This window comes from Haliotis rubra, unplaced genomic scaffold (assembly GCF_003918875.1).
Source record: "Haliotis rubra isolate DU_JTF1 unplaced genomic scaffold, ASM391887v1 Scf20, whole genome shotgun sequence".
Classification (NCBI taxonomy): Eukaryota; Metazoa; Mollusca; class Gastropoda; order Lepetellida; family Haliotidae; genus Haliotis; species Haliotis rubra.
This window is the reverse complement of record NW_025766003.1, coordinates 1,812,085-2,065,812: the sequence shown is the minus strand read 5'-3', so window position 1 is coordinate 2,065,812 and position 253,728 is coordinate 1,812,085. Positions and strand designations below refer to the sequence as shown.

General features: G+C 40.6%; 7 protein-coding genes across 9 annotated transcripts; 3 read left to right on the top strand and 4 right to left on the bottom strand.

Moving 5' to 3' along the window:
• Positions 1–30,538: 30,538 nt before the first annotated feature.
• On the bottom strand, positions 30,539–41,022 carry LOC124275578. Of its 2 annotated transcripts, none has more exons than XM_046711170.1 (2): positions 40,818–41,022; positions 30,539–34,000 (listed from the first exon to the last, which is right to left on the bottom strand). In XM_046711170.1, exon 2 carries the CDS (start codon positions 33,966–33,968, stop codon positions 32,847–32,849), a length of 1,122 nt encoding a protein of 373 aa, XP_046567126.1. In that variant the 5' UTR covers positions 33,969–34,000; positions 40,818–41,022; the 3' UTR covers positions 30,539–32,846. The 2 variants fall into 2 exon arrangements, with proteins under 2 accessions (XP_046567126.1, XP_046567125.1); XM_046711169.1 differs by lacking the exon at positions 40,818–41,022 and adding an exon at positions 39,947–40,380.
• Positions 41,023–44,653: 3,631 nt separating this feature from the next.
• LOC124275576 (general transcription and DNA repair factor IIH helicase subunit XPD-like) lies at positions 44,654–82,717 on the bottom strand. Its single transcript, XM_046711166.1, is given in 26 exon segments — positions 44,654–46,653; positions 47,885–48,028; positions 49,424–49,567; positions 51,948–52,018; positions 53,051–53,123; positions 53,859–53,951; positions 63,858–63,887; positions 64,352–64,443; positions 64,910–64,973; positions 67,989–68,090; positions 69,052–69,191; positions 70,030–70,148; positions 70,662–70,830; positions 72,316–72,339; positions 72,485–72,594; positions 73,217–73,313; positions 73,848–73,971; positions 76,731–76,793; positions 77,016–77,069; positions 77,915–78,031; positions 78,957–78,983; positions 78,985–79,071; positions 81,152–81,214; positions 81,492–81,569; positions 82,296–82,395; positions 82,626–82,717. Coding segments are annotated over 26 exon segments (2,283 nt in total). The 5' UTR covers positions 82,631–82,717; the 3' UTR covers positions 44,654–46,560.
• A 267-nt stretch (positions 82,718–82,984) lies between these two features.
• LOC124275577 lies at positions 82,985–84,888 on the top strand. The gene is made up of 2 exons (XM_046711167.1): positions 82,985–84,367; positions 84,753–84,888. The coding sequence occupies exon 1, from the start codon at positions 82,990–82,992 to the stop codon at positions 84,343–84,345; it is 1,356 nt and encodes a 451-aa protein (XP_046567123.1). The 5' UTR covers positions 82,985–82,989; the 3' UTR covers positions 84,346–84,367; positions 84,753–84,888.
• On the top strand, positions 84,720–113,002 carry LOC124275519 (peroxisome assembly factor 2-like). The gene is made up of 19 exons (XM_046711098.1): positions 84,720–84,931; positions 86,477–86,517; positions 86,898–87,040; positions 88,232–88,380; positions 89,260–89,380; positions 98,774–98,846; positions 99,251–99,328; positions 100,726–100,877; positions 101,562–101,663; positions 104,225–104,301; positions 105,006–105,144; positions 105,827–105,947; positions 106,332–106,416; positions 107,087–107,148; positions 108,164–108,272; positions 108,815–108,931; positions 110,074–110,151; positions 111,982–112,121; positions 112,478–113,002. The coding sequence occupies exons 1-19, from the start codon at positions 84,720–84,722 to the stop codon at positions 112,612–112,614; spliced, it is 2,136 nt and encodes a 711-aa protein (XP_046567054.1). The 3' UTR covers positions 112,615–113,002.
• Positions 113,003–117,728: 4,726 nt separating this feature from the next.
• Positions 117,729–193,768, bottom strand: LOC124275518 (papilin-like). Its single transcript, XM_046711097.1, has 27 exons — positions 193,721–193,768; positions 188,217–188,306; positions 187,095–187,258; positions 186,413–186,574; positions 185,938–186,099; positions 185,256–185,417; positions 184,610–184,764; positions 177,121–177,142; positions 174,416–174,577; positions 174,069–174,123; positions 173,803–173,888; positions 173,300–173,461; positions 171,807–171,964; positions 163,527–163,617; positions 161,700–161,861; positions 161,366–161,428; positions 161,108–161,269; positions 160,607–160,768; positions 159,131–159,286; positions 149,796–149,879; positions 147,967–148,128; positions 140,634–140,834; positions 135,683–135,844; positions 133,868–134,038; positions 126,430–126,591; positions 124,630–124,786; positions 117,729–118,000 (listed from the first exon to the last, which is right to left on the bottom strand). The coding sequence occupies exons 2-27, from the start codon at positions 188,282–188,284 to the stop codon at positions 117,814–117,816; spliced, it is 3,600 nt and encodes a 1,199-aa protein (XP_046567053.1). The 5' UTR covers positions 188,285–188,306; positions 193,721–193,768; the 3' UTR covers positions 117,729–117,813.
• LOC124275575 (kappaPI-actitoxin-Ael3a-like) lies at positions 124,531–126,623 on the bottom strand. Its single transcript, XM_046711165.1, has 2 exons — positions 126,430–126,623; positions 124,531–124,786 (listed from the first exon to the last, which is right to left on the bottom strand). The coding sequence occupies exons 1-2, from the start codon at positions 126,581–126,583 to the stop codon at positions 124,614–124,616; spliced, it is 327 nt and encodes a 108-aa protein (XP_046567121.1). The 5' UTR covers positions 126,584–126,623; the 3' UTR covers positions 124,531–124,613.
• A 6,504-nt stretch (positions 193,769–200,272) lies between the features above and the next one.
• On the top strand, positions 200,273–221,574 carry LOC124275574 (acyl-coenzyme A amino acid N-acyltransferase 1-like). 2 transcript variants are annotated; one of them, XM_046711164.1, is made up of 9 exons: positions 200,273–200,417; positions 207,416–207,730; positions 209,002–209,265; positions 210,659–210,828; positions 212,930–213,043; positions 214,617–214,702; positions 214,962–215,025; positions 218,919–219,117; positions 221,234–221,574. In XM_046711164.1, exons 2-9 carry the CDS (start codon positions 207,436–207,438, stop codon positions 221,344–221,346), a joined length of 1,305 nt encoding a protein of 434 aa, XP_046567120.1. In that variant the 5' UTR covers positions 200,273–200,417; positions 207,416–207,435; the 3' UTR covers positions 221,347–221,574. The 2 variants fall into 2 exon arrangements, with proteins under 2 accessions (XP_046567120.1, XP_046567119.1); XM_046711163.1 differs by having other exon boundaries at positions 200,276–200,404.
• The last annotated feature ends 32,154 nt before the right edge of the window (positions 221,575–253,728 follow it).

Sequence of the window (253,728 nt, the reverse complement as noted above, 5' to 3'; positions counted from 1 at the left end):
TTGATGGGGAATGAACACCATGACATTGCAGTCTGTGATGTGCTGGGATGACTGAAACTGAGTTACCATGGTTATAAGGTAGCCCAGATGTTTCTTATAAATACAGAAGAAATGTACAGAATCTCAGGTTGTGTTTGAGGGATTGAGACATAATAGTACAGGGCTGTAGATAAGGACCGTATTGGCGTATGTACGGATATAAAATGTGCATGATACGGTAGGAAATAATTTGGAAAACGTAGCAGATACGCACTACAGCAGTGGTGTACGGTCTTAGAATCATTTACAGACGTATTTATCTGAAAAAGTATTGTTTTATTGTGTATTGACCTGTTTACACAAGAGTAGCAATGTTGTGGTGCATATATGAAACAAAACACAAGATTACTGATACTCCATTAAATACGGTACTCTAAATGTACTCTTACGGTTTTCCAGTACTCCTGCATTGAAAAAGTAAGGAGTACATACTCCTGATGTTGAAAATTTATCTGGAGCCCTGATAGTAAATCTTCTGATGCTACAGTAGTACTCAGCGTGGTGCCATGGTGGGTGTCGTAGGGGAAACTTGGATTAAAGAAGTACTGTAAATCAGTTTGATAATGTGCCATGACATAATGAAGATTGACCTCAAGTGTATGTTGGAGCGGTCAGGTAGCCTAGTGGTTAGCCCATTTCTGGTGTCCCCTGTTGTGATATTGCTGGAATATTGCTAAAAGCGGTGTAAAACCAAACTCACTTAAATGTGTGTAAAATACAAGCACTGATATTACAACAGGCTGATCCAAGGATTTCTGTGGTTCTGGAGGTGTAGGACATAGCATGAATTCTTAACATCACTGCCCATTTCTTGTGTCCGCCGCCATGATATTGCTGGAATGTTGCTAAAAGCGGCGTAAAACCAAACTCACTCACTCACTTAACATCACTGAGTGTGTCGATGTAGTCAGACTGTCACATAATGATTGACATCTTGCATTATGCAAGAGTTCTTTTAGCAAGTGGACAGATCTTTGGCCAAAATATGCATTTAGATATTTCAAAAAGAATCCATTTTCAAATATTTTTATAACATTTGTGTTTTGAAGTTTCAGGATATAAGTATGTTATTTTCAATCCGTAAAAAATGCATTTCAAATAATATTTAAAAATCTGTTTATATTGAAAGCAATAATAAGTGTAATTTTGTTGTGTAATTTTACTGGTATTGAATTGCCAGAATATGCCAACTGTTCCTTTTCATTTATTTATATATTCTCATTTCAAACTCTGTGGAAATGGAAGACATATGAAGGAAAACTGGCCATGCTCAAATAGTTGATATCAGCGAGATCTGTGAGTTATGTTTGAACACCCCAGCTCATCTCATCTCTGCTACTGCAACACATGATTACAGTTCGTCGGAAATAGGAAATAATCAGAGGAAAGTACAGAACATAATGTAATGTGTAGAGTTTTAGTCATTGGCCATTACCACTTTGATTTACAGTATTGCTGACAGGAATATACAGTATATCAAACTGTCACATATATATAGGGGAAATATATAAAATATACATGTATGTTATGTACATTCTCTATTTTCTTTGTTGATCAGTCTACTGAAAGTTTTAGATAATGAAAACAGATATCAAACACAAGCACCAACCAGCACCATCTTTTTCGTGAAGGAAATTTTGAAAACCAAACAAAATGAGAGTGACTTTGTAGGTGCCACATTTTGTTCAAAGGATACATATAAGGAACTGTGGGACATTTTCCTTTTAAATCATCAATCATACTCCTCACCCTTCTCAAACTTTCTTCCACTGAATTTGTTTCAAGGGAGCTGTTTCAGACTGTTTTTAAAAAATACTCTGTTTCTGTAATACATTTAACGTTTGCTTGACAGATACTTTACACACTAACTTGGTGTTATGACATTTCTTTTTGGGGGGCGGTGGAGTATCCTAGTGGTTAAAGTGTTCGCTCATCATGCCGAAGACCCGGTTTCAATTCCCCACATGGGCACAGTGTGTGAAGCCCATTTCTGGTGTCCACCACCGTGATATTGCTGGAATATTGCTAGAAGCGGTGTGAAACTAAACTCAATCACTCACTCATTCTTTCTTCAGTCATTGACCCTCTCCATGTGCTTGTACATTAGTTTCAGGCCATTCTTTGAAGAGGCAAAGTGACCTCCATCAAATGTCATGCTTTATGACCCTTCCCTATACTGATAGTAGCTGATGCTAGCTTCAGCAGTGACTGTGTTTGCTCCTGTTGGTCTGTTTACGAGTTTGGATCAAATACGAATACTGATAATTTGATTCTAAAGTACTATTTATGTTAATATAAGGAAAAGTGATGTTTGTACAATGTATACTGGGTTGAGATATCTTTTTTTCACATTCCTTAAGGTGTATCTGCCATGACATATTGCTATTATTTACTGATGCTAACTTTGCTATTGGCTATGACTGATGAAATTGAGGTTGTTTCTATCACTTGATATGTGAATGTCATGACTGGCATAACAGATTTACTGTGGCACATCCTTTCATGGGCAGCATAATACGTTATACATTGCTTGTATTCAGGCTGGACTTCTTTCCTTGTAGGTTTACGGGTCTTAAGCCCAAAAGTTAATGTTGGTAGGTAAACAGTATTAAAAAAAAACAAATTACAATAAGTCGCTTTGATTTCCTCAAACGGTTATTTAGGAGGGGAAATAAACATGGGGGACCGCCTTTTTAAGATAAATCTTTCAATTTTTCTATTTTGATATCAAGAGTAAATGATTGAGGGGTGGGTGGGGGGAGTTGGTGGTGTCAGGGTTTTTCACTCATTTTTGGTACTTTGAATTTAAGTAGTGCATTTTATCAATATTTTTCTTCATGTTTCAATATGTTTGAGTTGCAGAATTGTAAACCTAGTTTTGAAAAAAAACTGGCCTCTGTGAAATTCCCAATGTTGTCTGGAGGACCAGGCAACTCTGTTGGAGTTTATTGGATTCATTCAGTTTCTCAATGTTTCTTTACTTGAACCCTTTGAGAAAAGTCATAATTGTTTTGTGAAAACAGTCACGAGGGTTTATGTTGGAGGTGATCGCTGTGATATTGATGTTGTTATATAAGCTGGGAATCCTGCAGTTATGCTGTCAACAGGATGAAAATACATGGATTTGCTTGTTTGTTGAATAAACCATGATGTCTGCATGGCTTGTATGTGTTCTGGCAGAGATTGATCGTGCCTTCTTATAGGCAGAAATTGCCTAAGTGAAAGTTCCAAATTTAGATTTTACATACACTTCAAATTAAGAAAATATGAACGTAAAGTAATTACATTTTTAGGACAGTATAACAATATTTTCCCAGTTCCGCTGCCCAGAGCACTTATAATAAGGCATCTTCTATAGCGCACAGTCTCCAAACTCCAAGTGTTGGCTCGCGGCACTTAATCAGAATCTGGAGCTTTGGAAGATAAGATAAATCACAGTCCAGGTTGTGTTAAATGTCCTTGTTGGACTATGGTATGCTCAGCAAAGTCATTTCTTCATAGTGTGTGTTCCAATACATGTATATCACGATATGGCTGAAATATTGACTTTAAATCTTAACTCACTCACTCACTCACTCCAATACATGTAGCCTAGTTGTCCTGTTTGTTACTATTATTACATAACTAACCAGTGCCTGTGACTCTCTGCCCTATGTATGCAAGTGTGCCTTTTGTTGTGTTTGTTACGACTTTGATCATGAAAGGCATTTTGTTGGCAAAGAAATTTTGTTATTGTTTGAGCTTTGAACAATGGTTTTCACTCGTCATTCTGTCTGTTTATGAGTTAGAGTTCTGATCCAATCATAAATATATATTTCTGTTCTTGGTTCAGGATCTCAGAACAATATGTCTGCACCTGTCACGCAGCATTGTCACCATGGTCACAGTGCCTCCACTTTGACTGAAGTTACCAGTAACCGTTCTCTGTCTTTACCAGTCCTGCCAAGAGATGTACACCATAAACTAATCCTTCCCAAATTATTTTGCAGGCGGCGCCCCTCTTCCTGACTAGTTAAAAGTGATATGAAAATATCTAACCAAAGAGTCCATGTGTTTTTGTGGCTTTCAATGTAAATTTTTCTTTGGGAAGTGGGGACGGTGGCATAGTCTAGTGGTTAAAGCCTTCGCTCATCACACGAAGACCCAGGTTTGATTCCCCACATGGGTACAATGTCTAAGACCCATTTCTGGTGTCCCCCGCCATGATGTTGCAGAAATATTGCTAAAAGCAGCATAAAACCAAACTCACTAACTCTTTGGGAAGGGGGTGTACAAGTACATGTTCTCAGGCTTATTATTTGTTGCTGAATATTCTGTAATCATTTACTGTTATATACAGAAAACCGGTTTGGCGGACCAAAATGTTGACCAGTATACTGAACAACTGTGAACTTTACTGTGTGATTGTGTTTCTGTAAATATTCTTGTTACAAGTACAGGGTTTCTGTGATCATGTTCCTATGCAGATGTGAACTGTGGCCATTTGATTCATGTATTGCAGTCCAACATCATAATACAAAGGTTATAATCATGATCATAATCAACTTATTGCCCCAGTTTGAAGTCTGAGTTTCCACTGAAATTAGAGAATAGTCAACTAAATGCATTTCTCAAAATAAAATGAGTTCAAATTTTTCATTAGAAACAGTCAGCAGAAATTCAATCACAGACGAAAGATAAACTTGATCGTACTCAACACAGTTCAATTTACTTTGAGAAAAAGCTCAGCTGAGATAAATTTATTTGAGAAGTTCAGGACGGAACCTATTCAAACATCTTTCTGAACAACAATGTATATGTATAAATAAAACAAGAGCCTACTTTGAGATGTGAACACCATTACAGTCTGTTTGGCTCAAAAGCGGACCGATGAATTGCAGTCTAACTCGAAAACTAATAAACATAACATACTCAATGAAACGCTGATCATAATCAAAACATCATACCAACTCTGTGAGGCTTTTGCAGAATTTTTGTCCCAAAAATAATAAAGTTGTTTAACAATCTATCATTAAAATATTGACACAGGTGTTCGAGAAGCACGTTCACAGACAAAGTTATTTATTCATTAACCTGTGCTGTGCCGTCTCCATCCGTTCTCGAACACCTGGCTGTCCCTTTCTCTGCACTCCTCCCTCGTAACAAATAGTGAGCTGTGTCAATATTTTAATGATAGATTGTTAAACAACTTTTTTATGTTTAGGACAAAAATTCTGCAAAAACCTCAGAGTGGGTATGATGTTTTGATTATGATCATTGAGTATTTTATGTTTATTAGTTTTCGAGTTAGATTGCAATTCATCGGGTCCGCTTTTCAGCCAAACGGACTATAGTTTGAACCTGCTTGAGGCCAGACATATGTCTGCAATGAAACCTTGCTAACTCCTATTCTGTTATCTCAGTGCGACAGTTTAGTGTATTTTTCAGTCTAATCTCCATGTCTTTCTAGAGGTGGTTGGATAGCCTGTTAGTTGTAGCATTGGATAATCACCATGAAGACCAAGGGTTTATTGCCTACTTGGGTACAAACTCAGAAGACCATTTCTGCTTTTTCCACCTTCTGGTATTACAGTGGAATATTGCTAAAATTGATGTTAAACAATACTCAGGTATATTTTCAAAGATCCCAAGGACTTTTGGTTTACAAGGTTCAATTGTCTGATGGTGTCAGCAGTGGTCAAACTATCCAAAGGTTTGATGTCTTGAAGGTCATCAGAATCTGTGACTCAGCCACTGATGCACAATAGGGGTTGTGACATACAAGTAGGGCTAAACTTAATGGGTCATACAGGGGGTCAAGATCCAGTGGTTTTCATGGTCATTAATCGTATATGTTATATTGGAGATTTCTCTTTTTCAGTAAAGTAGAGTCTAGTATTTTGTTAGGCTGAGTCCCATCCAGGATTCAAACCTCCTCTCTGAGTCAGGCTCCTGATACCAGCACACAGTCATTCACAAAATGGAAGTCTGACAACTGGTAATCTAGATCACATTCTTTGTGTAACCCTCTGACAAGTGCACATTGGCACGGCTCCCACGACTGAAAGCTATAAATACACAAGGCCCTGTAGAAAGTGGTCAAATAATACATGTTATATAGTCGCAATACACCTGATGTTGGATGTACAATATGGCTAAGTACTTCAGTGTTTATAGATGTTGTGATGGAACAATATAAATGTCCCTCATGTGATTGTGCTAATGCACAATTTACTGTGAAAATATGATTTATGTTACACCATCTGTAAAATTGATGCTCTATGTTTTGTTGCGTTATGATGCTTTTATGATGTGAAATCTGAAAGTATATTTATTTTTAAATTACAGAAATTTGAAATAGGTTATTTTACCAACAATTCACACAATGCAACCTTGTATTTTAACTGAGGTGAAAAAATAAAAAATGGTGCTTATTCGATTTTGACTTATATATTATATATGCCATTTAGAAAGTGGTCATTATTAGTTTGGGGGGATACACTTTGTCAGTTATGTACAGTTTCCAGTACTTTTTTGGGTTGAGTACCATACCGGTTCGAATCCCAGGTAAGTACTTGGGGGTTTAGTACCATACCATGGATAGGCCAAAAAATGATCATGGGTTAAAATCCCAGTTCGCTCTAACAGTGTTTCTAGTTTTGTCCGCACCATTTGTTTCTTGAACCTGGTATTTATCTGAAGTCATACAATAAAGCACATTACATATTACATATTACCAATTTATGATCGTGCTCTTTCCATATGCATCCAGCATGATAGCCCGTTTACATTTCCATATTTGTCTGCAAGTGTATAATGAATCCATGTGCAAAATAGCGCACGTACACACCCTCGTGCATGTTCATCCGATACAAATTGGCACCAGATTTGACTGGGTGTACTTAAACCTTCTTAACGAAACCAGCAGTGCTACCAAGCTGTGGAATATGTAATGCTATAAATAGAAACAGCCTCACAAATTACAAAGATGCACAATCACTCACAAAATTAACAGCGTAATGATATAAAAAAAACGTGGCACATTTTCATTGGAACGGAATACAGTATCACGCACATACGGTAAGAGATTGTTACGTTAAATGCTTCACTGTTGAACCCATGGTTTGGAAGCTCACGGTATTTTGGTAGGCCTGTTTCTGTGCTCGCAATAATACCAGGTCCTAAGATTTTCCCGCTGGGCCAACAGTCGCTAGGCACTGGAAGCAAGTACGACACGTGAAGATCCGGGTTAGAACTGATCTTCAGGAACCCATGTTTGTCGTAAGAGGCGACCGGGTGGTCGGACGCGCTGACTGGGTTGACACATGTCATCGGTTCCCAATTGCGTACATCGATGCTCATGCTGTTGATCACTGGATTGTCTGGTCCAGACTCGATTATTTACAGACTGTCGCCTTATAAGTGGAATATTGCTGAGAATGGCGTAAAACTAATCTAACTCACTCACAAGAAGTCACTATATGGCTGAAATATTGCCGAGGTGACGTTAAATTCTAACTCACTCACTCACTCACAAGCAGGTACATGTCTGAATGCAACTTTACTGATTGTTCCGGTTCTCAGAATGTCTTATTAAATAGACATATTGGCTATATTTGCTTTGTACAATCGTTGATATTTATTCTTTTTTGTCTATTAGTATTGCAATGTATTATGGACCGCCTCTGTATTGGTTATAGCGTCCGCCCGGAGAGCGGAAGTTCGCGCGTCATACCAATAAGACGTTAAAATATGGTACTTGTTGGTCCCTGCCTGGCGCTCGGCATTAATGGGTACAACAAGGACTGGTGGACTCGGAGTCAGTATAATGTGTCTGGATGGGGTATTTATGCTTCACTGCGGCATGGTATCTCAGTGGGCTAACACTATAAAACCAGCTTAAGTCTGGGCTAGTACAAGCAGCCGCACATACAGACACACGCATGCACGTCGTCATATCAGCGAAATATTCTCAAGCACGACGTTAAACCCAATTCCACCACCACCACAATGTATTATGTCCACCTTCATGGTCGTGCTTTTTCTCATAAGAGGTGAGCTTATAGCCTTACTCGAACCTCATTGTCATTAATATCAGTTTGATAGCTTGCCATAATACATATAGTCTTAGTTTGCAGGGACATCGGTGTTACGGTTCATTGCGATCATCATGGAATTATTGACGTGGTAGTTCAATTGCCCTTGGATTCTGGTGTTGTGTAATTAATGTACATGTGTATAATTATCCCCCGCAACAACGAAGTCTGTCCGTGCGTAACCGCCTCCGTGGTGTAGTGGTTAGAGCGTCCGCCCGGAGAGCGGAAGGTCGCGGGTTCGATCCCCGACCGCGTCATACCAAAAGACGTTAAAATATGGTACTTGTTGGTCCCTGCCTGGCGCTCGGCATTAATGGGTACAACAAGGACTGGTCGACTCGGAGTCAGTATAATGTGTCTGGGTGGGGTATTCATGCTTCACTGGGGAATGGTATCTCAGTGGGCTAACACTATAAAACCAGCTTAAGTCTGGGCTAGTACAAGCAGCCACACATACACATACACACGCATGCACGTCGTCATATGAGCAAAATATTCTCAAGCACGACGTTAAACCCAATTTCACCTCACCTCACCTCCGTCCACGCGTCCATGCTTCCGTGTGTTCGTGCGTCCGTCACACTTTGTCCGAAGCACATCTCCTATACTATTCGTGATAGCGTAACCAAACTTGGTACACATGTCAACCATGATCCCTAGATGTGCCTTTTGGGGATTAGACCCAGATGCGAATTTGTTTTGTTTTGCTGTTTCCATGGAAACATGACTTAGGCTGTGACTATGAGGATGTCATCTTGTTGCATTTCCATGGCAACTAGTTAGGCTTCAACTGAATTTGGTGGAAATGCTCCTTTCTGGAGCAGATCTTAAAAACCTTTCAATACTCTCCTTCCGCTTTGCTGTATACACTCCAAAACATTTGACATAATCATATCTAGTAGACATATTCATAAAGAGTATTTTGCCATGGCGGGGGATATTGATTACTTTGTCTTCTTGTTTGCTTTTGAAGCTCGGCACAATACGTCATATTGGGCTGTAAGTATTCTTGATTAAACATTTATATGCCCTAATTGGTTACTGGTAATGGGTGCAAGCACACGTGGTCAATAGCTGCAGTACTCAACATGGGCGTTTGAACAAACAGAAAAGATTGCCAAAGCCAATCCAAGCAAATGGTGTTTACTGACATGTTTTCATATAGGTTGTAAACTTGTAGGTATCATATTACATTTGTATTAAACTCTGGTGGAAACCCAAGATTGTAAAGGCCTTCCTTCCCCTTGCACGTAATTGCTACTTTCTGCATACAGAACGAGTTTGCTACTGTACAAGGAGACCCGTGAAGGTCCGGGTTAGAATATTGATCTTCAGTAACCCGTGCTTGTCGTGAGAGGAGACTAACGGGATCGGGTGGTCAGGCTCGCTGACTTGGTTGACACATGTCATCGGTTCCCAGTTGTGTAGATCGATGCTCATGCTGTTGATCACTGGATTGTCTGGTCCAGTCTCGATTATATATTTACAGATCGCCGCCATATATAGGTGGAATATTGCTGAGTGCGGCGTAAAACTAAACTCACTCACTCACCGTACAAGGAACATTTTCGCCTTTGTACAAAGAACATTTTAGCTATATGTACACAAAACCATTTAGAAAGTGGTCAAATGTAACTTGTGTACCATCCGGATACCGGTAAATACTTTTGGGTTGAGTTACTGCCATGTTCCAACCCTACTATCATCTATTGTATGGGGCTAGTCACGACCGGCTACAGTAGTCTTGGTGCCGTTCTACAAAGTAACCTTTGCGTTACGACAGTCGTGGATCTATGTTTAGACTAACTCTTAGTCTTTGAGTATAAGTTGTAACATTTGTGCGGCGATCTACTTCTGGGAACTATTTCCCCTCCAACTTGTTGTTTTCGGGAGAAAACCATCATATCAAGAAATTCCATAATAAATTATCCAAAGATGGAGCCTAAGTTTATTCCATTAAGATAATTCTGGTAGTAAAATATATAATTCTGCCCGAAATGCATTTTCAGAGCCAATTTGTGAGCTTATGAACACGTGAACACACTGGCACATGAACTATTGGGGTTCATCTTCTCGAGATCTTTCCAATGAAATAAATATGTCTTTGTAGCTTGCTTCTTGGAAAGGCCATTCCATGATAAGGAATTTAGATTGTGGGCAAACGTCCTCCCCTGTAAAAATTGCGGTGGGCAGAGCTCCCAGTGGGCAGAGTTCCTTGTGGGTAAAGTTCCCGGATTCGAAGTGGTACGGAGCTTTGCCCATATAAACTTTGCCCACCGCATTTTTTACAGGGGAGTATTTTTTGCCCACCATAAGAATGCAACATTATATAGAATAAGTATATATTATTTTATTGAACTGCACAGAACAGCATGTAATATAGCACATTTATAGAGTAAAAAGTGAATAGCACTTTAAAAGTTTTAGTTCAGTCTAATATATGTAAACTGCACTCTAAATAGCATTTTATCTTATTTAGTTCAGTCTAACAGTACAGTTAATGTTTGATCTCTTTTAATACTATAATCCGGGGTAGAATAGGTCTTCAGCAACCCATGTGCTTGCCATAAAAAGGCGACTATCTTGTCGTAAGAGGCGACTAACGGGATCGGGTGGTCAGTTTCGCTGACTTGGTTGACACATGTCATCGGTTCCCAATTGCGCAGATCGATGCTCATGCTGTTGATCACTGGATTGTCTGGTCCAGACTCGATTATTTACAGACCGCCGCCATATAGCTGGAATATTGCTGAGTGCGGCGTAAAACTAAACTCACTCACTCACTCACTTTAATACTATATATCCTGAGCAGTGTGAGTATTAAGATGAGTATTAAATTATTAATTGTAATTAGAAAAAGAAATTTACTAATTGTAATTAGAAAGCAGCAGAGAAGCTTTGGTGGAGTGCAATTAATGTTTGATCTCTTTTAAAGCTATATATCCAATGGATTCCAAACCTGCTTAAAGTTACATTACTGATAGGTACTAATAGTAATTCAACTTCTTCATGAGTATCTCGCAAGTAGCTCAAAGTGAAACGAGCTATGGTTTCAAATTTAGTTCCCTATCTTAAGCTACACCGCTTATCTGGAGGTCTGCATTAACACCTTGTGCAGACACCTCCTCTCCTGTCCCTATTTCCACTACCCCGTGAATAATTGGGGAAAAGAATGCCAAATAAAACCTCACACAAACACATCGTACACTCAATGTACAGTGGAGACACACGTATGATCACACATGTGTTATAGTAACGCATTATTGTAGTCTTTCCACATTAAATATGATCCAACATTTATTAAATATCATAAATACCTGTTAATCAGCTTACATTGCAAACATTATACAAATTTAACGATGGTTAAGTGAAGTGAATAGGATTTAGATGGGGGACATTTCACCAATAACGAAAACGATTTGTTCGAGTGGCATTCTAGAAGTTGGTGGTATAGGGATGACAAGACTTCTTTATGTATGATCAACTTCGTTATTTTGACAATGGCGACGTTTCGGTATAGATTCTTGAAAACGGTATAAGAATCTATACCGAAACGTCGCCATTGTCAAAATATAGAAGTTGATCATCCATAAAGTCTTGTCATCCCAATAACGAGATCAATTCGTAAGAAAACGGGATACCTGTCTTCATTTTATTCATTAAAAATGGAAACCTTTCTGCGGAACAACAGCCTCTACTAGCTGCACGACTGCTGATGCGCCGTTAAATAAAAATGAACCTGCCACTCCTTAGAAATAGGTGTGTTGAATTTATACAGAACAAACATAAAATATGTTATAATTCCACGTAATCCATTTACAGAGTATCTGTGATACAACATATGATTTATGTTGCGTTAAGCTGTGCGATACAATGCCTTCAATGACTATACTAATCTCATTGGCAACTGCTAAAATTGACTTGCTGTGAATTGACTTGCTGTGAAACAGCCGTGATAACAGACTCTTGAAAACACGCGACCAAAATCTGCCTCACCACAGGTATCTGTGACAAACTAATCAAACGAATAGGAATGACAGGTGTTATAGATTATCAACTTCTTTATTGTACTATTGCGACGTTTCAAGGCTCGTGCTTGAAAACGGTATAAGCATCTATACCGAAACGTCGCAATTGTACACTGAAGAAGTTGATAATCCATAAACACTTGCCATTCCCATTGCTTACAACTTCAAGAATGCCTCTCAAACAGTTTAATCAAACGAATAAAATCGACAACAAATGTTCACACAAAAACAAAAAGGGAACCCATGGTGAAAATAGGCCACTTCACCCGCTACTTTTGTGATCGTCGCAAAATATATTTTATTTATACTACTGACGTGTTAGTATGATATTGATAGCAACAAATAAACCCATTTACATTGAAAGGAGCCCTGAATCTGAGTGAATGTAACTTGCTTTATTTAGGGCCTTAGCATGGCAGGGGAGGGCTAGGCAGTGGGGGCTATAATGTGGTTCAGGGACTGTGTGACAGACTATGGGAGTTACGATTAACTTAGCGCTAAGATCACTTTGTACAACTCCACCTTCATGACATAAAGTACTCTTAGCGTAAAGGTGATCGCAACTCCCATAGCTTCAGATGGACTTCCAACTGTTGCAGTATACTACGACCTGTTTGTGGGACGTGACGTGAACAATAAGTGCCTGTACAAATGAGAATACCCCCCTTGTAATACCCCCTCAAGCCTCTTCTCACGTAACTTAATTGTTATGTCCCTTTGATAAACAAATCCATTCACCAGGACAAAGAGAACACCCTGCATGCTTTGATTGGGAGAAGTGCCGAGTGGTGATAGGGCAGCATTACCGACAGCGATAAACTAATAACTTTCGTGGTATGTTTCTATAATGACTACCCCCAATATGACTACTCTCATTTTGTCTACTCATGAATATAAACATATAATGAAGCACACCTACACTTAATAATGTAATGGGGGCGGTGGGGTAGCCTAGTGGTTAAAGCGTTGGTTCGTCACGCCGAAGACCCGGGTTCGAATCCTCACATTGGTACAATGTGTGAAGCCCATTTCTGGTGTCCCCCGCCGTGATGTTGCTGGAATTTTGCTAAATGCGGCGTAAAACCAAACTCAGTCAGTCAGTAATAATGTAATGTACCTGTACAGCTGATCACTCCCAGTTTGAAATATACCTATTAGGGAGACACCAAGGGACTACACGTATTTGAATCATTAGAAGCTAAGTGAATCAGGGATCTTGTCATCATTCATTGTTTGTTTTGATATTTGGAGATAACCCCGATACTCGGATTAAAACTTTGTATACTTATAGTACAGGTTGTTTGTTTTGAACATTGGACATAATCCCCCCATCTTCGTTCCAGCCAGTTTTACCAGCACTTGGATTATATACCACATATTACCGCACGTCTTACATGTCCTCCCACACAACAGTGTCAGGGCTTTAAGCAAAAAGGGTATTCAAACTTTAAGCAAAACTAAATATAACTTCTTTGTTCGCACAAGTGTGTCCCTTTCTTTTATTTGGGCACAGAGATATGGGACCCCCGAGTAGACGCTTGTTCAGGTCACATTTATTTAACCGTTGCGTAAGGAGTAACTTAATGGCGAACACGGTGTATTCTTCACAATATAGAGTGGGGTTTTGTCAAAGTCACGCCCACTCACACACAACGGTCAGGTTACCCTGCTCCAAGGCTGTACCGAATGCTGAGCCTATGGATGGATAGTAATTCTATCCTTCGAAGAGGCAGGACCGCAGGCTGTTATTTATTTTATTTTTTAGAAATTATCACTTAAACTATTAACTTTTACCTTCGAGACTTGTGCATGTCTAGAGGTCAGGTTTAAGGCTATGACGGGATTAGATATATAGTGCTTGTTACAGGCAAGATACTTGATGGATGACACATTATCATCACTATTTACAGATAAAAATACACGAATCTGCAAAGATCCTGGCACAGTCAAGCTCAGGTCCTTGCCCCATCTACACGCACCTAAGTATAGGGTATTAAGGTGTACAGAGATAGGATATTCAGCAGGACAGGGTACAGAGTATTAAGGTAGACGGGGTATAGAGTAATACGATGACCAGGATATAGAGTATTAAGATGACCAGGGTATAGAGTATTAAAGTGACCAGGGTATAGATCATTAAGGAGCTCAGGGTACAGGGTATTAAGGAGGACAGGGTCTAGAGTATTAAGTTGGACAGGATATAGAGTAATAAGGAGGACAGGGTCTAGAGTATTAAGGTGGACAGGGTATAGAGTATTAAGGTGGACAGGGTATAGAGTAATAAGGTGGACAGGAGGACAGGGTCTAGAGTATTAAGTTGGACAGGATATAGAGTAATAAGGTGGACAGGGTATAGAGTAATAAGGTGGACAGTGTATAGAGTAATAAGGAGGACATGGTATAGAGTAATAAGGAGGACAGGGTATAGAGTAATAAGGTGGACAGTTATAGAGTAATAAGGTGGGGAGGGTATAATGTATTCAGGTAGACAGGTTATAGAGTAATAAGGCAGACAGGATATAGAATATTAAGGTGGAAAGGGTATAGAGTAATAAGGAGGACAGGGTATAGAGTAATAAGGTGGACAAGGTAAAGAGTAATAAGGTGGACAGGGTATAGAGTAATAAGGTGGACAGAGGTAGAGGTATTAAGGTGGACAGGGTATAGGGCATTAAGGTGGACAGGGTATAGAGTATTAAGGTGATAGGGTATAGAGCAATAAGGTGGACAGGGTATAGAGTAATAAGGTGGACAGTGTATGGAGTATTAAGGTGGAAAGGGTATAGAGTATTAAGGTACACAGGATATAGAGTAATAAGGTGGACAGGATGTAGAGTATTAAGATGTTCAGGGTATAGGGCATTAAGATCGACAGGGTATAGAGTATTAAGGTGGACAGGGTATAGAGTAATAAGGTGGACATGGTATAGAGTAATAAGGTTGACAGGGTATAGATTAATAAGGTGGACAGGGTATAGAGTAATAAGGTGGACAGAGTATAGAGTATTAAGGTGGACAGGGTATAGGGCATTAAGGTGGACAGGGTATAGAGTATTAAGGTGACAGGGTATAGAGCAATAAGGTGGACAGGGTATAGAGTAATAAGGTGGACAGGATGTAGAGTATTAAGATGATCAGGGTATTGGGCATTAAGGTGGACAGGGTATAGAGTAATAAGGTGGACAGGGTATAGAGTAATAAGGTGGAAAGGGTATAGGGTAATAAGGTGGACAGGGTATAATGTATTCAGGAGGACAGGATATAGAATAATAAGGTTGACAGGGTATAGGGTAATCAGGTTGACATGGTAGAGAGTAATAGCGTGGACAGGGTATGGAATAATAAGATGGACAGAGGACAAGATGATGACACAGAGACAGAGGACAGAGACAGACAGAGGACAGAGACAGGACAGACATGACAGAGGACAGGACACAGACAGACAGAGGACAGGACACAGACAGACAGGAATGGAGACAGAGGACAGACAGGAGTGACAGGACACAGACAAGGACAACAGACAGACAGACTGACAGGACACAGACACAGACAGACAGACACAGACAGGACACACACACAGAGGACAGAGACACTGGACAGACACAGACAGACACAGATGGACAGACATGGAGGACAGACACAGGGACACAGACAGACACAGGACAGACAGGACACATGGACACACACAGACAGACAGACACAGACACAGGACATGGACAGGACACACAGACAGACACAGAATGACAGACACACACAGACAGACAGGACACAGACAGAGACAGACAGGACACAGACATGGACAGACACACAGACACAGACATGACACAGACAGGACAGACACAGACAGAGACAGACAGATGGACACAGGACACACACATGGACACACAGGACACACAGACACAGACACAGACATGGACATGACACAGACACAGACAAGGACACAGACACAGACAGGAGTGGAGACACACACAGGACAGACAGACACAGACAGACAGACAGACACATGAGAGACACAGGACACAGAGGATGGGACATGGACACAGGACAGACAGGACAGGACACAGACACAGACACATGATGGACACACAGGACACAGACAGAGACACACAGACAGAGGACACACAGGACACAGACACAGACAGACAGGACACACACACAGACACACAGAGGACACAGACACAGACAGAGACATGGACAGACACACATGGACACAGACACAGACACATGGACAGACAGACACAGACACAGACAGGAGACAGATGGACACAGGACACACACAGAGGACACAGACAGACATGGACACACACAGACACAGACAGACAGGACACAGACGACAGACATGGACAGACACAGACGACAGACACAGACAGACAGACAGGACAGACAGAGACAGACACAGACAGACAGACAGAGGACACGAGAAAGACAGGACAGACGACAGACAGACAGATGGACAGAGGACAGACAGAGACACAGGAGACGACCAGACACAGGACAGACAGACATGAGACAGAGGAGGACAGACAGACAGACACAGACACAGACAGAGGAGGGACACATGGACACAGACAGAGGACACAGACAGAAGGACACAGACGACACATGGTATGCACAAGGTGGATGCACAGTGGAAAAATATGGACAGTGGAATAAGGAAAAGGAGTAACAAGACAGGGTATAATGGCCCCAGGTGGACAGGGTGGTAGAGCATATGGACAAGGTATTAAAGGACCAGGTATGAAAAGAAATATAGAGTATATGAAAAGGCATGGTATATATAAGAGGGTGGCATGACCATGGAATGGAGGAGACATTAAACACAGCCCATGGAACATCTTGGTGAGCTTGAGACAGCCTTGCCTGGAAATTTAGCCTGCTGACTGACCCATTTGGATCGGCATAGGCTTGTTCTACTTTGTAGATGCCTGAGACTATAGATATCAGGCATTGAAAGAAACGGAGGGAAAGGAAGATGAAATGGAATGAAAGAGACACAGGAAACACAGAAGAAAAAGTGGATAGAGCCCTGCCTGGAGAGTGGAAGGACGGTGGAAAGCCTGATCCTCTACTGTGGCCATAAAATTAAAGACAAAAGTATGGAGGGATGAAAGCCCCTGTTTAAATATTAATGGAAATATGGACTGAGCCGAAATGGAGTTGGCAATGTGGCCCAGTGGTATGAAGGAAGGAAGGAAGACAGAAGGGACACAAACAGTATGAAATACTGGCAATGACAGGAAGAAAGGTGGAGAGTGGATTTAATGGAAGCAATATTCCAAATTGTATGGCAGACCACCCCAAGCGGCGGTCACATCTTTACGTACACGCACGTAGTCGAGCGTAAGTATGGACTGAACGTGTAGACCTGCATTTGACCGTAGTTAAAAATAGTTAGACGTATTTAGCGTAGTTCAACCGTAGTTCGTTGTAGTTATGACCGTATACTTGAACTTCAGCGCAAACCCACAACTGGACCGTGGTTAGACCAAAACCAATTCAACATGTTCGCAATATTCCTACGGTTAGCTTGAATGCCAAGATCCCACTGTTACAGTAGTTTGAACGTGGTTGACACCAGTAGACCATAATTGATCTTTCTGCGCCAAGCCATTGTGTTGACTGTGGTACACCATGGTAGCATGGTGCTACAATCAAACTACGATCAAACTACATGGTTTACTACGTTGATCACTATGGTCCAGTGGAACAAACGTTCATGACGTAAGATGTGACCGCGCCTTAACCCGGCCATCTTGGCGGGCCCATTACTTTATATATATACTAAAGGACTATGTACACGAAGTTTTTTTTACGACCCGATTTAATAGAAAGGGGTTTCTGTGTACAAAAGTGCACTTTACTATGGAATCCTGTGAAGGGTCATTATTGTCGTATTGTTGCGTTGCTGCCCAACACAACAAAAAGAAGTTGCTTAACGAACCAATCGCATTGTCGCGCATTTTATCTCTTGTTTTTACACAATTCTAGAATTAGGACAATGCGACACTTTGCCCTTTGTCGCACATTATCTCATTGTTGCGCTTCATATAAAGGGCGACAACGCGACAGTTTTCAAAATATGTGTCGGTCGCAAACAAACCCAAACATTTTAAAATGCGCGTCAATGCGATATAGTGTAATGACATACCATTGTCGGAAGATTTAGGAAATGACCACAACTGTGGATATCCATGGATATGATGTATACCAAGTACAGGAACGCTGCAGGGGTAAAGTGGACTCTGGGGGTTGGTCGCTTAATTTTCATCTTCTATTTCTCATGGTGTTAAGCAACTACAATGTGATGTGAGGACATGTTATTATTTTGCCTAGATAAGGCAGTTTTCATTTTAACAAAAGGACCTGCATTTATTGTTTGTTTATGTTACACCTTGGAAATTCATCCAGAAATGAGCTAAACCAAGGATTTGATACTTTGACCTTATTATTGAATATATACATACAAAGCAGTATGGTGACATTCTTTGTTGTTGGCGACTTGAATTAAGGACTGGAGACAGACACGACCACATTGAATATGAAACCCTTCTGATGAGGAACATTTACCATTACCAGATGATTATATATTAATTTATCAATAATAAGCAGAAGAATCACTCATGAACCTCATAATTGTGTTTCTTGTGTGTATCTGAAGATGGTGTTGTGTAAATGAAAACGGACTTTAAATTACTTGAGTATTGCAAAATGCACCAATTGGCCATTATTGGCCGGATTGGTGATGACAAAAGCACTGGTAATTTCCTTAGGCGTCAGTAACTGCAACAGAGTTCTCAGACCGCACTATGTCAGTATAACATTCAAAACAAATGTTTGTAAGCATTGTGGATAACCAGTCTGGTACCAGCCGTAGATCATTTAGTGGAGATCGATAGGAAACAGGTTTTCATCGACACCTGAATTTCGCTAACCTTTTCACGTAAACTTCGATAGTATTTGTAGTATTCTTGATCGGGAGAATGTAGATGTTATTGACATTGACAGTTGTGTCAGTTCATTCAACAGTCTGTTGGAGGAGGTTAAAGTCTAATTCGATTGGTCCTCATGTTAGCGCACGCGAAGCGGGGAAAGTGTTGGTTTGACACGGATTGTGATGTACTTAGGTCAGAGTTCAAGGCAGCGGCTTCACACTATTGCGTCCGGGTTGGGATACTCGATAGGATTGATATGGTAACTTGTAGAAACATTTATAGAAAGACATGTAAATTTAAAAGTAGAAATTCTGCCAAAGAGTCTGCTAGGTTATTATCTATTGTGTAAGGAAAACCCTAAGCAATTTTGAAAAGTGTTAGGCTGAAGTCGATTGATAGTACACATGGTGTCTGTACTCTTGCTGAGTATTTTGAAAAGTTGTTGAATCCTGATATTGTTCCAAAGTTAACTGATGAGGTGGTCGAGGTGAGTGGTGACAATCTGACATGCCTCTCAATCGTACCTTTGTACAGCATGTGCTTGATGACGGCGGTCGAACCTTACACCAAAACGTCCCTTACCCCATAAAGAAGTTGTTCATCCATATATTATCTTTATCATACTTACGTTACATTGATCACTGACAGTGTACCGGCCGATAATGAAGGGGTATAGAGTAATAAGGTAGACAGGATATAGAGTAATAAGGTGGACAGGATGTAGAGTATTAAGATAGTCAGGGTATAGGGCATTAAGGTGGACAGGGTATAAAGTATTAAGGTGGACAGGGTATAGAGTAATAAGGTGGACAGGGTATAGAGTAATAAGGTGGACAGGTATAGAGTAATAAGGTGGACAGGGTATAGAATATTAAGGTGGACAGGGTATAGAGTAATAAGGTGAACAGGGTATAGAGTAATAAGGTGGACAGGGTATAGGGTATTAAGATGGGCAGAGTATAATGTATTAAGGTAGACAGGTTATAGAGTAATAAGGCAGACAGGATATAGAGTATTAAGTCGGAAAGGGTATAGAGTAGTAAGGAGGACAGGGTATAGAGTAATAAGGTGGACAAGGTAAAGAGTAATAAGGTGGACAGGATATAGAGTAATAAGGTGGACAGGGTATAGAGTATTAAGGTAATAGAGTATAGAGCAATAAGGTGGACAGGGTATAGAGTAATAAGATGGACAGGGTATAATGTATTCAGGAGGACAGGATATAGAATATTAAGTTGGACAGGGTATAGGGTAATCAGATGGCCATGGTAGACAGTAATAGCGTGGACAGGGTATGGAATAATAATATGGACTGGGTATAGAGTAATAATGTGGACAGGGTATAATGTATTAAGATGATCAGGGTATAGGGCATTAGGGTGGACAGGGTATAGAGTGATAAGGTGGACAGGGTATAGAGTATTAAGGTGGAAAGGGTATAGAGTAAAAAGGTAGACAGGGTATAGAGTAATAAGGCAGACAGGATATAGAGTAATAAGGTGGAAAGGATGTAGAGTAATAAGGTGGACAGGGTATAGAGTATTAAGGTAGACAGAGTATCTAGTAATAAGGACGACAGGATATAGAGTAATAAGGTGGGCAGGTTGTAGCGTAATAAGGTGGACAGGGTATAGAGTATGAAGGTAGACAGGGTATAGAGTAATAAGGTGGACAGGTATGGAGTAATAAGGTGGACAGGATGTAGAGTATTAAGGTAGACAGGGTATAGAGTATTAAGGTAGACAGGGTATAGAGTAATAAGGTAGACGGGGTATAAAGTATTAAGGTAGACGGGGTATAGAGTAATAAGGTGGGCAGAGTATATAATGTATTAAGGTGGACAGGGTATAGCAGGGTATAGAGTAATAAGGCAGACAGGATATAGAGTATTAAGTCGGAAAGGGTATAGAGTAATAAGGAGGACAGGGTATAGAGTAATAAGGTGGACAAGGTAAAGAGTAATAAGGTGGACAGGGTATAGAGTATTAAGGTGGACAGGGTATAGAGTATTAAGGTGGACAGGGTATAGGGCAATAAGGTGGACAGGGTATAGAGTATTAAGGTGTGACAGGGTATAGAGTAATAAGGTGGACAGGGTATAGAGTAATAAGGTGGACAGGATATAGAGTAATAAGTTGGACAGGATATAGAGTATTAAGATGATCAGGGTATAGGGCATTAAGGTGGACAGGGTATAGATTAATACGGTGAACATGGTATAGAGTAATAAGGTGGACAGGGTATTGAGTATTAAAGTGGAAAGGGTATAGAGTAATAAGGTGGACAGTGTATAGAGTAATAAGGTGAACAGGGTATAGAGTAATAAGGTAGACAGGGTATAATGTATTCAGGTGGACAGGGTATAGAGTATTAAGGTGGACAGGGTATAAGGTATTAAGTTGACCAGGGTATAGGGTTTTAAAGTATACAGAGTATAGAGTATTAAGGAGTACAGGCTACGGGTGTATTAAGAGGGTAAGTGGTGTACAAAGTATATTAATCATGCAGGAACATTGAGGAGTAGACATTAAAATATGCCCACATCAAGTCTGGAAACATCTTGCGAGTTTACATTGCCTCTTGCCTGAAATTGAGCTTCATGACTGGCTCCATTTGACCTGGTGTTTGTTCTACTTTGTAGATGCCTGAGACTATAGATATCAGCATTGTTGTCTTAGTATGGTGCTTAGTATTGGTTTAAACACCGCTTCGAACGATATTCTAGTTATATCACGGCGTCCTTTGCATTACTTTACAGTGAGCGGAAGGTCGCGAGTTCGATCCCCTACTGCGTCATACCAAAAGACGTTAAAATATGGTACTTGTTGGTCCCTGCCTGGCGCTCGGCATTAATGGGTACAACAAGGACTGGTCGGCTCGGAGTCAGTATAATGTGTCTGAGTGGGGTATTCATGCTTCACTGCGGCATGGTATCTCAGTGGGCTAGCACTATAAAACCAGCTTAAGTCTGGGCTAGTACAAGCAGCCGCACATACACACGCATGCACGTCGTCATATGAGCGAAATATTCTCGAGCACGACGTTAAACCCAGTTTCACCTCACCTCACCTTACAGTGAGTGAGCTTAAATTTACTCAGCAATATTCCAATTGTATGGCAGACCAATTCTAAGCGGCGGTCACATCTTACGTACACGCACGTAGTCGAGCGTAGTATGGGACTGAACGTAGTAGACCCGTATTTGACCGTAGTTAAAAATAGTTAGACGTATTTAGCGTAGTTCAACGTAGTTCGCTGTAGTTATGACCGTATACTTTGAACTTCAGCAAACCCATGAATTGACCGTGGTTAGACCAAAACCAATTCAACATGTTCAAAATATCTCTACGGTTAGCTTGAATGCCAAGACCCCACTGTTACAGTAGTTTGAACGTGGTTGACACTAGTAGACCATAATTGACCCTTCTGCGCCGTTGTGTTGACCGTAGTACACCATGGTAGCATGGCGCTACAATCAAACTACGATCAAACTACGGTTTACTACGTTGATCACTATGGTCCAGTGGAACAACGTTCATGACGTAAGATGTGACCGCGCCTTAACCCGGGTCTTGGCGGGCCCATTACTTATATATATACTAAAGGACTATGTACACGAAGTACGACCCGATTTAATAGAAAGGGGTTTCTGTGTAAGCTAAAGTGCACTTACTATGGAATCCTAGAAGGGTCATTGTCGTATTGTTGCGTTGCCCAACACAACAAAAAGAAGTTGCTTAACGAACCAAACGCATTGTCGCGCATTTTATCTCTTGTTTTTACACAATTTAGAATTAGGAGACAATGCGACACTTTGGCCTTTTGTCGCAATATCTCATTGTTGCGCTTCATATAAAAAGGGCGACAACGCGACAGTTTTCAAAATATGTCTCGTAGTCGCAAAACAAACCCAAACATTTTAAATGCGTGTCAATGAGATATAGTGTAATGACATTATACTATTGTCGGAGACGTAGGGAAATGACCACACAACTGTGGATATCCATGGATATGATGTGTATACCAAGTACAGGAAACGCCGCAGGGGGCAAAGCGGGACTCTGGGGGGTTGGTCGCTTAATTTTCATCTTCTATTTCTCATGGTGTTAAGCAACTACAATGTGATGTGAGGACATGTTATTATTTTGCCTAGATAAGGCAGTTTTTCATTTAACAAAGGACCTGCATTTATTGTTTGTTTATGTTACACCTGGAAATTCATCCAGAAATGAGCTAAACCAAGGATTGGATACTTTTGACCTTATTGCTGAATATACTGCTACATACAAGCAGTATGGTGACATTCTTGTTGTTGGCGACTTGAATTCAAGGACTGGAGACAGACACGACTACATTGAATATGAAACCCTTTCTGATGAGGAACATTTACCATTACCAGATGATTACATATTGGACGACACACAAGCAGAAGAATCACTCATGAACTCTCATAATTGTGCTTTTAAACGTGTATCTGAAGATGGTGTTGTAAATGAAAACGGACTTAAATTACTTGAGTATTGCAAAATGTACCAATTAAGAATTATTATTGGCCGGATTGGTGATGACAAAGGCACTGATAATTTTACATTTTGTAACAAAAGAGGAAACAGTGTAATTGATTATGCTTTGTCCAACATAGAATTGTTACCAAAAGTATGTAATGTTAGTGTCAGTAACTGTACAGAGTTCTCAGACCACAATTATGTCAGTATAACATTCAAAACAAATGTTTGTAAGCATTGTGATAACCAGTCTGGTACCAGCCGTAGATCATTTAAATGGAGATCGGATAGGAAACAGGTTTTCATCGACACTCTGAATTCTCAACCTTTTTCTGACAAACTAGATAGTATTTGTAGTATTCTGGATCGGGAGAATGTAGATGCTATTGACATTGACAGTTGTGTCAGTTCATTCAACAGTCTGTTGGAGGAGGTTGGGAAGTCTAATTTGATTGGTCCTCATGTTAGCGCACGTGCGAAGCGGGGAAAGTGTTGGTTTGACACGGATTGTGATGTACTTAGGTCAGAGTTCAAGGCAGCGGAGTCACGCTACAGGAAAACTGGGTTGGATACTGATAGGATTGATATGGTAACTTGTAGAAACATTTATAGAAAGACATGTAAATTTAAAAGTAGAAATTCTGCCAAAGAGTCTGCTAGGTTATTATCTACATTGTGTAAGGAAAACCCTAAGCAATTTTGGAAAAGTGTTAGGCCGAAGTCGATTGATAGTACACATGGTGTCTGTAATTTTGCTGAGTATTTTGAAAAGTTGTTGAATCCTGATATTGTTCCAAAGTTAACTGATGAGGTGGTCGAGGTGATTAGACAATCTGACATGCCTCTCAATCGTACTCTGTACAGCATGTGCTTGATGACGGCGGTCGAACCTACACCAAAACGTCCCTTAATTCTTATAAAGAAGTTGTTCATCCATATATCTTATCATACTTACGTTACATTGATCACTGACAGTGTGTCGGCCGATAATGAAGGGTGTTAGGAGAAAGAGTTTATTTTTTGTTTATTTTAACTTTTTTGTTTAACGTCGTAATCAGGAATGTTCCAGCTATATGGCGGCAGTCTGTAAATAATCGAGTCTGGACCAGGCAATTGAAGAATTACTTTGATAGAGCTTTTTAGATTAGCCGTGTAAGTGTTTAAACAGTGAAATGTCCACACATTCTTTACAAAACACGGTACTGAATCGCCTTGTTTCAAGAGAAGTTGGACCCTCTTCAGATGTATGCTTACAATGCATACAGTTTACAGTTCAAGCTCATGTCAACGCGTGGATAGTGTCGCCTGGGGAATTAGCTCATGTTTAAGATGAAGTGTACCTACAATACGTTGACAAGACGAAGGAATACGTTGAGTTCAAACTTTTTTAGTTACATGACAAACAAATATACAAGACATAAATGAGGTGAGCGGAGTACCTGCTGAACCCCAGGGCGTTTCCTACGAGCGGCATTATCCTGTTCGCGGACGCCGTACACAGGCAGTCGGAATACCGGACTCGTACTCTGTTTTTCAATATACATGTAGATGTGAGCATATATATATACAGTTTTTGACAACAATGGACAGGTGACGACTCAACAATGGGCAGATAGAGAAACAATAGCACTTCCTTGACCAGTTGAGGGCGGTGGGGCAGCCTAGTGGTTAAAGCGTTGGCTCGTCACGCCGAAGACCCGGGTTCGAATCCCCACATGGGTACAATGTGTGAAGACCATTTCTGGTGTCCCCGCCGTGATGTTGCTGGAATATTGCAAAAAGCGGCGTAAAACCAAACTCAGTCAGTCAGTCAGTTGACCAGTTGATGTGATGACCGATTAACGCTATCAATGTCATATACAGTGATTAATTGGCTGACAAGTCAATGTACAATGCAGTAGTGATAAGGATTTACAGTAGTGATTAAGAATACAGATTAGCGTGATATAAATTATTACAATAAAGTCTCACGAGTTTTGACTACATAGTTTTTGCTTTTTAAATATTTGGACGATGGCTGTCCTGAATTAGTCCCTATAACACTCATTTAGACAAACTGTATGAGCGGCAGGCACTACCGGTTGAGCAGGACAAACCCTTCCCGCACACACCAGTCTCATCGCCCATATTGCAGTCATCGAGTATATATGTTCACAGCTGGTTCAGCTTTTAATTGGATCTGTTACAATACTAATTTAATCCTTGCGATTGACGTTTTCTATTTCATACTTTTTAAAACATCGTATAAGAGTAGTTTCAAATTAATAAGCTAAGCTCTTTGCATTGCATTGTTTGGTCCTGACTATTGTCGTTAACTTTACTTCCAAGTATAGGTTAATTTGACATCGATGGGTAGCCTAGTGGTTAAAGCCCTAGCTTTTCACGACGGGTTCGATACCCCACATGGGTACAATGTGTGAAGCCCATTGCTGGAATATTGCTAAAAGCGGCGTAAAACCATACTCACTCACTCGATCCATTAATATCACTACATTACTGAATATTATAATTGCTTATTCAAGCTCATCTCAGAAACGTCATATAGAAATTGTAGAATTTGAATAACGTCCGTGGTTGCTGAAGTATTTGACTTAAAAAGTATGCGCACCCACCAACCTCCACCAAATCTGAATATCATTGCCAGGGCACGCAAGAGGTCTGTTGTTCGATCCCCGAACGACGTTCAATCATGCTACTTGTTGTTACGCTGCCTTGCACTCATCAAAAAAGGGGGGCGGTGGGGTATCCTAATGGTTAAAGCGTTGGCTCGTCACGCCGAAGACCCGGGTTCGAATCCCCACATGGGTACAATGTGTGAAGCCCATTTCTGGTGTCCCCCGCCGTGATGTAGCTGGAATATTGCTAAAAGCGGCGTAAAACCAAACTCAGTCAGTCAGTCATCAAAAAGGACTAAAACAAGGAATGGAACGTCGACTCGGCGTATTATGTGATGTCTCAATGGGGTATCCATGATACCGCGGCAATTCATGCGGTATTCAAGATAATACCGCGGAAAAGTGTCTCAGAAGGTGGACTATTGTGAGTCTAGAACAAGCTCACATACACCTAAATTTACATGCATGTCAGCACATAAATGCAATAATCTTGAACTGCAAGTCGGCATTCCTGAAATACATGTACTCGTCTGACATGCCTCTGGGGGAACAATGATTGCAACAACCAGTAATTCTGGCCTTACTCTTCTATATTTAACCAAATTACTATTTTCCTTATATTGCCGTGGGGCAGCAATTGTGAAGAAGGATGTATCAATCAACGCCAACACAGCAAAAATAACAAGGTTTCCAGATTTCCGGAAACCTACATGAAACTGGGTAATGTCAGAATCGTGTAGGTTTCCGCTCACGGAAACTATGATTGTTTGTTTCCAGCAGTTTCCTGTGGCTGAAACTAACACGGTTAGTTTCAGCGACTGAAAACTGTCGGAAACAAACAAGGTTAGTTTCCAGAAATGGAAACTGACAGTAAAAAATCATTGTTAGTTTCCATTGCATAAAGCAACTGGAAACCATCATCGATGGTTTCTATTAGTGAGAACTTGAATGAAACGATAGTAGAAAAATAAATTTGACTCCATATGCATATATCCAGAAACCTACATTAACCTACGTTAAACTGCCTATTATATGTATTATATAGGTTTTAGTTTCGTGATGTCAGTGTTTCTGTACATCAGAATTCAAATACAAGATATTGTCACATAAAATAAAATTAATTTCAGGAAAACGGAAACCTAATTCAGAGGTACAGATAAGCTGCGTATCTGCGTAAATTACGCAAATATTTATGTGAAAACTCAATTCCCATTAAGACTATTACGTACAAGTACGCTTGAATTTTGGTAAATACTCAATAAATGTGATCTTACATGCGTACACACAAAAATGTCAAATCTTAGCTTGCGTTAAGGTGGATAGATAAAATAAGTTAGGCATACTGAGAGGTTCTATTACAGCATATGAACTTGACAACTTGCAGTCTTCTTGTCGTTTCTCATATTACAGATAAAAAATAAATAACAAAAACTAGCATTTAAACTTTTTTGATTTTCAAAATTAATGGAAGACGGCAAAATTCCCAATTGAGTTTGAGTGAGGTGAGTACAATTTATGTGGTTACTCTAAGGAAAATTAGGATACCCAATTGAGATGAACACAAGCGAGTACGTAACTCAATGACCTAAAAAGTTATCTGTAGCTCTGACTAATTGAAAGAATATGGAACCTGAAGATTATTTACGTTTTGTTTGATAAACTTACGGAAAACTTAAATTTATAAGAGATTTGATGGTACATTTAAAAGCTATTAAAGCAGTGTAAATCAAATACAGCTTGCAACGACCACAAAAGTAGCGGATGATTTGATCTATTTTCAGTGTACCATGGTTTCCCTTTCGGTTTCTGTGTGAACCATATGTTATCGATTTTATTCGTCACAGATTGTCACAAATATCTGTGGTGAGACAGACTTTGATCACGCTTTTGCAAACATCCGTTACTATAGCTATTTCACAGCAAGTCATATGTCTGCAAATTTGGTTGTTGCGAATGAGATTACATACAGTCATTGAAGACAGCGGTGTTTATCCACAGTTATCTAGAATATCTATGATAAACATTAGCCAAGTATTTTGAGATAGGTTTCTGTCATAATCTAGTTTCACATAGTATTTATATTTTTACCTCATAATCCTAGCATAATTAATTATTATTATATTTATATGCGCTTTGAAACCTCATAAAGAATTGCACGATCTGTTTTAGTGAAGTTATAAAATGACTTTAATTTCTAGATATGTTATAGAGTACCTAAAATATAAGTGAATCATATTTCACACGCATTTGTCTGTCTCGCCTAGAAGAACTTCACAGCGAAACATTTGAAGGGGAATGATTTTGTTGAATGCTACAACAAACATAAGAAGAAAATACAGATTCTGTCAATTAGCAATATCTAGTAGAATTGACATAGCATACCAAAGCTTTGGGTAGTGCATCATTTCTACTTAATCATGTTGACCATTTTAATAAAAAAACCTCTGATACCCTCTTAGTAATGCAAATACCACAAGTACTTATTACTTGGTTTGATACATGGTGTATTGTGTTGTCCTCTATAGTTAAAATGTTTTAGATTTAATTGCTAGTTTTACATTTATATCTGTGATATTTTAGTTTTTTTTACTGTCCTTCGTTGATAGGATTTTATACTCTATCTTTAATTATTGTTAATATATATGTTGTTTTAGTCACGATATGGCTGAAATATTGCCAAAGTGACTTAAAATTTTAACTCACTCACTCACATGATACATGGTGAATATGATAATAATCAAAATAAGGGTTGTCGGATTGTAATACAGTAGAACACGGATATAACGAACTCCAAGGGACCAAGAAATTTAGTTCGCTATATCCGTTGTTCGTTATTCACATTTGACCGCCATCTTGGATTATAGAAATGTAGACATTCACAGACATTACCTATATCATGTTGATAAATATGAAGTTTACTTTTATAATGAAATTGAAATAATACAACTACAACTTGAATAAATTGATTTTTTAATGAAAATACACTCTTACATTTATAATGTCCAGATAAACGACGAAACAAGCAAAAACTGTAGCGATTTTTTTTTCCATTTATGACATGTCATAACATGCCCGTGCCTTTTTCTTTTATATTTTCATTTTTATGTAATCAGTCTTTCCGTTCGTTAACATGACACAACAACGGGAAATACCTCCGTTTTCGAAGCTTCGTATGAATAACATGCGAGGCGAGGTATCGTTAGACAGCTCTGGAACATCAACAATATCACTGTACCCTTGCCGAGAGTATTTTCACAGTTGTAAAGAGCGATTTTATTGGATAAAGATTGGTTTCCAATGACGTTTTTTCGCCACAGTCTGCTATAAGGATCGTGATTGGTCAAATTTAGACACGTGACCTAAGGCAGCCAATCATACTACGGCAATGGAAATAACGTTGTGGCCGATTATTCGGCCTGCAATGTTGAATGGGTTAAACACGATATGTTTGTTTTATTAATTAATTAATGACCATCAAACAATGTTGATTCACCGCCAACAAGATTGATGTATACCGCTAAGTGGCTGAGCTGACACTGAGTGAGTTCGCTAATCACGTCGTTAATTGGGTCTTGGGGTAGTAAATCAGTTCGCTATAGCCGTATAATTTTAATGAATTCGCTACTCACGCTATAGTTCGTTATTCTGTAATATATTATTGGAAAAATATAATTTTAATGATATTAGCAAAAGGACTGTTGATCAAAATCACACAGGGACTTTTAAATTTGTTCGGTTTATATATCCGACACCAGAGTTTGAAACACCTTAGTCATTTAACTACGCTACATATTATCACACCACAACATAACTTTAATAAAATGATATCCGTGTGTCAAGAATGCATGTTGGACATAACCGTGTATTTTTCCCCAGAAGCTCAACACGATGTAGTAGTATTAACTGGACTGAGAAAAGAAAACAGAAGGTGGCTGCAGTCCTAACCCCAGAATTGACATCGCCTGTGGTGTCCGACGAAGAGGACTGTAATCTTGTCCACTCTGTTGGATTTACATGGGAAAACGAGAAGCTGCTACACTATAAGACTTTACTGGACGATTGTAGGACAAAAGAACTTGTGGACAAAAGCCCCCTAGGACAAAAAACCCTTAGGACAAAAACCCATAAGGACAAAACCTCCAAATAAGGACCTCTGGACAAAACCCCCAAATATGTTTTAACTACTGAGTGATTGAAACGAAGTTATTTTTGCTGTGCAACTGCTGTCCATATGGCGCTTAAATAAAATGTGTGGCTTGCTTACATATACTAGCCACACAAACAGCAAACAGCTTCATTTTTAAACTTCCACTGCGAACGAAATACAATTACATGGAAAGATAAATGTTTTAAAATACTTTATCGAACAAAAATCCAGAAAACACCAGAGCACCTGACATATGCAAATGAGCAACAACACAAGAGGGGTTTCGCAAGCAAGTTCTCAGGGCAGTAGCGAGTGCGTCCACTTTGTGCACTGATGTAGGCCTACACCTTTGCCTCACTGTGGTCAACGTCGTTGAAAGTCCTGGGGAAGATCATTTCATACCCAGGGGCTACTTACACGAAGCAACCTTTACAAAGGTTAACCTGAACTCCCATTCTTTAACCTTGCACTAAGGTTACCATCACCTTTGTGAAAGGAGGCCCAGGGAAGGATTTGGCGCACTTCCTGCAGTGTTGATGGAGGATTCAGATCAGGCTGTAAGCGTCTCCCCATTCCTTCCCAGACAATCAGGGGATCTTGGAGGCAGGGAACGTGCTGGGTAGGAAACGTGACTCCACGGTGAACGGAACTCTTTGCTACTCACGTGCTTCCGATAGCAAGTGTATGCTGCACTGGACACATCGACGTCGGCCTTCTGCACTTATGGATTTGGCGTTGGGCTCGTTATATCGGACTGATGCCGTAGACGCTTTGACGTCATCGAATTGCACGTCTAGTGCCAGGTACGGGCTGTTAAGGCTTTGACTGGAACCTGTGTTGTAGGTGCGTGGTCTGGATCGATCTGTCCTGACGTGGAGTCTGATGGAACGTCACTATGGGCATGGTCTATAACGGGATAGTTTTGCTGAAAGCGTCTCCATTGGTGCCAAATGATGTTTCTATGGTCGTTGAATCGACGAGGCACCAGACTGAACCATACCTATAGCTCTCCATCTGTCACTTTTCACGAAGCGTGGCATGTCGAACCTCTTCCAGAACGATGAACTGAGACGTGCTTATCGAGCCTGTTAATATGAACACTGCTGGCCATTTTTCTCGAATATTTCATGCTTCTTACAAATATCTCGCAATTCGATTGGTTATATAAATCATAACTCAAAGAGAAGAGATCCCAGTGGAACAAATGAAATTCTACCAAAGACTTTATAAAGCACCAGACAATGAAGAAAGTGATGAATATCTAAGTTCTTACAAACACCAAAATAAAACAAGCAGCTCTTTGATGAACTAGAAGAAACAATAAAAGTTGACGAAAATGTTTAAAACAGTAAAAACTATAAAAAAAAATAGCACATGTCCAGGTATTGATTGCTTCCCTATTGATTTTAAAAAAAGAAAAGACCTAGGAATCTGGGTCGACGGATAAAAGGAGCATTTCATATCAATAGATTAACGCGAGCACTGAGCAGGGGTATGGTAGCATGTATTCCTATACACAACAAAGACGCACTCTGAATCGACTGACGGCCACTTCTCTACTTAACTCTATTATTAAAGATCACATGTACTCTAGGGAGGTACAAATACATAAATAATTTATTGGCATCGTCAAAAATGAAACCCGGTCATTAAAATTACTCATTTCGACCTTTAATTAACTTAAATCGGCCTTTTTAACAACAGTGCACAATTCTCTCCCGCGAACGAAATTTAAACCAATCAGAGGGGCGCGTCTCCGTGACATAATGTGAGGTAAACATATGAGGGGCGCTTTAGAATTCATGTACATTTCCGGGGGTCAATGATCTTGTTTACAGGCTTGTCTAAACCTGAAATCGTGACAATTATTTGTGAAAAAATGAAAGCTGTATGTTTTCACAATATACTGTTATTTAATCTTGTCCCCTGCTTAGCCCAGCATCCGAGTTACAACTTATTTTCATAGACGATTCTGTCAAATCGCTTGTTGTCACTAGGCCTTATTTGTGCGAGCCAGACGCTAGTGATAGTTAAAAGGATGATCAGCCTCGCTCATCACTGTTACAGGAAGAAGATCGACTAGTATCTACATACTGGTGAGTGGACGTTAACCACGTGAATGTAGCAAGACATTTATCGCCCAGTATTGTCATTTCGATCCCCAATTCCGTGGAAGAAATCTTATGTTACAAGTTGTGATTAAGTATGTATATAGCTAAAAGAATAAACTAACTCTTAATACAATTGTTCATGGAGACTAGACATGTTTCATTCATTCATTCATTCCTTTTACGAAGTTTTATGGGTCATTACAAAAGTTGGAAGAAGGGGATAACCGGAAACGGACACACTCCGTGTTCTTGACGTCATGAAGTTTGTCGTTACTGCCAGGTTGAAATTGGAATATTATCTTTCGCTTCATAAATGTAGTCCTTCAAAGAATGAACACAAAATACTCTATTTCGCGAGGATTATGTTAAATATATCACTTTTTACAGAATTGCCTCACCAGTGTGGAGGCATAAAGTTGGCATCATTAAATGACACCTTTCCGTCCGGAGAGTAAAGATTGTCGTCTGTTCCACGTAACATGGCTGCCACCCTCCCGAAGCCGCTGTCTGACATCAGGTAGATATCGCACGTGGAAAGAATCTGCTGGTCCAGAAGAGCTTTTCCAAATCCATCACAAGCTTTTCCACCAGTGTCCATGTCAACGTGAACTAGAGGACCATCAATATCCACAATGACCTTCGGAAACATACGCCGCGATTCTTCCCGTACCTGCTCTGAATTTGTGGCCACAAACATCCGATAGGTGGCGCTGTTGTTGTACTGTCTCAAAAAATCAAAAATCTTATCTATGTAGACCTTGTGTTCTGTTATTGATTGATGAAGACGAATATGAGCACACACAAGCTTCCTACCGTTAGCTCTGACAGAAGTTTGGAAATTATCGAATTGCTCTTGATATTTGGGTTTCAATTTAAACAACCGGCGAAGTACGATGTTATATATATCCACAGCTGTTTTATTTTGGGCCCATTTCAGATCACGAAACCGAGGAAGTTTCATCAGATATTTCACAAATTCTTGGTTGACAGTAAAAAGTATTACATCTTGGGTAAACCTTTGCTCTAGTTCTATGGTATGTATATTCTCCCGGAGATTCCAAGCTACCCTGTCCAGCACCTTGTACGGGAGGACGGTCAGATCAGTCAGCGACCCTGGTGGTATCATCCACTTATCGTCGTTCTCGTCCAGAATGTTTGTGACATCACATGGTATGGTCAAGATGACCCCAAACTGTCGCCCCATTAGTTGAGAGATGAGGTACGCTGCTAAGATTCCCTCCTGGCGGTCACCGAGACCTCCACAAAGTTGCTGACTGCAGTCATAAATGAAATACTTCTTATCGTATTTAGGTTTAAGGAAGTCCTTCTCGGATGTGAATGGTACTCGCGAGGGACCATAGAAATATTTGAACTTGGGCTCCGTCGTAATGCCATGTTTACGCACTGGATGAATGTTATGCCTCTTCAGAAATACATATTCACCTGTCATGAGAGTCACCGCAGCCAACACGAGCTTGATCAGGGTCTTCTTTCTGTATAAAATGGTTCGTAACATATTTTCATTTGGGAAGCTTCAGACTGTGCCACCTGTGAAAAGAACAAAACAATTGTTTGGCTGTTAACATTACGTTTAGACTAAAGGTTTGTTCGTAAGCTTGTAAATGGAAATAGTTTTGGGGATTTTCTCTTATCTCAAAGAAGGAATGCGTGATTCAAGTCACATCATGGAGTGTCAGCGTAATGTGGGATGAGTGAGTGAGTTTAGTTTTACGCCGCTTTTAGCAATATTCCAGCAATATCACGGCGGGGGGACACCAGAAATGGGCTTCACACATTGTATCCATGGGGGGAATCAAACCCGGATCTTCGGCGGGACGAGCGAAGGCTTTAACCACTAGGATACCCCACCGCCCCCTCATGTGGGAGGAGAGCCCATTTGATGCAGGTCTCAAACGCTTACCGCTCTGGCGAAACCTTCGAGCACGAGTGTGTTGCTGTCAAAAGTACACACATACCTGAGGGGAATCGAGATTCGAACCCACTATATATGGTTTCGGGTGGCCAAGGTGAGGTGAGGTGAAATTGGGTTTAACGTCGTGCTTGAGAATATTTCGCTCATATGACGACGTGCATGCGTGTGTATGTGTATGTGCGGCTGCTTGTACTAGCCCAGACTTAAGCTGGTTTTATAGTGCTAGCCCACTGAGATACCATGCCGCAGTGAAGCATGAATACCCCACTCAGACACATTATACTGACTCCGAGCCGACCAGTCCTTGTTGTACCCATTAATGCCGAGCGCCAGGCAGGGACCAACAAGTACCATATTTTAACGTCTTTTGGTATGACGCGGTCGGGGATCGAACCGGCGACCTTCCGCTCTCCGGGCTGACGCTCTAACCACTACACCACGGAGGCGGTCAGGTGGCCCAGGGAGGACGCAACACTGCAAAGCGAACTGCGTGGCCGTTTGAAGACTGGGACCCCTGCATCCACATTTCATTAGAGATAACAGTGAGTGAATGTCGTTTAATGTTGACACATAACCTGCTCACACAGGTAACCATGAATTCATTATGCTAATCAACTCACGCGGTGTGTGTTTTATGGAATTCTTGACGGGACATTGTCGCATTGTTGCGTTGTCTGTTCGCGAAAATGGCACTTCTAGGATTCCATAGTTTATGCTATCAAAGTCCTGTTCTAAACCGTATTGAAATGAGGGCATGCAGATAACACCCGATCAGTTTGATCGGTCCTAAAATTAGTTCTATTTTCTATGCCAACTGCTGGGGAGAACCTAGCCCGGTCTAACGTGGTGATAGGTATATATTGTCCCTTGATTTTTTTAACCTAGTAATAGATATATTATGGCATTGTATTTACCTAGTTATAGATATATTATGTCCCTTGTATTTACCCAGTAATAGATAAATTATGTCCTTGTATTTACCTAGTTATAGATATATTATGTCCCTTGTATTTACCTAGTAATAGATATATTATGTCCCTTGTATTTACCCAGTAATAGATATATTATGTCCCTTGTATTACCTAGTAATAGATATATTATGTCCTTGTATTTACCTAGTTATAGATATATTATGTCCTTGTATTTACCTAGTAAAAGATACATTATGTCCTTGTATTTACCCAGTAATAGATATATTATGTCCTTGTATTTACCTAGTAATATATATATCATGTCCTTGTATTTACCTAGTAATAGATATATTATGTCCCTTGTATTTATCCAGTAATAGATATATTATGTCCCTTGTATTTACCTAGTAATAGATATATTATGTCCTTGTATTTACCTAGTTATAGATATATTATGTCCTTGTATTTACCTAGTAATAGATACATTATGTCCTTGTATTTACCCAGTAATAGATATATTATGTCCGTGTATTTACCTAGTAATATATATATCATGTCCTTGTATTTACCTAGTAATAGATATATTATGTCCCTTGTATTTACCTAGTAATAGATATATTATGTCCCTTGTATTTACCTAGTAATAGATATACTATGTCCTTGTATTTACCTAGTTATAGATATATTATGTCCTTGTATTTACCCAATTATAGATATATTATGTCCTTGTATTTACCCAGTAATAGATATATTATGTCCTTGTATTTACCTAGTAATAGATATATTATGTCCTTGTATTTACCTAGTTATAGATATATTATGTCCTTGTATTTACCTAGTAATAGATACATTATGTCCTTGTATCTACCCAGTAATAGATATATTATGTCCTTGTATTTACCTAGTAATATATATATCATGTCCTTGTATTTACCTAGTAATAGATATATTATGTCCTTGTATTTACCTAGTTATAGAAACATTTTGTGCCTTGTTGTTACCTAGTAATAAATATATTATGTCCCTTATATTGACCAATAGAGATATTGGGTCCGTTGTATATTACCAAGTAATAAGTATATTATATTGCTTGTAAGTTACCAAGTAATAAGTATAATATATTTCTTGTATTTACCTAGTAATAGATATATTATGTCCTTGTATTTACCTAGTTATAGATATATTATGTCCTTGTATTTACCTAGTAATAGATACATTATGTCCTTGTATTTACCCAGTAATAGATATATTATGTCCTTGTATTTACCTAGTAATATATATATCATGTCCTTGTATTTACCTAGTAATAGATATATTATGTCCTTGTATTTACCTAGTAATAGATATATTATGTCCCTTGTATTTACCTAGTAATAGATATATTATGTCCTTATATTTACCTAGTAATAGATATATTATGTCCTTGTATTTACCTAGTTATAGTAACATTTTGTGCCTTGTTTTTACCTAGTAATAAATATATTATGTCCCTTATATTGACCAATAGAGCTATTGGGTCCGTTGTATATTACCAAGTAATAAGTATATTATATTTCTTGTATTTACCAAGTAATAGATATATTATGCCTTTGTATATTACCAAGTAATAAGTATATAATGTTCCTCGTATTTACCTAGTAATAGATATATTATGTCCTTGTATTTACCTAGAAATAGATATATTATGTCCCTTGTAATTACCTAGTTATAGATATATTATGTCCCTTGTATTTACCTAGTAATAGATATATTATGTCCCTTGTATTTACCTAGTAATAGATATATTATGTCCCTTGTATTTACCTAGTAATAGATATATTATGTCCCTTGTATTTACCTAGTAATATATATATCATGTCCTTGTATTTACCTAGTAATAGATATATTATGTCCTTGTATTTACCTAGTAATAGATATATTATGTCCCTTGTATTTACCTAGTAATAGATATATTATGTCCTTATATTTACCTAGTAATAGATATATTATGTCCTTGTATTTACCTAGTTATAGTAACATTTTGTGCCTTGTTTTTACCTAGTAATAAATATATTATGTCCCTTATATTGACCAATAGAGCTATTGGGTCCGTTGTATATTACCAAGTAATAAGTATATTATATTTCTTGTATTTACCAAGTAATAGATATATTATGCCTTTGTATATTACCAAGTAATAAGTATATAATGTTCCTCGTATTTACCTAGTAATAGATATATTATGTCCTTGTATTTACCTAGAAATAGATATATTATGTCCCTTGTAATTACCTAGTTATAGATATATTATGTCCCTTGTATTTACCTAGTAATAGATATATTATGTCCCTTGTATTTACCTAGTAATAGATATATTATGTCCCTTGTATTTACCTAGTAATAGATATATTATGTCCCTTGTATTTACCTAGTAATAGATATATTATGTCCCTTGTATTTACCTAGTAATAGATACTAGTATATTATGTCCCTTGTATTTACCTAGTAATAGATATATTATATCCTTGTATTTACCCAGTTATAGATATATTATGTCCCTTGTATTAACCTAGTAATAGATATATTATGTCCCTTGTATTTACCTAGTAACAGATATATTATGTCCTTGTATTTACCTATTAATAGATATATTATATCCTTGTATTTACCTAGTAATAGATATATTATGTCCTTGTATTTACCTAGTAGTATTTACCTAGCAATAGATATAGTATGTCCTTGTATATATAATAATAATAATAATAATAATAATAATAATAATAATAATAATAATAATAATAATAATAGCATGCTTGTAATGCGCTGTTTTCCATGTACAACATGCTCAAAGCGCAAAATATATACCTAGTAATAGATATATTATGTCCCTTGCACTCGTGTCCCAGTGTCTTTTGAACATGGTAACCGCTAAATATATTTTAAACCTTGTTGAACAGTTATCAGTTAGCGAGACGAAAGGAGAACGTAGTGGTAATATCCTATTGCATCCGTTAAAAGTAAAGCCACTGAAAATTTAAAACATAGTCTGACCCCTTTTCTCATCACCCTTTTCTCGAAAGTAGCCAAATCTCGAACCTATTCTCGAATCCAGAATAACCATGTGAATGCATACAGAATTGACAGCTTATCTCGAATTCAAGACTAAAACTACACATCGCTATCTCGAACCTTGGACTCGGTTTCAACTACTCAATTCTGTATCTTTTCCTCAAAGTTGGCATTCATTCGCCGCATTAACAGTTTTCAGAAGCGCAAATATGCATTTCATGTAAACTCATGTGAAATCAGGCATGAAGTCAAATAAAGTTGTAACATTGTCCAACCCAGTTTCATCCACAGAAGTTATAGACATTGAATGAAAACTAACATAACTTCCGAGGTTGTGTACAGCATTGTGACGCTAGTAGGCTCGCGAAAAACGTAAATCTACATCATTCCATGATATATGGCAACAGTAATATAAGATAATCAAGTGGCTATGAACGTTTAGCAGTATACCGTATTCCCGCTAATAAGGCCGGGTGTAAAGCAGCAGCTTAAGAAATATACGTTGGGACTCTAATAAGTACTGGGTCTGGAAGTCCGTTGAAGAAAATTTAGCGCCCGGGGCGCTTATTAGAGGAAATACGGTAGTTTTACACATAGTATGTTGTATGTGGTTTCAATCTGGATCACCAAAGCGGGAAAATAACACAAAAAGATATACAGAAGCCATACTAAAAGAAAAGTAAGCATAGTTGTGACCCGTCCGGTAATTAAGGAAAGGTATGAGCAAACAAAATGTATTCTATCGGAGGTCTCATTTGTCCCTAAGTCCAAGAATATATGTGGTTAAATGTTCATTCGACCCGTGAAGATCCGGGTTAGAATTGGACCTTGCAGGCTTGATTTACAGACAGCCATCATGCAGTGATATATGGGTGATCGTGGCCTTAACAAACAACCACACATACCCGTCCCTATAGCTCACCCTACACGCATGGTATTTGTGTAGTCAAAACTGAACACCCTGCCTATGTGTTTAATGTGTGTAAATAATGTAAATCTACTTCTTTTAATTCTATATTTACTTTGTTAAAATTTCTGGAAATAACAATTTTTACACTATTTGCTAACTTCCGTCTGGGTGTTCTGACAAATGACTGTATGCACTGCCTCAATTACCGACCCCCCACCCAGTGACCTTGAGCAACCTGTATAGCTGAACTATACCCGTATCTGTACCCCGAGCAAAGGGATGTAACTCCTCCTAACTTTGAAAGTATACCTATTATTAATACAATAAATAGTAAAAATATAAAAACTATGTTTATTCATACTCGCTCTAATTTACATACATTACAACAATCTAAGACCTCTCTTCATCGGATTTAACAAGCACTGCTGATTGTAAATATTAAACTTTCCTTTTACGACCCTATAAATCAATCGACATACAGTTATTTCTAGCGGTAAAAAGGCACACTCACGACAGAGTATCGAGTATGGGCTGCCCAGTACTCTGATAACGTCATATTACCTTCCCACAGATACTGACGGAGCTCACTGTTCTCATAAGGATAGTACTTTCTCGGATAACAGAAATCTTGAATGCTAAAGAAATACAATCATGACAACACCACTTGCAAATGCGGAAACTATTTGTGTTACCTTTTTCAGTGCTGCGGACAATTCACCACCTCTTCAATACTGAGCTGTTATCGATAAGAGACAGGACATCAGTCACTCTGAAACAATGTGTGCCACCACCACACTGCAACATCTGCATTTAAGCCACAGCGGAGAGGGAACATATGTCCTTTCCGGTTGACTGTCCATTTAACCCTATATACCTGATACATGTCATTGTGAAGCTATGGGAAACAGCGTTCGTAAACTATCATTCGTTATCTGTCCGTATCGCGCATTAAACACACTGAACAGTGAGTTGAAGGTTGTTGTGTAGGGTTTCCGTGTGAACACTTACATTAACCCTCACTGTTCTAAGTATCCGGTAAACCAAGGACCCAGCCCTTATCAAACAGGTAATTCATGCACCCAACAGGGTGAGGTCGGATGATGGTGAAAGTTTTTCGTCGGAGACAGGGGTATACTACGGAAGCGTCCTAGTGCCACAGTCTGAATTTTTTTATCACCTAATTAGGACTTATTATCTCCTAATTAGGTGATACTATCTCCTAATTAGGTGATACTATCTCCTAATTAGGAGTTACTATCTCCTAATTAGGACTTAGCTATCTCCTAATTAGGACTTAGCTATCTCCTAATTAGGAGATACTATCTCCTAATTAGGAGTTACTATCTCCTAATTAGGACTTAGCTATCTCCTAATTAGGAGATAGTATCACCTAATTAGGAGATAGTATCTCCTAATTAGGACATAGTAAGTCCTAATTAGGAGATAAAAAAATTCAGACTGTGGCACTAGGACGCTTCCGTAGTATACTGCTCAACGCAAATTGCATCTTGGGTGATATAGTTTGAATATAGCTGATAGCAAAGTAAAAACACTTATGCTCACTGCGCATGACATCTGAAATCGGCGGCGCGCAACGAGTATCACCGCTTTAATAATCCTCATCGACCCAGTCTCAAGACTCCTTGGGGAGTACCTAAAACTCGCCGCCTGTTCTTGGGAGGGACCAACGTATATAAATAGCACTGTCTATCAATATTTATAGAGTGTGTGGCGCGACCTGTACGTGAACTAAACGAAGCTGAAGCTTTCTATGAACTTGAAGATTTTAACATCAGAATGAACAGGAAAAGTTTATAGTTAGACAACAGACAGACTATCACGTCATAATATGTTGCCCAGCTGGGCCCCGTTCCTCAAAGCGATCGTAGCGCTACGACTGTCGTAAGTCTATGTTAGAGTATGGGAGTTACGATCATCGTAGCGCTACGATCGCTTTGAGGAACGGGGCCCTGAAGACAAACGCAGGTCTGTTGACATCAGGTGCAAGTGTTGATGTGAATGCACACCCGTCCCAGATATTAGATCTTTCCAAGGTAGATCTCACAACGAGGGAGCTTTAACCAAACACGAAGTTTTTACTCCAGCCTTCCCAATATGTTTTGTTACAACCCTTCGAACAATGGGAAGGTTCTGAGTGAATACCCACAAGCAATGCAAGCAGGAGCCTGGCCTCCTGTACTGGAACGTCTCAGCTGAGTTACCTGTCGATGTCGGCTTATTTACACTGTAATCAGTCACGTTTGAGTAAACGTCCGATATCCAAGGGACACACTCTATATGTTCTCTGTGTAACTCTATTTAACTCATATGAATAGATATATAGTATGACCAGAAATTATTGAGAATTTTAGGAATATGTTGTTTAATTGGATTTCTAGTATAAACAACCTTGACCAGCTATCAAGTGCTTGGTTTCATTCAAGAGATACAACTCCGTTGATCCTTTTTCATTAGTTTGTGAAGAGTTATCCCCCTTTGTTTACTTGCTAGCAGACGACATTTTCAGTGATCCCCAGTATGGATGATTTAGAGAAGAAGAAGTTGATTTTAGAGTATTATAACAAATACATCAGATCAGCTAAAGTGATTTCAAGTAGAACAGGCATCCCTTTGTCCACTGTTTATCGTGTTTTGAAAAATATTGCAAATGGATATGGCATTGAGCACCAGGGAGGCGCAGGTAGGCCCAGACAATTGAATGTCGGTGACAGGAGGCGGCTTGGTATTCTTGTTTCTAAAAACAAACGAAGGAGTTTAGAAAACTTAAGGCTGGATATGATTGATAGAGGAACTGTGGCTGTCTGTAAGGAGACAATTAGAACTGAGCTGCATGCAATGGGTGTGCAGAAAAGTCGAGGAATCCCATCACCGATCATGAAACCTGAACAAAAGGAGCTAAGGTTGAACTGGTGCTTACAGCATAGAAATTTTAACTGGGACAATATGATTTTCTCAGATGAAAGTTCTGTGTGGCTGTTTCCTAATACACTGAAATTCTGGACCAAACAAACTGAAAAACCTTTGTATCAGCGCCCAAAGTACAGTCCGAAATTTAAAGTGTAGGGTGGCATATCTGTGTTAGGGACAACACCTCTCAGTGTATATGAAGGGAATATGAACAGTGAGCGGTACACAGATATTCTCGAGGGACATTTACTTCCATCTGCTCACGTGTTCTATGGAAATATTTTATTTACCAGCAGGACGTTCGACCTAAAACATCGTTCAAAGCTTTCACAGGCCTGGTTTCGGACCCAAAATATGACATTATTAGAACGGCCAAGCTATAGCCCTGACCTAAATCCAATAGAAAATGTTTGGGGACTTTGAAGGAAAGTGTCAATAAGAAAAATCTAACAAATATTGCTGAAATGAAAGAAGAGGTGGTCCGATATTGGGACAGCATGGACCACGATTTTCTAACTTCTTTGATCAGTAGTATGCCCCGCCGCATTGAAGCCTGCATTGCTGACCATGGTACGTGACTTGACAAAATAGTAACTGTTCACCTGTCTTTGAATCTGGAGTTATGTTCTGCTAATATTCACATTTAATACGTGAGTAATGAGTGAAAAAACAACAACATACAATCTTTAAATTCTCAATAATTTATTACAATTTTATTCGTTCATGAACTGATAAATAGGATTCCCAGAAATTATTGAGAAAGTTGTTTCGGCAAATATCTAATACATGTATATAAGCTATTGAAGTTTTACTTAAATGAATAGGTTGAGATATGATTCTCTTGCAGTCTAAGTGTCTTTTCAGTACTTTGTGACATATCCTTGCCCTGCAATACACGACTGAATGCGCCCAGTCTAAGTAAACTTAGGCTCAATATTATTCGTTACACTAATAGCAGTGTAACGAATAATACTGAGCTTAAGTTTACTTAGACTGGAATGCGCCATGGTACACTATCGATCAAAGTTTGTAGGAAATCGTGTGACAGCGTATCCCAATATTCGACCACTTCCTGCTTCATATCCTTAATATCTCTAAGTCCTGTTTGGTCTGTTCTGTCCTTCATTAGTCCCCACACATTCTCAACAGGGTTAAGATCTGGGTTGTAGCTGGGCAAGTCTAAAACTTGAACATTTTCGTCCAACATCCATTGTGTAGGCCGCATGTGGAAAATCCAATTCATATAGTGCCCTTGAAGGAGGTGACCAACATATCGTTCCTTCGTCAGATTTGCAGTGAAATAAACAACGGCGTCACTCCACGTGATTATATCCCACCACCCAACATGTGAAATTTCGGGCTATGTTTTGGACGTTGGTAAGTAGGTTTCACGGTATCTTTTGTCCAATTTTTGTACAGTTTGGAAAAAGCCATACATAACTTTCATCAGAAAAGAAAATATTGTTCCAATCTTGATTTTCGTGAGCCCACACCAGTTTAAACGTCTTTCTATTTGTGCATCTTTCATCAATGGTGAGGGATTTCCGCGCTTTTTCACCCAGTTAAGTCTTTGTAATTCTTGTCTAAGGGTTTCATTACATACCTGATGACTTCCTTTATTAATCATCTCATTTCTGATATTCTCAACTCTTTTCAAGTTTCCCCTACTCACAATCTGACCAAGTCGCCGTCCATTGTACAGAACTTCCTTGGCCTCCCTGCCCCTGTCTTGTGCTCAATCCCAACTCCTGAATATTCTTCACAGTTCTGTATATTGTAGACAGAGGAATGTCATGTCTACCAGCTAACCTATTTACATTAGTCACACCCCTTTCAAAATCATCTGGAACTAGCTCTCTTTTCTCTTCTGCTGTCAAATCTGCCATGTCAACATTGGAAGCCGTCTGCTACACCAGGGGAGATAACTCCGTTTAAGGTTCATTCTTAAGCCTACAAGAGGTGCCTCCCATATTAAGTACTTTACCACATAATATAATAAATAGAATATTTTGTTAATGTTGTCAAATAACATGTATATTTCAATGAGTGGTCTGACAAAGTTGATATGTTCACGTGAACATATCAACTTTGTCAGACCACTTGATGAAATATACATGTTATTTGACAACATTAACAAAATATTCTATTTATTATATTTTGATCATTGTTTATAAATGATGAAGACATCGAGACATTCTCTTTAATCAGAAAGTAGTTTTCAGGCAAAAGTGATATTCTACTCAGTGAAAACACCAATTCTATTTTCACTATTATTTACAGTATTTCACCCTTAAGAATATAATAAAAAACCTATTCTAAAATTCTATTATCAGTAATAGGAAACAAAGAATTTCTCAAAAATTTCTGGGAAAACTGTATATTTGATAATTGGATAAGGGAAGCCACATTTTCCAAAAGTGCAATGGCATTTTGTAACTCTGTAATTGTGTACAATTGAAAAAAAAGCTGAAAAGTTTTGCACTTATCTTTATTTGTTATGATATATACACATGTGCATACAGACACCACCAAAGTTTGGTACATTCAAACATATGTACAGTACATGAATTCGAACATGCACGCATGAACACACATATAGAATTTGTGGTACTTTCACACATACATTTATACATTTACGACTTTGTGGTACATTTACACATAAATACATGTACATGCATTATCAAGGATGAATTTGTGGTACATTCACACATACACAGGTGCATTAATGAGGATGAATTTGTGTTACACACACACACAAACACACATTAAGTAGGATGAATTTGTGGTACATTTACACATAAATATACGCATTAACAGGAATGAATTTGTGGTACATTCACACACACATAAATGCATGCATGCATGCATGAACACACGCACGCACGCAGACATCTGAACAAGTGTGGACAAACCTGAAACCATTGATACACATACCACTTATGCCTTGAAATGATCATGACATCACAGGTTTTGATTTTATCATTTACTAAATGTTGTTGTCATGTATTATACAATTATACAATATATTATAAATTATTACCTGGTAATGGTCACCAAAATGTCATATTCTACACGATCCTTGGTTCCTTGTTTAAGACAGGGTATATATTTTGTCTGTAGTTTATGTCTCTGAAAAGAGCATCCAATAATATTTCTTATATCCACAAAACATTTTTTCAGAGTATTCAAGAAGTCCAGTATTTTTCAGCAATTTCAGGAACAGAATATTTTATTGAAAGATCACAATGGCCAGTCCCTTAGAAAGGAAAAACAAACTCTTCTTTGTATATAAATGATTTCACTTTTATTCATACAAAATATCAGATAACTTACAAAGTCTCAAGTATTATATAATTATGGAATAATTGAAGAAACCTTTCACAATCATTTTATATAAACAGCAGTGTTGTACTGTTCCAAAGAAATTGTCCCGTAGAACTTTTTCCGAACTTAATGATGACTGGCAAATATTCATGTCCCTTGTACCTTAAAGACATACACAACACTACCTGTCAGAAAGATGGTATAACGGATTAACAAGGTCCTGACTAACATGGTGTCACTGTATTTCCATGTCATATGAGAGCATCCTGAAAAGCAACTGACAAACCGCTCAATAACGCTGTGCTATATATAATATATATCCATGAAATAGAGCAACAGAATCAACAAGGCTCCTATTCATTTCAACAATGAGTATTTATGTATGAGGTATCATACATTTTGTCTACATACATGCAACATCATCATCATCATCTATAAAGAAGGTCACAGACCATTACGACAATGAAAATATACTGAGGGAAACAAATAAGGGAACACCACTTCATGGCAGTGTTCCTTTATTTATTTTCAGATTTCCCCCCACAGCAATATTCAAAGCTGGAGATAAAAACTAGAAAATATTAAAGAACACTTGAATTTTCCTGTGTTTCTTTATTTGTTTCTCTCAGTATATCTGATGTGCAGTATTGTAAGTGATGAACCTCTGCTTGGGAAACTGCATGGTGGTGTTGTTGGTTCCGATGGTACACCACCAGGGTAACAGTAAACTCCGTGTAAGGAGTGTTAATGCAAACACTGCCGAATTTGTTTGTCCTTTGGCAGTGAAATCATGTCACTTTCTGTTCCATGTTCTTTTCAAGTTTCACAGAGGCATCGCATGATGATTGTTTGATACAGTTAGAATGGCAACAGTTGCATTCATGTGTATCAAATGATGCTAAAATCAACAACAGGCACATGTATCAGGCATCAGGAACGTATCAAAAATATGCCAGAGAAACATCAGACATCATGCAACCATCACACACACAGACATCAAATTGGCATCAGACAGATATCTATCACACATTATCAAACAGACTTGAGACAGATATCAGACATATTGCATCTTGGACTCCAGCTTCTTCTGCATGTCTTCTGCCTGTAGTTGTTCGAGGGTGAGGAGGGACAGGCCCAGCTGGTCCTCCTGGAAGTCACAGAAAGTCAAGGTCAACCATTGCAGTTTGGATAAAACGGCAGTTACAAATCACACTTATTACAAAAGCAGAATGAATAGGAAATCTACAAAGCAAGTGACTTATAGATCCCATGAAATACTTCGTATATACCCTTCACGTTCTTGTCCTTACCCTGGAAGTTCTTGCAAACATGGTGAATGGTGGAGCCACCAACTGATGGTCTATGCCAATCCTGGTGAATGGTGGAGCCACCAACTGATGGTCTATACCAATCCTGGTGAATAGTGGAGCCACCAACTCATGGTCTATACCAATCCTGGCGAGTTGTGGAGCCACCAACTGATGGTCTATACCAATCCTGGTGAGTTGTGGAGCCACCAACTGATGGTCTATACCAATCCTGGTGGGTTGTGGAGCCACCAACTGATGGTCTATACCAATCCTGGTGAATGGTGGAGCCACCAGCTGATGGTCTATACCAATCCTGATGAATGTTTGAGGCACCAACTGATGGTCTATACCAAATCGGGTGCATGTTTGAGGCACCAACTGATGGTCTATACCAATCCTGATGAATGTTTGAGGCACCAACTGATGGTCTATACCAAACCTTATGTATGTTGGAGGCACCAACTGATGGTCTATACCAATCCTGGTGAGTGGTGGAGCCACCAACTCATGGTCTACACCAATCCTGGTGAGTTGTGGAGCCACCAACTGATGGTCTACACCAATCCTGGTGAGTTGTGGAGCCACCAACTGATGGTCTATACCAATCCTGGTGAATGTTTGAGGCACCAACTGATGGTCTATACCAAACCTGATGAGTTGTGGAGCCACCAACTGATGGTCTATACCAATCCTGATGAATGTTTGAGGCACCAATTGATGGTCTATACCAATCCTGGTGGGTTGTGGAGCCACCAACTGATGGTCTATACCAAACCTGATGGGTTGTGGAGCCACCAACTGATGGTCTATACCAATCCTGGGGAGTGGTGGAGCCACCAACTGATGGTCTATATTTAATCTTCTTAAAAGGTGGGGCGGTGGGGTAGCCTAGTGGTTAAAGCGTTGGCTCGTCACGCCGAAGACCCGGTTTCGAATCCCCACATGGGTACAATGTGTGAAGCCCATTTCTGGTGTCCCCCGCCGTGATGTTGCTGGAATATTGCTAAAAGCAGCGTAAAACCAAACTCAGTCAGTCAGTCAGTCTTAAAAGGTGATGCATGTGCGTACCCTGCTGAATGGCTGAGCCATCATCCGTAGAAACTTCTTGGACACCTGGACAGCCTCATCAATGGAGAGGTTACAGAAGTGGTCATTCAGGTGTTCCTGGATCCATCGAGGTAGCTTCCCACGCTTGTCTGCTCTTGCAAATCTCTGTCAAGGAGGAGCAATAGCAGTTTATACTCAGCAACCAAATGTTTACAGTGATGAATTGTGTATAATTGTGCAAAGGGCAAATGTAAGTTGAATACATTTCGAAACAAGTTTTACGATGAATTTTATTTGACCAGGTTGAGTGCAGGAATCTATTTCTCACACACCAACACCATGTCAACAAAGATGGCACATGGATCCATTTGCTCACAATATACGATTAGTAAAGGTTTACGACCTATTCAAATCTTGAATCCCCATAAGGATGAAGGGATTGATGCTCATGCTGTTGATCACTGGATTGTCTGGTCCAGACTCGATTATTTACAGACCGCAGCCATATAGCTGGAATATTGCTGAATGCGGCGTAAAACTAAACTCACTCATAAGGATGAAGGATTTGTATCAAAGAACAATTTTTTTTAGTCATTGTCTAAAGCAGTACTTAGCAATATTTCACTTCTGTAAATAATCAAATCTGGGCCACACAATCCAGTGACAATATGATGACATGTATCAAGCAAGTCAGTGACCACCTGATCCCGTCTCTCACAACAAGTATGAGTTATTGAAGGCAACATTTCTAACTCAGATGTTCATAGGTTCCTATGAACATAGTATCAGGGTACACATGGTACACATGGTACACAATAAACACAGGTAGTACTGTGAACCTGAAGCAGGACAAACTACTAGTATATACACTACACATTAGAATTGTACAAAATACACACTTTTTTAGAAAAGAGTGAAAATGTGAAAATGTTATTTTTGGTATAAAACCTTCTTAGTCAAGTAGAGATTCTTGTATTTTGGGGTTGAGTCCCGTCTGAGATTCGAACCCACAGTCTCAGAGTCAGGCACCTAATTGCCAACATACAAAGTCAGTGATCAATCCGCACAGCCATTGTGGGTCCCACAAATCTAGAGTTGCGGTTGGGTAGCCTAGTGGCTAAAGCGTCTGCTTGTCACGCTCAAGCCCCAGGTTCGATTCCCCACAAAGGTACAATGTCACTTATGTGTGAAGCCCATTTCTGGTGTACCCATCCATGATATTGCTGGAATATTGCTAAAAGCAATATAAAACCATACTCACTCACTCCACAAAACTAGAAGCCTAACAACAATCTATATCACATATTTTCTGATATGGCCTATTGACATGGCTACAGTGCCAAAACTATGAAAACACAATGCCATTTTAACAAGTGGTTAAGTGTAACATATTATATTTATGATTACACTTTCTCGACAAAGCACCAAAATCTGTATTATATTGTGAAAGTGTAATCCAAATATAACTGTTACATTTCACCACGATCAAGAATCATCCCAATGGAAACATCCCTAAAAGACACGGGGATGCAGAATAATGTAGGATGTTGTGTTGCATACCTTGTCTGCAAGAACCATGATGCCATAGTCAGTTTTCCCTCGCAGAGCTCTCCCCATGCACTGGGCTGCATGCCGCATAGCGTCAAATGTCAGGAAGTCGTTCTCACGTATCTGGTACTGGTCTCGCAGATACTCGAGACGGGCCTGTATCAGTATCATATGTATCATCTGTCAGCTTAAAACACTTTAAATAACATGAAACAAGCATTGAAATTCAAGGAGACATTTGTCAACATTTTTAAAATTGCGAAACACTTCCTGAAACATTTGATTGTGACAGTGTGAACCGTGGTGAACTAAAGACAGTATTATAACATTTTTTACAATGACCTTCACACATTTTCAACAGGAAATCAAAATATTAATGGCCGGTCACAGTCTCCATAAAACAATACACGTCAGCTAGCTGGTTGTACATGTGGTACGTAAACTATCACATCACAAACTTTGACCTTGTATACTCTTATCCTCACAACTAAATGGAATATCATTTTGATGAATTTATTGCACTTGTTATGAGTGGAATAGTCAGGACCAATATGAGATGAACATTTGCATTTTAGTTTGTGTGCAATCAGCCTATTTACAATGTAGAGACATCAAATTTGTTTTAGTTGATAAATTAAAGTGCACTGTTTTGAATAATATTCCAGTTTTATCCCGGTAGGTCAGCTTAATGTGGGATGAATTCCTGAAGTGATGGATGTGGATGGCAGTCTGTGTGTTTCCGTCATCTCCTTAACGACAAGCTAAGGAAACTATACTTTTTCATTGATTTGATAATATGTTTGATTTTAAACTGAAAATATCTTATGCTAGCATTATTAAATATATAATGCATTCTATATTGGCACTTAGTCATCAGTGAAAGAATACTACTACATTGTTATATTTTTTAAGATACAATTTGATTTAAAACTTAAAAAAATTAAACTTACATATTTGGCCAAAAACACAAATGCTGATGGTTTTCTAGAATGATATCTTTGAAAATCAATAAATGTGCATATTTCAGCAGAAATGTACAATTCACACACGGTGGGGGATCTGTGGTTTAACTTATTTCTTCACCAATCTTTCCTGAACCAGTGTATGTTTCACATGAAAATTATCCAGCCACAGATTACTTCTTACTCTTGCTGGAATGAGTGATTGTTAAATAGATGTATTTATATTTTACAAAAACATCTTTCCATTTTCAGTCATACACGATAACAAACTTGGTATACTTTCTTCTGCCCTTCAGTTTATTTAACACGATTTACATGAATAGAATATCATGAGTTGACTGAATCTGAAAATGCAACCATTCTAACTAAACTCTAAACATAATAACTAAAATATGTCTGAAAACATGAAACCCTGTAATCTCTGAAACCAATGGCTCAGATGGAACAACACCCCAGCCAGACTATAACCCTGTTTGCCCACATTGTCCCAGAACCAAACCTATCTCAGCTGTTGTACAGCTGGCACTAAGCCTGGGGTACAGGGTGCTGTTGTACAAACCTACCTCTGCGCTAAGTCTGTCATAAATCTGTGGGAGTTACAATCACCTCGTATCCATGAAGATCCGGGTTAGAATTTTGTCTTCAGCAACCCATGCTTGTCGTAAGAGGCGACTAACAGGATCGGTGACTTGGTTGACACATGTCATCATATCCCAACTGCATAGATCGTTGCTCATGCTGTTGATCACTGGATTGTTTAGTCCAGACTCGATTATTTAAAGATCAGCACCATATAGCTGGAATATTGCTGAGTGTGGTGTAAAATTAAACTCACTCACTCACTACAATCACCTCAGCGCGCTAGATAACTTTGTACAACGGCACCCAGGGCAATAACTCTGTATTTCAGTTGTTGGTAGGTTTAAAGACATATTTGATGATACAGATGAGGACATTTGTATACATCACACTCCGGCACAGAGATGACTAACATAACATCACTGCAACAGGCTAATTTGCATATCACGTGACCAGACTTTTCTCTTGTTTGTAAACAAACGCGCATATTCATAATAAGAAGAGACTGGACTCACAAAAGCTTTTCGGTGCTCTCTTCATATTGTTTTACATTGTTACATATATATTCTTCCACAACTGCGACAGTAAGGTCTATGACAGTACATATTTAGATATCAAACTGGCTGCATCGTTTGCTCTCCATCAGCTTCGATGATAGCACGTGGAGCCGTACAACCTATGTAAACAAAGAATTGCTACGCAAATAGAAATAGTGTTACATGTTTTTGGATATTTTCTCAGTGAAACTAAACCATTCTATTAAAGATGTTTAGTTAGATGTGTAGACTCGTCAAAAATAAAAGAGTAAAAGAAATCTGTACATGATATTGAATGGACATTGCAAGATGTGACGAATCTTCATATTTTTCTGGCCTGTGGCAGAGGTACTATGCTGGCTTGCCGCATGGAACTCTGGGTAAGAGAGTGTTGTATACATCTGTCAACTCATCCTTGTTGAACTGCACTAAATAACATCAGCATCTCTTTGCTCCTACCTTGAGGATTCTGCTCTGAGTGTAGACATAGGGAACGCCAAACATGATGACAGCTCGGCCAAAATGGTGGTCTGGAAAAAATACATAAAGATGAAAAGAGATTTGAGGGTGGTAGATCTGACTGGATAGGGATAGAAGGAGAGACAGCTATGAATTTTAGTTTTGAAAAAGATTTATTAAATTAAACAGAGATTTGAGAGTTCAATTTAAAGGGGGATGGAGGGAGATACAGCTTTGAATTTTAGGTATGAACATAATATGTTCCATACATATATTTATATATACTCTGAAAAAATAATAGGAGACACTTGGAAATATTTTACAAACTGTAAGAGATATTAGTTCCTAGTAAAAGATGTATGATAATGAATGAATAGGGAATTCATTACAGCCAGTTGTGAAGTATGACAGTAGATCTTATGATTGCCAATATTCTTGAAGGATGATAGGGGTAAGATTGAAATTTCAAAGATTTTGATCAGTAACATGTAATTCTACTTAAAAGTGTCAAATATTTATTCATATGAACTTATGACAATTTAAGGGAGTCTGTCCCAATCCTCCTGCAGTGTGTGTCCAACTTCGGACAACTGGTCCGTGGCCTACGATGCACACGGCTTCCAATTACCCAGTATATTCCAGACAGAAATATATGCAAACATCTCAGCCACTAGACAACCCCCACCACCTTGAAATATTTCTGGGAGCACCTTATAACAAATTAATAAATAATAATAATATAATGGCTATTCATAAAGCACCCGTTTCCACGCAACTGTGCATGCTGAAAGCGCTAACTCATTATTACCCCAGATTATCCAAGCTGCCTGTGAGGTGCTTGAAGGTTAACAGTCATATGACTTATTCCACCGGGTACCCATTCACTGCTGGTTGAACAGAGGCAATTCATGAACAAACTCACTTTCCTAAGGTGAAACCACATGTGTGCTAGGACTGAAGTCCCAGGAACTTTCAGGAGTCAAGCTGCCAGACACGGTCACCCATCCAAGGACTCTCCGTGACCAACGGCTCTATGCACAGGACCACACACCACCACATTGTATGGCATTTAGGCATCTATGAATCTTGAGAAACATACTCACCAAAGTCTATTCCCTCTGAAACCTTTCCTCTGGCTACTGACAACAGCACAGCTCCTCGACCATTCTCACAGGCCTGATACGTAAAAACACTCTGTCAAATCTTCACAGAAAATCTGTGTTTTATTTCCTACTGGAGAGCATAATAAACATAAAAAAGCGATCTTATAATCTGTGAGGTCAAGGTCACATCTATTTGCAATCATTTTTATTGTAATGGACATATCATAGACTTAACATGTAAATACAATTGAAATTAAAAACATCTTATCTTAAAAACATGTTATCTCTAATTCATTTATGAGTGAGTGAGTGAGTGAGTGGGTGGCTGGGTCTGGGTGAGTGAGTTGGGTTTTACGCCATTTTTAGCAATATTCCAGCAAATATCACGGTGGGAGACACAAGAAATGGGCTTCACACATTATATCCATGTGGGGAATCGAACCCAAGTCTTCAGCTTGACGAGCAAACGCCTAAAGCACTAGGCTATCCCACTGTCCAAATTCATTTATGAAATATTGCTATAAATTAATATTGGTGATGACAAGTGCTACAAAACAACATTTCAAACAAATATTTCTTTCAGGAATGAGACTGCTGAAATCAGCAGAAATCATATCATTATTGCTACTTTGGGATGGTTAACTTTCAGCACTACGACATTCATAAGCCTAAGGTAAACTATAGAATTATGACAGGTCGTAACATTATGAATGCTTCGTGGAGCTGGACCCTGATCTGTGAATGTAGTGAGTAAAACATGCTACAGAACAACTTCTTTGGATGGTTCTGTTAGAACAAATCCCCCCACCTTCTGATAGTTCAGCAGAGCTAGTGACGTCTCCGCAGCGTCCTGTGTCTCGATGAACAGCAGCTTGTGCTTCTGAACCTGGTCTATGATGCCCTGCAAGATGTAGATGATATATCCATGCAACTCATCTCAATAACAATGTCAAAAGTTTGATATCAGATAACCCTCTTGGGGAATAAAATGGCATCTCAATCACAGACACAAAACAAGTTAAACAAGATAGAAATAAACATATTACACTAGAAATGTCCATTGTTTAACCTATATTTAACACATTATGATGCCATGCTACTTTGGATGCAATTAAATTCACTGCCTATAATGAGTGTGGTTTGTTCAAGTAGAACTGACCTATCTGTAGATCATTACTTACAGTTGTAGAGAAGTTATATTTTGACCACAACATGGCAGAAGTCAATCAAAGAAAATTGATGATTCCTGAAGTAGAATCAACAATTTTCATGATTTCTCGACTCTGGGACTTTTGAGCTGCTCTGTTAATATACTGGTTTTCCAAAAACATCACCTGGCTTGTGTTATTCTGAGATGCAATATCCTGGGTTCTCTCCCTTGACTAGCAATGCACACCCAGCGAGCTGAGTGAGTGGATCTCATGATACTGTATAGACATGCTGTTACTGACACCTGACAATCTTGACAACCCATCAGCTATCACTAACAGTCAATCACTTACAACCAATCATTGGTAATCACTTGCAGGTAATCACTTGTCAACATCACTGGGGTTTTACCAATGGAAGCATAATCCTTGTCTGTTGACAAGTCTATTCTGCTATATAGAGATATCATGACACCTGTTAATGTCATCAGGGATTGTATGATGATGTATTATTCCATCACTGACAAAAATATACTACATACATGATAACAAAAGTCAGTAATTGACTACTGAATATACCAAAAGGTTGATTATTAATACACTACCATCATCAAAGGTCAGAAAGCCCAAACCATACCATTAAAATAATGAATGTTTCAGATGGACATAATACCACAGTTGCATTTACAACTATTCAATGTATATGTTTACTCAGGGCCCAGTTCCTGAAAGCGATCGTAGCGCTAAGGTGATCGTAACGCCCATACTTTAACATAGACTTACGACTGTCGTAGCGCTACGATCGCTTTGAGGAACGGGACCCTGATGTTTAACAAAGTTCAGATGTGGTACTGCTGGCCTCATGGCTAGAATTATAAAATATATCTGCCCATAATCTATAAGAAAAACTTTCCCCTTGCTTTCTGAACATAAAAAGTCAGAGTTCCAAAGCAACATTGTTTACCATTCATGATTCCAGCTGTGTTTTATCAAAGTCTTAAGCTTCCTGGATTCTTCAAGAATGTTCAGAGCTTGATTTTAATGTTTTCAGAAAATGAACATTGTATAAGCCATGACCAATCCTATCCCAGTGCTATAAGTTTCAGCTTCATTCCTCAGAAGGGAAGGAAGACAATTTGTTGCAGCATCTCAAAAACCTTCTGACTGAGCATAAAGTTAAAAAAGGATGATTATCCTGGCCTACTGTACTGTAGTGTTATCACCTATTCATGAAAGAAATAGGCATACAAGCTACAAGCATTTCATTGTCAATTTCAAATACCTGTTTCCATTTACAATTGCACATGCAACTCAACACACACCAAAGAGTTCTGTGCAAGACTTGAGAAGCATGCATGTGATGAAAGCAGGTTACATAACACATGAAAAGAGACAGGCCATTGTCTCACAGCAATCAAGGACACCTGGATATATCACATATAGAGTTTAGCAAAACAATCTTTGCTATCCACTTCTAGCAAAAAGACTGAGCAGGTATGTTTTATGCCCTCCATATTCCAGCATAATAAAGCTAAGGACTATTATAATGGCCTTCAGACATTGGGCAGGCTTTGGGGGATGACAAACCATAAACATAGGCTGTCCTTCATGCAAGAAGAGGCATGTTTACATATTTCTGTTTCTCAGTTTCATGTTACTGATTATTTTCTACTGTAATCTGAGCTGAAGTTTTCTTATAACTTGAGTGCACATATTACATAATTAATTGAAGACATAGCAAGCTCTTGGAAGGTGTAAATTGTGTTAAAATAATTATTTTGAGTATCATTGATATATCAGATAAATATTAAAGCTTAAGGCATGTTTAGTTTGTGAATTAGACATTACTTTAAAAGTGAATTAATAATAAAAACCAAAATAAGTGTGGCTATTATCTCCAAAAACAATTTACATGTCCTATAGAAATAAGATCACTCTTACTGTCAATGATCACAGGATTATCTTCCCATTCTTAATTAACTTCCCTGAAATAAAATGTGTTTAAAGAAGAGTGTCATCAATTTTATCCCTATTGAGGATGAATGTACACTTCATTGACCTTAACAATGACACCAATCACCAGGCACTCTTCACTCAAGTTAGTGAGCTTGGCTTCAGTCCACCTGAGAAGCCCAACCAATCACCTATCATCAGGCAAAGACAAAGACCCAATCAAAGCTGGCACCGAGATCACATGACCAGTAAGTGTCAATAGAGGCAAATATGTATAAGTACTGAACTGCATGCCCAAAAGGGTAAATACAAGCTGACTTACACATTACACATCAGGCCCAGGTCACCAAATTTTCATTATCTGTGTCATGGCTGATTCAAATAGAGGGAAAATGTACCACACCAGTGGTCAGTCTTCGAAAATCCCAGATTTCCTGACTGCCATGGTGGCAGGTACTTATGACATACATGAAGCCAGCCGAAACTTATCACAGCTTCAGGAACAAATGCCGAAAACCAAATGGGTTAGCCACATAGGTGCCTACCAGGACAGACTCCATCACAAGGTTGAAGTGACTTCAACGGATTTGTACGCCCGTCAACCGTACCACCATTCACCCCACGTGAAGCGAGAGGACTGGGGAATGTATCCGCCCTGGTCCGCCCTCTCTCAGTGTCTGCCCATAGACTCACCCCAGCGCCACCAGGAGTATGCTCCAGTCATTGCCTACTACCCCGTGACAGAAGCTCCTGACTGCATGTACGGACGCTGCTCAACTCCGGACATCATCCAGACAGTTCTACAGATGGACTCTCATGATGCGTCTCCGATTGGGAAACAGATGAGCCCTCAAAGCCTCCCACAATCCCCCCCCCATCCCTGGCATCACCTGTGATGAGCCCCTGTGCCTCCATCTGGCGCAGCCCAGGAGGACGAGAGTATATGGACAGTGGATATCTCTCAGAAGACTCTCTACATTCACTGTCATCTTGTGTCTACCAATCAAAGGTGAGTTTCTAGGAGTTCATATATACTAACGTACAGAAAATACGCACCTTCCAATCATGCTTGTCATATTTTTTATATAAATATTATATTTCATATCCTTCACATATCCATATCCATTATGTGCCATTAAAAGACCAAATGCAAAAGTACAATATATTTCAGTACTTTATAATTTGTCCATCGAATATGACCCACTCCTAAGGAGAGTCATATGTTTGGTGACCCTTCCCTTGATTCCCCCACAACAAAGTTCCGAAGCTGAGCACATGACATGTTGTTATGATTAACAACTTTCTTGTATTCTTTTTCATACGACATTCATGTTCGTCCAAAGTCTAAATGCTTTTCAGGAAATTTAGTTCAGAAATTGTTAATACCTCATATTGGCCTCTGAGCAATCTATTTAATTCGGGGCTGTGGGGTAGTCTAGAGGTTAAAGCGCTGGCTCGTCACGCTGAAGACCTGGGTTCGAATCCCCACATTGGTACAATGAGTGAAGCCCATTTCTGGTGTCCCCCGCCGTTATATTGCTGGAATATTGCTAAAAGCGGCGTGAAACCAAACTCAGTCAGTCAGTCTAGATAATTCATTGAATTGTCTTCTGGAAAAATGTTGAAACCCAATAATAGATTGAGCAAACCATTTGGACAACCACCTTTCAGCATTTACATAGTTTATAAACAGGTTTCCCAACCACTGACAATGTTTTCTTCAATCTAGACTATCTATATTTGAAAGCAAACAAATAGGTATTCTTTCCAGTATCTTTCTGTAAACCATTTCCTGATTTCAACGACAAGCAAGTGTTCTTTCAAGTGGGTTTACTGTACTTCCTAATGAAGACATGTAAATGAATTTTAAAAATTATCAACAGGGCAGTGTGTGTGGAATTTGTAAGAATTACAATATGACATGCATCCCAAAGAAATATATCAATGTAGAATACTAAAAGACAGTTAAGGACTCCCTAATTGTTTAATATTACTTTAGTTACAGCAGGTATGACAAATTAATTAGTTATAGGAAAGAATCAGCTGGTCCTTAACCTATTTTTAATAGGATATACCATAACATGTTATTTTCCACATGCCATTCAAAGTATGTATTTCCACAGACTACAGAGACATCGCCCCAGATCCCAAGTTTTGCGTCATCCTTCTTCACGGTGCCATCCAAACAGAAGTCAGAGTCACATGCCTCTAATGGCATCAAACTTGGCACATCCATTAACCAAGCTACACCTAGTTCTACCAGGCTATCACACCATGTTGTGGCAACACCCTCCCATCAACCCTATCCAGCAGTATCCTGTGAGTCAGGTACCCCCATCCAAGTCTCCCAAGTGACATCCAAGATCTCCACTGTGACATCCAAGATCCCCACTGTGACATCCAAGATCTCCACAGTGACATCCAAGATCTCCCCAGCTCATATCAAGCATCCGAAGCAGACGTCACCCTCAATCCCTCCTGTCAACATCCAGTCTACTGAGGTTTCTACATCCGTCGAGAAACTCCCCCTTGTGGCAGCAGACGTCAAACCTCACTGTAAGCCCAGCAAGAGGAAGCGGTCAGGTGCAGATCAAGCAGCAGATGATACAAGCTACAAACGTGGACGACACAATGAGCCCCTGAATCACCGAGCAATCATGATCATGGTGGAGTGGTACAATGCACATGGTGAAAACCCATACCCCAACAAACAGGAGAAACTCAAAATGGCCACCGAGGGAGGTATCACCATGTCGCAGGTGAAGTCCTGGTTTGCAAACAAGCGAAACCGCAGCAACAACACCCGTCCTAAAGTGGAGAAACAGCATTTACAAGAGCGTCTGCTCACCATATGTCATTCACTATCCAAGGAGGGTCTGAGTAAGTCAATGGATAATTCTTTTGTCATTCAACAACTCTCATCCCTCATCAACTCATCACAACAGTAGGGGCAGATAACTCTGATTTATTCATTCTAAATATTTAGATGGGAGATAAATCTAGATCTGTCTGCTTTTAATGAGTGTTGTGCCAATTGAAAATACTGTTTTATATAAGTTCAGGGTTATGTTTAATTTATGGTTATTGTGATATCATATTGCAAGTCTCTCTTGCTCAGTGCTATATATACATAAGTGCTATGTAAATATAATGATGTAAATACATTTGTATATATATGTGTGATATGGCTTCTTATGAAACAGGAACTGTGATTTGCAAACATTGTGATAGCTCTCAAGTTTTTATCTACTGTGATCCAGTCTTAAGTAATTCCTATCATTCTCCAGATCATCGTAAAGTTTTAGTCATGAAACAATGTTTTATAGACATTGTTTTCCGATATTGTGGTGTGTATCATTGCTGAAATGTGTTACACTGAGTTTGCAATAGGTTCTAAGATAACTTGTACTATCGTACATGTACATTTTACTAATACATCATTGTAAAAAGCTTCATACATATTCATTGTGTTGTACAAAATGATATACATAAAGGATTTAAGTTAATGGCATTTTTAACTTATTTCTTAATAAAATCTCATAAACCTCACACGATGGTGTTTGTTTTCCTTCATTGATTTGAATGGATATTTTCTAGACTAAACTTAATATATTTCTATGCTGCTTCTAGCAATATTCCAGCAATATCATGGTGTAGACACCAGAAATAGGCTTCACACATTGCACACGTAGGGAATCGAACCCGGGTCTTCAGCGTGAAGAGGAAGCACTTTTACCACTTGGCTACCCCACTGTCCCTCCAGACAACTCCAACATTAAATTGAATGGATATTTTCTAGACTAAAGGAACATATCGCCACCCAGCAAACAATCATGCAACATACAGGAAGTTTGTTTGCTGTTTAATGACGCACTGTACCACGTAGTGTACAATGTATGGGGAACTATACTTCATGTACTTATTGAGACATCACCGAACTGTTAGTTCATACAGATAACACGCTTGATGATGAATCTTGCTATTGTCATGCTGTTTTTTTAAGTTCTTACTCCTTGGTGACTGAACCATGAAATTGAGCAGAAGAACATAAGTGGTTGTTATACAAGCACTATTAGTTGATGAAATATCCGTGTGTTCCCAGGGGTGGAAATAACCCATTGCCCAAAGTCCGAGTCCAGTGTAGTTTTTCTGTCGGGCAAGTAAATTCATATATCACACTGTACCGGCGTCCAGTTGATTTTCCAATGTTAATTATGTTGTTTATTTAAAAAATTCAACAAGAAAACGGCCGGTATGGTTGAAAAAATTTCAGGGCAAGTGATATCACATGTGCCATTGTACCGGAGTACACAAGCAATTTTAAAGTTATTTCCACCCCTGGTTCCGCTCTGTTTCACATCCCTGGTTCCGCTCTGTTCCACATCCCAATATTCATGTAACTAAGGAAGGCAAATCTGTACTGCAAATAGCTTGCACAGAATGTTTGAATTACCACCATACTGTCGGTCATTTACTGTGCCATATCATTGTGTCAGCTAGTGAGGGGGATATGGGAGTTGATGCAGTTTACGAACAAACAGTGAAACCCACGTGAATGAGCCGACAGACCAGTGATTATAATGAAGGTCTTAATTTTGGTAACTGAAAGATAAAAAAGGTGCCTTAACCCACTCGTTCATTTTTACTATTAATAATTTATTTTTTTTACCATCTGTATTTCCACAGTTTAATACATGTAGAATACATTCACATCAATATACTAAATATATACTTTCACCAATCACCATCATACTGACTGACTGACTGAGTTTGGTTTTACGCCGCTTTCAGCAATATTCCAGCAACATCACGGCGGGGAACACCAGAAATGGGCTTCACACATTGTACCCAAATCACCATCATACAATGAATAGATATCTTTGTGTATGTTTTGCATACCCTGTGTATCCAATAGTGGTAATAATGATTGAATACACTTACAATATGTTTTCTGATGTAATATTTTCAGTAAATAGATTGTGGAAGGATGTCCAGAAGGTAAAGGTGGTGAGGTGAGGTGAAATTGGGTTTAACGTCATGCTTGAGAATATTTCGCTCATATGACGACATGCATGCGTGTGTATGTGTATGTGCTGCTGCTTGTACTAGCCCAGACTGAAGCTGGTTTTATAGTGCTAGCCCACTGAGATACTATGCTGCAGTGAAGCATGAATACCCACTCAGACACAGTATACTGACTTCGAGCCGACCAGTCCTTGTTGTACCGACCATTAATGCTGAGCGCCAGGCAGGGACTAACAAGTACCATATTTTAACGTCTTTTGGTATGACGCGGTCGGGGACAGAGCCCGCGGGCGGACGCTCTAACCAATAAACCACGGAGCCGGCCAGAAGGTAAAGGACTCATTGTTACTGCATGTAGAGTAAGTATAATATTTTGTACACAGTATTTTGATATCTCCCTTACTACATGTTTGAATTACCCCCATACTGTCAGTCATTTACTGTGTCAGCTATGAGAGGGATGCTGGAGTTGATGCAGTTTACAAACAAACAGTGAAACCCACGTGAATCTGCTGACAGACCAGTGATTATAATGAAGGTCTTAGTTTTGTGAGTGAAAGACAAAAACGGTGCCTTAACCCACTCGGTCATTCTTACTATTAATGATAGCCAACTTTGATATAAATATCATTATTAACTTGTGACACTACAGCTCAGTCTTATTCCCCAAATTACACAACATACAAATGTGGTTGTCAACTTTTGTTTGTGCTTGACTGTCGGAACAACACAAGCTGCTGAAAGGTAAATATTAGAGTGAGTGAGTGAGTGAGTTGGGTTTTACGCCGCTTTTAGCAATATTCCAGCAATATCACGGCGGGGGGACACCAGAAATGGGCTTCACACAATGTGCCCATGTGGGGAATCGAACCCGGGCCTTCGGCTTGACGAGCGAACGCTTGAACCACTGGGCTACCCCACAGCCCCTAAATATTAGAGGATTTGATTGCTATCTTGAAAACAATGTTAAAACTGATGTTGGGAATTGGTTTAAATCTCATAATTGATGATTGATTCATAACAACCGATCAATCATCGAAAATAATTGGTTAGCGTCATTTATCAAATATTCCTGACTGTGTGTGTTAATGCACCAAAAATCTAGAAAAAACATGTAGTTCTTTTTTTTTTTTAAATTGCACAAAATGCATGTGCAAATTTAACATCTTTAAAGAATGATTAGTATGGTAGGAACATAAATTTTCTGGAGTCTTTAAGATAAATTCCATCATGACTTGGAATGAGCTTGTCGTGCTTATGAAATGTAACAGACAAAACCAACAAGAAGACAAAGTGATCAATATCCCCCGCAATGGCAAAATACTCTTCATGAATATGTCTACGAGGTATGATTATGTCAAATATTTAGGTGTGTATATAGAAAAGTGGAAGGAGAGTATTGAAAGGTTTTTAAAGTTCTGCTCCAGAAAGGAGCACTACCACCAGTTTCAGTGGAAGTCAAACTTGTTGCCATGGAAACACCAAAAAATATTTTATTCAGAATTCCCAAACTACCAAAAGGCAGCAGTACACCACCAGATCTATCCATGTGCCAAGTTTGGTGAAGAAATATTGAACGGTTTTAAAGTTCTGCTCCGGAAAAGACAAATGTGCACGGTCTGAGTCCATTTTAATACCCCCCGCAAAACGCATTGCGGGGGATACCCATGGGAAAAATATTGTTAATGCAAACAAGTGTTCCAGAATTGTTCGTGTTCGATTATGCTTGGTCGTTTAGTCACTGCGACCAATCTTCGATTATTTCAATTAATCGGACCACCACTAGTTAAAACCAACACCAAAACATAGCTCCTCTTGCAATAAAGAAATTGTTGGGGTGTCCTGAGATCTTTGGTTGGTTGGGTGATTAACGCCGCATTCGGCAATATTCCACCTATCTGTCAGGTCAGTCTGATATCTTTAGAAAGATGCAGACAGGTATCATATCACAGAATAAGGTCTGATTTGAATGAGATCGCTGTGTCACTACAATTATGTGTCAGCTGACCTAGTCATGACCAATCTGTACATATACAGTGAAACCTGCCAACACCAGCACCTGTCTAATCCGTCACACTGTCAAAATCAGCATAACATTTTGGTCCCGCCATTTTACAACGATATTATGATCACTAAAACATTGTCTAATCTGGCACCTGTCTATTCCATATTACGGCATGACTTTCCGGTCCCAACAAGCAATTTTAACTGTAATTAACACTGTCTAAACTGGCATGGGTATGAGCAGTCCAATCAAGGCCCCATAATCCAATACACTAATTAATCCTCTTGGCACTCTAAATAATCAGGAAGTAGTGATTGCGCGTGAATCAAACGCTCTAAGCCGGCATGGGTATGAGCAGTCCAATCAAGGACCCATAATCCTTAATCGCTAGACCCAAATTGTTTTAAGTTGTTGCACAATTACAAAAGATCAAAGGCATTATAGAGATAAAGAGAATGACAAGTGTAAATGGCAGCCATTTTGGAAAATGATCGTCACTGTCTAATCTGGCACCCTGTCTAAACCGGCATTTTATTTCGGTCCCGTGGGGTGCCGGTTTAAACAGGTTTCACTGTACATTCCACCACATCACGTGTTACAGCTAATCCTGGGCTGCAACAAGCACACAGAGGAACAGACGACAAGCCATCTACACACTGCAAACATTGCTACTCACCTGTTCATACCATGCTGCCACAATCGTTTCCTACAAAACAAAAAATATGTATGATCATGATGATGTGCAAAATGGTTGTTGGTTTGTTGTTTAACGCTGCACTCAGCAATATTCCAGCTATATGGCGGCGGTCTGTAAATAATTGAGCCTGGAACAGACAATTAACAGCATGAGCATCGATCTACACAACTGGGATACGATGACATGTGTCACCCAAGTCAGCGAGTCTGACCACCTGATCCCGTTAGTCACCTCTTATGACAAGCATGGGTTGCGGAAGACCAATTGTAACCCGGGTCTTCCTGGGTCTGTGCAAAATGAGATAGCACATTCTGTGACACATAATGCTACATTCACAAATGAGGATAATTAATTCATTGCCAGTTCACATACCATATTATCAAACAAAAAGCAAATGTCTACAAACTTTAGAACCCCAATATCATCTATTGAGTTGTGTTTGAGTGAAAAGTCAATACATTCTTCATGCTTACCATGTAAATATAGCTGGTAAAGAAACATGCTATTCCATCAGGTACAATCACTGACAGCTCCACTAGAAGGTTGCCATAGTTTCTTATCACAGCTGAAACAAATATAATATTCACTAACATTACTTCCTGCAAACTAATCTTTCACACAGACCAGTTGTGAACTAAAGTTATTGTTAATACTTATCCTGAAGCCAGCAAGCCATAACCTGACACAATATACTAGTCATCTACAGTTACTCCTGCTGTAATGGTCAAGCCATAACCCGACACAATTTACTAGTCATCTACAGTTACTCCTGCTGTAATGGTCAAGCCATAACCCGACACAATATACTAGTCAACTACAGTTACTCCTGCTGTAATGGTCAAGCTATAACCCGACACAATATACTAGTCAACTACAGTTACTCCTCCTGTAATGGTCAAGCTATAACCCGACACAATTTACTAGTCATCTACAGTTACTCCTGCTGTAATGGTCAAGCCATAACCCGACACAATGTGCTAGTCAACTACAGTTACTCCTGCTGTAATGGTAAAGGATGCTGATGCACATACCTATGTCTTCCCTAGTCTCGAACTTGGAGCTCATGGCCACTTGATCATTTCCTTTACTGACAATCTTAAAGGAAAAAAGAATGTTTTCTATTAGAGTAATCACCTCAGCTAATAACTGTGGTGGTATTTATTACATTGATGGCAATTTTCTACTGATCCCCTGATTTTATTTCAAATAACAATTCTGTGAATCATCTGAAAACCCCAGTCGAAAAACCCACAATAATATTTCAGCAGAAATTTGATTTTCCTGAAGCCATTCCTGTTAACAACAGGGTAAGGTTCCCCATCCTTCACTGAGAGTTCAGCCATGTAAGTCACACAATCGAACAAGATGAGCTTCCTTTTTTCTACAAAAGTACGCTCTGGTCACTCTTGTCTTGTTATTACCATCCTTCTGTAATTGCTTGTATCATGAATTTGTCTGATCTTATTGTTATGTGTTTGTTCCAGTCAATATATACATCTATGTTGGTCATATATATATACTGAGTCAAAAAAGAAACCTCACAAAATGTAATTTGAAAAATAATGAATAATTTTTCTCTGATGATACATCTATGTATCCGAAATGGGATCCCTGTCTCTCGACTCTAGAAAAACGTCGATCACGTGATCTTCGCATCGTTTGCATTGGCCTCAAGAATTGAAAAAACACTTTTAAACCACAGTTCTAACGGTACTTGAAATGCCACGATTGTCAAATGTGCAACGTGAATGTGCCGTTGGCATGTTGCAAGCGGGAAGATCAGTTACTGACGTCGCAAGAGCAATGGGATGCAGCCGTCGTACTGTGTATGACTTGCGAGGTCGTCTACAACAAACTGGCACCACTTCTGATCGCCCAAGGTCGGGTCGTCCATATGTGACGTCACGAGCAGAAGACCGTCAAATCGTCCTACCTCACCTACATGACAGATTTCTGCTGGCTACACGAACCAGGGCTGAGATGTTTAGAGGTCGACTGTCCTCACAGACCATTTGAAATCGGTTGCGGGCAGCCAATCACCATTCTCGACGTCCATATCGTGGGCCAATATTGACGCCGTTTCATCAACGTCAACGTCTGTTGTGGGCCCAACGTCACCTCCGATGGACCAATAGACTGGAATCGAGTCGTCTTTAGCGATGAATCCAGGTTTACCCTCAGATTCGCGGATGGCAGGCATAGATTCTGGAGACGACATCGTGAACGGTATGCCCAATGTTGTGTACAGGAAGTCGACAGATTCGGGGGCGGAAGTTGCATGGTGTGGGGTGCTTTCTGTGGGAACAACCGTTCCCGACTTCTGGTCATCCGTGGAAACCTCACAGCTGCTGCTTACCGCGACCAGGTGCTCACCCCTGAACTCGTTCCTTTCATGGCGGCTCATGGCCCAGGTCTACAGTTCCAACATGATAATGCTCGGCCGCATACCGCGATATTGACACGAAATTTCCTTCAAAACGTTGGAATCAACGTCATGGACTGGCCATCGAGGTCCCCTGACCTTAATCCAATAGAGCATGTTTGGGATGCACTTGGGAGAAGGCTTCGTAGACTTAGGAACCAACCTCAGAATTTGCAGGGACTTGGCGCTGCCTTGCAAGAACAATGGCGCAGAATCCCCAACCACGTGTTCACAAGCATCAGGCAGTCGATGAGGAGACGGTGTTTGGCAGTGGTGAATGCGCGGGGCGGCCATACACGATATTGAACTGAGACATTTCGCATTTTTATTCTTGTGACTTGACATTCTATATACCCATGTTTTGGAACGGCGGTGTAGCCTAATGGAACTGATTATGGCACTGTCAGTGTATCGAGTACATCACACAGATCTCAGCAATGAAATAATAACAATTTAACCATCTTACCATCTCTTGTTCTTTTATAGTGCCCTGAAGAAAGAATGTGAAGTTTCTTTTTTGACTCAGACATCCCATCCTTGATAATGTTTGAATTAGTAAATATACAGCCTTTCAAATTTGTGTTTTCTTTAGTCTAGTCCAGAGAACTGGTAGAAACTTTTATTTTTAAACAGTTCTCATAATTTGTAACCAAGTATTGTGTGAACAAGACAACAATGTTTACTACGTTCACATTTTCTGTCTGTTCTATTGATTTTGAATTTGTACCAAAATCGATGTAATTCTGACTCAGAATTATAGTTCTCAAATGATACTACTTTATGAGGTCTATGTAAACAATCAAGTTTGGACCAGATAATTCAGTGATCAACAGCATCAACATCGGTCTACACAATTGGGATGAGATGACATGTGTCAACCAAGTCAGCGAGCCTGACCTCCCAATCCCGTTAGTCACCTATTATAATAAGCACGGGTTGCTGGAGAACAATTCTAGCACGGATCTTCACCGGTACCATTGGAATTACTTATCCTCAGCACAATAAAGTTGTCTCAGGATAGCAGACCAGGATGGGTTTCAAAGGCTAACATGTCTGTGTTCTTGCAAGGTGATTCAACACATTTTATAGCTAAAATACATGGAATTATCATGAAACGGCCCTCCCATTATCAGAAATTTGCGGTCCGCTGCAAATGATATTGGACCGCTCAACCTTAACGACGGGCCACAATCAGTTCTGTTGTCAAGTGACGTCATAGTTCGACATTAATTTGCTTTCGACTGGCAGATATTCTGGGTCAAACAAGTCAAAGCAACCCAAATTCCCGCTTCAAATAGCGATAATATTGGCTTTCTTGTTGGTGCTAACCTTAACAATTGCACTATTAAGCCTGTTGATGGACCAAAACCGAACACTGTCATAGTTTGACATGTTGCAGGCTATGGTCTTGTCAAAGGCCAAGGTCGAATATCGTCACTTTCTTTTGTGACGTCACTTGAATTGTTCGATGACGTAATTGCATTCGGGCAGTCAAGCCCGTCGGAAGTTGATTTTGGTAAACTTACAGTCAAATTCCTTCATTGTTTCCTTTTTCGTTTCAACACAAATTCCATGTTTTTAGCAATAATAACGGTAATGCTATTTTTGAGGGCATTATCATTTGCAGAAGCCCTCGGTCTTCTTCAACTGCCCTCCTGTGTCTCAGTAAGGTCAGCTACCAAACTTACCAGAGGGCATATACAGGTTCTGGCTAGGGTCATTGTGAATGTTGCCATGGTTACCGGACGGAAATCTAGAATCTTTGGATACATATCTAGAGGTGACAAGGTCTGCAAAAGAAACAGGTAGCTGGTTTGATTTCTCATCAAGTGTCATTGGCACTGCTTGATTACAGGGTTCAAATACAATTTCAGGGTCACACTTTCTTATCAAAGAATAAGGTTTAACACTGCGTCCATGATTATTCCACTTACATTTCGCCATGTGTGCATGACATATATATCATGCCACAGTCTAAAATGGATACACCACTCAAGGACACAGTATAATGACTTGGAGCTGATTACTTTTTGATTGTTTTGTTATTGTTGTTGTTGTTGTTGTTGTTGTTGAAGGGTAACAACCTTCCTATAATGTCTCTGGAATGATTGCAAAAAAGTATCTTTACAAACATGGCATTGATTTTGGACTCTTCATTTCCTCTTTTCAACAAAGTATTTTTAAAAACACAGCATTGATTTTCATGGCATGATTATGAAGCCTGTGAATAAAGTGGAATCACAGCTCACTTACAGTGATTGTGTCTCTCTGTACAGGCAAAGTATCACCTGGTTTGTACTTAGGAAAATAGAGATCTCGCACCTGAGGTGAGGTGAGGTGAAATTGGGTTTAACGTCGTGCTTGAGAATATTTCGCTCATATGACGACGTGCATGCGTGTGTATGTGTAGGTGCGGCTGCTTGTACTAGCCCAGACTGAAGCTGGTTTTATAGTGCTAGCCCACTGAGATACCATGCCGCAGTGAAGCATGAATACCCCACTCAGACACATTATACTGACTCTGAGCTGACCAGTCCTTGTTGTACCCATTAATGCTGAGCGCCAGGCAGGGACCAACAAGTACCATATTTTAACATGTTTTGGTATGACACGGTCGGGGATCGAACCCGCGACTTTCCGCTCCGGGCAGACGTCTCGCACCTGACACGATTTCTACGTATTCCTCATCTGTTATCTGAGTCTATGCAACAAGTCTATACAGCACAGGAGATGTATATTGGGACTATTTACCCCTGATGTGATGACCACTGTCTGGAATCGGTCAAACACTGGCTTGATGGCTATAGAAGCGTCCATGCAGCTAAAGTACAGGATCGGGTTGTTGATAGTCGGCGTGCGGTCGTCAAAGGGCTCAATGATCAAAACAAATCCTGAATATCATCAATGAAAATCAGTACTGCATTCCTTCATATCAACAGACTAATGATGAGAATGACCTCTATCTAAACACAGATCTTCAAACATGTGTATAAGAACACAATCCACACTGATGTAACAAAATCATAAAAGTCTCTAAATATCCTACCCCACTTTAGTTGCCGATTATGATGAGAATGGAATAAGGGTAATAAGAAATCAGCCATGTTACTCAGCATCAGCCCCCTGACCCACACCAGTCGGCCATTACACCCAGCAATAAACACTGGCACCTACTCATCCCTTGAACTCCAAAATTAATTTGTAAACATGTTGTCAACACTATCTAGTAGTGTTGGGAATTGGTTAAAATCTCACAATTCATGATTGGTTCATTACAACCGATAAAAATTGGTTAGCGTGATTTATCAAATTCTCCTGGTTATGTTTGTTAATGCACAAAAAAATAGAGAAAAACATGTACTTCTTTTCGTGTTTTTTGCAAATTGCACAAAATGCATTTACAAATTTCACATTTTTAAAAGAGGACTAGTATGTTAGGAACATAAATTTCCTGGAATCTCTAAGATAATTTCAATCATGACAAGGAATGAGCTTATAGTACTTGTAGCTTGTAGAAATGTAACAGACAAAACCAACCTTGTGAAAAATGTTGTTAATGCAAACAAGTGTGCCAAAATTGTTTGTGTTCGATTATGAGAAAACATGATCGATTGCTTGGTTGTTTAGTCATTGCGACCAATCTTCGATTATTTCAATTAATCGAACCACCACTACTATCTACACAAATATTATATAAGAATATGATATAATGAGCAAAGATGGACCCACCTTTAGCATAAGTACTGACGAGTGTGGCAAAGTTGGAGAGCAATGTCACTGCAGAGACGTCCTGAGTGTCTGCCAGTTCCAGGGTCCGCATCAACGACTTTAACCTCTCGGCACAAAATCTAGATATGACAAATGAACAACCTATCACACAGCTCTAATTTCTTTTCCATGACAAACAACAAACTGACTCTTGGAACAAATTAAAACAGCTTGTCCTTTCCTTGAGTAGCATATTACAGGTGAGAAAACGAAACAATAATCCTTCATCATATTTATGTAGAATGTCTGTTTTTTTAATATATTTCAAATATTCCAGATCTGGGTCATACAATCCAGTGAGCGATATTGTGAGCAATTATGAGGGTACAATGACCATTCCCTGACCTATTTCAACCCACATTCCGCACAGGCTTCAAAGATCACCAGTACAAGGAATCTGAGATTTAAACTCACAAGATACTGAAAGCATAGTCCTCTAGATCAGCCATCGCTTTGTGGTAATTTAAAAATCAGTTTCATTCATATCAACAATTCAGATTTTTCACATCTGCTCTGAATTTTGGTATGTTTCATGAGATACTTTGCTCGTTCACTTGACTGAATGTTCACTGGGAAATACAATCACTACCTACCGCAAGGGTTTCCGCTCGATGCAGACTCTGTTCAGACAGTCTTTGAGGAATGACGGTGGAGACTCTGACACCACATGTTGCACTCGTAATCTGGTTTTCATGTATTCACAAAAACGTTTCATGAAGCCGAGAAAGTGCTCCGCTGTTCGAATATTACCTGGGACTGCCTCTGTATAATGTGAAAGACAGACTCACTGAGGTTCAGGATGAAGACTAAAGATACACACATGCCTCACAAAAAGGGAGATGAATTTAAGACCTCTTCCATCTACCTATAATATCGATGATTATACTGTATGTGAATGATATTGTTGTTGTAAACAAGGTAAATGAATGAATATCAATTGATCTGAAAAGCAAATTTCTTGTTAAAATATTACTAGTTTCTGAAGTTATAAAGTAGGCAAATCCTAAACCATGGGTTACATGACATTCAGGGGCATATTTATTAGTATTGGTCTTTTTATATTTTTCAAAAGTTTTTATTAGTGACTAAGTAATACAATGAGAAGAGTTCATTCTAATTCTGTTGACATAACATCAACCTGGAACCACAAACTGACACTTTGTGATCACTATCGCAGTGATCTTATAACACATGCTAAACCTCCTGACTGTGATTGAATTGGGCTCTCATGAGAAATATTTTAACATTCAGATTCCTATTACACTGAGTTGCCATGACACAGATTGTAACCTTATGATTCCTGTTACACTGTGTTGCCATGACACAGATTGTAACCTTATGATTCCTGTTACACTGTGTTGCCATGACACAGATTGTAACCTTATGATTCCTGTTACACTGAGTTGCCATGACACAGATTGTAACCTTATGATTCGTTACACTATGTTGCCATGACACAGATTGTAACCTTATGATTCCTGTTACACTGTGTTGCCATGACACAGATTGTAACCTTATGATTCCTGTTACACTGTGTTGTCATGACACAGATTGTCCTGTTACACTGTGTTGCCATGACACAGATTGTAACCTTATGATTCCTGTTACACTGTGTTGTCATGACACAGATTGTCCTGTTACACTGTGTTGCCATGACACAGATTGTAACCTTATGATTCCTGTTACACTGTGTTGTCATGACACAGATTGTCCTGTTACACTGTGTTGTCATGACAGAGATTGTAACCTTATGATTCCTGTTACACTGAGTTGCCATGACACAGATTGTAACCTTAAGATTCCTGTTACACTGTGTTGTCATGACACAGATTGTCCTGTTACACTGTGTTGTCATGACAGAGATTGTAACCTTATGATTCCTGTAACACTGTGTTGCCATGACACAGATTGTAACCTTAAGATTCCTGTAACACTGTGTTGTCATGACACAGATTGTAACCTTAAGATTCCTGTTACACTGTGTTGTCATGACACAGATTGTCCTGTTACACTGTGTTGTCATGACAGAGATTGTAACCTTATGATTCCTGTAACACTGTGTTGCCATGACACAGATTGTAACCTTAAGATTCCTGTCACACAGTGCACCCATAACACAAACTGTAGCCTTCTGATCCCTGCTGAATTGTGCTCTCAACACCCTTAACAGCTACTGCAGATGTATACTGCCCTAAATGAAAGGACATCAACTGTGAACAAATATCACAGGTGAGGTGTAGGGCTTACCTTGCAGAATTTCATCTGGTAGGACTGAAACAAGACAGATACATACATATGATTTGTGAGAAGAAAATAAATTCAGAAATACAAAAGAACAGTTTTTCTACTTTGAGATTGTATCTCATAACAATGTATTATGATTTATCTAGCAATTTTTAAATTCATAAACTTTAACCTGGATTTGCAAGGATGACATCGGTTTCCCTGGCAACGCTGGCATCCCTCAATCCATCAACCAGTCGCTGGTATTCTGTCTGTAATCTCTGGGCATCACTGGCTTTCAACCTAAGAATGGGGTTTTAAGTAGTTAACATGATTTCAGCCATACCATTTTTATATGTTGCTCAAGAGAGCTAGATTCAGAATGAAGTTTAGACATTATCAATAGGTGATTTCAATGATAACTTACACTGAGAAGATCTGAACTATATAATGTGTGTGACAACTGTATTTATTTTGTCTGGTGAACCTTAATTGATAATCTGTATGCCATATGGACAAAAACATAGTGTATCGATATTTTATGGAAAAAGAATGCAACTGCGTTGTTACAATGTCTTAAAGTTTCAGTTCAAATAATATGTTGGACTACTGACTGACTGACTGAGTTTGGTTTTATGCCGCTTTTAGCAATATTCCAGCAACATCACGGCAGGGGACACCAGAAATGGGCTTCACACATTGTACCCATGTGGGGATTCGAACCCGGGTCTTCGGCGTGACGAGCCAACGCTTTAACCATTAGGCTACCCCACCGCCCCATATGTTGAACTAATGTGTACTTCTAAAATTGACTACACTGCTCTTATAATAAATATAAAAAGGACAGCATAGATGCTCAACAACCAGAACTTAAAAACACATGCTTATATTCATGAAAACAAAAGAAAACAACTTTGTCATGTACCTGTCAATATGTTTGTTGAGAGCCTCTATATTCTGGGAGCACCTGTCCAATGTCCGTCTTGTCAACATCACACTCATAGACTCTATACATACATTATCTGCAAGTATATAGAAAAATGACAAAATCTTCTCTCTGTCAGCCATTCCTACCACTACCTAACACAATATTCCTACAAAACCAGCCTTGATTCATCCCAAAACATCGGCAATTGCCAGCATCAAGTGACAATTTTTTAATGTTGTTTGCTATGACACTGCAGAGAATCAAACCACTGACATTTTACTCATTGGGCTGACACCGTATCCACAAGACCAAAGAGGCAGGTTTCAGGGAACAGTGGAAATATGAGATGCCGGTATTCATGGAATATACTCCTCGTAATGACTGCATTAGTCAAGGTGATCACTAGTAGCATGAGAACTTCCAGCTGACCTACACTGTCATTCAACTGGCCTTAACAAAACACAAGCCCATACGAAATACAAACAACAATCTTTGTGGTTTTGAAAATCAAGTTGGCAATTTAATAGGGCTTTGCTAGACATACTTGAAAAGGTGGAAGACAATATTCAGGACAATTACCATCAGAATGACAGGAACAAACTGGTTCAGTCTTGTCCTTGACTCTTACCTATATTGTGGGCTTCATCAAATACAACAACTGCCGTTTTTGACAATTCTTTGGAGACACTCTCGGCAATTTTGGGGTCGAGTAGGTAGTAATAGCTGTACACTACTACATTGGCATGGGAGAGCTGTGGACACATAACACACATCATCAGCTTCAGTCTATGCTTGTCTCCAACATGTGTCCACTCTAGCAATACAGCAATGTCACATGATGTGTTACTTAGTTCAATGTTTAGATATGATACATGATGAATGCTTCTGTTTGGTTTCAAAATCACTTTAGGTATACCATGTTCATGGTTATAAAGAAAACAATACACACATTCATAAAGATAACACTTGGATTACCGCGCGGAGAGCGGAAGGTCGCAGGTTCGATCCCCGACCGCGTCATACCAAAAGACGTTTAACTATGGTACATGTTGGTCCCTGCCTGGCGCTTGGCATTAATGGGTACAACAAGGACTGGTCGACTCGGAGTCAGTATAATGTGTCTGAGTGGGGTATTCATGCTTCACTGCGGCATGGTATCTCAGTGGGCTAGTACTATAAAACCAGCTTCAGTCTGGGCTAGTACAAGCAGCCGCACATACACATACACACGCATGCACGTCGTCATATGAGCGAAATATTCTCAAGCACGACGTTAAACCCAATTTCACCTCACCTCACCACACTTGGATTATTTCCAGTGTTCATTACTAATATTTGTATAGTGTCAATATCCAGGTCAGCTGCTCAAAGGTGCTTTGTTTTCCCTTGATTATTGGATGTCAATCTCAACAGCGCATCATACTTTCAATCTCAACTCCCTCAGCAGCATACACCTCCTGCAGCCACTAGGCACACCAAGTTAATGTGTCTTTCCCATCCTTACGAGGTACGAGGTATCACAGCTGGGTAGACTGGGACCCATAGTCTCAGTACTTTCTCTAAGTTAACTGCACATTGCTGTCCCTGCAACTAGGTGTTTGCACGCATTCATGTGGCCACCATCTGGTCATTTACCAACGGATTCGTGGGTTATTTTAAGGGTTGTGTACTGTACACCAAAGGTTGTGACAACACTGAAAGAGCCTGCGCACAAATTGACTCCGAGGTTTTTTACACCCGGTCACAGGTGGGTTCGATCCTGGCACCATAAACTCGCTGGATCACAAGCTTGGTGCCATAGACAACTCGTTAACCATGCCCCCGATTATAACTGTAGTTACTGTAATAAAATCTGGACCAAACAAGCCAGTGATTAACGTGAGTGAATTTGGTTTTACGCCGCTTTTAGCAATATTCCAGCAATATCACTGCAGGGGGACACCAGATATAGGCTTAACACATTGTACCCATGTGGGAAATCGAACACGTTTCTTCGGCGTGATGAGCAAACGCCTTAACCACTAGGCTACCCCACCGCCCCCAGTGATTAACGAACTAGATAATTAGGATATAATGACATACACCAATCAAATCAGTGAGCATGACCACCTGATCCGGTAAGTCACGTCCCACAACTAACATGGGTTGCTGAAGACTAAACCTAGTAAAAACAAAATCTTCATTGGGATATGTAACAATGCATAAGGAATATTCTTCAGGTTTATGTATGAGTGAGTGAGTGAGTTTAGTTTTACGCCACACTCAGCAATATTCCAGCTATATGGAGGCGGTCTGTAAATAATCGAGTCTGGACCAGACAATCCAGTAGTCAACAGCATGAGCATCTATCTATGCAATTGGGATACGATGACATGTGTCAACAAAGTCAGCGAGCCTGACCACCCCATCTCTTTAGTCGCCACTTACAACAAGCATGGGTTAGTGAAGGCACATTCTCACCAGGACTTTCAAGGGTGGTTTATGTATGGTGTAGTGGAGATGAACCTGGGTAATAAAGTGCATTGATGAATCGCTTCAACTACAAACCATTGCTCATTGTTCTGTGTTAACTTGAGCTTTTTTTCTGTTGACATGTCAGATAACGCTTATGTGTATATGACAACAAAATAATTGTTAACTTCATTCAGCTCAGTGTAAACTATATTCTTGCTTCTTTCATGTGTAATCTACATTTTGAGCTGAATGTGTTATTAATACTGCTTTTAACAGAAGTGTAGCTATGTCACGGTGGGCCAGCTTAATGTGGGGAGGAGAGCCCGAAGTGATGCAGGTCCTAGACATTTACTACTGTGGTGAAACCACGAGCATGGACACGGTGCAGACAAACCTTGCAATAGAATCAGGCCAAAGTGGGATCTGAACTCCACCACAATAACAGTAGCATCACACAACACAAAGTAGAGGACACCAGCATCAATGATCATCCACCATCATCAGTGATCTGCCATCATCAGTGATCTGCCATCTTCAGTGATCTACCATCTTCAATGATCTACCATCTTCAATGATCTACCATCTTCAATGATCTACCATCTTCAGTGATCTACCATCATCAATGATCTACCATCATCAATGATCTACCATCTTCAATGATCTACCATCTTCAATGATCTATCGTCATCAATGATCTACCATCATCAGTGATCTACCATCATCAGTGATCTACCATGTTCATTGATCTACCATCATCAGTGATCTACCATCATCAGTGATCTACCATCATCAGTGATCTGCCATCTTCAGTGATCTACCATCTTCAATGATCTACCATCTTCAATGATCTACCATCTTCAGTGATCTACCATCATCAATGATCTATCGTCATCAATTATCTACCATTATCAGTGATCTACCATCATCAGCGATCTACCATCTTCAATGATCTACCATCTTCAATGATCTACCATGTTCAGTGATCTACCATGTTCAATGATCTACCATCATCAGTGATCTACCATCATCAGTTGTAGTACAGTTTGCATCAACTCACTGCGTATCGGGCCAGGAAATAGGGACACCATCCTTTCTTCTTGCCATAATCTTTCATGTCATCCTGGAATATAAAGATACCATGGTAACCAAGTCATAAGAGTGAAATGGAGTGGGGGGAGAGAGTTCAGTGAGTGTGAAATTTGGAACCTCTGTGATGACACGTGTTTGTCATGAGCTGACCAAAACGGTTATCACATGCTCACTCACATAGACACAATGAATGAAATTTGAAATCTACTTTTTAACATTCCAACAGGTGTGCAAACCAGGCAGTACTACTTACCAGGCTGTATATACCTGGGGGCAATGGTAGCTCCCTCCCATGTTTGTCAAAACTCTGCAACAGTAATCACATAACAGTATGGACATACATTGTGGTGACAGGTATATTCAACTTCAAGAAGTTGAACATAGTTTCATCCTCAGAAGACCCATCTAACAACCCACCTCCACCACACACCTCAACGACCCACCTTACAACCCATCTTAATCACCAACCTAAAAACCAATCTCAATGACCCACCTCAACGACTTACCGTACAACCCATCACAATGACCAACCTGAAGACTAACCTTACAACCCATCTCAACGACCCATCTCAGTGATACACCTCAACGACTTACCTTACAACCCATCTCAATGACACACCTCAACGACTTACCGTACAACCCATCTCAATGACACACCTCAACAACTTACCTTACAACCCATCTCAATGACACACCTCAACGACTTACCTTACAACCCATCTCAATGACACACCTCAACAACTTACCTTACAACCCATCTCAATGACACATCTCAACGACCTATCTCAGTGACACACCTAAACGACTTACCGTACAACCCATCTCAATGACACACCTCAACGACTTACCTTACAACCCATCTCAATGACACACCTCAACGACTTACCTTACAACCCATCTCAGTGACACACCTCAATGACTTACCTTACAACCCATCTCAAGGACCCACCTCAATGACCCATCTCAGTGACACACCTCAACGACATACCTTACAACCCATCTGAATGACACACCTCAACGACATACCTTACAACCCATCTCAATGACACGCTTAACAACCCATCTCAATGACCAACCTTATTAACCCATCTCAACGACCCATCTAACAACCGACTTCAACGACCCACCTTTCAACCCATCTCAACAACTCACCTCATAGAAGTCACAAACTGGAACTGTTGGGTCTGTCTTGTGCCGGGTCCTGACGAAGGATGCCGTAAGGTTGTGGCATCGGCCATCCACGACCTTACCATCTCTTTCACGGCCAACCTGATTTAGCAACAAACTTATCAACAAACCTATCTTTCAAATCAACACAATTTATGGATAACAATTTCTTTATTATATAGAGTACAACAGTAATAGGCTGTATAACTGATTCCATCAAAAGCATTGCCACCTCTTGCCTGAACGGAATAAACATTGGAAGCGACTTTCCATAACCCTTGGACAGACTATACAAACTCGAACATCCTTCAGACATTCCAGAAGTTCTTTTCTTCAGGAATAAAACGCGTAAAAGATTAAATTGAGAACTTTGCCCCCCAAAAATTCAAAGCATACTCTGGAATAGAGGTTCGCCAGTTTGAAAGTTGTGCTGAAAAGCATACACAAGCTGTTCTCTGTCTGGCAAATGTCAACTTCTTGTTAGCCATTTTACTAGGACTGTCTATGTTCTCATGTGAACTGTAATGGGATATCTTTGGGATCTTTGTTAAGTGGCAGCAAAATCTGATTTAGATGAGATTGGAAATGTTCCAGTTATACAGAGGTGGCATGTATGTAAGGTGGGTTGAAACATAGTGACGTTTAACTGTGTGTGTTATGATCCACACAATCCAATGTTTTAAGGAACACACTTCCACCCACTTCACATACCAACCAAAAATCAGGTTTGCTAGATCTTATGACACGCATAGCATTGCTTTCCACACAATCCAATGTTTTAAGGAACACACTTCCATCCACCTCACATACCAACCAAAAATCAGCTTTGCTAGATCTTATGACAAGCATAGCATTGCTTTCGACACAATCCAATGTTTTAATGAACACACTCCCACCCACATCACATATCAACCAAAAATCAGCTTTGCTAGATCTTATGACAAGCATAGCACTGTTTCAGGACTAACCAGGTGACAAGCACCTGCAACAGACCACACCCATGATACAGTAAACATAATGTTCTCACCTCAGGATGGACACACAAGTTCTTACGGGGAACTGAGAGCCAGACCGAGCAGGTTGGGGACTTCACCCGATTCCTTCTCATAGTACTTCATCAGGTTACGCAGCTCTTCTACAACCTGAACAAATGAAGTTCTAGTACTAATACAAACTTCCATCTACTTAAATTTGAGAGCCTTCAAATACATGGAAATACTTTTTAACAAACGATGAATAAAATTGTTCTCTTTTTATGAAAAGAGAGTTTTATATATTAACTAAAATCACGTTAGTTAGACATTTGCAGTGACCTGCTAAGTATACCTTATGCTGTATATACAATAGGTAGGACTGACTGACTGACTGAGATTGGTTTTACGCCGCTTTTAGCAATATTCCAGCAACATCACGGTTGGGGACACCAGAAATGGGCTTCACACATTGTGCCCATGTGGGGATTCGAACCCGGGTCTTCGGCGTGACGAGCCAACGCTTTAACCATTAGGCTACCCAACTGCCCCCAGTAGGTAGGAAAACAAATATATCAGTGTAATGTTGTTTTATCATGTTCAGGGGGTGGTGGGGTAGCCTAGTGGTTAAAGCATTGGCTCGTCACGGCGAAGGCCCGGGTTCGATTCCCCACATGGGTACAATTTGTGAAGCCCATTTCTGGTGTCCCCCGCCATGATATTGCTGGAATATTGCTAAGACGGCGTAAAACCATACTCAGTCAGTTATCATTTTCAAGATTATTGTACTTATATATATCAACATTAATTGGATATCCAGCAGACCACTTGTTTATTCATTAGGGTTGTTGTTTTAACCCTAATACCACACAGCAGGCAAGGTAACAATAATTACCATCTAACGGGTATGGTACCACTCAGCTTCCTTCTTTAGGAATCAAGCAAAATGATAGTCAGTTAAAGGTTCAACTTCAAGATCAGATTCATCCTCTCTATGGATCTTTTGGGGGATTTTCATACACAAAATGCTTTGTCTACACTTACATCTTATCATTTACAACAGTTATGTGTGCCAAACATCACCCTACTCCTAAAAATACATTCATCATGTTCAGAGATAAGCTGATAGATATACTGACCAGTGTATATTCTGCTGATTGCCAAGTGAGGTGAGGTGAAATTGGGTTTAACGTCGTGCTTGAGAATATTTTGCTCTTATGACGACATGCATGCGTGTGTATGTGTATGTGCGGCTGCTTGTACTAGCCCAGACTTAAGCAGGTTTCATAGTGCTAGCCCACTGAGATACCATGCCGCAGTGAAGCATGAACACCCCACTCAGACACATTATACTGACTCCGAGCCGACCAGTCCTTGTTGTACCCATTAACAGGTTGGGGAAACCTACCGATCGGCCTATAATATGCCGAACAGGATATTATAGGCCGTTCTGCCTATTTTGCTATAGGCCGATCGGGCCATATTTGAACATTTTTCTAATTATTTCACAAACTATCGATTTCCTCACGGAATGGTTTCATATGATCATAGAGATGAATAGTTAATGAACCTCTTCAGCTTGAAAAAAATAAGTTTTTGGACAAAATGGAAATTTATATCATGTTCAGGAAAAGATGTTTCATAAAGAACACTATTTTGCATAGATTTTCCTTTTGAAAACTAACACTGAATATCTATGTCATTAATTTGCACTGAAAATTGTCAAAAAATATTATAGACTTATATTTAATTAGCAATTTCCAAACTCCTTTATTATGTGATGAAAATTCTCAAAAAGGGTTTGAATGAAAACCTTAGGACATCAAAACTTGAATGATGTTAATATCCTCATGCGGAAATGCACCGCTTCAAATTTATTTGATAAATATCATAATCATAGGCCGATCGGCCTATAGCAAAATAGGCAGAAGGGCCTATAATATCCCGTTTGGCCTATTATAGGCCAATTGGTAGGTTTCCCCAACCTGATTAATGCCGAGCGCCGGCAGGGACCAACAAGTACCATATTTTAACGTCTTTTGGTATGACGCGGTCGGGATCGAACCCGCGACCTTCCGCTCTCTGGGCGGATGCTATAACCACTACACCACGGAGGCGGTCGCTGATTGCCAAGTACATTGTAAGGAGACATATGTAGCATTTATTACATAATTAAATTGTTTTCACACATCAACTTATAGAATGGAAGTCATGCATAAAAAATCTTAAGGTTCAGCCTCTGAATAATTACCTTGTCCAGCTCTGGTACTGTCCGGGAGCAGTAAATTAGCTTGTTCACTTCCAGAGGGTAAGCCTTGAACAGAATAAAGAGCTTTCTTGTTTTAGTCAGCTAACAATGTTGTTCAACATACTGAAGTCTTGATGATGCTCAATACACTGAGATGATGCTGACATTCAATCCAAAACATGACAATATGACATTCAATACTTTAAGCTAAAGAGAATTTTGACACCTCAAACGATTGGGAATTTCAATACATGTACTTTGAGCTATAGAGAATTTCAATTCTTTAAGCTAAGGTAATATATATTATTCTCAGGTAATGATGAAGTACAGGAGATCATTTTACCCTCATGTAAGAGACGATCAGCGAGAGCAGAGACACGGTCTTGCCTGTTCCTGATGGCATCTCAAGCGCACAGTGGCCCTGAATGAATAACACATGGTAGTATTTGTTGATAAAGATGAATTTGACAGCAAACAACTTCAACAATCACATGGTCCATATTATAAAAATGATTTAATTCATTCACAAAGCAGAATCCTTTAAATAGACTATATCATGTTTGGTGCATAAAGGGCATGTTCACCATTGCAGCTGCAGTTAACATGGTTAATAATCATATAATTCTATAAACAAGATAAGACATCATATGGAAAATTTCAGCATCACAAACTCTAAACTATTAAGTTTTTAGAGGTTTCGAAAGTGATGAATGGCAGCTGGTGAAAATCATCTCGAGGCAATAATAGTTTTCTATGCATTATAATTATGATGATAAATCATCGTAATCTTAACTGTCACACACCATCTGATGATGATGAACCTTTAAAGTGAAAATATTTTCATGTAGCGTTTATCATGTATAGCTGATGGTGTAGATGGTTGAAAGTTAAAAATACTTTTATGTTATTCTGTTTTAGCTTAAACAGTGGTGTACATATACTATAAACTTGTGCAAAACATGAACCAAAGGTAGACACCATGAGTTTAGATTTACAGGTACAGTATGGTAAATAATTAATCAAGTTTTGAGTTCAAAGTGTAAACAACTTTTTTCTTGACGTTCTCCAGTTTACACATATCTGTCTGATCATCCCCTTAGCACGCCGAGAAAACACTACGTACACTAGCTAAATACAGAACCGTTACCTTTGCATCCAGAGAACGCTTGAGCTCAACCATGTACAGATACTGCTCAGGGTAAATGTAATCATAGGGAAAGTACACCAGCAGGCCATCTACATTCAACCTGGAATTACAATTTTAACATCTCTACATATTGCCTATTAATAAATATATGTTTATCACCTGTATACACAGTAGCCGGGAAGGTTAAACATTTGTTGATCTTGTAACTTCTATTAAGAGGCTACTTTCCTCCACGGTGAAAATTAATGATAAACCAAAATCACTATTCGGCAAATTCATTTAAACCATAATAAAAAGAATCAGGCATAAACAAATTGACATAAAGCGTACTTCATTGTGGGTTGCTTGTCACGGCACCAAATTTAACATTAATTTTGACGCTACATGCAAACACAGCAAAACACGCTTTCCGGAAGTGTACACCGGATATCTGTGAGCGGTGTAATATTTTTAGTTACCTGTAAAATGATATCCTATTATTCGACTGTAATTGACTCCAGCGTACCAAATAGAACATTCGTCAGCGATTGTTGTAGTCAGTTATATTTTATGAAGCGGTAACAGGACTTTGTCTGAGGCTGTCGTAGTATAGCTATAACAAAAAGTACAAATAGACGCGATGAATAGTTCAAATATCTTACTGGGTTCATTTTCCCATGCACCGGTCAGTCACGAGGTGGCGCTTTATTTACAAATGGCTGCGCCCATGGGGGAAATGGCAGCAGCTAGAAGAAACACTCGGGTGGAAATACTTGTAGCACGGTTAGAAAGAAATGACCACCCTCTACATTTATTTGTGTCGCGAGAAGATGCAAATGATCTCAATATTGCAGACGACTCTACATGTGTCATTGCTGCTCTGAGTGTTCGCCACCAGTTGAAAAATGACGTTTCTGGTTTGAACTTGAGTATGTCAAGTGGTTTCGAATCACCCTCATCTTCAGTGTCTGGTGAATTGAAATTGCCCCCTTACAGTGATAATGTCTGTTACAGATTCAGCTCCGAAATCCTCACATATGTGTGGGTACGCGATCCCCTTGATCTTGAACTGTCAGCTTCATTATTAGCCGATGAAGCAGACGATGGGGAAGAACCACATCATGAGAAGAGGCCACGTCTTCTATGTAGCGACGATTTCCTTGATCATTACAGGTTAAGTTTGAATGATGTAGTTTACTTCAGACAAGTCCGGTTATTTCCTCTCTGCAAAGTTGTTATTGCAGTATCTGACAAAGAAGCCTACACCTGGTTGCGAAATAACAAGTTCAGCAATGGAATCATTACTGAAATCATCCAACATGAAGTTGTTGCCAAGAAGGATCAGGATTTCCTTGCTCCCTACCCACCTTTATTTCTGGAAGACAATACATTTCAGAATAGCTGGTTCAGCACAATGAAGGTTGTAGAATGCACTCCACTTCACCAGGGAGTTGTCACTGTCAACACAGAGATTGTTCTGTTCTATGATGAATTCACAAACCAGACTATTGCTGACAGGAGAAAACGTCTTTCAACTGCTACAATTGAACATTTATTGTCAAAACCTGACAATTTATATGTTTCTGATTTTTGTCGATCTATCAGTACAGTAAGCAATCAAACTGATAGAAGTCGTCATACATCAGGTAGTGCTTCAAGCCTAGAGTCAAGTTCAGTTTTTATAACATTCAATTCATTTGTTGTTGAACAAGACCGACAGTGGAGAAAAATTCTTGGGAAAGATTTAGAGAGAACCTCAGATCCTCATAATTTCATTGGTATACCGAAGAAACTGATGCTGCAGCATGGGTTATTTGAAGGCAGTATTTTGAAAGTGTCTTTATCGGATAATGTCAACACTGAGACCGAAGAGCCATTAAGTGTACTGGTTGGAAGTTTTGATCGCCTTGGAAATGATCCAGTGACGTCTCCAGTACTAGAGTCACGTAAACTGCCAAAGCAGAAAGCTGTAACTGTCAAATGCCTAGCAAGACATCTGAGTGGATCAGAAAAAAGTTTTCATTTCTGCTCTGTTATGGTTCAATCTTCATTCAGCTCCTCCTCTCACTGAGGACCCTGTGCTGGTTTGTGAGGTAAATGTGTCCTACCTTGTTTTACTTTTCTTCATTTCACACACACTGACATTGATTTTGCTGCCTTTATCAATATCCCAACACAGGACACCAGGCTTGTGTTTCACAAATCACTAGCCTACCCCACTTACGCAATCTGAAAAATAGCTGTTTATGTTTTACCCATTTATTGTTTTTTAATATTCATCAGTTGATCATGTTGGTAACTATTTTATCAGGTTCATGATGATCATATTGATACCAAGAACATAATAAACATAAATTATGTGCAGCTGATATAAGGCTTTGCCAGATACAATGTGTCAAACAAACAAAGAGTTCCTCAAATTGCACATTTTGCAGTTCATCATAAATGTACAAAGGCAATCTGATATATTCACGACAGAAATTGTCTGATGAATCCCTGGAGAGTGATGTTGATGAGGGCAGCCATTCCCTCAGCTCCTCTCTCGACACCAGCCTGCCTGTTGCCTCGGAGGTGCACATCTCCATTATCAACTCCCCCAACTACAGTCCACGCATGAACTACACAGAGGCCCTCAAGAAGTACTTCCAGGTGGCCAGGTAATGATGATGACCATGCAAGTCAGCGAAATTTGAATAACAATAATAATTAGTGACCTTAAAATTGTAGAACATGTGACAATCTTACAATTAGCTATTCAGTGGTTTCACATTAATCTTCGACTTGCTGTGCACATGCGAGGAGCGTGTAAAAATATCCACTGGCCTAGTTCCGGTGTAGCAGGCCAAACTTTCCCGCTGGCCAAACCTTCCCCGGGGAAACTTTGGCCTAGGCCAAACTCTCTTGTACTCACCTAAATCAGTAGCAAGTATCCACATATAGCTTGATACTGAATAAAATATGGTTCAGATTTATTGTTTATGGTACGTGCTATTTTATAATCTAATTTAATGTAATTTCTTTTACAAAATTCGTATATTTTCACTGCTATCGTACTCGTGTATTTTGTGTATTTTTTTTGTAACAAATACGATCGTATGGGTTGGCATCTCTGTAAGGGGTATACATGGATATCTGAAACATATTTCATTCACCAAAAGTGATTATGGATTAGTCAACAAGCTTATGTGAATAATGTGTCATTACATTTATACATAAATACAACAAATATGAGATAATAAACAGCATGATAAGAAAGCAAGCAACCTGTGTATATTAGGTCTTATTTACCCATCAAATGTGCGATTGAATGTTTACATCTTATGGTGACATGATTTGGTCAGATGAAGAACTAATGCAATGTGTCTTTATAGGAATGGCGACAGGAGCAGGGCCAGAATCTCCCCCTTTTTGATATAAGAGCAAGGGTGGGGAAAAGAAGCCTAGCTAGGCCAGAATCTCTCTCTCTCTGTCTCTCTCTCTCTCTCTTCCCCTTTCATAGAACACAGAACAAAATAGGAAGAGACTTTAGCCTAGCCCAAACTTTCCCCGGGGTAAGAATATCCTAGGACAAAACTTCCCCGGGGAAAGTTTGGCCTAGGCCAGATTCTCTCCAGGGAAAGTTTAGACCGGGGAAGAAATGGCCTGCTACACCAGTTTGTAAAACCATAGGCAAATGAAAGTGTGTACTCAGCTGTGAACCGTTTTCATAACATCTTTTCTTTAGAGTTTGTTACACTACATACGTCCAAACCTGAACTGTGTCGGTGGATATGTTTACACGCTCTGCTCATGCGTACAGCTGGTCAAAAAATAATGTGAAACCACCAAATCCATACTAAGAGCAGAGTTCCTCATAATCATGATAATTATCATGTATACTGCCTCATTTACCTTGCTTGCTATTGTTGCTTACAGCAATATTCCACCTATATGATGGCGATCTGTAAATGATCAAGTTCTGACTGGCAATCCAGTGATTGACATCATGAGCATTTATCTCTGCAATTAGGATACAATGACAAGCATCAACCAAGTCAGCGAGCCTGACCACCAAATCTTACTCATATTCTAGGCACAATGTTCTATTTTCAAGGTTATTGATTCTTTCTTGTGGCAAACCAGTATTCCAGTTGTTGCCAACATAGAAAATGTCCGTCATATATTCTTTAACATGCATAAATCATGCTCGATTATTATTTCAGAATTGCAAGTCATGGAGATGTTTTTGCAATCAAGAGTTCAGGTGAATATTTTGTCAAAAAAGCACATCTCAATATCATTGACATGATTAGAGTCTAAGATAGTGTCATTTGTTTTGCATTTAACACGTTGACTGCCACCACGAGTATACTCGTAGTATCAACGTCTGGCCCAATTTGCCACAACGAGTTATCTCGTAGCTACATCAGTGGTATTTTAAAACAAGTTTCACATGTTGGCAAAACAGGCACATGAAGCAATCGTCTCCTGACGGTAACAAAGAACGCCAGGAGATCTAGTACGTTTCTTGTGCCTATTGACTGCAGTGGTTTTGAAATCGTGAGCAGCGCCTCTGAGTCTCGGAACATGTGTACAAGGAAAAGGTTTTGTGTGATTTCTGGTCTAATTTTGTCATGATTTCAGATGACCCTCAGTTCTGGCAGACATCCAGCTTGGACACTGGTATTAGGTTCCCGGTGATGTTCTTCAAAGTGACCAGAGTCGAGCCATGCCGTCCTGATCTGGTGGCCTGCATGGTTGACTCATTCAACACCAGACTGCTTCAGGTAAACACTTCGTAATTATTACATTCTGCAGGACAAATAGAAGTTATCTTTATAATGTGGTCAGACTCAGTGTTACATGCAGTAAACCTGGTAAGTGCATAATGGGTATCTTGTGGTCTATAATGGATCTTTACTTTATCCACAATTTAATGAATGTAGGAATTATAATCATAGGGAGCAAGGTTACAACATCACCTCTTATTAAGGGCTTACCTCTTCTTCTAGAAAAGAGGCTTTTGGTTACAAGATTTGTTTTTAGGGAGATTGTATCTTAGATGTCCTGATATGGCCGTGAAACCTGGTACAATCCCCACTGGAATTTGCACAAACTGTTCATATCTGGAACTACCTTCTTTTTATATATAACTGTTAGCACATTAGTAACTTGTTCAGAGACATTTCAAAGTTTTCTCATCTCCTGACACATGGCAGTATCACACACCTGGTAACTATAAACCTACAAATCTGATGCTTAACTTGTACAACAGGAACTGTTTGTGTTACATACACATGGAAGTCTACTGAACAATCTACAATCTCCTCAGAATTCACCTGTTGTCTAATTAACTGTGCCTGGTATCAGCTGAGAACAGGACACATAGCTATACAGTGCAATAGCAAAGACAGGAGGTATTGTATTACTGGAGTTTCTCATAGTTGCTGCAGTTATCTGTGGTGTAAACCAGAGGCCCAGATAAGCTGCGTATCCGGGTAAAATATGTATAGAAAATTTCCAATTACGCATTGAAAAATAATTGTTGCATACCAATTACGCATTTAAAATGTTAGATACACAAAAAGTTTAAAACAAATGCGTTTGGAATATATTTATAAAAATCGCTTGCGTAATGAAAAATACATCCATTGCTATCAAGTTGTACTGTTAGTATAGGACAAGTGTTGTACTGTCAGTATAGGATGAGGGATTTTTTATGAAATCATTTCTCTTATATTTAAGTTGGTTTTGATTAGGTATGATATAAGGCAGGACATACCTCCTTAGTAAACTTACTCAATGACATAATACTTAGGTGAGTAAAATGACTGAAATACGCACATACTTGAAATCAGTGGGTAACGAAAAATGAAATACCCACTCAACATTTGTAATACCCACTCCAATAAAATACAGTGGGTACAGTACCCACATGAGCTAAATCTTATCATGAGCTCTGGTAAACTTGTTTACAGGTGGGGTCTGTCCACAGCTATGTTCCGCAGATTGCCTACCAGTACTTTGTTGAGTCGGAGCCCAGCTACTGGCAGCAGCTGACCTGCCCTGGTCTCAACGCCACCATCACCAGACTGGAGTCCATATTGATGCCACATCTCAGCAAGAGGTCAGTCAGCACACTTGCAGAAACCTGCAGGATATTCGTTATTCATAAACACGTATATTAGCCACAGGGACAGGTGGAGAGATACTGAATATGTACATCACCTGTGTGTCCTACAAGGTTCATGTTGCTCTGTTTGTTTAGAATGGAAAACTCTGACCTCACGAATTTTATTTTTTTGTTTGATTACTCATGCGTATACCTAATTTATGATTGAGCCTTGTCCATTTTCCATGTATGGATGATAGACTGAAGTTCTAGAAGATAGCTGGTTGCAAATATGCTCATGGAAAGGAAAAAGGGAACACCTGAAAGTACAAGTGTTGCTTTATTCTTTTCCCAGTTTCTTCACAAGCTCTGTATTGCACTATAAGAATAAAGAAACACTTGTACTTTCAGGTGTTCCCTTATTTGTTTCTATTAGTATAGTTTTCCTCTTTTGATCACAGAAATTAAGTTGCTAATTTCTTAATTTCGTAATTTCAATTCAACTTATCAATTATGTAAACTTTGTCAGGAGGATGAAAATGAGCATGATTTTAAAAGATGCACTGTACTGGTATATATACAAACCTATTGTGTTACTCATTTATATTCTTTAGGGGTCAAGTTGCTCTGTAAATGTTTTACTGTGTATCTCTAATCAATGTGTATTTCTAATCTTACAAAATAATCCAGGAATTTCAGGTGAGCTGCAGAGCTATGTTTTGTTGCCCTTGTCATGACGCCTAACGATAGTAAACCCTCAGGATGCTGTTGTACAAAGCAATCTTAGCGCTAAGGTGATCGTGACTCCCATACCTTAACATAGACTTATGACTGGCGTAGCGCTAAGGTTGCTTTGTACAACGGCACCCAGCTCTGTATCATGTTTATATCCAGATTTGACAACACTCGGTTGAAGGAGCTACCGCCATCTGTCCTGTTGTCTGGGCCGTCAGCTTGCGGGAAAACCACAGTTGTCTCCACGGTTGCCAGGAGGCTGTGTTTACATGTCAATCAGGTAACCATGGCAACTTCATGTATAGCTCCAATCAAAATCTTGGCATCTGTGTGTGGCTTTTGAACGTTTTGAAAGGATCTTAACGCCATAACTGATGATTATTTATAATGATGATGCTTGTAGTGGTAAATCTGATGAGAATGAAATCTCAAACAAAATGGAAACATTCCCAATGATTTCATCTCTACATTACAAACATAATCCAACATAATTCAATATAATAATATGATCAACATAATCCAACATTAGGCAAATGATTCCCATACATGGAGTGAGTGAGTGGGTACGGCTTTACACAGCTTTCAGCAATATTCCAGCAATATCACGGCAATGGGCCACAAATGCTCCCTACTTGTGTAGAACATTTCAATAAGATTTTTTTAGAATAATTATGATGGGAAGTCAATTCAATGTAAATTCAAATATTCTAGTCTTATCAAGAAAATGTTCTTCCAGATGTTAATTTTGAAAAGTATGTTGTTGGAGGAAGTTTGGATTTTTGTTCTGAAAGGAAAACATACCAGAATTCAGAAACACAATCATCACAGATAAAGCTCGTTAAATGAGCAAAGTTTCAAATGTTTCTGAACCAAATTCTGAGAACATACGTAAATATTATTTCAGTATTGAAAAGGGGGCAAAGGTGGGCCAGTGGTGTCAGGCAACACAGATTGCTGTGGAGAGTTGTGATCCTTGGTTTTGTCAGGTTCCCGTGATGAGGTAGTCCGAAGCATATCAAACATTCACATAGAACTTGAAAAATATCATTAAAGAACAAATAAACTTCTTTTTTTTGTACTCTTTTAACCATTACATATGAAAGATTGTGGCTAGTCTTATGCGGAACACCAAATTTATTTTTTAAAAACTTGTGGTTAATTAATACCGAGCGATTAAAAGTTGCCAAAAGGTCGCCTGCTTCACTCTCACCCGCCAACGAAACCACAGACGGGTTACGTAGCTCTGTCGCCAGAGCACTGCAGTGACGTCATGTGAGGAAGGATTTTTAGATAGTTGTATATAAAGTGTGTAGCAAGCTCGTCATTTTGATGATTTCTCGACATCAACGAAGACATGCCGAATCGTTGCGTTGTCGTCAATTGCTCCTAGGGGTCGGACGATGGTGTCACCATGCACTGATTTCAACAGGACCCCACAGTTCGTGCTAAATGGGTTATGTTTGTGAGTGCGAAGCAAGCGTTGTGGAAGTCTGAAACGATATCTTACTTGTGTTCAGATTGCTTCACGTAAGTTAAAGAATAAAAACTACTTACTAGTTGTAGTAAAATATGTATATGGTTGATGACCATAACGATTTTCCATGACACAACTTGTAACATAACGATTTCTTCCTCGGAAGCGAGGTTGTGGTGGAAGTAACAATAATATTGTAAGTAGTATTATATTGACACCCACCTCGCTTCCACGAGAGAAATTGTTATGTTATAAGCGATGTCATGCAAAATCCTATTGGCCTTCAATCAAATACATATTTTACTACCAGTAGAAAGTAGTTTTGATTTTGTAACTCAGTGAAAACAAACCTAAATAGCATTTATCCTCAGACTGGCGGGTGTTCGCGACAGGGCGACGCCATTTTTGAAAATCGTAAAGTCACGGGCTACAGTCTGTTAGAATTAATGAGATTATGGTTTGTTTTCATCAAGTTAGAAAATCAAAACTACTTTCTACTCGTAGTTAAATATGTATCTGAATCATGACCAAAAGGATTTTGCATGTCACATTCTTTTTTATATATTCCTCCTTGGGGTACTTATAAGCATTTAAATGTCCATTTAAAATCCCTATGACAGTTGTAACAATATTTGAATAAAAATATTTACAAAACAAAAACTACGTTTTGTCTTGTGAGACCACCCTTACAGGGCCCTCCGCCCCCTACAGCCAAGAGCAGGTAACTCTAGACCATAAACTCGCACCTCACTTTCCATGCTGTCGTTTTACTGGCAAGACGTGGGTCCACTTCCAAGAAGTTTTTAATTTCCCAACACGAATATGAGTGTCTCAGCAACAGCTACGGTATGTATGGTTCTCTTTTTTCCCTGCATGGGCGATTTGGAGACTTGTTCTGAACATTTTCATTCATCTTTTCTAGTTGTAACTTGGTACCTGTGTGATTCGGCTCGCCGAGTGTGTGTGTCAAGATGGCGGACAGGTCCTTCAGCTAGCCTCACTGTTCATTGGCTTCCCATGTGGTTTTCAATGTTACGTGTGGTTATAGTAATTTTTATTTATATGCTGTTACATGTAGGGCGTTATTTCCGCTGCTAGCATTTTCTATCTTACGCTAAAAGTCGTAATTGTGAGTTATGTTGCAGTGCGTATTACTTGTTTTTGTCAACTTCATGCTACATTGTTGCATTAGTTGTGTCGCCCATGCGTGTTTTTTCATATATTTATGTATGTATGGGGTAGGTTACTGCACAGGTTTTTTACTTGTTGCAGTTTAAATCCTGTACTTCGTGCCTCGCTGCCATTCCCGTGAGGGACACGCACGAGGTGTGTCTGAGGTGTCTAATGGAGACTGATCATGACGAAACGGATTGTCCGGCGTGTGAGATTTTCACGCCTAAAACTATTAAGTCCAGGCGGGTGGACAAGCTGTTCTACAGCAACCTGCTTCGGGCTGGGGGTGATATCTGGGCTCAGGATCCCCCGTCCAAAAGTTCACACAGTAAAAAAAAGGGGTCTTCGGGAGCCGCTTCCCATACGGAACCGGCTCCCAAACGGGCTAAAGTTACCAAGGAGGCTTCATCTGCTAAGTCTGTAAATTCTCCTTCTGTATCTCCACCTGCCCCTGTACCTGTTTCCAACACACCCCTTGTTGCATCGGCACCCGTTGTCCCTGTTGCCTCATTAACTGCTCTTTTTCAGGAGCAGATGTCTGTGAAATCCCTGATTGATACGACGTTGGCTGGGTTCCGTAAGGAGCTCAGCGCGCCGGTCGTCAGGGGTGGATCGAACACATCTGGGGGGGTTGGCTGCGGCCCGAGCTCTGGCTCGGAGAACGCGCCTCCCCCCGGGCAGCTTGATCCTGGCTTAGGCTGTGGCGATAGCGTGCCCTCGGCGCCTTGTGGCGACCTAGCTTCGCCTGTCACAGGCGCCTGGCGCCGGCGATGCAGGGTTACCCCTGTCTTCGCCTGGTGCCCTGACTGGCGGTCGCCTAGGCGCTGACCAGCTCGGGGACACCTCGGCGCCTGGCAGTCAGTCTGGGCTCGGCGCCTCTCGACCTTTTGAGTCCTTCTTGTTCAGCCTCTGGTGCATCCTCGGCGGTCTCTCAGGAGTATGAGAGTACGGCGGTCGAGGATTGTACCGAGATTGATATGGAGGAGGATGAAGGGAGGGAGGAGTCGGAGGTTGGAGTTCCTAACTCCTTTGGCTCCTTCCTGCGGCAGGTTCGGGATAAGATCGCCGAAATTCTACCTCAGGTGGCCGTTCCCGTACAGGCGCCCGATCCCGCGGAGTTTCGGCTCCCGGGGGAGGCTTTCGCGCCTAGCCGGGTCGCCGAGGCACGACTCCGCATTTTGCCATCACTGGTGAGTGAGGTGGTCAATCCTCTCTTAACTGGTGCCCGCACACTGGTTTGATTTGCCCGACGTCCGCAAGCGGTACCAGTTGGGAGAGGAGGCGCTGTTCGAGCCGCCAGTGGTGGACGAATGCGTCTCCGCTTCCGTCACTCTAGGGGGGTCATCATCGTCTTCCCTGGCCTCAGCCAGGCAGGGCAGGCGCCTCCCCCCTTTTCCTTTCTCCCCCCTTGACCTACGCTGAGGTCTGCGTATCGGTCCTTCGAGGAGTGCTACCGGTGCACAGCCCAGCAATTAAAAGTGGCCGTCCACTCAGCCTACCTGTCTGCTCTGCAGGGACAGCTGGTGGATCAGAGCGTTTGTGGCGCCGACTTGTTGGTGCCAGTGCTCGCGCGTCAGCTAACGGGTGTCCACTCTCATCTGGCTCGGGACAGCATTCGGTGGTGTGGTTGTCGCGTGGTGCGCCGGCTGTGGTGCGCCGGCTGTGGTTGTCCGTGGCGCGTTATTCGCCGGCCACGCAACAGGCGCTCCTGTCTTTGCCTTACACAATGGGGTCCTCCCTGTTCCCTGGGGCATTGCAGGTTGTACGGGAGGCCGCAGAGGCCATGTCTACCTTCAAAGACTCTAAGCCTTTGTTGGAGCAGCCCTCTGTTCCTCGCCACCGGCCTTCCCCGTTCGCTACCGCTTATCCTTCTGCCCCGGCAAAGGAACCTGCAAAGTGGACTGCCCCTTTGCAGGCCAAGCAGAGCAAGCGCGCAAGAGGCAAGGGCAGGCCTGCTCCATCGCAGCAGCCTTTTCGGGGCAGAGGGAAGCCAGCCCCGGCTTCCCGCTGATTCCTTCCCCAGAGCCCTTATTGCCCCCCACTCACGAAAGCGGAGACTTGCCAACTGTGGAGGTGCACTGCCTCATGCCAAACGTCCCTGTTGGCGGCCGGTTGTCCCTATTCCTTCGGGAGTGGGAGGCAGCCACCACCAATCCCTGGGTCCTGTCCACACTCAGGGATGGCCATTTGCCACAGTGGAGGCGAGATCCTCAGTCCTTCTCCGGGGTTCGGCACACTCCCGTGCTGACTTCCCGAGAGAAGGCGGACGTACTCTGTGTCGAAGTTCAGTCCTTACTGGACAAGGCAGCCATCGAGGTGGTTCCTGTGGGTCAGCAAGGAGAGGGGTTTTACTCCACCTACCTCCTAGTGACCAAGAAGGATGGAGGGTTCAGACCCATTCTGAATCTCAGAGGGCTGAACAAGTTACTGGAGGTGCCGTCTTTCCGGATGGAGACACTCAGGTCAGTGATCTTCTCCGTCGAGACAGGGGATTGGCTTACATCAATCGATCTCAAAGACGCATACCTCCATGTTCCAATGCACCCCGAGTTCAAGAAGTACCTCCGGTTCTCCTTCGACGGGATGTGCTACCAGTTTCGTGTGCTCCCCTTCAGCATCTCTACGGCGCCAAGGGTGTTCACCAAACTTATGGTAATCCCAGCTCAGTTAGCCAGGTGTCAGGGCAGGTGTTGTTACCCGTACCTGGACGATTGGCTTCTCAGGGCCTTAGGTCCTCAGTTAAGCAGAGCCTCCACACTGTGCGTGATGGATACTCTGGTGTCACTGGGCTGGATTATCAACCTCAAGAAATCAGACCTCGTTCCGACGCAGGATCTGGTATTCTTGGGGGCAAGATTCAACACGGAGCTAGGGATTGTCCTGGGCTAGGGGGGGTCCTGGGCGAGCACTCAGTCTCCGGCCTCTGGTCGGAGCGGGAAGTCAGCCTACACATCAATGTGTTAGAACTGAGAGCAGTCCGCAGGGTGTTCGAGAGCTTCCGGGTGTTGGTTCAGGGCCGTGTGGTTCGTCTAGAAATGGACAATCAAACGGCCATGTCTTACATTCTCAAGCAAGGCGGCACAGTGTCTCCGTCGCTCCTTCAGGAGGCGTGGCAGTTTCTACTGTGGTGCGATCAGTTCAACATTCGGGTTTTGCCTGTTTATCTCCCGGGGGTAGACAACGTCCCTGCAGATGCACTCTCATGGCGTATACTAGCCCCACACGAGTGGATGCTCGCCCGGGAGATATTCGGGATTATCTCCCAGTTGTTCGGGTCGTTCCAGGTGGATCTGTTTGCGTCTGGGGTGACGAACCAGATTCCTGTGTTTTGCTCTCGGATTCCGGATCCGAGAGGGCTAGCCAACGACGCCTTTCAGCTCGATTGGACGGACAGGGTACTGTGGGCGTTCCCCCCGATACCACTGATTCCCAGGGTCCTGCCTCAGCTGTCCGCACAACCAGCTCGGCTACTTGTGCTTCTGGCACCCCTTTGGTCGGCACAAAGTTGGTTTCCGGTAATTCTCAGGTTTCTGGCTCAGCCTCCTGTTCTATTACCTTTTCGACCGGACCTCCTATCCCAGAACGGAGCGCCCCAGCCGAATCCCAGGATTCAGTGGGTGGCTTGGCCGCTGTCAGGGATCGCCTCCGTGCGAGCAGAATTCCTGCACCAGTTGCAGACACAATTCTGGCTTCGCGGAGGGATTCGACAAACATTCAATATGAGGATAGATGGGCCTGTTATACGCGCTGGTGTGTCAACAGGGGGATTCTTGATCCCTTTTCTGCAGATTTAGTCTCTGTCTTAGAATTCCTCCAGTCTCGGTTGGACGCCGGTCTAGCGGCTTCAACTGTTCGAGGATATTCTACGGCTATTTCTGCGTTTCATATTCCTGTTGACGGTGCTCTCTTGGGGCAGCACCCTCTTGTACAGCGCTTTTTAGCAGGCATGACAGAATCCGTCCGGTTGTCCAGCGGATTAGTCCCCCGTGGGACTTGTCAATCGTTCTTGATTGGCTGTCCGGTCCACTATTTCACAATCTGTCGGCTCTTTCACTCCAGCTGTTAACATGGAAGACGGCGTTTCTTGTGGCGGTGACTTCAGGCAGGCGGGTTGGCAATATTCACGCAATGTCGGCCGATCCCGAGCTAACTGTTTTTCACCAAGACAGAGTTAGCATACGGCTGCCTGATACTTACCGTCCTAAGAAGGATAGTACCTTCCATGTGACAGCGCCTATTGAGCTCCTGGCTTTCACTCAGCCTTCCCTGCCCGGTACTTCTCTACGACGTGCTCATGTCTTAGATGTCCGTAAGACCCTTAAGGCTTATATCAAATGAACAAGGGGTACCCGTAAGGATAACCAATTGTTTTGTTGTTATGGCGGGGTTAAGGCTGGTCTTCCGGCGACCAAGCAAACCATTTCTCGGTGGCTTGTCTCTGCCATACATATGAGCTATACTCACACAGGGCGTATCCCGCCTGTAGGGTTGAAAGCTCATTCGGTTAGGGCAGTTGCTACTTCAAAAGCTTACGCTGCAGCCCTACCCATTGAAGAGATCTGCTCCGCGGCTATTTGGAGCCGTCCAGTGAGTGTGCTCGGTTCAGTCAGTCAGTTCTCTCCAGTGGGCATGGTTCCACCTCTCTAGCCGATTGAGCTTTCGAGGATTTTATGACATGAACCATTATATGCCCATTTTTTAACACTGGTGTTGGGTTTTAAAAAACTTGTTTACATATCCCCTTAGTGACGGGTTTTATGTGGTGATGGTTTTTATTCCCATGTCTTTTACATTACTCCGTTCTGCTCTAGACTTATTTGCCTTGGAAACTTTGCTTACTAGATGTATTACGGCATTTTGTTTCTGGCGGCTTATTGTGGGACCCCTTATCTTCACTTCCGATTGATTACGGGAGGGAGGGAGGGTTTATCTCGATTGTTTACATTAGCGAGGTTTCGCTTTGTAATTATAATATGTTCGACCCTGACCCTGGCTCATGCCCCCGCCTGATTGGCTATGGTGGACACGTGACCGGGTAAGTGAGCTTTTTCTGCTATATTTAGCTTGGGAATTCCACTTCTTGTCAGGGGTGTTTTATGCAGACAGAATGCCACTCCTTAGCTCCGTCTTTAGGAGTCTGTCTTATGCTTATAAGTACCCCTAGGAGGAATATATAAAAAAGAATCAAACTAACCTGTAGAGGTTTCAGATTCTTTGAATATATTCCTCCTTGGGGTATGCCCACCCACCTCCCCACATTCTGTCTGACTTCGTTCAGCATGGAAAGTGAGGAACGAGGTTATGGTCTAGAGTTACCTGTTCTTGGCTGTAGGGGGCCGGAGGGCCCTGTAATGGTGGTCTCACAAGACAAAACGTAGTTTTTGTTTTGTAAATATTTTTATTCAAATATTGTTACAACTGTCGTAGGGATTTTAAATGGACATTTAAATGCTTATAAGTACCCCAAGGAGGAATATATTCAAAGAATCTGAAACCTCTACAGGTTAGTTCGAACTTGTAACATAACGATTTCTTCCACGGGAGCGAGCTGGGGGTCGAAGTGACAATACTGCGGGATAAATTTCTTGCTATATTCACGTGGTTAACGTGCACTCACCAGTATGTAGATACTAGTCAATGTACGTCTTTATATTTGGTCTTACAATCCTAATTAGTTTATTATCATACTTATATGCATTTTGAAACTAAATAAAAAAGCAGACGATCTGCTGATACTTATAGTGAATTTATAACAAGACTGTAATATCTAGACATTTTATGGTTTGCCAATGTGAATCATAATTGGCACACACGCCCTAGTGTATGTTGTCTGTCTCATTACACTTCACGGCGAAAACAATGACTCTGTTGAATGCTACGACAAATGGTATGCCATTCATCTGCAGCTGTTCCAAGTGATGTGTCTTTTAACAGTCTAATATACGAAAAAGTGATATATCGTTTCAGGTATTTCACATTGGTGCAGAGCTCCAGATAAGATTTAGCTAATGTGGGTACTGTACCCACTGTATATTTTTGGAGTGGGTATTATGAATGTTGAGTGGGTATTTCATTTACCGTTACCCACTGCTTTCAAATATGTACGTATTTCAGTCATTTTAAAACCAACTTAAATATAAGGGAAATGATTTTATAAAAAAACAGTCATCCTATACTGACAGTACAACACTTGTCCTATACTCACAGTACAACTTGATAGCAATCGATGTATTTTTCATTACGTAATCGATTTTTATAAGTATATTCCATACGCATTTGTTTTAAACTCTTTGCGTATCTAACAGTTTAAATGCGTAATTGGTACGCAGCAATTATTTTTCAATGCGTAATTGGAAAGTTTCTATACGTATTTTACCCAGATACGCAGCTTATCTGGGCCTCTGTTGGTGTATAGTCTCATTGGTCACCCAAGATAGCACACCTGGCAACTAATTGCGTAATGTCTGCCATTCTTTAAAAAAAGTAATTTAGTTAGCCAATAATGAGCAATCAATCAATGAATTGGTGGTTAATCCTTTGAAAGAGGGACGTTGTTTTTACACAGACACAGACACGACAGAGTGTATTCAGTATAGATTAGTAAATCTACATATATAAACACTACCTTTTGACAAATCCGCTGTGCAAGATAATAGTAATTATTCAATCAGCGTGTTATCGGTTAATCCTTTGATCGATGTTTATAATGTTGAGTATTTACTCCAGACACAAGAAATGCCAAATGGGAACCTTTGTCGGGTAATCTAAGTGGTGTAACCACTAACTAGCTGGTTTAATACTCTCCCGCTAAAGGTGAGCTTCAGTACCTTTGATACCAGTTTGTTCAGTTACAGAAAGGGGCAGTGGGGCAGCCTAGTGGTTAAAGCACACAGGTTTGATTCTGAACATGGGTACAATCTGTGAAGCCCATTTCTGGTGTCCCATGCAATGATATTGCTGGAATATTGCTAAAAGCGTCATAATGCCATACTTACTTAGTTATAGAGGAACATTTAATGTCACCAGGTAAACTGTCACCATCTCTCTGGGGATGCTGCTGGGGCAACTGAAAGTCGAATCAAGAATGCCTTCCTAGCAGGTGGGTCTGACAATATACACTCTCACACCTTGATGGGCTTCAGAGGCTTGCTAAAGAAAATGAGCTAGTGCTTCGACTAAGTCTTGCTCAGATGTCAGTAAACATATTATAGTAAATATTGCTTTGAACAGGTAACCTGTTTTTCATATTTCATAACCAAAATCAATTAACATGATTTGGCTTTAACAAGTTTAATTAATAGTTTTACTATTTTACACCTTGTTCTTAGAAAATATAAACATTTAACTTGTTAAAAGTATTGCTAATTTCAAACAAGATGGACACTTAGTTTAGAATTCCCATCATATGTCAAAGTCAATCATACGTATCTATAACAATAGGTGTGACCATGGAATATTCCTCGATCAGTTATATATTATTCTTGTGTCTTGTCCTGATTCCAGCTGGTGTGTACTCACCATGTATCCTGCTGCTAAAGAACATCCATGTTGTTGGCAAAGAGCGGGATGGAGCATCAGAGGGTAGGTTATATAGCAAGTATAACCCTTTGTAGCAGATGGAGTATGGAAGGGTAGGTTATATATCAAGTATAATCATGTGTAGAAGACACTGCATGGAAGGGTAGGTTATATATCAAGTATAACCCTTCGGAGCAGACGAACCATGGAAGGGTAGGTTATATATCGAGTATAACCCTTCAGAGCAGATGAACCATGGAAGGGTAGGTTATATATCGAGTATAACCCTTCGGAGCCGACGAACCATGGAAGGGTAGATTATATAGCAAGCATAACCCTTTGTAGCAGATGGAGTATAGAAGGGTAGGTTATATAGCAAGCATAACCCTTTGTAGCAGATGGAGTATGGAAGGGTAGGTTATATATCAAGTATAATCATGTGTAGCAGACGCTGCAAGGAAGGGTAGGTTATATATATCAAGTATAACCCTTCGGAGCAGACGAACCATGGAAGGGTAGGTTATATATCAAGTATAATCATGTGTAGCAGACACTGCATGGAAGGGTAGGTTATATATCAAGTATAACCCTTCGGAGCAGACGAACCATGGAAGGGTAGGTTATATATCGAGTATAACCATTCGGAGCAGACGCTGCATGGAAGGGTAGGTAATATATCAAGTATAATCATGTGTAGCAGACGCTGCATGGAAGGGTAGGTTATATATCAAGTATAACCCTTCGGAGCAGACGACCCATGGAAGGGTAGGTTATATATCAAGTATAACCTTGTGGAGCAGACGCTGCATGGAAGGGTAGGTTATATATCAAGTATAACCCTTCGGAGTAGACGAACCATGGAAGGGTAGGTTATATATCAAGTATAATCATGTGTAGCAGACGCTGCATGGAAGGGTAGGTTATATATTAAGTATAACCCTTCGGAGCAGACGACCCATGGAAGGGTTGGTTATATATTGAGTATAACCCTTTGGAGCAGACGCTGCATGGAAGGGTAGGTTATATAGCAAGTATAATTATGTGTAGCAGATGGAGTATGGAAGGGTAGGTTATATATCAAGTATAATCATGTGTAGCAGACGCTGCATGGAAGGGTAGGTTATATATCAATAATAATCATGTGTAGCAGACGCTGCATGGAAGGGTAGGTTATATATCAAGTATAATCATGTGTAGCAGACGCTGCATGGAAGGGTAGGTTATATATCAAGTATAATCATGTGAAGCAGACGCTGCATGGAAGGGTAGGTTATATATCAAGTATAATCATGTGTAGCAGACGCTGCATGGAAGGGTTGGTTATATATCAAGTATAATCATGTGTAGCAGACGCTGCATGGAAGGGTAGGTTTAGAATCATATCTATGCAGATTCATACAGTTTGCCGACATCCTTTTTCATCAAGACACTTGTTTGTTACCATAATGTCCATCTTTCAGACCCACGTGTGATCAGCAGTTTCCACAACTCCATCCTTGAGCTGACAGAGCAAGCACAGGAGTTTCCGCTCATCGTCATAGCAACCACCCGAAATGCACAACTGCTCTCACAGGACATGCAGGAAGCATTTTTACATGATATCAAAATGGAGGTACGGAGCATTCAATATACACAAATATCTCAGGATCTTAAGAACTGAAATTTTCTGACATCATTCAAGACTCAATATACTGGCTGAAATATTTTACGGCTACATCTGGTTGATAGAAAGGCCATCCAGTTGGTGGTAGGTTATATCCCCTCAACTTCAAACCAAAACACATTAAAACATTGTAGTTGTTATCCAGTCTGGCACATCGTCACACTTAAGACCCCGGGTTGGATCCCTCTGGGTACAATGTTTGAAGCCCATTTCTGGTGTCCCTCACAGTGATATTGCTGGAATATTGCTAAACTCACTCACTCACTCTGTCTGGGGCAGGGCTTTAAGGCTTAAAACAAGGAACGATCAGCTTGAATTCAGTATAATATCAGGGTGTAAACTAGAGTATGAACTAGTACATGCACTCATACAAATTGCTATGTAAGTTCACGTGTAACGTCAGCATTTCTCCTCATCTTACAGGGTGGTGGCTTAGCCTAATGCTTGAAGCATTTGCTCATCATGCAAAGACCCGGGTTCGATTCCCCACTGGGTACAGTGTATAATGCCCATTTCTGGTGTCCCCCCACTGTGATATTGCTAAAAGTGGTGTAAAATTAAACTCACTCATCTTCCTACTAACTCTCTCATCACCCTGTCCCCAGCTGTTATTTCCTGTTCTTACATCTGCAGACCCCAAGTGAATTGGAGAGAAGGGAGATTGTACATGGCCTGATGGAATCTGAGGTGACGTCTGCTGACTTATCCCTGCCCAGGATAGCACAGAGAACTGCTGTAAGTACAATCCACTACACATTCATTTTCTTTGTACAAATATTAATCCCCGCCCCGCGCGTTTAGCGAGAAGCGGGGGATATAGTATAAGGCTCCGTCCGTCAGACGTAACCATATCATACGAACCGAACTGGATTATCTTAAGATTTGGTACCAAGGTTCATCACAGTAAAATTTGGTACCTAGGTTCATCACCAGTCAAAGAAAGGTCCCAGTCAGGTTTGGTGACCTTTACCTTCATATTCAAATATATCACAAGGGGACTTAAACGGGCAGGCACAGGCCCAGTTGATTTTGGTGACCTTCGATTTTCAATCTCAAGAACCATGTTGACTGGATGTAAAGATTTCGAGATATTCAAAACCAAGCTTTATCTAGGGATCATGCGAGAAGGCACAGGGCCCAGTCGATTTTGGTGACCTTCGCCTAATGTTCAAGGTCATGGCGACACACTGAAGATTTCAGCATGTTAAGCTGCATGTTAAGCTTGTCAGCGAGATACCTCAAGAACCATTCACTGGATTTTCTTCATATTCGACATCAAGCTTCATCAAGGGAAGGTGCAAGTTCCAGTCGATTTTGGTGACTTTTATATAATTTTCAAGGTCATGGCGACACTTTGAAGATTTCAGCATCTTAAACTGCATGTTAAGATTGTCAGCGAGATATCTTAAGAACAGTTTACTGGATTTTCTTCATAGACTTTCAAGACTTCCCTTGAATGTTTTTCAACAAGCAATTCCTTTATTACTATTTTTGCATATTTCATACACTAAGACATTCATGTCAAGGTCAAAGTGAGTCTTGAAAATATTTGTGCGTTTGAACAACTACAGAGCAAGATATCAAGAGAGGTTGACAGGTCATGTTTTTGTTTACATTTAACTTCATCTTAAATTACGACCTTCACTTTCATTACTTATTAAAAATGATTTGATAATTTGCGGCGGGGGATTATGTCACCTTAGTGACAATGCTTGTTAACTTTGAACTTGCCCACTTCTGTCTGTTTGATGACTTAGCATTTTCTGATCTTCAAGGTCTCAGAAACCACAAGGTCTATGAACATGAAACTTTGCATGAATAATCACAACTGTTGGGTCCCCATGGTTCCTAGTATGGTGATCTACCTTCAGTTGTTGGCGATCTATAGCCCATGTTTTATACTGTATTGTCTTCTTTAATTGAAATGTTTTAGCTTTGCTCACTAGTTTTATTCATATCTGTGATTCTCTAGTATTTTTACTGTCCATCGTCGACAGGTTTTAATCTTCAAAATATTTTCTCTTTATATTGTATAAATTGTTTTCGTCACGATATGGCTGAGATATTGCATATGTGACGTTAAATATTAACTCACTCACTCACTCACTCACTCAATCACAACTGTTGGGTGCTTGAGACTGAGTGTACATAATGACTTTGTGAAAGGGGTCAAATGCAACATATGTTTTATAATGGGATTACATTTTCTCAGTAACATACAGATTCTAGCACTTTTGGAGGGTTGGATCACATCCAGGATTTGATCCCACACTGTCTGAGTATGGCCCCTATGTCATCAATCTTACCCACTCAACCACTGCGGCTTCCACATAAGGAAAGTCTGACAACTGGTAGTCTAGATCATGTGCTTGTGTAACCATCTGATTTGTGGAAATTGGCAATGCTCCAGTTTCCAAACTAGCTTCGAGTGACCATTTCAGTTTCTTTGGGGGACTATGTATTCGGTGGTGGCTGTCCGTCCGTAAGTCCGTACGTCCCGTTTCTTGTAACGCGATATCTCATGAACTGTCGTGCCCAATGTCTTCAAATTTGGTGACAGTATACATTGGGGGATTACCCAGACACCAGTCGATTTGGGTGACCCATGACCTTATCTTCAAGGTCACCACGACACTTTGAACACTTTGAACACTTTTGTTAAAGTGATATCTAATGGACTGTTGTATCCAATATCTTCAAATTTGATGACAGCCTACATTGGGGGATTACACAGACACCAGTTGATTGAGGTGACCTTGACCTCATTTTCAATGTCACCACGACACTTTGACCACTTTTCAACTCTTGTTAATGCGACATCTCATGGACTGTTGTACCCAGTGTCTTTAAATTTGGTGACAGTATACATCGGGGGATTACCCAGACACCAGTCGATTTGGGGGACCTTGACCTTATCTTCAAGGTCACCACGACACTTTGACCACTTTTCAACTTATTTAAACATGATATCTCATAAAACATTGTACCCAATGTTTTCAATTACGTTGACAGCCTACATTTCGTGATTATGCAGACACCAGTCATTTCAGGCATCTTGTATGTGACCCAAAAATAAAAAAGTAGTAAATATAGATATTCCATTCTTTAGCGGCGGGGGACATTGCCATATCAGAGGCAAACACTTGTTCTGACTTGAATCAAACATAACGGTACTCTTACGGGACAGTTATTTATTCCTCTTGGAATCTTCTGAACTTTGCTGCTTGGAATATTGATGTTTTCCCTATGCTATTTGATTCCTGTGGTTTGATATTTTGTGTTGTGTTTGTTTCCAGGGTTTTGTGTTGGGTGACCTTGTTGCACTGGTTGGCCATGCCAAACGACAGGCTTACGTGAAGGCTCTCAAACTGTGGTATGCATTACTTTCCACAAGACTTAGCAAGATAGCAAATTAGTGTGCATGCACAATAGATTTGTCTTTGTAACAAATAACAGTAGATATCTGACCGTTGTAGAGTAATAGACTTTCGTCTGGGAGGTTTATTTGGGCAAATGCTTCTATGTTAGTACTGAGGAGGATGAGTTAATAATCCGAAAGGTCTTCGGCTTCTATGAGATCAGCTTATCTACGGTATGTAGATTTTGTGTCCCTTCTACTGAGCTTTGATTGTTTTGTTATGAAGTTTGTAAAGTCGTACACCTTTCACTGTTTCTGAGTTCTGTAAAGTTTTAGCATAATGCCAGCCGTATGACAGCAACTGTCTACAAGTATGTGATTTCACACTGTACCCATGTGGGGGAACTAACCCAGGTGTCAGTCTCAGTCTGTGACTGCCCACTAGCTCATACCTATAAGATCTCTGTACTTTCCTAGTAACCTCAGCTAATAGTGCAAAAGATTAAATCTAGATGCACTGAAAATGATGGTTTGTCAGTCTGAGGTTTAAAGGATGACAAGTCAATGTTTTGACCAATAGGTTACCTGACTATCTCACACTGAAGTCCCAGGTTTCAGATCCTGATGCTGAGCCCATTCTTTGTGTTCCCAAGTATTGAAGATATTGAATGTTACAAAAACAGAACAAACCTAGTCACTCCCTTTCTCTGGTTCTGTAGTGCGGAATGGTCATCTGGTGTTACCCTGGAGACAGAGGAGGACCTGGTATCAGCCGGGGTGGTCATCGAACAGACAGATGTCGACACAGCACTGGACAAACTCCAGGCAGCACATTCTGACACCATTGGTGCACCAAAGGTAGCTTATTAATGAGTGAAAGAAATTGTTCTCTTGAGTGAGTGAGTAGGGTTTTACGTCGCTTTTAGCAATATTCCAGCAACATCACGACGGGGGACACCAGAAATGGTGTTCTCTTGAAATTATCTTCAGGGTAGTACCGTATATTACCGTCTATAAGACGAATTTTGAGGACCAAAAAAAGCAATCAGTAGAAGGGGGTCGTCTTATCCATGGGTTACGCTTTCGTCAAACTTTTTTCCAGGGGTAAGAAAATAACATCGTATCACTTCGCGTGAACAAACAACAGAAGACGACTTTGTCAGTAGAGACATCAAATTTGCAATTAAACATCACTAGACAAGATTATTTACCTTTTTAAGTTCTAAGTTGTTTTTTGCTGGGCATTGTATTATTTGCACTTCGTTTCGATCCGTGAGTAGACGCAATATATATGATTGTGAATTCTTTGAATAATGTGGACCAAAGTTATAATTATTGGTAAATGCCAGTTGTCTGTGGTCTGTGTTTGCTGCAAGTAGGACCCCATCGCGGGGGATCGACTTATGCACGAAACATACCATTTTGACACTGATTTTAAGGGTCAAGTTTGGGGTCATCTTATCCATGGGGTCGGCTTATAGACAGTAATATACGGTACTTCTTTATGCCTGTACTGTTATCCCAATGTGTCTGTTGGTAGATTCCCAATGTTACATGGAAGGATGTTGGAGGTCTAGCAGACGTCAAGTCAGACATCTTGGATACGGTACAGTTACCACTGCAGCATCCCGAGCTGTTAGCTGCTGGACTGAAGAGATCAGGTATATTGCAAACAAGAAACTTGTTGGTCTTCTAAACAAAGAATGTAACCCGGACTTTAAACATGTACAAGGACTAGGATATTGTGGGGTTTCAAATCTGTATTGTACATATAATTAGGGACCATTCATAATTTATGGCTAGGGGGTGATGATGATATTAAGGAGGGGTCACCCATTTTGTTCTGGGGAGGTAGGGGGGTCATCAGTTCTGTACACATGGGGGAGGAGGGGGTTTGGTTCAGCAAGTTTGTACGTTAAAATATATAGAAAAATATGCTTAAAAATATTGGAAAGGGGGTCATTGATTTTGTACATGACATGCGGCCATAAATTATGAACGGTCCCTTACTTAGAAATATTCACTCACTCTGCTCTGCCCCACAGGTGTGCTGCTGTACGGGCCTCCAGGAACAGGGAAGACCCTCCTGGCTAAAGCTGTGGCAACAGAGTGTTCTCTAAACTTTCTCAGGTAACCCAGTTCTCATGATAATAATAATCGGGTGGTCAGGCTCGCTGACTTGGTTGACACATGTCATCGTATCCCAGTTGTGTAGATAGATGCTCATGCTGTTGATAACTGGATTGTCTGGTCAAGATTCGATTATTTACAGACCGCCGCGGTGGAATATTGCTGAGTGTGGCGTAAATTAAACTCACTCACTCAGTCTCATGGTAATAGTTGGCCACAACCCTAGGGTAATTCCAGGGCAAATTAGGCATCCATGCTTTTCTTGATTGTTATTTCAATAAAAAGATAAATATGTGACCTGATGGATTGTGTCCTTCAGTCAACTAATGGATTGATGACTGTAGTTGATTATAGGTGGGATAGCCTAATGGTTAAAGTGTTCGCTCGTCTCGCCAAAGACCCGGGTTCGAATCCCCACATGGGTACAATGTGTGAAGCCCATTTTTGGTGTCCCCCGCCGTGATGTTGCTGGAATATTGCTAAGAGCGGCGTAAAACCAAACTCAGTCAGTCATACATTTGGAATATTGTGTGCTGCTACAAAATACAAACAAATACTTGAGTATTTGAAGATGCAAGACTTCAAAGCAAGAACCTTCTATAAGTGTTTTTGAGTGAATTATGTGAAACTCTTGTACCTCTGTACATCTGATAATTGTTTATTGTTCCAGTGTGAAGGGTCCTGAATTAATCAATATGTACGTAGGTCAGAGTGAAGAGAACGTCAGAGAGGGTAAGAGAATATATCTTCCACACATGCCAAATTGTGATAATATTTACTATAAAACATATGTTACTGGGAAGGGTGGAATGCTTTAAGTGATTCTGATTGGTCAGTTAAAGCTATATGATGTTACAGTGCTTTGTTGTTACAAAAAATATGACATAACATATAACAAAAAAACGTCACAAAATCTGAACAACAAACTGCCTTCAGTGCAGTTTTTGAGTAGTTTTTTTGTTGTTGACATTTTGTGTTTTTCTTCATTTTCCCTCTTAAATGTCAGTGAGTGATCTACTGAACTGAGAAAAAAATTCAGAATGAATGCTGAATGTCCACTGCCATTTTTTCTCTTTACTCAGATTATCTGTCATTAAGCAGGTTTCGGTTTATTCTCTAAGTATCTACAGCAGTAGAAGTTATGCAAAATTAGTGGTGTTCCGATGATCGAAAATAATCGAAAATCGATCGAAAGAAGGATTAAAAATGATTATTGATTGTTAAAAAACATTTTTTTGATTAATTGGAATTTTGTTGTTTTAGTTTAACACACTTAAATGAAGTAAACTAGTGATTAAATTTGACGATATTCACGAACAAACATGCGCTCAACAGCGTAAAGCTATACGCATTGTAAAATTGTAACTACTTTTATTGTTTAATTACAATTCCAGTGTCTTTCTTGCATGCATGCATTCATTGCATGACAGTATTAGTTATAAGGAACATTTATTAGAAAAAAACTGGGGAAAAACCCTTCAAATTGGTGTTTTCATTAAAACTGTATATATTTCGATTATAATCGATAATCGTTCACCACAATCCTCCGATAATCGATAGTGGATTTGGTTTCTGATTCCCAACACTATGCATAATATCTCAATTCTCTGGGCACCATCATTTGGAAAACATGTTATGTGATAAAGCATGTCTAATGAGACAGGATGAGCCTTATAGGATGCTATACATTGTAAAAACATGTCATAAGGCTTATTGCTGGAGTGATTATGCATGTTTCTATTTCCAGTTTTCAAGCGGGCTCGAAGTGCCACTCCCTGTGTGATATTCTTTGATGAGCTGGACTCCCTTGCCCCAAACAGGGGTCGGAGTGGGGATTCAGGAGGAGTAATGGACAGGTAGACTGTCTGGGAGACTCTTGGGTTGTTATGGGCAGGCAGACTGTAGAGGGGAATCTGGGGAGCCAGGACAGGTAGCCAGTGGGTGGGGGTGGGGACCTTGGGGGTCATGGACAGGTAGATAGTCTAGGGGACTCTTGGGTTGTAATGGGCAGGTAGAGTGTAGAGAAGATTCTGGGGAGTCATGGACAGGAAGCCAGTGAAGGGGGACTTTGGGGGTCATGGACAAGTAGGTAGGTAGTAGAGTAGACTCTTGGGGTCATGGGGCCAGGAATCAAGCTCACCAAGCGGGACCGCCTTTTCTAGCAATACAGCTTAACTATCCTTTTATCTGTGACTCAGTGGGGAAGCATTCAATATTTATTCATAGAATGTAATAATGTCACCTTTTTATCACACATTCTCAAAATAAATAACATTATTGCAATGAAACTTGACAGAATCAAACATCAGTTTGTAATATTTTCTGAATTGGAAGTGAATTCATCAAACACTCATCCTCTACCCATGACGCATTGTAATAATCTGTTCATCCATCACAGAGTTGTATCCCAGCTGTTGGCAGAGCTGGATGGACTTCACAAGTCCTGTGATGTGTTCATTATTGGTGCCACAAACAGGCCTGACCTACTTGACCCTGCCCTGCTCCGACCAGGAAGGTCAGTATTTGTTATGGTGTCTGTTGCACCATACAAGGGTCAATAAATGACAACATGATGACTGTGTTTCAGCTACTTTTTTACTTTCTGTGCCATTTGGGGTTGATATAAAAATAGGAATTGAGCAATTACAAAAGTGGACTTTAGGTGATATATAAATGAAGCGGAAATGGATTGTTAATTATAAAATGATATTACAACAGTATTGAATTGTCAGTTGCGATCTCATTACATTGAATAGAAGATGCCTCTGTGTACTGTGCTCACTTGTTTCCACAGCTGTGGAAGCTTTATCCAAGCCTATAATAAGTTTCATTTTCCTCAAATATGACCATGAGCATGTTACACAGGAAATAACATGTGATATGGATAAAAAAGTTTGTGAGTTTGTCCAGTTAGACAATCTGGTTCTTTAAGGGGTTAAATGTTTCAGTGGATCAAGGTTAAAACTGGAGTTGTCATCTGTACAGGTATCTTAGGGACTAACTTAAACATTCCCTGCAAAACTGTTGATGTCATTGGGTATGTCACAGTGGCCTGTAAGAGACTGAACCAGGGTCACTGTAGGCATCCACAGCCTGTATATGTTGTTTCCAGCTACCACTGAGAATTGCAAGATATTTCCCTAATATAACATAATGTCACAATACACACCGTGAGGGGTTCTTGGTCTCTTGTTGCTGTTTGCAACAACTGCAGACACTATCACCAACTGTGAGCTAACCATGCAGTGATATTATGTTGTGTTTATAGAAATAAGTTACCTGTATTAGGATATTCATGATATTAGTACACTGATCCTGACACAAGAGCAAGGCCTGTACACAGATCCCTTGTCTTGATTTATAACTGCATGCTAATGATGAGGCTGTGAGGAACAGGCATCCCAGACATGGAGGAAGCATGTTTTTGGTCCGGTGTCATATGACCAAATGGAAGGAGGAAGTTGCGATATATTATGTCAGGTAACATATGGTAGTATTTTGAATATCCTAATACATGCAATAGGACACACTATACCAAGTCACTTGATCCACTTGGTTGTATTATGACAAGAATTGGATACCACAGATATTACTTGCCATGGAATGTTTCACTGACAACAGCAGCACGTAGTTACTCTGTTTCTTTTGTGTGTGCAGGTTTGACAAGTTGCTGTACCTGGGTGTGGCTGACACAAGGGAAGCTCAGCTCAAGGTGCTGTCATCACTCACCAGGAAGTGAGTAGTAGCTCGTTGCCTCCATCACTGTAGTGGTCTCACCCTCACTGTAGTGTTCTCACCATCACTGTATAGTGTTCTCACCATCACTGTATAGTGTTCTCACCCTCACTGTAGTGTTCTCACCATCACTGTGTAGTGTTTTCACCCTCACTGTAAAGTGTTCTCACCCTCACTGTAGTGTTCTCACCATCACTGTGTAGTGTTCTCACCATCACTGTGCAGTGTTCTCACCCTCACTGTAGTGTTCTCACCATCACTGTGTAGTGTTCTCACCCTCACTGTAGTGTTCTCACCCTCACTGTATAGTGTTCTCACCATCACTGTGTAGTGTTCTCACCATCACTGTGCAGTGTTCTCACCATCACTGTAGTGTTCTCACCATCACTGCGTAGTGTTCTCACCATCACTGTGTAGTGTTCTCACCATCACTGTATAGTGTTCTCACTCTCACTGAGTGTTCTCACCATCACTGTGTAGTGTTCTCACCATCACTGTGTAGTGTTCTCACCCTCACTGTAGTGTTCTCACCATCACTGTGTAGTGTTCTCACCCTCACTGTAGTGTTCTCACCATCACTGTGTAGTGTTCTCACCATCACTGTAGTGTTCTCACCATCACTGTATAGTGTTCTCACCCTCACTGTAGTGTTCTCACCATCACTGTGTAGTGTTCTCACCCTCACTGTAGTGTTCTCACCTCACTGTATAGTGTTCTCACCCTCACTGTGTAGTGTTCTCACCATCACTGTGCAGTGTTCTCACCATCACTGTAGTGTTCTCACCATCACTGTAGTGTTCTCACCATCACTGTGTAGTGTTCTCACCATCACTGTAGTGTTCTCACCCTCACTGTATAGTGTTCTCACCCTCACTGTGTAGTGTTCTCACCATCACTGTGTAGTGTTCTCACCATCACTGTGTAGTGTTCTCACCCTCACTGTAGTGTTCTCACCATCACTGTGTAGTGTTCTCACCATCACTGTAGTGTTCTCACCATCACTGTATAGTGTTCTCACCCTCACTGTAGTGTTCTCACCATCACTGTGTAGTGTTCTCACCCTCACTGTAGTGTTCTCACCTCACTGTATAGTGTTCTCACCCTCACTGTGTAGTGTTCTCACCATCACTGTGCAGTGTTCTCACCATCACTGTAGTGTTCTCACCATCACTGTAGTGTTCTCACCATCACTGTGTATTGTTCTCACCATCACTGTAGTGTTCTCACCCTCACTGTATAGTGTTCTCACCATCACTGTGTAGTGTTCTCACCATCACTGTGCAGTGTTCTCACCATCACTGTAGTGTTCTCACCATATCTGTGTAGTGTTCTCACCATATCTGTGTAGTGTTCTCACCCTCACTGTATAGTGTTCTCACTGTGTAGTGTTCTCACCATCACTGTGCAGTGTTCTCACCATCACTGTAGTGTTCTCACCATCACTGTGTAGTGTTCTCACCATAACTGTATAGTGTTCAACCAGTCCTGTTGTTCAACCATTCCTGTTTATTATTGTGTTATATGTGATAACTTACATGAAATAGCATGTAGGAACTACTTTCAGTGTGCACCAGTGATGCTTGTTACCTTATAAGGCTGGTACTTTTACCTGACTGTGCCAGTCATGAAAATATCATGTTATTTGACAGGAAGGCAAACAGCCTTTTTGTTTTTACATATTCCTTTCTATCTAATGTGTTGTAGCCAAGTGATTGAAGTGTTTGCTTATCAAGCTGAAAGCCTGGGTTCAATCCCTACATGGCAGAAAGAGTGAAGCCCATTTGGTGTTGTGGAGTGATATTGCTGAACATTCCATGTGTCCAACTGCAGGTTTCACCTTGACGCTGATGTGTCTCTCAAGTCAGTTGTGGAGAAGTGTCCCTGGAACATGACAGGTGCAGACTTCTATGCCCTGTCATCAGACGCCATGCTGTTCGCCATCAAAAGGAAGATACTGAAGCTGGAAGCAGGTGAGATGTCCAAACAAACCACTCAGCTGGCTAGCACAAAATGGAGGACGTAAATGGATGCTTGTCAGATCATATTATTCCAACAGAATAGGGATCTGTTTGATTTGTTGTGTTATTATGTAAAATATATGAAGCATTCTATTGTTTGTTCCTCCCAATACTAACAAATTTTGCATACAACAAGGTAAAAGGTTTCCATGGTAACACGTGACTAAACTTCTCGAACATAATGTGCACACAATTGTCCCCACATCATGTGTAATGTCTTCACATTTATGTTTAACTATCAGGATTTATCACCCCAAAATCAGAAATCCAAGAAATAAACTTTTATTTATTTTTTTTCTGTTACTCAGGTGAAGATGTGGACCAAACAGTTATTGAGGTGTCTGAAGTCGACTTCCTGGAAGCTCTGAAACAGCTCACTCCATCGGTGTCCGAAATGGAGCTTGCTCGCTACAAGTACATCAGAGACTCCTTTGAAGGAAAATAGTCCATGTGACTTATACACTCTCATCCAACTCAAGTCAAAGAAATCCTCAATATATGATTGACTTCAAATTAATTATGTAACCCAAACAAGTCCACAGAGTGCTGTATTTTCCACACAACTATTTCCAAATCATCAAGAGATCTGTAAATATCTGAGACAGTCCTCCAAATTTTTCAATGTCTGATGGTATGGTTCTGTGTATACTCCACTCTCCTACCCAGAGTTCCATGCGGCAAGCCAGCATAGTACCTCTGCCACAGGCCAGAAAAATGTGACGATTCGCCACATCTTGCAATTCAATTCAAAATAATGTACTTTCTTTTACTCTTTTATTTTTGACGAGTATACACATCTAACTAAACATCTTTAATGGAATGGTTTAGTTTCACTGAGAAAATATCCAAAAACATGTAACACTATTAGCAATCCTTTGTTTACATAGGTTGTACGGCTCCACGTGCAGTCATCGAAGCCGACGGAGAGCAAACGATGCAGCCAGTTTGATATCTAAATATGTACTGTCATAGACCTAACTGTCGCAGTTGTGGAAGAATATATATGTAACAATGTAAAACATGAAGAGAGCGCCGAAAAGCTTTTGTGAGTCCAGTCTCTTCTTATTATGAATATGCCGCGTTTGATTACAAACAAGAGAAAGGTCCGATCACGTGATATGCCAATTAGCCTGTGGCAGTGATGTTATGTTAAGTCATCGCTGTGCCTGAGTGTGTGTATACTTCACACCTCACACTGTCATGTATGTATCTAACTTATAGAACTAAGTATTGGCAAATAAATTGTATTGCAATATACCTGTATTGCTGGCGGCAGTGTGTGACAGTGGTTGATACTGATCATACAAGCAGATCTTATTTTCTACATATTTTGGCCCTAAAAATATATCTCAAAATACAGTGGGATAGTTAGGGATTTTTTGAATGCTATATATAGTATGTAAGTATGCCCTTAAGTGAATTACTTATGAAGTGAGTGAGTTAATAGTTAACGTCAATAAATGTCTTTGAAGATTTTAAAATAAACAGTAGAGATAATGACAAAACCGTTCTCAGTAAAGTTATTGCAATACATTTGAATTGGTCCCAAATCCACTGTCCTTGTTAGGAGTAACTTCATGGATTGGGTGGCCAGGTATAGTGACCTGGTTGACAGCATGTCATTTTACCCAAATAACAATGTGGTTCATTGGTCACAATATCAATCATTGATTGTCCTCGACTCGATTATTTACAGGCAGCTGTGTTACAGCTGAAATATTGCTAAATTTATAGATTATGAATAATCGGGATGTAGTTTGTATCTGTCAATAAAGATACCTTGCTAGAGATGAGTGAAAACATTGCAGTCTACTACATGGTACGTGTTGCCTAAGGCCAAGGTAAATGGGATGGCCATACCATGTGGTTGTATTGAAGAAAGCGTGTTCTGTAACTTCACTGTAGAACATCATCTATGGACATTTGCTACATGTTAGCAATGATAGAAATTTGTCAGTTTACCCATTTTTACCATTTGCAAAATTATTAGCACATATATACAGATAGAATTTATTATGTTTTATCAACATTTTTTACATGTGATTAAAGGTTAAGACTTTTATGCAAATTGTTAAGACAGTAAGTGATTTCCTTGTTGTAAAATGTGAATTTTACCCCCTGAATACCTTTCTTAACTCATTATGTTAATTATGTCAAAGAAAACCAGAAACCAGAACAGAAAAGTTCATTGTATTATGACTGATCTGTTTTGCAAAACGGCCCATCTTTGCAACTTTCCCAGCTGTGTGTGAAGCTATGAGTTATGAGACAAAATGTATACTAGCTTTTAGTAGACATTGTGGGACGACCATCCCATCCCCACACACCAGTGAATGAATCCCGAATGAGACCCCAAAAGTACAAGAATCTGTACTTTACTGAGAAAGTGTAATCCCAAATATAACACGTCTCATCAATGAAGTTAGGAACGCAAAGTTCTGGTCTTCTTTCAGAGAGACAACTGAAGTAGTCTAATGAATATATGTATATGTAAGTACGTACTGTCAACTGGTCAAGTAATTAGCATTGATCAGCTGTTATTACAAGTGCTCATGTTGAATTATTGGCAAGCACTTATATTCATATACTAGTACTTTCCATTTGTATTAGCTGAGACTTGAATCATGTGTCACTGTGCTCTTGTACACTTCATGTTGTAGATGTTCTGTGATCTTTCACATATCAGTGGTGCTAATCTGTGTCACATTACAATGTCCTATTAATGCTGTCTGTGAGCAATATGGTGAACTACAGAGACTCAGTGTGTGTAATTATGTATATCGGTCGTTATTTGTACAGTGTGTGCTGATTCTTATTTATTATAATTTGAAATGATGAAGTGATAAACTTTGATTGAAGTAATGTTGTTGTTCTTTTATGCTGATCAGCTTCTTGGGGTGACCCACGGCATGACACCGAGGTTAGCTAATAGCATAACCCACCACCTGACTCCAGGTTCGATCAGTGGCTTAACCCATGCCATGGCTCTAAGCTTGGTCAGTGGCTTAACCCATGCCATGGCTCTAAGCATGGTCAGTGGCTTAACCCATGCCATGGCTCTAAGCTTGGTCAGTGGCTTAACCCATGCCATGGCTCTAAGCTTGGTCAGTGGCTTAACCCATGCCATGGCTCTAAGCATGGTCAGTGGCTTAACCCATGCCATGGCTCTAAGCTTGGTCAGTGGCTTAACCCATGGCAAGATCCCAGTCCTGATGAATTGTTTAACCCATGGCAAGATCCCAGTCCTGATCAACTGTTTAACCCACGGCATGACACAAGGCTTGATCAGTCGCTTAATGGATGCAAGGTTATTACCCCAAGTTTGATCAGTGGCTAAGCCCAAGTCATGACCCCAGGCTTGGTCAATGGCTTAACCTGTGGCATGACCCAAGGCTTAGTCAATGGCTTAACCTGTGGCATGACCCAAGGTTTAGTCAATGGCTTGACCCCCATCATAACACCGGCTTGATCAATGGCTTAACCTGTGGCATGACCCAAGGCTTAGTCAATGGCTTAACCTGTGGCATGACCCAAGGCTTAGTCAGTGGCTTGACCCCCATCATAACACCGGCTTGATCAATGGCTTAACCTGTGGCATGACCCAAGGCTTAGTCAATGGCTTAACCTGTGGCATGACCCAAGGCTTAGTCAATGGCTTAACCTGTGGCATGACCCAAGGCTTAGTCAGTGGCTTGACCCCCATCATAACACCGGCTTGATCAATGGCTTAACCTGTGGCATGACTCAAGGCTTAGTCAATGGCTTAACCTGTGGCATGACCCAAGGCTTAGTCAGTGGCATGACCCAAGGCTTAGTCATTGGCTTGACCCCCATCATAACACCGGCTTGATCAATGGCTTAACCTGTGGCATGACCCAAGGCTTAGTCAATGGCTTGACCCCCATCATAACACCGGCTTGATCAATGGCTTAACCTGTGGCATGACCTCAGGCTTAGCCAGTGGCTTGACCCCCATCATAACACCGGCTTGATCAATGGCTTAACCTGTGGCATGACCTCAGGCTTAGCCAGTGGCTTGACCCCCATCATAACACCGTCTTGATCAATGGCTTAACCTGTGGCATGACCTCAGGCTTAGTCAGTGGCTTAACCTGTGGCATGAACCAAGGCTTAGTCAGTGGCTTGACCCCCATCATAACACCGGCTTGATCAATGGCTTAACCTGTGGCATGACCTCAGGCTTAGCCAGTGGCTTGACCCCCATCATAACACCGGCTTGATCAATGGCATATCCTGTGGCATGACCTGAGGCTTAGTCAGTGGCTTAACCTGTGGCATGAACCAAGGCTTAGTCAATGGCTTGACCCCCATCATAACACCGTCTTTGATCAATGGCTTAACCTGTGGCATGACCTCAGGCTTAGTCAGTGGCTTGACCCCCATCATAACACCGGCTTGATCAATGGCTTAACCTGTGGCATGAACCAAGGCTTAGTCAGTGGCTTGACCCCCATCATAACACCGGCTTTGATCAATGGCTTAACCTGTGGCATGACCTCAGGCTTAGTCAGTGGCTTGACCCCCATCATAACACCGGCTTTGATCAATGGCTTAACCTGTGGCATGACCTCAGGCTTAGCCAGTGGCTTGACCCCCATCATAACACCGGCTTGATCAATGGCTTAACCTGTGGCATGACCTCAGGCTTAGCCAGTGGCTTAACCCACGGCATTACCCATTGCCTCATATGAGGTGTCAACACAAACAATTTTGTTTCATGTGGCGCCCCTCAGATGTCACATCTGCAGGCCCAAAACATGTGAAAATTGAAAAAAAAAATTATTTCAAAAATAATTATGAAATAATTATAAAAACAGAATAATGATATTATCCTAAAGCCAATTTACGAAAAGTAAAGAAATTCAGCTCTTACACATTCCATGACATTTTGTTTATGACACTAACACTCACAACTGCTTTTGCTTCTTTGTCCTTTGACACAGATGGAACTATTTGACTGACTGACCGAGTTTGGCTTTACACCGCTTTTAGCAATATTCCAGCAACATCACGGGGGAACACCAGAAATGGGCTTCACACGTTGTACCCGTGTGGGGATTCGAACCCGGGTCTTGGGCGTGACGAGCCAACGCTTTAACCACTAGACTACCCCACCGCCCCGGAACTGTTTGAAATGTTACATTGGAATGGTAAAACTCATCATTGGCTGGGTGTAATAAATTGTGTTGTTTTCCTAAATTATCATAATTGATACAATAGTATCAGAACGAATCTTATAGAAACACTGCCTTTCAATGTTTCCTGACCCGTGAAGGTCCGGGTTAGAATATTGATCTTCAGTAACCCATGCTTGTCCTAAGCGGCGACTAGCAGGATCGGGTGGTCAGGCTCGCTGACTTGGTTGACACGTCATCATATCCCAACTGCGTAGATCGATGCTCATGCTGTTGATCACTGGATTGTCTGGTCCAGACTCGATTATTTACAGACTGCCGCAATATAGCTTGAATATTGCTTTGTGCGGCGTTAAACACCAGGCCAACAAGCAAACATTGATAACTTCATGGAGTTTATAGATAAATATTCATATATTTTTAATGAAGTAGCGACAAGTTTTGGTAGATTTTACTGCTCTTGGTCAGTGGGACACTGTCAACATCTTTCAAAAGCCATTGCACGCCTGCTCGCAGTCGGCGATGTTGAGGAAATTGTTGCTATTGCCGCCGCAGCCACCGTAGATGAACGTCTCGCACTTCTTTGTGTCGGCGTTGTAGTTGAAGCGGTGGAACAGCGCCTTGCACGGCCCCGTCTCCGGCTTCAAATGGCAGGCTGCAACAACATTGTATTCACTGAAACAGGTGTGATTTATAGTTAAACAGTAAACTGTCAGGTACCTCCTTGATGGCGTTTGAATAATCAGTTATGACGCTGATGATCCGAGCAATGGTGTTACGAAATCTGTTTTTAGTACAGTCTTACGAAAAAATTCGTATTTAACTGATTTTATTGAAATTGCATATGCGCAAAATACAATTATATATATTTATTTATTCGTCCTAAATAATCTTGTGCATACGACTTGAGCAATAGCGGATTAGGATTTGCTGTATCCCATGTAAGAGAAATACGATTTTCACTGAGTTCGTGACAGTACAGGATACTATGTTAAGTTTATAAGCATACTTATTTAGTCTCGATATTTCTTATTAACCATTGTGAGTCATGAATGCCCTTATGTTCATTCTTTGTTGATTACGAATGTTAATCGATCATGTTAGGTAGGTTATATAGGGAAACTGCACTTGGTGTGCCCCCCGGGGAGCTACTTCAAGCAGCAATTAACAGGGTAGAAAACTCATTCGCTCTTATCTTAGCGAGATAAAGCAATCAGTAGGTCAGAATGAATTGGTCCGTGTGTCAGTTTTAGTGAAGAAAATGTCCATTTCTTCAGATGAGATTAATGTTCTGTTCTAGTTATCATCCTTACACAAAGTCACCCATTTGTCGAGAATGATCTATTTCTAATGTCATTTCTTGAAGCTTTCCGAAAATACGACAATCCTGGGAGATCCTGGGAGGGTAGTCTAACAAGTGTGTAGAGATAGCACTTATATTTGTGACATATGTACAAGAAGAAATGCGTATAAACAGCCTACATGGAAACCTCAGTGTGTTGTCCTGATACTATTTGATGTCTAGGGTGTCTTACTTTGATCCATGGACTGTTGCCAACTTGGGGCAGCCAGGAGTCCAACAAACAGCAGACAGAGAAGGCACTTGAACATGGCGGCAGGTGTGTAGAACAGCTATGACAAGTTAAGGTATCATGTGCAGAGACACCTGAAATAGGTCTGATATCTCAACCCAATCAGGTCGAACATATGCTTCTTCCTTATTACCTTCACACAAAGCTCACAACTTTCAAGGCTAGTCCCAATCAAGGCGAACCGGAATTGGAACAGTCATAAGCGTCTAGCTCGCCCAAGGTACGTAATCCTGAGCAGCAATAATTCATATGCACATGCTCTCTGTCAAGATTGTTTGCATAGTTTAGGAAACGTTAATTTGGTTTGGAGTAGTTATTTTTCTTACCTTTTATTCAGAGAAGCGCATAACCTGATTGTGAGAGTCGGAAGTATCACGATGCTTTTATTCAAAAGCATGGGCGGATACAGGAATTTTGAAAGGGGGTTGTTGACAGGGTGTTAAAAAACCCTGAACCCCCCTTTGCTCCGCCAACGCAAAAAAAAATTTTCAATGTGGTCTTAGGTCATTTTCAAAGGGGTGGGGGGTCGAACCCCCTGAACCAACCCCCACCCCTTGGATCCGCCACTGTTCAACAGATCACTTGATGTGTGTCGACATATTGCAACCATGACTTCTTTGAATATGTTCAGTATGAAGACGTAACACAGAAAATGTCAAGAAGCACGTTAAGAGAAATTCATACATATGGCTTTCTACGGTCTGTTCGTCCATTCAGCGTTAAAACTGAAATCTAAAACTTGTCTAAAACACTACAAAACACATAAATATGATATTTTCATAACATTTCACATGCATGCACGCTCCTGGCGACAAATGAGGGTACTTCCCGTCCTCACAATTCAAACGCTTTAACCACTAGGCTACCCCATCGCTCTTGGGAAATCAGTTTAGCATCAAATGTTGTCTACGGAATGACCAAATAAAGCGTGAGATTTTGATGAAATCTATGAAACTAGTTGTGTTGAATTTGGTAATAAATTCTGGAAATGATATTTGAATAATGTTTAACTAAATGAACAGAATATATACTTAGTTCCAATAGAAACGCGACATTCATGTTTGTTTTTGAAATTTCCATAATTGTCTTATCTACTTTACAATCATAACGAATGTGCATGTTAAATGTTATTTTAAACCAATTTTCGAAATTATACTTCTGAAACAAGACTTTTCACGTGAGATTAGACGTGACAACTGAATCTAATTATTGAACATTTTTATGGGGAAAAACAACAGAAACGCATCACATAAACGCATGACCTGACGCGTTGTGCACGTGAATTTAATGATACGACGCTTTCTTCAAGAAAAACGAGAGAAAGATCCCTTTAAAAGATGCGAAGGCAGTTTCTGTTGTGTTCGTTTTCGGAATGGTTCAGAGAACAATATGCCACGTCTGAGCAATGAAGCACGTCTACGTGCTCTTGGGATGATTGATGCTGGTTCCAGTGTTGTCAACGTTGCACGACATATGGGAGTACATCGGACGACAATTTACCGACTGATTGAACGCCAAAATCAAATGAATTCGGTGAGAGATCGACCTAGAGATGGCAGGCCACGAGTGACGTCGCACAGGCAAGACCGTTACATCGTAACGTCACATCTTTGCAACCGTTTTCTTCCAGCTACTGTTACTGCCCGTCAGACAATTGGGATTCACAACAGACCAATTTCAGGAAACGCAGTGCGTCGACGTTTGAGAGCACACCAGCTACACTGTAGGAGAGCCTACGTTGGACCGATTTTGACGCCACGGCACCATCGTCTGCGCTTAGTATGGGCTCGCCAACATCAGCATTGGAGATATGCACAGTGGCAGAACGTTGTTTTCTGAGACGAGAGTTGTTTTTGTGTCCACGTTGCAGATGGGAGAGTGAGAGTATGGCGTCGACGAAATGATCGTTTCAGAGACCCATCTGTTCTGGAAAGCGACCGCTGGGTTTGGGGCATCCCTTATGATGTGGGGTGGAATAAGCTTGGGAAGGCATGTGCCACCTGTAATCTTCCAAAACAACGTCCAAGGTCGTGGAAGGGGCGTAACTGCACGACGCTACATTGACGAAGTCTTAAGGCCTGTTGTCGTCTCGTTTTTTAGACCCAGACCACAGTTGCAGTTCCAACACGATAATGCCCGCGCCCACTCGGCCATTATCACAGGACAATTCCTGGCCAATCACCACATCCAGACAATGGTTTCGCCACCTCTTAGTCCTGATTTGAATCCAGTGGAACATCTCTGGGACGAATTGGACCGACGCCTTCGTCAAAGACCAGTTCCTCCACAAAATCGGCGGCAGTTAGAGAATGCAGTGTTGAATGAGAACATTCCCCTTGCTTTCATTCGACGTTTGTTCATGTCCATGGGAAGACGGTGTACTTATGTGATAAACAATAATGGTGGTCATACCAGGTACTTATATAGTATGACCAGAAATTATTGAGAATTTTAGGAATATGTTTAATTGGATTTGTAGTTTAAACAAGCTTGACCAGCTATAAAGTGCCTGGTTTCATTCATGAGAGACAACTCCGTTTATCCTTTTTCATTAGTTTGTGAAGAGTTATCCCCCTTTGTTTACTTGCTAGCAGACGACATTTTCAGTGATCCTCAGTATGGATGATTTAGAGAAGAGGAAGTTGATTTTAGAGTATTATATAACAAGGACATCAGATCAGCTACAGTGATTTCAAGTAGAACAGGCATCCCTGATAGAGGAACTGTGGCTGTCTGTAAGGAGACAATTAGAACAGAGCTGCATGCAATGGGTTGGCAGAGAAGTCGAGGAATTCCATCACCGATCATGAAACCTGAACAAAAGGAGCGAAGGTTGAACTGGTGCTTACAGCTAGGAATTTTAACTGGGACAATGTGATTTTCTCAGATGAAATGTTTTGTGTGGCTGTTTCCTAATACACTGAAATTCTGGACCAAACAAACTGAAAAACCTGTGTATCAGCGTTCAAAGTACAGTCCGAAATTTAACGTGTAGGGTGGCATATCTGTGTTAGGGGCAACGCCCCTCTGTGTATTTGAAGGGAATATGAACAGTGAGCGGTACACTTACTTCCATCTGCTCACGTGTTCTATAGAAATGTTTGGATTTTCCAGCAGGACAACGACTCAAAACTTCGTTCAAAGCATTCACAGGCCTGGTTTCGGACTCAAAATATGACATTATTAGATTGGCCAAGCTATAGCCCTGACCTAAATCCAATAGAAAATGTTTGGGGACTTATGCAGGAAAGCGTCAATAAGAAAAATCTGAAATATATTGCTGAAATGAAAGAAGACGTGGACCGATATTGGGACAGCATGGACCACGACTTTCTAACTTCTTTGATCAGTAGTATGCCCCGCCGCATTGAAGCCTGCATTGCTGCCCATGGTGACTTGACAAAATACTAACTGTTCACCTGTCTTTGAATCCGGAGTTATGTTCTGCTAATATTCACATTTAATACGTGAGTAATGAGTGAAAAAAATAAAAAAATTACAATCTTTAAATTCTCAATAATTTCTGGTTGTACTGTAACATCATCGAATATCAGCTTAAGCTTCTAAACGTGTCTAATGCAGACTCTTCAGGTTGGACATAATAAAAATTTCATCAGGTCTTAAATCCACTGTCGTTGCTGTTGCCTTTTTTCTTTCTTTGGTGCGTTTTGTGCAAAGCATATAGAGGCAAGAAGCATGTATGTGGGATAACAGTTCTTATTCCAAATAGACATGTCGCGTTTCTTTTGGAACTAAGTATATTTAAATCGGATTCACGTCCTTTTATGACGCTTCTATTTTCACACATGGCTATTGAGCCTTGATATCATTCAACCAGGCGTACATAAACGCGACTTAATCTAGTAATGTAGCAGGGGCGGATACAGCTTTTTGAGAAAGGCGGGGGTACACACTTCACTTTCACCCGTTTTCATTTTTCATGGGTCATTTAATAAACTTTCAGGACAAAAAGGGGGGTGCGCACCCCTGCAAACACCCCACCCCCCCCCACCCCCCTCTGGATCCGCCTATGTGTATTGACCGAGAATCTGCCCAAAGGGATTTCAAACAATGTCTCACACTTTATCATAGGGACTGTGAAGTTTGCGTCCATTTAACCTTTATGCAATAAATTTGAAAGTGGTTGTCGTTTGTGATCCTCCTTGTGTGTGAGGAGAGAGTTACCGTCCTTACCCTAAAGGTAAAGTTTTACAACTTCTCATCCTCTATTTGATGCCTCTGAAGCCGCGAAGTCTTTGAAGCTGAACATTAGAGTCAGTGAGTTTAGTTTTATGCCGCACTCAGCAATGTTCCAGGTATATGGCGGCGGTCTGTAAATAATCGAGTCTGGGCCAGACAATCCCGTGATCAACAGCATGAGCATCGATCTACGCAACTGGGATATGATGACATGTGTCAACCCAGTCAATGAGCCTGACCACCCGATCCTGTTAGTCGCCTCTTACGACAAGCATGGGTTACTGAAGATCAATTCTAACCCGTAACATCGGAATGAATCATCCCAACAACGATGGTTTTGAAAACTGCTTAAGGCATCCTGATCTCATTGTCCACAAGACTCACATTTGTGAATAGATAGTCTTGTGTAATTGTTAACATACCCGCGAAGATACGGGTTAGAATAATTATTGGTCTTCAACAACCCATGGTAAGATCGATGCTAAAGATGTTTATCACTGTATTGTCTGGTCCAGACTTGACTCGTATTTACAGACTGCCGCCATATAGCTGGAATATTGCTGAGTGTGGCGTTGAACACGAGAAAAACAAACATTGATAACATTTCTTCGTTAGTAAGAATCCCAAATTCACGCGGGTTATGATCATATTCTCTGTACACATTTCCACCTTCGTGCTTATGAGTTTCACTGTCAGTAAAAGATCGACGACCTGGATCAATGTGAGTTTCCACCTAAATGTTTAACAAGAGTGAGTGAGTGAGTTTGGTTTTACGCCGCTTTTAGCACCATTCCAGCAATATCATGGCGGGGGACACCAGAAATGGGCTTCACACATTGTGCCCATGTGGGGAATCGAAGCCGGGCCTTCGTCGTGACGAGCGAACGCTTTAACAACAAGGCTACCCCACCGCCCGTTTAACAAGACACACAAGAATATCACGAAAGCTTAATAACGTCACATTGGTAGCATAATTTCAACTGGTTATTCATTATTTCGATCACATTTTCGTAATATCCATTATTTTCCCGATATATTTCTCATTGCTTTTCTACCTTTTCGATATTTCAATTATTTTGTCGCCTTTTCGAGTTTTTTCTCGTCACTTCGATTATTTTCTCCTTATTTCAATTGTTTTATTTTTTACACAAACGATTAACTTTAAAAAAAAACCTTGAATTTTAGAGAAAATAATTGAAACAACGAGTAAATAATTGAAGTAACGAAAAAGAACTTGTTTTTTCGATTTTGTCTGATTTTGTTAAAATACTGGATATTTTTCTCTTGGTCCTTGGTTGGTTGGTTTGTTGTTTAACATCGTACTCAGCAATATTCCAGCTGTATGGCCGCGGTCTGTAAATAATCGAGTCTGACTATAAATATTAAACTTCATGTATTTTACAAATACATATGGACGTGTATATTTTTTTAATGCAGTAGAGACAAGATTTGATAGATTTTACTGCTCTTGGTCAGTGGGACACTGTCATCATCTTTCAAAAGCCACTGCACGTTTTCTCGCAGTCGGCGATGTTGCGGAAATTGTTGCCATTGCCGCCGCAGCCACCGTAGATGAACGTCTCGCACTTCTTTGTGTCGGCGTTGTAGTGGAAGCGGTGGAACAGCGCCTTGCACGGCCCCGTCTTCGGCTTCAAATGGCAGACAGAACCTGAAACAGGCATGCATTCACTGTAACAGGTGTGTGATATACAGTTACGCACTGAACTGTCAGGTACCTCCTTGATGGCGTTTGGAATAACCAGCTATCACGCTGATGAGCAACAATTTTCATAGGTGGTACCCCAGTTGTCAGACACTTGAGTGAGGGTGGAGAAGGCTCACCCCTACGGTAATAATAGATCAGTCCTAATTAGCACAAACTTTAGTCACAACTCCTCTAATTAGATAATCCCCAGTTCTTTAGGATCAAGTGACTAGCATAACACAGTGTTTGCTTTGTATAATAAGGACATAATCCTTTTAATTGGTCTACTCGAATATAAACTTTAGTACTGAGTCTGTATGAATTACCCTTTCTATTGAGTGAGTGCATGAGTTGGTATTTACGCCGCTTTTAGCAATATTCCAGCAATATCACGGCGGGGGACACCAGAAATAGGCTTCACACATTGTACCCATGTGGGGAATCGAACCCGGGTCTTCGGCGTGACGAGCGAACGCTTTCATCACTAGACTAGTCTTTCAAAAAAAATTCTGGTGCACAAGCTACGGTAACTTTGTCAGAAATGATAAACTGGATTCGAATCTTGGGAAAATTAGGTTTGGGAAATCAGTCGAATATCAAAATATGTCTACGAAATGACCAAATATAAAGTGAGATTTTGATGAAATCTACGAAACTAGTTGTGTCGAGTTTTGTAATACATTTTGAAAGATCAATATAAAACGTCAGTGATAAACTACAGTATTATATAAAAATGTTTAACGAAATGAATAGAATATATCTAGTTATCCTGCCCCGCCAACTACTGGCATTACCTGGCTTAGGGTATCCTTGAGATAAAAAATGTATAATAAAAAAGTTAAACTGAGATTTAAATGCTGTTTTATCAAATCCTAGACCCTACTCATATGCCACTCAACACCATTCCATCTAAACAACGCAGTCGGGATCTTCGAACCCGAAGATTTCACGACCATAATCTTTTCAAACACAACCTTAGAGCGATATATAGCAAAACCTCAGTAACCGAAACGTTATATGGTTGCTATGATATGAGCAAAACTGTTACATGGTCTATATAGAATTTCCCATTTTATAGTGACACATCTGACACAATTCAAACATTAGTTTCCATTTCACTCCCGTTGCCTTCTTTTAGTTGGATTCCGAACAAACAAACGTAAATTCGGTAGTGTGAGCGTCGATAATGGTGAATGTTAGTTTATACCTGATGACAAATTCACAAGTTCTAAAGTCACTGAGCCTTCGTCTTCCCCTATCATGTCATCCGAAGATTCATTATGCAAACAGAATTAAGAATTTCAATTCGGATTGGAAAAAAAATCAACACATGGGATTATGGCCAAGCAGTTTACTTATGATTTAGGTACACCGTTGATCTGATATCGTTAAATAACCATAAAATAACCAATTTCCTTTAACTGATTTTCCACTAATGCTGCCCCATTTGTTTCGTATTAAGATCCCGAGAACCTTCAACGTGCATTTTTCTTGTTTCAGGTCGCATAAAAAATGAGGTAGAAATATACCATTCAAAAAAAGTAGGGGCTACTGGATTTACAAGATTGATAAAATGCAAATGAGGAGGAAACTTAAGTATATCTTACCCGGAGGACACGTTTTCTCACACTCGGCGATGCTGTTGAAGTTGTTGGCGTTGCCTCCGCAGCCGCCGTAGATGAAGCTCTCACACTTTTTGCTGTCAGGGTTGAAGTAGATCCGAGGCATATACGCCAAACACCGTCCGGGATCTCGTTTCATTTCGCAAACTGAATAAATTGGGAATAGATGTCATTTAAGACTCAGTCAAATGGACTTGTTCAACCTCGTTATTCTGGACATTGGACGTCTACAACACAACTCAGCACGACCTATATAAGCAGGACACTTTAGAATTCTGATATATCACTAAACAAATCATGTGGTATGGTCATGTGGCACACGCTACTATTATCACTAGAAGGAAAACGTAATATACGGTAGTCGTTTGTGTGTATCACACATCCACATTTGCTTTAATCGGCTTCAGTTTTCGTTCCTCAGGAATATTTATATTTTCATGAGAAAAGTGACCTTTTTGCAAGAATGTCCTTCTCGCAAAACTCGATCTATCTCGGATAAAGGAATTACGCAGAGATAGAAATTATTCATTTCCCTATCCGGTGGTGTAACTATAACTAATGGTGCAGTTCTAAAATAGGACATGATAAGTGTTTTCCGAGGTGTAGTTAAAGGCGTAGAAACAGTAAATTCTCCACTTAGATGTCGTTGACAGTTAAAAGTACTGTGCCACATGTTTTCTTCATGTACAGCTGTATGGAATCTGTGAGTGAACAACTTACAGTCTTATACTTGAAAGACACACATATATAGCAAATGGATATGAACACACACACACACACACACACACACACACACACACACACACACACACACACACACACGCACACGCACACGCACACACACACACACCTAGATATTAAAAGACGACTGTGAGGTTTACGCATGAGGGACATAACACGGCTATGCGTTCAACTAATCCAGCTGTAACAGCGTATGTGGTCCGAGTTTGCTTTGAATGAGGAGGACATGTAAAGAAGGAACCAAACCATTCTACAAAACTGTCGAAAACAGAAGAAAAAAATGTTTTTAGGCTGTTACTCTGTATCCCCAAGATTTACACAATTGCAATTAGCATATGTCGAAATAACCCACATCGGCCTAACTGGATGTTCAGTGGGATCCGTAATAGGATATCTAGAAAAGCATCTTTACTCGTAAAATCGGTCAAAACTTAGAAAAACTGCGAATAGCTGCTTAAAACAATAGATCAGACTATAGATGACAATTAGGTCGCTCGGCCAGGTATGACAACGGATCGTCGACACACCGAGCATGGACTTCACGTACTGCCTACATTCACAAGGGGTTATCTCAAAGATATTTATGCGTTTTTTCTTGTGTGTTGAATATATCTCAAATATTGATTTTTCATAAAGTTTATGTTGAGATATGTAAAACAGTATGATACCCATAGAAAGGCTTAAATCAGCTATCGTATGAAATGTCTCAAAATATATAGGTAGCATTGCCACCCGAAGATCAACAGGACTGGATATTATTTGTAAATTGTCACTTCCCCAGTATAATTCCCCTAAAGGATTATTTTATCTTAGCTGATATCTCTATCCCCAAGCCCGACCCCAACCATCGTCTGCGACACCCGACCTGGTTTTGCTTTTGAGACGACCCCCCATGTCTGTTTGTTTATATAGTGGTAGTGAGACTCCATGGTAGCTACATCCTTAAGAGTTTCACAAGTACAATTTTTTTTTGTACGTCAGCTATGGTTTCTAATGAAGCTAAGTCTAATTTCAAAATGGGCATTTAAAAAGTGTCCTTTGTAATACAATATCATCGCAAACTAATTTGAATAAAGCCAAGGGCTGTTCGAAATAGGTCAACTTGGACACTGCTCATTTCTGCACTAATCTCTCCTCAGTATAGTCCTTTTTTTACGTTTCCTATCTCCCTACCTCCGAGACTGTAGTTAGGCCGAACTTAGTTTAACAGACATCTCACACTTTCACATATTAACTACATACATTGTGGATCTAAATGTGAAAAAAACCCAGTTTTTTTCTATTTCCGACATTCCTTTTTTAACACAAATATCACTATTGAAACCGTTTACGTTTTTGTATAATTTCAAACATGAGAAATGGTTAAACTGGTTAAACACTACTGCATAAAAGTTGAAGTTACAGCGAAATGGACGGTCCTTCTAATATGTAAATTTCCCCATTCACCTGAATGTGTAAGTATATTTTAACCATGTTCACGAAGTAAAAGCATTTTTATTAACTGTCCATCAGATAGCTATCTTTCACCATATAAAAACAAATAAAAAAACAATATAAAATATAATAATGTCATGAAAAGATCAACAGTTTTACCGTGCATCTTAATATTGGAGTGAGTGAGTTTAGTTTTACGCCGCACTCAGCAATATTCCAGCTATATGGCGGCGGTCTGTAAATAATCGAGTCTGGACCAGACAATCCAGTGATCAACAGCATGAGCATCGATCTGCCCATTTGGGAACCGATGACATGTGTGAACCACGTCACCGAGCCTGACCACCTGATCCCGTTAGTCGCCTTTTACGACAAGCATGGGTTACTAAAGTTCAATATTCTAACCCGGACCTTCACGGGTTCTTAATATTGGACAGCACAGGCACCCGTCTAACATCAGTTCAACAGAAATCACAAATATATATTATTTCAAAGGATGCGAACACATTTTCAGTAGTGGATATGTCTTAGTTTATTATTACATGGCTTCTATGTCAGTGGTGTGGGTCATATATCTTCCGAAGGAATAGTACCCAATTTTCAATTTCCACAAGTCTAAAAAAGTATTTCACTGATCGGAAATTGATGTGAATTGGATGACAGCAATGATCGAACAGTGATGCCAAGAATACGTGGGGAGAACTTTGAACTGTTGAACCGTTAAGTACAAAGGTTTCTATAGTGTAGGGTAAAGTGTTTTATCATATATGATGCATACGTTTATGCTAATGGATAAAATAAGGCCATATGCAGATAGGGATGCAAATATGAAACGTCAAGTGGGTAATAGTTTTTCAATACATGGTAAACAAACATGTGGATAGCGTCTCCCTTTTTCCTCAGCGGTCAAATCAGAAATAACCGTCTGGATTATGGATTAACTAAAGGCAAAATGACAGGTTGAAATACTATTTTCTGTCCATTTCAATTTGGGAAACAAATAAAACTCCTGAAAGGTCCTCGAACTACGTCAGAATATAAACTACCAGGCAAAAGAAAGTTATCACTCTTAAAGAAATTGTACAAAAAGAAAAACTCTGGTACAGGTTTGAACCCAAGCAGATAACAATCGCCAAAACGCAACATGGTCCGGATAACAACGCAGCTGTCCGAAAACCTCGTACGTATCGTGCATTTTTTGAAGACGTGAAAAACTTAGTTGTGGGACTTTGGTTCAAATGCACGAGTATGATTGTGGCATAAATACCGATGTTGGCCAGAGCAAGCAAGCAGTAACCAAAAAGTCACCACGGCCAATACGGGTCATTTACAACGTCAGCTGGCAAGGACCTTGAACTGCAGACAGGCCATTGGAGATATGCACAGTGGCAGAACGTTGTTTTCTGAGACGAGAGTTGTTTTTGTGTCCACGTTGCAGATGGGAGAGTGAGAGTATGGCGTCGACGAAATGATCGTTTCAGAGACCCATCTGTTCTGGAAAGCGACCGCTGGGTTTGGGGCATCCCTTATGATGTGGGGTGGAATAAGCTTGGGAAGGCATGTACCACCTGTAATCTTCCAAAACAACGTCCAAGGTCGTGGAAGGGGCGTAACTGCACGACGCTACATTGACGAAGTCTTAAGGCCTGTTGTCGTCCCGTTTTTTAGACCCAGACCACAGTTGCAGTTCCAACACGATAATGCCCGCGCCCACTCGGCCATTATCACAGGACAATTCCTGGCCAATCACCACATCCAGACAATGGTTTCGCCACCTCTTAGTCCTGATTTGAATCCAGTGGAACATCTCTGGGACGAATTGGACCGACGCCTTCGTCAAAGACCAGTTCCTCCACAAAATCGGCGGCAGTTAGAGAATGCAGTGTTGAATGAGAACATTCCCCTTGCTTTCATTCGACGTTTGTTCATGTCCATGGGAAGACGGTGTACTTATGTGATAAACAATAATGGTGGTCATACCAGGTACTTATATAGTATGACCAGAAATTATTGAGAATTTTAGGAATATGTTTAATTGGATTTGTAGTTTAAACAAGCTTGACCAGCTATAAAGTGCCTGGTTTCATTCATGAGAGACAACTCCGTTTATCCTTTTCATTAGTTTGTGAAGAGTTATCCCCCTTTGTTTACTTGCTAGCAGACGACATTTTCAGTGATCCTCAGTATGGATGATTTAGAGAAGAGGAAGTTGATTTTAGAGTATTATATAACAAGGACATCAGATCAGCTAAAGTGATTTCAAGTAGAACAGGCATCCCTGATAGAGGAACTGTGGCTGTCTGTAAGGAGACAATTAGAACAGAGCTGCATGCAATGGGTTGGCAGAGAAGTCGAGGAATTCCATCACCGATCATGAAACCTGAACAAAAGGAGCGAAGGTTGAACTGGTGCTTACAGCTAGGAATTTTAACTGGGACAATGTGATTTTCTCAGATGAAATGTTTTGTGTGGCTGTTTCCTAATACACTGAAATTCTGGACCAAACAAACTGAAAAACCTGTGTATCAGCGTTCAAAGTACAGTCCGAAATTTAACGTGTAGGGTGGCATATCTGTGTTAGGGGCAACGCCCCTCTGTGTATTTGAAGGGAATATGAACAGTGAGCGGTACACTTACTTCCATCTGCTCACGTGTTCTATAGAAATGTTTGGATTTTCCAGCAGGACAACGACTCAAAACTTCGTTCAAAGCATTCACAGGCCTGGTTTCGGACTCAAAATATGACATTATTAGATTGGCCAAGCTATAGCCCTGACCTAAATCCAATAGAAAATGTTTGGGGACTTATGCAGGAAAGCGTCAATAAGAAAAATCTGAAATATATTGCTGAAATGAAAGAAGACGTGGACCGATATTGGGACAGCATGGACCACGACTTTCTAACTTCTTTGATCAGTAGTATGCCCCGCCGCATTGAAGCCTGCATTGCTGCCCATGGTGACTTGACAAAATACTAACTGTTCACCTGTCTTTGAATCCGGAGTTATGTTCTGCTAATATTCACATTTAATACGTGAGTAATGAGTGAAAAATAAAAAATTACAATCTTTAAATTCTCAATAATTTCTGGTTGTACTGTAACATCATCGAATATCAGCTTAAGCTTCTAAACGTGTCTAATGCAGACTCTTCAGGTTGGACATAATAAAAATTTCATCAGGTCTTAAATCCACTGTCGTTGCTGTTGCCTTTTTTCTTTCTTTGGTGCGTTTTGTGCAAAGCATATAGAGGCAAGAAGCATGTATGTGGGATAACAGTTCTTATTCCAAATAGACATGTCGCGTTTCTTTTGGAACTAAGTATATTTAAATCGGATTCACGTCCTTTTATGACGCTTCTATTTTCACACATGGCTATTGAGCCTTGATATCATTCAACCAGGCGTACATAAACGCGACTTAATCTAGTAATGTAGCAGGGGCGGATACAGCTTTTTGAGAAAGGCGGGGTACACACTTCACTTTCACCCGTTTTCATTTTTCATGGGTCATTTAATAAACTTTCAGGACAAAAGGGGTGCGCACCCTGCAAACACCCCACCCCCCCCCCTCTGGATCCGCCTATGTGTATTGACCGAGAATCTGCCCAAAGGGATTTCAAACAATGTCTCACACTTTATCATAGGGACTGTGAAGTTTGCGTCCATTTAACCTTTATGCAATAAATTTGAAAGTGGTTGTCGTTTGTGATCCTCCTGTGTGTGAGAGGAGAGTTACCGTCCTTACCCTAAAGGTAAAGTTTTACAACTTCTCATCCTCTATTTGATGCCTCTGAAGCCGCGAAGTCTTTGAAGCTGAACATTAGAGTCAGTGAGTTTAGTTTTATGCCGCACTCAGCAATGTTCCAGGTATATGGCGGCGGTCTGTAAATAATCGAGTCTGGGCCAGACAATCCCGTGATCAACAGCATGAGCATCGATCTACGCAACTGGGATATGATGACATGTGTCAACCCAGTCAATGAGCCTGACCACCCGATCCTGTTAGTCGCCTCTTACGACAAGCATGGGTTACTGAAGATCAATTCTAACCCGTAACATCGGAATGAATCATCCCAACAACGATGGTTTTGAAAACTGCTTAAGGCATCCTGATCTCATTGTCCACAAGACTCACATTTGTGAATAGATAGTCTTGTGTAATTGTTAACATACCCGCGAAGATACGGGTTAGAATAATTATTGGTCTTCAACAACCCATGGTAAGATCGATGCTAAAGATGTTTATCACTGTATTGTCTGGTCCAGACTTGACTCGTATTTACAGACTGCCGCCATATAGCTGGAATATTGCTGAGTGTGGCGTTGAACACGAGAAAAACAAACATTGATAACATTTCTTCGTTAGTAAGAATCCCAAATTCACGCGGGTTATGATCATATTCTCTGTACACATTTCCACCTTCGTGCTTATGAGTTTCACTGTCAGTAAAAGATCGACGACCTGGATCAATGTGAGTTTCCACCTAAATGTTTAACAAGAGTGAGTGAGTGAGTTTGGTTTTACGCCGCTTTTAGCACCATTCCAGCAATATCATGGCGGGGACACCAGAAATGGGCTTCACACATTGTGCCCATGTGGGAATCGAAGCCGGGCCTTCGTCGTGACGAGCGAACGCTTTAACAACAAGGCTACCCCACCGCCCGTTTAACAAGACACACAAGAATATCACGAAAGCTTAATAACGTCACATTGGTAGCATAATTTCAACTGGTTATTCATTATTTCGATCACATTTTCGTAATATCCATTATTTTCCCGATATATTTCTCATTGCTTTTCTACCTTTTCGATATTTCAATTATTTTGTCGCCTTTTCGAGTTTTTTCTCGTCACTTCGATTATTTTCTCCTTATTTCAATTGTTTTATTTTTTACACAAACGATTAACTTTAAAAAAAAACCTTGAATTTTAGAGAAAATAATTGAAACAACGAGTAAATAATTGAAGTAACGAAAAAGAACTTGTTTTTTCGATTTTGTCTGATTTTGTTAAAATACTGGATATTTTTCTCTTGGTCCTTGGTTGGTTGGTTTGTTGTTTAACATCGTACTCAGCAATATTCCAGCTGTATGGCCGCGGTCTGTAAATAATCGAGTCTGACTATAAATATTAAACTTCATGTATTTTACAAATACATATGGACGTGTATATTTTTTTAATGCAGTAGAGACAAGATTTGATAGATTTTACTGCTCTTGGTCAGTGGGACACTGTCATCATCTTTCAAAAGCCACTGCACGTTTTCTCGCAGTCGGCGATGTTGCGGAAATTGTTGCCATTGCCGCCGCAGCCACCGTAGATGAACGTCTCGCACTTCTTTGTGTCGGCGTTGTAGTGGAAGCGGTGGAACAGCGCCTTGCACGGCCCCGTCTTCGGCTTCAAATGGCAGACAGAACCTGAAACAGGCATGCATTCACTGTAACAGGTGTGTGATATACAGTTACGCACTGAACTGTCAGGTACCTCCTTGATGGCGTTTGGAATAACCAGCTATCACGCTGATGAGCAACAATTTTCATAGGTGGTACCCCAGTTGTCAGACACTTGAGTGAGGGTGGAGAAGGCTCACCCCTACGGTAATAATAGATCAGTCCTAATTAGCACAAACTTTAGTCACAACTCCTCTAATTAGATAATCCCCAGTTCTTTAGGATCAAGTGACTAGCATAACACAGTGTTTGCTTTGTATAATAAGGACATAATCCTTTTAATTGGTCTACTCGAATATAAACTTTAGTACTGAGTCTGTATGAATTACCCTTTCTATTGAGTGAGTGCATGAGTTGGTATTTACGCCGCTTTTAGCAATATTCCAGCAATATCACGGCGGGGGGACACCAGAAATAGGCTTCACACATTGTACCCATGTGGGGAATCGAACCCGGGTCTTCGGCGTGACGAGCGAACGCTTTCATCACTAGACTAGTCTTTCAAAAAAAATTCTGGTGCACAAGCTACGGTAACTTTGTCAGAAATGATAAACTGGATTCGAATCTTGGGAAAATTAGGTTTGGGAAATCAGTCGAATATCAAAATATGTCTACGAAATGACCAAATATAAAGTGAGATTTTGATGAAATCTACGAAACTAGTTGTGTCGAGTTTTGTAATACATTTTGAAAGATCAATATAAAACGTCAGTGATAAACTACAGTATTATATAAAAATGTTTAACGAAATGAATAGAATATATCTAGTTATCCTGCCCCGCCAACTACTGGCATTACCTGGCTTAGGGTATCCTTGAGATAAAAAATGTATAATAAAAAAGTTAAACTGAGATTTAAATGCTGTTTTATCAAATCCTAGACCCTACTCATATGCCACTCAACACCATTCCATCTAAACAACGCAGTCGGGATCTTCGAACCCGAAGATTTCACGACCATAATCTTTTCAAACACAACCTTAGAGCGATATATAGCAAAACCTCAGTAACCGAAACGTTATATGGTTGCTATGATATGAGCAAAACTGTTACATGGTCTATATAGAATTTCCCATTTTATAGTGACACATCTGACACAATTCAAACATTAGTTTCCATTTCACTCCCGTTGCCTTCTTTTAGTTGGATTCCGAACAAACAAACGTAAATTCGGTAGTGTGAGCGTCGATAATGGTGAATGTTAGTTTATACCTGATGACAAATTCACAAGTTCTAAAGTCACTGAGCCTTCGTCTTCCCCTATCATGTCATCCGAAGATTCATTATGCAAACAGAATTAAGAATTTCAATTCGGATTGGAAAAAAAATCAACACATGGGATTATGGCCAAGCAGTTTACTTATGATTTAGGTACACCGTTGATCTGATATCGTTAAATAACCATAAAATAACCAATTTCCTTTAACTGATTTTCCACTAATGCTGCCCCATTTGTTTCGTATTAAGATCCCGAGAACCTTCAACGTGCATTTTTCTTGTTTCAGGTCGCATAAAAAATGAGGTAGAAATATACCATTCAAAAAAAGTAGGGGCTACTGGATTTACAAGATTGATAAAATGCAAATGAGGAGGAAACTTAAGTATATCTTACCCGGAGGACACGTTTTCTCACACTCGGCGATGCTGTTGAAGTTGTTGGCGTTGCCTCCGCAGCCGCCGTAGATGAAGCTCTCACACTTTTTGCTGTCAGGGTTGAAGTAGATCCGAGGCATATACGCCAAACACCGTCCGGGATCTCGTTTCATTTCGCAAACTGAATAAATTGGGAATAGATGTCATTTAAGACTCAGTCAAATGGACTTGTTCAACCTCGTTATTCTGGACATTGGACGTCTACAACACAACTCAGCACGACCTATATAAGCAGGACACTTTAGAATTCTGATATATCACTAAACAAATCATGTGGTATGGTCATGTGGCACACGCTACTATTATCACTAGAAGGAAAACGTAATATACGGTAGTCGTTTTGTGTGTATCACACATCCACATTTGCTTTAATCGGCTTCAGTTTTCGTTCCTCAGGAATATTTATATTTTCATGAGAAAAGTGACCTTTTTGCAAGAATGTCCTTCTCGCAAAACTCGATCTATCTCGGATAAAGGAATTACGCAGAGATAGAAATTATTCATTTCCCTATCCGGTGGTGTAACTATAACTAATGGTGCAGTTCTAAAATAGGACATGATAAGTGTTTTCCGAGGTGTAGTTAAAGGCGTAGAAACAGTAAATTCTCCACTTAGATGTCGTTGACAGTTAAAAGTACTGTGCCACATGTTTTCTTCATGTACAGCTGTATGGAATCTGTGAGTGAACAACTTACAGTCTTATACTTGAAAGACACACATATATAGCAAATGGATATGAACACACACACACACACACACACACACACACACACACGCACACGCACACACACACACACCTAGATATTAAAAGACGACTGTGAGGTTTACGCATGAGGGACATAACACGGCTATGCGTTCAACTAATCCAGCTGTAACAGCGTATGTGGTCCGAGTTTGCTTTGAATGAGGAGGACATGTAAAGAAGGAACCAAACCATTCTACAAAACTGTCGAAAACAGAAGAAAAAAATGTTTTTAGGCTGTTACTCTGTATCCCCAAGATTTACACAATTGCAATTAGCATATGTCGAAATAACCCACATCGGCCTAACTGGATGTTCAGTGGGATCCGTAATAGGATATCTAGAAAAGCATCTTTACTCGTAAAATCGGTCAAAACTTAGAAAAACTGCGAATAGCTGCTTAAAACAATAGATCAGACTATAGATGACAATTAGGTCGCTCGGCCAGGTATGACAACGGATCGTCGACACACCGAGCATGGACTTCACGTACTGCCTACATTCACAAGGGGTTATCTCAAAGATATTTATGCGTTTTCTTGTGTGTTGAATATATCTCAAATATTGATTTTTTCATAAAGTTTATGTTGAGATATGTAAAACAGTATGATACCCATAGAAAGGCTTAAATCAGCTATCGTATGAAATGTCTCAAAATATATAGGTAGCATTGCCACCCGAAGATCAACAGGACTGGATATTATTTGTAAATTGTCACTTCCCCAGTTTAATTCCCCTAAAGGATTATTTTATCTTAGCTGATATCTCTATCCCCAAGCCCGACCCCAACCATCGTCTGCGACACCCGACCTGGTTTTGCTTTTGAGACGACCCCCCATGTCTGTTTGTTTATATAGTGGTAGTGAGACTCCATGGTAGCTACATCCTTAAGAGTTTCACAAGTACAATTTTTTTGTACGTCAGCTATGGTTTCTAATGAAGCTAAGTCTAATTTCAAAATGGGCATTTAAAAAGTGTCCTTTGTAATACAATATCATCGCAAACTAATTTGAATAAAGCCAAGGGCTGTTCGAAATAGGTCAACTTGGACACTGCTCATTTCTGCACTAATCTCTCCTCAGTATAGTCCTTTTTTACGTTTCCTATCTCCCTACCTCCGAGACTGTAGTTAGGCCGAACTTAGTTTAACAGACATCTCACACTTTCACATATTAACTACATACATTGTGGATCTAAATGTGAAAAAAACCCAGTTTTTTTCTATTTCCGACATTCCTTTTTTAACACAAATATCACTATTGAAACCGTTTACGTTTTTGTATAATTTCAAACATGAGAAATGGTTAAACTGGTTAAACACTACTGCATAAAAGTTGAAGTTACAGCGAAATGGACGGTCCTTCTAATATGTAAATTTCCCCATTCACCTGAATGTGTAAGTATATTTTAACCATGTTCACGAAGTAAAAGCATTTTTATTAACTGTCCATCAGATAGCTATCTTTCATCATATAAAAACAAATAAAAAAACAATATAAAATATAATAATGTCATGAAAAGATCAACAGTTTTACCGTGCATCTTAATATTGGAGTGAGTGAGTTTAGTTTTACGCCGCACTCAGCAATATTCCAGCTATATGGCGGCGGTCTGTAAATAATCGAGTCTGGACCAGACAATCCAGTGATCAACAGCATGAGCATCGATCTGCCCATTTGGGAACCGATGACATGTGTGAACCACGTCACCGAGCCTGACCACCTGATCCCGTTAGTCGCCTTTTACGACAAGCATGGGTTACTGAAGTTCAATATTCTAACCCGGACCTTCACGGGTTCTTAATATTGGACAGCACAGGCACCCGTCTAACATCAGTTCAACAGAAATCACAAATATATATTATTTCAAAGGATGCGAACACATTTTCAGTAGTGGATATGTCTTAGTTTATTATTACATGGCTTCTATGTCAGTGGTGTGGGTCATATATCTTCCGAAGGAATAGTACCCAATTTTCAATTTCCACAAGTCTAAAAAAGTATTTCACTGATCGGAAATTGATGTGAATTGGATGACAGCAATGATCGAACAGTGATGCCAAGAATACGTGGGGAGAACTTTGAACTGTTGAACCGTTAAGTACAAAGGTTTCTATAGTGTAGGGTAAAGTGTTTTATCATATATGATGCATACGTTTATGCTAATGGATAAAATAAGGCCATATGCAGATAGGGATGCAAATATGAAACGTCAAGTGGGTAATAGTTTTTCAATACATGGTAAACAAACATGTGGATAGCGTCTCCTTTTTCCTCAGCGGTCAAATCAGAAATAACCGTCTGGATTATGGATTAACTAAAGGCAAAATGACAGGTTGAAATACTATTTTCTGTCCATTTCAATTTGGGAAACAAATAAAACTCCTGAAAGGTCCTCGAACTACGTCAGAATATAAACTACCAGGCAAAAGAAAGTTATCACTCTTAAAGAAATTGTACAAAAAGAAAAACTCTGGTACAGGTTTGAACCCAAGCAGATAACAATCGCCAAAACGCAACATGGTCCGGATAACAACGCAGCTGTCCGAAAACCTCGTACGTATCGTGCATTTTTTGAAGACGTGAAAAACTTAGTTGTGGGACTTTGGTTCAAATGCACGTGTATGATTGTGGCATAAATACCGATGTTGGCCAGAGCAAGCAAGCAGTAACCAAAAAGTCACCACGGCCAATACGGGTCATTTACAACGTCAGCTGGCAAGGACCTTGAACTGCAGACAGGCCACCATCTGCAAATTAATAAACTGCTACCAGTAAACAGGCCGAACCCAGGACCACCCTAGATGGGAAGACCAAGCGTCACGGCACCAGGCCGAAGACCACTACATCCGGCAGATACATCTCCGGAATACATTCATGACGGCGACGTTAACTGCGGCGACAGCACTAGCACACGCCATCAGCAGACGAACAAACTTGGCATGGATGGTATACGAGCTTACTCCCCCTTCCGATGAATGGCTTTGGACCTCCCGTCTACACCGTCGGTTGCAGCAACTTGACTGGGAGTGAGTGCTCTTTACAGATGAAAGTCGGTTCAGTTTGTTCGGAAACGACGGAAGAGTTCAAGTTTTTTCGACGTAGAGGAGAGTGACTGGCGCCAAACTGCGTTCAAGAAGTTCATCCTTTCGATGGAGGATGCGTCATGGTATAGGGCGGCATTTATAGCCAGAAAACAACTAGGCTGGTTATCATCCTAGGAAACCTGAATGCTTAGCGACACAGGGAGGAAGTGTAGAAACCTTTTGTGGTGCCCTTTATTTGACGACAGCCAAGAGCAGTCATTTTGCAGCACAACGCAAGGCCTCACACCGCCAGAATTGTTCGAGAATACCTGAACAATGTTAACGTCAACGTATTGCCTTGGTCAACGCGTTCTCCAGACATGGGACCCCCTTGAACGTAACTGGCGCCGCCTTGGTCGTCAGCTGAGACAGCGTGTACCACCTCCATCGCACCGCCAGGAACTTGAACAGACTCTCTTCGACTTATGAAACAGGATTCCTGCTGACGTCATCTGCCGACTGACGACGTGAATGAGGAGACGTGTAGTGTCGTGTATGGATGCCCAGGGTGGTCACACTCGCTATTGCTGACGTGTCCCCAGACTCCTGTCTCATTATGTGACTCTTTATGCACTTTTTGAATAAACTCTGATTTGTGTAATGTTTAATTTTGACTCCTTGACTCTTTCGTAATGAATTGCGGCAAATGCAAGACCAGCATTACAATATATTTATATAAATATTTCCAAATTATTTGAAAATTATTTCTGGTCAAGTAAAGTCGGTAATAACTTTCTTTTGCCCGGTAGTGTATTTCCGAGCAGTTATCATGAATCATTTAGACGGTATGTTTACACTTGACTGCACTTCGTAACGTTATAACCTGCTGATATACACAAACTGCAAACAGAATCAGTGTTTCTGCCGCGAATGCAATGTTATTGCCTGATAAGACACACGTTTCGGGGTATGGTAACGATCAACAGTCCATGGATTCGCACCCGGCCAATATAAATGATCATTCTAAAAAAGTACGTTTTAGGTCTAATCCCCACTCTAAGAGTCAGACACCTAGCCCGGCCCCTTACTCATAAAGTGTAATTCCAAATGTAACATACGCAGCCTTAACTATGTATTACTGACCTTCTGTAGACGGTATCTGGTGACTTTGACCAGCCAAGAGTATCACCAAAACTGTGCAGACGATAAGCTTCATTATTGCGGATGGAGGTGCTTCACGAGTCAGGCGGAGATTGTTTTGCGTATGACTGAATCCGGGTAATATAACTCCGTCGTCCGACACATCAGTACACATCTGGTCCATTTTATGTTCCGTGGTAATTACTCACTTGTGATCCGTTCGCAGATTGGATTATGAGTACTCCAATGTGTGACGTTCCAGTGTGTTATTTTAACCCTTGCTTCGGTCAAACAGCAGGTCTCAAAACACAAGCGAAGCAGACGACAGACAGGCTTTATGATGGCGAGCGGAGATGCTGAACTAGAATAGAGCAGATTTTTAGGTTTGTCAATGAAACATGTCTCCCCAGCCGTCGAAAGCTTAATTCTGCCACCTTTGTAGCATAACAAAAATAATCAGCGAACGTTCTCGTAGCTTCGATTATTTTCTCGTTCCTTCGATTATTTTCTCGTTGCTTCAACTATTTTTCCGTTGCTTCTAGTATTTTGTCGTTACTTCTAGTTTCTGTCAAAAACTTGTAATTTCGAGTACTTACTCGTTACTTCGAGTATTTTGTCGTTACTTCAATTATAATTTCGTTACTTCGAATATTTTCTCGTTGTTTCAGTTTTCTTTCCAAAACTTGAAATTTCAAGAATTTACTAGTAGTTACTTGTTTTTGAAAGAAAGCTGTAGGAATGTGAAAATACTCGAAGCCACGATAAATCAGTCGAAGCAGTGAAAAAATTCTTGAAATTTAAGTTTTTGACAGAAACTAGAAAATATTTGAAATTTCAAATTCTTGAAGGAAACTTGAAGCAACGAGAAATTAATCAAAACAACAAAAAAATAATTGAAGTAACGAAAGCAAGTCTCGCCGAAACTCGCCGAACGATAACGTTCATGATATCAAGGTACCCTCCAGAATGAGAATAATTCGGTTGAGGTCTTCAGTAAAGGGTTGTGGCCCCCCTCTTGCATCTCTTACAGCCAAACAACGTTTCCACATGAATCTTAGAACGTTAATGAACACACCAAGTGGAAGACGTCGCCATGGTGACGTTGAAGATCTTGCAACGTCATCATGTGTAGGAATAGTCGTATGCGGTCTAGCGTTGTCTTGTTTATGTTCTCATGGTAACACATTAATCGTCTTCGCTTACAGGCGGGGCGGTGGGGTAGCCTAATGGTTAAAGCGTTGGCTCGTCACGCCGAAGACCCGGGTTCGAATCCCCACATGAGCACAATGTGTGAAGCCCATTTCTGGTGTCCCCCCGCCGTGATGTTGCTGGAATATTGCTAAAAGCGGCGTAAAACCAAACTCAGTCAGTCAGTCAGTCAGTCGCTTACAGGCCCGTGGCAGTTATACTGCACATGACAAGTTACGATATTTAATTTGGACTTCATTCTCAAGGCCATGATGAAATAGATCCATTGAGCATTAATCATGCAACAACCCACGTTTTAAGATGAGTACGAAACCACATGTTGGTGCATATGCTTAGAAAACCAAAATTACATTTTCTCTGATTTCAACAAAACGAAAACAAAACTGAAATTGAAACATGGTAGCACATTACTGCAATCTGAGAAGAATACACAAAAACTACCCAACAAATCCGATTGTCGCACAGTTTTTAAACACAGTGATACCACAGTATCAGGTGTAGCATCCCTCGGACTTATAACATCACTATTATTAGCATCTGATTCCTCTGTCATTCCCGATACAGTATATGCCTCAATTCTTCACGTTGAACAGCATAGGGTCCAGCTCGAACTGGCGTCTAACATAGACCGAAAGATGTTCAATGGGTTTATAGCGGGGCTCCTTGTGGGCGATGGTAATGTTTCGATGGAATTGTTCTCTAAAAAAGGTGATGACGGCATGAGACGGCCAAGCGTTGTCCTCCATGACTATATATAGAGGATTGGCAAAGTTTACAAAATGTGGCACCATGGCCGTATCCAGTGCTTCCTGTCGAAACCGTTGATCTTTGTGTTTCCCAGGTACTGTAGTGAGATCCAACTGGCAACCACACCAAACGCTACCCCACGCCATCATTGATGGGATCAGCTGCATAGATCATCTCCTGATGATACGACGTCTCTATACGTGACAACTCCCGTGGACAACGTTTAGAAGAAAGCGACTTTCATGAGACCAATGAACGGTCCCCTACGCCATTTCCTGAAGTTGCAGTTCTTGGAGTTTGCACCACACCAGACGTACTGCCTGTTCCTATCTGTGGGGAAGGGACGTCTGATCAGACGACGTACCTCACTTAAATGCACCGGATTCTGTTGGTGTTAGGGCCAATGTTCACAAAACTGACTCTCCTGGTATATTTTCATGACATTTAAACAGATTAGGTGGGTAATTATCATTTTGGTTAAAGTTTCCCCTGTAATGCATTGATGGTCTTTCCAAACAGTAGCGACAAAAGGCAAAGTAGTATTTACCTTCCGTGAAGATGCGAGTTTGAACTGGCCTTCTGGAATCCATGCTTGTCGTAAGAGGCGACTAATGAGATTGGGTGGTCATCCTCGCTGACATTCTTCAAGCACTCCACATCTTCTTACAGCGAATACATCGCATCTCCTTATGTTGAGTGTAACATTCTACTGTTGGCTTGCCATGGGTATATATGTGTAACTCGAGGGTGCAGTGGGGACTGATGTCAGATTTTAGACCCATGAAGATTCGGGTTAAACAACATGATCGAGTGGTCAGGCTCGCTGACTTGGTTGGCATATGTCATCGTACAGACTGCTTCCATATAGCATGAATATTGCTGAGTGCGGCATTAACAACAGACAACATATTCTGCGCATGCGCAAAATGAAATTATTTTGAGTGCCTCCATATATGAAAATATTCACTATGCATCAGTCCATAAATGTGCAAAGTTTTATACTTTTATCATTAGATGGACAATTGATCTGTTCAGCCGCTCCACTACATAGCACGTTGACGTTCTTGATTTAAAAGGCCTGGCATTTCCAAACAAAGATTAAAATGAAAAGTTTAATTTGTTTTTGCAGCTCACTTTTAATGTGAGTGTTCAGTTTAAGCAAACATGCACCGAATGACTTCATGAACTTTTCACACGTGCATTTCATCTTTATAGGCCACAAAGTCAAGGTGTGCACGTTTCCTTGTTTACCTTTGCTGGAATATTGCTAAAAGCAGCGTAAAACCAAACTCAGTCAGTCAGTCAGTCCTTGTTTACCTTCCTGAAGTTGTAAAGCTTCTGGTGTTTTATGACTGCACTTAATATATCAATAACGGCAGGCTTACTACATTTCCCGTCATCCAGAAGTGGAAGACAATTGTGAAAAGCAAAGTTACTGAGTTTGAACAACACTATTTGAGCAAAGGATCTCAAACGATGTAGAGCTCTCCCTGTTCCATAATCTGCACCAATCTTACAAACCTTCCAAACTCGGGACTCTGGGACGACAGATCCCTCATCTACAGCGTGCACTCAAAGGTGTTGTGAATATGATTGCTACACCAGCTAGACCAGGTAACTGCGAGCTCTGTTTCTGACTCACCATCTGTTGCATGAATGCCCTGACCAGCCTGTTTGTAACAACCGAGAGACTCTGTGGCTCTCCATCCTGGACACGTGTGGCGTAGACGTGTATGTCATGTTTGACTCCATGGAACTGGATGAACAAACAAGAACTCTTCTTTAAGGGACACTCCCTCGATATTTAGGATCATTAACTGCTACACCTTGTGGGACTATTCGTCCTCTCAGTGGACTCATTTTCCATTTTAACTAACGAACTCTTCCCCACTGCCCAGCTGCAAATCTCCAAATCTGGAAGAGCTGAGGACACTCACTCGCCTTTCAAACGATACGTATTGCAATGGGTTTTTTCTCAGAACCGGCACATTGGGTAATATAGTATGAAATTTTGTGATTATTTCTATGGTTTAAGTTAAAATTTAACAGACCTTCAGTCCTACTGAAATTTTCCACTGTAATTACTTGATTTTACATACAATACATTTAAAAGAAAATACAATCCCTCAAAATCAAATCTAAATCCAAAATTTCGGTTATCACAAACATTAAGTGTATTTTTATGTCTTTTATGTGTAGAAATAGGTTCTGCATGTACAATCGCTGTCACTCACTGTCAAACACTTAGGCTCACACTGTGTCGCAACACGTATCGCCATATATTGCAATACAATTTATATGCCAATACACAGCCCTATTTACTACTGTTTAATATACTTCTAAATTTATTGGATTAAACAGAAAAAGAACAATTTTGTTGAGTATATATCAAATGGTTTCGATCAGGATTTTGCTATACTTTCATCGAATTTAACATGCCGATTTGTTAACAACAATAACCCATTAAAATATGGCGCATTGCTAACGCAGTACATATACTAAAATGGAACATTTTTAGAAGGGAAGATAGGCGTGTTTTAAGTGGGGATGGGCGTATGAGGTACTGGAGAGGACTCTTTATAATTCATGTCGCTTCTTGAAGGCATCCAAAGTTTGTTTCTAGAAGGTAGAGCAGAACTAAAACCTATAAGAACATGCACCTCTACAAACACCAAATCAGAATTGTTCAAAAACATATCAAGATTTCATTTGAGAAATCAATGAAAACTCGACGATAGACTGTAAATCGTCGTTTAGCTTCGGCTCGGGACAATACTGGAATAAGGGTTAATGCGTATGCCTACGTGCAATTGATGAACAAGACACGATAACAGTTATGGCTCTGACTCAGACTGTTACCATCTGCATGTCAGCTGTTGTTTATAGTCGCCATCACTCACATTGTAAAATGTCAGCCCACCATTACGTGACGCAAGGTGTTATTCCGTTTTCTATTTGTTCTGTCACACGGGCCAATAAATTATGTTCGTTCACTATAATCGGGGCTGTAGTGAGGTAACACGATAAACAAGGATAATCTATATTATATTAATTTGGACCGTGCGTGCAGTTCTGAATATCTCCTACGTATATCACATATTGACCTGCATGTCACACAGTCTGGGCATCAGCGATACTGTGTTTGTGTGTGGCACTTACGAGGTTAATTGCAGCTGAACTAGAATCATTTTTAAATCAACAGGCATGTTTGAGTACATGAACTTATATATACGCTGCATATAATGTGTAAGCTCTACATGGGCGGTGGGGTAGCCGAGTGGTTAAAGCGTTCGCTCGTCACGCCGTAGACCTGGGTTTGATTCCCCACATGGGTACAACGTGAAGCCTATTTCTGGTGTCCCCCGCTGTGATATTGCTGGAATATTGTTAAGCGGTGTAAAACCACACTCTCTCCCTGTAAGTTCTACCGTCATCTATTAAACAATGTTCGTTTCTTAAGCTATACATCGGCCTGCTCGGCCAGCCTTGCTGACTAGGTTGATGTCAGCGTTGATGTCAGCGTATCCAAATTGCGTAGATCAATGCTGGTGACGTCAATCACTGGATTGTCTGGTCCAGTGTCGATTATATGCAGACCGCTGTCATAGAGGTAAACAAAAAGCAAACAAACAAATGTTAAGATGTTCGTACCTACAATCTATGTCCTACGTTGCTTGGGCTTTCCTACAATGTTGGGTGGGACACAGTATACAGACAAGCTATCATACATGATAAACACTACAGGAGAGCCCTATCGGATATCACTATTTTATTCAGTTATGGTAACATCAATTGCCACAATCTGCAAAGGTCTTGAAGTTGTCAGCGTTGCCACTACGCCACCACCGCTGAAAATGGTCTCCTCACACTTTTCGGGTCAGAACCGAGGGACGAAAGATGCTTCATTTTCCAACTGTTCGTGGCAATCTAAATGAAGAAAAAACAAGTGACTCCTAAGATTTGTTTAAATGGATCTCGTAAAGTACCTTATCCTGAAACCACGGCCAGGAAACCCCCACAGCACAACCTAGACAGGGGCGTACCCAGGAAAGATGTGAAGTGTAAGCACACCTGGACGTGCGAGACTTCAGGGGGAGAGTTTTTTTTATGTAAAATGGTTGCTCTAGACAGCATTTCCTGCTATATTTTCCTGAAAAAGCGTATTTCAAACTTTTCATAAAATTATGTTTATGTATAAATGAATCAGGAGCTAGCATTCAATATGTATTCACAACACTACATCCAACAATTGGCTTCAGCGGATATAATCAGCACTAGTCCACAGACTTTTCTATATGCATATAAATTGTATACTGGCTTCTGTTACCCCCCATCCCCCCAACACACATACCACACACAAGAAAATGCATGGTAAGTAGTTGATAAAAAGTAAATCAGCTGGTACATAACATTTTATGGCCAAATAGAATAATGACTTTTGCTGAAGGACTATGTCGTAAAATATTTGTTAGAATACTAAATTTATCAGTTCAATTTCAGTAACTTCCCTATGAAAATATATTTTGAACAAATGACAAAAATGTGAGTCAATAAGAAAAGAAAATCTGTATTCTGGGGAGTAATATTGCTGTCAGCACGTTGTGTAGAGTCTTAAATGAAATCCACGCGACTCGTCTTCTAAGCAGCAAATTGCTCTGACTTGTCTCTGTGCACATGGATAAGTGCAAGTGGTGACATACGGACATCACCCATGGTGGACCGGGCGGTGGGGTAGCCTAGTGGTTAAAGCGTTGGCTCGTCACGCCGAAGACCCGGGTTCGATTCCCCACATGGGCACAATGTGTGAAGCCCATTTCTGGTGTCCCCCGCCGTGATATTGCTGGAATATTGCTAAAAGCGGCGTAAAACTACACTCAGTCAGTCAGCCCATGGTGGACCGAAGGTACGTCTTGATCCTCCTCATTGCACTGAAGGATCTCCCGCTTGATGCCAGTGTATGAAATACGGCCTGTCCGATCGCCCGAGACGGGCTAGATTTCTCACGGAGGGTCTAAATTTACAGCTAGCCAGCTCAATTGTCTGGTGAAAATTTTAAATGTTTCATTTTGGGCTGGTAACATTTTGAAATTACCAGCCCTGATGTCTGGCTGGGTTTTTGGCCTATTTAAATTTATTTAAATATTAAGTGTAGGCACGTGCCTAAAGTGCCTAATGGCAGGTACGCTACTGCTAGAACACATTTTAGCAGTGACAATATGACAAAGGCAACATCAAGAAGTCGGAGCTGATTCCGACTCAGCGATTGCAGTACATCGGAGCCGTCTCCGACACTCGTCTGGGGAAAATGTCGGCCATGTTTTATATCATACATCCAGACATGATTTCAATAAAACGTAATCAAGTATTCTGTATATATAACCTGGAACACATGTTTCCTCGCACTCGGCTTTGGTCTTGAAGTTGTTGGCGTTGCCACCACAGCCACCGTAGGAGAACTCTTTACATGTTCCGGTGTCAGGGTCGTAGAAAAACCGAGCAAGTGCCCTTTTGCAATGTCCGCCTTCTGGTTTGAGGTTGCAATCTGTATGAAGAAGAAACAGATGGTCTTCACGATTAAAACGGATGTTTTCAGTGTCGTTTACCCAGCAGAATCACTGACCTCCACAACTTCACCTAGCACACGTATCAATATGAACAGTGTTAGAGTACTAGAAAGAAAACATATAAGGTTGTCACTTAGTATCGCACAGATCCATTCATGTTCCAGTGAAACAACGCGATGTCGCATGTAATATGGAAGTTCGCCAGAATTTTTCACAGGCAAGAGTGGGTGAGTTTAGTTTTACGCCGCACTCAGCAATATTCCAGCTATATGGCGGCGGTCTGTAAATAATCGAGTCTGGACCAGACAATCCAGTGATAAACAGCATGAGCATCGATCTGCGCAATTGGGAACCGATGACATGTGTCAACCAAGTCAGCGAGCCTGACCACCCGTTAGTTGCCTCTTACGACAAGCATGGGTTACTGACGATCAATATTCTAACCCGGATCTTTACGGGTATTCACAGGCTAAATATCTCATGGCAAGGAATAGACAAATGTCTGTGTATTGTGAGTAAACGTTGGGTTCAGCTGTTGTCAGCACACTGCAGCAACTTCTAGCCATGGCATGGGGTGCTTTAAGACTTGGTTGCACTACACCTTAATCAACGTGGTAAAACAATTGCCATGATGCGAACATAATGGAAGGATGGACCACATCGGGCGCATGTGTAACTATAGTATAGTGCTAACTGTCCAAGGCCCCGTTCCTCAAAGCAATCGTAGCGCTAAGGTGATCGTAACTCCCATACTTTAACATAGACTTACGACTGTCGTAGCGCTAAGATGATCGTAACTCCCATACTTTAACATAGACTTACGACTGTCGTAGCGCTAAGATGATCGTAACTCCCATACTTTAACATACACTTACGACTGTCGTAGCGCTAAGGTGATCGTAACTCCCATACTTTAACATACACTTACGACTGTCGTAGCGCTACGATCGCTTTGAAGAACGGGGCCCAGCGTTTAGCAACAGGTAAAGCTCTGTGACGAAATCTGACTGATGTGTCATGGGCACCATTGTTTTCATATATTGATATTTTTTTCATTTAACAAACAAGGGAAAAACCGAAAGGCATTTCAGGGGGTTGACAGCATCATTACATACTTTCTTCTTCATACATTTGACAAGTTTAAAGAAACTATTCACCGATGCATTATTGGTATGAATTGGTTGATAAAAATACTAGAACAGCAGGGGCGGATCCAGGATTTGGGACAGGGTGGGGGATGGGGTGCTCCTCAGGGAAAATATTGGGGGGGGGGAGAGTGGGGAGGTACGCACCCCCGAACCCCTCCTCTAGATCCGCCCCTGAATAGTGATATCAGCGATAAGTAGGATCACTGGGGAGGTAATCTGAACATAGTCATTAGGCAGACGGCAAAAGTCAAAAGTCCCCTTACTGATGGATTAATACTGTCTGTGATTTTTAACGAACCGATATATCAGTACATCACAAAAGTAATATTTTAACAGAAGGGTGGCCAGTGTGACACTTCTACTGAAACCCGATGTTAGGGTACCTTCTGGCATGCCACACATCTCAAAACTAAAACTAAAACTGAAACATACGGTAAGGAACTCATATCTGATATTCAAGTAATACAAGTAACTTTACGGAAACAGCTTTAACTCACCTTCTTCCCAAGGCATCTGCTGACTGTGTCCAGCCAGGAGTAGAGCTGTGGAGACGATAAGCATCAGCATGGTGTACGTGGACGCTTCATGAATCACGAGTAAATGGTTTTGAATATAACTGACTACACATTATATAAATCTGTAGTCCGCCACATCAACCTGCATATGGACCCTAAGATTTTTATATGGTGATTATGCACACGTGTCCATTAACGCTTGACCTCAAACAGATTTCTCAAAAGCACAAGGTCATCAGACGACAACTTATATAATAGCGAATGTTCGTGATTAATGGATATTGAATACATAGTTTCGTATGTCACTATGACAAGACTATTTGTCGCATCTGTTCTTTGTTATGTGGCATGTAGTAGATGAGTGAGGTTAGTGGGTCTCAACTCATCATGGCACACCCTTCAACGACGTGTGTAAGTCCTCAAGTACTCACGGAAATAGACATAAAAGTGTGTGTGCGGGGTGGGTGGGGGTGGGGTCGGGGTGGGCGTTTAATTCGTAGTTTTGAACACAACTAAAGTTTGTTTGCTAAATATTCTATGACTTTCGTTTTTCCCAACTTAAATCGTGTCATTTATGAAATTTCTGATGCAAGCTATCGTATGCAAATGAGATGTACTCTCCATAGGTTCGCGTATATAATATATTTTATGATAAAAGTTCATATACCATTCATATTTTCTTTCTTTTATCGTAATTGATAAACGAAATAATTATGACGTAAGTTATGACATGTTTTGTTGATATTTTTGCGTATAAATGGTATTTTGGATGATGATTAGAGGATCAAATTAAAAGGCCTAGTTGGGAAAAACATAGTTATTTTAATATTTGTACAACGACCTATTTTAATGAAGTAATAAACAAATAGACGCCAACCATTTTATTTCTATTTTCGCGACTACCCTTTTAGTCTGTCATACAGACCCTGAAACAAACATATCCAAGAAAGCCTATGCAAGTCTAAAATATGTGGCAGGTCTAGATTTCCACAGACAATTAAGAAGTCTCTGGGCTCCTTTTCATTATATTTTATGATTATAATTTAGGAACTGTTTTTTTCTGTAAAATATGTTCATTTCAGAGACTAGATGTTTGTCTATGTAAGTCCTAGTACCCCACAATCGCATTGCGATATCACAGCAGTACTGTTGTGCTTGTCTCCTCAGATCACCAGTCTAAGTATTAAGCTTTTTCAAAGCGCTTATGTTTCTCGGTGTTGAGCAGCAAATAACGTTTTAGTATGTACTTTTACATATTTGCGTAACATCTCAGCTCAATTCATTGCAGCGGAACCTAAATTATAGTTTAATATGTTTTGTGTACACTGTGTGTTGGTCAGAGAAAATATTGTGTGAGCTTTACCGTGATCTGATAAACGCAATCCCTGACTCACAGAGTAACAATAGTCCTTGGTACTACCAAGAAAGGACTTTCTATATAATCACTGGAAGCATTTGAGACAACTGGATTTGATACCATTTGGTTTCTCAATAACTCAAAAGATTTGCTGAAATCTTTACAATTTCAGAAACAGGTTGAACGGAGAACTGAGTCGAGTTCTGTTAAAACATTTGTATACACTATCCCATACGACTAACTTGAGGAAAACCTGAATCCTTGATTCATGTGGCATTTGTTCGTAGAAGGTGGTGAGCAGAGATATAATTTCAGATCTATCTTCCGAATTTCTGGAAGAATGCAAATGTCATACTTGCTTGACAACGATACAAGAATCTGTATCGAAACGTCGCATCTACCGAATAAAGAAGTTGTTTATCCATAAAGTTTGTATATTCTGGGCAGAGATTTCTTACAGACTTTAAAGAGTGTTTTTTATTATAATTATTAAGATATTCAGACCTGTTTGGTTGGATGCACCAAGAGGTGTAATATAAGTCCTTCTTAACCTATTGCTCTCCTGCAGTACTAACGGACAGTAACTGATATTTGTCACCAAAATCAAGATCACACCGACGTTACATCAAATGCCTCTCTAGCTATTCTCCGAGTATAGGTTTTTATCGCTAATTGTGCATGCCTAAGAACAAATCAAACAGCACCCGTAGCTCTTGCAAGTCACTCGCTAAAGAGATATCAGTCTGTCTCAGAGTCCCTGAACCACATTATTTTCCCTACTGCCTAGCCCTCCCTGCAATGCTAAAGCTCTAAATGAAGCAAGTCTAGATTTCCTGAGGTTCAGGCTCACGTCTTACTGGGGCTCCTTTTCAATTTAAATGGGTTTATTTGTTACTATCAAAATTATATATACTCTCCCAAAAAAGAAACGCAAATAGGAATTTCAACTGTATTTTTATGTTTATTTTGAAACATCTTATAGGCTTTATGAGTCAATGAAATATAGCGAAATTGCACACTGGGAATGCAGAGTTATCCGTCTTTGGCACCAACTCGAGGAAAGTCAGTTTGAGTGTCACATGGAGACGTGTGGTGGCGCTGAAGTCAATACCTCCTGTGACCGCCGTGGGCATCCAGAACTGCACGGCATCGCCTCGGCATTGAACGAATAAGTCTCAGAATCTCGTGTTGCCCAATTGCAGCCCACTCTGCCTGTAGTGCCTGTGCGAGTTGCTGAAGTGTCTGGGGCTGAGGGTTACGGCGTCGCACCCGTCTGTCCAGGGCATCCCACAGATGTTCGATCGGGTTTAAGTCCGGTGATCTTGAGGGCCAGGGGAGCGCATTGATGTTGTGGTTCTGGAGGAAGTCTCTAGTGTAACGTGCTGTGTGGGGCCTGGCATTGTCCTGTTGAAACAACTCCCTCTGGCGATCAATGATTGGAAGGAGGTGTGGGCGTAGGATTTCGTCACAGTACCGTTGAGCTGTCAGGTTGCCCTGGATCATCACCAAATCACTTCTCCTACGGCAGGTGATCGCTCCCCACATCATAACAATGCCCCGGCCGAATCTGTTCACCTGACGGTCTGTGCAGAAAGCCTCCTCAATCCGGGTATTTGTCGAGCGGTACTGGTCGCCGTAGCTGTTCGATGACGCAGGTGATGTACCCGGATGTAGCGATCCTGCGCCGCAGTGGTCGCTCGAGGTCGCCCACTACGAGGGGCATCTGCTACCGCATTCTGCCGGTGATATCTCTCCCAGAGCCGTGAAATGGTGCTTTGGTGAACATTCATGCGTTGGGCAACTGCACGTTGAGATTGGCCAGCTTCAAGCAAACCAATGGCGATATGACGGTTGGCTTCACTTAGACGTGGCATTTTGCGTTCGTCAACAATATTCCAAATACAGTGAATAATCGACAGACAGCGATCAACCTTTTATACCCATCATTGAGACTATCTGATCCCCAACTTTCACGTGCATTGCATGTGAATTGTGTATTCTGTGACACTACACGCCGAAATTGAAACTCATGCTGTTAAATACGGGTATTTTTCGGATGGTGCGTTTTGATGTTTCAAAACATAAACACCATAGGACTCATAACAGAGCAAAACATTTTGTAAAATGACTCACGTTTTAATTCATTGCTACATGAAATTGCTATTTTCATGATGCGTTTCTTTTTTGGGAGAATATATATTCAGACCAAGCGTCTGCATAGAGATATGTGCAACATGGTAATCTCATTCCAGACTTGATTATAGCACTTGTATTACTCACCATGGATATACCTGTGTACACGTGTCTCCAGGATGACTCATAATAACGTTGTAGGGATATCGTTATGTAATGACGGGTAATCGATAGGAGCCATGCAAGAGGTTAGCAGGTCGAAGTGACATAGGACGAGTTCACAGGTACTTTTGTGTGACAACGTATACCTGGAAGAAACTGCTGTCACCATGTGGATTGGGACATTGGTGGACTGGTGGCGACTTAGTAGAGTTACTTGCTTTATTGCCAGTCTGCCTCTCTGTGTGGATCCTCTCATACCCAATGTATACAGTGGGCAAAAGTATCGCAACACCCAAGTTTTATGACAGGGCCTATATTTAATCCCAGTTTAGATGCCATATGCGTCTTCACGGGATATTATTTGGTAGCCGAAGCGCTAAAAGGACTTTCCACTAACACTAAATCCAACAATAGAGAATATGAATGGTATAATTTGATTAGGCATGGGTCCTGTAATAAAACTGAAATTAAGATAACATAATGTGTTAATAAACGTATTGTCATCCCAAACGGGTAACACGATGCATAGTCCTAATTCATACACCCAATCCAAAAATACGGTCTCTAGTTTCAGAAACGGAAGACACAGTCAGTATCTTGTGTAACCTCTGCCCACCTGGATGACTTTATACACCCTCGTCCTCAATGAGTGCACAGGACGCTGAATCCGATGTTGGGGCAACCTATTCCATGTTTGGTGCAATGTCTACGGACTGGCGGATCTCTCTGACGAACCTTACACCCCAGAATGTCCCAGACATGGCTTCTGGCTTCTGGCTGGCCATGGAAGGGTGGTAATGGCGTCTCGATGCAGGAAATCAATGACTGCGCGTGCGCGATGTTGCCTGGCGTTGTCATCCATAAAGATTGACCTTGTTAATAGGGGATGATTATCAAAATGAGGCAAAAGATACCTACTCAAGATTTCCTCTTGATATGTTTGTCCATTCAGATTTCCTCACACTGTGACAAGCTGAAGTTTGCCGTCATACGACACACTGCCCCACACCATCAAGGATCCTCCGCCGAATGGAACGTCTTCCATGGTGTTCCTTTGAGCATATGCCATGGTCCACTGTCGTCATACACACGTCCATCCGTCAGTAACAAACAGCAAAAACCGTCTATCGTCTGAAAAATGGATCTTCCTTCAAGCAGCCAGGTTCCACCGACGTCGTTCACGGCACCACGGTAATCTTGTATCCATGTGGGCACGTGTCAACAAAGATCGTCGGACAGGTCTCCTGGCCTTGTAGAGTGCTGTTTTCAGTTGATTTCTGACAGTTTTATGACAGAGGTGGAAGCCATTCCTGTTGTAACATTGGACTTCGTGCCCACAGAAGTCTCCAAACAAGTCTAAGTAGGGCTGCGTCTTGTCAGGCTGGTGTCTTGCGTGGTCTGCAAGAACGATGCAGATCTTTTACATCGTTGGGTGTTATTTCAGACAGACAGACAGACAGACAGACAGACAGACAGACAGACAGACAGACAGGTTTATTTCATAGATGTGGCCATGAGGCCAATAGTACAAAATGACAACTTAGATTAAATTTTTACAGAGCGCATCGACATGATTTTGTTTACAAAAATTGCTAGACGGAGGATTATATTATGGTTCTTAGTATTTAGAAGATGTACAATTTTTTTTTTATTTGGGTTCATAATATAGATACTTGGTATGTAGTGAGTTCTTACCGCTGCATATTAAGGACATTTCATTAACACATGATACTCATAGCTACACTAATGTCATTGTCTTTAGATCTTCTGTACGAAACTATTTTTAAATTGGTGGAGCCGCATCTGAATTTTGTTAAGACTCTGCGCAGATGTAACGAGGAGAGTGCGATCAAATACAATTCCGGAACAATATCAGATTTAAAGGCAGAATACATATGTAATGATTTTGAGTTTCTTATATCTTGTGTCCATTCTTGATAGTACATACCTTTACAACGTTGTTTGAAAAGACTTAAAATCAATTCACAGTTTCCCACATTTTGATATATCAATACATAAGCAAATCCATGTTGAAATAATATTGATCGTACTGCCGAAGCCCAGTTAATATCTCCATTGTCGTCTAAACGTTTCAACATATCATACGAGCGACGTGGGTAACGTGTGTCTGGTTGCCGAAGCAGACGTATCCAGAACGAAACAACTCGTGTCATATAATTTACATGTAAAGGGTATCTCCCACATTCTGCTAAAACTGCGTTGTTCGATGTGCGATAGCCAACGTTTAGAACGTTTTTACAAAATTTGGAATGTACTTTTTCTATTCCATGGCGGATAACAGTTCCCCAAATTTCTGCTCCATATAATAATATAGGTTGTATTTTACAGTCAAAGATTTTGAAAAACGGAACGGAATTGTTTTATATCTGTACATGAATTTCTTAATAGGAAATAATGCTTTCTCTGCTTGCTTACACAAAACACCACAAGCTTTTCTGAATACATTTCTACAAGATAACGTTAATCCCAGATACTTATAGTAGGAGACAGTTTCTAGTTTCTCTGTTCCAATTGACCATTTTTCTCTTTCTGCTATTCTACCAACTTTTTAAAAAACTATGACCTTTGTCTTATTTGTATTTATTGACAATCCCCATTTCGTACAATACTGTTCTAAGATATCTATCTTTTTCTGTAGGTTCACAACGCTGTCTCCAAATATAGCGACATCATCCGCAAACAGAAGAATTGACAGTGCATTTATAGTCTCATCAATAAAAGCGCCACTATAGTCGCTGTTTATGATATCGTTAACTAGTTCATCAATGTACATAATAAATAGGACTTGAGATAAGATACAACCTTGTCGTACTCCAGTCACTGGGTTAAATGTTTCAGTCATACTGTACTTCGTACATCTAACAGCTGCTTTTGCATGAGTATACATTGAACGTAAAAAAGTGCTAATTTTACCATGAATACCATTGTTGAGAAGTATATATAGGAGCTTGTTTCTGTCAACGGTATCAAAAGCTTTTTTAAAGCAACAAAACTACAGTAACATTTTCCACGTTTTTTCCTTATGTACTTGTGGATAATCGAATTTAGAACAAATATTTGGTCAATAGTACTGTAGTCTTCTCTAAACCCTGCTTGCGACTCGGAAATGATATCCTGTGTTGAAGCCCAAAGTTTTATACGTGTATCTAGAATACTTGTGAATACTTTGCTAATTATATCAAGTAGAGCAATACCCCTGTAGTTATTGGGATCCTCTTTATCCCCAGCTTTATATAACGGAACGATAAGACCAAGGTTCCAAGAGTCTGGAAAATTACCATTGTTGAAAATCTCGTTGAAAAGACTTTTGTAAAAAGGTAATAATATCAAACAAGTTATTTCCTCACTAATCGACTGATTGTTGAAGGATGGTGACTTACTTGCCTAGCAATTAGTCTCATGGACAACCCAGCATTAACCATACATATAACTTGCCATCTTTTGCCTGACGTTAGTTGAGGGGGTTCCATTGAGTGGTTTAAGACAATAAGTAAGCGTCTAACTCAGTTTTCTAACAAGAGTGAATGATAAGAAAAGCAAGATGCATAGATGTCAACTTCTTTAATGTGAATAACACGATGTGATGAAAGAGCAAGCATACGCTCCGAAACGTCGTATTATTCACAATAAAGAAGTTGACATCCATATATCTTGCCTTTCTTATGCATTCCACTTGTTAATGCCATTCACAGAAGAGTGAATGATAAATGAAAACTGTATTTTCAAGACACCAGGGGTGCAAGTGTTTCATATGCCCCACACTTGAAGCACGTGCTTCATGATTTTTTGCGTTTGAGACACGTAATAGGTTATTGTTTTCATTTATTTCTATAATGTCCTTATATGGCAAATTTTTTAAGATATTGAGAGAGAAATGTATTAGGCGCTGCGATACTTTTTTCCACGTGAACATTAGAAACATGCGCGCATGTGTGCGTCCGTGTGAGCGTGTATACGTGTTTGTGGGACTGATAGATACAATAGTGCGTTACATACTCACATGCATCACCTACATGTATTACAAGCAATTCGATAACATAGGAAGGTCACGGGTTTCGTATAATTCGTATGTAATGAGACCGAGTGTGGTATTTTATTTATTACCCTCGTCTTACATGCATTAAATTGACAAAATAGCATATTTTCGTTATTTTATTGGTTTCAAACCGAAACCTTCGCGGAAAAAGAGGTTGCGGAAAAGTTTTGTACTGTAGTACAATATTTGCATGACGTCACACTGTAATGACGTCACTGCCTTGGTAACCGACGTCACGATGCATGTCAGTTGTCATCGCCTTGTACAGCCTCCTACAGTAAACTACTCCGTAGCACCCCGTTTCTGGGTTTGCAGTTGCTTCATTCGGCTAACATCACTGGTGGAAACATTGCGTTTATGTTTTTCGACGGATATAATGTCCCAGTTCGACTCACAATTAAACAGCTACACGGCAACGTTCGCTATGTTTACATTCCCACAATGCATATAAATTGTAGAATGAACGAATTCACGTGTTTGTTATGAATGAAAAAATAGTTACGTCAGAATGTGCCCTAATTGAGAGGTCATCGGTTATCCAATCAAATCGTTAGAATCTCAGGTCAAGTCGTTACGACACAGGTCAACGCGATACGACACTCGTGTGACATACCAGAATAGTATGCAACTACCCATACGTTGACCACGTGGGTAATAAATAGAGAATCTCACCCGAGTGTCTTTTGATATCAAATATATCACCACGAGTTGATAAAGTAACAAATATCCGAGGCTTGCCGAGGATATTTTTACTTTTATCAACAACTTAAAATGATGTTTTTATTATAATTGCGTCGTTTTATTAATATGTTTTTCAATCCAAATTGACAGTTATTACCAACATCAGTGTGTTTTCTGATGAAAAAGCATATCGACCAAACGCACCTAAAATGGCAGACGTGGTGAAAGGTTCCGTATGACATTCGTTAAAATGAAAGTGCACGTGCATATCGTGACAACCCTACTAATGAACGCGAGTCCCAACTTCCCCTGAAATCATTTTTTGTTTTGACACAATCGCCATGGACGACTTACGAGAGATCAGAGGAACCAAGTCTTCGGACGATTGCAAGTTGGCCAGACTGCACGGAGGGTAGCCAATCATTTTAATGTTTATGTTAGGACACTCTATCGACTGCAGGAGTGACATCAGGTCACTAACAGTATCCAAGACCGTCCACGCAGTGGGCGACCTTCAGTAACATCACAACGTCAAGACCAACTCCATCTGCAGGATCGCTTCCCCAGAGAGACAGAAACAGCATGCCAGGCCACTGGGACTCATCAATGCCAGACCCATCAATGCCGATACAGTGCGTAGACGTTTGTGCGGGAGAAATATCTGCTCATTAGATCAGTTGTTGGTGAATTAAAGTGTGTGCTTTAAGAAACCGCTATCAGTGCGACATTTCTTTTGTGGTTCAGTATATAATTGGTATCGGGGTAACATTTCTTTGTTATTTGTTGTTTTCACACCAAATTCTTTCACGTACAGATTTCTGATAAACTGGTAGTTTGGAAATTGACTTGTTACAGTACCCCTTTGTTGATAAACAATACAGGAAAGCCCAATCGGATATCACGACTTTATTCAAGCATGAGATCAGAAGCATCTGTCCTCACACTCGTCGATGGTCTTGAAGTTGTTGGCGTTGCCACCACAGCCACCGTAGGTGAACTCTTTACATGTGTCGGTGTCAGGGTCGTAGAAAAGCCGAGGGATCGCCGCTCTGCAACGTCCGACCTCTGGTTTAAGGTTGCAAACTGGATGAAGAAGAAACAAGAAACGCCTTTTAGGAGGCAATGTTGAAGTCACCTGAGTAAATGTAGTGAGAAGGACGTGAGATGATTTGGCGGGTGAAGCTGATTTCAAGAGCATCAGGATGACCATACCTCCGTCTATTAGAGATCGGTACTCGCATCGCAAATAAGGTACACTCATCTCCAGTATATGACATTTCATATCAAAGGGTGTTTGTCATCTCTAACCATATCTGGAAATGAGGTACTTGTGACGGACGGTGGAAACATGATCCTATATATAATAATTATTACTTTTATCTTATGTCGTATGGTAACGAATCATAAAAAAAATGACATACCCCCCGGTCCCCGCTTATTTGCAAAAGTCATGTGAATCCTACCCCATCAAAGAAATTCACCCATCCCTGTACTGACTCCAAATCCTACTCGTTTCCATGGAAACGAATGCTACTGCCGGCCCAGCGTCTACAGATAAGAGCGTGTGGTTTCGCACAGTGATTACTAAGACGGTATTACTCAGGGCTCTGCACTCACAGTACTGTTACTGAACACGGCTCTCGAACCGATTCTAGGAAACCACAGTCGGCCTTTCGCTACATTCCAGGAAAAGCTAATTGGTGCTACTAAAATGGAATGGATTTTCCGATTCCGCAATTCGAAGTTATGCACTTAACTAGTACAAGTTAAGCATTGAACTACTACTACAAGTGTGCTCTATTACGTGTAAAATTGTTGTGAAGTGTGCAGTTTAATAACGTTTTTGATCAGTAAAAAGACAGAATGTGCGTAAATCAGAGGTTTATAGGAAACTCTATTCCGCATTAACTATTAAGTAAAGCGGGACAATTACATTGTATTTTGAATTACCCACATGGTCACGTGGCTCTTAATTTGCTACAGCTATGTTCATTGGTCATTAGAATTGCCAAATTACAATGAGACTAAGTATCATTGGCTGAAAGTTCATTTTGAATAATCCAAATGTATAGATGGAGTGAAATTTCACCTGAGAGACAAATTCAGCCTGGTTAAAAAGTTGGAAAAGTTTGCGCCCCCAAACAAAACATGGAATATACAATTTGGGTAAATAGAACTGTTAATGCTCGTTGTCCTGGAACCGTGGTCACCATGGTCCACAACAGAACCTTGCACTCAAATGAGTAGGGCATTAACTGTGATCTGGCTTATGAAGAGAAGACATCACAAGGGACACATCTTCCGTGCCACACATGACTGATGTATGTATATAATATGTAAGAGACATTTGGTAGATCATGATTATACGTAGACGCACTGTAGCATGCATTCTGTATATAGTACCTGGGTTGCAGGTTTCCTCACATTCAGCGACGGTCTTGAAGTTATTGGCGTTGCCATCACAGCCGCCATAGAAGAACTCCTCACACTTTTGGGAATCAGTGTTGTAGAAGAACCTACGTAACCGCGCCCTGCAGCGTCCGACTTTCGGTTTAAGTTCGCAAACTGAATGATATAGAAACAGGTGGCTTTCAACATTTGTTCAAATGGATCTGTTCAGTGTTGTTATGCTACATTCACTGACAGCTGATCTCTGCAACACATTCTAGTGCACATATCAGCAGTAGATGATCAGTGTAATCTACCTTAGTACAACGCCTGCCAACACTTGGAGAGACAGATAACGCAGTATGACTATCTTCTGTGCCACACATACCTCTTGTAAACAAATATACAAAGAAATAAAACACGTTTTTTAGTTTGTGACAGAAATTTGGTACATCACACACCCAAACAATTTAATGAACATTTAAGGCATTGTAGCATATATCATGTGTATATTACCTGGGACACACGTATTTTCACACTCAGCGATGGTCTTGAAGTTGTTGGCGTTGCCACCACAGCCACCGTAGGTGAACGTCTTACACTTTTTGGTGTCGGGGTCGTAGAAATACCGACGGAAGGCCGCCCTGCAGCGTCCGGTTACTGGTTTAAGTTTGCAGACTGTAAGAAGTAGAAATGGAGATGTAGAGTCTTATGCATTGATCTCTTCAAGATTGGTATCATGGAAACACCAGCATCAATTTCCATCAAGACCTCATGAGTACTCTTTGGTAAGCTCATGCGCCCTGCAGCGTCCGACTTCAAGTTTAAGTTTGCAAACTGAAGAAGGTAACAAAAGGCTTTCACAATATGTTTGAATGGATCCGTAAGACGGTAACTCGACCTCCATAACACACTACCTGGAACATATTTTAGCAGTACATGGACACTGTACTCTTCCATATCACAATACTTGGCAACATCATATGAGAAACATAATGTAGTGTGTCCACCTTCTGTGTCACATAAGGTAGTCATTACATATATGGCAAACCCAAACATAATTGAATGATTGTTTAACGCAGTGTAGCATGTATTCTGTATTTATTACCTGGGACACAGGTATTCTCACACTCAGCGATGGTTTTGAAGTTGTTGGCGTTGCCGCCGCAGCCTCCATAGGTGAACTTCTTACAGGTTTCGCTCTCAGGGTCGTAGAAGAACCGACGGAAGGCCGCCTTGCATGGCCCTCGTTCTGGCTCAGGATTGCATTCTGGAACAAAGAGTGTGTTGGAGGAAGCAAGAGCCTAAGCACTTAATCTGACTTCCTTTATCGTATATCGACAATACTTGACCACTGCAAGATGGCCACTTGAAACACTCTTGTGTCCCCAAGCTGGAATCCCTCTGTGTGCAAGGTCCCTTGCCCCTTGTGCATTTCGGAAGAGCGATTCCTGATCTTGGCAAGGAGGTATTGGAAGTATTTATAGTACTATGACCTAAGAGAGTCACTATGTATGTCAGCTCCCGTTGCAGGAAGCGACCGGAGAGCTAAGGTGACCGAAACTCCCACACTACCACTGACGTAGAATTACATACTATTGCTTTGTAGAACGGGGCCATAACCCTAATAATGATGTGGATGAGGACATTACTTCACACACCACACTTCTGAATAGTACAGGGAACTACGTTTATATAGAATACGCTTATAACAAACTGAGGAATCAAACCGAAACATGAGTCTCATTAACCTATTCAGAAAATGACCTACTTTTCAGCCGATCCGAATTTTCTCGTATGAAAGTGAAAAGAGACACTACAAACAACTGACGCACAATGTGATTGATATAATATCAAGTCCGTACTAGACCGCCAAACTTTTCTAGCGGCAGAGCCTCGTTTTGAGATTTCCACGATTTCCAGATTTCCGTTTGTCAGTGCACGCTGTACGACAGAGCACGCTGCACGACGTGTTTGCAAGGATTAGAAGGAGCGTAGTGTTGCAATATACAAGTGGTTAGATGTATCAAATAATACTGATTAATATTTATGTATCCAGTTGAATGAACTGGTCTCAAACTTCGGGACTGGTTATTATACTAAGTTGCGCAATAGGACGGAACCCAGTCAGCAGGAAACGAGACTGTTGTGTAATCAATGTTTTGACTTGTAACGATTTAATGTTTGGTGCGAGGCACTTACTGAATATATCAATCGGAACGCCTGTAACGGACTACGGTTATAATGAACTGACATATATGTTCCATTTCAGTTCGATGTAACCGCAGTCTACTGTTCTAATATCACAAGGAGGAAAGTGAGTGAGTGAGTAAAATTATATTCACACCGGTGATATTTCAGCCATATCGTGACTAAATTCATATATTGATAATAGATAAAATCATATTATAAAAATCTGTCGACAAAGGACAGTAAATGACTAGATAATCACAGATAGAGAATTAAAACTAGCATGGAACTTTAAAATTAAACCTCTGTTATGGACAACACAGTATAAAAACGGGCTGGGGATCACTAGCAACTGCAGGAAGGTCACCATACTAAGGACCATGGTGGCTTACAGTACTTTTGCTACCTGCATGGACCCTCGCTGGATTTATATCATCCCTTCAGCTGCTGGCGATTGTAAGTCGAATTTACTCATAATTTAGAATCACAGGAATACTACGTTTACAAAATCTGTTTAAAAGTTTAAATTTATTTTGAATGTTTCGGGACTTACCTACCCTCTCAGGAGAACAATAATTTTTACACTACTTCAACCCCCTCCGAAGGTACAGCCACTAACAATCACAGTTGCCAATTCAAACTACCAGTTATAAAAATACATCTAGTACAAAGCAGGTTTATCAAAATTTCATATCATTTCCAGTAATAAAAACGATAAGAATAGCCATAACTCTGTTTCACTCACCTTCATGAGGAGATACCTGATGACTTTGTCCAACCAGGAGCATCGCAGAAGCTAGGCAGAGAACCACCTTCATTGTGGCTGACGTACACGCTTAACTAAACAGAACAGTTTGTTTGGCCTATCACTGAAACAAGACTATATACTTCCACCTCCACACGTAATTAGCCGAGTGCTTTTACTTGTTATTAAAAAGCCATCCCACAAATATTGAACAAATTTAAATTAGATATAGATTTCCTTTTGTACAATATTGAATATACTTCTCTGGTAAGGCTAAACGCCTTAGAAAACCGTTATGCATTAGTGATAACATTGTCCGATGCAATTTTCCACTCCATTACAAGCTTACCTTTCCGTGAACACCTGGTGTCTTGACTGTTTCAGAGCGACACAACCACATGCCTATGCTTGGTCAGAATCGCTTAAAGGACTGTGCACTTTTTGTACTGATTTCTCTTTATCTATAAATGAGAGTATTAAAGCGAGAATGGATTCCCCGTGGTTGTATTGAATATGACAGTGAAACAACTGCCTCTACATCAAATGTCAACATCATAACGTCAAGCGCTAACCAGCTGTTGAGACTGACGGAAATAACATTCATAACTGAGTCTATAATTACAGTTTCAATTATTAACTGAAATAGTGATGAGACCGGGTGTTCGCGAAAAAGTGCGAGTATCCTGCCCCACCGGTAGCACCCGTCATAAACACATGCAAAGTCTAGTCAACTGAAATAATTCGGGAACGTATGGTATAAGTCAAAATAGGGAATTGTTTCGGACACCATTTTTGTCACTGATGCCACAGGCCCCCACTGCGGGTCAGAAAATCGATAAACTAAGCCTTGATTTACTATCCAGGCCCCTACTATATAACAGTAGGGGGGCTGGATAGTAAACCAGGGCTTAAAGTACCGTCGGAAATGCTAGAAAAATGCTTTTGGACTTATATTTAAAATTCAGAGTTATTACAGTTACTTAAATAACAAATATCACTTCAAGAAACATCTACCTAATGTAGACCGAGGAATAAATTTTGAGACATGCTCTAAAGTGTGTTTTTACTGATGAAAATACAAAAAACTTAGAAAAATAAGGGGTAGTCGGACGTTATTTGATACAAACATTAATTGCCTGTGTTACGTCATCAGCATCCACGGTATCGACAGGTGAAATTGACACCTGAGCACACGCTCGGGCGAGGGGTCATCTCAATAGATGTTTTCTGCAAAATGTTGAATATGTGTACGTATAGTATACGTATTGGTTATGTAAGGGATCATTTGTGTATGTGTGTTTGTTTTGAAATAAACATACGAATTACTGTACATTGGAAAGAATCCTATCACATGTGTTATCTTATCGATTGATTGTAGAAATGTGCAACGTTTTATTAATGTTTTGCATGTCAACAGTATATTTCATTGCAAAAATATGGATGTAATTCGGTCAGTTTAATCTAGTTGTGAACATTGGCCAAAGATTGAACGAAGTCACTGGTGTAGCTTCTTTAGAATATATATATTCTTCTTGTCATAAAGTTTGTAGACCGCCCGTCTAAGCACTCCCTTGTCAAAGTTGTCAAGGATGGTTTTACGTCCCGGTTTTGCTTTTGAGACGGTCCCTGTCTTGTCTGATTTGTTTACAATATTGTAAACTTGTTGGTAAGACATACCAACAGCTCTACAAGTTCTGTAATAAACCCTTTCTAAACAAATGAAAGGTTTACATGAAAAAATCTAAAGTTGCTGTTTTGGTACCAAATTCTCTCCTGTTAACTGCCCTTTAAATGCATGGGAATGTTAAATCGATTGAAATAAAAATTAGGTACACTATAGGCGAGTTGATATATTGACAACATAGTACATTTATCACCTTTATAAAGATATTAAGGCTGAAAAGCATTTTTCTAGCATTTCCGACAGTACTTTAGTTTATCGATTTTCTGACCCGCAGTGGGGGCATGTGACTGATGCATCCAATATGGAAATTTCCACCACATGTCTACCATAAAATTCTTGAAAGTCTTGAATGTTGTAACCTTGATCAAACAACTTCTGAACAAGAGTGGCATAAAGCGCTTTGGAATCCTGAAAAAAGAGTTCGTTCGATTAGAAAATGTAGATGATCCCTATATCAACACAAACTCAACAAAAATGAGAATACCGTATATCCCCCAATCAATTATAAAGTTAAAATAGGTTATAACCCCAGCTGAAGAGTTTTGCTTGATAAATGCACTAAAGATCTACACACACCCGTCACTATCACTGTTGCATTGAAGAAGTACATCGTTCGTACAGTACAGTTATAAGTTATACGTTTAGTCTGAGTGAGTGAGTGAGTTGAGTTTTACGCCGCACTCAGCAATATTCCAGCTATATGGCGGCGGTCTGTAAATAATCGAGTCTAGACCAGTCAATCCAGTGATCAACAGCATGAACATCGATCTGCGCATTTGGGAACCGATGACATGTGTCAACCAAGTTAGCGAGCCTGTCCACCCAATCCCTTTAGTCGCCTCTTACGACAAGCATGGGTTACAGAAGGCACATTCTAACCCGGATCTTCACGGGTTGGTTTAGTCTAAACAACTGCAACCTTAAACAGGGAAATGAATTCTTCACAAATATCATAAAGCTGCGTTATGAAGGCTTAAAGTGGTTAACTCACTCAAGTAGTTATCTTATAATAGCTACTGGTTAGCATTGTTTCGACATTAGCATGTATAAACAATGCCACACAAACACGCTTATATATCCAGCCTCGTTCCGATGTCCACTGTGAAACGTACGGCTCTCAAGAATTGGGTAGGATATACACCAAGAACAAGTTGACATGGAAGAGCCCCAGAAACAACTCGTGGTCACAGATGCAGAAAAAAGAACACAGGAAAAAGCAGACATGTTTCCTCAAAGTGTGCAGTAATCAGTGAGTGAGTGAGATGACGACGCAAGTCAGCAATATTATTGCCATATCACGACAACATTTATAAGAGGCTAATTATCAAGAAATGTTTATCAACACAGTTATGTTTAAAACAACATGAACAACTGGTTCAATTGATTCCCTGTTTCACATCTTACACCATGTTTGTGGTATCCGATGGTATTTGTGTTTGCGGACGAATTACTTCAAACAAAAACAAAGTGAGCAATACAAATGAGTTGATTATTCAATCTGCTTCATGATATAGTTTATATTTTAAAACCGCAAATGATTATTATTTAACTAATGAAAAGTAAGAAGCCGTTAAATAAAAAACACAGGAAAAAAGAGGGATCGTTAAAATGGTTTAAAATTGAATAAAATCTTAATATGTCTTTATCCAATTTTTAAAATATATCGCTTTAACCATGCAGTCTATTTGCCCGCTGAATTGATCCATAAAATCTGTTTTGAACCAAAAGTGCACTAAGATAAATTTAGCAAGTACTGCGCGTCTTAAATTTAATTAGATATTATTGTGACCCGGGCATTCAATTATATAATGTTTCACTGTCTCGAGAGTATTTTCATCACACTCTGTATTAGTGACATTGCTGTATGCATTTAATCCACATTATCCAGTAATTATGACCTCCTCGCGTTTGGATTTTATATGAATAAATGTGTCAGCCATCAGTCCCAGCATCCCACAACTCTTGTTACTAATATGCAGTCAGTCTAAGTAAACTTAGGCTCAGTATTATTCGTTACACTGCTATACTGAGTCTAACAAAACCTAGTTGAAGGCCGCTTAAGCTAACATTTGAGCGACCTATGACCGTCCAATCAAACGCGAGACGGCCCAACGGATTTAACCAGGGAGACTATAAGACGCTTGTTGTAGATTACCCCTGATTTAACCAATCAGACAACGACTACTTGTTAGGGTTCGGCGGGACTTACAAAACGGTTTTTGGATTTTCTCTTTTCTGGTCGCTGACACTGATCTATCAACAAACGAAAATTCGCATAAAAGATATTTGACCTGCAGTATATACGCTTATGGGTTTCTAATGACATATGGTTAGTATTTGCTTATATTTTCGCAAGATGACATCCTTGAATATTGACAGAAACGGTATTTTCAGCGACTGTTTACTCATTGCGTGTATCCCTCGGAAGCAATCGTGCGGAAAATAGCATTCGGAATCGTTCGGGTTTTTTTAGGTAAAGGTTCAAACGGTATGTGCGAATGTTAACTTTCGCGATTTGGTAAGCTGTGTTCTGATTGGTCAATCCAAAAGGTTAGCTGACGCGACCTTCTACTAGGTTTTGTTAGACTCAGTATAGCAGTGTAACGAATAATACTGAGCCTAAGTTTACTTAGACTGAATATGCTTGGTTGGGTTCTGAATTCCGATAGCGTTTCTTCAGGATTTTGCAAGCCAGATTTTGCAAGTTGACTCTGCTGTCTCATTTCCTTCCAGCCCAACACAGTATCACATTACATGTATATAAATTCATCAATGTATCCAGCTTTAATATCTCATAAACAATGTCACTTCTTGAACTATTGATACCAGATGCGGGTGCCTTAACAGCTGCCATGGAGTTACTATAACTGCCTATTGATCACATTCATTTACAACCCGTAGGAAAATCTATGAGTACACCAGCAAATACTGAGAGATGGTCAGTTAGTCTGAATCCAATATGCCCCAGTATTTCGAACCAAGGCCGTGTGAAGTTGGCATACTGTTGACTTATAAAATCCTGAGACACAGCTTCTATAACACTTGAATCCATTCTTTTGTTTATGAGTGAGGGAGTTTAGGTTTACGCCGCTTTTAGCAATATTCCAGCAATATCACGGCGGGAGACTCCAGAAATGGGCTTCACACATTGTACCCATGTGGGGAATCGAACCCGGGTCTTCGGCGTGACGAGCGAACGCTTTAACCACTAGGTAGGCTACCCCCACCGCCCCTCTGTTGGTTATGGCTGAATTCAGATCATAACAAAGACCTGATTTCAGAAGCAGTCAAGGAGTATCTGAAGGAGCAGAGTAATCAACTGGATTGCATTCTAAAGCCATTGCTTAATGCTTAGTGGCAAGTTTCTGAATACTCAAACTAAAAGGGACCTTGCCACGTGACAGTCGCACACGACATACTCTACACAACTGTTCACAATTATAGATGAATTATAGATGGTTTTAGAATTTTCAATTCGAGAGAGTTGAGTTCACGACGAAGAAATAGAGTGATCTCTACACATCCAGAGCTGTAACTGGGGTAGTTACAAAGTCACCCGTGCATATTCCCAAAATCTTTGACTGAATGCGATCAAGTTTGGAAAGATGACATTTTCAGGCAGTCATAAATACATAGCAGTCATCGTCAAGCCTTGATAGCTACTCAGGTCTTTACCGAACTGTTTAAGTAAGACTGTGTAAGTAATGAGATGCCCAATCTGTAATCTGACCAAATCTCAACTTTGTTGTTATTTGTGTAACTGATGTATTTTCTCCCTTTCCTGTACATTCCGACTCCAGGACATAGTAACATATTCGTGAACTGTGATAAGGCATGTCTGACCTTAATACAACAGTTTTAGCTTTCACTACAAAAAACACACACACACACACACACACACACACACACACACACACACACACACACACACACACACACACACACACACACACACACACACACACACACACACACACACACGACTAATCAGTTTTCTAAATGACACACACGTGTGTGTGTGTGTATATATATATATATATATATATATACGCACAAAATGTCCAAAGTAGTACAGGTGTTCAGTCATAAATATTGCATAGATAAATAAAAACAGAATGCCGTTTATATATATACACACACACATGCTGTATACATCATGTTAGATTATATAAAGTTATATATGAACGGAAAATCTAGCATAACATATGTCGATAACATTTAAACATTGGGTTCAACTTTTCAAGATGGGTCAGGACACGTTCTGTATGAAATTTATTCAACTACATTTGCACGACTTGTACATTCCGACTCCCAAACCATGTTGATACCACCCGTCTCCGTTGTGGTAGATCTACTTTCAACACACACCCTGTATTCAGCTTTCACCAGACAATTCCCTGTATTCATCAAAACAGGTCACACGCTCTAGCGCTAAGCGCGGGCTATTTGAAACGACGGGTTCATGTGAGTTGTCAAGCGCGCTCAATTCAAACTGGGCTGACAGGTGCTGTCTGTCTACTCAGGGCATGGCGCTATACATAGCTTTATTCATTATACGTTGCTTTTGTTCCCTCGTCTCATATAAGAGTTTCTGTAAGAAAGCATGAACGCATTCAAATATCCACCTTTCATTAACCTTTCCTGACCTGTGACGTCATGCCTACATTAACAGGTTCATGAGTTATCCTGCATACATTATCGGATCACCCGGATCAACCAAAAGCAGGTTCCGCTCCCACCCTATTTGCTACTTGTCACCATGTGGATTGGGACATTGGTGGTCTGATGACGACTTAGTATAGTTACTCGTTTTATTGCCAGTCTGTGTACTCTCAATCTATGAGAAACATGCGCATGTGTGCGTCGGTGCGTGTGTGTATACGTGTTTGTGAGTGGGACTGATAGATACAATAGTGGGTTACATACTTACACACCCGTGAAGATCCGGGTTAGATTTTATCTTCAGCGTATATTTGTGAATGAGTCTACGTTTACACGCCAAAGCTGCACTGTGATTTCATATTGAAACCATAATAGGTGAGGTGAGGTGAAATTAGGTTTAACGTCGTACTTGAGAATATTTCGCTCATATGACGACGTGCATGCGCGTGTATGTGTATGTGCGGCTGCTTGTACTAGCCCAGACTGAAGCTGGTTTTATAGTGCTAGCCCAGTGAGATACCATGCCGCAGTGAAGCATGAATACCCCACTCAGACACATTATACTGACTCCGAGCCGACCAGTCCTTGTTGTACCCATGAATGCCGAGCGCCAGGCAGGGACCAACAAGTACCATATTTTAACGTCTTTTGGTAGGACGCGGTCGGGGATCGAACCCGCGACCTTCCGCTCTCCGGGCGGATGCTCTATCCACTACACCACGGAGGCGGTCTTGAAACCATAATAAACAGAATCCTGCAATTAGTTCAGCCGCAGTAATCCAACAGCATTCATAGTCAACTTGCTGACAAAATACGGGTTAGAACTGATCTTCAGTAACCCGAGATTGTCGTAAGAGGCGACTAACGAGATCGGGTGGTCAGACTCGCTGACTTGGTTGACACATGTCATCATATCCCAAATGCGTAGATTGATGTTCATGCTGTTGATCACTGGATTGTCTGGTCCAGAATCGTTTATTTACAGTCTAAGTAAACTTAAGCTCAGCATTATTCGTTACACTGCTATACTGAGTCTAACAAACCCTAGTTGCGTCAGCTAACCTTTCAGCGACCTATGACCGTCCAATCAAATGCGATAAAGCCAAACGGATTTAACCAATCAGACATCGACTACTTTTTTTGGGTTCGGCGGGACTTACAAAATTCCCCGGTCACTGACACTGATCTCTCAACAAACGAAAATCCGCATAAAACACAGATATTTGACCTGCAGTATATACGCTGAGGGCTTTCTGATGGCATGGCTACCATTAGCTAATATTTCCGCAAGCTGACATCCTTGAATATTGACAAAAACGCTATTTTCAGCGACTGTTTACTCACTGTAGTGGCGTGCTCCATTTGCCTCACTCGGAAGCAATCGTGCGGAAAATAGCATTCGGAATCGTTCGGGTGCAAACTTTTTCGAGGTAAAAGTTCAAAAAAATATGTGCGAATGTCAACTTTTGCGATTTTGTAAGCTGTGTTCTGATTGGTCAATTGAAAAGGTTAGCTGACGCGACCTTCTACTAGAGTTAGTTAGACTCAGTATAAGCAGTGTAACGAATAATACTGAGCCTAAGTTTACTTAGACTAGATTATTTAAAGATTGCCGCCATATAACTGAAATATTGCTGAGTGCGGTGTAAAACTAAACTCACTCACTCACTACATACTCACGTACATTACCTACATGTATTATACGCATTTCGGAAGCCTGACCAGTGTAGCAGTGAAGTTTATCATCTCTGTCTCTATTGCTATAATTACTACGTTTGTATCTGGGTAACATATCTTTGTTATGTGTTGGTTTCACATTTCATTTCTGGTTAACTGGTAGTTTGGAAATCGACCGTTTGTTACACGCCCTCTCTCTGATAAACAATACAGGAAAGCCCAATGGGATATCACGACTTTATTCAAGTATGAGATCAGAAGCATGTGTCTTCACACTCGGCTTTGGTCTTGAAGTTGTTGCCGTTGCCACCACAGCCACCGTAGGTGAACTCTTTACAAGTGTCGGTGTCAGGGTCGTAGAAAAACCGAGGGATCGCCGCTCTGCAACGTCCGACCTCTGGTTTAAGGTTGCAAACTGGATGAAGAAGAAACAAGAAGCGCCTTTTAAAAGGCAATGTTGAAGTCACCTGAGTAAATGTAGTGAGAAGGACGTGAGGTGATTTGGCGGGTGAAGCTGATTTCAAGAGCATCACGATGACCATACCTCCGTCTGTTAGAGATCGGTACTCGCATCGCAAATAAGGTACACTCGTCTCCAGTATATGACATTTCATATCAAAAGGTGTTTGTCATCTCTAACCATATCTGGAAATGAGGTACTTGTGACGGACGGTGGAAACATGTTCCTATATATAATAATTATTACTTTTATCTTATGTCGTATGGTATCGAATCATCAAAAAATGACATATTTTTTATATTTTTTTAAATGACATATTTTATTTTGAATATTTGCAAAAGTCATGTGAATCCTACCCCATCAAAGAAATTCACCCATCCCTGTACTGACTCCAAATCCTACTCGTTTCCATGGAAACGAATGCTACTGCCGGCCCAGCGTCTACAGATAAGAGCGTGTTGGTTCGCACAGTGATTACTAAGACGGTATTACTCAGGGCTCTGCACTCACGGTACTGTTACTGAACACGGCTCTCGAACCGATTCTAGGAAACCACAGTCGGCCTTTCGCTACATTCCAGGAAAAGCTAATGGGTGCTACTAAAATGGAATGGATTTTCCGATTCCGCAATTCGAAATTATGCACTTAACTAGTTCAAGTTATGCATTGAACTACTACAAGTGTGCTCTATTACGTGTAAAAATGTTTTGAAGTCAGTTTAAAAACGTTTTTGATCAGTAAAAAGACAGCATGTGCGTAAATCAGAGATTTGTAGGAAACTCTATTCCGCATTCACTATTAAGTAAAGCGGGACAATTACATTGTATTTCGAATTACCCACATGGTCAAGTGGCTCTTAATTTGCTACAGCTATGTTCATTGGTCATTAGAATTACCAAAATACAATGAGACTAAGTATCATTGGCTGAAAGTTCATTTTGAATAATACAAATGTATAGATGGGGTGAAATTTCACCGGAGAGACAAATTCAGCCTGGTTAAAAAGTTGGAAAAGTTTGCGCCCCCAAACAAAACATGGAATATACAATTTGGGTAAATAGAACTGTTAATGCTCGTTGTCCTGGAACCGTGGTCACCATGGTCCACAACAGAACCTTGCACTCAAATGAGTAGGGCATTAACTGTGATCTGGCTTATGAAGAGAAGACATCACAAGGGACACATCTTCCGTGCCACACATGACTGATGTATGTATATAATATGTAAGAGACATTTGGTAGATCATGATTTCACGTAGACGCACTGTAGCATGCATTCTGTATATAGTACCTGGGTTGCAGAATTCCTCACATTCAGCGACGGTCTTGAAGTTATTGGCGTTGCCATCACAGCCGCCATAGAAGAACTCCTCACACTTTTGGGAATCAGTGTTGTAAAAGAACCTACGTGTCCACGCCCTGCAGCGTCCGACTTTCGGTTTAAGTTCGCAAACTGAATAATGTAGAAACAGGTAGCTTTCAAAAAGTTGTTCAAATGGATCTGTTCAGTGTCGTTATGCTACATTCACTGACAGCTGATCTCTGCAACACATTCTAGTGCACATATCAGCAGTAGATGATCAGTGTAATCTACCTTAGCACAACGCCTGACAGCACTTGGAGAGACAGATAACGCAGTATGACCCTCTTCTGTACCACACATACCTCTTGTAAACAAATATACAAAGAAATAATAAAACGTTTTTTAGTTTGTGACAGAAATTTGGTACATCACACACCCAAACAATTTAATGAACACTTAAGGCATTGTAGCATATATCATGTGCATATTACCTGGGACACACGTATTTTCACACTCGGCTTTGGTCATGAATTTGTTGGCGTTGCCGCCGCAGCCACCGTAGGTGAACGTCTTACACCTTTCGCTGTCAGGGTCGTAGAAGAACCGAGGGAAGGCCGCCCTGCAGGGTCCGGTTACTGGTTTAAGTTTGCAGACTGTAAGAAGTAGAAATGGAGATGTAGAGTCTTATGCATTGATCTCTTCAAGATTGGTATCATGGAAACACCAGCATCAATTTCCATCAAGACCACATGAGTACTCTTTGGTAAGCCCATGCGCCCTGCAGCGTCCGACTTTAAGTTTAAGTTTGCAAACTGAAGAAGGTAACAAAAGGCTTTCACAATATGTTTGAATGGATCCGTAAGACGGTAACTCGACCTCCATAACACACTAGCTGGAACATATTTTAGCAGTACATGGACACTGTACTCTTCCATATCACAATACTTGGCAACATCATATGAGAAACATAATGTAGTGTGTCCACCTTCTGTGTCACATATCACTTATATAGGACTAAATAAGGTAGTCATTACATATATGGCAAACCCAAACATAATTGAATGATTGTGTAACGCAGTGTAGCATGTATTCTGTATTTATTACCTGGGACACAGGTCTTCTCACACTCAGCGATGGTTTCGAAGTTGTTGGCGTTGCCGCCGCAGCCTCCATAGGTGAACTTCTTACAGGTTTCGCTCTCAGGGTCGTAGAAGAACCGACCGAAGGTCGCCTTGCATGGCCCCCGTTCTGGCTCAAGATGGCATTCTGGAACAAAGTGAGTGAGTGAGTGAGTTTGCTGTTACGCCGCTTTTAGCAATATTCCAGCAGTATCACGGCGGGGGACACCAGAAATGAGTGGAACAAAGAGTGTGTTGGAGGAAACAAGAGCCTTAGCACTTAATCTGACTTCCTTTATCGTATATCGACAATACTTGACCACTGCAAGATGGCCACTTGAAACACTCTTGTGTCCCCAAGCTGGAATCCCTCTGTGTGCAAGGTCCCTTGCCCCTTGTGCATTTCGGAAGAGCGATTCCTGATCTTGGCAAGGAGGTATTGGAAGTATTTATAGTACTATGACCTAAGAGAGTCACTATGTATGTCAGCTCCCGTTGCAGGAAGCGACCGGAGAGCTAAGGTGACCGAAACTCCCACACTACCACTGACGTAGAATTACATAGAATTGGGCCATAACCCTAATAATGATGTGGATGAGGACATTACTTGACACACCACACATCTGAATACTACAGGGAACTACGTTTATATAGAACACGCTTATAACAAACTGGGGAATCAAACCGAAACATGAGTCTCATTAACCTATTCAGACAATGACCTACTTTTCAGTCGATCCGAATTTTCTCGTGTGAAAGTGAAAAGAGACATCACAAACAACTATGGTTACACTGAATTCCAATTCCTTGTTTCATTAGAAAATGGTATTTACAAGTTAATTTTAATTCAAAACTTTAATAACATCGTATTTCTATATTTTATGGCGAGGTGTAGGCAGCATGACCTTTACTAAGACGTCACAGACTGCAGCTGTTTGATGAGGTCGTACAATGATTCATCTGGCTCACTGGTTACACCTGTTACGTGTTTTTTGCGCTTATTCAGTGTAGTTTTGTAACGCACAATGTGATTGATATAATATCAAGTCCGTACTAGACCGCCAAACTTTTCTAGCGGCAGAGCCTCGTTTTGAGATTTCCACGATTTCCAGATTTCCGTTTGTCAGTGTACGCTCTACGACAGAGCACGCTGCACGACGTGTTTGCAAGGATAAGAAGGAGCATAGTGTTGCAATATACAAGTGGTTAGATGTATCAAATAATACTGATTAATATTTATGTATCCAGTTGAATGAACTGGTCTCAAACTTCGGGACTGGTTATTATACTAAGTTGCGCAATAGGACGGAACCCAGTCAGCAGGAAACGAGACTGTTGTGTAATCAATGTTTTGACTTGTAACGATTTAATGTTTGGTGCGAGGCACTTACTGAATATATCAATCGGAACGCCTGTAACGGACTACGGTTATAATGAACTGACATATATGTTCCATTTCAGTTCGATATAATCGCAGTCTACTGTTCTAATATCACCAGGAGGAAAGTGAGTGAGTGAGTAAAATTATATTCACACCGGTGATATTTCAGCCATATCGTGACTAAATTCATATATTGATAATAGATAAAGTCATATTATAAAAATCTGTCGACAAAGGACAGTAAATGACTAGATAATCACAGATAGAGAATTAAAACTAGCATGGAACTTTAAAATTAAACCTCTGTTATGGACAACACAGTATAAAAAACGGGTTGGGGATCACTAGCAACTGCAGGAAGATCACCAGGATTATTTAGGACCATGGACGCTTACAGTACTTTTACTACCTGCATGGACCCTCGCTGGATTTATATCATCCCTTCAGCTGCTGACGATTGTAAGTCGAATTTACTCATAATTTAGAATCACAGGAATACTACGTTTACAAAAAAATCTGTTTAAAAGTTTTAAATTTATTTTGAATGTTTCGGGACTTACTTACCCTCTCAGGAGAACAATACTTTCACACAAACCCCTTCGAAGGTACAGCCACTAACAATCTCAGCTGCCAATTCAAACTACCAGTTATAAAAACACATCTAGTACAAAGCAGGTTTATAAATATTTCATATCATTTCCAGTAATAAAAACGATAAGAATAGCCATAACTCTGTTTCACTCACCTTCATGAGGAGATACCTGATGACTTTGTCCAACCAGGAGCATCGCAGAAGCTAGGCAGAGAACCACCTTCATTGTGGCTGACGTACACGCTTAACTAAACAGAACAGTTTGTTTGGCCTATCACTGAAACAAGACTATATACTTCCACCTCCACACGTAATTAGCCGAGTGCTTTTACTTGTTATTAAAAGGCCATCCCACAAATATTGAACAAATTTAAATTAGATATAGATTTCCTTTTGTACAATATTGAATATACTTCTCTGGTAAGGCTAAACGCCTTAGAAAACCGTTATGCATTAGTGACATTGTTCGATGCAATTTTCCACTCCATTACAAGCTTACCTTTCCATGAACACCTGGTGTCATCACTGAGAGCGACACAACCACATGTCTATGCTTGGTCAGAATCGCTTAAAGGACTGTGCACTTTTTGTACTGATTGCCCTCTATCTATAAATGAGAGTATTAAAGCGAGAATGGATTCCCCGTGGTTGTATTGAATATGATAGTGAAACAACTGCCTCTACATCAAATGTCATCATCATAACGTCAAGCACTAACCACGCCCAGCCAGCTGTTGAGACTGACGGAAATAACATTCATAACTGAGTCTATAATTACAGTTTCAATTATTAACTGAAATAGTGATGAGACCGGGTGTTCGCGAAAAAGTGCGAGTATCCTGCCCCACCGGTAGCACCCGTCATAAACACATGCAAAGTCTAGTCAACTGAAATAATTCGGGAACGAATGGTATAAGTCAAAATAGGGAATTGTTTCGGACACCATTTTTGTCACTGATGCCACAGGCCCCCACTGCGGGTCAGAAAATCGATAAACTAAGCCTTGGTTTACTATCCAGGCCCCTACTATATAACAGTAGGGGGGCTGGATAGTAAACCAGGGCTTAAAGTACCGTCGGAAATGCTAGAAAAATGCTTTTGGACGTATATTTAAAATTCAGAGGTATTACAGTTACTTAAATAACAAATATCACTTCAAGAAACATCTACCTAATGTAGACCGAGGAATAAATTTTGAGACATGCTCTAAAGTGTGTTTTTACTGATGAAAATACAAAAAAACGTAGAAAAATAAGGGGTAGTCGGACGTTATTTGATACAAACATTAATTGCCTGTGTTACGTCATCAGCATCCACGGTATCGACAGGTGAAATTGACACCTGAGCACACGCTCGGGCGAGGGGTCATCTCAATAGATGTTTTCTGCAAAATGTTGAATATGTGTACGTATAGTATACGTATTGGTTATGTAAGGGATCATTTGTGTATGTGTGTTTGTTTTGAAATAAACATACGAATTACTGTACATTGGAAAGAATCCTATCACATGTGTTATCTTATCGATTGATTGTAGAAATGTGCAACGTTTTATAAATGTTTTGCATGTCAACAGTATATTTCATTGCAAAAATATGGATGTAATTCGGTCAGTTTAATCTAGTTGTGAACATTGGCCAAAGATTTAACGAAGTCACTGGTGTAGCTTCTTTAGAATATATATATTCTTCTTGTCATAAAGTTTGTAGACCGCCCGTCTAAGCACTCCCTTGTCAAAGTTTTCAAGGATGGTTTTACGTCCCGGTTTTGCTTTTGAGACGGTCCCTGTCTTGTCTGATTTGTTTACAATATTGTAAACTTGTTGGTAAGACATACCAACAGCTCTACAAGTTCTGTAATAAACCCTTTCTAAACAAATGAAAGGTTTACCTCTGTCTTTTTCAAGTAGTAAACACTTATAAACCGTTGCAACAATTGACTGCAAATCGTTGGCCATAGTGGACGCTGTGATAAAGATGTGCATGCATGACGGGAAACTTATTTATCAAGACTTAACATTTATATTAATATTTCTTCAATAAAGAAACGATAATTAAATAAAGTAACACAAACGTTCAACATTTATTTGTTTAGGAAATACGTTCATTCATATTTTTACACCACCTGTATTATTAGCAAAAATGTAAAGACTATTTCAGATTTCTGTTGTTGAACACTGAAAAAATCTAAAGTTGCTGTTTTGGTACCAAATTCTCTCCTGTAAACTGCCCTTTAAATGCATGGGAATGTTAAATCGATTGAAATAAAAATTAGGTACACTATAGGCGAGTTGATATATTGACAACATAGAACATTTATCACCTTTATAAAGATATTAAGGCTGAAAAGCATTTTTCTAGCATTTCCGACAGTACTTTAGTTTATCGATTTTCTGACCCGCAGTGGGGGCATGTGACTGATGCATCCAATATGGAAATTTCCACAACATGTCTACCATAAAATTCTTGAAAGTCTTGAATGTTGTAACCTTGATCAAACAACTTCTGAACAAGAGTGGCATAAAGCGCTTTGGAATCCTGAAAAAAAGAGTTCGTTCGATTAGAAAATGTAGATGATCCCTATATCAACACAAACTCAACAAAAATGAGAATACCGTATATCCCCCAATCAATTATAAAGTTAAAATAGGTTATAACCCCAGCTGAAGAGTTTTGCTTGATAAATGCACTGAAATCTACACACACCCGTCACTACCACTGTTGCATTGAAGAAGTACATCGTTCGTACAGTACAATTATAAGTTATACGTTTAGTCTGAGTGAGTGAGTGAGTGAGTGAGTTGAGTTTTACGCCGCACTCAGCAATATTCCAGCTATATGGCGGCGGTCTGTAAATAATCGAGTCTGGACCAGTCAATCCAGTGATCAACAGCATGAACATCGATCTGCGCATTTGGGAACCGATGACATGTGTCAACCAAGTCAGCGAGCCTGACCACCCAATCCCTTTAGTCGCCTCTTACGACAAGCATGGGTTAGTGAAGGCACATTCTAACCCGGATCTTCACGGGTTGGTTTAGTCTAAACAACTGCAACCTTAAACAGGGAAATGAATTCTTCACAAATATCAAAAAGCTGCCTTATGAAGGCTTAAAGTAGTTAACTCACTCTAGTAGTTATCTTATAATAGCTACTGGTTAGCACTGTTTCGACATTAGCATGTATAAACAATGCCACACAAACACGCTTATATATCCAGCCTCGTTCCGATGTCCACTGTGAAACGTACGGCTCTCAAGAATTGGGTAGGATATACACCAAGAACAAGTTGACATGGAAGAGCCCCAGAAACAACTCGTGGTCACAGATGCAGAAACAAGAACACAGGAAAAAGCAGACATGTTTCCTCAAAGTGTGCAGTAATCAGTGAGTGAGTGAGATGACGACGCAAGTCAGCAATATTATTGCCATATCACGACAACATTTATAAGAGGCTAATTATCAAGAAATGTTTATCAACACAGTTATGTTTAAAACAACATGAACAACTGGTTCAATTGATTCCCTGTTTCACATCTTACCTGTTTCCCTGTTTTACACCATGTTTGTGGTATCCGATGGTATTTGTGTTTGCAGTCGAATTACTTCAAACAAAAACAAAGTGAGCAATACAAATGAGATGATTATTCAATCTGCTTCATGATATAGTTTATATTTTAAAACCGCAAATAATTATTATTTAACTAATGAAAAGTAAGAACCCGTTAAATAAAAAACACAGGAAAAAAGAGGGATCGTTAAAATGGTTTAAAATTGAATAAAATCTTAATATGTCTTTATCCAATTTTTAAAATATATCGCTTTAACCATGCAGTCTAATTGCAGCTGAATTGATCCATAAAATCTGTTTTGAACCAAAAGTGCACTAAGATAAATTTAGCAAGTACTGCGCGTCTTAAATTTAATTAGATATTATTGTGACCCGGGCATTCAATTATATAATGTTTCACTGTCTCGAGAGTATTTTCATCACACTCTGTATTAGTGACATTGCTGTATGCATTTAATCCACATTATCCAGTAATTATGACCTCCTCGCGTTTGGATTTTATATGAATACATGTGTCAGCCATCAGTCCCAGCATCCCACAACTCTTGTTACTAATATGCAGTCAGTCTAAGTAAACTTAGGCTCAGTATTATTCGTTACACTGCTATACTGAGTCTAACAAAACCTAGTTGAAGGCCGCTTAAGCTAACATTTGAGCGACCTATGACCGTCCAATCAAACGCGAGACGGCCCAACGGATTTAACCAGGGAGACTATAAGACGCTTGTTGTAGATTACCCCTGATTTAACCAATCAGACAACGACTACTTGTTAGGGTTCGGCGGGACTTACAAAACGGTTTTTGGATTTTCTCTTCTCTGGTCGCTGACACTGATCTATCAACAAACGAAAATTCGCATAAAAGATATTTGACCTGCAGTATATACGCTTATGGGTTTCTAATGACATATGGTTAGTATTTGCTTATATTTTCGCAAGATGACATCCTTGAATATTGACAAAAACGCTATTTTCAGCGACTGTTTACTCATTGCGTGTATCCCTCGGAAGCAATCGTGCGAAAAATAGCATTCGGAATCGTTCGGGTTTTTTTAGGTAAAGGTTCAAACGGTATGTGCGAATGTTAACTTTCGCGATTTGGTAAGCTGTGTTCTGATTGGTCAATCCGAAAGGTTAGCTGACGCGACCTTCTACTAGGTTTTGTTAGACTCAGTATAGCAGTGTAACGAATAATACTGAGCCTAAGTTTACTTAGACTGAATATGCTTGGTTGGGTTCTGAATTCCGATAGCGTTTCTTCAGGATTTTGCAAGCCAGATTTTGCAAGTTGACTCTGCTGTCTCATTTCCTTCCAGCCCAACACAGTATCACATTACATGTATATAAATTCATCAATGTATCCAGCTTTAATATCTCATAAACAATGTCACTTCTTGAACTATTGATACCAGATGCGGGTGCCTTAACAGCTGCCATGGAGTAACTATAACTGCCTATTGATCACATTCATTTACAACCCGTAGGAAAATCTATGAGTACACCAGCAAATACTGAGAGATGGTCAGTTAGTCTGAATCAATATGCCCCAGTATTTCGAACCAAGGCCGTGTGAAGTTGGCATACTGTTGACTTATAAAATCCTGAGACACAGCTTCTATAACACTTGAATCCATTCTTTTGTTTATGAGTGAGGGAGTTTAGGTTTACGCCGCTTTTAGCAATATTCCAGCAATATCACGGCGGGAGACTCCAGAAATGGGCTTCACACATTGTACCCATGTGGGGAATCGAACCCGGGTCTTCGGCGTGACGAGCGAACGCTTTAACCACTAGGTAGGCTACCCCCACCGCCCCTCTGTTGGTTATGGCTGAATTCAGATCATAACAAAGACCTGATTTCAGAAGCAGTCAAGGAGTATCTGAAGGAGCAGAGTAATCAACTGGATTGCATTCTAAAGCCATTGCTTAATGCTTAGTGGCAAGTTTCTGAATACTCAAACTAAAAGGGACCTTGCCACGTGACAGTCGCACACTACATGCTCTACACAACTATTTACAATTATAGATGAAGTATAGATGGTTTTAGAATTTTCAATTCGAGAGACATGAGTTCACGACGAAGAAATAGAGTGATCTCTACACATCCAGAGCTGTAACTGGGGTAGTTACAAAGTCAACCGTGCATATTCCCAAATCTTTGATTGAATGCGATCAAGTTTGGAAAGATGACATTTTCAGGCCGACATAAATACATAGCAGTCATCGTCAAGCCTTGATAGCTACTCAGGTCTTTACCGAACTGTTTAAGTAAGACTGTGTAAGTAATGAGATGCCCAATCTGTAATCTGACCAAATCTCAACTTTGTTGTTATTTGTGTAACTGATGTATTTTCTCCCTTTCCTGTACATTCCGACTCCAGGACATAGTAACATATTCGTGAACTGTGATAAGGCATGTCTGACCTTAATACAACAGTTTTAGCTTTCACTACACACACACACGCACACACACACACACACACACACACACACACACACACACACACACACACACACACACACACACACACACACACACACACACACACACACACACACACACACACACACACACACACACACACACACACACACACACACACACACACACACACACACACACACACACACACACACACACACACACACACACACACACACACACACACACACACACACACACACACACACACACACACACACACACACACACACACACACACACACACACGACTAATCAGTTTTCTAAATGACACACATATATGTGTGTGTGTATATATATATACACACACACACACACATACTGTATACATCATGTTAGACTATATAAAATTATATATGAACGGAAAATCTAGCATAACATATGTCGATAACATTTAAACATTGGGTTCAACTTTTCAAGAAGGGTCAGGACGCGTTCTGTATGAAAATTATTCAACTACCTTTGCATGACTTGTACATTCCGACTCCCGAACCATGTTGATACCACCCGTCTCCGTTGTGGTAGATCTACTTTCAACACACACCCTGTATTCAGCTTTCAACAGACAATTCCCTGTATTCATCAAAACAAGTCACACACTCTAGCGCTAAGCGCGGGCTATTTGAAACGACGGGTTCACGTGAGTTGTCAAGCGCGCTCAATTCAAACTGGGCTGACAGGTGCTGTCTGTCTACTAAGGGCAGTACGCTATACATAGCTATATTCGTTATACTTTGCTTTTGTTTTCTCGTCTCATAAAAGGGTTTCTGTAAGAAAGCATGAACGCATTCAAACATCCACCTTTCATTGACCTTTCCTGACCTGTGACGTCATGCCTACATTAACATGTTCATGGGTTATCCTGCATACATTATCGGGTCAACGGGATCAACCAAAAGCAGGTTCCGCTCCCACCCTATATGCTACTTGTCACCATGTGGATTGGGACATTGGTGGTCTGATGACGACTTAGTATAGTTACTCGTTTTATTGCCAGTCTGTGTACTCTCAGTCTATGAGAAACATGCGCATGTGTGCGTCGGTGCGTGTGTGTATACGTGTTTGTGAGTGGGACTGATAGATACAATAGTGGGTTACATACTTACACACCCGTGAAGATCCGGGTTAGATTTGATCTTCAGCGTATATTTGTGAATGAGTCTACGTTTACACGCCAAAGCATCACTGTGATTTCATATTGAAACCATAATAAACAGAATCCCGCAATTAGTTCAGCCGCAGTAATCCAACAGCATTCATAGTCAACTTGCTGACAACATACGGGTTAGAACTGATCTTCAGTAACCCGAGCTTGTCGTAAGAGGCGACTAACGAGATCGGGTGGTCAGACTCGCTGACTTGGTTGACACATGTCATCATTTCCGAAAAGCGTAGATTGATGTTAATGCTGTTGATCACTGGATTGTCTGGTCCAGACTCGTTTATTTACAGTCTAAGTAAACTTAAGCTCAGCATTATTCGTTACACTGCTATACTGATATTTCCGCAAGCTGACATCCTTGAATATTGACAAAAAACGCTATTTTCAGCGTCTGTTTACTCACTGTAGTGGCGTGCTCCATTTGCATCACTCGGAAGCAATCGTACGGAAAATAGCATTCGGAATCGTTCGGGTACAAACTTTTTTCGAGGTAAAAGTTCAAAAGATATGTGCGAATGTCAACTTTTGCGATTTAGTAAGCTGTGTTCTGATTGGTCAATTGAAAAGGTTAGCTGACGCGACCTTCTACTAGAGTTTGTTAGACTCAGTATAAGCAGTGTAACGAATAATACTGAGCCTAGGTTTACTTAGACTAGATTATTTACAGATTGCCGCCATATAACTGAAATATTGCTGAGTGCGGTGTAAAACTAAACTCACTCACTCACTACATACTCACGTACATTACCTACATGTATTATACGCATTTCGGAAACCTGACCAGAGTTGCAGTGAAATTATCATCTCTGTCTCTATTGCTATAATTACTACGTTTGTATCTGGGTAACATATCTTTGTTATGTGTTGGTTTCACATTTCATTTCTGGTTAACTGGTAGTTTGGAAATCGACCGTTTGTTACACGCCCTCTCTCTGATAAACAATACAGGAAAGCCCAATCGGATATCACGACTTTATTCAAGTATGAGATCAGGCGCATCTGTCTTCGCACTCGGCTTTGGTCTTGAAGTTGTTGCCGTTGCCACCACAGCCACCGTAGGTGAACTTCTTACAAGTGTCGGTGTCAGGGTCGTAGAAAAACCGAGGGATCGCCGCTCTGCAACGTCCGACCTCTGGTTTAAGGTTGCAAACTGAATGAAGACGAAACAGATGGAATATAAGATAGTGTTAGTGGAACTTTTATTTCTCGTATCTTGGTCACCCGACCTCCACAATGGAACCCTGCAATCATATAATAATGAGGACAATAACTGTGATCTGGTTCATAACAATAACATTAGTTTTTCTGTGCCACACATACCTGATATATGTATATAATAGTGAATGAGAGAGTGTAGTTTTACGCCGCAGACCAGCTATATGGCGGCGATCTGTAAATAATCGAGTCTGGAGCAGACAATCAAGTGATCAACAGCATGAGCGTCGATCTGCGCAATTGAGAACCGATGACATGTGTCGCCTCTTAGGACAAGCATGGGTTACTGAAGATCAATATTCTAACCCGGACCTTCACGTGTATATCTGTACATTGTATAAACCTATAGACATTTGGTACACCATATACACATACATGACTTCATGTAAACGTAGCGCGCTGTAGCATATATTATATGTGTATTACCTGGGATGCAGGTTTCCTCACATTCAGCGACGGACTTGAAGTTGTTGGCGTTGCCATCACAGCCGCCATAGAAGAACTCCTCACACTTTTGGGAATCAGAGTTGTAGAAGAACCTACGTTTCCGCGCCTTGCAGCGTCCGACTTTCGGTTTAAGTTCGCAAACTGAATGATATAGAAACAGGTGGCTTTCAAAATTTGTTCAAAGGGATCTGTTCAGTGTTGTTATGCTACATTCACTGACACCTGCCCCCTACAACACATTCTAGTACACTTATCAGCAGTAGACGATCAGTGTATTCTGACATAGTACAACGCCTGACAGCACTTGGAGTGAGTGAGTTTAATTTTACGCCGCTTTTAGCAATATTCCAGCAATATCACGGCGGGGGACACCAGAAATGGGCTTCACACATTGTGCCCATGTGGGGAATCGAACCCGGGTCCTTGGCGTGACGAGCGAACGCGTTAACCACTAGGCTACCCCACCTCCCAACAGCACTAGTTGGAGAGACAGATAATGTAGTGTGACCATCTCCTGTGCCACACATACCTCTTGTAAACATATGTACAAAGTAATCATTGTTTATGACAATCATTGTTTGTGACAATTTGGTACATCAGACACCCAAACATATTTTAATGAACATTTAAGGCAATTTAGCATATATCATATGTATATTACCTGGGACACATTCTTTCTCACACGCGGCTTTAGTCTTGAATTTGTTGGCGTTGCCACCGCAGCCACCGTAGAAGAACTTCTTACACTTTTTGGTGTCAGGGTCGTAGAAGAACCTCCGTTTCCGCCCCCTGCAGCGTCCGACTTCAGGCTTAAGTTCGCAAACTGAACAAGGTAAAAAACACTCTCAAGATGAGCTTATATGAATTTGTTCCAGGTCCTTACCCTATAAACACGGTCCCCGACCGCCATAAAGCAATACCTAGAGGATATTGTAGCAGTACACGAACAGTGTAATCTGACATATCAAAATACCGTGCAGCATTATAAGAGAAAATAATGTAGTGCGTCTTCTGTACCACGTAACACAACAAAAAGGAAAAACAAAATAAGGTAGTCATTATGGAAGTCACACACCTAAACATGATGTAAATCATGAATCTTAAAGGCAATGTTGAAAGTAGTCTGTATAGAATACCTGGGACACATTCTTTCTCACACGCGGCTTTAGTCTTGAAATTGTTGGCGTTGCCACCGCAGCCACCGTAGATGAACTTCTTACACCTTTCGCTGTCAGGGTCGTAGAAATACCGACGAAAGGCCGCCCTGCAGCGTCCGGTTACTGGTTTAAGTTTGCAGACTGTAAGAAGTAGACATGGAGATGTAGAGTCTTATGCATTGGTCTCTTCAAGACTGGTATCATGGAAACACCAGCATCCATTTCCATCAAAACCACATGAGTACACTTTGGTAAGCTTATTTCTGGTGGTCCCAACCCCTTCCCCAGCTCCACCCCCACCCAGTAGGCACCTACCCCAAAACCCCGCCCTGATAGTGCTGGAGTATTCCTAAAAGTGGCGCTTTACTATTAACTCACTCACTCACTAACAGACATTTGGTTTAACACACTTTTAAACATTAGTTAATGAACGTAAGGCAATGTGTGTGTGTGTGTGTGTGTGTGTGTGTGTGTGTGTGTGTGTGTGTGTGTGTGTGTGTGTGTGTGTGTGTGTGTGTGTGTGTGTGTGTGTGTGTGTGTGTGTGTCACTTACGTAACGCAACAAGAAGGCAACACACGATGTACCCGTTTGGTGTTTCACACAACGAAATCTACATAAAGAAAGCGTAGCGCAATATAGCATGTAATCGGTTTATATTACCTGGAAAACAGGTTTTCTCACATTCCTCGATGCTTTTGAAGTTGTTCGCATTACCACCACAACCACCGTAGGTGAAGGTGTCACACTCTTCACATGAAGGGTGAAAGTAGAACCGACGAAGCGACCCCCTGCATGACCCCGTTTCTGGCTCGAGGTTGCAATCTGGAACAAAGAGTGTGTTTTCGACAACAACAACAAAAAACTGAACACACTCACCAGTCTCCGATTTCGTTTGTCGATTGTCGACAATAGTTGACTGGACATCTGACCTCTGCAAGATGACTTCTCGAAACACACTAGAATCCCCGATGCAGGAATCCCGGGGCCCCCTGTGTGATACTAAAAGAAAGGTCCATTGTCCCTCATGTACAAAGGAAGAGCGCTTTCTAAACTTCTGATCCCCCTGTGTGCAACTGTCCGGGCTCCGTGCCCCATGTGCATCTTGGAAGAGCGATTCCTGGTCTTGGCAAGGAAGTATTAAAAGTATTAATAGTACTAATAATGATATGACGTAAGAGAGGCACCTCGCAGGTCAGGCCTTCGTTGGAGGAAGCGATCGTAGAGCTAGGATGGTCGTAACTCCCATACTTGACAACTGACTTAGAAGTACATAGCGTTACGGTCGCTTTGTAGAACAGGGCAATGATCTTTATAAGGGCACACCACACATCATAATAGTACCGTGAAGTACGGTTATATAACGAACTGGTTTTATCGAACTAAACTCAGTTCTCCTACACTTACTGAACTAATATCGAACTTGAGGTAGAGGAACTGTCATATCATATCACTTCTAGTAATGAAAGACCCGTGAAGATCCGGGGTAGAATAGGTCTTCAGCAACCAATGCTTGCCACAAAAGGCGACTATGCTTGTCGTAAGAGGCGACTAACGGGATCGGGTGGTCAGGCTCGCTGACTTGGTTGACACATGTCATCGGTTCCCAATTGCGCAGATCGATGCTCATGCTGTTGATCACTGGATTGTCTGGTCCAGACTCGATTATTTACAGACCGCTGCCATATAGCTGGAATATTGCTGAGTGTGGCGTAAAACTAAACTCACTCACTCACTCTAGTAATGAAAACAACAAGAACAGCATAACTTTGGTTCACTTACCTTTTTTTAGATTGCTGATGACTTAGTCCAACCAGGAGCATCACAGAAGCTAAGCAGATGACCACCTTCATCGTAGCTAACGTACACGCTCAACTAAAACAGAACGGATCGTGTGGAAAGATATATATGTCTCCACGTCCATACGCATTTGGTATTATCTGCCGTCTACCGTCTACAAAATGATGTAAAACGTTCAACATGCAGATCGATCATCTCTGTATATAAAGATAAATATGGAAATTGGAAAGTATGCCCCAGCCGTCTCCTAAGTATCAAATGTTTAAGTAACTCACCCAACGGAACACATGTCCTGAATAACGATAAGTTTACACCAAGCTGTGTTTACATGTAATTGACTGTGTGCCTTTGAAAAGCATTTCTAAGCGCTCTTTGTAATTTGTTGAATATACCTTCCCACAAATATTGAACATGCCTAGGAAACTGAATAATTATATACTTGAGTTTGTAAATCGAAATCTTTTCTCAGAAGGTTCGCTACATTAAAGGCCTTAGTAAACCGTTGCGCATTAGTGAAAAACATGCCCGATGCATTGTCCACTCTGACCATGTTTTCCCATGTTTTGCGGAATGGACAATTGTTTTGCTTTTGCATTACAAGCTTACCTCTTCGCGAACACCTGGTGTCATCACTGAGAGCGACACAACCACATGCCTATGCTTGGTCAGAATCGCTTAAAGGACGGTGTACTTTTAGCACAGATTTCTCTAGATTTATAAATGAGAGAATTAAAGCGAGAATGGATTCCCCGTGGTTGTATTGAATTAGGGGCGGTGGGGTAGCCTTGTGGTTAAAGCGTTCGCTCGTCACGCCGAAGACCCAGGTTCGATTCCCCACATGGGTACAATGTGTGAAGCCCATTTATGGTGTCCCCGCCGTGATATTGCTGGAATATTGCTAAAAGCGGCGTAAAACTAAACTCACTCACTGACTGTATTGCATTAGAAAGTGAAACAACTGCCTCTTCGTCAAATGTCATCGTTACAATGTCAAGCAATAACCACGTCAAGCCAGCTGTTGAAACTGACGGAAATGACATTCATAACCGTGTCTGTAATTTCAGTTTCAATTATGTACTGAATGCTTGATCAATAAAAAAAGAATATGTCAAACAAAACCTAGATGTTACAGATACATCAACCTTTATACGTTGTTTGCAACTCGACATGTTGCCGCTAAGTCTGTAAACAGTCAACGCTTAGAGAGCCTGTGCAGCAGCTGAGACGGCGTCAATATTCATCACGTGATATCCTGTTCATGCAGTTACAATCAAAATGTGCTTGCATAGAGTATTGATATCTGAAATGGTTTGTCTGCACGAAGTTGGCCTTTTGAATCCTAATTGTTACGTCTTGATTCCTGAGCCGAAACTAATACAATAATTATCTGGAAATCAGCACCCAAACGAGCTTGGGGTGGCACTACCAAATAACAAATCAATGTGGTATAATTGACAAGTGCGTTCTAAAATGTAACATATGTTATATTTGGGATTACACTTTCTCAGTAAAGTACAGATTCTAGTACTTTTGGGGGTTGAGTCCCATCCGGGATTCGAACCGACACCCTCAGAGTCAGGCACCTAATCGCCAGCACACAAAGTCAGGCGCCTAGACCGCTCAGCCACCGCGGTTTCCACAAAAATGGAAGTGTGTGTGTGTGTGTGTGTGTGAGAGAGAGAGAGAGAGGAGGGGGGTGCGTGTTGGTATGTTCGAATCCCGGATGGGACTCAAACCCACCCCCACCCCGCCCCCACCACCACCACAACACAAGTACTTGATTCTGTACTTTACTGAGAAAGTGTAATCCCAAATATAACATATGTTACATTTGACCACTTTCTAAAATGTCATTGTGTATTTCTAAAATGAACTAAGTTAACAAGTTAAAACCACTACACAGGTATTACAGTGACATATCAAAATAAAGCGGCAATGATTGTAATATTATTCGTCATAGCAATGAAGCAATGTTGTTGATATTCATCTCCAGACAACAGTACTCCAAATTGTAAAATAGTCTTAGGCATGGTGTAATGATCATCCTAACCAATACTGGTCTTAGGATAACTGGGTAACTGACCACTTTAGATTCCATGTGAGATGAGAGGCAAGAGCTCCAAGAACAGAAGTTTCTTCAATACTCTCTGAGGTAGTATACTCTGAGACCAGCAAACTGTCGTGCATTCCAAATCTAGTACAAGTCTAAATACAGTACACCCTGCCAATTACTGAATCTGCATGTACATTGTAGTACACCTGGAACATCGTTAGATAATGACTACCACTGCAACATAACATTGTCCACACAAAATATACCATGTCATTCTTTGAAAAAATTTCTGCGTTTTTCAAGTTCAGATCTGAAAACACTTGAATCATTAACTATATATTCCATTTGAAATACATAAGGATAAAGTGAATCGGTCGTACAGTATAAGCTGTACGTTTAGTCTGTTCAACTGCAACCTTAAAGGCACAATGTCACACATTTTCGACAATATTTGGACCGATATTATGTATACACTAAACGCCAAAGGAAACGTTACCCTCCTTCCTTAATGACGGAGGTACCTATCTACAGCTGGCGGTGTGATGCGTGGACGTCCACTTCTTGGTCTGTCTGCGGTGACCTCAGTCTGTCTGCTGAAACCCTGAAGAAGTTTTATAACCGTGATACGGTGGCATCCGAGGGCGTTGGCAACAGCATTGTATGTCAGCCCCATCTGCACCACCCCAATGGCTCTGCTCTCTCTCTTCAGACAGACAGACAGACATATTTATTTGTATATGTGGCCCTGAGGCCAATAGTACATGTGTACAATAATAGCAGTGCATTTATGCGCAACCTGTAAATACGCGAGTTATAGGAACATCAATAAATCCATAAACACCCATTCACAATTTACATTTTTCTCTCAACATAAGTATGTGGTACAACACAAGGGCTAGCTTAAACAACAAGTCAATGTTTTCTGTGCGAAGTAGCATACAGAATTTATGTCTCGACGGTTGGTTATAGAAAAATAAGGCAAATATGTTTCTCTTATTTCTAAATATTTCGGGCATACAAGTAATACATGGTACTCATCTTCTTGTGATAAATTGCAGAATGGACATTGGATATCTATTGCATTTGAAGTTTTGGCAAATCGCGCCGCTTGGACTTTGAAGTTGTAAGCGTTACATCTAAATTTAGTAAGCGTACGCTTAAGTTGTGGTGATTTAATCTTTGAAAGGTAAATTTCTGTATTAATACAATATTTATATTCTGAATAAAAGTTGACACAGGTTGATGACGTTATTTCATTATACCAGTCCTGTTGATAAATGTCTTTGCATCTCTGCTTGAATAATTTGATGAAATATTGTGTATTACTTACATTTTGGGCGATCCATACATTTCCAAAGCCATGACTAAAAAGAATAGTTCTAACGAATGAAACCCAATTAATATCTCCGGTATCATCTAGTGTTTTAAGCATTTCATAACTACATCTTGAATATCGTGAAATTGGTTGTCTCATCAATCTTAGCCAATATGAAATAACCCGACATCGGGCGTTAATAAACAGTGGAAAACGTCCACATTCAGCTAAAATAACCTTGTTCGCAGTTCTGTAGCCAACACGCAACAAGAACTTACAGAACTTTGAATGTACCTTTTCAATATTCTTGTTTATGTTAATGCCCCATATTTCAGAGCCGTACAACAAAATTGGTTGAATTTTTCCATCAAACAGTTTAAATGATGCATGGATCGGTAATTCTTTATATTTGCATATGAATTTCTTTATGACATGTAGGGCTCGTTCAGCTTGCATAGATAATGTTTCACAGGCTCTGGAGAATATATTTCTACACGAAAATATTATACCTAAATATTTGTAATATGACACCACCTCCAATTTTTGGCCATTAAGGAACCATTTTTCACTTTTAGAGATTTTACCCCCATTTTTAAAAACCATTACTTTAGTTTTACTAATATTTATCTGAAGACCCCATTTCAAACAATATTCATTTAGAGTATCTATCTTGCATTGTAACTGGACAACAGAATCGGCAAGAATCACGACATCATCTGCAAATAGCATTATTGCAAGATCTCTGATATGTTCGTTAATAAATACACCTCTCGTATCATTTAATAACATTTCCTTAACAAGTTCTTCAACATATAACAGGAAAAGTACAGGTGATAGAATGCAACCTTGCCTCACTCCGGCATATGTATCAAATATATCACTCATTTGAAATTTACTGGTTCTAACAGATGCTCTCACATTGGTGTACATATTACGTAAAAGACGTTGGAGTTTGCCATGTATACCTGACTGTAGTAGTACATATAACAGTTTTGACCTATTATTAACGGAATCAAACGCTTTCTTAAAATCTACGAAAAGACAATAAAACTTCCCCCCTTTCTTCCGCAGATATTTATGGATAATACTGTTGAGAGTAAATATATGGTCCGTAGTTGAATACTCTTCTCGAAATCCCGCTTGGCACTCAGATAAAAGTTCACGAGTGGAAATCCAAGCCTTAATGCGATTATCTAATATAGTGGTAAATATTTTGTTTAGTGTATTCAATAATGCAATACCTCTATAATTGTTTGGATCACCCCTTTCACCCGACTTATGCAGAGGTACAATTAATCCTACATTCCAGGAATCTGGAAAAACGCCGCTGTCTAGAACTCGATTAAATAGACTATTCATAAAAGGAAGCAATAAAGAAATACATTCTTTAAAAACTTCAACTTGAATACCATCTACCCCGGGTGATTTTCCACATTTCAGACTTTTTACTGCACACAATATCTCGTTATCAGTTATACGATTACCAAGGTATTCATCAGAAGTAATACAATCCTCACAGTCATTAAAGTTGTGATTACTTATATAGCTAAGAACATGTTCCCCAAAGGAATTATCAATGTTGTTCGTATCTCCAGCGAGCAGATTTTTGAAATAGTTAAACCATTCGTCAACTGATATATTTTCAGATATATTTTCCCTACAAAAACAATATTTCTTTATAGATTTCCAGAAATGTCGACAGTCTTGTTTCTTTGCAGCATCAACAATTTCGTTTAAAATGCTTTTTTTCATAATCTGATTTCTTTCTATCACAAAGTGTTTTAAAATCCTTCTTTGCCCTTAGATAATGTTTACAATGCAGTGAGTTATTTGATTTTCTGAATCTATTTAGTAAAACATACTTATGTCTTTTAGCCTGTTCGCATTCACGGTCGAACCACCTGGGCTGTACACGTGTGTGCTGTGGGCGAGCGCGTGAGCGTGAGCGTGAGTGTGCACGTGTTCTCGTGGGTCGGTGTGTTTGTTCCCTGGGTGCATGCATGGCTCTACGGATAAAGTCATTCAGCGATGTAATAGCACCTTCAACACTGTCATGTAATACATCATGAAATATTATGCTGAATTCATTAATATTATCTGAAATGTATTGAATAAACTCACCCTTACGGCTAGCGTCCCACAGCTCTGTCTTAATGTTGTGTACCTCTGCACGCGCATGCTCGGAGTGATTGCTGTCACGTGTCATGTCATGTGATGTTTTCATATCTACTATTACAGGCAAGTGGTCCGATTCGGATTGCGCTAGAATATCAAAGTTCTCGAAATATCTATATAAACATGAGGAAACCAAACAATAATCCACAACACTGTTTCCTTGGTGTCCAATGAATGTAAATTCTCCATTTTTATCGTTCCCGTTTCTACCATTTAAAACATGTATGTTAAAATTGCGGCATATATCAAGGAGTTTTAATCCCTCTGAATTGACTATTTTATCTTTGGATGATCTAGGAATGTTAAATGGATCACTCTCATAGTCTATATCTTCAATTGGTAAATACTCAGTGGAGTCATGTTCTATATAACACTGTTTGTCGCCTATACGGGCATTAAAATCTCCAAATAAAACAAGCGATGCATCGGGATGTTCTCGGGTTAAAGTATATAGTCTACTCTCAAGGAGTCCGATTCCTGAAAGTCCTACATCAACGGAGTTCTGTGTATCAGTCACATATACGAACCCAAATATCGTGGGTTTATTGGCGAGGTCGTTCATAATGTCGCTTCTGAAAAATATACAGTCTGACCACTCGCCGTGTATACGGGTGAATCTTGATGCGATGGACTGTCTCACATACACAGCGATACCGCCACTGAATCGTCCGACAGAGTGGATGCGTTCTCGCACACACTGGTAGGAGATATATCCTGGAAACAGAGTAGCAAAATCTACTGGGTTCTTTGCCCACGTCTCCACGAAAGCGATGACATTAAATTGTTGACATAACCCTGTGAGGTTAGCCAATTGATTTAATTTAGAATTAAGGCCATTTACGTTCCAACATAGAAATGTATTATAATTACTTTTTTCACCGTTGTTATCGTTATCATTGTCATTAATTGTTGATATTGTCTTATTGAGTTTTCCATCTATAACGAAATGTGTACTTAGCTTGGTACCGGCTGCTGATGCCCGGCCTCGGTCACCTCGCTAACTAAGCTGTGAGTTGTCCAAAGAGTCTCGTCGTTTGCTATACTGGCCCGGCGACTCTCGTCGCGTGCCAGACCGGTCCCGTGCCCTAGAGGGAGTGGGTGAAGCACGGCTCGCTGGGGGGTTTATCTTTGTCTCAAAGTAGAATTTTATTTCAACCTTTCTTTTGGACATCTAAATCACTGTTATTGGTTTATTTCGGCATGGACTAAAATAGGACAATTTAACTCTTCTGAAAAAGATGCATTTCACCCAAATATAAATGCATTTGAGAATTGTTTTTCGTGATTCGCATAAAGCTGTGTTGTTAAGCTTTCTTCTAAACTAATACCACCTCACATATCTTTGATAGTTTTGAAGTAATTCATAAAGGTAGAAGGGTAACGTTTCTTTTGGCGCTTAGTGTATATCGGGGCATATGCACTCAGTTTTGCTTCTTGTTCATGCAATAAAAGACTTATTATCCCTTACGACTTGCCTAAACTCGATAATTGAAACTTCGAAGCGAACAGCTTCCAAATGGATAACACTTGTCTTGGAATGTACATCGAAAGTTGTCGGTGTGTGCCGAACTGGTTTCAATCCCATTCGTAACTACTCGTGTCATTCCGGCAAGCCGGATGTCCCCTCTCGTGGCCATGTTTACGACTGGGCCCTGTCCAAGCGCAAACGGGCATGGAGATGAAAATCGTCTAGTACTGGCCTCAGACCACAGTTACCCCCCTTAAAAGTATGACCCGGAAGGAAAATAGGAGAATATAGTGCCTTGTTTAAATGGGCTGTTCTGTGTGTGCTAATATTTTCAGGGTGACTTGTGAAAGCTTAAATGAAAGGTAAGACATTGTACTTTATTGCAAATTTTTTTTTTGGTCCACAATCTACACATGGTATTGACACCAGCTTTCCATGATTTGACCCCAAATTCAAGGCTGTCTAGTGTGTTTCGGCTCGTAACTTCCGGTGACCATTGTTTACAGTGGATACAGCAAAATTGACATGGTCGATCCAGGCCCATATTTTGCCGGTTAAGTGGCAGGTTGGTCAGCATGCAACAGGAGAACAGCCTACGACCCATATTAATTATGGTGGACTGCATGTCACTGTTGATAGCAAAGAAGGAAAATAATTGTGGTCTGAGGCCTACTATTATCAAGGAAAGATAACTCTGAATTTCCGAGCATGCCCCCTAGAATATCCTATATCCCGTGAGCAAAACAACAATTCAGCCATTCCCTTTGTAAATATGTTTCAGTGTTGAAATTTGCTGATCCTTTAGCTAGTGTATGTTTAAATTGTGCTTTGCATAGTTAAGCGAAATTTCAAAGTTCAACTGTGCCGCCATTTTCATGCTTCGAAATGCGTTTTACAGTATCGTTTTACGATAAGGATTCGAGTCTTCTGCTAGGTCACGGAAAGAGGCGAGCAGTTACGAATGAAGTAAAGTTGTGCGGAGGATATTCGTAAATAGCGCTCCAAGGGACATACCTCTATGGAATTCGCTTGAAATAATGTTCGGCCGTTAGAGGGCGCGAAAGTCGAGTTAATGCAACGTTGCATTAATTCATTCGAACTTTTTAATTTTTTTCTTGTGATCTAAATACGTATTTGAAAAATAAATAAATTATATGGTAGCTTTCCTGAAGGCTGATAGTATTATTGAGACAAATGCATTATGCATTTTAAGAGAAGTGTGGTGTGACATTGTGCCTTTCAAGTATGTATTGTCAAACACTTTGCTGTCATATGGAGTGCTGCCCTACGGATAGTTAGCGATAGAGTCACTCAATGTATAAATAGGTATTGTCAAACACCTTGCTGTCACACAGACTGCTGCCCTACGGATAGCCGGTGATAGAGTCACACTGATATATAAATGTGTATTGTAAAACACTTTGCTGCCACGCGGAGTGTTGCTCTACGGATAACCGACGATAGAGTATACTCTTATGTATAAATATGTATTGTCAAAGACTGCCACAGCTGCCTTAGCATTTCTATATAGCAAAGGCGTCCTGACAGGCTTGCATTAAGCCGGTCTTGGCTGATTACAGAAATAGTCAGATTACCTTTGTGTACAAGCAAGCGAAGAGGTGAGGTGAGGTGAGGTGAGGTGAGGTGAGGTGAAATTGGGTTTAATGTCGCGCTTGAGAATATTTCGCTCATATGACGACGTGCATGTGTGTGTATGTGTATGTGCGGCTGCTTGTACTAGCCCAGACTTAAGCTGGTTTTATAGTGCTAGCCCACTGAGATACCATGCCGCAGTGAAGCAGGAATACCCCACTCAGACACATTATATTGACTCCGAGCCGACCAGTCCTTGTTGTACCCATAAATGCCGAGCGCCAGGCAGGGACTAACAAGTACCATATTTTAACGTCTTTTGGTATGACGCGGCCGGGGATCGAACCCGCGACCTTCCGCTCTCCGGGCGGACGCTCTAACAAGCGAAGAGTCCGAAAAAGTATAATAGTATTAATACCCACCAAAACTAATCTTGATATGTCTGTTAATCTGGGTCATCCGTGATAACACATGTGCCGACCTAGCACGTACCATATCCGAGTACTTCCAAAAACAAACCATCACCAATGATTCTTGAACCTTTCCACCATGGAGCACGTCGGGGACTTGATCGGGGCTGTTTACGCCAATGTCAGAAAAGAACAGCATTTTATTCTCATAAATCATACGAAATGATAAAGAGAACATACTTATACTATGATACAATAAAATGAGCCATTATGGCTTATATTCATATAATTATGTTACAAATATATATTTCAAATAAGGATAATACGTTTCTAGATCTGTATCAAAGGAGGTGTTTTGTTTTGTGGGCTCTTCACTGCATGGCTTGTTGTTCCTTCAAGGAGAGACTACGCAAGTAAGTGTTGAAGATATGCCTTTTTACTTCCTGAGTGTCAGTTCAGTTCCTGTACATCACGAACATGCGCTCTGTATCACATGATATTACTACGCTACATTAGGATAATAAGTTTCATAAGAGAGTATATTTATCAAAATGGGGGTTATTACAAAAATAACTAGGGAGTTAAGTTTACTCTTTCTTACATTATCAAGGGGTTGTACATGATAAGATAGCATGAAATATAACATTACATATAATACGTACAGTGGAATCTGTCATATCCGGACTCTGTGCAGTCCGGTTTTCCCCATTATCCGGACTACTCTCTGAGTCCGGGCAAAATCGTTCTTAATTTATCATTAAAGCGTACTTTACAAAAACGCAAACAGAGTGTATCAGACACTTTGAAGCGAAGTGAACATTTTACACCGCTTTCAGCAATATTCCAGCAACATCACGGCTGGGGACACCAGGAATGGACTTCACACATTGTACCCAGGGGCGGATACAGGATTTTCGTTTGGGGGGGGGATGCACCCCAATCCTCGGAACCCTGGTCATAAAACATGTAGTACATTTGGAACACCCTTGGGTGGGGGGTTGGGGGTGCGCACCCCCCTCTGGATCCGCGCATGGTACCCATGTGGGGAATCAAACCTGGGCCTTGATGTGACGAGCGAATGCTTTAACCACTAGGCTACCCCACCGCCCCCCAGTAAAAAGAAGAAATATGTTCAGTTTGGTGCTGCTCAATAAATAGTATATACTCAACCCAAGAGAAACGATACACGAAGATGTCGTCAAACAGTTGAAAGCTTTGCCATTATGTGGCTGAAGTGTTGCCGGTGAATGTTACTTTCCACCTCACCGCACCGCACTTGGTTTTAGTCGAGTCGTGACTATGGAGTTATGTTCTTTGTAACAGATGTGTAGTAGTGTTATGACTCACGTTATGATGCCCTGAGTAGATCAAGGGTTAGCCTTGTGGTTATAGCGGTCGCACGTCACGGTTCGATCCCTCATATGTGTATTGTGTTTGAAGCTCATTTCCAGTGTATGGAATAAGGCCCGTCCGACTGCCCGGGACGGACTAGATTTCTGACGGACGGTCTAAATCTACAGCTAGCTATGCATTTAGCCAGCCCGATGGTCTGGTAAAAATAATAGATAGCATGTTCTTCACATCTGAGTAAATTCGACATATCTTAAAATCTATTTTTCAAATTGAGCGTTGCATTTAGACTTGTCAATTACTGTTTGAAAATTGAACTATCGTATCGCAAGCTCAAAGCACTACGTTGGCATTAAACTATTCAACTAAAGATGTAATTATTTCTTTTAGACTGTCTGGTCTGCTTAACTCCATTTTGGGCTGGTAACATTTGGATTTCTGGCTGGGTTTTTGGCTTATTTCATACAGTGCAATTTCTGATGTCCCCCGGCGTGATATTGCAGCAATATTGCTACAAACGTCATAATAACATACTACTTTACTCACCCAATAGCTGATGTAATGGTGCCAAGACTAGCACAGGCATAGCTCTTGATATAAAACATTTCTGTAACATACAGTTTTCTAGACGTGCCCTCTTTACTTAACTAAGATGCCAGGTTTGTCGAGGTTTTTTTTTCATTTTAAAAGAAATCGATATCATTTTCATTTTCTTAAACTATTACTATTCGTGAGTAGAAAACTATCACTATCCGTAAGTAGAGATTTTAATAATCTCCAAGTGAGTGAGTAGGTGTGTATAGTTTTACGCCACATTTAGCAATATTCCAGCAATATCAGGCGGGGGACACCAGAAATGGGCTTCACTCATTGTACCCATGTGGGGAATCGAACCCGGGTCATGTAATGAGCGAGCGATTTAACCTCTTGGCTACCCCACCGCCCCTAACATATGCTGAGACACACCTACATTTTTCCAAGTTATAAAAGAAAACTTCCGGGATCTAGTCAAATGGGCCGAGGGACAAAAGGGCAGAGAAGTACCAAGTCAAATGGGCCGTGAAAAAATGTCAAAAGGGCCTTATTCTTAGTCATATGGGCCAAACCAAAAACAAGTTTACAAAAGTTTTTACATTATTTATCGACATATATAGCATTAAAACATAATATCATAACAATGATAAAATGGTAATTGCCAAGCATGTCTTTGCATTTTATGGCAGTACATATACTTCATAATTTAAAGTTCTTAAGCACTGAGTCAAGACACGTAACAATGAAAACATTTGAGTCACGTGTTCAAATTCCATTTAGAATAACAACAGCAGCAAACTGAACACTATTTACACTATTCTATTATGTAATTTATTAGAATTTAATTTTCGGCCCTTTTTTCGGCCTTTTTTTACTTTTGATTTTGGCCCATTTGACTTTTTCCATCGGCCCATTTGACTGTTTTTTGGCCCTTTTGTCCTTCGGCCCATTTGACTACAACCCGTTCTTCCTATCCATACACAATATTCCTCGCTTTCTCATAGTGATCTTCTCTTATGGAAGAATAGGAAGTCTTTAAAAAGATGACTTAGACCATATATGGGAGAGTACAGATTTAGCGTTATGGACCGAACGGGCTTTCATACACCTCGCTTTGACCTTTGTACATAGTTATAAATAGTAACAGAGACGACGCTCCGTGGCTGTCCCGTTTTTAATTCGCTCTGAACATAAGTGGACAGATTGCACCCAGACAGATTGACGTGAAATGTGAAATGTGGTGTCATCGGTTGTCAACAGTTCTAAGATATACAAGTACTGTGCACAGGTTTGAGTTAATGTCATGTAAATATACTGTGGCTAGGAATGTACTGTGTACTTGTCATTGTACCATGTAACGCCATGTTTACGTTTGAATATCGTGGGTATATGGGTGGTCACTTCAGGTGATATCAAACTGGGATTATGAACGCCAGTGCAAATTAATATGGGATGTTAGGAGATGCTTAGGAAGAATCGGGACTTGTACAACGGAGATATTTGTATATTAAGGGATCGATCATTTAATATAACACCAAAACCACCACCACCACCAGTGCACAACCTGAAACGTTGTAATTAATGACCGGTCCCTAAGTCCATAACTACATATACGCTTCCGCAGCTAACATATGAGGTTCATTCTTCACTATGTGAATATTTAGATAATTTGCGTCTTTGTGTCGCTGTGCCATTAGGAAAATACATGCTGAGTTTTATATGGCACACTGTTTGTGAAATATGTATGATAAGCGCTGGTATTTGGCTTGCAATCAAAGGAGCAAAATTCTGGTGAGAAAAGGTTATATTTAGGAGATAAACCTACTGTGTGGGAAAATCAGAGGTATATAACGCAATTATAATAGCTTTAAATGAACAATTTAAAGCTATTATCATTTCGTTATATACCTCTGATTTTCCCACACAGTAGGTTTATCTCCTAATTCTACCATGACGTCAGTAAACACTGGATTGTGATTGGTTAATTAAAGTCATTCAGAGGTATATAATCACGTTATACAGGTCTCTGATTTTCCGTGCGCAATTATACATGGTTTGCGGTAATGCACTATTTTTGTCTGCCCACCAACATGGCGGACACCAAACACCCTACCTATGCATCGATAAATTACGTCGATTTTGCTGTCGGAAATTACACATATGTCTTTAAAGATGGATTTAGCGATGACGGGCTCGACTCACTACTTGCGTAAATCACAGCAATAGGTGTTTATACATACAAAAGTACTTCGAAAGCATGGAAACAAATATTTAGTCGAGCAAGATCAAAACATCGTCTGCTTTCCGAATAAAAAATCAGCAACAAAAATATATTTACGTTGATTCTATTTTATGTCAAAATACATTAAGCAATAGACTGCTACATAATTTCCGTATTAAATTTATTATCAGTTTTCGTCAACGATATCGCCACTGATCTTGATCCGGAAACGGAGGATGCATTAACATCGAACGCCAAAGAAATTTTAATACGTTCCGTCCACATAAATAAACAGCTGGGTTATCAATTCAAACAAAATGATATATTTTTGAGAAATTAGTACGGTTTCAAATTTAGCGGTAGTAAAACAACATTACAGAATCTGCAAACAGTTCTGTTTAGTCCAACATATTTTTTTCTAAAACTGTCAGAGGCTCTCCTGTCGCATCTTTCCAAATTTGCACGTAAATGTAAACAATGACTTCCGAGAAAAGGTCAAGGCCATGAGGTTGCTGCCATTATTCTAGTGGGGAAAGGGTCTACGGTGGAATTTTCAAATGTGAACCAAGCTTTTAAAACTTATTTGATATATGTTTTCTAACTTATCAGTTAGTGATTGGTGATTTATGCATTGAAAAAACAAAACGTTATTTGTTTTTACTGAATCTGGAGTTTGTTAGTTATTGACGGTTTGCCACCAATCACCCCGTTTCAGGCGATGCCACTTGATATTGGAATGCGAGGCCGCTTCACGTATTAACTCGTCACCAAAGAAAGAGTTCCAACTAAAATTGTTCATAAAATTGTCATGGTAGAATGGAGATAAACCTACTGTGTTGGAAAATCAGAGGTATTGATTCTATAGTGCATTACCGTAAACCATGTATAATTGCGCACGGAAAATCAGAGACCTGTATAACGTGATTATATACCTCTGAATGACTTTAATTAACCAATCACAATCCAGTGTTTACTGACGTCATGGTAGAATAAGTACTTGATGAGATTTTGACCAGATAGTACTGCAGATCCAAATATAGTGCCAGCGTTTACTGATTGGATGTAATGAATAACTACACATGCAACTTTACAGCCTTGCAACTTACATCATAATTGTTTATTCACCTGTGCCCATCAGTATTCTTAAATGATATGCATCTATTAACTTAGTTGAGATCGAGACACGTATCTGGTTTCACTGGTAACGTGTCCTGGTTCCGCTGGTAACATGTCTTTTTTCACTGATAACACACCAGGTTTCACTGGTAACACACCTGGTTTCACTGGTAACGTGTCTTGTTTTAATGGTAACACCTGGTTTCACTGGTAACGTGTTTGGTTTCACTAGTAACATGTCTTGTTTCAATGGTAACAAATCTGGTTTCACTCGTAACGTATCTTGTGTCACTGGTAACGTGTCTGGTTTCACTGGTAGCGTATCTTGTTTCACTGGAAACGTGTCTGGTTTCACTAGTAACGTATCTGGTTTCACTAGTACGTGTCTGGTTTCACTGGTAAAGTACCTGGTTTCACTGGAAACGTGTCTGGTTTCAGTGGTAACATCTGTTTCACTAGTAACGTATCTCGTTTCACTAGTAACGTGTCTGGTCTCACTGGTAAAGTACCTGGTTTCACTGGTAACGTGTCTTATTTCACTAGTAAGGTATCTGGTTTCACAGGTAGCATCTGGTTTCGCTGGTAACATGTCTGGTTTCACTGGTAACGTGTTCGGTTTCACTAGTAACTTCTGGTTTCACTGGTAACATGTCTTATTTCACTGGTAAGGTATCTGGTTTCACAGGTAGCATCTGGTTTCTCTGGTAACATGTCTGGTTTCACTGATATGGTATCTTGTTTCACTGGTAACGTTCCTGGTTTCTCTGGTAACATGTCTGGTTTCACTGGTAAGGTATCTGGTTTCATGAGTATATATAGTTTCACTGGTAATGTGGCTGGTTTCACTAGTAACGTGGCTGTTTTCACTGGTGTCGTGTCTGGTATCACTAATAGCTTATCTTGCTTCATTGGTAACGTACGTGTCTTGTATCACTGGTGGCGTATCTTGTTTCACTGGTAACGTGTCTGGTTTCACTGGTAGCCTATCTTGTTTCACTGGTAACGTTTCTTCTTTCACTGGTAGCTTATCTTGCTTCACTGGTAGCGTGCCTGGTTTCACTGATAGCTTATCTTGCTTCACTGGTAACGTGTCTTGTTTCAGTGGTAACGTGTCTGGTTTCACTGATAGCTTATCTTGCTTCACTGGTAACGTGTCTGGTTTCACTGATAGCTTATCTTGTTTCACTGGTACCGTGCCTGGTTTCACTGATAGCTTATCTTGCTTCACTGGTAACGTGTCTTGTTTCAGTGGTAACGTGTCTGGTTTCACTGATAGCTTATCTTGTTTCACTGGTAACGTGTCTGGTTTCACTGGTAGCTTATCTTGTTTCACTGGTAACGTGTCTGGTTTCACTGGTAGCTTATCTTGCTTCACTGGTAACGTGTCTGGTTTCACTGATAGCTTATCTTGCTTCACTGGTAACGTGTCTGGTTTTACTGATAGCTTATCTTGCTTCACTGGTAGCGTGTCTGGTTTCACTGATAGCTTATCTTGCTTCACTGGTAACGTGTCTTGTTTCAGTAGTAACGTGTCTGGTTTCACTGATAGCTGATCTTTCTTCACTGGCAACGTGTCTGGTTTCACTGGTAGCTTATCTTGCTTCACTGGTAACGTGTCTGGTTTCAGTAGTAACGTGTCTGGTTTCACTGGAAACGTGTCTGGTTTCACTGGTAGCCTATCTTGCTTCACTGGCAACGTGTCTGGTTTCACTGGTAGCCTATCTTGTTTCACTTGTAACGTGTCTGGTTTCACTGGTAGCCTATCTTGTTTCACTTGTAACGTGTCTGGTTTCACTGGTAGCCTATCTTGTTTCACTGGAAACGTGTCTGGTTTCACTGGTAGCCTATCTTGCTTCACTGGCAACGTGTCTGGTTTCACTGGTAGCCTATCTTGTTTCACTGGTAACGTGTCTGGTTTCACTGGTAGCCTATCTGGCTTCACTGGTAACGTTCCTGGTTTCACAGGTAGCGTATCTTGCTTCACTGGTAACGTGTCTGGTTTCACTGGTAGCTTATCTTGTTTCACTGGTAACGTTTCTTCTTTCACTGGTAGCTTATTTTGTTTCACTGGTAACGTGTCTTGTTTCACTGGTAAAATGTCTGGTTTCACTGATAGCTTATCTTGCTTCACTGGTAGCGTGCCTGGTTTCACTGATAGCTTATCTTGCTTCACTGGTAACGTGTCTTGTTTCAGTGGTAACGTGTCTGGTTTCACTGATAGCTTATCTTGCTTCACTGGTAGCGTGTCTGGTTTCACTGATAGCTTATCTTGCTTCACTGGTAACGTGTCTTGTTTCAGTGGTAACGTGTCTGGTTTCACTGATAGCTTATCTTGCTTCACTGGTAACGTGTCTGGTTTCACTGATAGCTTATCTTGTTTCACTGGTAACGTGTCTGGTTTCACTGGTAGCTTATCTTGTTTCACTGGTAACGTGTCTGCTTTCACTGATAGCTTATCTTGCTTCACTGGTAGCGTGTCTGGTTTCACTGATAGCTTATCTTGCTTCACTGGTAACGTGTCTTGTTTCAGTGGTAACGTGTCTGGTTTCACTGATAGCTTATCTTGCTTCACTGGTAACGTGTCTGGTTTCACTGGTAGCTTTTCTTGCTTCACTGGCAACGTGTCTCGTTTCACTGATAGCTTATCTTGCTTCACTGGCAACGTGTCTCGTTTCAGTAGTAACGTGTCTGGTTTCACTGGTAGCTTATCTTGCTTCACTGGTAACGTGTCTGGTTTCAGTAGTAACGTGTCTGGTTTCACTGGAAACGTGTCTTGCTTCAGTAGTAACTGGTAAGGTGTCTGGTTTCACTGGTAGCCTATCTTGCTTCACTGGCAACGTGTCTGGTTTCACTGGTAGCCTATCTTGTTTCACTTGTAACGTGTCTGGTTTCACTGGTAGCCTATCTTGTTTCACTTGTAACGTGTCTGGTTTCACTTGTAGCCTATCTTGTTTCACAGGAAACGTGTCTGGTTTCACTGGTAGCCTATCTTGCTTCACTGGCAACGTGTCTGGTTTCACTGGTAGCCTATCTTGTTTCACTGGTAACGTGTCTGGTTTCACTGGTAGCCTATCTGGCTTCACTGGTAACGTTCCTGGTTTCACAGGTAGCGTATCTTGCTTCACTGGTAACGTGTCTGGTTTCACTGGTAGCCTATCTTGTTTCACTGGTAACGTGTCTGGTTTCAGTGGTAACGTGTCTGGTTTCACTGGTAACATGTCTTGTTTCAGTGGTAACGTGTCTGGTTTCACTGGTAGCGTATCTTATTTCACTGGTAACGTATCTTGTTTCACTAGTAACGTGTCTGGTTTCACTGGTAGCTTATCTTGTTTCACTGGTAACGTGTCTGATTTCACTGGTAACATGTCTTGTTTCAGTGGTAACGTGTCTGGTTTCACTGGTAACATGTCTTGTTTCACTGGTAACGTGTCTGGTTTCACTGGTAGCGTATCTTGTTTCACTGGTAACGTGTCTGGTTTCACTGGTAGCGTATCTTGTTTCACTGGTAACGTGTCTGGTTTCACTGGTAGCCTATCTTGTTTCACTGGTAACGTGTCTGGTTTCACTGGTAGCCTATCTTGTTTCACTGGTAACGTGTCTGGTTTCACAGGTAGCGTATCTTGCTTCACTGGTAACGTGTCTCGTTTCACTGGTAGCCTATCTTGTTTCACTGGTAACGTGTCTGGTTTCAGTGGTAACGTGTCTGGTTTCACTGGTAACATGTCTTGTTTCAGTGGTAACGTGTCTGGTTTCACTGGTAGCGTATCTTGTTTCACTGGTAACGTATCTTGTTTCACTAGTAACGTGTCTGGTTTCACTGGTAACTTATCTTGTTTCACTGGTAACGTGTCTGATTTCACTGGTAACATGTCTTGTTTCAGTGGTAACGTGTCTGGTTTCACTGGTAACATGTCTTGTTTCACTGGTAACGTGTCTGGTTTCACTGGTAGCGTATCTTGTTTCACTGGTAACGTGTCTGGTTTCACTGGTAGCGTATCTTGTTTCACTGGTAACGTGTCTGGTTTCACTGGTAGCCTATCTTGTTTCACTGGTAACGTGTCTGGCTTCAGTAGTAACGTGTCTGGTTTCATTGCTGGGTATTTGGTTAAAGTGAGTGATTTAAGATCTAAGGACACATCGGCCATAAGTTACAGATTCGTAATAGCTAAAGGTAAATTCTAAAACAAATTGTCAACGAAGGACAGTTATTAGTGAGTGAGTTTTGTCACATCTGCAAGTTTTCAGCCATACCGTTCAGCAAACCAGTTATAAATTGATGATAAATAAAGTTATATTTTAAAAACCTGTCGACGAAGGACAGTAAACACAAATAGAATATCACAGAAAAGAATTTAAAACTAGCATCTATCTCTAAAATTTGATTTCTATTTTGAACAATAAAAAACTGGATATAGATCGCCATAGATCGCTTGGTTAAAGATAATTACAAACTGATTTTGATATTTTAAAAGATTTTATTTGGTTTTACATAATTACGTTCTGTTATAAAAATCATTTGTGTTCCAGTTGCCATGTTAGATATGTAAGGAGTGGTAGTTACACCAGAATCGTTACCATAAATGTCCTCCAAAATGAATCCCAATATGTGAATAACATTTGAACTTTTCCGCTTATGGTTCCATGTTTACTGTTATGCCTGAGTAGTTAAAAAGATTGGAAAAGACCACCAGATACATTAGCTTAATATTGGTCACTTTTGTTTCCAAAATTTTATACATTTTGCGCAGACTTTTGGTTTCATTATTGACATGATATTACTAAGGGGTAGCCTAGTGGTTAAAGCGTTCGCTCGTCACGCCGAAGACCCCGGCTCGATTCCCCGCATGGGTGCAATGTGTGAAGCCCATTTCTGGTGTCCCCCACCGTGATGTTGCTGGAATATTGCTAAAAGCGGGGTAAAACTGAACTCACTCACTCACTCTTTTCAGTTATACGACTGAAAGGAAAGATGGCAGATAATTCAAACAGTGAATATTCAAGTGCTACCCGGCGTCTTCATGTCATCGGCAGAGCTCTGTCACGAAACAACTTCTCCCCTACCCTGCTAGTAGAACCGTCCGATGCTTTGATAGATGAGCCTTTGTCTGTCAGAGTATCGGGCCTACAGCTGCATCAGAAGATCACACTGTCTGCAGTTTTGAGGGGTGAAGGGAAGGAGTTTGCGTCCTGCGCACACTACACGGCTGATGATGCTGGTTGCGTGGATACTGCTGTCCAGCCAAGTGAAGGAGGGTCATTTAATGGTGGGTTTTACAGTGTATACATCAAATACCTTTGTGTCGAACCCGTTATGTCAACATTTCGGTTGTCTCGAAATACAATTTTGGTTCATGCGTAAACTTTCTTTGTCATCATTGGTCGGTTAAGTCGACCTTGAAGTATTTATGTTGGCCCTTTAACCTCGACACAACGGTGTTTTACTGTGTTTAACTGCTTCTGTCAGTCGTATTGGTTTGGTTGTTTAACGCCGCACTCAGCAATATTCCAGCTGTATGGACGCGGTCTGTACCAGACAATCAACATCATAATCATCATTCTTTGCGAGTGGGATACGATGACACGTGTCAACCAAGCCAGTGAGCCTGACCCCCGATCCCGTTTGTCGCCTCTTACGAGTCTTGTCAGTTGTAAATATGAGTGTGTGAGTGAGTTTAGTTTTACGCCGCACTCAGAAATATTCCAGCTATATGGCGGCGGTCTGTAAATAGTCGTGTCTGGAATAGACAATCCAGTGATCAACATCATAATCATCGATCTACGCAATTGGGATCCGATGACACGTGTGAACCAAGCCGGTGAGCCTGATCACCCGACCCCGTTAGTCGCCTCTTAGGACAAGCATGGGTTGTTGAAGATCAGTCTTGTCAGTTGTAAATATGAACTTTTCCTCAAACGTATTTTGCATTAAGATGGATGTGAAATGTTGTCATTTAACTGTTCAGACCTTTTACTCTCTCCATCATTATCTAAAATATCATAAATGATCGCTAACGTTAGGTCAACTATCTAATCGCAAAACAGTGCGCTTTGGAGAGTATTCGGAGTATTCGGTGCAGCAAATCAGATATTGAAAGCATGTGTAAACGGGAAGTTCCGAATGAACGCGTTTTACTCGTTGTATCCAGCAGTGTTTCATCTCTGCTACACCAAACGTCATAGACCACCGGTTTGCCATGGAAACCAATATTTCAGAATGTTGGCCAAAAAACTCCACGCAACTCCCGTTGGAGGCTTTTGTAAAATAATGACGACCTCAGACCAACTCAGCAATAAGATGATACTCACCACCAAAAGAGGGGCGGTGGGTACGTGTGGTAGCCTAGCCGTTAACGCGTCTGCTCGTCACGCTTAAGACCCAGGTTCGATTCCCCATACGGGTACAATGTCACTCACTCACTCACTTTGAAAGAACGTAGCTTCGAAATTTTTTCCGAAAATGATTTTTCCCAGTTTTTCAGACAGTAATAAATGTGTGAATATTCAAGTCTATATGTTGTGAATGTTACTATTTCAGGAATTGAGCCGGAGGGTCTACTATGGGCAATGACAGCTCAGAACACGAGCTCGAAACGACTGCTTATCAAAGACGTCACCAGACCCTATGACGTCACCATATCGGTCCACTCAGATCACATGGACTTGAAATCCACCCAATCACCGTGCAACACGTCATCAGTGCTCGATACAACGCACGTGAGAAGAGGGTATATGCGTGATGGGGTGCAGAGGATTCCCGTACGCAAGGGGCGCTTACGTGGAACCTTATTTATGCCTTTAGGTATGCTCAATCTCATGTTATAATAACATGAGTGAGTGAGTTTAGGTTTACGCCGCTCTCAGCAAAAATCCAGCTATCTGACGGCGGTCTGTAAATATTCGAGTCTGGACCAGACAATCCAGTGATCAACAGCATGAGCATCAAACTATAAGCACCAAACGCATTTGGGATACGATGACATGTGTCAACCAAGTCAACGAGCCTGACAACCCGATTCCGTTAGTCGCCTCTTACGACAAGCAAGGTTACTGAAGATCAATTCTAACCCGGATCTTCACAGGTCTTATAACGTATATACAGTTTGATTCGTTGTTTTTGTTCAGGTGACTTAAGATGAACTGACTTGCTTGTGCATGTTTGTGAAGGGAGCCACCGGTTGGGTAGCACAAATTCACGTTTTCCCCGTACGTCATGTGTCATCACTACGTGATAATGAGTAATAAGGGGCGGTGGGTGTAGCCTAGTGGTTAAAGCGTTCGCTTGTCACGCCGAAGGCCCGGGTTCGATTCCCCACGTGGATACGTTGTGTGAATCCAATTTCTGGTGTCCCCGCCGTGATATTGCTGGAATATTGCTAAAAGCGGTGTAAAACTCATCTCACTCACTAATGAGTAATAAATACGAGTATATGACCGCAGTATGTTCTGACCTTTGGACCAGACAAAATGGTAAAACTGGTGATATTATTGGTATTTATTTCCAAGGGTGTGATCATAGTAATAAAAGCCTTGGTTCGGGAGCTACCACAGCATTTCTCACCCCATTTTATAAAGGTGAGAGTCCAAAGAATACTCTTCGAAAATATCAAAATGAATAACAGGGCAGACGTTTGTGTTCAGGCTCTTGGCTTTTAAATAACAGATATCAAACCTTAATACGCAAGGGCTCACAAACACTCACAAACCTTTAAGCACACTCACAATATAGTCTGCCGCACAGTCCCTGACCCCAATATTTCCCATCCACCCGACCCTTTCTGCGATGCTGAAACCCAAATTAAAGTAATTCCAGAGGTTCTGAATCACCCTTCCCGCTCGGACTCCTTTTCAATTTAAAAGGGATTGTTTGCTTCTATCAAAATGGTATGTATTCAGAGACTAAGCTTTAGTCTAACATTCATATAATCTCTTTCCCTCTCTCACACACACGCCCACGCACTCACTGAAAATCGGGGGCCGTGGGGTAGCCTAGTGGTTAAAGCGTTCGCTCCTCACGCCGAAGACCCGGGTTCTATTCCCCACATGGATACAATGTGTGAAGCCCATTTGTGGTGTCCCCCGCCGTGATATTGCTGGAATATTGCTAAAAGCGGCGTAAGACCATACTCACTCACTCACTGAAAATCGAAAGGTTATTACCTTTAATTTGAAACGAATAAAAATTGACGTTGTAGGTGAAGGGCCGTACCCCGCCGTCCTGGATATGTTTGGTGGTACCGGAGGGTTGTTCGAGTTCCGGGCGGCCCTTCTCGCCTCCAGGGGATTCCTTACGTTTGCTTTGGCGTATCTCTTACATGATGGTCTACCCCGTGCATTCGAGGAACTTGACTTCGACTATTTCCTGGTACGTATAAAGCATTTAAGACGCATGGATTTTGTAGAAAGTACTCCCAAACGAGTTCTTAAAGAAACATATGTTCAATGTTTATGCATACATTTTCGTTCATATTGATTATTGTCTGGGTGATTGCACTACTGTTTAAAACAGAATAATACGTACTAAAGTACTGTCGGAAATGCTAGAAAAATGCTTTTGGACTTATATTTAAAATTCAGAGGTATTACAGTTACTTAAATAACAAAAATCACTTCAAGAAACATCTACCTAATGTAGACCGAGGAATAAATTTTGAGACATGCTCTAAAGTGTGTTTTTACTGATGAAAATACAAAAAACTTAGAAAAATAAGGGGTAGTCGGACGTTATTTGATACAAACATTAATTGCCTGTGTTACGTCATCAGCATCCACGGTATCGACAGGTGAAATTGACACCTGAGCACACGCTCGGCGAGGGGTCATCTCAATAGATGTTTTCTGCAAAATGTTGAATATGTGTACGTATAGTATACGTATTGGTTATGTAAGGGATCATTTGGGTATGTGTGTTTGTTTTGAAATAAACATACGAATTACTGTACATTGGAAAGAATCCTATCACATGTGTTATCTTATCGATTGATTGTAGAAATGTGCAACGTTTTATAAATGTTTTGCATGTCAACAGTATATTTCATTGAAAAAATATGGATGTAATTCGGTCAGTTTAATCTAGTTGTGAACATTGGCCAAAGATTTAACGAAGTCACTGGTGTAGCTTCTTTAGAATATATATATTCTTCTTGTCATAAAGTTTGTAGACCGCCCGTCTAAGCACTCCCTTGTCAAAGTTGTCAAGGATGGTTTTACGTCCCGGTTTTGCTTTTGAGACGGTCCCTGTCTTGTCTGATTTGTTTACAATATTGTAAACTTGTTGGTAAGACATACCAGCAGCTTTACAAGTTCTGTAATAAACCCTTTCTAAACAAATGAAAGGTTTACCTCTGTCTTTTTCAAGTAGTAAACACTTATAAACCGTTGCAACAATTGACTGCAAATCGTTGGCCATGGTGGACGCTGTGATAAAGATGTGCATGCATGACGGGAAACTTATTTATCAAGACTTAACATTTATATTAATATTTCTTCAATAAAGAAACGATAATTGAGTAAAGTAACACAAACGTTCAACATTTATTTGTTTAGGAAATACGTTAATTCATATTTTTACACCACCTGTATTATTATTAGCAAAAATGTAAAGACTATTTCAGATTTCTGTTGTTGAACACTGAAAAAATCTGAAGTTGCTGGTTTGGTACCAAATTCTCTCCTGTAAACTGCCCTTTAAATGCATGGGAATGTTAAATCGATTGAAATAAAAATTAGGTACACTATAGGCGAGTTGATATATTGACAACATAGTACATTTATCACCTTTATAAAGATATTAAGGCTGAAAAGCATTTTCCTAGCATTTCCGACAGTACTTTAAGCCTTGCGTACGTGATTTATCTGATGTTCTTGGGGCGGTGGGGTAGCCTATTGGTTAAAGCGTCTGCTCGTCACGCCGAAGACACGTGTTCGATTCCCCACATGGGTACAATGTGTGAAGCCCACTTCTGGTGTCCCCAGCCGTGATATTGCAGGAATATTGCTAAAAGCAGCGTAAAACCATACTCAGTCACTCACATTGATGTTCTTGACTTATCTTAAAGTCTTTGGGTATTAGTCCCAAATACTTATTCATTTTGCAATTACTAATTACTGTGTATCATTATTGACGAGCCTCACAATCTACCTACCCGTGAGGATCCGGGTTAGAATTGATCTTCAGTAACCCATGCTTGTCGTAACAGGCGACTAACGGAATCGGGTGGTCAGCCTCTCTGACTATGATGACACATGTCATCGTATCCCAATTGCGTAGGTCGATGCTGATGATGTTGATCACCGGATTGCCTGGTCGAGAATCGATTATTTACAGACAGCCGCCACACAGCTGGAATATTGCTGAGTGCGGCGTAAAACTAAACTCACTCAGTCACTATCTACCTGAATTGTACGTATGTCTCGTACCCATAGACGTTGGTGCAACTTGATCGTCTTCCCAACATGTTCTGTAGGAAGCCGCCGAAATGCTGTATGAGCACCCTCGTGCACAGCCTGGAGGAATTGGGGTAATTGGCTCATCTTTTGGAGCTGGACTTACGAATATGCTGGCGTCCTTCTGTGACAAGGTAGAAACTTGTATAATTTATATAGATCGGAAATATGTCGATTAGCAAACGGTGAGTCGATAACACCATTTGAAGAGTTTTTAGATCCCTGACTTTTTATGCTTTGTAAGTGAACGGCTTGTGCTGCCGGTAAGTCAAACCACGATTACTCTTTCCACGAACACCTGGTCTCATCACTGAATTTTAGCGATCCATTCATCATTGCTTTTTTACGCTCAATAGAATCCTGATAATCAAGAATGGGTATACTATGGTGTTGACCAGCTAGATCACCATATACTAACATGATTGGTCGTCACATGTCAGTGAATGACTTGGTACTTCAATAAACTGGGATCTAATGAAGGAAACTGCTGACATTTAGATAAAGGTATTTCCGGTGCTGGAATATAAGGTAAACTTTTGGTATGCATCAATTATTAAATCCCACATTTGTGAAAAGTTTTGGTTCTTGTCAAAATATGGTAACGCGTCTTGGATTATCTGTCAGCAAATGACCAAACTGACAAATCCTTTTGACCATCTACGGGTTCGCCTTGACTATGATGTGTGGTGCAATGTCTTGAAGATGGGGTTTAACTAACACCACTTTAGTTCCTTACTAGTCTATGTCAGACAGGGATATATTTAAACCGGCGAGTCAGTGCAAATGCAGCTATCTTGTAGTGTTTCCCGGGACTTACGATGAGAGCATATCATCGTCCTCCTGTAAACAGAAACGGTGGGTAGCCAAATGATTAAAGCGTCCGCTCCTCATGCTGAAGACCCGGGTTTTGTGGACTTTGTGTGTCCAAATCGTGTAATCACGTACGAATCAATAGCAGCAAACTACATGTATCATCTAGTTCCGGTCGCTGATTTGGTCTTCTCGCGTGCTCCGTATCAGCTTTCTCATTCAGACCAATAGTGGGACTATCCCCAACTGAAGGCCTTATGGAATGCTGTAGAAAGGCGTGTGCTCATACGTCCAGAATAATCCTTGTATACCTATGAGATAGCTACGTCTCGATCCACAAAGCGTTCGTAACGTTACGACCTGTCGTAACTCTATAGTTTACCATGCGCTTACGAATGTCGTTGTGCTTTGCGGATCGGGACCCTGAACGCAGAAGGGGGTTTCAGTCATTCTTCGCAGATTCTGCTGAGTTTGCAGAAACCACCTCAAGACGTAAAATAATCATCTTTCCAAAACCTCCCACGTTTATTTGTAGATTTGTGACTGCCTTGAATGTGAAGCTATGTATCTTTGAGGCTGTTGCGTTTTCGTAGTGAGTGAGTTAAATTCTATGTTCACGTCGGAAATTTTTCGGACGGATATTGTGACGGAAACAACTTAGTAAGATTAAAATGCGATTATTCATACAGCACGCATTAATTATGTGGATTTTACCATGGTAAGACAGAGTCTTAGTCTATGAGGTGACAGAACGCTGTCGTATGTAGTAAATACGACTATCCACGGTGGAACCTGGCAAAACGATATAGACGATAACGAGACTATCTCGAGAGGGGTTATTGAGAGATACATAATGGTTTCCATTGTATGGCAGTTTATGTTGCGGTGTGTTTCCAGGTCACAGCAGCGGTAGCCATCAATGGAGTTCCGGTGTCCCCATTACGAGACCAAGACATCAACGGACAAACAGTTATTGGATACATGTACGTGTTTGCCATAAATATACCAGTTGTAAATATCCCTTATGGATCTCCTCATAAGAACTCCTGAAATGACAAAAGATCATTCACCGCTCAACGGCTCTTCAGGTGTAATCTTCATAATATATCTTTTAAAAGACGTATTACTGTACACTGCTGAACTTGAACCCTACACACACACAAATACACACACACAGGCTTAGTCTGTACTATGTGCAAAGGCTTAGTCTATAATTACGTTATGATATTGGATCTGTTTCAGACCATCAGTGGAAGCTGCTTATGATGAACAGAGTGTACTCTACAAGGATTATGATGTACTTCCAGTAAGTTTTTACATACTCACTCTGGTACAAACGTAAACCACCAAGAATACAGCCTGTTTAAGGGTATGTGACATGACACGGGCAGTATCTTTTATTATCTTACCTCCATGTAAAATACTTTAATTTCATTGGTCAATGACGCTTTAACAAGTTTCCAAGTAGTCACCCCTCCACAACTAAAAAAAATATTACCCGCTGCCAAACTCTCCGCCGAAAGGCTGTATTGCTAATAGTTGTATAGTAATAAGTGTGTATTTATATAGTGCTGTATTCCATACATCAGCATACTCTAAGTGCACATGAATATAACTATATACAAAGTCTGGATGTCACACAGTTCCGAGTTCAGGCACAGAAAGCTTGTTGAAAAAGAAAGGTCTTTAGTGTACAACGGAATGATTGAAGAGATTGCGAGTCTTTCACATGTACTGGGAGGTTATTCCACTCTACAGTTGCGATATAGGAAAAGTTTTTCTGTCCATAGCGAGCCATCTTGGCCTTTGGAACTGTGAAGAGGTTTTGGTTTGAGGATCTGAGTGTCCTGGAGGGATGGTAATCCTCCATCGTGTTCCACACGTATCGTGGAGCTGTGTCAGAGACGCACTGATAAGTCAGACAGAGGACTTTGAATTAAGTCTGTATTCCACTGGTAACCAGTGTAGGTTCTGGTTTTCATGGTTCCATCGTCAGCTCAGAGTCCAGTAAGACGCCCATGTTGTTTGAAGAATGCGGAACTGCGATTGATGAGGAACCAAATGTAAGTTTGTTCAGTTCAGTCTGATCCCGTCAGGAAGGGGGGCCAATCAAAAGTGCTTCAGTTCTCTCATCGTTGAGTTTGCGCTTATTGGCTGTCGTCCATTACTTGATAGCCTCCTAGCAGATTGACATCCTTCAGTTTGCAGCAATTCCTGAAGATGTTTCTGACTTGAACATATCAAAAAGCCGAGAATCGTATGCGTAAAAGTATCGATGGAGTCCGTGATTGTCAATGATGTTGCCAAGGGTCTTAGTATAAAGTGCTGACATGACAGGTCCCAACACTGAGCCTTGTGGAACTCCACACACTAACTTGCCTGATGTTGAGGTGCATCCATCGATGGGCACTGCCTGACTTCTATCACTGAGGTAGGAATCAAACCACTGTAAAACAGAATCTTTGATCCCAAACTGACTGTCATGACACTTAAAGAAGTTTCCGTGGTCAGTGATGTCAAATTCTGCACTGAAATCTACAAGAACTAACAGAGCAACATTTCCTTTATCAATACCGTTTCGGATTTCACTGAGAACGTGGAGCAGGACTGTTTCATACTGATTGAAAGGGCTCTCGTCGATCGTACTTGTCAATGCGTTCAGACAACCGAAGACACAGTGCACGTTCTATTATGATAAGTTCGACACTGATCTGTAGTTCGACACTGATCTATAGTTTTGAGCATATCAGGGTCAAGAGAGGGTTTCTCCAGCAGTGGTTTTAGTACCGGAGTCGTCTTGAGTGAGTTAGGCATGACTCTAGAGATCAGGCTGAAATTTACAGTGCTGGTTATGGCAGAAGATCTACAATGCTGGAACAAGGATGTTGGCATGTTCAAGTAGTACCTTGGTTGGAACAGGGGCAAGCATACAAGATGTTGGTTTGACAGTCTTTACGATGATCAAAATCTCATCATGAGTGAGAGGGTTGAACTCTCCAACAAAGATACTGCCACTTTCTGGGAATGATGTATCTTCTAGCTGATCCCGAATTGATGTAATTTTATCTTGAAAGTACTTTGCAAGCTCTTCAGCAACTTTCTTCTGTATTCCCATTAAAGAGCATAAGAGCTGGTATAATTTTTTGAAGTCTGATTGGTTATCAGTTATCTTAGAATTGGAATAGTTTTGTTTAGCAGTTCTGACAGCTGCTGTCACAAAATTTCTGGTTGATGCATGCCTTGTCTTTCTCCGTTTGCGTTTAACTTGTAGACCCACAGAGTGCTTGTCTTGTGTACGATAGTCTTCTCCACTTCCGGTGCATGTTTGTCGTGGGTTTCCTGAAGCACTGTATTGTAGGTGTCGACATAACTTTCACAACACTCGTGTGAGACTCTTTAGAGGTTGGAGGAAAGAAGGACACAATCAAAGGCTCCTGTATCGAACTGTTTTATGTTACGACACTGTTCACTACTGGGAAAACTACTAAAAAACTATTAACGTTAAATAGAACCTAAGATAACGTAAAACCTTAACATTGTTAACATTATAACGTACGTCGAGACAACAAGATTCTGACAACGTAAATGGGAGTCCACAGAATAACGTTGTGACAACGTAAATGGGAGTCCACAGAATAACGTTGTGACAACGTAAATGGGAGTCCACAGAATAAGGTTGTGACAACGTGAATGGGAGTCCACAGAATAACATTGTGACAACGTAAATGGAAGTCCACAGAATAAGGTTGTGACAACGTGAATGGGAGTCCACAGAATAACGTTGTGACAACGTAAATGGAAGTCAACAGAATAACGTTGTGACAACGTAAATGGAAGTCCACAGAATGACGTTGTGACAACGTAGATGGACGTCCACAGAATAACTTTGTGACAACGTAAATGGACGTCCACAGAATAACTTTGTGACAACGAAGATGGATGTCCACGGAATAACGTTGTGACAACGTAAATGGAAGTCCACAGAATGACGTTGTGACAACGTAAATGGGAGTCCACAGAATAACGTTGTGACAACGTAAATGGAAGTCCACAGAATAACTTTGTGACAACGTAGATGGACGTCCACAGAATAACGTTGTGACAACGTAAATGGAAGTCCACAGAATGACGTTGTGACAACGTAAATGGACGTCCACGGAATAACTTTGTGACAACGTATATGGACGTCCACAGAATAACGTTGTGACAACGTAAATGGACGTCCACAGAATAACTTTGTGACAACGTAGATGGACGTCCACAGAATAACTTTGTGACAACGTAAATGGAAGTCCACAGAATGACGTTGTGACGACGTAAATGGGAGTCCACAGAATAACGTTGTGACAACGTAAATGGAAGTCTACATAATAACGTTGTGACAACGTAGATGGACGTCCACAGAATAACGTTGTGACAACGTACATGGACGTCCACAGAATGACGTTGTGACAACGTAGATGGACGTCCACAGAATAACTTTGTGACAACGTAGATGGAAGTCCACAGAATAACTTTGTGACAACGTAGATGGACGTCCACAGAATAACTTTGTGACAACGTAGATGGACGTCCACAGAATAACTTTGTGACAACGCAGATAGATGTCCACAGAATAACGTTGTGACAACGTAAATGAAAGTCCACAGAATATGGAAGTCCACAGAATAACGTTGTGACAACGTAACAACGTAAATGGAAGTCCACATAATAACGTTGTGACAACGTAGATGGACGTCCACAGAATAACGTTGTGACAACGTAAATGGAAGTCCACAGAATGACGTTGTGACAACGTAGATGGACGTCCACAGAATAACTTTGTGACAACGTAGATGGACGTCCACAGAATAACTTTGTGACAACGTAGATGGACGTCCACAGAATAACGTTGTGACAACGTAGATGGACGTCCACAGAATAACGTTGTGACAACGTAAATGAAAGTCCACAGAATATGGAAGTCCACAGAATAACGTTGTGACAACGTAGCAACGTAAATGGAAGTCCACAGAATAACGTTGTGACAACGAAAGCACAACGCTGGAACAACGTGAAATTGTTAGCTGGGTTATTCTCAAATTTCACTTAGATGTTTATCAAACAGGCTTTTCCTTAGGCCGATGTATTATGATTATACATTTCATATTAAAATTACGGACTACATAATCCTACATGCAATATTTGTTTTGCCTGTAGATTTGGCGATATGGAGCAAAGCTACTTCATCTGGTCAGTGAAGATGACAAGGTTGTATTTGTATCGTCGTATAGGCACTTAATGGCGAAGGTACCACAAGATAAAGCACACAACATTCAGACCGTATTCTATCCTGGAGCAGGTCATCTACTGGAGCCACCCTATGCGCCCCTGTGTAGAGAATCCTACGTTACAGGAGGTAAGGAGGTTAGGTCTTTGAATGGTATGGAAGAGAGTTTTATGGATGTCAACTTCTTTATTATGACGAACACAGCGTTTCGGATTATATACTTACACCTGCATCAGGTGAATGAATGCTATGGGACAGAGGACATATATATACACACACACACATGTAAGAACAACAGAAGTAATGAGAAAACAAAGTAGGAAGCTTAGCAAGCGAGGTTAAGCGCTGTTAGGTGCTTGACAAAGGAGAAATGGAAGCTAACGCTTAAAAGTTAAATAGCTCTGATAGGCGATGACAATGGACGACTGTGAACTTTCGGCAGTCACAACCGGAGTGAAATAATACTATTTTGTAAGAGATTAAGTCAATACATCAAATGACATTTAAAAGATTTAGTGTTTCCTAGTTTCATATATTTATAATAAACTGGTGCAGTACAGTTGTCTTCTAACAGTAAATGAGTGCATAGCTATTGTCGACCACAAACCAATAATATTTATATTTATATGGAGTTACTCACACAGTGTATTTCTCACCCTGTCCAACATTCTGCTATCCCTGAAATCTCGGGATACTGCAGGAATGAAGATTACACTTGGGCTATCAATGTTTTCCCACAAGTAGGTCAATTTTCCCAAGCAATATGGAACTTATGCACCGATGTTACCTGCTACCATCACACGCTCTGACCGCCTCCGTGGTGTAGTGGTTAGAGCGTCCGCCCGGAGAGCGGAAGGTCGCGGGTTCGATCCCCGACCGCGTCATACCAAAAGACGTTAAAATATGGTACCTGTTGGTCCCTGCTTGGCGCTCGGCATTAATGGGTACAACAAGGACTGGTCGGCTCGGAGTCAGTATAATGTGTCTGAGTGGGGTATTCATGCTTCACTGCGGCATGGTATCTCAGTGAACTAGCACTATAAAACCAGCTTCAGTCTGGGCTAGTGCAAGCAGCCGCACATACACACGCATGCACGTCGTCATATGAGCGAAATATTCTCAAGCACGACGTACAACCTCGCCTCGCCTCGCCTCGCCTCGCCTCGCCTCGCCTCACCTCACCTCACCTCACCTCACCTCACGCTCTTGAAACCCAGGCTTGCTTTATCTTTCTGCAGATATGTTTGTGAAAAATTCATTTCGAAATCATTTACGTCAGAAATAATTTAATGACTGAAATGAAATACGTTACAAAAATTAAGATGTTATAAAATATGTTACATAATTTCTGAAAATTGTTGTTTTTTTCATCTTTTTATATTTCTCTCTGTATTTGCGAACCTACTCTCTCTCTGGTTGAGGTTGAAGGGGGGAAGCGTATATAAATATGGCAGAAATTACCCATACTGACAATATTGAGCGATTGCATTTTACGGCATACGTTTGACATGGAGTCAAAGCGGCTGCCAATAAGTGGCACCTACCTGTACGGGTGAAACCACGGTAAATACCAAAAGAGATTATTATGTCATGCCACGTTGAGGTGTAAAATGCTTCTTTTGACAGACAGACAGATTTATTTCAGTAAAAGGCCGAAGGCCCAAAATACAATCTTTACAGAATGTTTGACCTATGTGCGAAGAAATAAAATAGTATGTATCTTTTTCCTTAAACGTTCGACCTTCTCCAGATAGTGACATACATTATAAATAACTTTATTATTTGTCATCAGGACATCCAATTTACAAAGTGTCATACAGATAGACAATCTTTCTGTGTAAATTTACAAAGGTAAGTGTTTCTAGGTGAACTGTAACTATTACAAATAAACATTACATGGTATTCATCTTCGATATAAGATTCGTCATTCAGTTTACAAAATGGACAGTACCTTTGAGAGTACAAAATATTACAATATCTTCCGGTTTCTACAGTATAAAATACTTTTAGTAAATCGAAATCTTGATAGGGTGGATCTGAGTGTTAATGGAAAATTCCATGTGAGATAAGAGTCAACATTAAGAGTAAACAGCTTCTATTGGTTAGATACAATAACATTTGAAAATATGATTTTTCACTCATCTCAAAATATGTACATGAATATGACACAGATCACAAGGAACACCTGGACATTGTCCCAGATACAGCCCAAATCCTTGTGTAAAAGTTCATTTTCCTTCAACAGGAACCCGCGTACTTTGGGGCGGAGAAAGGAAGAGCCATGCTGTCGCCCAGGAGGATTCGTGGAAAAGAATTCTGGATCATTTCAATACTTACCTTTCAAAAAGGAGTGTGTGATGAACTGAAACAATCATTTGTGTTATTTCACAATAAACAGTATTTGACCACATTCTTCAAAGGCATTTAGAAGTTGGTGTAGTAATACAAGACATCTTATGGATAACAACTTGATTTATTTTTCACATATACAAGATATGTAAATTGAGTATATACAAGCGCTAGGGAAAAATGAGATATAATTGAATATGTACAAACAATGCAGTGAGATCAAAGAGCAGAATACAATGATAGGGTATGTTTTTACAATAAGGGCAAGGGTGTGTTTACATAGCAGAGTGAATTTGAGAGTCTTCTGATTTCTGGGTGATGAACCAGGTGCTGGGGAGGTAAACCCCTTGATCTCTGTTGATCTCAGACACTAATCTTCTTATGTTGATTGACTCACACAGTTTTCTTTTGCGCCAATTGCTGAAGTTGGAAGCCAGGATTTCGGTGTGTTGCCAGAGTGGTTGGGATTATTAACGATGTGTTAATGATGAGAGCAGATTTGAGATCAGATTTCCAACAGAAGCTTTATGTCCTCTTAGTCTTATGTTGAAGGGCCGACAGGTTTCTCCAATATAGCTGCCTCAACAATCACAACTGATTTTGTAGACACATCCTCTGGGATTAGGTTCTCCCTGATTGCTGCTATCTCTTCCATTCGCTCTCATTTCCCAGTAAACAGCAGATGGCGTATCAAACAGGCTTTTCAGCTCTAGAAGCGTCATTTAATCTGCAAGAGACTATATATCATTACCATGAAAGGAAACAAGATATACACGTTGCTTTCTTGGATACAATGGAGGCATTCGATACTGTCTGGCATAACGGTCTCAGATACAAACTGTATGAAGCAGGGGCTCATGGACAGCTGTGGACTATTATTGACAGGATGTACACAAGTATGAAATCATATGTACAACTTGGGCAACATAAATCTAGAGTGTTTGAGCTTCTACAAGGAGTTCGCCAAGGCGGAGTCCTTTCAGCTAAGCTGTATTTGTTATATATTGATGGACTGTTGACGAAACTCTCTGATACCAAGAAAGGTGCAATGTTGTTAGAATATGTGCTCCTCTACTCAAGCAGATGACATTGCGGTCGTTAGCTCAAATGTGCATGCTCTGAACAGCCGTGTGCAGACGTGTGAGGAGTACAGTAATGACTGGCGATTCACTCTGTCTCCCAGCAAGAGTGAGATCATGACGTTTCCCTATAGTGCGAACACGATGGGCAACCGTCCGGAAATCACACTATACAGTGAACCTGTGCTCCAGACTGATATCATGAGACATGTAGGCATAGTATTCACACAGAGAATGTCATCCATCGAGCATGTGCTGCAGGCTTGTAACACACTGAGAGCAAACACACATGTGTTGTTGCGGAAAGGATTCCACTCAAAGTTAATGAACCCGATGACAGCCAGCAAGTTACTTGCAGCATCTGTGCTACCAAAGGCACTCTATGGATGTGAGCTTTGGACTGGTCTCACCAAACATGAGATAACCATGCTGGAACGAGCATACCGTTATGCAGTAAAGAAAATACAAAATCTGCCAGCAAGAACCAGGACAGATATCTGTCTTGGTCTCCTAGGGCTTTGTCCTGTTGAGACTGTGATACTCGAAAGCTGTTATATATAGGCAGACTCATCAATATGAAGAGACACTATTTGCCTCACCAGGTGTTTCTTACCAGACTTCTGTGCTTCAGACATGAGCTTGAGAAGTCAACGGGTTTCATTCCCGACATTTGTGAGAATTCTTCATAAATACGGTTTGCATCAGCACCTAGAGTCTTATGTACAAACGGCACAGTTCATAAAGCAGACTGCGTGGAAGAAAATTGTGAAAAGATATGTAATGAACTTCGAAGTGACGTCATACAGACAGAGACTAGTGGATTCAGGTCTACACGAGTTCCACCAGATTCACCCGACCCTGTGTGTGCACCAAGCCTGGGTGATTGCGCAGAAGAAGCTGGCCTGCAGAGCAGCTGCCAATTTTGTGGTGCAAACCTGTGCTGTGATTAAGGAGAACCACGGTGGTAGTGACTTGTGCCATAGGTGTGGTCTGTTTTACACATATATTCTTACCCATATTATCCAGTACTGTGATCACTTGACTGACCTACTCGATGAACTGTGGTGTGAGATCATAGCTATTGGTAGTGTGGAATTCAGTGTGCATCTCCACAACCTTAATGATTGGGATTTCACAATGCGCATGTTATCCTGTGTGACTAGTTTTAACCTGTGCACAGATGACAGAGACACTTTCGCGGCAGTTTGTGTGCAGTATGTGTTTCGCATGGCCAACAGATACTACCAGAGATCTGTTGGTGTCACATAGATATGAAGCACTGTTCCACAAACGTTCAGATCTGGTACGGACTGCGCATATACCCAACGACCATTGCTTGAAGAATAATATGTAATTATTGTATTGTATATATACTATGTGAACTTTGTATTCTTCAGAATGGAGGAAATAAATATTATATATCCTCTGGGATTAGGTTCTCCCTGATTGCTGCTACCTCTTCCATTCGCTCTCATGATGGTTGTCAAGGTTTTTGTCGGAATAAAATGTCACATCAACACTGGCAGTTCTTATAAGGAGTCGGCTGATGTGATGGCTAATGTGGCCTTGGTAAGGAATATTGATTCTGATGGGAGCTTGTTCGGATTTGGGTGGACTGTGAGTTCGTGGCTGGCGGGTGGTGGCTATAGTGTGCTCAACAAGTTTCACCATCCTGAGATGGTGTTTGACAGTACACATTGGGCATCAACGCTTAACACTAGCAAAGTATCTCGGAAGACAATAACTTCATCAAATCTCTCTTCTATGATACGTTAAGGGCCTTGTAAAGTAACAGCACCCCACTTAGATTATGAAATACACTTTAATAGATTGATGATCGTTGATGTTACATGTGTTACACAAATGAATCCTGACCATGTTACTCTTTGGTTAAAATAAACACTTTGAAATTGGAACCCTGACACTATTTCCAGATCATGATGTCCGAATGTTAGATTGATATCATAAAGGGTTTACATCTTGTGATCATCGTCGCCACTGATTGTGACTGGGATGTCGTAAACCCCCATTTTGAACACCAGGTACTACTTTTTACTGAAGCAGTTTTGGATAGATTCTAAACCGCCTCAAAATGATACGTCATCTGCAAACTGTGCAGCATTAATGTTCATTCAAATATCACCATGCTATTGAATACAATTGGACTTATTACACTCCTTTGTGGTGTACCATTTTCAGTAACACGCACGACCGACAGTTTCTGACCTATGCGAATTTGAATGGTTCTTTCGGACAAAAAGTACCATACCTGAAACATGCACCTCTAATTCTATGTGTCCTAAATCAAACCTTCTCTCCAAATCGTGTCATGAGTCTTTTCGATATGAAGAGAGATAACATGTGCAAGGTAATAGCTCGGTGAATCAGTTACTATTCTCTCCATGATTTTGCATACATTGGAAGTGTAACCAATTGGTCTCTATGTTGCAGAAAGCCATGAATCTTCTTTTGTTTGGGCATGGATCCAGAACACCAACTGAAATTCAAAAGTTCCCTAATAAAAGCTTGAGCAGAATCTTGAATATGATTAAACATTTCAATTCATCTGCTCCATGTACCGAATTATGTGATCTTGATGTGGCTGCCTTCAGTTCATCACGAGTGAAAGCTACATTCCTAGCTACTTTATAGCATGGTCGAAGATATTTCTGGCAGAAAGTTTGTTTCAAAGACTTGATAATATCCTGATAAAAATGTTCAAAACTACGGACAGATTTAAATTGACCAGACACTAGTTAATGGTGTGAATCTGTTGATATTAGAAATATATTCTCGCCAGCTTCATCGTTTAGTACTCAGAACAATACGCTGGTGTTTTACAAATTCAGGCACATCACATGGGAGTGATGAGTGACGAATCTTATTATATACCTTTTTTCTTCCGATGTTGTCATTCCACCAACACTATGAAGAGGAAACCGATTTTTTAACATATGCTTTTCCAACGATCTCTTCTGCAATTCTAAATATTTGTGCTCTGACCTTTGCATTAGACATGTCAACATCGTCATTTATAAGATGAATATGTTCAGAGCACAGACAACAGTAAAGTGCATAGTTTGCACAAGTTTGAAACATGAAGTATTCGGACCTGAATTTCAGTAAAAACTTGGAAATGGTCACTACCTAAATCATCTTCCTTAAATACATCCCAGTTACATTTGCCGGCTATTGATGATGACATCATTAAGAAATCTAAAGGATAAAATGTCTATTTATGAGATAAACGTACTGTGTTTGGAAATTAGATGAATGTTAGACCGAATTGATAGTCTCTACATTTAATTTGAAGAGGAACGCGTAGCGTGAGGTTTCAAATGATTAATTTAGAAACTATCAATTCGGTCTAACATTCATCTAATTTCCAAACACAGTATGTTTATATCCATTCTACCATAACCGATTTAACATCGAACTTCCTCGTCCTGCAAAAAACACTACGTAATCCGGCATGGGATGAGAGGCGAATTGAACTCGTCTGATAAAGGAGTGGTAGGTTCCGTTCGTATTTTTTCTAACATTGCAACATAAAAAAATATTCTGTCCAAAGAAAACAAACTAGTGTTTATTCAATGCAATACTGTAACACCTAAGAGCTTGGTTTTTATAATCATAACTCCACAAGACCGAAACCAGCCTATTGTTTTGTGTGCCGTGTTACTATACGCCCCTGGCCACACTATAATGGAATCGTCTGACCTACCTATTTTCTTGGAAGTAGACAGTTACGCAACAGTTTGAAATGGCGGACGAGCCAGTGTTTACATTTTGCGAAAGGTTGAAATTCGAAGTGACAGTGGAAAATACTTGACTGACTGTCGAACCTGAACCCTGCAGAATCGAAGAATAGATCCTTTTCTGATCGACCTATGTCCTGTAACCCATCAAAGACTGTTGATTTTTATGACCGGTGAGTGTCGATCATGATTTCACGTACGTGCCTCCACCCCGGCATGCGAGGAAGAGTGACAGTGCTGCTTTGTGTACATGCGACTAACTTGGGATTCCTTGGAACATTGTTCTCATCATTTGGGACTGGATTGTGGCCAAGCTTTTCAAAGTGTACGAACATAGCAGTGACAGCCTCCGGGGAAGGTGGCAGAGACTCGAGAGAGCTGAATTCTCATGGTTCAGTTTTTGACATTTTGAACGACGAACGGGACATGATGGAGTATGAGTGGCAAATTTTGTGTTTTGCCTGACCGTTATCTTGTGAATTTTCCATTCTAAACGGAAACAAATATACCATTTACCAGGTAGGTAAATGTTTACGAACGTTTTGCAGCAGAATTAGGAGATAAACCTAGTGTGTTTGAAAATCAGAGACATGCTTTACTGAATTGATGGCGACTAAATTTCAATTGGAACCGAACGCGTAGCGTGAGGTTTCAATTGAAATATTTAGTCGCAATCAATTCAGTAAAGCATGTCTCTGATTTTCAAACACACTAGGGTTATCTCCATTCTACCATGAACCATTTAAAATCGAACTTCCTCGCTCTGCGGAAGACACTGCGTAATCCGGCATAGGGCGAGAGGCGAATTGAACTCGTCTGTGAAGGGAGCGGTAGGTGCCGTTCGTATTTTTTTAACATTACAAGATAACAATATTCTGTCCAAAGAAATCAAACTACTGTTTATTCAATGCAATTATGTAATACCCGAGATCTTGGGTTTTTTTTCATCCCAACTCCACACGACTAAAACCACCCTATTGTTTTGTGTGCCGTGAAACTGTACCCCCCCTGGCCACACTATAATGGAATCGTCTGACCTACTTTTTTTCTTGGAAGTAGACAGTTACGCAACAGTTTGAAATGGCGGACGAGCCAGTGTTTGCATTTTGCGAAAGGTTGAAATTTGAAGTGACAGTGGACAATACTTGACTGACTGTAGAATCTGAACCCTGCAGAATCGAAGAATAGATCCTTTCCTGATCAACCTACGACCTGTAACTCATCAAAGACTGTTGATTTTTATGACCGGCCGATCATGATTTCACGTACTGATTTCCCGGCATGCGACAAAAGGGTGACAGTGCTGCTACTCAGTGTACATGCGACTAACTTGTGATTCCTTGGAACTTTGTTTTCATCGTTTGGGACTGGACTGTGTCCAAGCGTGTTTCAAAGTAGATGAACATAACAGTGACAACCTTGCGGGGAAGCTGGCAGAGAGCAGAATTATTTTGTGAACGATGCAACGGGATATGATGGAGTATGACTGTGAGTGGCATAAAAAGAGGGGTGTTTCGCCAGACCGTTAGATCTATCTTGCAAATTTCCCATTCTAAACGGAATTAAATATACCAGTTACCAGGTAGGTAAATGTTTACTAATGTTTTGCTGCATATTTTGTATAGATAGGATGCATTTTTACAAGGCTTTCTGATTTAGATGTTAGATATTGTTTTGTTTATGTTTGGGGCTGTGTATTGTAACTGAGTTTGAATATTTTTATAATAGAAGGTAATATGATAGTGAGGTTCATTTGTTCATAATTGGGGAAATCATATAATTGTAGTTTTTCGAGTTTAAATAAATGTTTTATCAGCATTTCCATCACGTCTGTTGTGTTGATATTAGTCATGTTGGTGGTCAAGCTGAAGTAGTGCGGCAGTGTTCTATACGTGCGCAGTGAAGCGCAATGAAATCAAACGCATTTTTAATCCAAAAATTTCCAATTGCCAATGTGGAATATTCGAAAGTCAGCGTCAAAATCCATGGAGTTGTTGTTATGATCCTCCATCATTGTGGTCAAACGGAAGTAGTTCTCACAATAAGATTTGTCAATGCGCGGTGAAGCGGCCTTACGATCAGATGAGCGTCAATCCACAATTGATGCCGTCTGATTTTTCTGAACAACCAATCAGAATCTAGTATTTTCTTGATTCATGGTAGAATTGCCAATATCCGTACCAGCCGTTTCAAGATCATATAAAAAGACATGGTTTGCTTCATCCAGAAAGTGTTCGACAGCTTGATCATTACAATCCGTTTAGTTACTTCCCCACAACACAGTGTGGCTGTTGAAGTCCCCACTTCTAAAGTAAGGGCCTTCATTGGGATCAATCAATCTCAGATATTCATCTACCTTTGGTTTACCTGTATTATTGCTATTAACAATAGTAATGGTTTTATCTTCCCCATAATGAATTGCGTTAGTCTCATTCACTGTTTTGGAAATTGGCGAACCATACAAGACAAATGAGACTAAATGAATATAGCCCAGCCACTTCTCCGGGGAATTGTTTATTCGGATTTTGTGTTGGACTGTCCTTTAGGATTCAAAGATAACCGTTACTTCCCAAATGACTTTCTGGCCATAGAAAGGCTTCCTGAACACATATAACATTTGGTAGCTGTGACCTGTGTGAGAGACCTGAAAATCTATCATACATATACTTATACTGGACCAAACGATTATATTTGCAAAGAAATTGTATTCCGATATATTGATGAAATGACACGATCCTCTTAGTGAAACGGATTAAAACATCCAGCAAATAAATTTTGTTTTGGAAAAGGAGCAAAACACAGAAAAATATGAAAAAAAAGAAAATAAAACAGTAAAAAACAATCAAAAAGATTTAAATGCAATTATACATATATCCTTTGTATATTAGTACGAAGGCCCTATGCCCATATACAATGCAAAATATATACACTTTCATATACTATGAATAAATTGCAATATTGCCGTAGTTTACAAAACATAACATTATATTTATTATGGTGAACAAATTGTGTATGTATATGATATTTATCATCTCAAGTTTTACTTATATCCTCTGGGGCGGTGGGGTAGCCTAGTGGTTAAAGCGTTCGCTCGTCACGCCTAAGACCCGGGTTCGATTCCCCACATGGGTACAATGTGTGAAGCCCATTCCTGGTGTCCCCCGCCGCGATATGGCTGGAATATGGTTAAAAGCTGCGAAAAACTGAACTCACTCACTCACTCTTTCCAGTTATATGACTGAACCGAAAGATTGCAGATAACTCAAACTCACTCACTCACTCACTCACTTTTATCCTCTCTTAATTTATGCATATGCATGCCATAAAAATTTACTTTTTAAAATAATACATTATCCGTTGAAAGAATAGATCTAAATTTTGTACTAATGACGATGTACAAGTATTTAATTCGTAAAGTGCTATGTAATGTACAAATGAAGCAAACTGGTACTCGACTTCAGTACCTGAATTACAATATGGTCATAAACGTTCAAATTTATCCATCTTAACCATCTCCCTTCATTATATTTTAATCTTAATAAACCACATCTGATCTTAACAAATATATTAGGTTAATGCTTAATGACGGAAAACTTGTAATTGTTGTTACCGTGCCTGGAAATTCACATTACTCATGGGGTATCAACGCTAAATGCTGGCAAGGTTTCTCATAGGACAAACACCGCATCAAATCGATCTCTATTCATTCTTGGTGAGAAAGTCTTCTCTTACTCTGATACATAACCGCAACGTACGGCTGCAAAATCGCTGATGCGACAGTAAACAATATTCATTCACACACTGTCACATAAATACAATATAATAAAAACAGCGATAGCATCAAAAGACAGCCTCATATTACACAATACTAAACTACAACACGTGGGTTATATCTGACTGATGGAATAATCTCACCTGTATCCCTCTTAATTAGAGTTTGGTTTACTCCATTGTATTCCATGCAGCAGTGTGTGGCTTCATCGCTGAAAACATAGCTGGGGGACATAGATATGTATTAATATTAATGATTACATTTGAGAGCAGGTGTCTGTTGCCGTACCGCCATGGTATATAAACCATGGACACTGGTCACTGGTCATCCTCCTCTTGGAATCGGATCCCTGTTACACCTCCATACAGGTAAGTGGTTCTTTGACTCTACTTCATTTTAGTTAATGATATGTGCTTAGTCTCTTTAGTCCTATATGCTGCTGCTGTTGCTGAAGAAGGTACACATCCTTTCTGGGAATGTGCAATACGCAAACAACAGCATAAAGCAATAATTGTAGAGAAACTGAAACTTGAGGGCTTCGCATAGTTAAATAACAGTTTACTCTGTGTCTAGTCTAAATGGACGAGCTTCTTCACACCGAGTGGGATGTGTTTGACACCTTGAACAGTATTGTGGTTACATAAACAGGAAGTTCGCAGATTTGGTGCAACCTGTGAGCATATAGAACTGACAGTCCAAGAAACGAGCGAATCGAACCCTTGATTATTGTGTTTGAGTTTGCTTTCCCCCGGGATGAAACTCTGCGTAGTGTTGATACAGCTCTTTCTCCTTGTCCAACATGTTACATTTTGTCAGAATATGGAAGTTAATGTTTCTACTTCGAGACAAATACTGTAAATATACCGATTAATCACTTTACTTTTCTTACAGAACAGTAACACCATTGTTGGAACAGGATGCATCTCCGGCTTATACACCTGGGTAAGTTGGTATCAGTCTTGACTAGACCCGTGGAGATCCGGGTTAGAATTGGTCTTCCGTAACCCATGCTTGTCGTAAGAAGCGATAAATAGGATCGAGTGGTCAGACTCGCTGGCTTGGTTGACACATGTCATCGTATCCCAACTGCGTAGGTCGATGCTCATTCTGTTGATCACTTGATTGTCTGGCCCACACTCTCTTTTTAACAGACCGCCGCCATATAGCTGGAATATTGCTCAGCGCGGCGTAAAAATAAAATCATTCACTCACTCTTACTGAATGTAATCGGGAGTTGGTGTGTTGAGCAGAATATTCAACTTCATGATGTCAAGGAATGTGGGCCACTCCAAACAATTAACACGGGAGCTGTGAACACGGAAGCCTGTGGAAGCTGGAGTTGGATAGAAGATGTGTTATCGTCTCGGTGTTGATGCAGTGAATGCATTAGCTGGTATACTGAGCTGTTCCACATTAACTGTACACACATTGCATCTGCTTGGTGACCGATCTTTGTGATGCTAAAATGACAGAAACAGATATGTTAATATGCTTGTTTTTATATTATTTTCAGGTCTGTTGGCCCTGACTGTATACAGCATTGAGGCGGCACGTAGAGTTAACGTTGCTGGCGTCGCCCGACGTCTGAAATCTCAGCCCGGATACCACGGCACGCGTGCAGAGCTGTGTTCAGAGCTGGGTCTACATGGGAAAAACGCCATCGTCCCTGGAGAGTCTCTGAAAACAGCGCGAGGGAGGGTCAAGGAGCGTCTACAGCAAACCTACGGGGGTCTGGAAGTTGTTGGAGGGAATGTAGCTGCCGACGTTAACCCCAGCCTCGGATACACAGGTGTTGTCAGCGGTGAACTCTACACATCCCTGGAGGACGATATCCCCAACCCTGAGGACTGTCAGCATTCACACGGCACCGTCATGAGGGTAGCGCTCATGCAGGAAGGGATCGCAGAATCTCAAGTCAGTAATCTCAAGGTCAAGAAGAACGTCTACGTCAAAAAGGACGGCGTTGCTCGTCTGACCTATGAAATTAACTTCTTCCACATGAAGGGTGACAAGCCAAGTCGCCCCTGTTATTTCGTGGATGCCTGCGATCTGAGTGTAGTCCTCACGTTCAACAACATCCAGAACAACGTCGTAGAGAGACGTCAAGACGAATGTCAAGAAAACACCACTCCAGAGCCCGAGCCAACAACGACTCCTCATGACTCTACGTCCAGCGAAGCCACCACCGAGGATCAGTGTGACGCAGATACCACTCAAGACCGGAACACGGGCACGCCAGTAACAGCAGCACCAACAACTACTGACCCAACAGCCTGTGTCGACCCTGCCAGGGGTGAAGGCGGCAACGAGAAGGTCGGCAAATACGTGTACGGCGTTCATCCTCTGTGCCTCAACACCACAGTCAGTGGCTCTATCTGCACTCTGGAGAACGCCTACGTCAAAGTGGTGGACTTGAAACAGGGAACAGATAGGAACAGTCGTGTCGCCTCCACCTACACCTGTGCCGACGGCTACGACGACGATGTCAACGGTGCCTACTCCCCGGTTCTGGACGCCATGAATTTTGGCACCAAATCTGCCCGTATGTTTATCGAATGGTACACGATCACTCCCCTCAACTTCAAGCCAGTTCTCTTCGTCCACTACAGCACCAACTACGAGAACGCCTTCTGGGACGGCAGCAGCCTCACCTTCGGGGACGGTCGAAGTAGGTTCTACCCACTGGTCAACCAGGATGTTGTAGCTCACGAACTTGCCCATGGAGTCACAAACCAAAACTCAAACCTCATCTACGACGATCAATCTGGCGGCATCAACGAAGCATTCTCGGACATTACAGGGGAGACAACTGAGATGTTTGCCCGTGGTTCCAACGACTGGCTGGTGGGATCTGAAATCTTTAAGAGTACCACTGGTGCCTTGCGTTACTTTGAAAACCCTAGAAGAGACGGCAGGTCTCTCAACCACACCAAGGACTACAACGACGACGTCAATGTTCACTACAGCAGCGGCATCTTCAACCACGCCTTCTACCAGATAGTGAAAGAAAACAACATGCCGATTAGAGAGGCGTTCGAGTGCTTCCTCCGAGCTAACATCATCTACTGGGGCCGTTCCACCACCTTTGAGGAAGGTGCTTGTGACGTCATGCGTGCCTGCTACGACCTCGGCTACGATTATCTGGTGGTAAAACGATCCTTCCAGGTTGTAGGAATCACTTTCAGTGGTTGTGATGAGCCGACCTTCATGGAAACGGTGTCTGAGAGCGAGACCCTGACAGATCTCACCGTCTCTTCCTCCCACCGTCCCGTGTTTATGTTGTCGCCTCCATCGGGGTCAACCCGCGTCCTCGTAACGTCATCCAGAGAGGGCCACTCCATCAACTTGGCTATTTACGACAACACAGAGTTTTCAACCCCGATATCCATGGCAACAGGCGAGCTGGCATATCAGCTTCCGTCTGTGTCACCGTCGTTGTACCTGCGTGTATCTGCTGACGTAGAAATCGCCATCACTGACGTCAACGTTATTATCGCTTATGAATGATAGCTTAAAGTGTCATTTTAGAGGCGATTGTGACAAAGAAAATTGCTCATTGATTTCAGTTTCCTTGTTCATTTGATGTTACTACAATGGATGTACTTGTAATTCTAATACACTCGTTAATATATATATATATATACCCTGCATCGTGTATGAATGAATGAATAGATAGTGTAGAATGAATGCTATATTTGAGTGAATGTTGTTTTGACACCATAGCTTAATAAATATTCTGATGTAACGGTTTGTTTGTCTTAAACAGGTCTTTAGTAGGCTACACTTTTTATCCATGACTTGAGAACCCACAGCACAACAGTCATTACAAACAGCTGATGGTATTCATCTTTGGGAGCAATTTACTTATACCGGTACCATTGTGTTAGCTACTTCCGGTTGTTGTATATTGGAGTGTAACCCTAACCCTAACCATAACCCTGCTAACCCTATTCCTAACCCCAACCTTAAGCTTCCTTCCGATCATACTCAGAAAATACGTTCAGTGGTACCGGTATAAGTAAATCTGCCCCCTGTTTGTATCTAATATGTATTGTCATATAGGTCTCCTCTTCGAGTTTTGTCCATGATCCATAGATGATTTTAGTCCGCCATAGTCAAAGCTTGACACTGTTCGTTGATTTGGGATTCATAACTAGAATAAGGCTTAAGTACACAAAGTTTGCTTTCAGTGACTTGGCTGGCGGTGTTTCAGTGTACTATTTTACCTCAATTAACAGTAAAGCTAATAGTCCAAACGAAATCTTAAGCGATGATTTCGTCGGGCACCTAATCAGGACTATTCAAACAGCTCAGTCTGTATGTAACTGTTCATCCAGTTCGTACAGTCTGTATGAGACTGTTCAAACTGTTGAGTCTGCATGTGACTGTTTAGTCTTGATATGACTGTTCAACCAGATCAGTCTGCACGTGACTATTCAACCAGTTGGGTTTGCATGTGACTGTTAAAATGGTTAAGTCTGCATATGACTCCTCAAACAGTTCAGTCTGCACGTGACTATTCAGCCAGTTGGGTTTGCATGTGACTGTTAAAATGGTTCAGTCTTCATATGACTGTTCAGCCAGTTCAGTCTGCACGTGACTATTCAGCCAGTTGGGTTTGCATGTGACTGTTCAAATGGTTCAGTCTTCATATGACTGTTCAGCCAGTTAAGTCTGCACGTGACTATTCAGCCAGTTGGGTTTGCATGTGACTGTTCAGCCTGTTCAGTCTGCATGTGACTGTTCAAACAGTTAAGTCTGCATATGACTGCTCAGTTGAGTCTGCACGTGACTGCTCAGTTAAGTGTGTACGTGACTGCTCAACCACTTCTGTCAGCATGTGACTGTTCAAATGGTTCAGTTTGCATATAAGTCCTCAAACAGTTCAGTTTGCATATAACTCCTCAAACAGCTCAGTCTGCACGTGACTGCTAAAATGGTTCAGTTTGCATATAACTCCTCAAACAGTTCAGTCTGCACGTGACTGCTCAAACAGTTCGGTCTGCCTGTGACTGTTCAAACAGTTCAGTCTGCATGTGACTATTCAACCCGTTCAGTCGGCATGTGACTGTTCAGCAAACACTTTGAATGGCATTTAGAAGTGGAATGCATAAGAACAGCAAGATTTATGCATGTAAACTTCTCTATTGTGAATAACATGGAATGTATGCTTGCTCCTTCATCAGGTGCTCCATACACGTGTTACATCTGTGTCAAGATACAGATCCATACACGTGTTACATCTGTGTCAAGATATAGATCCATACACGTGTTACATCTGTGTCAAGGTATAGATCCATACACGTGTTACATCTGTGTCAAGATATAGATCCATACACGTGTTACATATGTGTCCAGGCATAGATCCATACACGTGTTACATATGTGTCAAGATACAGATCCATACACGTGTTACATCTGTGTCAAGATATAGATCTATACACGTGTTACATCTGTGTCCAGGCATAGATCCATACACGTGTTACATCTGTGTCAAGATACAGATCCATACACGTGTTACATCTGTGTCAAGATATAGATCCATACACGTGTTACATATGTGTCCAGGCATAGATCCATACACGTGTTACATATGTGTCCAGGCATAGATCCATACACGTGTTACATCTGTGTCAAGATATAGATCCATACACGTGTTACATATGTGTCCAGGCATAGATCCATACACGTGTTACATATGTGTCAAGATATAGATCCATACACGTGTTACATCTGTGTCAAGATATAGATCCATACACGTGTTACATATGTGTCCAGACATAGATCCATACACGTGTTACATCTGTGTCAAGATATAGATCCATACACGTGTTACATATGTGTCCAGGCATAGATCCATACATGTGTTACATCTGTGTCAAGATATAGATCCATACACGTGTTACATATGTGTCCAGGCATAGATCCATACACGTGTTACATCTGTGTCAAGATATAGATCCATACACGTGTTACATATGTGTCCAGGCATAGATCCATACACGTGTTACATCTGTGTCAAGATATAGATCCATACACGTGTTACATATGTGTCCAGGCATAGATCCATACAAGTGTTACATCTGTGTCAAGATATAGATCTATACACGTGTTACATATGTGTCCAGGCATAGATCCATACACGTGTTACATCTGTGTCAAGATATAGATCCATACACGTGTTACATATGTGTCCAGGCATAGATCCATACACGTGTTACATCTGTGTCAAGATATAGATCCATACACGTGTTACATATGTGTCCAGGCATAGATCCATACACGTGTTACATCTGTGTCAAGATATAGATCCATTCACGTGTTACATATGTGTCCAGGCATAGATCCATACACGTGTTACATCTGTGTCAAGATATAGATCCATACACGTGTTACATATGTGTCCAGGCATAGATCCATACACGTGTTACATCTGTGTCTAGACATAGACTCATATACGTGTTACATCTGCGTCAAGGTGTAGATCCATACACGTGTTACATCTGTGTCAAGGTGTAGATCCATACACGTGTTACATCTCGGACCAGGCATAGATCCATACACGTGTTGCACCTATGACCGGGTATAGATCCATACACGTGTTACATCTGTGTCCAGACATAGATCGTTACATAGGTTCTATCTGTGACAGGACATAGATCCATACATGTGTTACATCTGTGTCAAGATATAGATCAATACATGTGTTACATATGTGTCAAGGTATAGATCTATACATGTGTTACATCTGTGTCAAGGTATAGATCTAAACACGTGTTACATCCGTGTCAAGGTATAGATGTATACACGTGTTACATCTGTGTCAAGGTATAGATCTATACACGTTACATCTGTGTCAAGGTATAGATCCATACACGTGTTACATCTGTGTCAAGGTATAGATCTACACACGTGTTACATCTGTGTCAAGGTATAGATCTACACACGTGTTACATCTGTGTCAAGGTATAGATCTACACACGTGTTACATCTGTGTCAAGGTATAGATCTATACACGTGTTACGTCTGTGTCAAGGTATAGATCTATACAAGTATTACATCTGTGTCAAGGTATAGATCTATACACGTGTTACATCTGTGTCAAGGTATAGATCTACTAGTAACACGATACACGTCTAGGCCTCCTTTTACAAATCACTAAGGTGATCGTAAGTCTATAAGGTAACCTTAGTGCAACGTTAAAGAATGGGAGTTAAGGTTAACCTTAGTAAAGGTTACTTCGTGAAAGGGGTCCCCGGTCCATATTCGATTTATTTACAAACAACATCGTACAGCTGTAATACTGCTGAAACCAATATATACCCATTATATAATCACACTTGTACAATCGACACTGCTTTTTGCAGAGATTTCTTATGGATATGGAAAGGGTTTTGTCGCTTCTATTTGTCCGGTTTGGTTTAGGGGCGGCGACATGGGACCTTGTCCATTATAACAAACAGTTGATTTACTGATAAGTACCTTTTAGAACATAAAGATACCTACAATATTATCTGCAATAAGGTATTCGTACTTTAATAACCCTTGAAACAATAAAACAAGTAATTAGCTTCAGTCTTCAAAGCCTGGTTTGTCAGACTGAGACTTTATTACTTTATTGTGATGGAATATTGTTGACAACGACATAAAACAAACATAGGTATGATTCGTATTTTCCCCACCAAAACTTTCTCTCGATGAACATCACTTCGAGAGGTTTTAATAGACGAAATATGAAACTGGTGGGTTAGGTAGGGCGGAAAATAAGCGGTTTATTATGGACTAAATATATGACTTCTTTAATATAACTAGAGGCTGTAGACAAGGGGGTCCCCTTTCACCTTTTATCTTCATTATATGCGCTGAAATTGTATCTGCAATGATTCGAAACAATACAAAGGTAAAAGGTATAACAATTGGAAACACAGAATATATAGTCTCCCAGTTTTCAGATTATACATCCCTTGTTTTAGTAAGAGCAGTTAAACAATCAATATAAAAAGAAATGGGAAGATGAACTTGAAACAAATATAAGTGAAAAAGAATGGAAATCCTATCAAAAGGTTATATTTTGAGCTCACATAAATTCAGACTTTAGATGGTTCCAATATTCTTTAGTGCATAGAATCTTACCAACAAATGGGATATGTAGAAAGTAAGTTATGCTCATATTGTAAAAATGCACCAGAAAGCGGAATTCATCTCTTTTACAACTGTTAAAAATCTAGAAACATATGGAACCAATTTTCCAATTGGATAAAAACAAAAACAGATATCACATTGAACATATAAGATGAAAATCATATTTGGATTCTCTGAAAAAAGGAACGATGTCCTTAATTTCCTGATAACAGTTGTCAAATTTACCCTTTTTAAAATACGAACATATACTTGTACACAGGTTTCGATATGATCAGAAAGGAAACAAGTAACATTTACAATATCGAGGGACCACATGCCATCACTTCCTGTAACTTTACCAAATTTGTTGGATTCTGGTCTGATTGCCATCAACTGTTTGATTGATACTAATGTACTGATCCTTTTTCCTTCAATGTCATTTGTCATGATATGCTTGTCAATGTGAGATACCGCCAAACTCTGTATACAAAAGCATGGTTTATATTTGGTTGTGATTTGATGTCATGTTTTTGTACCTAAAAAAAGATGAATAAAAAAGAAAGAAAAAATATGAGAGGTATGGTTATCCTGATCGTTAAGGGAAAGTCATCTTGCTGTTGTCCACAATGGCAACACTGATAACACGATGTATCATAACTTTTATGGTTGCGCATACACGTATGTGATGTGATGTGATGTGAAATTGGGTTTAACGTCGTGCTTGAGAATATTTCGCTCATATGACGACGCATAAACGTATGAATTACAATCAGTCGTAAACCGCGAGCAATGAAGACTGGAAAGCGTGACATTAGGCCACTATATATTTTTTCGTTGTTCCTCGAAGATTTTGATCATCCAGTTAGCAACATCAATGCATTTCCTCAACAAACAACAAATCGAGTCATCATTTGAACCCGTTACATCTAATGGATGCAACCATGCACACCCGAACACAAGGAGGGCGGATGTGTGCGTGGGGGTAACGAAGATGCCAGTTCTTTGATATCGTGTCAATATCTGACCATGGTGGGGTCTTCTCCCAAATTCGCTGGGATTATATGTACAGTCCGTTTGGTTTCAAATGAGAACGATGAATGATTACATAACTCGAAATAGGGATAAGTGCACAAACATAAATAAGACACATGGTCCTGAAACATCTGTACCTTTATGATCAATCACAGAAAAAGTTGTTTGAGAAACTATCATGTAACATTGTTCTATTTTCACGCTTCACACCGAGGGGTGGCAAACGGTTAGTACGGGGCTATGCTAAGTTGCACCTGAAGTGCGTACCAGCGCTTTACCATTTGGTAAAGGGCACTATATGTATTCATATTTCCGGAGACTATAAATAAATAGGGCTACATCTTAACATGTGTACGGAGCGACTTTAATCTAAGAAATGCCTTTATGATTTTGAACAAAGCACTGACGCAAGCAGAGAAACACATACGTCTGTAATCTCATATATCCCATAAAAACGGTGGGGTTGCTGTTGTTCAGTGTTAATATTGACAGATGATTTATGACCTACCCTTCGACAAAGGTTTTTGAGCAGGTATCACGTGACACTCGATGAAATCGTCTAATAAGATAAGATATAACTTTATTATCCCGGAGGAAATTCTTTTTGTATCAAAAACGACCTTAAAATGAATATATACAAAATTCACAAAAATATACACTGACTGACTGAGTTTGGTTTTACGCCGCTTTTAGCAATATTCAAGCAATATCACGGCAGGGGACACCAGAAATGGGCTTCAGTTATTGTACCCATGTGGGGATTCGAACCAGGGTCTTCGGCGTGACGAGCCAACGCTTTAACCACTAGACTACCCCACCGCGCCCCCAAAATAAACACAATAATGTTCATGCACAAAATGAATGCTGATGATTCCATACAATTAACAACATAGGTAAAGAAGCAGAGTTAGTAGTTATCGCATACAGAACGTCATGGTAATGGACAAAACGCTAAATAAAAAGGCACATCCGAGTACAAATATGCATATACATTTTTACATTCTGTAGTACTTTCTATGACATTAAGTACACCCAGTCAGCGACATCATCACTTATATCGCATGGTTATCTACTGTCTTGTGTGTAAATGATTAGACATGTAGTCTGTAAAGGTATATTGTTGACTAATCTATTGATAAGAATGTACTTCAATATGTCCTTTGTGTTTATGGAGCTTTGAGTGAGAGAGTGGGTGAGTTGGGTGTAACGCCGCTTGTGAAAGCATTCAAATAGTACCTTGTCAGGCGGGAATATACTGTTGGCGGAAAGACACAAGAAAAGCATGTTCTAGACGTTGACCGTTTTCTGGAACCCCCAAAGCGCAGGAATAGAACTGACACTTTTGGCAAACCGGGATTCGAACCCAGAATCATAGGTCTGTGGGGTGTGATAGGGAAGCAAGAGAACGGGGTCCGAACGGCCCTATCGTCAAAGCATATTCTCTTTCGTTTCTTCATGTATTTTAACTCCGAATTGAGAATTATCTTACAGCTAAATGGTTTCAGCTGCTTGTAAAGGGTCTAACGGACATCATAATGATCGATCTAAGAACACGATAATTTGGATCAACAAAGTAACCTCGCCTGACCCAGTCATGTTATATGTTTTATGAAACACATGGGATGCTGAACGTGAATGATATATATCTTCAGCATATATAGAAACATCAACTTTGGAGCTGTTTCTATTCATCTCACGTAAAAACGTTGATCAATGTACCCAGGAGCATTTGTTTCTTCTGCTTTGCCGTGGAAGATGACTATAGAGGCAATGTAAGGCTTGTAAAGTCTTGCTTCCATACACGTAAATTTGAAAGTTGACATCGTAAAATGAAAGTATTTGAAGAACAGCTTGTTATTATTGAAATTATCGTCATCATTAAAAACACTAAATCAAGGTGAAAACACATAAATTAGAAAAAAATAAACAAGAAATGTTTATTTCATGTTTCGTAATTCAAATCCTGTTTTTGTGATTTCATGATTAGCCTACTTAATTTTCTTCTTCATATGATATTTGACATCCACAGCTGCAACATTGCTGATGCGACACTAATTAATATTCACTCACTGACACATAACTACAATATAATTAAAATAGCGATAGCATCAAAAGAAAGACTTATATTACACAATACTAAACTACAACACGTGGGTCACTTCTCGGGGCCACTGATGAAATAATCTCACCAGTATCCCTCTTAATTAGAGTTTGGTTTACTCCATTGTATTCCGTGCTGCAGTATGTGGCTTCATCATTTAAAACGTAGCTGGGGGACATAGATATGTATTAATATTAATTATAATATATAAGAGCAGGTGTTTGTTGTCGTACCGCCATGCTATATAAACCATGGACACTGGTCACTGGTCATCCTCCCCTTGGAATCGGATCCCTGTTACACCTCTATACAGGTAAGTGGCTCTTTGGCTGTACTTCATTTTAGGTAATGATATCTGCTTAGTCTCTTTAGTCCTATATGCTGCTGCTGTTGCTGAAGAAGGTACACATCCTTTCTGGGAATGTGCAATACGCAAACAACAGCATAAAGCAATAATTGTAGAGAAACTGAAACTTGAGGGCTTCGCATAGTTAAATAACAGTTTACTCTGTGTCTAGTCTAAATGGACGAGCTTCTTCACACCGAGTGGGATGTGTTTGACACCTTGAACAGTATTGTGGTTACATAAACAGGAAGTTCGCAGATTTGGTGCAACCTGTGAGCATATAGAACTGACAGTCCAAGAAACGAGCGAATCGAACCCTTTATTATTGTGTTTGATATGCTTTCCCCCGGGATGAAACTCTGCGTAGTGTTGATACAGCTCTTTCTCCTTGTCCAACATCTTACATTTTGTCAGAATAGGGAAGTTAATGTTTCTACTTCGAGGCAAATACTGTAAATATACCGATTAAACACTTTACGTTTCTTACAGAACAGTAACACCATTGTTGGAACAGGATGCATCTCCGGCTTATACACCTGGGTAAGTTGGTATCAGTCTTGACTAGACCCGTGAAGATCCGGGTTAGAATTCAGTAACCCATGCTTGTCGTAAGAGGCGACAAACGGAATCGAGTGGTCTGGCTAGCTGACTTGATTGACGCATGTCATCGTAGCCCAATTGCGTAGGTCGATGCTCATGCTGTTGATCACTTGACTGTCTGGCTCACACTCAATTAATTACAGACCGCCGCCATTGTTGGGTGCGGCGTAGAACTAAAATCATTCATTCACTCGTATTAACTGTAATCGGGGGCTGGTATGTTGAGCAGAATATTCAACTTCATGATGTCAAGGAATGTGGGTCACTCCAAAAAATCAACACGGAAGCTGTGAAAACGGTAGCTTGTGGAAGCTGGAGTTGGATAGTAGATGTGTTATCGTGACGATGCTAATGCAGGGAATGCATATGCTGTTATGCTGAACTGTCCCCTATTAAATGGACACACATTGCCTAGTTTCTGCTTGGTGACGGATCTCTCTGATGCTATAATGACAACAGATATGTTAATATGCTTGTTTTTTAATACTATTTTCAGGTCTGCTGGCCCTGACCGTGTACACCATCGAGGCGGCACGTCGAGTTAACGTTGCTGGCGTCGCCCGACGTCTGAAATCTCAGCCCGGATACCACGGCACTCGTGCAGAGCTGTGTTCAGAGCTGGGTCTACATGGGAAGAACGCCATCGTCCCTGGGGAATCCCTCAAAACAGCGCGAGGGAGGGTCAAGGAGCGTCTACAGCAAACCTACGGGGGTCTGGAAGTAGTTGGAGGGAATGTAGCTGCCGACGTTAACCCCAGCCTAGGATACACAGGTGTTGTCAGCGGTGAAATCTACACATCCCTGGAGGACGATATCCCCAACCCTGAGGACTGTCAGCATTCACACGGCACCGTCATGAGGGTAGCGCTCACGCATGAAGGGGTCACGGAGTCTCAAGTCAGTAATCTCAAGGTCAAAAAGAACGTCTACGTCAAAAAGGACGGCGTTGCTCGTCTGACCTATGAAATTAACTTCTTCCACATGAAGGGTGACAAGCCAAGTCGCCCCTGTTATTTCGTGGATGCCTGCGATCTCAGTGTAGTCCTCACGTTCAACAACATCCAGAACAACGTCGTCGAGAGACGTCAAGACGAATGTCAAGAAAACACCACTCCAGAGCCCGAGCCAACAACGACTCCTCATGACTCTACGTCCAGCGAAGCCACCACCGAGGATCAGTGTGACGCAGATACAACTCAAGGCCGGAACACGGGCACGCCAGTAACAGCAGCACCAACAACTGCTGACCCAACAGCCTGTGTCGACCCTGCAAGGGGTGAAGGCGGCAACGAGAAGGTCGGCAAATACGTGTACGGCGTTCCTCCTCTGTGCCTCAACACCACAGTCAGTGGTTCTATCTGCACTCTGGAGAACGCCTACGTCAAAGTGGTGGACTTGAAACAGGGAACAGATAGGAGCAGTCGTGTCGCCTCCACCTACACCTGTGCCGACGGCTACGACGACGATGTCAACGGTGCCTACTCCCCGGTTCTGGACGCCATGAATTTTGGCACCAAATCTGCCCGTATGTTTATCGAATGGTACACGATCACTCCCCTCAACTTCAAGCCAGTTCTCTTCGTCCACTACAGCACCAACTACGAGAACGCCTTCTGGGACGGCAGCAGCCTCACCTTCGGGGACGGTCAAAGTTGGTTCTACCCACTGGTCAACCAGGATGTTGTAGCTCACGAACTTGCCCATGGAGTCACAAACCAAAACTCAAACCTCATCTATGACGATCAATCTGGCGGCATCAACGAAGCATTCTCGGACATTACAGGGGAAACAACTGAGATGTTTGCCCGTGGTTCCAACGACTGGCTGGTGGGATCTGAAATCTTTAAGAGTACCACTGGTGCCCTGCGTTACTTTGAAAACCCTAGAAGAGACGGCAGGTCTCTCAACCACACCAAGGACTACAACGACGACGTCAATGTTCACTACAGCAGCGGCATCTTCAACCACGCCTTCTACCAGATAGTGAAAGAAAACAACATGCCGATTAGAGAGGCGTTCGAGTGTTTCCTCCGAGCTAACATCATCTACTGGGGCCGTTCCACCACTTTTGAGGAAGGTGCTTGTGACGTCATGCGTGCCTGTTACGACCTCGGCTACGATTATCTGGTGGTAAAACGATCTTTCCAGGTGGTAGGAATTACTTTCAGTGGGTGTGATGAGCCGACCTTCATGGAAACGGTGTCTGAGAGCGAGACCCTGACAGATCTCACCGTCTCCTCCTCCCACCGTCCCGTGTTTATGTTGTCACCTCCATCGGGGTCAACCCGCGTCCTCGTAACGTCATCCAGAGAGGGCCACTCCATCAACTTGGCTTTTTACGACAACACTGAGTTTTCAACCCCGATATCCATGGCAACAGGCGAGCTGGCATATCAGCTTCCAGCTGTGTCACCGTCGTTGTACCTGCGTGTATCTGCTGACGTAGAAATCGCCATCACTGACGTCAACGTTCGAATCGCGTATGAATGATAACTTAAAGTGGCATTTTAGAGGCGATTGTGACAAAGAAACTTGCTTATTGATTTCAGTTTCCTTGTTCATTTGATGTTACTACAATGGATGTACTTGTAATTCTAATACACTCGTTAATATATACATATATATACCCTGCATCGTGTATGAATGATAACTTAAAGTGGCATTTTAGAGGCGATTGTGACAAAGAAACTTGCTTATTGATTTCAGTTTCCTTGTTCATTTGATGTTACTACAATGGATGTACTTGTAATTCTAATACAATCGTTAATATATATATATATATATATATATATATATATATACTTGACCCGGCATCGAATCGTCACTTTGAGAGAAAATCGAACCCGAAATCCATGTCAACTGTATGAATGATTAGATGGTGTAGAATGAATGCTATATTTGAGTGAATATTGTCTTGACGCCAAAGCTTAATAAATAATCTGATGTTACAGTTTGTTTGTCTTAAACAGGTTTTTAGTAGGCTACACTTTTTGTCCAAGACTTGTCCAAGACCAACAACACAACAGTCACTACAAATAGCTTATGGTATTCCTCGTTGGAGCACCATTGTTTCAGCTACTTCCGGTTGTTGTATATTGGAGTCTAACCCTAACCCTAACCCTAACCCTGCTAACCCTAACCCTAACCCTGCTAACCCTAACCCTAACCCTCACCCTAACCTTAAGCTTCCTACCGATCATGCTCAGAAAATACCTTTAATGGTACCGGTAAAAGTAAATCTTCCGCCTGTTTGTATTTAATATGTAATGTCATAGGTCTCCTCTTCGAGTTTTGCCCATGACCCATAGATGATTTTAGTCCGACATAGTCAAAGATTGAGACTGTTCGTTCATTTGGGATTCATAACTATAATAAGGCTTAACAAGTACACACAGTTTGCTTGTCGTGGATCGGGTGGCAAAGTTCAGTCACTTGGCTGACGGTGTTTCAGTGTACATGTACGTGAGATGAATAAAAACAGCTCAAACGTTGATGTTTCTATATATGCTGAAGATACATCATTCACGTTCAGCATCCCACGCCTTTCGTAAAACATGAAACATGAGTCAGGTGGGTTTACTTTGTTGATCCAAATTATCGTGTTCTAATGGCTTAGGTCGATCATTATGATGTCCGTCTGACCCTTTACAAGCAGCTGAAACCCTATAGCTGGAAGATAATGCTGAGTTCGGAGTTTTAAAAAATGAAGAAAACAAAAGAGAATATGCTTTGACGATAGGGCCGTTCGGACCCCGTTCTCTTGCTTCCCTATCACACCCGACAGACCTATGATTGTGGGTTCGAATCCCGGTTTGCCCAAAGTGTCAGTTCTATTTCTGCGCTTTTTGGGTTCCAGAAAACGGTCAACGTCTAAAACATGCTTTTCTTGTGTCTTTCCGCCAACAGTATATTCCCGCCTGACAAGGTATAATTTGAATGCTTTCACAAGCGGCGTTACTCCCAACTCACCCACTCACAGCTCCATAAACACAAGGGCATATTGAAGTACATCCTTATCAATAGATTAGTCAACAATATACCTTTACAGACTACATGTCTAATCATTTACACACAAGACAGTAGATAACCATGCGATATAAGTGATGATGTCGCTGACTGGGTGTACTTAATGTCATAGAAAGTACTACAGAATGTAAAAATGTATATGCATATTTGTACTCGGATGTACCTTTTTATTTAGCGTTTTGTCCATTACCGTGACGTTCTGTATGCGATAACTACTAACTCTGCTTCTTTACCTATGTTGTTAATTGTATGGAATCATCAGCATTCATTTTGTGCATGAACATTATTGTGTATATTTTTGTGAATTTTGTATATACTCATTTTGAGGCCGTTTTTGATACAAACAGAATTTCCTTCGGGATAATAAAGTTATATCTTATCTTATCTTATCTTATCTTATTAGACGATTTCATCGAGTGTCACTTGATACCTGCTCAAAAACCTTTTTCGAAGAGATTACATGAAAACGCCCAAAATAGTTATGGCGGATAACATGTCCTATTTTTGATGCATTACTGACAAGACTGTCTCAGATTTGTTGATAGGTAAAATTGGCTTGCCTTTGCATGTGTTCGTGACACTGACACCGATAACCAGAGCAGGTGTCATCGTTATTTGATAATGATTTCAAAACACTCGCTCATGATATGTTCCTTGCTCATCCAATGTGACTGCCCTGTTTTAATAGTCACGTGTGTCTCTAGCTTGGCATTGGGACTATAGAGCAATGAGTGAGTGAGTGAGGTTAGTTTTACGCCACTTTTAGCAATATTCCAGTAATATCGCGTCGAGGGACATCAGAAATGGGCTTCACACATTGTACCCATGTGGGGAATCGAACCCGGGTCTTCTGCGTGACGAGCGAACGCTTTAACCACTAGGCTACCCCACCGCCCGGGACTATAGAGCAAGAGGCCGGAGGTATAAAACAGTGTAAACATCTCGGAAAATCTCGTACTTTACACGACTGATAGATGTGATGGGTTGATCACTTAAAGTTAAGAACAAACCTTTGGTAATATTTCCGTGTGGCAGTTCGACCTATCTTGTAATCGTCATCGGAATTTCAGTTTCGTAAATAAAGGTTCTAACGTAGTCATTAGTCAACCAAGTGACATATCTTTAAGCTATATGACACAATAACGTCGTTTAGACATTCCAATTGTAAATAGTTTTACAAGATGTCTACAGCCCATCTCGAGTCTAAATGAGTAATGAAGATGACTGAAATATGGGTTTTATATTCGAGGCAACGGTCATAAAACAAACCACCAGATAAGTCTCAAGGAAAGTCTCATACAATCAATCGCCATATAGGCTAATAGGACATGATATCCCACAAACGTGTACAGTCCTACATACACGTGACACAGACTGACCGGTAGGTTATAAATCATCTGTCAATATTAACACTGAACAACAGCAAGTATGGGATATATGAGATGTATTTTTCTTTGCTTCCGTCAGTGGTTGGTTCAAAATCACTTAGATGCCGCTCTTTACACTGATACTCTCAGACAATGTGAATACATACAATGCCCCTTAGAACATGGGCAGATGGAACATATAATTGGGACCACACTTTATCAGTAAAGTACATATTCTTGTACTTTTGAAGGTTGAGTCCCACCCGGGATTCGAACCCACACTATCTGAGTCTGGATCCTAATCCGATGTAACCCACCGCCGATGTGATGAGTTGCGCACCTTGGGCACACCAAACACCTAGGATCTTTCGTCCAATTTCGGGTCGTCCTCATTATGTTTCAAGTTTTCTCGGCACCGTAATTATACGTCTGAAGCCTACGTCGTCTTCGGGCTTCCCTCCCAAACCTACTTGACACGCCGCGGTGTAAGACCCAGCGTTACACTCACTCACCCTCTCATTCACTCACTCACACACTTACTCACTCACTACACCCACCCATCCACACACTCACTAACTCAACCGATCCACCCGTTTACTCACTCAACCTACCCACTCAGTCTCTCTCTCTCTCTCTCTCACTCACTCATTCAATCACTCAATCAATCCCTCACTCACTCACTGGGACATTGAGGAAGGGTACACAAACAGAGATAATCCCAGCGAATTTAGGAGAACAAGGTTATTGAGAGGCATATAGAGTTGGTATTCAAGAATAAGACAAAATATTATGGATGTTAACTTCTTCTAAATTGTATACACAACATTCTATTCGTCAGGTGAATGACGAAGGGGCAAGGATTAGCCTAGAAACGTTGTGTATACAATATAGAAGAAGTTGACATCTATAATATGTTGTCTTATACTTGGGAGAAGAACCCACTATGATCAGATATTGGCACGATATCAAGAACTGCATCTTCGTGACTTCCACGTACACATCCGCCCTCCTTGTGCACGGGGTGTGCATGGTTGCCTCTATTAGATGTAACAGGATCAAACGATGACTCGCCAATGAGTTCTTGTCAAATTAAATTTAAGTATCAAATCTTCATTTATATAAATATTGAAACTGAAATCTGGAATATATGTTCTTTGTCGTCTACACGAGCTTTGAATTTATATATCGGGTGTCCCAAAAAAGTGAACCGGTTTTTGACAAGACTTGTTGATGATACCTTTGGGTTATTCTGTGACAATGGTTAATAAATTCGGTTTATCTGTCGCTGAGAAAATACTTGTCAAAAACGCGCCTTTTTGGGGACACCCGATATATACACATAAAGTGCTTTAATCACCCGCGAGCAATATTACTTTTTTCATAAAATAAATAATGTTATTGAAGATTTGTGGTTTGAGGAAATGCATCGAGGATGCCAATTGGATGACCAAAACCTTCGAGGAACAACGAAAAAATATATAGTGGCCTAATGTCACGCTTGCCAGTCATCATTGTGACGGTTTACGAACCTCGTCCTTCGCCTGATTGTGATTCATACATGTATGCGCAACCATAAAAGTTATGAGACATCGTGTTATCAGTGTGGACAACTGCAGGAGGACTTTCACGTGAGGAAAATGATAACAACACAACTCACAACTCATTTTCACAAGAGATAGTGGGACACGCTTTCTGTCAGTTTTATAGGCTAGAATGCACGTGTGGTGCATGATACACGTGTATCATGTAAAGGTAACATGGTGCTGACTGCGGTGTCAGCTGTAATTAATTCCGATCTGGGTTCGAATGCAATAAGCTTGCAACTTTTATGTAGCATTGTTTCAACTATAAATTCCACTGGGGGGTTCCCTTATTTCTTGTGTCTAGTATATGTTTAGCAGGATGTTTTACAACAGCTCCGCTAGCGTCAGGGTCAGAAAGATTTACAACCAACGACAACCTTCAAGTATTGAACAGTACGTCGAAAGGAGTTTATCTTTTCCCTGTAGCCGATTTCAAAATGGCGTCACGAGGATGGCAGATCAGCTGTGAACGTCTCACACCTCTCCAATGGACGTGGTTCCTTTGTTTGTTAATGTGTCGAGTTGGGACAACAGTGACGGGTAGGTACTGGGTTACAAGTAAGTCTTTATTATCCGTGTTACTGTCACAACCATTGAGATAGCAAACGACGAAGCGAAAAGTGCATTCTATTACGAGTGGATTTAATGGCGGTAGAATGCGGTTACGGTAAGCATTACAATAACTTAAAAGACGTAAATACTAAAGTTATGCTAAGTTATACTAAGGGTATGCTACTATTTTGAGGAGGAATCATAATGGTATTTCACTCGAAACAGGTCATTTCCATTGGGTGAAATGTCTTCTCAATGCTCACAGATACAACGGCTCTCTTTATTGACATTTCCGCGAGATGCACAATAATTGTAATAGTTTTTGGGTTTTTTGGGTTTTTTGTTTGTTGTTTTTTTTGGTGGGGGAGGTTGTTGTCAAGATACTTCTCTATTTTATATGACCTGCGATCTCATGTAAATTAGATCTTTCCCTCCGACATAATCTCATAATGTGTCTCTGACTAATGACACAATTGCGTAGATCGATGCTCTTGCTGTTGATCACTGGAAAGTCTGGTCCAGAGTAAATTATTTAAAGACAGTCGCCATAACTGGAATATAGCTGATGACGTCGATAAACAACCAACCAATCAACTGATCACTTTTGTCTATCTAGAGTCTTTAATGACAGCTCCTACCAAGAATGAATAAAAATGACTCATAATAGAAATTGGTTCATCTCCACTTTCTTAACAAGTTGAATCAATCTTAAAAACAAGTGGAATCACGACACGTTTGTCGTTCAGCATTACTTTATTCTAGATGATTGTAACAGGTACTCCGTACACCGAAAACGTCATCCAATCCACAAGCAGCAACTGGTGGAATGCGTCACAAGGATGTGAGGAGTTTGGAGGAAATCTCTACATACCACCTTCCCTTGAAAGTCATGAAGATCTGGCGGCCATTTTGGATCCCGGGCAGACATATTGGATAGGCGCCATGGAATACTCAACTTGGACTTGGACATGTATTGTCGATGTTTTAACCTATAATCATCTAAAGGGGGGTTATTGGTGATGTTATTGGTGGTTGTGTAATGCCTAAGATAACAAAAGAGTGTAAAAGAGGGAACAATAATGTCTCGGTATGAGGGGTGTCTGAATGGGTAGGTTTGATGACTTGAGGCTTGGTATCTCGTTAAGTAAACCACACACACAACCAAATATTGAAAGCTGGTTATCTACAGCACCTTCTTGTATTGTGTTGTTGTGTACCTATTTTATCAATTTACTAATCACTAAACTAAACTCACTCACTCACTCAGTGTGACAGTGTCCAATTAACCCTATTTGTAAATCATGGTTCCATGTCAATTCTCCAAAAATATATTATTTTCATCCTGTAAGAAAAATGAGTAGCAAAACTAAGAATAATGTACAACTCACTTTATATGTTATTATTTACATGATTTGGACTTCCAGCTGATAACTCCCCTCTGTATGAACATACGGGCTATATACAGTTCCCCCCAAGTGGAAAGCCGACAGAGATAGAGGGAAACACGGCCTTTCTGTGTGATCTACACTGTGGCAAGACATATACAAGAATCGGTCTCAGTGTAAGATGCGTTTTCTGAGTCAGTGAGTCAGTGATTGTAGAATTATTATCGATGATCACCTTCAAATCGCAATCACATTCATCTCATTACTGAAATATTATTATTTTCTTAAAATGAAGTATATTAATTTCAGTAGGATTTTTATGGATTTTTTTTATGTTTGTGTTGTTGTTCTAGGGAAAGTCCTGTTACTGCCTGGTTGATGAAGGATACCGTACTAACATGGGCAAAACGGTTACGGAAGTGAGATGCTCCGGGAACTATGACGAATGGTGTGGAGATGACAAGGGCATATCTGTGTATGAAATAGGTATCTCCATCCATCAACAAGCCTTCAACACCATAGTCCATAGTTCAGCTCCAAGGTCATGACTTGGTTGCAGTATTGACGACGCGATTTTCACTTACCTATTGGGCGTTATTCCAGAATTTGATCGAAACATTATTTTAACGAATGGCACTTGTTGGACGATTGATAATGCCTAAATTAACTTAAATTACAGACCGCGGCCAAATGAATTGAACATTGCGGAGTGCGGCGTAAAACTAAACTCACTCACTCATAATGCCAGTCACTGGGTTGTTCGAGTGCGGCGTGACAACGAACACATACACCAAAAAACTTCATCCACATATGGTTCTATACAGGACACAGTTGACTGTGTGAGATGGTGTCGTGTATGCGGAATAAACGCAGATGAATAACAATCTCACTCTGTTAACACAACAATCTCACTCTGCTTAACACAACAGTCTCACTCTGTTAACACAACAATCTCACTCTGTTAACACAACAATCTCACTCTGTTAACACAACAATTCGACCGTTGTTTTTTAGTTGACATGGACATCAACCAAGCACCCGACGGACAGTGTGTTTATGCGAGGAAGAACCGAAAAGGGTTCAATCCGTACACCTCGTCTTTCCACAACGATGGCAACTGTAGCACACTGAGATCACACGCATTTACAGAAACAGGTAACACATTTTTAACTATTTTTGTTCCATACATTTACGAATGTTCTTTTTTTCCTTTGTCAACTTGTAAAGGTATTATTCATTGAAATTCAGGAATGGACTGAAAACTGAATTAGCACAAGAAACCTTCCTTTGATACTCTTTAAGAACGTAATGAGAAAAATCCCGTTGCAACAGTTAGAACATTAAGAGTGAGTGAGTGAGTTTAATTTTACTCAGCAGTATTCCTGCTGTGTGGCGATTTTTCTGTAAATAATTGAGTCTGGACCAGACAATCCGGTGATCAACATCATGAGCATCTATCTACTACAGAATGAAGAATTATAAGTTCGAGGGTGTCACAAGTTCCATGTATAACACCCAGGCAGTCACTGGAAGGTGGACAGTTTTGTTGTGTATCTCATCCAGCTAGTTTAAATAGGAAAATGGGATATCTAAGGGTACAACGAGTTCCTTCACCAGCAAATTACATGTTATGTTTGCTGGTTAACGCCGCACTCAGCAATATTCCAGCTAAATGACGGCGGTCTGTAAATATTCGAATCTGGACCAGATCACCTAGTGATTGACGTCATGAGCATCGATCTGCGCAAATGGGATACGATGACATGTGTCAACCAAGACAGCGAGCCTGACCACCGGATCCCGTTAGTCGCCTCTGACGACAAGCATGGGTTGCTGAAGGCCAACATTCTAACCCGGACCTTCACGGGTCCCCGATACCATGACGCGCATGTACCACGTCAGTTTGCCTGACCACCCGATCCTGTTGGTCACATCTAACGGCAAGCATGTGCTGCCGAAGACCAATTCTTACCCGTAAATTAAGTGATAACTATGGTGGCTCATTCGGGCCATCGCTTTATCGCCCTGAAGAAATCTAGGCGATATCGCGACAAAGCGATAGTACGACACGATATTGCGATATGGCGACACGATATAGCGATATTGCGATATAGCCAAAGATGAAATAGCGATAACACGACACGACATGACGATAACAAGACACGATATAGCGATAACAAGACACGAAATGGCAACAACTCGACACGACATTGCGATAACACGACACGAAATGGCGATAACACGACACGAAATGGCGATAACACGACACGAAATGGCGATAAAAAGACACGAAATGGCGATAAAAAGAGGCGACATTGCGATATAGCGATAACGCGAAAAGGCGATATTGCGATATGGCGACGCGATATTGCGATACAGCGACATTGCGATATGGCGATACAGCGATATTGCGATATGTAGAAAAGCGGGTAAGTTGATTCATTCTCAGGATTCAATAATAAGATAGCGGGAAGTAACCTCTCTGGTTAAATCACCAGTTTCGCAACACATATTTGATAATCAATAACTGGTTCAAACAAGGAATTGTTAATATTAAAGACATTTTCAATGACCAAGAGGTACTCTCATTTGCAGAACTTAAAACAAAATTTGATATTAAGGGCACAGTACTTGACATAAATCGTGTCATCGTCAGTATTCCCCCAAAA

Excerpts from the sequence above, each read along its gene's own strand:
- LOC124275575 (XM_046711165.1), bottom strand. The coding sequence starts at position 126,583 with ATGAAACGAGATCCCGGACGGTGTTTGGCGTATATGCCTCGGATCTAC. Across the intron at positions 124,787-126,429 it reads TGAGAAAACGTGTCCTCCGG|GTTCTGTCTGCCATTTGAAG; the intron begins GTAAGATATACT and ends TGCCTGTTTCAG.
- LOC124275577 (XM_046711167.1), top strand. The coding sequence starts at position 82,990 with ATGGCTGCGCCCATGGGGGAAATGGCAGCAGCTAGAAGAAACACTCGG.
- LOC124275578 (XM_046711170.1), bottom strand. The coding sequence starts at position 33,968 with ATGTTACGAACCATTTTATACAGAAAGAAGACCCTGATCAAGCTCGTG.
- LOC124275518 (XM_046711097.1), bottom strand. The coding sequence starts at position 188,284 with ATGAAGGTGGTCATCTGCTTAGCTTCTGTGATGCTCCTGGTTGGACTA. Across the intron at positions 177,143-184,609 it reads CCGAGTGCGAAGACAGATGC|TCTCAACAGCTGGCTGGGCG; the intron begins GCCTGATCTCAT and ends TATTTCCGTCAG. Across the intron at positions 174,124-174,415 it reads TGAGAAGACCTGTGTCCCAG|TTTGCAAACTTAAACTTAAA; the intron begins GTAATAAATACA and ends TACCTTCTTCAG.
- LOC124275574 (XM_046711163.1), top strand. The coding sequence starts at position 200,365 with ATGTGGTGTCATCGGTTGTCAACAGTTCTAAGATATACAA. Across the intron at positions 209,266-210,658 it reads AACCTTATTTATGCCTTTAG|GTGAAGGGCCGTACCCCGCC; the intron begins GTATGCTCAATC and ends TTGACGTTGTAG. Across the intron at positions 214,703-214,961 it reads CAAACAGTTATTGGATACAT|ACCATCAGTGGAAGCTGCTT; the intron begins GTACGTGTTTGC and ends GATCTGTTTCAG.
- LOC124275519 (XM_046711098.1), top strand. The coding sequence starts at position 84,720 with ATGTACAAAGGCAATCTGATATATTCACGACAGAAATTGTCTGATGAA. Across the intron at positions 99,329-100,725 it reads GCGGGATGGAGCATCAGAGG|ACCCACGTGTGATCAGCAGT; the intron begins GTAGGTTATATA and ends TCCATCTTTCAG. Across the intron at positions 112,122-112,477 it reads GATACTGAAGCTGGAAGCAG|GTGAAGATGTGGACCAAACA; the intron begins GTGAGATGTCCA and ends TCTGTTACTCAG.